This window comes from Chiloscyllium plagiosum, unplaced genomic scaffold, assembly GCF_037043375.1.
Source record: "Chiloscyllium plagiosum isolate Xiang-an unplaced genomic scaffold, Cpla_swu_hap1 HiC_scaffold_3, whole genome shotgun sequence".
Classification (NCBI taxonomy): Eukaryota; Metazoa; Chordata; class Chondrichthyes; order Orectolobiformes; family Hemiscylliidae; genus Chiloscyllium; species Chiloscyllium plagiosum.
The window spans coordinates 114,834,012-115,122,369 of record NW_028270141.1 but is presented as its reverse complement, the minus strand read 5'-3'; positions in this window follow the sequence as shown (position 1 = coordinate 115,122,369).

Sequence of the window (288,358 nt, the reverse complement as noted above, 5' to 3'; positions counted from 1 at the left end):
GAGGCGGAAACTATTAAATGGAAGTTGAATACACACCCAGAGACTCAACTTTTGAATAAAGGGAGGTAACAAAGGTACAGTGAGTTGGGGAGGGAAAAGCTATATTAATGTAGCTCATGTTACAAATACTAAAATTATTTGACAGAACATTAAATTGAAATTTATTCAACAAACTGGTAACTGTCCTGAAATTGGTAACCTAAATAGCCAAGCTTAAGTAGAACGCCAAAAAATGCTTGATGAAGTCTTGCGTGTTATTTATAAGTTAAAGCTAAAAATTGGATAGTCCACAAGAGACAGTTTATAATTCGAGGCATGCAGTAAACCTGGCTGTGCAAAGAAACACAGATAGCAAGCAAGTTCCATGCTCAGCATTCAATTAAAAAAGAGTGGTTGCAGCCCTGGTGTTAAATGTGCTGCTGAATGGCTGCTTTCCTCAGTAGAGATATAAGTTCACGCAAGGCTAGCTCCACTTAAAGATAACCAACACCAGTAAAAGCCAGCAGGTCTCTTACAGGAGCAGCAGATTCAGCAAGTGCTGAGAAATGACTTTGGTTACACAAGATTAAAGATGGTCGAAATTGGCAGAGGATAGACTTCCAAGCATGACATGTGAAGTATTGGTGCAGGCAGTGGAGATGGAAAGAAAGTTCCTCTTTCCATAGAGGCATCCAGGAAACTCTCCAGACGACAATTTAGAAGGGAATGGGAATAGTAGCGGCATCACGCTGAGGATTTGGATAAAATGCTGACTTCACATAAGTGGTCAAGGTCAATGAATTTATCTTCAATATATCTTTACAAATGAGCCTCTACCCTCACACTTTGCTCAATGGATCATACCACATTCACTTCCTGTCAATATTCTCTGCCATGCACAGTCTACAACCTAAATTTCATGGAGGCATCTCACCCTCACACACAGAGCCCTCCTGCCAGTCTCCTGAACTCACAGATTGTGTATGGCAAGTACAACAATGCACTGCACAACTCAATGACTCCACAGATGGGGTGAGAGACTGTAAATACTAACTTTATTTCTCTCGCTATCAACTTTTTAATTGGTGAAAACAGGTTTTTCACCATTTACCCTTCAGTTTTTTTAAAATAATGCAGTGGATGTAGAATTGACAAAATGCCAGACTGCAGAGTTACAAAGAGCGATACACAAACACTTATATCTGAGGGAGCTTGGAGACATGGGACAGAAAAGTCCAGAGTGATGTTGGAAGGAAGAGGAGGATTTTCATTCCAAAGTATTAGCAGCCAATAAGAAAACAGCGCAACATCTATTCGTTGGTGTTTTGTACAAAAGTCAATCCAAGACAGGCATGAGTAAGTAAGGCTGGGGGTAGGAGTGAGCAGTTTTGCTGACAGTCAGGATGAGGGGTTTGAAGCTCAGCTCTGACTGAGATAAGAAGACAATAGTATGCACCATCTGAGCAGCCCAGCAGAGAGAGACACTGAGCATTATAGAATTCATGACAGGAGATGAAGTAGAAGTTTTGTTCTTCACAATGTTTAAATCAAAAAATTCCCCACAATTTGAGATTGGGGATGCAACTCAATGCTACAAAGATCGTTATGAAGTAAAGGGATGAACTGGAGGGTATCCATTCATGGGATGGGGCCATCTCTCTCTGGGCCACTATTTATTATCTATCAATAATTTTCATTTGATCTGGATGGGTTGCAATTGCCGTTTTAGGAGTGGATTAAGAGTCTACAGCATTGCTGCAGGCCTGAAGTCACATGTGAGACAGATCAGGTAAGAACGACAAATTTTCTTTCATGAAAGAACATTAGGGAACCAGATGGCGTTTTCATGCCAATCAATCACCATTAGGTTAAATACAATTCCAGATTTTTATTCAATTCAAATTTCATTATCCACGATGGTGGGATTCAAATCCACATTCCCAGAGGATTAGTTCTAGATGGCTAAACCAGTGACATTACCACAAAGCCACTGCCTCCCCAAATTCTTACCACAGGGCTATAAAAAACCCAACTGATATAGTATTAACACTGAGATAAATAATGGTATCAATTAATCATATGATTATATTAACCTAACAACACAGATTGAGTAATAACATGCAATGATTTTGATAGAGGAATAAAACATACAAAATCAATTCAGAAAATTGTAAGGAAAACTTGGATCCTGAGACAAAGGCCAATTGACTAAATTCTTGGTTACAGGGATGGTTTTTAAGGAGAGTCTGAAAAGAAGAGAGGTGGGTTGAAAGGGAGAGAAGTCAAGGGAAGGAATTTTACAATATTAGGTATGGTTATCTAAAGTCACAGTAACCAATCAGGATGGCAGGAAGGGGAGGAGGCTGCAAGAGAATCAGGGAAATGGAAAGATTGGAGGAAAGGAAGCTTGTACACTGGTATGAGGATATTGAGATAGATATGCTTGGACAAATGAGGGATTTACACACAAGAGGAAAAGAAACATCTTAACCTACTGAAACTAGTTGAAGGACAGTTGTCATGTGACCTGTTCTCAATTCTGCTGATAGCGAGCCTGGAGTAATTTGATTGGTAAAGATTTAAAAAGGGGCTATGTTTTACCTGGAAAAGCCCATAGGTTATTCACCCTTGTAGACATTGACTGCCACACAGGGCATAGACTGAGCCTCCAAAGTCCCAGGGAGATGTTAAAAATGCCAAGTTTTAGAAATAGTTATACTTTAACTTTGCTTTGTATAGAATTGATTTAGGAGTCTAAAGCAAAGCTCATTAACATCTCTTCCTGCGTACAAGACCGATATGATCCACAATGCCACAGAGATGGGATTTGAGTGGGGAAGAATCTTTAAGAAACCATTTGTAAGTTCTGGTGATTGGATTCTTCTGTCATTTTGACAAATGAGCGACTGGTTAACAGTCTAAGTTCATGTCATCTCATGTGTGACATTAGACCAAGTCTTAATTTACAACACCAATCACAAAAAAAAACATATATAGAAGTACTGCTAGGGGGACAGATGGAGGCTTAGGATTTTGCCATGTCTGCTTGTCCGAAAGTCAGCCGACTGATCTCCTCAAATGCCAAAATTACTTGTCGACAGTGAAATGTTACAAGGCTAGAAACAATGAAAAAAGAAATAAAGTTTTTAGACTTACAGATCACTTTGGACTTCAGGAGATATGAATGTCTATTTAAGAGACAATGTGAAATACAGCTGTAGTGTGGGGTTTTAGGCAGTGGTAAACATCAACACAGAAAGTTCTGTTCTTTAGATTAAAGTATACATTGCCTAAATAAATAGTATTTTGTCAATCTGTTTTTAATGTACTTGTATAGGAAGAGTTTTTTAAAAAATTCTCTTGTCTCATTCTTTTTCATTTCATTTTCCAAGGATTCTGGATAATCCAAGATGAAGGATGGGAAAAATTTCTGGCTGTAACAGCTGCTCCTTTTTTGAGGTATTTTAGGTGTTGGAAGTGATTTGCTCGAATTCCCGGAGCTGCAATTACTGTTTTATATGCTGTTGCATTGCTTTGGAACTTTGGAAAAAAAAAGTCAAAACAACAGCAGTTTTAAAAGGGAGAAGAATAGACAAAGGAAGCACATGGTGAGGTCAGTGCAGGAGAGAGAGAGAGTGAAAAAGAAACTGACATCACAGTGAACCTGCACAGTTACTGCCTTTGCTGTTTGAATTCATGTATTGCTGGATATCGGAGTGCATCTGGGAAAATTAACAAACAGTGAAATTCACAACTAATCTTGGAGGAACTGTTTGAGCGAAGTCGCAGCACAGAATCAGATAAGTGAATAGTTTTAAGTCTGCAGTAGCGAATAGAGTGGGTTTTTTTCTTGATTATGAGTTGTTTGAGATATATCTCTTGATTAAACTTAAAATATAAGCCATAACTATTAATTTAACCTGCGGCAGTGTTTTGTGGAGTAATAAGACAGTGTTATTTTCTGAGTCTGTAGATTGTGAAGGAGCAAAAATGGCACTTAGTAGAGTGATATACGCTTCTTGTCAGATGTGGGAGTTTAAAGAGAGTTTAAGGGTTACTGTGGATTTATCTGCAATAAATGCTGTTGGTTGCGAATCCCATCAGATCGAATGGATCAGTTGGAGGCAATGAGGAATTTGCAACAGAAACGGTATGTGATGAATGGCAGTTATAGGAAGGGGGGAAAGTCTCCGATAAAGTCACTTAGATAGGTTTACTACAGGAAAGGTAATGGAGGTAAGCAGGTAGTTCAGGTGTCTTCTGAGGCTATCCCCATTTCAAACAAGTCAGCTGTTTTGGAAAATGTAGGGGGTGATCGATCCACAGGGGAATGTACCATGAATAGCCAAGTTTCTGGTATTGAGACCAGCTCTAATGCAACGAGGGGTACATCGGGTTCCAAGAGATCAATTGTGTTAGGGGACCCTCTACTCCAAGTTACAGACAGATGTTTCTGTGGCCAGCAGAGAGAAAGCAGAATGGTGTGTTGCTTCCCTGGTGCCAGGATCAAGGATGTCTCAGAGAGGGTGCAGAATGTTCTCATGGGGGAGAGGGACCAACAAGAGGTCATTGTACACATTGGAACCAATGACATAGGAAGGGAAAAGGTTGAGATTCTGAAGGGAGATTGCAGAGAGTTAGGCAGGAATTTAAAAAGGAGGTCCTTGAGAGTAGTAATATCTGGAATACTCCTGGTGCTACGAGCTAGTGAGGTCAGGAATAGGAGGATAGAGCAGATGAATGCATGGCTGAGAAGCTGGTGTATGGGAGAAGGATTCACATTTTTGGACCATTGGAATCTCTTTTGGGGTAAATGTGACGGATTGCACTGGATTGGAAGGGGACTAATATACTGGCAGGGAGATTTGCTAAAGCTGCTTGGGAGGATTTAAACTAGTAAGGTGGAGGGGGGTGGGACCCAGGGAGATAGTGCGGAAAAAGATCAATCTGAGACTGGTACAGTTGAGAACAGAAAAGAGTCAAACAGTCAGGGCAGGCAGGGACAAGGTAGGACCAATAAATTAAACTGCATTTATTTCAATGCAAGAGGCCTAACAGGGAAGGCAGATGAACTCAGGGCATGGTTAGGAACATGGGACTGGGATATCATAGCAATTACAGAAACATGGCTCAAGGATGGACAGGACTGGCAACTTAATGTTCCGGGATACAAATGCTACAGAAAGGATAGGAAGGGAGGCAAGAGAGGAGGGGGAGTGGCATTTTTGATAAGGGATAGTGTTATAGCTGTGCTGAGGATATTCCCGGAAATACATCCAGGGACGTTATTTGGGTGGAACTGAGAAATAAGAAAGGGATGATCACCTACCTGGGATTGTATTATAGATCCCCTAATAGTCAGGGGGAAATTGAGAAACAAACTTGTAAGAAGATTTCAGCATTCTGTAAGAATAATAGGGTGTTATGGTAGGGGATTTTAACTTTCCAAACATGGACTGGGACTGCCATAGTGTTAAAGGTTTAGATGGAGAAGAATTTGTTAAGTGTGTACAAGAAACATTTCTGATTCAGTATGTGGATGTACCTACAAGAGAAGGTGCAAAACTTGACCTACTCTTGGGAAATAAGGCAGGGCAGGTGACTGAAATGTCAGTGGAGGAGCACTTTGGGGCCAGCGACCATAATTCTATTCGTTTTAAAATTGTGATGGAAAAGGATAGACCAGATCTAAAAGTTGAAGTTCTAAATTGGAGAAAGACTAGTTTTGATGGTATTAGGCAAGAACTTTCAAAAGCTGATTGGATGCAGATGTTCGCAGGTAAAGGGACGGCTAGAAAATGGGAAGCCATCAGAAATGAGATAACGAGAGTCCAGAACAGTATATTCATGTTAGGGTGAAAGGAAAGGCTGGTAGGTATAGGGTTTGCTGGATGACTGAAGAAATTGAGGATTTGGTTAAGACAAAGAATGAAGCATATGTCAGGTATGGACAGGATAGATTGAGTGAATCCTTGGAAGAGTATAAAGGCAGTAGGAGTACTCTTAAGAGGGAAATCAGGAGAGCAAAAAGGGGACATGAGATAGCTTTGGCAAATAGAATTAAGGAGAATCCAAAGGGTTTTTACAAATACATTCAGGCCAAAGGGTAACTAGGGAGAGAATAGGGTCCCTCAAAGAGAGAATAGGCCTCACAAGGCGGCCTTTGTGTGGAGTCGTAGAAAATGGGTGAGGTACTAAATGAGTATTTTGCATCAGTGTTTACTGAGGAAAAGGACATGGAAGAGATAGAATGTAGGGAAATAGATGGTGACATCTTGAAAAATGTCCATATTACAGAGGAGGAAGTGCTGGATGTCTTGAAACGGTTAAAGGAGGATAAATCCCCAAGACCTGATCAGGTGTACCTTGAACTCTGTGGGAAGCTATGAAAATGATTGCTGGGCCTCTTGCTGAGATATTTCTATCATCGATAGTCACAGGTGAGGTGCCGGAAGACTGGAGGTTGGCTAACATGGTGCTGCTGTTTAAGAAGGGTGGTAAGGACAAGCCAGGGAACTATAGACAAGTGAGCCTGAAGTCGGTAGTGGAAAAGTTGTTGGAGGGAATCCTGAGGGACAAGATTTACATGTATTTGGAAAGACTGACTAGGGATAGTCAACATGGCTTTGTGCGTGGGAAATCATGTCTCACAAACTTGACTGAGTTTTTTTGAAGACATAACAAAGAGGATTGATGAGGGCAGAGCAGTAGATGTGATCTATATGGACTTCAGTGAGGCATTCAACATTGTTCCCCGTGGGAGACTGGTTAGCAAGATTAGATCTCATGGAATACTTGGACAATTAGCAATTTAAATACAGAACTGGCTCAAAGGTAGAAGACAGAGGGTGGTGGTGATGGGTTGTTTTTCAGACTGGAGGCCTGTGACCAGTGGAGTGCCACAAGATTCAGTACTGGGTCCTCTACTTTTCATCATTTAAATGAATGATATGGATGCGAGCACAAGAGATATCGTTAGTAAGTTTGCAGATGACACCAAAATTGGAGGTGTAGTGGACAGCAAAGAAGGTTACCGCAGATTACAACAGGATCTTGATCAAATGGGCCAATGGGCTGAGAAGTGGCAGATGAAGTTTAATTCAGATAAATGCGAGGGAAAGCATTTTGGGAAAGCAAATCTTAGCAGGATTTATACACTTAATGGTCAGGTCCTAGGGAGTGTTGCTGAACAAAGAGACCTTGGAGTATAGGTTCATAGCTCCTTGAAAGTGGAGCTGTAGGTAGATAGGACAGTGAAGAAGACGTTTGGTATGCTTTCTTTTATTGGTCAAGAGTATTGAGTACAGGGATTGGGAGGTCATGTTGTGGCTGTCCAGGAATTGGTTAGGCCACTGTTGGAATATTGTGTGCAATTCTGGTCTCCTTCCTATCAGAAAGATGTTGTGAAATTTGAAAGGGTTCAGAAAAGATTTACAAGGATGTTGCCAGGGTTAGAGGACTTGAGCCATAGGGAGAGGCTGAACAGGCTGGGTCTGTTTTCCTGGAGCATTGGAGGCTGAGGGGTGACTTTACAGATGTTTACAAAATTATGAGGGGCATGGATAGGATAAATAGACAAAGTCTTTTCCCCAGGGTCGGAGAATCCAGAACTAGAGGGCATAGGTTTAGGGTGAGAGGGGAAAGAATAAAAGCGGCAACTTTTTCAAGCAGAGGGTTAGAATGAGCTGCCAAAGGAAGTGTGGAGGCTGGTACAATTGCAACATTTAAGAGGCATTTGGATGGGTATATGAATAGGAAGGGTTTGGAGGGATATGGGCTGGGTGCTGGCAGGTGGGACTAGATTGGGTTGGGATATCTGGTTGGCACGGACGGGTTGGACCGAAGGGTCTGTTTTTGTGCTGTACATCTCTATGACTCTATGACTGTATGAATGTTTCAATATCTTTTTTAAAAGTGTCATGTCTTGATAGTGATAATCACATTACTCAGATAGAAAGAAAAGAAATCCAGTCTGAAAGTAGAGAAGCCACAAGTTGACTTCTGGAACTGAAGGACTGAATTTAAGCAGAAAAGTGAAGAAACGTGTGTTTTCTTTTGCTTTAAATGATAGCTGAGTTGTGCTCCTGTAAGGTATTAGGTCGTAATTAATAGATTAGCAGGAACAGATCTTTGTTTACTACATAGCAGGTAAAAACAAGGACTGCAGATGCTGGAAACCAGATTCTAGATTAGAGTGGTGCTGGAAAAGCACAGCAGTTCAGGCAGCATCTAAGGAGCAGGAAATTCGTCGTTTCGGGCAAAAGCCCTACATCAGGAATAGAACCTTTACTACATGGCAGTTAAGCAAGTGGAAAGATGTTCAAAATAGTACTGATGTCTAGATTCTTCATTATAAAAAGAGCATATCATTGATGGTCAAGAGTTCTCGGTGTCATAGTAGACATAAAACACTTGGAGTCACCTAAAAAATGCTATAATGAGTGAATTGGAGAATGTTTCTAAACGAATGAGCAGAATTAGACAAAAAGATGTTCCTTGTTCATATTCACTTTGAGACAATGCGTTTTTATGGGTGGCAAAATTGGGATAAAGACTCTAGTTCCTGCCATTGGCATCAGTAGAAAATCTTGTAAATGATTTTTTAAAATTTACGTTTTTTGAGAATACTTCTGCTAAACAGTATTACTGCATTATCAGACAGAATTTCTATAGTATCTATGCACCATATATGATTCACACTGTGTATTTTCTATAGTTAAATTGAAAACAGCAACTTACACTCTTCCTTTAACCTAAAAAAAGTACAACAGGAGTTCTAGAGTATTACTAAATGTGCAAAATGAAACAACATGGAAGGCATTGAATGCTACTTGCGAATACTGTAATTGTTACTGCCGGCAATAATCATGCAGTATACTATGGGAAATGGCTAAGAAGCAACATTCAGTTTTTAGGGAACTGAGCTCCCCAAACAATTTTCAATGAAGAGAAATTACAATTAATAATTCATCTAACATTTTTGTGTGTGGCTTTCCAGCGTTCAATCATGAAATCATTTAAGGACCCAACTGGAGCTAATATAGCTGATAAGATATCTCACTGAGAGCTCCCACCATTTGTTGACTCGTGTAAAATGTCATTCTAATTCCCTTATGGCTGCAGAAATTCTGAGTTATGGGTTTTTCATGGTCAGGAAAGAACTACCATAACTCACTGTCAGCAGTAAAATACTTTCTTTTTAAACATTTCATACTTCAGCGCTTACAGCCTACTAAAGAAGTAACATTTTCGAGGTGTTCACATTAATCAACGTTCATGTAAATTTAGGTCAATTGAAGATTTGATATAGACTCCACAATGTTAGATTTTGAGATTTCAATGAAAAATGACCTGTTAAATTGGGAGATATCACAAAGACACTTACTGCTATGTACTGTGATAGTGATTAAATAATGCATGTTATAGGAACACTGCTTTTACCTTCATGCATCCTCTTCAGTTCTCAGTCATAAAACACCTAATGCTGAATAATCTTGATTTGCTTTTATTTTTCAGGCTTCTAAAACTGGCATTTTGCGTTTGGATTTAACTGAATCAAATCAGGTAGGTTGAGATCAGGTGGCAGGGATTGAGTGGCATTTATGAGAATCAAAAAATGATTTTAGCTCAGAACAATGTCTGGCCCATTGTGCCTGTGCTTACTTTCTGCACCTAGTTCAAATTCCCTGCCCTTAGTTTCCTCCGCTGATATGCTCAAAATGTGTTTCTCAATTCATATCCATGATTTTCTCGTTTCTGATGCTAACCAAGGCTAGAAGATTAAAAATCACACAACACCAGGTTATAGTCCAATAGGTTTAATTGGAAGCACACTAGCTTTCGGAGCTCTGTCGCTCCGAAAGCTAGTGTGCTTCCAATTAAACCTGTTGGACTATAACCTGGTGTTGTGTGATTTTTAACTTTGTACACCCCAGTCCAACACCGTCATCTCCGAATCAAGGCTAGAAGGAGTGAATGAAGCCAATCTAGTCCCAAGGCAGGAGTGGGAACTTTAACTTGAATAATGAGTCAGCGAGCCTCAACTTCAACACTTGAAACTTTGTGACTTTAACTCTGGCTGACAGCAGCTTCATCGATGCGATGACTTGGGAAGATTCAGAGCCTTTGCACTTACCCCTCTGATCAAGATTCCTGATTGAGGAGTTTCCATTACCTGCTCTTGTATACATTCCCTCCACACTCCCTCATCAAAACCTTCCATCACAATCATCAGGCTCTCTATCTCAGTCACTGCCAGCAGGCCCATCTCATTTCCCATCACTACAGCCATAACCAGTCACCGATTTCAGCCTCTCACCAATACCATCAGGCCTCTGTTCCTCACCTTTTTCAATCCCACCAGATCCCTGAGCACCCTTACCTACCTTATCCAGGCCCGTTTCAGATATAAGCATAAAAACTCCACTGGTCCGTTTTCTTGGAGATAGTGTCCCTACTTCTGAGCCAGGAGCTTGGGTTCTAACTCCCACCTGCTCTGCAGGTGTGTAATGACGTGTCTGAACAGTTCAATAAGAAAATATAAAATGTACATTGGTCCCCAACTGGAGGACTGAAGTGAGTGCTCCTCACCACTGTTACAGTTTACATTTTCCCACAATCGACAACATTAAGGAAGGTTATCCCAGTCATTATCACATTACTGACTGTGAGAGTTAGCTGGCCTCAAATCATTTCCTGTACATTGAAACAACAACTTCCCTTTGAATATACTTCATTTCACATAAGGTCCTTAGGGGTGGCCTGAGTTGGGAAAAGTTCTATGTAAAGACAATTCCTTCTTTCTTTTGGAACTGGCTTGAAACTTACAAATGTTTCATCAAAGGTTAGCCTGAATCCTGTTTCAGCTCCATCAGAGTTTGCAGTTGTACTAATAAATAAGGAGTTCTTTATAGTGAGCAGCCTCGTTGAACTTCAAATTCCAAAATACAGTTTCCCTTGAAATTAAAAACTGAAAGAATTGTGGATGCTGTAAATCAGAAACAAAAACAGAAGTTGCTGGAAATGCTCAGCAGGTCTGGTAGCAACTGTGAAGAGAAATCAAAGGTAACGTTTCAGATCTGGTGACCTTCCTCAGAACTGAGCTCGGAGGAAGGGTCATCGGACATGAAAGGTGAACTTTGATTTCTCATCACAGATGCTGCCAGATCTGCTTCGTTTTTCTAACAGCAGAAATTAATTGGCTGGACACTAAGAAGCTCGTTTCATCAACATCTCTGGTTATTACTTTCAATGAATGATTAAAACGATATCATTTAATGAGACAAATAGAGTGCAGAACTGAAATTAATGTTTTTTAATCATAAACATTAGTTTTTTAAAAAATGGTTGATTTATTTTCGAAATTTCTCCCTTATTCTAAAACAAACCAGTATCTGTACATAAAATTCATTCTTAAGTATCCTTAGATTTGTAAACTTCTTTCTTCAGGGAGATTGATATGGTTTTGCTTCTTCCTGGATGATGATGATGATGATTAACTGCCCAGCCCTGAAAATGCATCAACCTTTCAGTGCTACACGAATCTTAGTCAGGAATCCTGGGCTGAGTGACTTTGTACCAAGTCTCTCTCTACTCTACCTTCCAATTCATGTGGGATTTTCAGGTCACTGGCATCACATAAGCTTGTCCATGCCAACTAGATATCCCAACCTAATCTAATCCTATTTGCCAGCACCCAGCCCATATCAATCAAAACCCTTCCTATTCATATACGCATCCAGATGCCTTTTAAATGTTGCAATTGTACCAGCCTCCACCACTTCCTCTGGCAGTTCATTCCATACACACACCACCCTCTGTGTGAAAATGTTGCCCCTTAGAACCCTTTTATATCTTTCCCCTCTCACCCTAATTGTATGCCCTCTAGATCTGTCTATTTCCCCTATCTATGCCCTTCATGATTTTATAAACCTCTATAAGGTCACCCCTCAGCCTTTGATGCTCCAGGGAAAACAATCTCAGCCTTTTCAACCTCTCCCTACAGGTAAATCACCAACCCAGGCAACATTCCTGTAAATCTTGTCTGAACCATTTCAAGTTTCACAACATCTTCCTGATAGGAAGGGGACCAGAATTGCATGCGATTTTCCAACAGTGGCCGAACCAATGTCCTGTACAGCTGCAGTATGCTCTCTCAACTCCGATACTCAATACTTTGACCAATAAAGGAAAGCATACCAAATACCTTTTTCACTATCCTATCAATCTGCGACTTCACTTTCAAGGAGCTATGAACCTGAATTCCTTGCCCACCACCGATGTCAAGCTCACCAGTCTGTAGTTCTCTCACCTGTCCCTACCACCTTTCTTAACAGTGGCACCACGTTAGCCAACCTCCAGTCTTCTGGCATCTCATCTGTGACTATCGATGATACAAATATCTCAGCAAGGGGCCAAGCAATCACTTCCCTAGCTTCCCACAGAGTTTTAGGATACACCTTAGGTCCTGAGGATTTATCCACCCTTATGTGTTTCAAGACATCCAGCACTTCCTCCTCTGTAATATGGACATTTTTCAAGATGTCACCATCTATTTCCCCACATTCTATCTCTTCCATGTCCTTTTCCTCAGTAAATACTGATGCAAAATACTTGTTTAGTATCTCCCCCATCTCCTGAGCCTCCACACAAAGGCTACCTTACTGATTTTTGAGGGGGCCTATTCTCTCCCTCGTTACCCTTTTGTCCTTAATATATTTGTAAAAACCCTTTGGATTCTCCTTAACTCTATTTGCCAAAGCTATCGCATGTCCCCTTTTTGCCCTCCTGCTTTCCTTTTTAAGTATACTCCTACTGTCTTTATACTCTTGTAAGGATTCACTCGATCTACCCTGTCTATACCTGATATAAGCTTCCTTTCTTTCCTTAACCAAACCCTCAATTTCTCCAGTCATCCAGCATTCCCTGCACCTACCAGCCTCTCCTTTCACCCTAACAGGAATATACTTTCTCTGGACTCTCACTATCTCATTTCTGAAGCCTTCCCATTTTCCCGTCAACCCTTTACCTGCAAACATCTGCCCCCAGTCTGCTTTTGAAAGTTCTTGTCTTATACCAACAAAATTAATAATGTAATTTTAGTACAATTCAGATAAACAACAATGCAATCTAATTATTATCTATGACCAAAGCCCAATCTTCTTGGATCATAAGCCCCCAGCCCACTCAAACACTGATAGACAGATACAGTTGAAGAAGAAATTTAAAAGAAAGTAAAAGAATAGCAATTTGCCAGTTCAATTACTGTTTCAATGGTGAATACCAGGCATTTAGTAAATCTGTTGATGATATGTTGTACCACAGCCATGTAGGACTAGATATTCTATTGAATTCTGCAGTCACCATTTCAATACAAATTCCACAGATCTTTGGGGACCATTTTGTTATTCCAGACACACTGGTATTTGTTCCTCAAAGCTTTCAACATGTCGATAACTGGAAAAATAATAAGACAGAGCAAAACCAAAAAAAAAGCAGCTTCTAAAAAAAAACGGCCTCCTGGCCAAAACTCCAGTTACCAACAGTTCACTCTGTTTTGCTCATTCTTTTTCAACAGTCTGGGTGATTCGGTGGCCAGCCCCGGTCCTCCCTTGATTGAACAATTCAACATCCACCCAATGTCCAGTCCCTGAGCATTGCAACATCTCGCTGCCAAATGTCTACAGTGTTCTTAGATCAGTAATTAGCCAGGATTACCATTCCAGATCATTTCCCAACAGCTAACATCAGCTTTTTGTTTTCTCTTCTGCTTTGAAAAACAAGCTACTCATAGAACCCCTACAGTGTGGAAACTGGCCCAACCCTCTGAAGAGTAACCCACCCACACCCATTCCCCTACTACTCTACATTTACCTCTGACTAATGCACCTAACCTAAACATCCCTGAGCATTATGGGCAATTTAGCATGGCCAATTCACCTAACCTACACATCTTCGGATTGTGGGACGAAACCAGGACACACAGAAGAAATCCACACAGACAGGGAGAACGTGCAAACTTCACACAGACAGTCGCCCGAGGCTGGAATTGAACCTGCATCTTTGGTGCTGTGGGACAGCAATGCTAACCACTAAGCTACTGTGCTGACCATTTTGAACTACTCTTCAAAGTTCAAGGTTCAGTTCTCACCTTTAACTAACAGTTCTAGATCATAAATGAAGCCAAATAGTGATGGTCTCAGCTTTGTGGAACTGTGCTTCCTCAGGATGATTCCTGATGAAGGGCTTATGCCTGAAACGTCAACTCTCCTGCTCCTAGGATGCTGCCTGACCTCTGTGCTTTTCCAGTGCCACACTTTTCGATGACAATAAATATCTTTCAGTTGATTAGATGACATAAAAGTAGTGAAAAGCATTCATAAGCGGTAGTTTTATGTCAAAGTTGAACAAACATTTCAAGTCTCTTTTTTTCCAGGAACAACATCCGAGTCTTAATGAGTTAATTGATCCAACCAAATAGCAAAAGGTCTTTTCCTTAGGTTAGGGGAGCTCAAAGGAGTGGGGTTGGGGGCATATTTTTAAGGTGAAAGGAGAAAGATTTAAAAGATACCTGAGGGGCATCTTTTTCACACAGAGGATGGTTCATAAGTGGATGAACCTTCAGAGGAACTGGTAGATGCCAATACAGTCACAACATTTTGAGTAGAATGGAATATAATATTGTTTACAGAAATACGGGAGTACAGTGAAATGTTTTTACAATAGCTGCCTTTAATCTCACTATCTTAGGTACAATCACCTAGGTACAAACCTTGGATACAAAAGAGGAATAAAAGTAAAGGCATTACTTACAGTGTCTAAAACATAAGTTAGAAATAAGATAGTCATAAAATAGTCAAAGGATTGAGGTATCAGTCTGGTTAAGAGTTTCAAATAGCAGCCGCACAGCGCATGGTCTGACCGCCCTGTGCTAGGACCCAGAGCAAAAACTGTCCCGCTCTGCTCCAAGCCTTCAGTCTGCTCTGCACCAGCACTCAGCTGTAACAAGGGACCTTGTGGTGTTCTGGGACTCACGCTGCTCCAGGACACACATTTCCCTACGCACTGCTCCGGGTCTCTGAGTCTAGGTTTCCCCACACGTCATTCTGAGGCTCAGGTTTCCCCACACGCTGCCCTGGGACTTAGCTTCCTCCTCGCCCCACTCCAGGACTGCTGGAAAGACAGCAAAAAATAGAAAACAAGCAAAAAAGAACAGAAGGAGCAGAGGTGCTCTGGTTGGAGCATCCTACACTGATTCCATCTTGCGAAGAAAGGACATTTAAAGGATATTTGGATATGTGCGAAAATAGGAAACGTTTAGAGAGATATGGCTAAACACAGGCAAATGGGACTAGTTTAGTTTGGGAAACTTGGTTGGCATGGGCAAGCTTGGGGTGGCACGGTGGCTCAGTGGTTAGCATTGCTACCTCACAGCGCCAGGGACCTGGGTTCAATTCCTGCCTCAGGCGACTGTCTGTGTGGAGTTGCATATTCTCCCCCTGTCTGCGTGGGTTTCCTCCGGGTGCTGCAGTTTCCTCCCACAATCCAAAGATGTGCAGGTCAGGTGGATTGGCCATGCTAAATTGGCCATAGTGTTAGGTGCATTAGTCAGGGGCAAATATAAGGGAGGGGAGTGGATCTGGGTGGGTTACTGTTGGGAGGGTCAGGGTGGACTGTTGGGCCAAAAAGCCTGTTTCCGTACTGTAGGGAATCTAATCGAGAAAAGTTGGATTGAAAGGTCTGCTTTCGCGCTGGATGACTCTGAGAGTTTGATATGTAAAACGTTTGTGATGTTCGGCACAACAGCGTGGGCTGAAGGGCCTGTTCTGTGCTGTACTGTTCTATGTTCTATATTCACTCGTTATCAAATTGATCATTTTCTAGAGACAGGATAATGTCAAGAGTATAAATGCGTAGCTCCTTTGTGTAGAAAGAGAATAAAACAGCTTACTTCACAGAAAAAAAGTTACCTGGTTTGAGGAAGAGATTGTTTAATATACGGCTAGATGTTGAGATGGAGCAGGCTGATCACTGATTATTGTCTGAATTCGGACAAGACCCATAAAAATAATAATTAAAAGCAATTCACTGGTAAGATTTTTATAGTTTACTTTGTTTTCACAGAGAACCTTGGGTATATTCCATTACTATAACTACTTTGAGTTACAGATATCCAGAGTTAACCTGACAGACTAGCAAAAGTGGGAATAAAAGTCTATAGCTGATTTGGTTGGAGTGGTGTTGAGTTCCTGAGGGTGTCAGGTGACCTACTCATGCCTGGGCACAGGGGCAGGGAAGGAAAATGATGAGTTAATGCTGGGAATCTCAGCAGCCACAGTAAAGTGGATGGTGCGGGGTTGTCGGTAATGGGAAGGAGGGGTGAGGTGAAGATTTGTTGGCATTGGTGAGAGAGGTGTAAAGGTGAATGATACTGGCAGCGGTGGTGAGGGGGATTCAGGGGCTGGGGGTGCTGTTGGGTTTAGATTGGAGGTCTTGTGTTTTAACTATTTATGGCCCAACTGTTTTGATCCTGAGACAGGAATACTAAGAGTTAGTGAACAACAACAACAAGTAAAAAGAAATTATCTGGTCAGTAGCAAATTATTGTTATAGATCTGACTGCATACAATTGGGCGCCATATATCCTAGATTACAAAAGTGATTACATTTGGAAAGTAATTTCTTTAGGACATGTTAAGTCATGAAAGGTGTTAAATAGTGCTATTACTTTTCTTTATTTCTTTTACTAGTCAAGTATCAGTTTAGGGGTTATTGGCTGAGTTGTATTCAGCTCTGTGGGACCTAATTGGCCAGGACCTGCTGGAGTTTAGGGGTAGTTCACAGAATATCATTTTAGTTGCAGACTGTGAAACATTTATTCAATTGACTGGAATCTTGATTTGGTGGATGGTGGGGGTCTGCAATGAATCGTACTGAAATTAGCCTGAATAAGACCATGAGGCTAAAAGAAATAGGAATAGGCCATGGGGCCCTTCAAGCATGCTTTTCCATTCAGTGAGATTATCTTTGATTCGACATTCCTCAATTCACTTTCCTACCCTTTCTCCATAACCTTGATTCCCCTATTGATACCCTTGTGATCATCCGCAAAAACATGAAGGATCTCACAGGTAGTGCCCTTCTCACCACCAGCCAAGCGACATCTTGGTGCTTGTTGGAAAGTTCTGGTGATGAGCCCTTCTGCCAAAGACTTTGACAGTCTGCTCATGTGACAAGATCCACTCTCTTCTTTTTCCATAGGGTCTCGAGGATGTTACATGCTGACCACTTCCTGATGGACTTGTGGTCAAAGGATTTACCTTTGCAAATTTATCCACGAGCTATATGGTGATATGGAATAGTCCAATTACTTGGAGCATTACACAACAGTGAGGCCTGTCTATTCTTCGCAACACCAGATACAGTTAGAACCTCAGTAAGGAGTGACACTTGGGTTTGTGTACCGAGTGTCTATGCACACAAAGGTGATATTGGATACGTTCTTCACAACCTTTATCCAGAGCTTTGTACATCATATCCCTGCATACACAGTCCATCTTAAACTTCAGGGTGAAGTCAAAGACAGCTTGGATGACTGTAACAATGCAGGTTCTGGGAATGGGCCAGACCTGCACCATGTACAGCATGAGAGAGAGTCTCTCACCCTTGATAACCAGGTTTTAACTGCAATGGAGAGGGAGAAGTGCTCCCAAAAGCCCAGTTTCTGCCTCACCTTGGCAATGCACTCCTCCCAAGTTTTTGCGCACACTCCAGCCTCTGCATACCATATGCGGGTAATATGTCCTGATGGTGAAGGAGATAAAGAATTGGCTGGAACAATTCATAAGAACATGGCCTCATTCTTGCCTCAATTTCCCTCAGCTCCTGAAACTGAGTCGAACTGGTCGCAGATGGTCATGAGTCTGTGCACTGACAGTGGATCTGAGCAGAAAATGGTGACCTCATCCATGTACAGCGAGGCTTTGACCTATAGGCCTCCACTGACTGGAGTAGTCACCCCTCTCAGGCTTACATCCTTCCTGATGGACTCAGCCAAAGGTTCTACGCAGCACACAAAGAAGGCAGCAGAGAGAGGGGAGCCCTGCCTGACTCCAGATCTGATCAGGAAACTTTCAGTTTCCCACCCATTGATTGAGCCTTCACTACTAGTGTTGGTGCAGAGCACTTGGATCCAATTGTCAATTCCCTCACCAAATGCCAGTTTGGAGAGCACATCTCACATGTACATATGTGATATCTTGTCAAAGGCCTTCTCCTGTTCTAGGCTGATGAGGCAGGTGTCTACCACATGACTTGCACGCAGGCGATCGTATCCCTAAGGAGCGTGAGACTCTCACAGGTCATCCTCCGGATACAGCACAGTTTTGGTCAGGGTGAATTACCCATCGCAGAGCTGACCTGACCCAGCTGGCAATCAAATTAGACTGGATTTTGTAGCCTGCATTCAGCAGTGAAATTGGTCACCAGTTTCTAATTTCTTCCCTCTCCCCCTCCCACATGTTGAAGAGAATGATTATTCCTTTCCTCACAGATTCACACATGCTCCCTGCCAGAAGCATACAGTCATACACCTCCAGCAGGTCCTGGCCAATTAGGTCCCACAGAGCTGAATACAACTCAGCCAATAAGCTGTCGCTTTGAGGACCTTTACTCTTTTCTGAGGACTCAAAGGCCTTGGTCAGCTCATCCAGAAATAACGGCTGACCCAGCCTCTCCCCCCATTCTGTTGTCTAAGACCTCCTTGATAGATGACAGGAACAATTGGGGGGCCACACTGTCTGTGGGCTTCTGTGTCACACAGTCTGGCATAAAAGGATTTGCTGATCCTCAGGATGTCAGACTGTGATGACATTATTGAGCCATCTTCCTTCAGGCTGCTGAGCAAAGAGCTCTCCTTGTGCAGCCTCTGAAAGAAGACATGCGAACACATCTCATCCTGCTCCATGGGGCAGACCCTCGATTGGAAGCTTACCTTGGAGGGCCCCAAGGCAAAAAACAGAACTTGCCGGCACTTCATCTCCTGACCCCTATTGTCTGCAGCAGAAGTAGGTTCCGCATACTTTTCTGGAGTTTGGACAGTTTTTGCCATCTTTCTCTCACCTCCCAGAAACTTTTGAGCATTTTGATGTTCTCACCTCCCAGAAACATTTTGATGTTCTGTTGACTTTTTCCCAGCAGTCCACTGGAGACTCAAAGAGGGGGGTCCACTGTTCTCCAATCTGTGTAATCTTTTTTGAGCTCCTCAGTGTGTAAGGGGTAAGCCATTCAGGACTGAGATAAGGAAGGATCTCTTCACTCAGAGAGTTATGAATGTGTGGAAATCTCTCCTACAGGAAGCTGTTGGGGCCAGTTCATTCGGTATATTCAAGAGGGAGCTGGACATGTCCCTTGTGGATAGAGGGACCAAGGGGTCTGTGGAGAGGGTGGGAATGAGATACTGAGATTGTATGATCATATTGAATGGTGGTGCAGGTTCGAAGGGCCGAATGGTCTACTCCTGCACCTGTTTTCTATGCTTCTATATGTCAGTGATAGTCAGCCAGCAGGAGACAGTGGTCAGAGAAGAACACCAACTTGACATTGATGGACCTGACCGAGAACATGCAGGATCCAAGCAGGAAATCTATTCTCGAGAAGATAGATGCTCTGGCTGTGACCAGGTGTACCTATGCTGTGCTCCAGCTACCTGAGTGCTGAAGATATTGTGCAGCTTGGCAACTTTAACCGTTTCTATCAGGAATCTGGACATTGAGTCCAGTTTGTTGTCAGCTCCTCTAGATCGTCCATTCGGATCGATTATGTAGTTAAAGTGGCCATGGATGACTGGCCTGGACATTGCCAGCAGCAGTGGGAGCTGCTGCAGGATGGCCAACCTCTGACTCTTAACCATCAGGGCATACAGGTTCATTAAGCCTTGAGGGAGCGTTTCTGTATTAACGTCTGCTACAAGGAGGAACCTGCCTACCACCTCCTTAACCTAGGAGATGGTGAAGTTGCCACCTCAGAGCAGAATATCTAGGCCAGAGGAACAGCAATCGTTTCTCCCGACTTAATTGAACGCCTATGGGCCGACAAGCTTGACCATTTCCTGTAGTTGCTAAGGTGTGGGATGCCGCACTCCTACAGAAACAGGAAGTCGACCTTGAAATTGGCCAGGTAGGCCAACATAGAAACACATCACTTAGTAGACTTAACGCTATACACGTTAATGCTGGCAATTTTTACACCCATCACAGCATGCTAAGAAGACCAATGTGTAACATTATCAGAAAGGTGACACCTTCAACAAAGCAACAATGCCTTGACACTCCACCTAGTGGGTTTATCCAGATAATGGAGCAGAGAAACAAGATGAATGCTAACTAAAGCACGGGCGGCACGGTGGCACAGTGGTTAGCACTGCTGCCTCGCAGCGCCAGAGACCCGGGTTCAATTCCCGCCTCAGGCGACTGACTGTGTGGAGTTTGCACGTTCTCCCCGTGTCTGCGTGGGTTTCCTCCGGGTGCTCCGGTTTCCTCCCACAGTCCAAAGATGTGCAGGTTAGGTGGATTGGCCATGCTAAATTGCCCGTAGTGTTAGGTAAGGGGTAAATGTAGGGGTATGGGTGGGTTGCGCTTCGGCGGGTCGGTGTGGACTTGTTGGGCCGAAGGGCCTGTTTCCACACTGTAAGTAATCTAATCTAAAGCATGCTGAGTAGCAGCAAAAAACTTCTATAACATCTATACTGTAGATACATCTTTGTTTTCTCTGAGAATTCTAATGACAAAATAACTTTCTCTGATGTTTTTTGATATCACCATTACAATATTCCATTCTATTTGAAAAAAGCAGCAATAGAGTCAGAACACAAACACTAAAGGTAAATAGTTAAAGCAACATGAAGCATTATAAGTCATCCTGCAATGCACACCAGGGCATTGCTTATGCATTCCACAGAAATATGAATCTTCATTATGGCCTAATGAAACAACATTCTGTATGCATTATGTAAGAAAGTCATATGCAAATACAAACTAACTTTTTTAATCTTTTCAAATATATTCCAGTAGGTTATTATAAGTAATGAATCTAATGTCATTTTTGCACTATGATTGCCTATTTAATCCTTATAGGTTTAACATATTAAATGAATACTATTCTACTCTTCAGCAGAATTGAAAACCATCAATTTGACATCATAAAAGGAGCATCCACTTGAGACAGCCATTTGTTCCTTAATACAAACAAGACATTAAATTGTGTTTTTTTTAGCTAGCAACAGAGAATGGATATTTCTCACTTGACAATTTTCTAAGATTTTCCTAAATGCTGCATTTTTTGGATTATGAGTTGGCAATTAACATATGTGTACCCTTCAGAAAATTCCCAAACCTGAACAATGGGAACTCATTCAACAAGGTGATAAATTGAAAAGGTTTACCAACAAAAGAGCTTCAGAAATTTAAAAACTGACATTACTGCTGAATAACATTGCCAGCAGTGCAGGTACCAGAAACAGTGCAAATAGAATTATAAAATGTTACAGAACAGAGCGAAGCCATTCAAATCAATGATTTACACAATTATTCCCATTCCCTATCATTTTCCCATAGAGTTGCAAATCCTTTCTCCTTTAAATATTCATCCAATTCCTTTCCTCACAGACAGTAGCAATGCAGACCAATACAACTGTGAGCTTCAATGTACGGGCTTAGAATTGCCTCCCAGCTTCACAACTGCAGTCCTGCCTGTAGGAGTTTCCCAATGAAGGTAACAGCATTAGGTTGGCACAGTGGCTCAGTGGTTAGCATTACTGCCTCTCAGCACCAGGGACCCAGGTTCAAATCCAGCCTTGGGCGACTGTACGGAACTTGTGCATTTTTCTCGTGATGTGTGGGTTTCCTTGGGGTTTCCTTGGGGCGCTCTGGATTCCTCCCAGTACAAAGATGTGCAGGCTTGGTGGATTGGCTGTGCTAAATATCCCATGGTGTCCAGGGATGTGTAGGCAAGGTGGATTAGCTGTGGGAAATGCAGGGTTACAGCGATGGGGTTGGTCTAGATGGGATGCTCTTCAGAGAGTCAGTGTGGACTTGATGGACTCAAAGGCCTGCCTCTACACTATCAGGATTCTATGATTTCCTAGTCATGTGAAAACATCTTTGCTACTGCCTTTCGCCCATCTGCAGGCAGTTGTAATATCTTAGACACATAATCTCCTCACTATCTCATGATGCTAAAAACCCAGGTTTCTCCTTTGCAGAGGCAGATTGTCATCCACAGCTGCTGCCCTTTGAGCCTTGTCTCTCTGCTTCAGTTAATACTTCAGTTAATGCTGTTTTTCCTCATCCTTCTTCTTAACCACAGCAATGCTAGTACAGCTGCTGGGTTAACTCGATCAAATATCTGGCATGGCAGTTCAGATCTGTGAAGATTCAGCTGATACTGGAAAAGCCAGTTCTCAGAATAAAACCTGACTTGATAGACCACAAGTTTTATTTTTCTTTGTGGAGGTCAGAGACAGTCATAGAGTTAGAGAGTCCTACAGCACGGAGACAGACCCTTTGGCCCAAACTGGTCCATGCCGACCAAAATGTCCATCCACACAAACTATCAACTTAGTTTTAACAAAAGAACATATGTTTATTCCACAAAAATAAAACATTAAACTATATTACACTAGAGAACTATTGGAACAGTCTCATTAAATACATCAGAAAGAAAGATTCATCTCTCTCATCTGAGCAAAGCCCTAACAGACATTCATATCTCAATGCAGAATGTCTGCATATCTCCACAGGAAAATCTCTTGTTCAACTGGTACAACCACAATCAATTTCCTTTTACAAATTGTGACAATAGATGTTATTTGCTTCAGTTAATGTCTCTCCCAAGGCACTTAAAATAAACCACTGTTACTTTGCATGGATTCATAAGCTCATATCTTCAGCAGCGATATAGTGTGTCCTCCTCCTTGATACCTCACAGTCTTCTAACTTCTGGAGCTTTCTTCTCACTAACTTTTAGCCACAACAGAATTTCTGCTGAGCCCTAAACAAAAAAAAAGAACTGTGAATGCATGAAATTCAGAAACAAAAACAGAAATTGCTGGAAAAACTCAATAGCTCTGGCAGCATCCATGGAGTCAAAGTAGAGTTAACATTGCAAAACCTATGACATCTCTTCAGAAGGGTCTCAGAAAATTCTGAAGAAGAGTCACTGGCTAACTCTGCTTTCTCTCCATAGATGCTGACAGACCTGCTGAGTTTTTCCAGCAATTTCTGTAGAAAGCGTTGTGTTCCAGATGCAAATTGATTTATTACTCAGCTTTAAGCAAAACGCGCTTTACTTTTACCCGAGTTAAAATACAAACAAAAAAAAGAAGATTTTTTATGACTTATACTCTCTTGAAGAACTTAATAGGATAGTAAATTATTTAACTACTAAACAGCAACTGTTCCAATATTGTAACATTTCACAACACACCCTTGGCAAAGACAAAGTCAGTAAAATATATTGTGTCACATGTATTTCTAGCAGCAGAGAGAGAACCCAAGCTTTTAGCTGTAGCTGAGAGGGATGTAATGCTGCTTCCATAACCAACTTCAAAACCTCAAAAAAAAAAGGATAAAATACACCTCTTAAAGCTATAATATCATCACAGCACCTCATTAACTTCTCCCTCCGAGCATTCGGAGAACTTTGGATGGGCCCAAATTATTTCTGTCCTTGTGTTGATAAATTACTTTTGGATTGATCATATTTTATTTAACTTTTGTGGGATGTAAATGTCACTGGCTGGCCAACATGCTTTGTTGTCATTCTCTAGTTACCCTTGAGAAGGTGGTAATGAGCTGCTTTCTTGAACCGCTGCAGTCCACATGCTGTGGGTTGACTCATAATGCCCATTGGTAGGGAAATCCAGGATTTTGACCCAGCGACAGTGAAGGAACAGTAATGTATTTCCAAGTCAGGATGGTGAGTGGCTTGGAGGAGAACATGAAGGTGGTGGTGTTCCCATGTATCTGCTGCCTTTGGCCTTTCTTCATGGAAGTGTTCATGAGTTTAGAAGGTGGAGTCTGAGGATCTGTGGTTGGTTTCTGCAGCGCACCTTGTAAATAGTGCAGACTGCTGCTACTGAGCATCGATGGGAAAGAGAGTGGATGCTGGTGAATGTAGAGCCAATCAAGTGGACTGCTTTGTCCTGGATGGTGTCAAGATTTTTGAATGTTGTTGGATCTGCACCCATCCAGCCAAGAGGAGAGTATTCCATCACACTCCTGACTTGTACCTTTTAGATGGTGGACAGACTTTGGGGAGTCAGGAAATGAATTACTCACGATGGTATTCCTGGTCTCTGACCTGATGTTGTGGCCACTGTGTGGTTAGTTCAGTTGAGCTTCTGGTCAATGGCAATGTCAAGGATGTTGACATTAGGGGATTCAATGATGGTAACACCATTGAATGTCAAGGGGTGGTGGTTAGATTGTCTCTTATTGGTGATGGTCATAGTCTGGCATTTGTGTGGCACAAATATTACTTGCCACTTGTCAGGACAAGCCTGGATATTGTCCAGATCCTTTTACCTTTGTGTGTGGACTGCTTCTGTATCTGAGGAGTCCATGAATGGTGCTGAACATTGTGCAATCATTGGCGTGCATCTGACTGTATGATGGAGGGAAGGTCATTGACAAAGGAGCTGAAAATGGTTGGGCCTAGGACATTACCATGAGGACCTCATGCGGAAATATTCTGGATCAGAGATGACGAACCTCCAACAACCAGGACCATCTTCCTATGTAGAACACAGAACATAGAGCACAAAAAAACCCCAGCAAAGAACAGGCCCTTCGGCCCATGATGTTGTGCCGAGGATTATTCCTAATCTAAAATAAAATAACCTAACCTACACATCCCTCAATTCTTTGCTGTCCATGTGCATGTCCAGCAGTCACTTAAATATCCCAAATAACTCTGCATCCACCACCACAGCTGGCAATACATTCCATGCATTCTCAACTCTCTGCGTAAAGAATCTACCTCTAACGTCTCCTCTATACCTTCCTCCTACTATCTTAAAACGATGACCCATCGTCCCAGTCAATCCTGCCCTGGGGAAAAGTCTCTGGCTATCGACTCTATCCATGCCTCTCATTAAGTTGTACACCTCGATCAGGTCACCTCTTTTCCTCCTTCTCTCCAGAGAGAAAAGTCTGAGCTTAGTCAACCTAACTTCGTAAGATAAGCCTTCCAGTCCAGGCAGCATCCTGGTAAACCTTCTTTGCATCCTGTCCAAAGCCTCTGTATTTTTCCGATAATAGGGCAACCAGAACTGGACACAAAATTCCAAGCGTGGTCTCACCAGGGTCTTGTAAACCTGCAGTAAAACCTCACGGCTCTTAAACTCGATCCCCTTTGTTAATGAAAGCTAAAACACCGTATGCTTTCTGAATAGCCCTATCCATTTGAGTGGCAACTTTGAAGGATCTATGCACTTGCACACCAAGATCCCTCTGTTCCACACTGCCAAGAATCCTGTCTTTAATTCTATATTCAGCATTCAAGTTTGACCTTCCAAAATGCATCACTTCGCATTTGTCCAGGTTGAACTCCATCTGCCATTTCTCAGCCCAGTTCTGCATCCTGTCTATGTCACACTGCAGCCTGCAGTAGCCTTCGATACTATCAACGGCACCTCCAACCTTTGTGTCATCGGCAAATTTACTTATCCACCCCTCAACCTCCTCATCCAAGTCATTTATAAAAACTACAAAGAGCAGAGACCTTAGAACAGAGCCCTGCAGGACACCAATCAAAACTGACCTCCATGCAGAACACTTTCCATCTACAACCACTCTCTGCCTTCTGTCAGCCAACCAATTCTGAATTCAGACAGCCATACCTCCCTTCATCCCACACCTCCTGACTTTATGAATGAGCCTACCATGGGGAATCTTAACAAATGCCTTGCTGAAGTCCATATACACCAAATCCACTGCTCAACCTTCATCAACTAGTCTCATCACCTCCTCAAAAAACTTAATAAGATTTATGAGGCACAACTTGCCCCTCACAAAGTCATGCTGACTGCCTTTAATCTCTCTATGCTTTTCCAAATAGTCATAAATCCAATCCCTCAGAATGCTTTCCAAACCTCGCTGACCACAGACAAAAGACTGACTGGCCTGTAATTGCCAGGGATTTCTCTATTCCCCTTTGCCTCTGTCCAATCCTCCGGTATGACTCCTGTGGAGAGTAAGGAAGCAAAGATCCTCACCAGCGGCTTAGCAACCTCCTTTTTCGCTGCCTGGAGCAACCTAGCATAAATCTGGTCTGGCCCTGGGGACTTATCAATCTTAATGTTTGCCAAAATTTCCAGCACATCAACTTCATTAATCTTGATCTGTTCAAGCCTGTTTCCCAGCTCCTCAAAGTTCTCATTCATAACAAGGTCTCTTTCCTTAGTGAAAACTGTAGCAAAAAACACTTTCACGGCTTTCCCTATCTGCTCAGAGTCCATGCATACATTCCCTATGCTATCCCTGACCAGCCCTACCTTCTCCCTGATCATTCTCTTATTCCTCACATATGAGTAAGATCCCTTTAGGTTCTCGCTAACCCTTCTTGCCAAGCCTTTTCCATGTGCCCTCCTGGCTCTCCTCAGTTCATTTCTGAGCTCCCTTCTAGTAAGCCTGTAATCCTATAAAGCTGTGCTAGATCCTTGCTTCCTCCACCTTACATAAGCTGCCTTCTTCCTTTTGATGAGAAGCTCCTCTGTTCTTGTCATCCAAGGCTCCTTAATCTCACCCTTCTTGCCTGTCGCAGAGGAACACATTTGTGCATCACTTGCAACAACTGCTCTTTAAACATTCCCAACATGTCTGTTGTGCCGTTTCTGTGGAACAATTGCTCCCAATCTGTACTTCCTAACTGCTGTCTGATGGAGTCATAGTTTTCTCTTCCCCAGTTAAATATCTTCCTTTGGTAAGTGCTGCTTTCCCTTTCCAAGGCTATGGTAAATGTGAGGCAGTTGTGGTCACTGTCACCAAAGTGCTCTCCCACTGCAAGATCTGACACCTGTCCTGGCTCATTGCCGAGCACCAAATCCAAAATGGCCTCTTCCCTCATCAGACTGTCGACATATTGAGTACAGAAACTCTCCTGAACACATCTGACAAAACGGCTTCATCCAAACCATCTGCACTGAGATTCCAGTCAATATTGGGAAAGTTGAAGTCACCCATTACAACAACCCGGTTATGTCTGCATTTTTCCAAAATCTGCCGGCCTATGAGTTCTTCAATCTCTCTACTGCTATTAGAGGGTCTGTAGAAAACCCCCAGTGAGGTGGATGCTCCCTTACTGTTCCTAACTTCCACCCATACTGACTCAGTAGGCAAACCTTTCTCAACAACCTTTGTTTCTGTAGCTGTGATGCACTCTCTGATTACCAATGCTACACCACCTCCTCTTTTTCCACACTCCCGGTTGTTTTTAAACGTTCTAAACCGTGGAACATCTAGCAACTATTCTTACCCCTGTGAAACCAATGTCTTTGTTATGGCCACAACACCATAGTTCCAAGAACTGATCCATGTCTCATTTCTGACACTCCTTGCATTAAAGTAGACATACTTTAACCGATCCTTTTGTTTCATCATGTGAAAAACCTTCCCGATAGATTCACTACATCCTGTCACTGCCCCATCAACAACTACCCCCATCTCAGATATGTAGCTCTGGTTCTGAACCTCTTGCCAAATTAGTTTAACCCTCCCAAACCACACAAACATATCTCCCACCCAAGATATTTGTACCCCTCCAGTTCAGGTGCAACCTGTCCTTCATGTACAGCTCACACCTTCCCCAGTAGGTATCCCAATGGTCTAGGTATCTGAAGCCCTCCCTCTTCCACCAGCCTCGCAGCCACGTGTTAAGCTGTATTCGCTGACCTTTCCTCACCTCACTGTCTTGTGGCACCGTCAGCAAACCTGAGATCACTACTCTACTCATCCTGCTCTTCAGCTTCCAACCTAGCTCTCTGTAGTCACTTTTCAGATCCTCAATCTCTTTCCTGGCTATATCATTGGTGCCAATATGTACCACGATTTCTGGCTGCTCACCTTCCGCATTCAGAATCCTGTAAACCTGATCAGCAACATCCTGGATCCTGGCACCGGGGAGGCAACATACCTTCTGGGAGTCCCGTTCCTGACCACAAACTCTCCTGTCAATCCTTCTAACTATTAAGTCTCCTACCACTAGCACTTTTCTATTCTCCCCCTTCCCTTCTGAGCCTCAGTGCCAGAGACCTGACAACTAAAGCTTTTCCCTGGTTGGCCGTCCCCACCAGCAGTATCCAAAATGGTATACTCCAACCAATGAAGAGTTTGCCCCCTGATACCTATTGATTCCAGTTTTGCCAGGGCTTAACATCAAGGGCTGTCGCTCTCACCTCACCTCTGGAATTCACCTCTTTTGTCCAGGTTTGAACTAAGGCTGTAAGGAGATCAGGAGCTAAGAGGCCCTGGCAGAACATAAATTGGGCATTACTGAGTAGATTATTGCTGAGCAGGTGCTGCTTGATAGCATTGTTGATGACATCTTCCATCATTTTAGTGATGATCAAGAGTAGACAGACTATTTGTCCAACAATCAAAATTGGATTAACTGCAATTTCCTCTCATCACACATTGGGAAGAAGAAGATATTCTCCTTTACCTCCATTAGAATTTCTCGGGGCATGTTCCATGGGTACTGGCCACACACACAATCCACTTTCATTAGCATCTGATTTATGCCAGCCTCGAAGAACCATCATTGAATACTTCTAATCCACTTATGAGATGTTCTTGTCAGGGACTAGGCCAGACCACTCAAAACATTCTTAAGTAGGCAGCCCAGACCATAACTTTACAATTTGTTTCAGTAAGTGAACAGTGAAACTTAACCGTAGTTTGTTGCTTAGGTTGACTACCAGATTTTAAAACAGACAAAAGTGTATTTACAAAATCACCCAATAAAACACAACAAACAGAATAAAGAACCCCTACAGAACTCAGTCTATCCAAACTAGACTTAATTATGCCATTTCGAATATACGCAACAATACTAATATGTAAACCCCCTGAAACAAATGCAATTTTAAACCCTCTCAAACCACACAAACATATCTCCCAGCCAGGACATTTGTGCCCCTCCAGTTCAGGTGCAACCTGTCCTTCTTGTACAGGTCCCACCTTCCCCAGAAGGCATTGCAATGATCTAAGTATCTGAAGCCCTTCCTCCTACACCAGCCTCACAACCACATGTTAAGCTGCTGACTGTTCCTCACCTCACTGTCTTGTGGCACCGGTAGCAAACCTGAGATCACTACTCAGATAAAAATGGAACAAATGCTTACAGGTTGAAGTTAGAAGGGCAGAAGGCGAGAGAGTCTAGCAGCCTGTTTCCACACAGCCGAACTCCTAACTAGTTCTGGATAGAACTGCTCAGCTAGAGAACTGACCATTCCCCTTTCATTATACAGGTCACTTCTAAACCATGACCACTTTGGCCTGAAGTCTCATCTGTTTACATATAAACAAAAGGTCTCTCAAAATCTTGGAGCCAGGAGGTTTTCATGACCTCTCTGAAAAATATCAAGGACACATTATCCTTGAGAAAAGGAACAGCTTTTAGAAAAAAGGGACTAGCTTTGTGACACCTCTCCCCTTAAAAATAAATGAACCATTAATATCAAAAGATGACTTCATTTTGAAAACAATTCAAAAGCAAACTGGTTAGTAGTCTAAAACACACATACACCATATTACCTATACACATGCAAACATGCACAACCACATGCAAAATCAGGCTATGGCACTCCCGCCACCGAATGTCATTCAAGTCTCGTTAACGCATCGGCAATCACATTTTCGCGACCTGCCACATGCACAGTTGTCAAAGTGAATGGCTGCAACAATAAGCTCCATCTAAACAGTCTGGCATTTTTGTCCTTATTTTTCCACAAATGTCAATGTGTTATGATCAGTGTATACAATTGTCTCAGACACATTGCTGGCAATGTAAACACTGAAATGTTGTAATGCCAACACCAAGCTCACAGTCTCTTTCTCCACCGTTGGATATTTCTGTTGATGATCATTCAACTTCCTGGAAAAATTCCCGATGGATCTTTCTATTCCCTCGTCATCCTCCTGCAGGAGCACCGCACCGACACCCACATCACTGGCATCGATAGCTATCTTAAAAGGCTTCGTGTAATCTGGTGTGGCTAATGCTGGAGCAGTAGTTAACACAGTTTTTAGGCTGTTAAATGTCTTTTGACAGTCCGCTATCCACTAAAACTTCTTGCCCTTTAACAATTCAGTGAATGGAGCAGCCACACTGTGAAAATTTGGCACAAACTTCTGATAAACTCCACTCAACCCCAGGAAGTGTAGTCCTGCTTTTTTGTTGACGGTGTGGGAAATTCCCAATTTATTTTTGTTTTTGCATCCCATGGGACCATTTCTGCATGTCCAATAACATGGCCCAGGAAAGGTGACTTGGGCTTTGGCAAATTTACTTTTATCTAGGTTTACAACCTAGTCTGCCTTCCAAAGTCAATCAAACAAGTCTGGTAAATGTTGTAAATGTTCCTTCCATGAGTGACTAAAAATCACCAGGTCATCAATGTAAACACACAGTTAGGCAATCCGGCAATGACCTTATTAGTCAGTCTCTGAAATGTGGCTGGAGCATTTTTCAGACCAAATGGCATGACTTTGAACAGATATAGTCTGTTTGGCATTATGAAAGCTGAAATTGCCTTTGCTCTCTCTGACAGAAGTACTTGTCAGTAGCCTCTGAGCAAGTCCAACTTAGAAATATAAGTTGCTTGTCCCACTTTTTTGACACAGTCCTCCAACCATGGAATTGGATATGCATCAGTCTTTGTAATGGCGTTGATTTGCAATAGTCCACACATAACCATTGTGTACCATCTGGTATTGGCACCATGACTATGGGTGAGCTTCAGTCACTGTAACTCACTTCGATTATGCCATCTTGGAGCATGCATTCTATCTCCTTCTGAACCTGTGCCAAATTTAGAGGGTTATACCTGTAAAGGTTAAAAATCACACAACATCAAGTTATAGTCCAACAGGTTTGTTTGGAAGCACTAGCGTTCGGAGCGCTGCTGATGACAACCATCTGATGAAGGAGCAGTGCTCCAAAAGCTAGTGCTTCCAATTAAACCTGTTGGACTATAACCTGGTGTTGTGTGAATTTAACTTTGTACACCCCAGTCCAACACCAGCATCTCCAAATCATGCCTGTAAGGATGTTTAATCGAAACAGCATCGTTTACATCATGCACAATTAGGTTAGTACTTCACAGTTTATTTCCACATATCTTCCCACGTGATAGTAATAACTCTTTCAGGCCATTTCAGTTTACTTGTGGAATGTAACTCAATAATTTATCCTAAGTTTTGACAAATTCATCATTATCCAATTTGATTTGAGGAATGTTGAATTCAGAATCCTCTGAACTTGATTCTTCCTTCTGTGCTGTAATCATGAACACCTTCTCCTCTTGCTTTCCTTCCCTGTCAAAATACCCTTTGAGCATATTCACATGACGCATTCTGTGAGATTTCTTCCTGTCTGGAGTCCTTATCAAGTAGTTCACCTTATTCAATTTCTTCTCAATTTGATACAGTCCACTAAACCTTGCTTTTAAGGGCTCACCTGTTATTGGACGTAACACCAATATCTTTTCGAGAAGAAAGTGAGGATTACAGATGCTGGAGATTGGAGTCAAGATTAGAGAAGTGCCGGAAAAGCACTGTATGTCAGGCAGCATCCAAGGAGCAGGAAAATCAACGTTTCTCCACCCCCGAGGCTCCCCGCCTCATTCCTGATGAAGGGCTATGCTCAAAACGTTGATTTTCCTGTTCCTCAGATGCTGCCTGACATACAGTGCTTTTCCAGCACTGCTCTAATCTTGACACCAATATCTTATCCCCAATTGCAAAATTGCAAATTTGTGATTTCTTATCCACTTCCTGGGGGTTTCATTGTATGCTGTAATACATTTAAATACTGTCTCGCCAACTCTCCAGCTCTATTTAATTGTTCTCTAAAACTTGACACACAGTCCAAATGGGTGGTCTCTGAATTCTGACTTATTAATTTCTCCTTAATCAATATTAACGGTCCTCTTACTTCATGCCCCAAAATTAATTCAAATGGACAGAGTTTGGTTGATTCATTTGGTGCATCTGTGATCACAAAAAATACAACGGAACTCCCTTATCCCAATCATCTGAATACTCCTGACCATAACCCCGCAACATGGTCTTTAGTGGTTGATGCCATTGCTCTAGTGCTCCCTGCAATTCTGGATGGCAAATAATTGCTTTGTTCCCAAGTTATCCATAACCTCTTTGAATAGTTTGGATGTGAAGTTTGATCCTTGATCTGACTGGATCTCTATTGGGAGTCCATATCTCATAAACAAAAATTGAGTAATTCTTCCACAACCCTTTTAGCTGTGATGTTGAGTAATGGGATTGTCTCTGGACATCCAGTTGGCATATCCATTATTGTTAATAAATACTTATTCCCACTTTTTATTTGAGGTAGGGGACCTACACAATCAATCAAGATGCTTGTGAAAGGTTTCTCAAGTGCTGGAATAGTTTTAAAGGTGCAGGTTTTATTACTGTCAGGTTTTCTCATTAATTGACATGTATGACATATCTAGCAAACTTCAACTTCATCCTTGTGTAGTCCAGGACAGTAAAAATGTCTTTGTATTTTAGCCTGTGTTTTCCTCATCCCTAAATGACGTCCAAGTGCGCTATTTACACCACTTGCTTTCGATACCCTACTGGCTAAACAATTTGATGAATCTCTGCCCATTTCTCATCTGCTTCAATGTGAGATGGTCTCCATTTCCTTATTAAGACATCATTTGTTAAGTAATAAAACACAGGGATGCATTCACTCTCCTTCTCTGTATATGCCTTTTGATACAACTGTTTTAATTTCTCATCTTTCTGCTGTAACTCAAGAAGCTTAGCAGAGCTAAAGATACCTTGCATTTTTACCTATTTACTCCTGCTCTTTCCTACTTATCTGATCGAAAAAGTCTCTGATAATGCTGTTTCAGCTTCCTCATCTGTGTCTTTGAAATCTACTGCTACAGCTTGTGCCTCTGTGATCTTGTGACTACACAATCAGCAAAAATTCCCAAATAAGATTTCTTCATGCCGTCAGTTGCCTGCGTCTCCACTGGCTTTTCAACTAGAGTAGGCAGCATGCCTACCAGTGAATCAGTTATATCATTTGCAAGGACAAATTGTATTCCTGGAGCTGAGACTTTGTCCAGTGCTCCTACCATAAATTCCCCACTCTTCTCTGGACTCTCTAGCCTCACTTTCCATAATTGAGCACTTTTTGTCTTACCATGATTTCATGTTACAATACCTTTTCTGGCAATAGTCACTCAGGAATACATATCTCCTCGTCCTTCAGCATTACAGGCTACTAGGATCCTGTATCCCTTAATATTGTAATCTCTTTACCTGCTACTCTTGGCCTATGTGAATAAACTTTACCCTTGCATGTATATTTTTTTAAGCAGATCTGGCACTTCCTCCTTATTGAACCTCTAATCAACTTGTATACTCTGAGGCAGTTATCTAACTTCTCTTGTGCTTTTTGTTACTAGTCCAACAAAACCTCCATCCCTGTCTTGTTTTCCTACATCTGACTTTCTCCTAGCCTACCAACACTGTGATTTTGTGTGGCCCACTTTATTACAATGAAAACACTTGAGCTTTTTAACTTCTTTGTTCCCCTCAAGAATTTATTTTTTACCCCGTGGTAGGTTATCCTTATAATTTCCACTGAGATCTACCTTCCCCTTTCCACATGAGGATTTCTCTTTGCTCCAATTTCTATCCCTCATGGACTGAAATTGACTCTGGAAGCCAAACCATGTTTAATGAACCAGCTCATAATCATCAGCCACTTCAGTTGCTAACCTTGCTGTTTTAACTCTCTGCTCTTCCATGTGAGTTTGCATTACTTCAGGCAGTGAATTTTTGAATTCCTCCAAAATAATTACCTCTCTAAGGGTGTTGTAGGTTTGCTCAATTTTTAAAGTTCTGATCGATCTATCAAAATTACTCTGTTTGATTCTTTCAAAACCAATACAGGTTTGACCAGGGTCCCTCCTTAGATTCCTGAAACATTGTCTATAGACTTCTGGTACAAGCTCATATGAGCTTAAAATGGCTTCTTTTCACATCCTCATACTCCCCAGATACCTCCTCTGATAGTGATGTGAATATTTCACTAGTCCTGGATAAACAAAACCCACATTGTCACTGGCCACTGCATTTGTTTAGCCACCTTTTCAAATGAGATGAAAAGCCTTCCACAGCCTTCTCACTAAATTTAGGCAATGCTTGAACATATTTAAACAGTTTCTCACTAGGCTTCTGACTACCAGGGACTTGCTCCTCCTCACTCTCTTCCTCACTAAGTCGACCCTCAGCCTTTGTCTCCCACCTTTTAAGCTAACTTTCCTCTTTAAGGAGAAAGTGAGGACTGCAGATGCTGGAGATCAGAGCTGAAAAATATGTTGCTGGAAAAGCGCAGTAGGTCAGGCAGCTGAAAAGGCATTCCTGAAGAAGGGCTTATGCCCGAAACGTCGATTCTCCTGCTCCTGGGATGCTGCCTGACCTGCTGCGCTTTTCCAGCAACACATTTTTCAGCTTTCCTCTTTAAGGGTCAATTTTTGAAGTTCAAAAGCTCTCCCTTTGTCCCTCTCTTCTGATTTTAATCATAGCTTAAACTGTTTTATTTTTGCTGCCCTTTCCTTCTCTCTTGCCTCTAACTCAAGCTGCTTCATTGCATTTGGATTCCTGCCATCTCCATAGATACTGAAGGTTTCTCCAGCAAGTTTAAATGCTGAACTACTCTGTAATTATCTCTCCTTTCCTCACAAAAGCAGGCAGCTCCAATTCCAGTTTCTCTGCAAATTCTTCAATTTGGTCTTATTCGCTTTTTGCAAAACTGCCAAGGTCACTGCATCCACATCCAGAAAACTTTTGGTGATTGAAAGAGCCATGACTATCTCAAGCTTTGTCTACCCAACCAAACCAACACCCAAAATAAAGGCACTAGCACCTACCACTCGCTGTTTAAAATCCCTCAAACAGCCCCCAATCTGTTATGGACTAGGCCAGACCACTCAAAACATTCTTAAGCAGGCGTCCCAGATCATAACCTTGCAATTTGTTTCAGCAGGTGTACAGTGAAAATTACCCAGAGTAAGTTAGACTACCAGATTTTAAAGCAGACAAAACTTTATTTACAAAATTACACAATAAAACACAAAGAACAGAATAAAGAACCCCTACAGAACTCGGGCTATCCAAGCTAGACTTAATTATACTATTCCAAATATACACAAATGTCCCAATGAGCAAACTCCCCGAAACACAGTAAAAATGAAACAAATGCTTACAGTTTGAAGTTAGAAGGGGAGAAGGAGAGAGAGAGTCTAGCAACCTGTTTCCACACAGCTGAACTCCTAACTAGTTCTAGACTGAACTGTTCAGCTAAAGAGCTGGCCACTCCTCTTTCATTATACAGGTCACTTCTAAAACATTACCACTTTGGCCTGAAGTCTCATCTGTTTACATATAAACAGAAGCCCACTCGAAATTCTTTTTCAGCTCTGTACCAAACTAGCCACCTCAGAACTTTGAGGGTTTTATGACCCCTCTGGAAAAAAATCACAGGCACAGTATCCTTGAGAAAAGGAACAGCTTTTCGAAAAAAGGGGCCAGCTTTGTGACATTCTATACTTCATAGCTGCATCATAGAAGTGTGTGGTGTCATTATAAAGCTGTAACAAAGACATTGTTGCCTCTCGGGTCTCTACAATATATGTTGGTACGTTCATACACTTTGAGCCTGCCTTGATACTCATAGCATCCCTGTATTATATTGCCTTTGTGTTCATTGCCCTCTGAGCTGGGGCTACCAAGCTCATGTTCATTTGGTTTGATCTTGCTGTGTAGTGCAATCTTGTCATGCAGGAAAGTATAAGGAAATCTCACTAAATAATGTCCAGGACTTTGGTCCAACCACGCCTATAATATGGTCTACAGTTTTAGTCTCTATATCTGAGAAATGAGGTATTGCTCCAGAAAGATCCATTTTATTGAAGCTCTTTGTCAAGAGACCCACAAATACACCAATGTAAAAGGGAAGAGCATTTTTATACTGAAAGAGTAGAGTGTGCTAATTAATTAGCAAGTGATTGGGAGAGGCATGGCCATGAAGGATTATGATTGAAAATTGCCAAGCTTTGTTTATATTTAAACCAGATATAGTTGCAGCAAGTAATATATTTGTCATAAAATAGTACAGCAAAGAATCAATTGAATGATTTCTGGAATGAGAGGGTTGCCCTATACTGGGTAAATTGGGGCCATCCTCTTTGAAGTTCAGTAAAAGGATACATGATCTCATTGAAACGTATTAGTTGCTCACCTTGTTTGGGAAATTGATAATGTAAGGGCATTCATAGAGCATAGAATCCTTACCATGTGGAAACACACCATTTGACCCAATGAGTCCACACCGACACTCCAAAAAATAACCCACCCAGACCCATTCTCCTAACCTATTACTCCACATTTACCCCTTACTAATACACCTATACCTGAATACTATGGGCAATTTAGCATGGCAAATCCACCTAACATGCACATCTTTGGATTATGGGAGGAAACCCACGCAGACACAAGGAAAATGTGCAGACTCCATACAGACAGTCACCCTCTGCTGGAATCAAACCTAGGTCCCAGGCATTGTGAGGCAGCAGTGCTAACCACTGAGCCACGGGTTGGTATTGTTTCAAAATGTGAAGTTCGTTGTTGAGGATGTGGCTGAGATAGAAATGTCTTCCCTTAAAGTGTTAGGAATCTTTGGAGCTCTCTGCCACAGATGGTTGTGGATGTTCCATCATTGATGATATTTACAACTGAAATCGGTAGAGTTTTTCTCCTTATGGGAATCAAGAGATATTGGGAGCAGATAGGGAAGTAGAGTTGACATGGAAGTGAATCACATTCAAGGCAGAGGCCATATGATCTTCTCCTGCCTGCATTTATAATCCTATCCCTGTAACTCCTTCAACTCAACAAGTCTCTAGTAATGCTGGACTCCTCCAGTTTTAGCATTTTACACATTGCCTAATCTCTTTAGCAATAATATTAGTGGCCATGTCTTTTTTTAAATTCATTCATGGGATGAGGGTGTTGCCAGTTAGGTCAGCATTTATTGCCCATCCAAGAGAGCAGTTAAGACTTAGCTACATTGCTATGGGTCTGGAGTCATACATAGGCAGTTTCATGCCCTAAAGGGCATTAATGAACCATTATAGAATCATGTAAGACTGAAGGTGTTATTTGGCCCATCAAATCTACACTGACACAAACTGCTTTAAATCTACATTCATCCCACTTGACCCATAGCCTTGGATGCTTTGACATTTTAAATGCTCATCCAAATACTTTTTAAAGGTTTTCGGATTTCCCATCTCAGCCACCGTCCCAGGCAATGTATTCCAGCACCCATCACTTTATGGATGAAAAATATACTTAATTTGTATTTGGATAAAGTTCTGAAATGATCTCTCTAAAACTCTCACTTTTTCTTCAAACCTACTGTTTTTAATCATTTATTTGAATATTTCAGCCAATGTTTCTCTATTGGCTTTGGCTGGGCTGATTGAATTCTTGTTCTTGAGTTGGAACATCGTGGATTTACAACTTACTCCCGGAAATTGAACAAAATGCCTAGGACATGTTTCAGAACATTACTAAGGGATGTGCATCGTTGTACTTGCCAGTCTTTTGGATGAAACACTATGGCAAGATTTAATGCTTTTTCAGACTGCTCTTTCAGGTGGATATAAAATGTCCCATAAAATGGTTCAAAAAAGAGCAGTGTCCGAATCAATTGTTATCCCTCGATCCACAGCACTAATTGAACTAATTATCCTTTGGTCCCATGTTATCCTTTGTGGGAACTTGTGTGCAAATTGGTTATTGCTTTACCGACATGACAAAAGTGACTCCAAGTCAAAAAGCACTTTATTATCTGGAAAGCACTTTGGGTCATGAAAGCCTTTATATAAATGTAGCATTTCTTCTCCTTTAATATCTCTTTCTATGGCTCAGCATTAAATTTGCGTCATAATCCTTCGTGTATGGCTTTGATTTGCTTCATAGTACGAATACCCACTTGTAAATGTCAGTGGGTGTTGTAAAACTGAGATTATATTTCCTTTTCTGAAGAAAATAAAGATCAAGTATGACTTTTTGAAGACAGAAAGAAGACACACATTGTGTGCAAAATAGCTGCTGTAAGAGCAGCCACTGGTCTTCACATTAATTCATTCTGTTAAGCATAGTGCTTGGAGAATCCCTGGCTTTCTTTACTATCCTCAGTGCAATGAGAAAGGATTTGCATTTATATAGCATCTTTCATGATCGTAGGAATCCCCAAAGTGCTTTACTGCTAATGAAGTGCTGTTTGAAATTCAGTCACTGTTATAAGAATCCAATGGAGTCAATTTTGTGAGCTATCTATTTTCATGATCATAATACTCTTTTGCTCCTGATTGTGAGATCACCAGATATACTAAATAAATATTGGTATAGATCTGCTTCAGTTTGATTGCTCAGCTGCATACGTGACTTTACTGAGAGCTAATTCTTTCAATGCTCCGGCCAAATATAATTTTGCATTCTTTAGTAATTTCAGGGCTTTTACAGCTTTTGTTATTGAGATCTTCTTTGCACATAATGCACTGAAGCTGAAAGTGGAATCATTTGAGAAGATTTCCACTTCATGCTGCCTAACTATTCAGGCACCGAACTCATCTCTGCATACCTCAACACGGTCCTGTCCCCCTTAGTCCAAGAACTCCCCACCTACACCACCCACGCCCTCCAACTCCTCCATGATTTTCGCTTCCTTGGTCCCCAATGCCTTACCTTCACCATGGACATCCAGTCCCTGTACACCTCCATCCCCCATCACGAAGGACTCAAAGCCCTCCGCATCTTCTTTTCCCGTGGTACCAACCAGCACCCTTCCACGACACCCTCCTTCGACTGAATGAACTGGTCCTCACTCTGAACAACTTCTCTTTCCAAACCTCCCACTTCCTCCAAACCAAAGGAGTAGCCATGGGCACCCGCATGGGCCTCAGCTATGCCTGCCTCTTCATAGGATATGTGGAACAGTCCATCTTCCGCGGCTACACTGGCACCACCCCCCACCTTTTCCTCCGCTACATCGATGACTGTATCGGTGCTACCTCGTGCTCCCACGAGGAGGTTGAACAGTTCATCCACTTGACTAACACCTTCCACCCCGACCTCAAATTTATCTGGACCGTCTCAGACTCCTCCCTCCCCTTCCTAGACCTCTCCATTTCTATCTCGGGCGACCGAATCAACACGGACATTTACTATAAACCGACCGACTCCCACAGCTACCTAGACTACACCTCCTCCCACCCTGCCCCCTGTAAAAATGCCATCTCATATTCCCAAATCCTTCGTCTCCGCTGCATCTGCTCCCAGGAGGACCAGTTCCAATATTGAACAACTCAAATGGCCTCCTTCTTCAAAGATCGCAATTTCCCCCCAGACGTGGTCGACGATGCTCTCCACTGCATCTCCTCCACTTCCCGCTCCTCCGCCCTTGACCCCCGCCCCTCCAATCGCCACCAGGACAGAACCCCACTGGTCCTCACCTACCACCCCACCAACCTCCATATACATCGTATCACCCCGTTGTCATTTCTGCCATCTCCAAACGGACCCCACCACCAGGGATATATTTTCCTCCCCTCCTCTATCTCAGCATTCCCAAAAGACCACTCCCTCCGTGACTCCCTCATCAGGTCCAAACCCCCCACCAACCCAACCTCCACTCCAGGCACATTCCCCTGCAACCACAAGAAATGCAAAACTTGCTCCCACACCTCCCCCCTTACTTCCCTCCAAGGCCCCAAGGGATCCTTCCATATCTGCCACAAATTCACCTGCACCTCCACACACATCATTTACTGCATCCGCTGCACTCGATGTGGCCTCCTCTATATTGGGGAGACAGGCCGCCTACTTGTGGAATGATTCAGAGAACACCTCTGGGACACCCGGACCAACCAGCCTAACCACCCCATGGCTCAACACTTCAAATCCCCCTCCCACTCCACCAAGGACATACAGGTCCTTGAGCTCCTCCATCACCAGACCATAGCAACACGACAGCTGGAGGAAAAGCACCTCATCTTCCACCTAGGAACCCTCCAACCACAAGGGATGAACTCCGATTTCTCCAGTTTCCTCATTTCCCCTCCCCCCACCTTGTCTCTGTCCCAACCCTCGAACTCAGCACCACCTGCCTAACCTGCATTCTTCTTCCTGACCTCTCCGCCCCCACTCCCACTCCGGCCTATCACCCTCACCTTATCACCCTCACCTTAACCTCCTTCCACCTATCGTATTTCCAACGTCCCTCTCCCAAGTCCCTCCTCCCTACCTTTTATCTTAGCCTTCTTGGCACACTTTCCTCATTCCTGAAGAAGAGCTCATGCCCAAAACGTCGATTCTCCTGCTCCTTGGATGCTGCTGACCTGCTGCGCTATTCCAGCAACACATTTTCAGCAGTAACTATTCAGGCAGACTATTTAACCTCCTGCTTGAGACAAGAAATAAACACGTTGTGAATTGTTGACCAAATGCATATCTTCTGACACTCTGACCTTTATCAGTCATCAGCAGATTCTTTAGAGATTGAATAAAGCCTCCCTTCAGTCTAACCATTCTTAGTAGGAGACAAGATTAACCCAATGTATCCATTTGGAAATGTTACATTCTACCTGATTTTACTTTCCGTAGATGTCAATTGGTACTTATATTGTTTGGTATTCTACCTAATCTCAAGGATTTTCTCGGTTACAAGTAAATTTAGACACTAACTTGCTTGGGTTATTATTTGGGTTCTATTAAAACTAATGAATTTTCCCTTTTTTAAAAATATGAATTTTCAAGACATATGTGTTTAGAGAAGTCAATTGGTTGGAGAAAATCAGGATGCCGTAAGGTCTTTAGACACAGATTAGAACATAGAACATAGAACAATACAGCACAGAACAGGCCCTTCGGCCCACGATGTTGTGCCGAACATTTGTCCTAGCTTAAGCACCCATCCATGTACCTATCCAATTGCCGCTTAAAGGTCACCAAAGATTCTGACTCTACCACTCCCACAGGCAGCGCATTCCATGCCCCCACCACTCTCTGGGTAAAGAACCCACCCCTGACATCTCCCCTATACCTTCCACCCTTCACCTTAAATTTACGTCCCCTTGTAACACTCTGTTGTACCCGGGGAAAAAGTTTCTGACTGTCTACTCTATCTATTCCTCTGATCATCTTATAAACCTCTAGCAAGTCACCCCTCATCCTTCGCCGTTCCAATGAGAAAAGGCCTAGCACTCTCAACCTATCCTCGTACGACCTATTCTCCATTCCAGGCAACATCCTGGTAAATCTTCTCTGCACCCTCTCCAGAGCTTCCACATCTTTCCTAAAGTGAGGCGACCAGAACTGCACACAGTACTCCAAATGTGGCCTAACTAAAGTCCTGTACAGTTGCAACATCACCTCACGACTCTTGAATTCAATCCCTCTGCTAATGAACGCTAATACACCAAAGGCCTTCTTACAAGCTCTATCCACCTGAGTGGCAACTTTCAAAGACCTATGAACATAGACCCCAAGATCCCTCTGTTCCTCCACCTCACTAAGAACCTTACCGTTAACCCTGTATTCCGCATTCTTATTTGTCTTTCCAAAATGGACAACCTCACACTTGGCAGGGTTGAACTCCATCTGCCACTCCTCAGCCCAGCTCTGCATCATATCCAAGTCCCTTTGCAGCCGACAAGAGCCCTCCTCACTATCCACAACTCCACCAATCTTCGTATCATCTGCAAATTTACTGACCCATCCTTCGACTCCCTCATCCAAGTCATTAATAAGAATTACGAACAACAGAGGACCCAGAACTGATCCCTGCGGAACTCCACTTGTAACTGGGCCCCAGGCTGAATATTTACCATCTACCACCACTCTCTGACTTCGACCGGTTAGCCAGTTTTCTATCCAATTGGCCAAATTTCCCTCTATCCCATGCCTCCTGACTTTCCGCATAAGCCTACCATGGGGAACCTTATCAAATGCCTTACTAAAATCCATGTATACTACATCCACTGCTCTACCCTCATCCACATGCTTGGTCACCTCCTCAAAGAATTCAATCAGACTTGTAAGGCAAGACCTACCCTTCACAAATCCGTGCTGGCTGTCCCTAATCAAGCAGTGCCTTTCCAGATACTCATAAATCCTATCCCTCAGTACCCTTTCCATTACTTTACCTACCACCGAAGTAAGACTAACTGGCCTGTAATTCCCGAGGTTATCCCGGGGTTATCCCTGTTGAACAGGGGCACAACATTCGCCACTCTCCAGTCCCCTGGTACCACCCCCGTTGACAGTGAAGATGAAAAGATCATTGCCAATGGTACTGCAATTTCCTCTCTTGTTTCTCACATAATCCTAGGATATATCCCATCAGGCCCGGGGTACTTGTCTATCCTCAAATTGTTCCAAACATCCAACACATCTTCCTTCCTAACATGTATCTTCTCTAGCTTACCAGTCCGTTTCACACTCTCCTCTTCAACAATACGGTTCCTCTCATTCGTAAATACTGAAGAAAAGTATTCATTCAAGACCTCTCCTATCTCTTCCGACTCAATACACAATCTCCCACTACTGTCCTTGATTGGACCTACCCTCGTTCTCGTCATTCTCATGTTTCTCACATACGCATAAAATGCCTTTGGGTTATCCTTGATCCTATCCGCCAGAGATTGTTCATGCCCTCTCTTGGCTCTCCTAATCCCTTTCTTCAGGTCCCTTCTGGCTATCCTGTATCCCTCCACTGCTCTGTCTGAATCCTGTTTCCTCAACCTTATGTAAGCCTCCTTCTTCCTCTTTACAAGATATTCAACCTCCCTCGTCAACCAAGGTTCCCTCACACGACCATTTCTTTCCTGCCTGACCGGTACATACATATCAAGGACACGTCGTATCTGTTCCTTGAAAAAGTTCCACATTTCCACGACATCCTTCCCCGACAGCCTATGCTCCCAACTTATGCTCCTCAGATCCTGTCTTACAGCATCGTAATTACCCTTCCCCCAATTGTAAAACCTACCCTGTTGCACGCACCTATCTCTCTCCATAACCAAGGTGAAAGTCACAGAATTGTGGTCACCATCACCAAAATGTTCACCCACTAACAAGCCCATCACTTGTCCCGGTTCATTACCAAGTACCAAATCCAAAATGGCCTCCCCTCTGGTCGGACAATCTACATACTGTGTTAGAAAAGCTTCCTGGACACACTGCACAAACACCGCCCCATCCAATCTACTAGATCTAAAGAGCTTCCAATCAATATTTGGGAAGTTGAAATCGCTTCTGCACCTTTCCAAAATCTGTTTCCCAATCTGTTTCTCCACATCTCTGCTGCTATTGGGGGGCCTATAGTAAACACCCAACAAGGTGACTGCACCTTTCCTATTTCTGACTTCAGCCCATACTACCTCTAAAGGCAGATCCCCCTCGAACTGCCTTTCTGCAGCTGTTATACCATTTCTAATTAGCAACGCCACCCCCCCGCCTCCTTTTTTACCACCCTCCCTAATCCTACTGAAACATCTGTAACCAGGATCCTCCAACAACCATTCCTGTCCCTCTTCTATCCACGTTTCCACGATGGCCACAACATCGTAGTCCCAGGTACCTATCCACGCCTTAAGTTCACCGACCTTATTTCTGATACTCCTTGCGTTGAAGTATACGCACTTGAACCCATCTCTGTGTCCGCAAGTATTCCCTGTCAGTGCTACCTTCTTCACAGCCTCCCCACACACAGATTAATGGAACAACAAATTAGCTGTTGCAAAAACTAATGGACAGTTGTAGTCAAAGAGGGCATTCAACACCACTTCCTCATGGACTGGCTCAGCCAATTGTGACAATATTATATTTTTATCCGTTTTTTGTTTGAAGAGAGGTTTTGAACCATAGGTACTGAACTGCCTCCTCCAGGCTAATAAAGCAAACAGCTTTTTTTAACATTGGAAGAATAGAAGCAGCCTGAATGCGTGGAGTCAGACTCCCACAGAACCAGAGATTTGTTTGAGCTTTGAGTAGCTGTCGGTATTTTAAAGCTGGTTGTTGAAGCTGCTGCATCTTTCTCTCTGTTACAGCTAAAAACTTGGCCATTCTTCCTATTGCCAGAATCACATGGGCGAATATCTGTTTTACTGAATTTGCCTTTGTCATGGGTATGTTATTGTATGTTATTATATTGGAACAATTGCTGTTTAGTAGTTAAATAATCTATTATTCTGTTAAGTTTTCCAAAAGAGCAAAAGTTAGACCAAGTCTTCTTTCTTTTGTTTGCATTTTAACTGTAGGATAAGGACAAAGTATGTTTTGCTTAAAGCCGAGTAGTGAGACCAATTGAATTACATCTGGAACACAGCACCTTACATTTGCCTTTTAATAAAAGTTGGGGCTGAGGCTATCTCCTTGATACTTGCAGGGTGTTCGGTCTGGCCTAGAACACAATAAGCAAAGAATAGATAATAAAGATCGATACAACAAACAAAATATCCACTAAAGTCCTAGAAAAGATAAAGGAGAGCTTCATCTCAGTGTTGATACACTTCTAACTCTTGGGATTAAAATCAGAAAACCGTTGGCTGATTTCATTGAAAAGGCAAAGATCAACAAGCGAAGCCCCTTTTATGAAGATGATTAGAGCAAGTTGAACTTAATATCTCCCCACAATGTAAACAAGAAAGTAAGCCCCATGTGATGGTGTTTCCTGCCTCTTTCTCACTATTCTAGTGATGTATTATATTCACTCAAGATGCCAGGTTATGAATTAAATGATGAAGACAATTTTGATTTTTAATCTGAGTTGTTGCGGTCACATATTGTAATAGAAATAAATAGATGGTTCTTTTTGTGTTAGCAATCTGTCTGCAGCAGAACAGAAACATTTCCAAAAGTATTAAACACAATGAATTAATTCTAACTTAGCAGCAATAACTTGTGTTTATACATCACCTTTAACAGGGTGAAATGTTACAAGTCTCTTCACAGCAGCATTATTGAATAGCAATTGACATTACCCCCTATAAGGAGCTATCAGAAAAGTTTGATCACAGAGATACATTTGTGCAGAAACAAAAAGAAAAATAAGAGGGAAAGAGTTTTATTCAGGAAAATCCACAGCTTTGGGAAATGGCAACTGAGGATGTAGCATGATGAAACAATCAGTGATATCCGAGATCAGAGCTGAAGGAAGGCAGATATCTTGGACCACTATAGGACTAGAAGAGATAGGGACATGTGAGCATTCAGGCAGTTAAAAGCGAAGACAAATATTTTAAAGCTTTTTGAATTGGAAGTCAATATGGGCATAATGAACAGAGGTGATGCGAGAAATGGATTTGGTCCAAGTTAGTATACAGGTAACAGAACTTTGAATGGTTTCAAATTTATGGTGACCAGTGAATCAGAGATTGGAATAGTTGTGTTTAGAGGTAGCAAATGCATGGATTAGGGTTTCTGCAGCAATGATTTGAATTAGAGCTGGAGTTGATTGACGTTACAGAGATGGAATTAAGCAATCTTTTTGATGGGAAGGAATACTACTTGATGGCAAAAGTGATACTAAGGTTGCAAACAGCCTGGTTTAGCCTCATAGAGAAGCCTTGGCTCAAATAATTCTATCACTGTTGCTCAGTTTGCAGCTTATCTCATATGTTTTTGTACACCTCTCTATGCTGCTTTGCAATACTGAGCTAATCATAAACCAAAACCAGTGCAGATAATATATCTGCTTAGTCAATTCAAAACTCTGCGCTTCACCAGTTCCTTTTGCTTTGTCGTGATCAGGTCTGTTTGAACACCACGGGCTTCCTTCAACAAACATAGGCTGGCTCACCATTGACAGTTATTGACACATTGAACACTTTAGGTTCAGAGTACACCAACAAATTGCATCTAACAATGTTTCACATGACACTGTTGCTCCTCTTCAAGTCACATGCATAAAATGGTGTGTTCAACATATTATGTCTTCTCCTCAGTTGAACAGCCTTGCAAAATGTACAGTTTATCCAATAAAATCCATTGTTGTTAAAATGAAAGTGACTTCCCTGGATTTCTGGGTATTAAGTCCACAAGCTATTCTTGTAGGTGATGGTTCACCATCATTGTCAGATTTTATGTTTAGGAAACAGATCCACACAGCACTTGCTTCAAAAATTCTCACCATCCAATGAGCTGTGCATGACACATTGTTGCAAAGGAAGAGAAATCAGTAACCATGCCAATAGTTACACAAACCAGGACAAACCACACCAATCCAATATGTTTGTACAATCACATGGGTTCATGGAAAGATAGTACGTGTTGTATCCTGTCTAGTTCATATGACACCATAAAGAGCAATGGAAAAGTCCTTCAAATAAATAGTCAACATACAAGAAATGCATATCACCCATCATGCAGGGGAAACAGAAGAAATCATGCCAGATGACAACCAAACAGCTATGAACAAAAATACACATCCATCCTTGATGATAGATATCATACTGCAGAGTGCCACTAGAATGTCAGTACATGATTGCTGTGTAAGAACCAGGTATTACAAGACCTTATATAAATTTAAGATAAGGGGCAGAAGGTGTGGAGAGGATGCTTTCATCCTGAGGGTGGTGAGAATCTGGAACTCACTGGCTGTAAACGTAGCAGCTGCAAAGATAAGCACTTGTGATGTCAAGGCATACAAAGCTATCAACCGAATGCTAGAAAATGGGATTAGAATAGTTCAGTGGTTGTTTGTGACCAATTGGATGCAATGGGCCAAAGGGTGTTTTTCTGTGCTATAGATCTCTATGACTCTATGGTCATGTCATATGTGCATCAAGATTTCACTTGAAACACAGAACGCAGACCATGTATGTATGTCTGTAACTATGATAGACTTGTAACTAGTTAACATTATAAATAAACTTCTCTTTACTGATTCAGAAAGAACCTGACTATCTGTAATATATATTATGCAGACTACCATATATCCACAAATAGCCTCACTGTCTGAAACCATTGCTCATTACCTTGATTTTCCTCACAATTCCCACTGGGGACTCATGCGTTTGTCAGCATGATATGCACTTATGAAATGAGATGTGCAGGACTGTGCTCTTGGTTAGCTTTTAATAAGGACTCTACTGTGCATTACATCTAGGGACTAACTTGGAGCATTATTTTGGAAAAACATAATGTAATAGTATTCAGCATTAAGCTTAATTTATATGAAAATTATATCTTAACTCACTGAGAAATTTTGATCATTACACCTTCTAAAGTCCTATCAGACCATCTTACACTGAATTCTTCATTTTCTGATTTTAGAAAGTAAAATGCGTAAAATCTTCAAATCCTTTGGTATACCCACGATCAAGGTGAAAGCAGAGTGTCAGTATTGCTAATTGCCAATGGTAGATGAGGGGCGTGGCTGAATGTCTTGTCAATCAGAATGGTTAGTGTCCAAAGCAGTCAATATGGCCCATAGAGCATCTTGATTGACAGGGTAATCAACAAATGATTGTTGTTGTTCGGAAGAACAGTGGTACATGTCAAGTTCCTCAGCCACTCCTATTTTTCACATGTGGTAATGTGTGGGCTGTTCTGTTGGACCTGGGTGGAGGCTATTACAGCTTGTGGTGAAGCTCGCCAGAATCTATTGCCCATCCCAAGTCCATTATGAGAAAGTGGTGGTTACTTGCATTCTTGAACTGCTGTAGTCGCTGTGCTGTGGGTTGACCCACAATGCCCTTAGAGAGGAAATTCCAGGATGGTGACCTAGCGATGGTGAAGAAACAATGATATACTTCCAAGTCAGGATGGTGAGTTGCTTAGAGGTGAACTCACATGTGATTGTGTTCCCATGCATCTGCTGTCTTTACCCTTCTGGATGGAAGTGGTCATGGATTTGAAAGTGCTGTCTAAGGATCTTTGGTGAATCTCTGCGGTGTATCTTGTAGATAGTACACATTGATGCAAATGAGCATCAATGATGGAGGGAATGCATACTTGTGGATGTGATGTCAATCAAGTGGGCTGCTTTGTCCTGGATGGTGTCAAGCTTTTTGAGTGTTGTTGGAGCTGTCCCCATTCAGGCAATGGTTGTTATTCCATCGTCATCCTTATCGGTGCCTTATATATAATGGATGGGCTTTGGGGAGTCATGAGGTGAATTCACACCACCATATTCCTAGCTTTGGTCCTGCTTTAGTAGTCACTGCAATTATATAGCAAGTCCAGTTGAACTTCGGCCTCCATCTCCCACTCTTCTAAATTGTCACTGAATTGTTGAGCCAGATTGTGCAGGGCCCACCAAACAACCACCATATTGGAGTTGACCAATAGGATGGGTACAGGAGTCTGTAATTTCTGTTTAAAATGAAAACTTTTTATCTCTCCAGGTTTCCTCCAGGCACTCTGGTTTCTTCCCACAATCCAAAGTTGTGCAGGTTCGGTGACTTGGCCATCTAAATTGCCCATTGTGTTCAGGGATGCGTTAGTTGGGGTAAATGTAAAGTAATAGGGTAGGGGAATGCTTTTGGGTGGGATACTGCTAAGAGGGTCAGTGTGGACTTATTGGACTGAAGGGCCTGTTTCCACATTGTAGGGATTCTATGATCTATGATCGCTCAGTGAAAAGTGTACTTTTTTATTTCTTAACAAAGCCAAAGCCTTTTAGATGTTGCTGACTAGATATTGTATAAGGTAAAGTTTAAAGAAGTGGACAGTTTGCAAAATATGAATAAAAAACGTGCCTACAATTGTCCAACAAAGCCTAGGTTTTAAAGCATATCAGACCAATACCTGTAACATATCTGGGAGTTGTCTGCCTTGGTTTCTTCAACATAACTGACTCCATGGGAATTGGCCTGGAGACTAAAGATTCTATAGGCATTTCCCCATGCATGGAACTCTCCAAATGTACTCATACAAGTTGAGGAACCCATCAGTTCTGCTGCAGTTAAGTTGACAATTATCCAGGAAGTGTTAAGAGAATTAGAAACCTGGTCTAACTCTTGGGTCACTGTTAAACTGACTCACCCACTTACCACAGACACCAAATTATACTTTCCCCGGACTCATGATACATCCAGACCCAAAACTAAAAATCACACAACACCAGGTTATAGTCCAACAGGTTTAATTGGAAGCACACTAGCTTTCGGAGCGACGGTCCTTCATCAGGTGATAGTGGAGGGCTCAATCCTAACACAGAATTTATAGCAAAAATTTACAGTGTGATGTAACTGAAATTATACATTGAAAAATTGATTGTTAAGCCTTTCATCTGTTAGAATACCGTGATAGTTTCACTTCTTTCATGTGTAAATCACAAAACTTTTAAAAAAAAAGTTGCATTTTCGGGTTAGCTATTAACAATGGTGATAGCTAGACAATATGTTGAAGGTGTTGGCCCCCTGCGTTCTCTGTCTATGCCATGATGTTTAGATTGATTCTAATCTAAAAAGTGAGATACCGGAGTTTTACATAAATTCATGCAGTTTTTGAGCTCAGAGTTCTACATGAATGCATGCAGTTTTTTGACCAAAGTACAATGTAACCCTGCAAGTACAAATTCACCCCACAAAATATATGTGTGCATGTGGGTCTTTGTCTGTCTGTGTGTGTCTGTCTGTCTGGGTTGGGGGTTGTAAGTGTGAGAAAGTGTATGTGTGTATGTAGTGAGTGCAGAGTGTCTTAAGTCTGTGAGGGGGTGCATGTGTGAGTGTGGGAGTGTGTGTGTCTGTAAGGGTGTGTGTGGGTGTCTGTGTGCACGTCTGTGTGTATGTGTGTCCGTGTGTATGTGTGTATAGGAGTACCTGTGTGTGTGTGTGAGTGTGTTTTTGTAGGAGTACCTGTGTGTGTGTGTAGTGCAATGGTGGTCACTGTAATGTGACATGAACCCAAGGTCCCGGTTGAGGCCCTCCCTATGGGTACCGAACTTAGCTATCAACCTCTGCTCGGCCACTTTTCTCTGCTGCCTGTCCCGAAGTCCACCTTGGAGGATGATCACCCGAAGGTCCGAGGCTGAATGTCCTGGACCACTGAAGTGTTCCCCAACTGGGAGGGAACCCTCCTGTCTATTGACTGTTGTGTGGTGCCCATTCATCCGTTGTCGTAGCCTTTGCTTGGTTTCCCCAATGTGCCATGCCTCCGGGCATCCTTGCCTGCAACGTATAAGATAGACAACGTAATGGTGGTATCTATGTCCACACTCTGATACGTCTTGCAGCGTCTACCGTGACAGGGTTGTATGGAGTTGTCCTGAGAGCCGGGCAGCTTAGAACATAGAACATAGAACATAGAACAATACAGCACAGAACAGGCCCTTCGGCCCACGATGTTGTGCCGAACATTTGTCCTAGCTTAAGCACCTATCCGTGTACCTATCCAATTGCCGCTTAAAAGTCACCAATGATTCTGACTCTGCCACTCCCACAGGCAGCGCATTCCATGCCCCCACCACTCTCTGGGTAAAGAACCTACCCCTGACATCCCTCCTATACCTTCCACCCTTCACCTTAAATTTATATCCCCTTGTAACACTCTGACTTGCTACGAACAACGATCTGTTTGAGGTTTGGCGGTTGTTTAAAGGCAAGTAGTGGAGGTGTGGGGAAGGTCTTGGTGATTGATTATGTGTTGCAGGTCACGAAGAACATGGCCCAAAACTGACACTCTTCCCTGCCAGACCTAATATCCCATGGTGGCACAGTGGTTAGCACTGCTGTCTCACAGCGCCAGAGACCCAGCTTCAATTCCCGCCTCAGGCAACTGTCTGTGTGGAGTTTGCACATTCTCCCCGCGTCTGCGTGGGTTTCCTCCAGGTGCTCCGGTTTCCTTCCACAGTCCTGCGGGTTAAGTGAAATGGCCATGCTATATTTCCTGTAGTGTTCGATGTAGGGGAATGGGTCTGGGTGGGTTGCTCTTCGGCGGGTCAGTGTGGACTTGTTGGGCCGAAGGACCTGTTTCCACACTGTAAGTAATCTAATCTAATCCCTGGGACCCAAAATTCCCCTTCCCTGCAGAACCGGTCACAGCCCATCCTATGTGGGAAGAGACATCCCCCACCACCAAGCATGACAAACTCTCTCTGTCCATGGAGTCTGAAATCCTGAACCTTCCCTGGAGTATGACACCAATCACCTCCAGAGTACCTGATACTTCCATCCTACCAGCCCCTACCCCAGATCCCGAAACCCCTGAACATGTTGCCAAACATCTTAACTCCGCCCTCCACCCACCACACCCAATAACTCCAGCCCATTCTATCTACTCTAAATACTACATCGCTTAGCTGACACCCTTTCTACTCTGTACCTGACACCACATCCAACTTTCACCCTACTCACCTGTCATCTAGTTACCCTCTCCACTGGGCACCAAACCCACCTGGCATTCTCCTTACTTGACATCCCACTTAGCTGGCATCCTTCTCCACAGCATCCTAACCGCACCCTTATTTCCCTGTCGCAACCCCTGTTTATGTGGTCGTCTATTCTTTTGGACATTTAAATCGCTGAATATGGCAGCTATTGCTGTGAGAAAGAAGGCATGATTCATTTTCCCTTGACTATCCTGTGCTAGGAGGACACAACCGGATTCTCGGTATGTTCCACATTTCTACAGGAGATGTGAGTAGAACCTCCTACCAGAAATGGGATGATCTTCCTTAACGTACAACCGTTGAAGTGGAGTGGCAATTTGACTGATTGTTGCCTCCTTAGAAAATCCAGAGTATTATCGAATTTTGCACTCATTGTATCCCAAGTGTAATTTCAAACCTGTAAATGTCTAAACTATTAAAAATTACAAGCCAGACAAATTTCCTTTGCTGCATCATTAGCACTTTTATTATTTGAATTTTCTCAATATCTTATCAGCGTGGAGCATGGTGGAGAAATTGTAAAGCTTTTGTTAGATACCACAGTTTGACAGCCCAACATACATTGTTGTTATTATTCATGGTTTTTTCTATCAAGTAAATTGGAGTCCGTTTCTAATCACGGTTGAATATAATCATGTTGGATTACAGGTTGATATGATCTTGGTGCAGCCTGTATTTCTTGAGTTAATAAGGAAAGATATTCCAAAAGCTGTCACTGTTATGAAGCACTCTGAAAGTTTATTCTTATCGCAACATAAAATTGATCTGTTGGATTGAATGTGAAACAAACTAGTGTTATCCATACTATCACTATAGCTTTCTATTTTTGAGCTTAGGATTAATAAAAGAAAATTCTATCTGTATCAATAATGCAGGTTGTCATATACAATTATCTCCTCGCATGTCCTATTTATATTCAATATATACAAAAACCTACAGGCGAGAGACCTAAGACAGTATGGGGGCTTTTATCCCAACATAAATTCCGGGGATTGTGACCCACCAAAATAGACAGGGAAAATTCTCAAAATGGAAAATGCTCATCAAGTTTTTAAACTTGAGATGGTGCAGAAAAGACTTACAAGGATGTTGCCAGGACTGAAGGGTTTGAGTTATAGGGAGAGGCTGAAAAGGCTGGGGCTTTTTTACCTGGATCCTTGGAGGCGGAGGTGTACTAATAATAACAAAAGTAATTTATTGCTATACATGCTTATGAAAATATAGTAAAACATGTACAAATTGCCAGAAGACTGAACCAGTTTACTTCACATGTTATAAAAAGAAATACACTATACAAAGTTAAGACAAATTACATGTTTTTGTTCCATACTCTTGATTTCCTAAGTGGCTACAGGACACTGCCACAGTGCGCAGCCACCAAACCATTCCCTGAAGACACTGTGGAGGAAGCCCCCATCGTCGCTGACCAGACCCAGAACATCGCCTCTGCCAAAGCCGCCTCTTGGCCGTCGATACTCCAGCCCCCGCCGTAGCCAGGGGACTGTTCCAATTCTCGAGGACCAGGATCCATTCACAACTTCTGAGAACCAACTGACTGTCCAGACAACCGAGAGACCGTTTACTCCTTCACCGTCGCAGACGCCGCCAAAATATCAGAGAAAAAGAATGAATTCCAATTCATCAACAAGCTGCTCAAACCGGGGAATGGACTGGATCCATTGCTCAACAGATCCTCACCACCTCACTGCAGATGGAGAAAGAATAAAAATGGATTTGATTCAAAAGTTAAAAGAAAACAAAAGAAAAGAAAGGAGGATGATGTCGATCATGTGAGGGGGAATGGACAGGCCAAGAGCCTGAATACTTGCTGCCTCTGCCATCTTGAAGCTATGTGACCTTATAGAGGTTTGTAAAATCATGAGATGCATGGATAGGGTAAATCGACAAGGTTTTTTCCCTGGTTTGGGGGAGTTCAGAACTAGAGGGCATAGGTTTAGGGAGGAGGGGGGCAGATTTAACAGGGACCTAAGGGGTAACGTTTGACTCAGAGGGTGGTGCATATTTGGAATGAGCTGCCAGAGGAAGTGGTGGAGCCTGGTACAATTACAATATTTAAAAGAAATCTAGATAGGTATATGAATAGGAAGGGTTTAGAGGGACATGGGTCAAATGCTGGCAAATGGGACTAAGTCAGATTGGGATGTCTGTTCAGCATGGATGAGTTGGACTGAAGGGTCTATTCTTGCTCTGATTGACTCTATGCCTCTAAATGCCTGCACTATAATGCATGCGTCTTCACCTCTGCCAGAAGAAGGCAGGAAGTGACACTGACTGACTACCTATTGCTCCACTATTACTACCAACCTGAAAGAGGACAAGCATGGAATCAAACAGAGTCCTGTATGAGGAAAGATAGAAGACCAGAGTAACTTCTGAATTGCAGGTCTCGACACCCTTGATAGTCTGTCATATTTCAGAACAGCGGGCTCCTACACCACGTTCTATTCGACCTCCTGTACTTACCATGCTCCAGCCCACTCTTTCTCTGATGTATGCGACCTTGTCAGAAACAGACAGAAATTCTGTTCCCACGTGAGATTCCTTGAAAACTCATGGCAAAGGCTGGGTCCTTCCTTACTTTCTAAGCATTCTTGTGCACACACTCCTGTTTGCAAATCAAATGCTACTGGAAGACCTTAGGAAACTTGGGCTGCATTCTCCTAGAGTTTGTAGATGCAATACAAGCTGACAATCTCTTCAGAACTGTCCACACGACAACTTTGTTGGAATTACAATAAAAATTGATTTTACACATAAAGGAATTTCTGTCGTGTGTTATGATTATGTTACTGTGACATGGTGGCAGCAGCTCTGAGGAAATCCCTAGTTAAAAGGAAAACTCTTCATGTCATTGTTAAAGCCTGTTGCAATATTTACTGCTTCAACCTTTCACACGTGCCAGAGGATCTCCTGTAGCATTATGCCTTGTAAGTCAGATAATAATGATGTACTCGATAGACTGAGCTTTTCCAAGTCAGATCCAAACCTAACTTGAAGGCAAGCTGTCACCATTTCTAAAGGACAAACTAATTGTGGGGGAGCACGATAACAAACAAATCATAATTTAAAAGGAATGTAGATACTAAAAAGAAGAAGAGAGAAAGATATGCAAGATTCATGCATGTTTTGGAGCAGCCCAGCCCTTGAATAGTCTTTGATGATTATTGCAATGGGGTTGATGCTGAATGAAGAGCAGGTTTGCTCCTTGTACCAATCTATTATCAAAAATGATAATACTGAGGGGTGCCTTAAACACCAGCTACTCTAATAATATCATATGGATTTTCAGGCAGAACTATTTTGGATCTCAGCGTGAGACAGCAGAGAAACAGTCCCTTTGATCCAACTCATCCTTGCCTACCAGATATCCTAAATTAATCCAGTCCCATTTGCCAACATTTTGCCCATATCCTTCTAAACCTTCCTATTCATGTACCCATCCAGATGTCTTTTAAATATTGTAAGTGTACCAAACTCCATCACTTTGTCTGGCAGCTCATTCCAGACACGTGTCCATCATAATAATATAACCTGCAACTAATTGTTGACATTCAATAAATTGTGTTTGGTACAATATAACAGCTTCTTCAGCTAGACTAGGAAGTGGATTTCCTCTACAACAATCAATCAAACAGGCCCCATTAATCCTGATATTTACAGAGGCTTGTGGCAGCAAACATTCAACACATTTTAGCTGCATTGCTGACATCTACAATGCTGCCCTCATGTGTTAGCTTTCTCATACATCTGTGAAGAGATGCATCCCAAATTGAGACAAGAGCTAGATTGTAGGGCAACTTCAGGTAGCAGGTCTATGCTGTCTGGTCCAATATCTTACACTCTTAGCCTGCTTTGTATCTGTCTGCCTGTTGACCCAGACCCTGCTACGAAAGGTTTCTATAGAAATGGCCAGGAGGGATGTGAGCGTGTGAAAGGAGTTTCTGGTATTTTCGGACTAGAGCTATTTTGACAAGCAATATTACTTCACCATACAAAAAGCATTTTAATTTATACCTGGCACTATTTAAAGAGTAGGGAACAACCTTTCCTTGTTGAAACAAGAATTGTTATGCAGACACCCTCCTGGAAGACCTGATAATTTTGGACTGATCCCTATGTTTTGCTGAATGCCTGTCACACTGAAGACTCAAATCTGTGTATAATCATTCTTGCTTGATTTGTAAGATCTATAGCTGTTTGATTTGGGTTCCACATAGTCCCTTGAGGACAAATACAGGAGATTTGTGTTGTGAAGATATCAGAGCTGTTGCCTCAGAAGAGTCACACTCAGTGAGGATTTTGGGGAGGCCAGGAAACGCATCTCCTCACAGCAATCTCTGGCTCACAACAATGTTCCAATTTAATGCTGTCATTCAATATTGTTTTGGTTAGTTTCAATGATCAGAACTGAACTCCCCCTTAAAACTGTGTCCCAGTGCCTCCCTTACACTTGATCAAAGAAAAAAACTGGTGATCGAGGCAAACGCTTCCACCTCTGTGTTTCAACTAAGCAAATTCTGTACTACTTTTGTTGCTGACTTAATTTAAATGTCTAAGACATTACTATAACTGAGTTTTCTTCACAGGTAGTGAAGGTGTAAATAGTTTTGATGTAAGGTCATTCAGTTGAAACCATGCTTCTGCTTTTCGCTTCATGGTGGCTACTTGACCTGCTCATTTCCAGCATGTTCTGTTTTTATTTCAGATTTCCGGTATCTGTTAATTCACGTTAGGCTAACTGAAAGTTCCAAGCATTTTATTTTACCTTGTAACCCAATTAATGTTTTCCTTTTCAAATCAAAATGGATGAAAGTTCAATTGCTTTGACTATTACATTAATTATATCAATTCTTATTATAGCCAAATCCCTTGAAAATGTTCTATTCACTGTCAGTGAAAAGGAATTGACACACTGTCAAAAAATGTTGTCTTAGAACAGTCCATCTCTCTTTTCTTTAAAATAATCTAGTTTCTCAGGTATGAAATAGTTAACAGCTCACATTCCAGTATAGTCTTGGTCAGTCTTTTTCTCTGCGCTAAGTTCATGGCATTTAATTTGCACTATTGATCCTCCATAGGGAATGTGCCAGAAAAGAAACATAATGATTAATGCATTTCTGAAAAAAAAACTGTGCAAAATATATCAGTAGATAATGTGAATACACTTACAAAACAAAAAAAAATGAGGAATGTACGGGTCTAATCTAAAAGCTGGTGTTATTTGCCAGGAATCACAAGACAGTGATTTATATTAAAGCTGTTTTAAGTGCAGATTAACCTTAAAACCACTAAAATTATAAGCCAGGCACGGTAACTTAATAACAGTCAGAAATCCTTCACTAAATGATTGACAATTCAGAATTTTTATCCCTCGTATTGAAATGCAGTGATACCCTCGCCAACATTTTGCCTGAACAATCAAGATAGATTGGTCTTTGAAGTACTGCATTGCACTAAATCAAGATATAAATTGTACTGATTGCATAATTTATATAGTTCAGCAAGCATAGGTTAGAAATATCTCACAGATAAATGACATAAAGCACGACATTCATAATAACAAAGTAGCATTCATATAACAGAAGTGAACAAAGTATAATCTTATAATTTGTCATTCACCTGACTGTTGATAGAGTGCTCCAAGTGTGCACTCCACGCCAATGACTTCAATCATCCTTTCCCATTCCACTGATTCCACATTAAGTCTGCAAATGCCAAGTCTCAGATCTCCTGAAGGAAATGTGAATGTTAATTCCCAGTCAGTGCCTACAGGGTTAGAAAATACGATGCCTAGGTTACCACAAAACCAATCAGCACGACTGATGTACCCAAAAGCACTTTGGGCCCAAACGGTGTTAGCTAGATTAATTTGTTCCTGATAGAGTGAAATCTGGATAAAAGAAGAAAAAAGAAAATGCATATAAGGAGGATAACCCCCAAAGACCGGGATGGATTCAGAATCCAGCAAAGGAGGCCTAAAAAGATAAGAAAGAGAAAAATAAAATGCTGAGGGCAAACTAGCGAGGAATATTTAAAAAAAAAACTGACAGATGTGAGCATAAGAAGTACAGTTAGTAAGTTTGCAGATGACACCAAAATTGGAGGTGTAGTGGACAGCGAAGAGGGTTACCTCAGATTACAACAGGATCTGGACCAGATGGGCCAATGGGCTGAGAAATGGCAGATGGAGTTTAATTCAGATAAATGCGAGGTGCTGCATTTTGGGAAAGCAAATGTTAGCAGGACTTATACACCTTAATGGTAAGGTCCTAGGGAGTGTTGCTGAACAAAGAGACCTTGGACTGTAGGTTCATAGATCCTTGAAAGTGGAGTCGCAGGTAGATAGGATAGTGAAGAAGGTATTTGGTATGCTTTCTTTATTGGTCAGAGTATTGAGTACAGGAGGTGGGAGGTCATGTTGCGGCTGTGCAGGGCATTGGTTAGGCCACTGTTGGAATATTGCGTGCAATTCTGGTCTCCTTCCTATCAGAAAGATGTTATGAAACATGAAAGGGTTCAGAAAAGATTTACAAGGATGTTGCCAGGGTTGGAGGATTTGAGCTCTAAGGAGAGGCTGAACAGGCTGGGGCTGTTTTCCCCAGCATCGGAGGCTGAGGGGCAACCTTATAGAGGTTTACAAAGTTATGAGGGGCATGGATAGGATAAATAGATGAAGTCTTAAAGAGACCTATGGGGCAACTTTTTCACGCAAAGGGTGTACGTGTATGGAACGAGCTGCCAGAGGAAGTGGTGGCAGCTGGCAATTGCAACATTTAAGAGACATTTGGATGGGTATATGAATAGGAAGGGTTTGGAGGGATATGGGCCGGGTGCTGGCAGGTGAGACTAGATTGGGTTGGGATATCTGGTCAACATGGACAGGTTGGACCGAAGGGTCTGTTTCCATGCTGTACATCTCTTTACTCTATGTCTCTATGACTCTATGAAAGGAAGAGTTAATTAAAGCTAACAGAGGCTTCTTAGAAAATGAACCTGGGGAGAGATAGTTATGGGAACAAGGAAATGGTAGAGGAATTAGACAGGCTAGATGGCCGATTCCTCCTCCTATCTTCTATGTTTCTATGAAAGGGAAATTGTATCTGACTAATTTATTAGAGACTTTCGACAAAGTCTCAACCAGAGTGGATAGAGGAGAACCAGGAGAACAGTTGTATTTGGACTACTATAAGGCATTCCTCACAAAAGGCTTGGCCATAAGACATTGGGAGGTAGTAGATTGGTATGGGTAGGAAATTGGCTGAAGGGTAAGAAATGGTCAGTGGGGATAAGGTTTTTTTTCAGTGGTGGAATTTGAATTCAACAAAAATATGGAATCAAGAGTCTAATGAATATCATGAAATCATTGTTGATTATCAGAAAAACTCATCTGGAAAAGGAAACTGTCATCCATATCTGGTCTGGCCTGCATGTGACTTGAGGTTTACATGAATGTGGCTAGCCAGCAATGCCGATATTTCTGAGAAAGGATTTACAAGTGTGTTGCCAGGTTTGGAGGATTTGAGCTAACTGAGAGGCTGAATAGACTGGAGCTATTTTCCCTGGAGCGTCGGAGGTTGAGGGGTGACCTAATAGAGTTATATGAAATCATGAAGGGCATGTTAAGCCAAGGTCTTTCTCCCAGAGTAGGGGAGTCCAAAACTAAAGAGCATAAGTTAAAGGTAAGAGGGGAAAGATTTAAAAGAGGCCTAAGGGGCAATGTTTTCATGCAGGGGATGTGGCATGTATGGTTTGAGCTGCCAGAGGAGGTGGTAGAGGCTGGTGCAATTGCAACATTTAAAAGGCATCTGGATAGATACATGAATAGAAAGGGTTTAGAGGGATATGGGCCAAATACTGGCAAATGAGACTAGGTTAATTTAGGATATCAGCATGAATGAGTTGGACAGAAGAGTCTATTTCCATGTTGTAATTCTCTATGATCATCTGACACCTTTGCTGTCTCGTGTCGGCATATATGCAGCAACTATAATGGTTTGCTGGCTTGGATCCTGAAGAAGGGCTTATGCCCGAAACATCGATTCTCCTGCTCCCTGGATGCTGCCTGACCTGCTGCGCTTTTCCAGCAACACATTTTCAGCTTGGATCCTGAAGAGCCTTTTGGCCATTTGGCTGAGGCATGGCTTTGTTTTAGGGTTTTACCTTGGGCAGACATGGGGTCCTTCAGCTCAGAATATGTCCTGTGTGAGGCGATGTGATTGTGAGGCGATGTGATTGTTTACATTCAAGTGGTATTCCCCAAACTCAGTTATGGACCAGGCCAGACTCACTCAAAACATTTCAAGAAAGGAGCCCAGATCCTAAATTTGCTAGTTGTTTTCAGCAGGTGTAAATGGATATTCCAGGAGTGATGCAGCTGGTCAAAACACTTAGCTTTCAATAAAATAGAATTTATTTACAAGATTACTGAATGAAACACAAACAAAAGAGAACAGGACATAAAATAATCTAACCTATCCAAAAACCTAACAGATTATACCAAATTCACAATGCAGTTCCAAGTACTTGCAAGAATCCCCGTAACCACTCCTTGGGTTCTTACAGGAGAGATGTCAGAGAATGGGATGATCAGCATGGACCTGCTTCTTTGGGTCCAGCAGCTTCAAGCCTGGCTACCTGCTAAATCCAAACCACACCAGAGATAAGCTGAGTGGGGAGAACTGGCCACTCCCCTTTCAATGGACAATTTATTTTTCAAAACTTGGAAGCCTTTTGCCTGAGGCACTATCTGTTAGTTGTAATAAAATTGGCCCTAAAACATATCCAAGCCAGACCTTTCGGAATCACTGCTATTATGACCTCTTTGAAAAAAAGACCAAGGACAACGTGACTTTGTTAAAGGAGCAGCATCGTCGCAATGGTTGCACTATTAATCCCATGTGTCAAACAGTTTGTCAGCATCCCATTCAGGATTAACCCAAAATCATATGCCTCTACTTGTCATCTTAACCTCATCAAAAATCCCAATACAGATTACCCGAATAAAACAGATCCCATCTCAGAATGAAAGGAGGCTTGGGGTTGTAATGTTTTTTAAATAAATCCGCAATTCTTGAAAGGTTTTAGTATCTGGTGTAAAAGGGAATGTTAGGCTCCTAATAACTGAAAAAGCTATGGGTCCACAAGCTGTCAGGAAAATTACTCATTGCGTTTCATTTTCCCCAATGTCATTTGCCTGGAAAAAATAAGCATTATTTTCCACATACTGGGCCCAGTCTTCCACAGCAGGATTGAACGGTCAAACTTCCCAAATAAAAAGCATGATGCCAGACATGCTTACCTCATTTAAAGGTGACTATTACAAGTAAATTTTCTTCAGGAGCATACTGTTTTTTTTCATCACCACTGAAATAACTCCATCGAGGCCAGTATCCTGTCACCAAATCAACCTTTATTTACATGTGCACAGTAAATGGATTCTGACCAGACAGCTGAAAGCCACTCCCTAGAGTGAGTGGAAGCTCTGAGACTCCTGTTTATATCTGGCAGCCAGGGCTCTCTGGTTGGTCCAGTTTAATAGCCTCACTCAGGGAACTCATACGCAGTGAGGTTCACCTGGCCAACCTCGTACCAATAACTACAGTCTCTCAATTTCCCAGAAACCCTGAAAGTCTTTCAATGTGGTGAATACCTCACCTGACAAGCAGCAAGTATAGGTTCCATGGGTGATCATTACCTGGTCACTTAAAGTCTTCAATTAGCAGTTGTGGAGGAACTTTTATGAGCTTTTCTGTTGGCAAAGTGATCAAGCGAGTGCATGATGGACTACCCAGCTCATACACTTCCACCCTTTTAAACATCCCTTACCACCCTGTTAATTCTCACCCTCCAACTGTTAAGCAGTTACAGAATCCTGCCCTTGTTAGACAAGCAGGGAGTACAAAAGAATTAGGAAAAAGGAGAGGCTACAACTCTAAAGTTATCACAGGACCTTCATTCCACCAGGCGTGGGTGTGAAAATAGACTGTGAGTGTGAGAAGTTGAACAACTGCAGGATAAGTCACAAACATTGGAAATTGAAAATCAATTTGAGGAGAAAAAGATATAAAATGTGAAACGCTGCGAAGTGGACTCTTCTTTAAAAAGAATGTTCTAATCCCTGCTTATCTTACTTCTCCAACCCCACAGCTCACTGTGATAACAACCTCTGTCTCATTCTGATCTCATGTGAACCCTAATATTAATCTTTTCACAATTGATGGCTGTTATGTCACATTTCGGTAAGCATATCGGAATACCATTGAGAGATATGCTCATGATCTTATCACTCTATCATAACATGTGACCTGAGGGTATAAAATTCTTCTGCTGAATCTTAACCGGGAAATCAGTTGAAGCCTGACATGCCATTTGAAAATTGAAGAACAGTATTTTAACTTATTAATTTAGTATAGCTCAGGGCCTCAGTGCCTGATAAGTGTGATGTTCGTCCATAACATAGCGTAAAATACATTCGTTGGATTATTCAATACAATGATGTACATACCCAGTTTCTTATGTTAAGGGAGATCACAGACACTGTGTATCACATTACAGTTAGCAGCAGTAACTATCTATTAAAAAATGACTCCAAAATCTTTGTGGAAGGACACAAACTGGACAACAATTTCAGACGTTGGTGAATTTGAACAATCAGTACAGACCTTTCAATCGGGAAGTAATCACTAACTCAGACAGAGCTAATTTCCTTAGACTGGAATGTAAATTTGTTCAAGAGATGTGAAATTGTGAAGCTTGCTTCAATTAAAGTTCAAAAGAAAACCACAGTGTACTTTGGAGCTGGAATACTACAGAGAACTGAAAGCCCAGCACACACTGCCTGATAGTTGATATTAAAGTATCAGTCTATCGCAACAGCTGCAGAATTTGGCACTTAAAGAAGTAATACTTCCAAAATTCGCTGACACAACATGAAGGAGCATTTTGTTTAAATTTATAGTGATAAACAGGGTGCAGTCTAATATTTTGAAGACTGACTCATGGATATCAGATACTTCAATATTGAATGAATATCCAATGACACCTTAACTGAATTACAACTATTTAGAAAAAGTTTGCAGTTCTATTTTACTGATGAACTGATAGATGATCCCCAAATAAAAGCTCAAATGGCTATAATGGAGTTTCACAGAATTAATATGTACAGGTAGTTCTCCTATAATGCGATAGTGGTGTTCCTGTGCAATACTGTACTAAGGAAAATCACACAATATAAATAATGGAATCTATGGGAAAAACAAGGTTACAGGCCAAAAATACCAGCAAAAATAAAAATAAAAATAATAGTTAGCCCAAAACAAACAATAGCACTGTCAAAGTAACTCTTTGCATCCAAAAGTAAAGCTAGACTCTGGAACAAAGCACAAACGATCAACAAGATGGTGCACCGCTACCATACTGAGAGCAAGGAAAATGTTAAAAAGATGCAAAATGCAAACACATCAACGTTGTTTAGAGTCAATCAATCAAAAGGCAAATCTCAGAAGATGATAACATTTTCATACGCACAATGTTGACCGTATAAACTGATCAGAATCTTTTGAAACCATTAACATCACATGTCCTGAAAAGTTAGGATAACACACATTAAAAGATAAAATTAACACAGGAGATGATGCCAACATACTAACATTGTACACTCTGAAAGATAGATTTCTCAGCAAGTGATACTCCAGTTTGCGAGAGATTATTTTACAGCATATAAAGGATTACCAATTCTGTGCAGAATTACAATGCAGTGTCAATTTGCAGACTCATCTTGGCTTCCCAAAATTTTCTGCCTGGGCCTGGCAGATACCAATGATGCAGCACTACAAGTACTATTAATATGCACAAGTCTTGGAATAGTCATAATTCATGAGATTCAAACCAAACTCACTGCATTAGAACAGACCAGGCATGACCATAATCACAAGCACCTACACCAAGAGTGATACAACACAATTGACAATTTTAAAGGTGGTGTAGTATTGCATCCTAAACATGAGGCAACTGCATCAGGAGAATTTCCAATTGGATCTGAATAAGATGGAGCAAAATGGTATAATTCAGAAGATCACTCACTGTGTAAATTTCTGTAGTTGCAACACATGTATTTAAGAAAAATGGCACCATAAATATATGACTAAATCCTAACATTTCTAGAACAAGAATCATTTTAAAGCTATGCAGCATGGATATTGGTCTACCCATTTAGCAGAAGGAACCCAAGAGCCCAATATTTAGGATGCCATTTGGATGGTATTGTTTTCAATGGTTACCATTTTGCTATGAATACGCTAAGACATTTTCCGGCAGCACATGGATAGAATTGCAAATGCTATTGCAAATATACTTTGTTGTAATTTATAGCAGATAATATGACTGCCCTGGGTAAAATAAATGCACAACGTGATCACAACATTCACCTTCTGATGACAGTCGTGCTAATGGATTGTTATTTAACAGCATTTGGTGCTCATTCAAACATCAGCCAGATAAACTTCTCTGGTCCATTTACTCTACTAATGGAGTCTATTCTGATCCAGATAAGACTGAAGATATTAAATTATGGGCCATAGGATGAAGAGGATCTGCAACATTGTCTCTGAATTTCCAACTTCTTCTCATCCTATTGTCCCAACTTCGGGGGAAAAGTATCTCTGCCAAGAGGTGTCCTCAAGAAGGAAATCCCATCTCCAATTCTATCAAGCAGGTTCTGTCAGTAAAATCTTGTCTACTGCAATATTAAGACCCAAGGAAGTGCTCAAGTCTCAAAGTGGATGTATCACTAAAGGCATGGACCTGCATCATTTCAAAGATGAGAAATTGATAGCTTTAATTTGGAAGCTTTGTCATCTACGCACACCAACTGCAGAACTGCACTTCTGACGTTTGGCATCATGTGATTTCACATGGACTTATCAGGCAAGATATTGAAATGAACCACTAGCCACAGTAAATTAGCCGCAATAAACTGCTAATGAGGGCTCCACCACATTTGCATTGTCTGCTTGTCAAGGAACAAGGATATGATTTTGAACAAGATGGCCAGCACAGGAAACTTGTATTAGCCAGGGGTGAACCAAAATATTCAATATTAAAAATCACACAACTGATTATAGTTCAACAGGTTTATTTAGAAGTACTAGCTTTCAAAGCACCGCTCCTTTGTCAGGTAGTTAGTGGTGCAGGATCGTCGAACATAGAATTTATAGTACAAGTTCAAAGTATCATACAACTGATGTGATGTATTGCACAAACCTAGATTATTGTTATGTCTTACTGATTTTTAACTTTGTCAACTTCAGTCCAACACCGGCACTTCCACGTTAAAGATAATCAATGATTCACGAACACGTCTGGCGTATCAATAGTGACTGGAATTTCTTATCCACACCTTTGAAGAAAATAAGAACAAGCTAATGCACAGAGCTCAGAGAAGATGAAATGACATCCTTGTGAGAGATTGCTTATCTAAACATCTGATTGATTGACAACTTATCAACATAAGTGCAACACCGCTGACAAGATAAATGCTGTTTTTAGTTGATTTGGTATTTCGGATCAGATATTGTCCTTTAATGGATTGCAGGACACTGGAAAGATGTTTCTGGGCATGTGTACTAAGTGAAGAATGACCCCTATCACACTACCCGTATTCAAACAGTCAAGCAGAACATATGGCATATACTATCAAATCAATGATCATTAATTATTGAGGAACAAAGCAGCAGTTTAGCACGGCATTGATGAATTTTTATACAATACCAATGGAAAAGAGATTACCATCCCTAGCATAACTAATGCCCTGAACGAAATGTAAATAAACTTGGCCTGCAATAAACTGTTGAACCATTTTGAGATGCAAATTATTCTTCTTCAATAACAAAGGCGAGTGAAAGAGATACACAATGATTGAGCAAGTAGAGAATTAACAAAACTATACACTGCACAGAGAATTAAAGTTATTAAGGCAAATAAAAATACTTGGATACCAGTAAAGAGTTTTTAATATATGAAACCAACTCAGATCATTCAAAATCATTACAGGTCATAGTGCTGCATTATGGAAGTCCAAAGTAGGTTAGGATGAACATATGGCACACCAGTCATGCATGAAGAAAGTGAGGAAGGACAGTCTGATGATGATGATGATTGTGTGGCAAAGTTTGTTGAGCATTGTGTAACTGTCACTTTAAGAATCTGATCACATGATACCATTATCAGCTGTTTTGGGTGAACAAGGAGTACCCCCTAATCTGCAGAGTAAACACCCCCACAATAAAGCTCCTGCTGTCTAAAGTTTCAGCCTCTCAGTCCTTCTTGGAACTTAGCACAAGAATGAGATAAAAACTGCTTTGAGATCCACCAGGTCAATGCATTAATTCAATAACAAAAAAAAAGAATTTGCCCCAGGGAATGGTGAAAAAGGAAATTTTGCCATCTGCTCCATCCTGTAGGAACAATCTGAGTAGGGAGTACATGGAGACAAATGTCTTGAGCTAGGGCTGTTGACTTGGAAAGGAACACACAGCTTCAGAATATTTTGTTTTAAATACGAAGAAGTGAGGTAGTATTAAAACTTCTGTAATACATCATGCAGGTGATAGTAACCAACAGCAAGACAAATGGGACAGAGAACAATGTGTATCTCTTCAGACTGGTGTATGATCACCAACTCAGAATTAGTTGTTCAACCTCTAAGTTGTTAAAATAAAGTTTGAAATGTTAATCTTGTAAACTCTACTATTCTCATTTGTATAATTATTGAATTGGCAACACTGTATACAATCGCGTATATCCCTTTGGGATAAGTTTTCATCTTTGAAAAAGAAATGTTGTATTATTCCTCATGGTCAGTATTATTCTAAGAGACATGCTAATGAATTCTGCTTTGTGATAACATATATACAGGTAGAAAGATCCCGTACCCATCAGCTATAAAGATTTCATTCACAGAGACACTTCTGCTACACCTGACTGTGCCTAGCAACACAAGGGTTTCTCAAAGCATCACATGGACCACACAACATCCTTGGTGCTCAGACATGCTGACCATGGCAAGTTACTGCTCCCCAGACTGAAATATCTTGCCGCGAAGAGCTGTCCTAACTACCTGCTACATGAGTTCACCTCTACATCCTACCCCATTTGGAAGTGAAGAGTGCACTTGATGAAATATGCAATGTGAATGGCATTCAAAATACCCTGAGGCCTTGTCCATCATTGCCGATAACTTCAACTAGGCCTACCTCAAAATGCCATCATCATGTCACCAGAGGTCCAAATATCCTTGACCATTGCTATATAATCATCAAAGATGCCTACCACTCCATCCCCTATCTGGATTTTGGAAAATCAGATCATAACACTGTCCTCCTCCAGCTTACAAGCGGAAATTGAAGTGTGAGGACCCAGTATAGAAAGTAATGCAGTGTTCGTCTAAGGCAACAGAAGGGCTTCAATGGGACTGTTTAGAGTTGCTAGACTGGGCCACATTCAAGAATTTGGCAGACAACTTGAACAAGTGTGCCACCAATGTCACAAATTTCATAAGTGTGTAGAAGGCTGTGTGCCAAAGAAGTTAGTCCAAACGTTCCCCAACAGAAACCATGGATGAACCAGGAGATCCACTCCCTAAGGACGTCCAGGTCTGAGGTGGACAAGTCGGGCAACACTGACCTATACAGGAATCCAGTTTCAACCTTCAAAAACCCTCAGAGACGTCAAGAGGCAATACCAACTCAGCTTGAGACCCAGGCAAACCACACGGACAGCAATCGTTTGTGGCAAGGCTCACAACATTATGAGTTACAAAGTAAGTTCAAACAGAATCACAGGCAGCAATACATCCCTATCAAATGAGCTCAATACATTCGATGCTCGTTTTGAACAGAAGATAAGTGAAACAATGTAACCTATCCCAACAGCCTCAGATGCACGTGTACCCACGGTCACCACCACAGATGTTAAAACAGCCTTCTTGAGAGTGAACCCATTGAAAGCAACCGGCCCTATGGAGTCCCTAGCCTTGCACTCAGATCCTAAATGGATCAGCTGGTGGGAGTATTCGCTGACATCTTTACCCTCTCGTTACTATGATCTGAAGAAGACCACCATTATCCCAGTGCCAAAGTAAATTCATGCAGTGAGTCTCAATGACTACCACACAATGGCTCTGACATCCATAATTATGAAGAGCTTCGAGGTATTAATCATGGCTCACATCAACCCCAGCCTTCCAATTTGCCTCGATCCTTTGCAATTCTCCTACTATCACACCAGGTCTATGGCAGACATCATCTTCCTGGACTTACACTCATTCCTGGAACAAATGGATAACAAAGATATGTACATCAGGCTCCTACTTATTGATTAGAGCTCCATCTTGAATACCATAATTCAAACCAAACACATCACTAACCTCTGAGACCTAGCTTTTGGCTCCCTGCTCTATAACCGGATCCTCGACTTCCTGACACACAAATCACAATCAGTGAGAATAGGTGACAACATCTCCTCTACCATAATCATCATTGCCTCTGCCCCACACAGCCGCATACTCAGCCCCCTACTATGCTCCTTATACACACACGACAGTGTGGCCAGAGTCCGCTCAAACTCCATTTCCAAGTTTGCTGATGAAACCACCGCTGCAGTGGTGTCATCAGCAAAATCTCAAACAATGATGAAACAGAATACAGGAAAGAGATTAAGTGCTTTGTGACATGGTGTAAAGACAAAAATCTCTCCCTCAATGTCAGCAAATGGAAGGAGCTGGTTATTGACTTCAGGAGGTAGAGAGGAAGGCACGCCTCTGTCTGCATCAATGGTGCTGAGGTGGAGATGGTCGATTGCATCGAGTTCTTGGGAGTGATGATCACCAACAATCTGTCCTGGTCCACCCACATTGACACAACTGTCAAGACAGCACAACAACATCTCTACTTCCTCAGGAAGCTAAGGAAGTTGACATGTCCACAAAGATTCTTACCAATTTTTATAGATGAACCATGTGGTATGGCAAGTGTTCTTCCCAAGACTGCAGAAACTACAGAAAGTCATACACACAGCCCAGTCCATGAGGCAAACTAGCCTTCCATCTACTGACTCCACCTGTACTTCCCACTGCCTTGACAAAAGAAACCATTATATTAAAAGACCCCTCCCAACCCTATATAGTCTCTTCCATCAGGCAGAAGTTATAAAAGTTTGAATACACACACCAACAGATTCAAGAACAGCTTTTCTTCACTGTTTTCAGATTTTTGAATTGACCTCTCAAATGTTAGTTCTGATCTCTCTCTCTCTCTGTCTCTCTTTCTCTCTCTCTCTTTGCACTTTCTCTGCGACGGTAGCACTATATTCTGCACTCTGTTCTGATGCACTTTGTATGTTATCATCTGCCTGTACAGCAGGCAAAACAATACTTTTCACTGTATCTCAGTACAAGTGACAATGATAAATCAAACTCAAATAACCCATCTTACCCCAGGGACCACTTGAAACATACTACTGAAACAATGCTATTCTGTTATAACTTATTAACCAGATTTTAGCCCAGAAATGTAATATTTGCATTTTATCATAGCTCTAATAAATGTCTATTGGATTCTTCAATATCATGACATCAACACCCAGTGACTTATGTTACGGGAAATAATATAAGCATTGCTGCATAAGGTAAAACACACTCTGCTGAAGGCAAGAACCCCATCAGTGGCTGAATCAATTGCCTAAATTCTCAGATTTAGAATATCCTGCATTTCTTATTCTCTCTACTACAATTTCTTTCTTGTAAGATATTTCTGAAATCCTAGTTCCTTGAACAAATGTTTGCTCATTGGAACTAAAATCTGCTGATGTGGATCAGTGTCAGATATTTTTTAATGTTCCTTGGGACATTTCATTGCAATAAGGACATTATATAATATACGTTAGTAGTATTATTGTTATTCAGTGTTTCAGTGCTGATGATTGTAACCCATTTCATTGCTCATACTGTGACTGAAGTTTTATTTAATTGTGAATGTTAACTTTATTTTCAGTTATATTAAGCATTTCTATTGGTAATTTAAAAGGTAACTCAAGAAAACAAACAACAAAAGATTATTACATATTCACTTTCTTGATATGATTAGATTAGATTAGATTACTTTACAGTATGGAAACAGGCCCTTCGGCCCAACAAGACCACACCGACCCGCCGAAGCGCAACCCACCCATACCCCTACATTTACCCCTTTACCTAACACTACGGGCAATTTAGCATGGCCAATTCATCTGACCTGCACATCTTTGGACTGTGGGAGGAAACCGGAGCACCCGGAGGAAACCCACGCAGACATGGGGAGAATGTGCAAACTCCACACAGTCAGTAGCCTGAGGCGGGAATTGAACCCGGGTCTCCGGCGCTGTGAGGCAGCAGTGCTAACCACTGTGCCACCGTGCCACCCATGTGCCACCGTGCCGCCCATATATTATGTTATTTTGATAATTATGTGCAATGCATTACTTTGGAATAGCAAATCCTCCCATTGTTGTGAGTTAGTTTAAGATGGTGGCATCAGGATAGCAACACACTTACCTCTCGGTATTTTTCTTCTCTCTTTTTCTTTTCTTTCTTCATCTTTGAGGCTGCAGTTGTGTTGGCGGGGTGGTGGCTGCAGCATCATAGAACATAGAACATAGAACATAGAACATAGAACAATACAGCACAGAACAGGCCCTTCGGCCCACGATGTTGTGCCGAACATTTGTCCTAGCTTAAGCACCCATCCATGTACCTATCCAATTGCCGCTTAAAGGTCACCAAAGATTCTGACTCTACCACTCCCACAGGCAGCGCATTCCATGCCCCCACCACTCTCTGGGTAAAGAACCCACCCCTGACATCTCCCCTATACCTTCCACCCTTCACCTTAAATTTATGTCCCCTTGTAACACTCTGTTGTACCCGGGGATAAAGTTTCTGACTGTCTACTCTATCTATTCCTCTGATCATCTTATAAACCTCTATCAAGTCACCCCTCATCCTTCGCCGTTCCAATGAGAAAAGGCCTAGCACTCTCAACCTATCCTCGTACGACCTATTCTCCATTCCAGGCAACATCCTGGTAAATCTTCTCTGCACCCTCTCCAAAGCTTCCACATCTTTCCTAAAGTGAGGCGACCAGAACTGCACACAGTACTCCAAATGTGGCCTAACCAAAGTCCTGTACAGTTGCAACATCACTTCACGACTCTTGAATTCAATCCCTCTGCTAATGAACGCTAATACACCATAGGCCTTCTTACAAGCTCTATCCACCCGAGTGGCAACTTTCAAAGACCTATGAACATAGACCCCAGATCCCTCTGTTCCTCCACCTCACTAAGAACCCTACCGTTAACCCTGTATTCCGCAATCTTATTTGTCTTTCCAAAATGGACAACCTCACACTTGGCAGGGTTGAACTCCATCTGCCACTCCTCAGCCCAGCTCTGCATCATATCCAAGTCCCTTTGCAGCCGACAAGAGCCCTCCTCACTATCCACAACTCCACCAATCTTCTGCAAATTTACTGACCCACCCTTCGACTCCCTCATCCAAGTCATTAATAAAAATTACGAACAGCAGAGGACCCAGAACTGATCCCTGCGGAACTCCACTTGTAACTGGGCTCCAGGCTGAATATTTACCATCTACCACCACTCTCTGACTTCGACCGGTTAGCCAGTTTTCTATCCAATTGGCCAAATTTCCCTCTATCCCATGCCTTCTGACTTTCCGCATAAGCCTACCATGGGGAACCTTATCAAATACCTTACTAAAATTCATGTATACTACATCCACTGCTCTACCCTCATCCACATGCTTGGTCACCTCCTCAAAGAATTCAATCAGACTTGTAAGGCAAGACCTACCCTTCACAAATCCGTGCTGGCTGTCCCTAATCAAGCAGTGCCTTTCCAGATACTCATAAATCCTATCCCTCAGTACCCTTTCCATTACTTTACCTACCACTGAAGTAAGACTAACTGGCCTGTAATTCCCGGGGTCATCCCTATTCCCTTTTTTGAACAGGGGCACAACATTCGCCACTCTCCAGTCCCCTGGTACCACCGCGGTTGACAGTGAAGATGAAAAGATCATTGCCAACGGTACTGCAATTTCCTCTCTTGCATCCCACATAATCCTAGGATATATCTCATCAGGCCCGGGGGACTTGTCTATCCTCAAGTTGTTCAACATGTCCAACACATCTTCCTTCCTAACATGTATCTCCTCTAGCTTACCAGTCCGTTTCACACTCTCCTCTTCAACAATACGGTTCCTCTCATTTGTTAATACTGAAGAAAAGTACTCATTCAAGACCTCTCCTATCTCTTCCGACTCAATACACAGTCTCCCACTACTGTCCTTGATTGGACCTACCCTCGTTCTCTTCATTCTCATGTTTCTCAGTGGTGTTAATCGGGATTCCTGGCAGCAGGGGGGTGGTTCCCAAATGGGGGACATCTGGCAGCTCTAGGCCCACAGCCTGGAACCTTGGCAGCAGTCGGCCCAGAGCCTGGACTCTTCACAGTGGTGGTACCAGAGCAGGAACTATTGGCAGTGGTGCTGCCCAGAGCAGGGACTCTTGGCAGTGGGGTGGGGACTCTTGGTGGTGTTGGACAGCAGCAGAGCTGACATCTCCTGGGGTATTGGCGCCATTGTTGTTGTTCCCAGAGTGGGACCACTTGAGACCTGAACACCTTCCAGAGACCTTGCTTGAGACCCAATGTGAACAGAAGATGACCTCTTTTATTGAAGTAATTCCTTTATTTTTTTTTGTTGATCAAAATTGTGCCAGATTGAGACAACAAACACTTTTCACTGTATCTTCAAGATAAATGTGAAAATAAAATAATTCATTCATTCAATAGGGTAGATTTATTAAGATTAAATAACCAATGAATTATGAAAAAAAACACAAACATTTGCTTTGGCCTTAAGGTATCTCTTGTCATTATAAACTGTGTGAGAATATTTTCAGGACATGAAGTATCACGTTACGAAAAATACCATTTTGGAATTTCTTACACATGCCGAGGACTGACTACTTTGAGATGGATAAGAGGTTAATTCTAATTCTAATTGATGTGTTTGGTGCTGTATTGAATATTAGAAAGTTTGAGCAATGTCTTTGCTAAGACGACTTTTTTTCAGAGAAGGCCATCAATTTGAAGTTGCTTTGGTGGCTGTAAAATGTTGTGTTTTTTGAGCTGATACTTTAACTATTGTAGTTGTACTGGAATGCAGAAAGTGATTGGGAGCTGACATAAATTGGGGGCATTATAGAATGGAGCTGGAGAGAATATTTCTGCTTGTGAGAAGAGGTCATGCTCTGTTAATTGTCAAGATATCCAACAGGAAATTTGGAAAGAAAAGGTATTTATCTAAAGAAAAGCAAGAATGCAGAACTGGCAGTGATTGAAGCAAATCTAATACACTTGACAAGCATGTAAGGGAGAAGGGATATATCAATAGATTGATAAAATATACGCCAGGAGGCTCAAATGGAGCATAGACAGGGTAGGGGATATGCTCTCCCGGTCTTGTGGATTCCACTTAATGGTATAGATTAAATGCAATATTGCGTTTGGACTGCATCAACTACCAAAATGTTAATAATGGAAGCATGCACTTTGAATGTAGAGGCATTCTGCTCCACCATTCTGCTCAAGTCTGCTCCACTATTCAGTGAGATCTTAGCTGATCAGATAATCCTCAAATCAACTTTCCTGCCCTTTCCCCATAAGCCTTGATTCCCTTACTTATTTAAAATCAGCCTCGAATATACCCAATTACCCAGTCTCAATAGCCCTATGCAGAAAGAATCCCTCAGATTAACTACCCTCTGAGTGAAGAAATTGCTCCTCATCTCTTTCTGAAATAAATGGAAAACGACTTAATAAAAATTGGATTTTGATCTGAAATATTCATAAATGCGAAACTGGGAAAACTGATGCTTTTAAAATGAGATAAATGAGTAAGAAAACAGAAGAGTGTGAAATATGTTTGTCATTATTTAACGGTTATAAGATCTTCTGTGCAGGTTTCATTGTTAAAGGCAGAAAGACAAAAAAAGGTGTAAAGTTTGGTGCTTATTGTTTTGCAAAGCTTCATCAATTTTACTTGAATGTTGTGGCAAGTAGCAGACACTGTACTTGAGTTCAGATGTTAATTCCTTCCACTGACATCTGATTAGTTTTTCTTGTATCAGATTTACGTTACTTAAATTTTCACGCATTATTAGCTTGCGCTTTGCTGAATGTAAAAATGTCATTCATTAATAATATTTTAGCTTCTTGATTTGAGTGCATATTTCCCAAGGTGACAGAAGAAAATCATGAGCTGATAGTTTTCTATAAACTGAAAGAACTGTGGATGCTGGAAATCAGAAGCAAGGATGGTAACTTGCTGGAAAAGCTCAGCAGATCTGGCAGCATCTGTTAAGAGAAATCAGAGTTAACTTTTTGGATCCAGTGAACCTTCCTCAGCACTGATGATAGCTAGGAAATGGTTTTTATGCAGGGGATGGGGATGGGGAGGGGGTAAGGAGTAAACAATGGGGTAAGATAGAACCCAAAGCGAGAGAAAACCAGTTGGACAGACAAAGGAGTGGATAAAAATCAGCCCAAGAGAATGAATAGCTACTACAGGGGGTAATTAGTGATTAACAATGAGTTGTGTGCAATAGCAGACCATGTGATTGCAAGGCTTGGTGTATGGATGTTGGGGTAAGGACATGGAAGAAGGTGCTTCAAGCCCTAAAATTATTGACACAAAAGCAGAAATTGCTGGAAAAGCTCAGCGGGTCTGGCAGCATCTGTGGAGAGAAATCAGAGTTAATGCTTTGGGTCCTCAGAACTTGAGTCCAGAAAGGCAGTAGGTCCCAAAGGTAAAATAAAGTGCTCTTCTTCCAGCTTGTGATGAACTTTGCTGGAGCACTGCAGCAAGCCTGAGACAGAGATATCAGGAGAAAGTGACGACTGCAGATGCTGGAGATCAGAGTCAGGTAGTGTGGTGCTGGCAAAGCACAGCCGGTCAGGCAACATCCGAGGAGAAGGAGAGTTAACGTTTCAAGCAGAAGCTCTTCATCAAGAATGTGGGGGGAGGGGAGGGGTGGTCAAGGGGCTGAGAGATAAATGGGAGGGGGAGTGGGGTTGGGTAGAAGATAGCTGGGAATTGAATAGGTGGGTGAAGGAGGGGGTAATGGTGATAGGTCAGAGAGGAGGGTGCAGCAGATGGGTGGGAAGCAAGGTGGACAGGTAAGACAGTTCAAGTTGGCCCAATGTAGGGGAGACCATGGCTGATAGAGATTTTACTGCATCTTCATACAAATCATCTACTGTGTCCGTTGCTCTTGATATGGTCTCCTCTACATTGGGGAGACAGGATGCCAACTATTTCAGAGAATATCTCTGGAACACATGCACTAAACAACCCAGCGCCAAGGACATGCAAGTCCTGGGTCTCCTCCACTGTCAACTTCTAGTCACCCAAAGCCTGGAGGAAGATGCCTCACCTTCTGCCTTGGGACCTTCCAACCACATGGGATTAATGTTATTTCACCAGTTTCCTCATCTCCTTTCCTCCACCTTATCCTAGATCCAACCCTCCAACCCGACACCACCCTCTTGAACTGTCCTACTTGTCCGTTTTCCTTCCCACCTATCTGCTCCACCCTATCACCATCACCCTACCTTCATCCACCTGTCACATTCCCACCTACCTTCCCCCAACCCCACACCCCTCCGATTTATCTCTCAGCCCCCCTATCGCCCCCGCCCACCACCACCACCAAATTCCTGATGAAGGGCTGATGCCCGAAATGTCAACTCTCCTGCTCCTCGGATGCAGCCTGATTGGCTGTGTTTTATCCAGCACTACACTTTCTGATTGATTCAGAGATACTGGCCAGGGGTCAGGGTGGTGTGTTGAAGCAGCAGGCAACTGACAGCTGAGGGTCTTCCTCGTGGATCATTTTATTTTTCGAGGGCCTCAGGATTTGTTTGTGCTGTTTCAAAAGGTGACCATAGTGTCTATGATTTGCATATCTGGTGCAGGGTCTCTGAGGATAGTTTTTTTAAAAATCACCGATGGAGCAGGATTTGCTGGAAAGGAATTAATACAAATGTCTTTAGGTGTCACAGCATGGGGGCACACTGGAGCAAAGTTGAATCTCTCAATCCGAAAGCTAAATTAATGAAATGTGTTGATTTGAGTTGCAGTTCAAGCACTCAAAAAATAAGATTTATCATTAATTGAAAGAGATAAATAGGTGTGCATTTTCTTCTGTTTGCTCTTACTTCGGAGATAAACATTAAGGCACCGATTGGGATTGGTTACTACCAAAGTACATGGGCTTATTTATTACGATTGAAAAATTGGTAACAATATTACGCATTTGCAAAATGTGTACACGTGTCCGCGTGGGTAGTATCTTTATAACAAATTGTGGTAAAGTCTGAATCACATGATACATTGCATTGTGTCTGCCCAAGTGATGCATGCAGAAAATATAACCACTTTAAGATCTACCAAAACATAATTAAACCTGTTTTTTTTTAAATTGAGAAACACTCCAGTCTACATGGTCCCAACTGTGCTTCATGGAGGAAAGTTTTATTAAAAATAAAAGTAAACCTTCATGAGTCCAGACAGCTCAACAATAATTGCCCAGAATTAAATTATCCTTGGTGTTAAGGGGAGGAAGTTTGCTGAGTTGCTGTAAAACATTTTCTCGAAGCATTTCATTTCGCATCCGTCATGACAATTCGTGAGTATATGAAGTATTTATTCTGCCTGACAAGTGAGTACTGATTGGTTTGTAATTGAACCCTGATTGGTAGAAGAGTTGTCATGGCAAATGCACCAATGAATTATGATTGACAGTTAGCTACCAGAATTTGGTTAAATTTTAAATCAGACAGGTTAGCATTACTCAGGACATTGATCCAACAACTGAACCAGTGAATTGCTGTCATCTATTTTGTTGAGTTGAAACAGGTACCAACTTGTCAGTACCCTTTTGGAAATCTGCATTATCCTTCTCACAGTTCACAATATTTTGAAATTTTGTATCTTCTGTAAACTTCAAAATTTCCTCCCTTATTCCATAAGGCTTAAACTTTTACACAAGTCTACTGTGTGGCACTGCATCAAATGCTTATGAAATATTGAAGATTTGTCAGGCACAGGCCTTGTTTTAACTGGAGTTGAGAAAAGCGAAGGATATGTGATACAGTCCTGGATGGTCTTGACAAGGTGGCTGTGGAAAGTGGTGAGTCCAGATCGAGGGGGCACTGTTTTAAAATTAGGGGGGTAGACCATTTGAGGGGAGAGGGGAAGGTTTTCCTCTTGGGGAATTATGCAATGGAACCCTTTACGTTACAAGGCAATGGAAGCCAAATCATTGAGTATTGTTAAGCTGAAGGTAGATAAGGTCTTGTTTGTCAACAAAATCAAAGGTTTTGGAGGATAGGTAGGCACATGGAATTTGGAACACAAACAAATCAGCTGTGATCTAATTGAATGGTGGAGTAAGCTTGATGGGCTGAATGGCTTACTTCCCAGCCTCTTATTTCCATCCTCTCTGCTCTTAAATCAGTGATCCCGAATCCCAGAAAACCCTAACTCCCAACCAAAACAATGTGACCTTCATTAGTTTTCCCTCCAGCAGGGCCAAATGAGAGAGATGCTGGCCCACATCAGTGGGCAGTACTTCCAACTCATAAGGAGTGTTTAACGCCTTCCATGTTTGGGTTAGAACAGTTAAAGGGAGGCCATTTTAATGCAGTGTTTGATTATTGTTTTAAGGAATGGATGCGTTAAACCATTTCAACATGGGACAGAGAGACTATCATCTTCCCAACACCCAGTCTCCCTCCTTGATTATGTCCAGAGTCGCCTACTTGCGGAACGTTTCAGAGAACACCTCTGGGACACCTGGACCAACCAACCCAACCACCCCATGGCTCAACACTTCAACTCCCCCTCCCACTCCACCGAGGACATGCAGGTCCTTGGACTCCTCCATCACCAGACCATAGCAACACGACGATTGGAGGAAGAGCGCCTCATCTTCCGCCTAGATGATCATCTAAAAGCTAAATGAGGGTTGTTGTGATCAATTAAGAACCACTTAACGTCTTTGGCCCATTTCTGTTGGTATTCTACCAGTGTTGAGTGACACAATGCCGACTGGGCAGGCTGCTAGCATTCTGGGTCTTGGCAGAGGGGGGGTGGATGTGATATCCTGAAGAAAGTTCTGGTACTGGCAAAGGCTAAGCCCAGGGGAAGATCTTTTCTTGAAACCGGCTCTGTGCAATATCCACACGTTACCACCCAAAAGGCTTTCGTTTTGTTAACAGTCAAGGTACACTATGTATTGAATGATAAATATTTTCTCATGTTATGGAATCCAAGGACCTGCATTAACTTGGTGGAGTGGGAGGGGGAGTTGAAGTGTTGAGCCACGGGGTGGTTGGGTTGTTTGGTCCGGGTATCCCAGAGGTGTTCCGCAAGTAGGCGGCCTGTCTCCCCAATATAGAGGAGGCCACATCGGATCCACACAAATCATTTATTGCACTTCCCTCCAAGGCCCCAAGGGATTCTTCCATATCCGCCACAAATTCACCTGCACCTCCACACATATCATTTATTGCACACTTCCAAACGGACTCCACCACCAGGGATATATTTCCCTCCCCTCCCCTATCAGCATTCCGAAAAGACCACTCCGTCTGTGACTCCCTCGTCAGGTCCACACCCCCCACCAAACCAACCTCCACTCCCGGCACCTTCCCCTGCAACCGCAAGAAATGCAAAACTTGCGCCCACACCTTCCCCCTTACTTTCCTCCAAGGCCCCAAGGGATACTTCCATATCCGCCACATATTCACCTGCACCTCCACACACATCATCTATTGCATCTGCTGCACCCGATGTGGCCTCCTCTATATTGGGGAGACAGGCCGCCTACTTGCGGAACGTTTCAGAGAACACCTCTGGGACACCTGGACCAACCAACCCAACCACCCCATGGATCAACACTTCAACTCCCCCTCCCACTCCACCGAGGACATGCAGGTCCTTGGACTCCTCCATCACCAGACCATAGCAACACGACGATTGGAGGAAGAGCGCCTCATCTTCTGCCTAGGAACCCTCTAACCACAAGGGATGAACTCAGATTTCTCCAGTTTCCTCATTTCCCCTCCCCCCACCTTGTCTCAGTCAAATGCCTCGAACTCAGCACCGCCTTCCTAACTTGCAATCTTCTTCCTGACCTCTCCGCCCCCCACCCCCACTCCGGCCTATCACCCTCACCTTGACTTCCTTCCACCTATTTCATTTCCAACGCCCCTCCCCCCCAAGTCCCTCCTCCCTACCTTTTATCTTAGCCTGCTGGACACACTTTCCTCATTCCTGAAGAAGGGCTCATGCTCGAAACGTCGATTCTCCTGCTCCTTGGATGCTGCCTGACCTGCTGCGCTTTTCCAGCAACACATTTTCAGCTCTGATCTCCAGCATCTGCAGTCCTCACTTTCTCCACTCTGTCTCTGTCCAGATGTTACCAGACTTGCTGAGCATTTCCTGTTCCTGTTGGAGCAAATATAACACTTTGTTCCACTCCTCAGACAGAAACAGTGAGGCTTCTTGTGAGTTTCTCATTCCCCTTTAACAAGACACACAGCAGCAGCTTCTGACACTTGGCTTGGCACAATATCAAACATGAATTTCAGTAAAACAACAATGTGGAGGAACCATAAGCAAACTACTCGGTGACATAGCATCAATGCCAGATCAATAATTAATCATTTTAAAGAATTACTAATTTCTAAAAATAAACGTTAGCAAGTGTCAAGCAACACAGTTATCTACAAAATAAAAGTAATGAACTGCAGATGTGGGAATCTGAAATAAAAACAGAAAGTATGAGACAAACTCAACAGCATCTGTGCTGAGACCAGAAGAGAGTTAACCTTTCACGTTCTACTCTGTTTTGCTCTTCACGGATGCGACCAGCCCTGCTGAGTTTCTCTTCTGCTTTCTGATTTTCTGATTAATTAATGCTTTTTTTTGACAAGGAAAAGATACCAAGGAACACTCCAGGTCAGGAACCCTGATCATCAAGGAAAGGGGGGAGACTGAGGCCAATAAAAGGCAGTTGAGTTTCACATTCATTTGCCTTTGATGGTGCACACTCCATGATGGCCTGTGTGGAATTCCAAGAAATATCGGGGTTGGAAGCAATTTGCCTTTCAATCGAGGGGTTTCACCTCTCCTGGACCAGTGTGAATACGTTTTGAGGAGGAGGCAGGAGGAGGAGTAAGGACAAGGTGTGTGTGTGTCCATATACAAAAACCTCCACCTGGGTCCATGGGTGTGCATCTCTGGCCCACTCTCAACCTCAGGGATCTTTTTTCTCTCCCTCACCTCCACCCACTTCACACAGCGTCATAGAGATGTACAGCACGGAAACAGACCCTTCAGTCCAACTCACCCATGGTGACCAGAGATCTTAACCTAATCTAATCCTAACCTAATCTAATTTGCCAGCATTTAGCTCATATCCCTCCAAACCCTTCCTATTCATGTACCCATACAGATACCTTTTAAATGTTGCAATTTTACTAGCCTTCACCACTTCCTCTGGAAGCTCATTTCATAAATCATCACCCTCTGTGTGAAAATATTGCCCCTTAGGTCCCTTTTAAATTTTTCCCCTCTCACCCTAAACCTATGGCCTCTAGTTCTGGACTTCCCCAACCCCAGGGAAAAGACCTTGTCTATTTATCCTATTCATGCCCCTCATGATTATATAAACCTCTATAAGGTCACCTTTCAGCCTCCGACGCTCCAGGGAAAACAGCCCCAGCCTGTTCAGCCTCTCCCTATAGCTCAAATCCTCCAACCCTGGCAACATCCTTGTAAATCTTTTCTGAACCCTTTCAAATTTCACAACATCCTTACGATAAGAGGGAGGTCAGAATTGCAAGCAATATTCCAGCAGTGGCCTAACCAATGTCCTGTACAGCCGCAACATGACCTCCCAACGCCTATACTCAATACTCTGACCAATAAAGGAAAGCATACCAAATGCCTTCTTCACTATCCCATCTACCTGCAACTCCACTTTCAAGGAGCTATGAACCTGCACTCTAAGGTCTCTTTGTTCAGTAACACTCCATTAAACGTATAAGTCCTGCTCTGAATTACCTTTCCAAAATGCAGCACCTCGCATTTATCTAAATTAAACTCCATCTGCCACTCCTTAGGCCATCCTCACTCTCCCTCTCCCTTTCACTGTCTTGCACAACCTCACTGTTTCTCACACTCATCACACAATTAAAGAGACGATGTTGACTTAGAACGAGGGGCCTGGAAGGGATGGGGAATGCATTGGAGAGGTAAAGGAGCTATCAGCCATCAATGGACAGCATCACGAGAGTGGGAGGGAAGAACAGGGGAGCAAAAACAGAAATTCCTTGAAAAGGTCATTAGGCCTGGCAGCATCTGTGAAAAGAAACTGGAGTTAATGTTTCGGGCCCATTGACCTTTTCCTCAGAACTGATGGCAGCTAGGAAAATGTCATTTTTATACAGGTGATAGGGTGTGGGGAGTGGGGATAAGGAATAAACAATAGGTAGGGATAGAGCACAAAGAGAGAGAAGAACAGTTGGAAAGATGAAGAAGTGGATAACAGTCTGTCTGGGAGGATGAATAGCTGTTAATGACTCACAATGTGTTGTATGTAATCACAACCCATTGTTAGCCACTAACAGGGGAGGTTGGGGGTTCAGGTCAAAATGGCTGGGCCATTGTCATATATTCTATGAAGAGAGACTATAATCATCATCCTGTGACATTCAATGGCATTACTATCATTGAATTCCCGATAATCAGTATACTGTGGGTTACCATTGACCAGAAGCTAAACTGGAGGAATCAAATATGTTACAGGGGATACAACAACGGGTCAGAGACTGGGAATTCTACAACAAGTAATTAACCATTTTTTGCCTCCCCTGTCTATCAATTACCAAGAGTATGAAGGAATACGTTTCACTGGTGCAGCTCCAGTAACAATCCAGATGGTTGAAACCATCTAGGACAAAGTAGCTTACTTGAATGGCACCTCTTTTCCCACTTTCAACATTCAGATCTTTCACTACACAAATGCAGTTAGAGCATTACATGACATCTAGACAATGCACTGCAACTCACCAAGGCTCCTCAAACAGCACGTTCTGAACTTTTGACCTCTGTCATCTGGAAGGACAAGGACAGCAGATGCTGGAGAGCACGACCGACTGCACCTTCCCCTCCAAGCCACTCACTACCATAACTTGGAATTATATTGGCATTTGTCATTGCTACTGGGTCAAAATCCTGGAACTTCACACCTAAAGGTTTTGTGGCTGTACCTACACCACATGAAGTGTAGAAATTTGAAAAACAGCTCACCACTTTCTCCAGGATCAGTAATAAAAGCTGGCCAGGCCATTACTGCCAACAGTCTATGAGCAAATGTAAAAAAAAATTGAAATGGGCTCCTTTGCCTTTACTTTTATGTAACTCTATTCATTTAGTTTGCTTAGAAATAGTCTATCCATCATTTTCACAAACTAAATTGTCCTTTTACTATCCATGAAATAAGTTGTCTGCTGGTGCCTGGCAACTATTGATCTACATTGTTTTGAATCTATCCCATATGTTCGAAGCACTGCATTTCTGAAAGAAAATTCTCAAGGTGTAGCTATTTGTTTATTAGAATAACACATTGGTCAAAAATGATTCATTGTCTGACAAGAGTCACCCATATGGGTCTCCCTAAATTTATATTTTTATTAGATAGTTACATTTGCCAGTACGTGTTTTGTGTTTTACTGTTCTCTTCATCTTAAATGTAACCAACTGCTTTCCTTTGTCCTTCTTTAACTTTGATCAGAAATACTCCTTTCAAATGGGTTCTCAACTCTTTTGTACATACTTTTAAAGATCTAATATAGAGAATAGAATTGTTCTGGCCTACCTATGCAGTAAGTGATCAAATTCATAATGAAGTTTTCTCTACTGTTTACTTCCATTCAGGTCATGGACAATGGAGTAGAAATTGAGAGCTGCTGACAGCAGTGCTGACTGACAGCAGTTCAATAGGCAGGAGGAAAGAGGTCTTGCAATGTTCCCTTGTCTGCCACAAGCTTTGCAAGTACTTTGATACAGGTAGCTGTTGCTTGAGCAGCATTAGTAACTTTATTAGCTGCAATTGGGCTTGCATCATTTCTGAAGGATTTGTCTCTGCCCTTCGCTCTGTTTCCTGTCTTGCTACAGAAAATACAGAAAGGAAACAGACCATTCAGCCCAATTGCTCAATGCTGGTGTTTATGCTCCACATGAACCAACTCTGAATTACATCATCTCGCCTAATCTGTACACCTTTCCATTCCTTATTCCCTTCCAAATTTAGCAGGTTTCTGCTCAAAAGCATGTACCATTCACCTCATCTTCTTCCTCTGGTAGCAAGTGCTACATTTCATTCTTTGGTTGTACAAAACATGAATGTTATTGGAACTGAGCAGAATGGATGAAAGGATTCCATTTTTAACAGTGAGCAAGAACTGCTTAAGGAGTATAGAGACGATGGCCAGTTAGCCCAAAGACCCCGGTGACACTTTGGGAACCAGAGTTCAAACCATCCATGGTAGATAATGGAATGTGAATTTTTTTAAAAATCTGAAATCAGAAGTCTAACAATGAGCATAAAACAATTGTCAGGAAAAACACGATATGTTCATTGTCTTGAGAAGGAAACTGCCATCCTTACCTGGTCTGATCTACATGGTAGTCACAAGGAGGAGAAAGTGGGAACTGCAGATTCTGGAGAGTCAGAATTGAAAAGTGTAGCACTGGAAAAGCACAGCAGGTCAGGCAGCATCCGAGGAGCAGGAAAGTCGATGTTTTGGGTCTATGTCTTTCATCAAGAAGGGTTTATGCATGAAATGATGACTCTCCTGCTCCTCGGATGCTGCCTGACCTGCTGTGCTTTCCCAGCTTCACACTTTTCAACATGTGACTCCCGACCCAGGTAAAGTGGTTGAGTTTTCTGGGCAATTAGGGATGGACAATGAATGCTGACCTAGCCAGTGATGCCCATATCTGTGAATGGATTAAACAAATGCCCTGCTTGTTTTACAATGTATTTATATGGAGGGGTCTGTCCCCTACAGGAAGAATGTTCTGTCCATACATTGTTCCTTTGAATGAATCAATCTAAAATGTGTGGGACATTTCTTACCCATATCTCCTTACCAGCTAAGTCTTTCCACAATGTTCTTGCATTTTATCTCTTCCCTGAGTAAAGGCATTTCTCTTGAATTTCTCATTGGATTTTTTAGTGACTTCTTTTTCTATTTATTTTGTCATAGTTTATCATCACTTCCTCAAATGCTCATCACCACATTTCCAAGTGGTGGGGGAGTGTGGTGAATACATTGCCTTTGTGCACTTCTGAGATTGTCTAATAGTTCCAATTTTTAAAAATGCATTATTAAAATTTCTGTGCACAATGCACTCTGTCTAAGCATGTGAGGAGTTTGTTTTATTATTAAAAACTCACTCACACAAAAGTAAAACCCACCCTCAATCAAGGTTCATATGCTTACACACACACACATACACATACAGGTTGGGGGAGCTGAAAGAAAAATAAAATTAAAACTCATAAAAGAAAAGAATTACGTGTTACAAAGTTCCATTTGGTCTGGAGGTTTTGGGGGAAGTTTTGGTAGATTAAACTGATTGTTCTTCTGGAGATAATCTCTTCTAATTTGTGATCAAATATTTCCATCGCGTATGCTTTGCCACTTTAAGTTCTTTTTAATTCTTTTAATAGTTACTTCTCGGATGTATTCTAACTTGGAACAGAGATAAGCTTCAAACCTGAAAAAAGCTATGGAGGCCGAACTGCAGTCTATTCCATCCTGCAGGTCCTCATGATGATATTGCCTTTCAGCATCAGAAAAGCTGAATTGCTCATCACAAGGAAGACTTCTGATCATGGGATAGTTCACAGTTGATGCAGATTTGACAATCCATATTGTCAACATCCCATTCACAACTACAGCCTTGGAATAGAAGGAGGTTGTTCAGCACGCTTGTATTGGGGTTTCATCAGGTTTCTTCAGTCTCTGGCAGTTTTTGCAGATGATAAATTTGTTGCTTAATGTGATAGGCTTTTACAGATTGCTTAAACAATTGCAAGTTTGAAATTCTGCAGAGGAACTGCTCAGGCAAATACACTGCAAATTGTAGAAACTTGGCTTCTTTTGTAGGTTAGGTGGTCTCTGCAGCCATTTTAAAATATGGTTCCGTGGGTCATTGAATGACGCTTTCTGCCAAACAAAAGTACCTGGCACAACATCAGCCAATAGAATTAAGATTAATCGAAGATGTTTTATATGTTCTTGACAGTTTTAAGAATATAATGAAGTCAATTTATCAAAGACACAAATTATTTAAGTCACACAAATCTCTTTCGAAAGTGTCCAACAGGTCTTTAAGAGGCAAGTAATGGTGAATTAATTAATAAATATTAAAAATACTTTTTTTCACAGAATTAAATATGTGAAACACTATTTTACAATAATCATTACACAGTATGAGTACTGAAATAACTCCATGGGGCTGGTATCCAGTCACCAAGTCACTCTTTATTTACGAGTGGAGAATCCTTAACTCTGATCCAGCTCCCTTAGAGCCAGCTTTCAGAGTGAACAGAATCTTTGACACCCCAGTTTAGATCTGTCAGCCAGGACTCCCTGGTTGGACCTGATTAACAGCCCCAATCATGGAACTCATATTCTATGAGGTCTAGCTGGCTGATCTTACAATCACTACAATATCAAATGCTTGCAACTCAACTGCATATATGTCAGGGGTGGCATGGTGCCTCAGTGGTTAGCACTGCTGCTCCACAGTGCCGGGTACTTGGTTTTGATTGCACCTTGGGTGACTGTGTGGAGTTTGCATGTTCTCTTCATGTTTGCATGGGTTTCCACCAGGTGCTCCGGTTTCCTCCCATAGACCAAAGATATGCAGGGTAGGTAGATTGGTCTTGCTAAATAGCCCCTAGTGTCCAGGGATGTGCAGACTAGGTGGATTAGCCATGGGAAATGTGGTGTTACAGGGATAGGGTAGCAAGGTGGGTCTGGGTGAGATGCTGTTTGGAAGGTCAGTGTGGACTCGACGGACTGAAAGGCCTGATCTCACACAGTGACGATTCAATGATATTTCTTTTAAAGAGAAAATTATAGAAAGCACTTAGTAGGTCAAGTGTTGAGAGAGAAATAAATGAAACAGGCTGTATTTTCTGAAGGGATAAGAAGGGTGTTTGAAAAAGCCGGTGTTGGCCAATGTGCCATGTGCAGCACATTAAGGTTTCAATCGGACCTAGCTTCCTGAGAGGGCAGGAGACTGACCAGATGCCTCGAAGTCGGTATCCACTGCCAATCTGGTGTGCAAGGAGTGCTGATCCTTCCCACCTGACCAGGAAAGGGGATAGCCAAAGGATACTCTGTGGAGAAATTCCACCCCTTTCCCTTCTAACTGCTGGCCAGGCTGTTTTGTTGTATGTTTTAATTTAAGTTATTAAAAAGGAGCTAAGAGGACAGCAGCTTGCTGATATTTACTCCGAGTTAATTACCTTGAACATTACCTAGCCCACCCATCGCCCATTGTCGGACGACAAAAACTTCTCTATGTCAATTAATGTTTTGCATGTAAAAATTAGTCCCCAATCCACACCACTGCCCTCCATCCCTGATGCAGTTCTCCAACCTCCAAACAAATCCGTGTGTCAAAGTTTCAGCTCAAAATTTCAGATTGAGAAGATGCAACGGTACAAATGTTTTTGAGGTAAGTGTGGACATAGGGAGAAGGAGAATTGTGAAAAAAGTAACAGGCAGAGGTTTGTGATAGTGCAAGGGAAACACTGATAAAATGAAAATACAAATGCTAGCAGTGCAAATCAAAATGTTTAAAATAATTAGAAGGTTTTTTAGTTGTCATGAAAGAAACAAAGAGTGATGGTATACACCTTGAAATGAAGGAATAAGGGGGCATGAACTGTTTTGATAAAGAGAACAAGATTTCTACAACCCAAGATAGAGATGTGAAGAAATCAGACAGACCTTTGAGTTATGGACTAGCTTATTGTTGTGCATCACTAACAGATTCCCATTCCCACACCTTTTTAAGCTCTAACAGCTCTGGTGGAGTTTTTCTCCAATAGCAGAACTTAATGCCTAAGAAAACGCAATTTAAGATCTAAAGTTGTTGAGATCTTACAGGAGTAATGTTTCAGATCCACCAGGTTTATTTTATTATGTTGCCATGCAATTAAATAATTAATTAAACAGCAATGGAACCATTATAATTTTTATTACATGAAGTCTTCACCTGACGACGGAGCAGTGCTTCGAAAGTTTGGGATTTCAAATAAACCTGTTGGACTATAACCTAATGTTGTGTGACTTCTGACTACATATATGCCACCACTGAATTCTGTTGTCAGTCTGCATAATAATTAAACATTCTGATAATAGATGGTATCAGGGCCTATGCTTGATCTTGTTAAGTTACCCTGCCAAATTTGTGGAAATTACCACCTGAGAAATTCCCTCCAAAATTAGGATTCCCATTTTGTCATCACAAGAGAAAAGCAGCATAAAAAATGATTGCTCAAATGAAATTTCAAGTAGATTGTAATATTCGTGTATATTTTTTGGGAGATTTGTGCATTTGAATTCATAAAATGCTTTTAGTATGGCAGACCAAAAATAATGTCAAAGCCAAAAAGCAATTAAAATTCAAGTTCTTTGCATGGTTCTAACCACACAACATACAAACTATCTCAACAGTTCTTTTTAAGCTATAAGCTCACATTTCTAATTCTCATTGAACATTTGAGAAATATGTTTTCCAATTCAACATAGTTCCTGTTGTAATGCTTGAATTAACACTAATTGTCCTAGGTCTTCCAATCAGAATCAGATACACTGTTTTTGACCACGATTGTAGCATAAAGGGAAATGAAAATGGTCATGATAATGACGCACATGATGTTGCTATTTGTCAGAAGAGACATGTATCAGGACACACAGCAGAGAAAAATGGAGACATTGTACTAAAGAGCTGTGATGGAAATGTGTTGCTGGAAAAGCGCAGCAGGTCAGGCAGCATCTAGGGAACAGGAGAATCGACGTTTCGGGCATTAGCCCTTCTTCAGGCTCCTACTAAAGAGCTGTAACTAACATATATAAATTTATGTATTTATAAAGTCGTTAGACAACTTACTGTGTGTCGAGAAAAGTTACTCTTAGATAAGGATAAGATGGAAATGCAGCAGACTCATTGGAAATAAATCTATCTAGATACAGCAACCTCAGAGTGCAGTACAAACATCCAACAGTTATTAAGTCAAGATATTGTCCAGATCTTGCACAGATTATTACAATAATATAGAATCCTGAATGGTGCTACGTATTGTACAATCATCAGCAAGCATCTCCAAATGTCTTCTGATCTTGTGGTATGAGGAAGGTTTAAGATGGTTAGATCAAGAACACTATTCTGAGGAACTACCACAGTGATATCCTGGGGCTGAAGATAATTGACCTCCAACAACAACAACCAACTTCCTTTGTATGGATTATGACTTTAACCAGTGAAAAGTTTGCCCTTAATTAGATTAGATTAGATTAGATTACTTACAGTGTGGAAACAGGCCCTTCGGCCCAACAAGTCCACACCGACGTGCCGAAGCGCAACCCACCCATACCCCTACATGTACCCCTTTTTACCTAACACTATGGGCAATTTAGCATGGCCAATTCACCTGACCTGCACATCTTTGGACTGTGGGAGGAAACCGGAGCACCTGGAGGAAACCCACGCAGACACGGGGAGAATGTGCAAACTCCACACAGTCAGTCGCCTGAGTCAGCAATTGAACCCGGGTCTCTGGCACTGTGAGGCAGCAGTGCTAACCACTGTGCCACCGTGCCGCCCACGATTCCTAGTGATTTCAATTTTGCAAAGGTCTTCGATGCCAAAGGCAGTCCCTCTCTTTCTTCTTTTGTCCGTATTTGGTCCAAGACTGTAATGAGCTCAGGAATTGTGTAGCCCTGGCTGAACCTAAACTGATCATCAAATAGCAAATTATCCTTCTGCAAATGTTGTCTGGTCGCAATGTCGACAAATCCTTCCATCAATTTGATGATGATGCAAAAGGACTTATCAGGTTGGAATTGGTCGGCTGGATTTGTCCCCTTTTCTGTGCATAGGTTGTAACTGAACAATTTTATACATTTTCGGGTAGATGTCAGTGTTGTAACCGTATTTGTACTGTTTGGCTAGGGGCTAGCACTGGAATGAAAATCTTCAATACTATTGCTAGAATGTTTTGCAGAAAGGTCACTATGCCCAAAACATTAACTGTGCTTTCTTTCTATGAATGCTACCAGTCCTGTTAAGTTTCTCCAATACTTGCTGTTTTTGTTGTGAAAACATTGTCTATTTAAAGAGCAAAGTAACATGTATCTGTAAAGTTAGTTTCTTATTTCTTGATCTGTAAAAAAGGAAAGGATCGTTCCATACTTTACAGAGTAAATTACCAACAAAATTAGTTTTAGTCAATGGTGGTTTAGTTGGTTTGCTGCAATAAAAGTTTTAAAATGTGAAATCATGACATTTCATCCTTTTCAGCTATTAACCATAAGTTCCAACTTTATTTTAAAAGTTTGAGATCTCTGCAGGGATTGTAACACAAGATCAAGTCTTACTGGCTGCTTAATCCACTCTAAGTTTTGATCGCATCTGCATTCAGCATTTCAAAGCCATGAGAAAATTCCAAATAAATTAGTATGTCATTATTTACAGGATCAAATTTCAAATTTTGTTCCGACTTGAACTTTCTGAGCGAGACAAGACAATTCGAAATTTTGTTCAACACAGACTTTTTGCATCCAATCTGAATGTGATTCTCTCTCTCTCCCTTTCTCTCTCCCTCTCTTTCAATTACTTTATGTGATTGAGAAACATATATTAGCCATTCTGCCCCTCGACCATATTTCACTAACTTGACCATAGCAGATCTGGTGTTAATGGAAAGAAATACAAGGTTGTAAATACAAGGTTTTGCAAGAAGGAGCACTAAAGTAATAATCAAAAATAATGAGGGAGAAAATAAATTTTGATTGTAAACTCACAAGCAGCTGAAGTCTGGGACATTGCAGCACACAGATTGTAGCTATTGCATCTGTGTGTCTAAGATGCAGTGGCAGAATAATAATGTTATCGCTCCAGTAAACTGGACTCCTAATGTTCTGGATTCAAAACCACCATAGTAGCTGTGGAAATTTAAGTATGGGGGGGGGCAAAGCTAACTTAATTGTAAGTACTGTTGACTTTCTTTTAAAAGAAAAAGCATATCTAGGGAAGGAAATTTTGTCATCCTTACTAGGTCTGATCTGCATTTGACTCCAGAGCACAACATGTGGTTGGCTCTTAACTGTCCTCCGGGCACACATTCCATGAATTAATTTATGAAAAGAGGAGGACACCCAGAAGCAGATTCAAAATGGAACCCTGAACAAGGGAAAACCAATATCTCCACCAATCACTACACTCCTCGCACTTGTTTCCAGTGAGGTCTTCTTCCTCAGTCTCTCTCCAACTATTGAGCCCTTGGTCTGAATTAGCCTCGATACAACAATGCCCAGGAAGCTTGGAACTACCCAGGATGAACCCATTTGCTTGATTGGCACCACCTCCACAAGTATCCACTTCTTTCATCACCAACGCTCAGTAGCAGCAGTGTGTACCATCCACAAGATGCACTGAAGAAATTCGCCAAGCCTCCGTAAACTGTAACTTCCAAATGCACAACCACTTCCCTCTGGGAGAACAAGGACAATACATGAGAAAACTAGCAGCTGCGTGTTCTCCTCCAAGCCATTCACCATTCTGACTGACACTATTCCTTCTGTAGCGATTCAAGAAGTTAGCTCACCTGAATTTTCTCAAGGACAACAAATGATGGGCAATAAATGCTGGCCCATCCTGCAAACCCCACATCTTTTGAATGAATAATGAAATGTCTGCTGTTGATGTGCATGATAGTCTCGGTTTCAAGAATAGCTTATAACTATTAAACTGCAAAGGATTAGGAGCCGTCAGTAAATGCCTGCTCTTTGCAGGGTATTGTGCAAATAAGATAGGAAAGAATTCTGGAGCAGTTGCATGTATATAAGATTAGGTTTCCAATTTATCTTCAACATCAACCATAATGCAGAACAGTTTGGAGGCTTAACTTGCTAAGCATTGTAAATATTAATTGTACCTTTCTGTCAATTTGATATTGTAATTACAGGAACCAAGTTCTAAAATGTAGCATTTATGAAGTGAGGAAAATTATCGTTAAACCTCCCAAGTGATGGCAATATCAGTACATGAATCAAATTTCATTCCATTTCTTTCCAATATTTACCCAGTTTAAAAATGCTTGTAATACACATAACAGCAAGTTACTTTTGTAACATGAAGAGCACTAACATCATTCACACCAACTCAGCCACGCCCTGTTCACCCTTGATATTCCTCCTATCAGTTGGGACAGTAATATTTCATCGAAGTCCCTGGTGATATTATTAAAATTATGAATTCTGTCCCAACTCCGATCCTAGTCCTATTTTCTCCCATTCCATACTTCTCCCTATGGTTTGTTGATGACACTGTCCGCAGCTGTATTAGAAGGATTTCACTAGCCATCACTCTTCACATCTAGGCTAGATAATGAAGATAACATCGGATATTGGATGTGAAATAAATAAAATCACACCAGCTGATCCTTTTTAAAACATTTCCAAAATACAGCTCCAGTGAAATAACCTGTTATTTATCCTCAACCAAAGTTGGGTTTCATTACTGTGTATGCTAAAGGTATTTTTTTAAGGTAGACACTTACTATAAATAGCTGAAAATGTGTTGCTGGAAAAGCGCAGCAGGTCAGGCAGCATCCAAGGAGCAGGAGAGTCGACGTTTTGGGCATGAGCCCTTCTTCAGGATACTTACCCTAATGTGCTTGCACACAACTTGTGCATAAAGACATTTCCCACAGTGAAGTTCAAAGCAAATAATCAGAGGCAAAAATTCCCCATTTGCTTTTATTTTCCCTTGTTACATCCACAGTTACTCAACTCTGTAGTGTTTTCTTACATGACCACTACTGGTACCTTGTGTTATTCATAGAATAGAGTCATAGAATCGTACAGTACAGTAGGGGTTCTTTGGCTCATCAAGTCTGTACCAACTAAAATCTATTCTAAATGTACTCTAATTCCATTTTCCAGAACTTGGCCCATAGCCTTGAATCTTATGACACTTCAAGTGTTTATCCAAGTACTTTTTGAAGGGTCTGAGGTTTCCTGTGTCAACTATCCTCCCAAGCAGTACATTCCAGGTTCCCACCACTCTGGTTGAAGAAAGGTTTCAACAAATCCCTTCCAAACCCTTGTTATTGACCCTTTTACTGAAGGGAATGGCTGCTTTCTATCCACCCTGTCCATTTCCCTCATAATCTTAAACACCTCAATCAGGTTGAGTTTCTGGATGTAAGTTTGCTTGCTGAGCTGGAAGGTTTGTTTTCAAATATTTCATCACCATACTACATTATATCATCAGTGAGCCTCCAGTGAAGCACTCGCGTTAGTGACCCACTTTTATTTAGTACATAAACACATATATAGAAAGAGGGTCACTAGCTCCAGTGCTTCACTGGAGGCTCACTGATGATGTTACCTCGCATGAAACATCTGAAAACAAACCTGCCAGCTCATCAAGCAAACCTACATCCTGAACCTCAGTCAGGTCCCCAGATCTCCAAAGTAAACAACTCAAACTTATCCAGCCTCCCTTGATAGCCAAACTGCTCCATTTCAGACAACATCTTAGTGAATCTCTTTTGCACCTTCTCCATTACAATCACATCCTTCCTATAGTGCAATGAGCAGAACTGCACACTGTTTGAGTTGGTATTTGCCACCTCTACCAATATGTGGTACCAGATCGAATTTGCTTGAGGCAGTTTGCTGCCACCAAGTCTGCTCTGACTTTGCTTCATCTTGGGACTTTCTCATGATTAGTGTAAGAATATCTATGGGAGAGGCTTTGATCTTAGTTAACCAAAACCTTTATTGTACAATAGCAAAAAGTATAACTACTTCAAGGACCGCAATTTCCCCCCCGACGTGGTCGACGATGCCCTCCACCGCATCTCTTCCACTTCCCGCTCCTCCGCCCTTGAGCCCCGCCCCTCCAACCGCCACCAGGACAGAACCCCACTGGTCCTCACCTACCACCCCACCAATCTCCATGTACAGCGCATCATCCGCCATCATTTCCGCCACCTCCAAATGGACCCCACCACCAAGGATATATTTCCCTCCCCTCCCCTATCAGCATTCCATAAAGACCACTCCCTCCGTGACTCCCTCATCAGATCCACACCCCCCACTAACCCAACCTCCACTCCCGGCACCTTCCCCTGCAACCGCAGGAGGTGCAAGGCTTGCGCCCACACCTCCCCCCTCACCTCCCTCCAAGGCCCCAAAGGAAACTTCCATATCCGCCACAGATTCACCTGCACCTCCACACACATCATCTATTGCATCCTCTGCACCTGATGTGGCCTCCTCTATATTGGGGAGACAGGCCGCCTACTTGCGGAGCGTTTCAGAGAACACCTCTGGGACCCCCGGACCAAGCAACCCAACCACCCTGTGGCTCAACACTTCAACTCCCCCTCCCACTCCACCAAGGATATGCAGGTCTTTGGACTCCTCCATCGCCAGACCACAACAACACGACGGTTGGAGCAAGAGCGCCTCATCTTAGTGGGCGGCACGGTGGCACAGTGGCACAGTGGTTAGCACTGCTGTCTCGCAGCGCCAGAGACCCGGGTTCAATTCCCGACTCAGGCGACTGACTGTGTGGAGTTTGCACGTTCTCCCCGTGTCTGCGTGGGTTTCCTCCGGGGGCTCCGGTTTCCTCCCACAGTCCAAAGATGTGCAAGTCAGGTGAATTGGCCATGCTAAATTGCCCGTAGTATTAGGTAAAGGGGTAAATGTAGGGGTATGGGTGGGTTACGCTTCGGCGGGTCGGTGTGGACTTGTTGGGCCGAAGGGCCTGTTTCCACGCTGTAAGTAATCTAATCTAATCTAATCTAATCTTCCGGCTAGGAACCCTCCAACCACAAGGGATGAACTCGGATTTCACCAGTTTCCTCATTTTCCCTCCCCCCACCTTGTCTCAGTCAAATCCATCGAATTCAGCACCGCCTTCCTAACCTGCAATCTTCTTCCTGACATCTCCGCCCCCACCCCAGTCTGACCTATCACCCTCACCTTGACCTCTTTCCACCTATCACATTTCCGACGCCCCTCCCCCAAGTCCCTCCTCCCTACCTTTTATCTTAGCCTGCTGGACAAACTTTCCTCATTCCTGAAGAAGGGCTTCTGCCCGAAACGTCGATTCTCCTGTTCCCTGGATGCTGCCTGATCTGCTGCGCTTTTCCAGCAACACATTTTCAGCTATAACTATGTTTAGTCAGGCACAATCACCAGTAACTCAGGGAGCTGGGACAGGTACTTCTGCTGCCTCCAAAAGATGGAATAGAACTCCTTGTCTCCACACACAGACTCTGTGTGACATCAGTGCAATGGGTGGAGCCAATGTAACCTGAACATTAACCCCTTCAGGACCCTTAACTTGTACAACAATGTTTCTTGTAGCGTTTCATTCTGGCAGGGGTTAGTGAACAAGCTCAGAACAATAATTGAATAGTTTGGTCTGCATGGCTTGGTAGGACATTGGTTGTGTCTTTATGATTGGTCAATCAGGGGCATGACATTATAACATTTGACAGTGCTTAAAATGAACTTTCATTAGGAAATGGTAAAACAATGTCTGTGCCCAACTTAAGTCAATAAAATTTGTTGTTGTGCATTAACAGAGAATTTCATGACTTACAACCATAAAGATATTTGATTGTTTTTCTTTTTCCACAATGATTAGGTAGTGAGTTATCAGTTTATCAATCTTAAAGGTGCTGTAACATTGCAATTTTACATGTAGTACATGTTAACTAAGTGGTTTCCTCTACTTATTCACAACCTTTGATGAATCCAGTCAGTTTTCCAAATCACATTGTAAAGATCTGGCATACTGCACATGCATCGATTGCCCATCATATATTGGTCATTACACATAGGTGGGATCAGAATGCTGTGACATTCCAACATGATGTGTCTCCAGTGTAGTGTGTCACTGTCACTGGAGGCTGTGTTTGGGTGGGATGCACTTTTGATGGTCTGCGTGAACTCAATGGGCTGAATGACCTGCTTCCACACTGTAGGTCTTCAATGATTCTACAGCGTTCACAATCATGAAATATCTCAAAGTGCAAAATTTGACAACAAAAGACTCTTGAAGTGGAGCCACTGATGTAATATAGAAAACACTGCAGTCAATTTGCACACAGTAAGCTCCCAGAAACTACAACATGATAATGGCCAGATAATCTGTTCATGGGATATCGGCTGAGATCACAAGTGGTAACTTTTCTAATCTTCTTCCAAATGTTGACATGGGGTCGAATATGCCTGCGCAAGAGTTGATCTGGTTCAGCATCTCATCTAAAAGATGGCATCTCTGACAGGTCAGTACTCTCCGAGCACTGTCAGTGTTGTTCTTTTTTTGGCCTCAAGTCCTGAACTGGGAATTGACTCCACAGTATTCTGACTCCAATGCAAAAGTGCTAGCAACTGTGTCATGGCTGACACAAGCAGTTGAGGAGGAGGCATTGCGATCCCCACACTCCAAAAGGTGGCCTTAAGAGGTGTTTTGGCTCAGGTTCTCCCAATATCTCATCCCACTGCCCCATCACTCCACAGTTACCCACCTTTCAAACTATCATTATGTACCAGCACAGCCTCCGCATGGACCAAAGTCTTGAACTGAAAGTCACCACCTAGCTCCATAACAAAGATATCCAGCAGCTTTTCCAACATTGCACATAAAGCTGAAGTATTCATGCCGTGATTCCTCTTCATGTGTGTCTCAAGATTAGAGTGCTGCTGGAAAAGCACAGAAGGTCAGGCAGCATCCAAGAGGCAGGAAAATTGATGTTTCGGGCAAAAGCTCTTCAAAAACACATGCAGTGCTTTTCCAGCAGCACTCTAATCTTGACTCTAATCTCCAGCATCTGCAGTACGCATTTCCACCTATCATGTGCCTGCCTGTCTACACACTGTCACCTCAGTAGCTGCAGTGTATGGGTTCTGGCAAGCTACTGAGCATCACAGTGGGAGTTGAACATGATGGTCTTATTAAGGCAGGCAACTGTTGAAGTCCAAGTGTAACTCACCTTTCGGAGAAGCAGACTGTCCTTAAGAAGTTCAAGTTAACGGTTCATTATTATGTTAGCCAAACACATCACACACTGACTGCGTGCCTCAATCATCTTGAAAGAAAGGAGGATTGTGTGCTGCCTGCCTCAGTGGGACCACACATGGGGTAATCACATATCACGATCCTTATCAACAAAATGGGATCCAATTAACTTTTTTCCCCTTTCAGTCTTCCCAGCTTCCTATCTTAATAAAGCTCCATAGGTCCATTCTGTTGCGCTGATGGTTGCTTGTGCTTTTCAATAGGAGTTGCCAGCCTACAAAAAAGCAACTCAATGGAGGACACACATGTACACACATTAATTCAGGGGTATGCTCGGTATGCCACCTATCTGGAAAACGGTGTGAACAATGTTGTTGTACAGCATTTCCTGTCCATGTACTGAAATCTTCGCTGTTGCTTTATTAAAATAGTTTGACTCAGCAAATGAGGAAAAACAATTTCTCCTGGCTGGACGGTCAGTAACCAGAAGAGATGGATTTAAAATGATTCGTAAAAGAGTAGAAAGTGAGAAGTTGGAGGCCACAAGTTTCATTTTTTATGTTTGCGCAGGAGTTGTCATGATTTAGAATGCACTGCCTAAACAAAAAAGATGATAGCAGATTCAATATTGGCATTCCGAAATGAATAGGAACTAATTTGGATCACGCCTCTTGTGGTTGGGGTTACTGGGTGAGGGTGGGAGGCTGCCATAGGAGCAGCCATTCTGTCAGGGGTGGTTTGTCTAAAGGCTACAGGGTCCACCCATCACTAGTGAAATGTCAGCAGAAGAACAAAGAGACCTTTAATAGGCCTGTGTGCCTTCTTCACCACCCTGTCTAACTGTGCTAACACCTCAGAGACCAATAGACTTGTACACCAAAATCCCTTTTTTTTCTCAGTACTCCCCAGCACATTCATTGTGTACATCCTTCTCCTACTGGACCTTCCAAAATGCATCATCTTGCACTTACCAGGATTAAATTCCATTTGCCATTGCTCTGCCCAATTTACTAGCTGATCAATATCAGATTGTAGCCAAGACCATCTTCCTCACTATCAACAACATTACCAATTTTTGTGTCATCTGAAAACTTATTAATTATTCCTTCTACACTCACATCCAAGTTATTAATGTAAATAACAAACAGCAAGGATCCCAGCATTGACAAAGGGTCAGTTAGACTTTAAACGTCAGCTCTTTTCTCTCCGTACAGATGCTGCCAGACCTGCTGAGATTTTCCAGCATTTTCTCTTTTGGTCCCAGCATTGATCCCCATGGGACACCATTGGTTACAGACTCTCAATCATAAAATAAATCCTCTACCAACACCTTTTGCCTCCTATTTGTAAACCAATATCGGATCCAGTTTGGCAACTTGCCTTGGATCCCATGGTCTCTTATCTTCATGACCATCCCTAAATGTCCTTACTGAAGTCCATGGAAGCCATGTCTATTGCACTCCCCTCATCAAATTATTTAAGTACCTTTGCAAAAAACTCAGCTAAATTAGGCAGACAAGATCTCCTTCTAAAAAATTTGAGCTGACAATTCCTGATCAATCCCTGCTTTTCCAAGTATTGATTAATCCTGTCTTTCAGATTTTTTTTCCAATAAGTTCCATAACACTGATGTGAGACTAACTGCTCTGTAATTAGCTGGCCTACCCTTGCTACCCCTCCACTACTAAAGAATGGAGTTAGCTGTCCTCCAATCATCTGGCACAGTGGTCAGCAAGGTATTAAAAATATCTGCCAGGGTGCCTCCTACAGCAGCCTGGGATAAATCTCATCAGGCCCTGGGATTTATGCACTTTATGTCTGTTAAAATCATGACATGTTTCAGAACTTCATCTTTATGACTCAAATCCCTGACAATAATGTCTTTTTCCACTGTGAAAACAGATGAGAAGCATTAAGTTAAGACCATACCCACATCCACGGGCTTCATGCACAGGTTGCTCCTTTGGTCTTCAATGGGTCTCACTCTTTTCCTGGTAATACTCTTACTCTTAATATACTCATGAAAAGCTTTGGGGATTTCTCTGGATCCCATCTGCCAACGATATTTCATGGTCCCTCTTTGCCCTCCTAACTTCATTTTTAAGCAACTATCCAGACTTTCTATGTTTCTGAAGGGAATTCTCTGTTTTTAATATCCTGTATCGCATAGAGTCATAGAGATGTACAGCAAGGAAACAGGCCCTTCGGTTCGACTCGTCCATTCCGACCAGATATCCCAACCTAATCTAGTCCCATTTGCCTGCACTTGGCCCATACCGCTCTAAACACTCCCTATTCATACGCCCATCCAGCTGCCTTTTAAAGGTTGCAATTGTACCAGCCTCCACCACTTCCTCCGGCAGCTCATTCCATACATGAACCACCTTCTGAGTGAAAAAAAAGTTGGCCCTTAGGTCTCTTTTATATCTTTCCGCTATCACCCTAAACCTATGCCCTCTAGTTCTGGACTCCCCCACCCCAAGGAAAAGACTTTGTCTATTTATCCTATCCGTGCCCCTCATGATTTTATAAACCTCTATAAGGTCACCCCTCAGCCTCTAATGATTCAGGGAAAACAGCCTTCGTCTATTCAGCCTCTCTCGATAGCTCAAATCCTCTAACCCTGGCAACATGCTTGTAAATCTTTTCTGAACCCTTTCACGTTCCACAACATCCTTCTGATAGGAAGGAGACCAAAATTTTATTCCAAAAGTGGCCTAACCAATATCCTGTACTGCCACAACATGACCTCCCAACTCCTATACTCAATGCTCTGGCCAGTACAGGAAAACATACCAACCACCTTCTTCACTATCCTATCTACCTATGACTCTACTTTCAAGGAACTATGAACCTGCAATCCATGGTCTCTTTGTTCGGCAACACTACCTAGCACTTTACCATTAAGTGTATGAGTCCTGCTAAGATTTGCTTTCCCAAAATGCAGCACCTCGCATTTATCTAAGTTAAACTCCATCTGCCACTCCTCAGCCCATTGGCCCATCTGGTCCAGATCCTGTTGTAGTCTGAGGTAACCCTCTTCACTGTCCACTACACCTCCAATTTTGGTGTCATCTGCAAACTTACTAACTGTACCTCCTATGTTCATATCCAAATTTTAAATTACTTTACAGTGTGGAAACAGGCCCTTTGGCCCAACATGTCCACACCGACCCGCCGAAACACAACCCACCCATACCCCTACATTTACCCCTTTACCTAACACTACGGGCAATTTAGCATGGCCAATTCACCTGACCTGCACATCTTTGGACTGTGGGAGGAAACCGGAGCACCTGGAGGAAACCCACCCAGACACAGGGAGAATGTGCAAGCTCCACACATTCAGTCGCCAGAGGCAGGAATTCAACCCGGGTCTCTGGCGCTGTGAGGCAGCAGTGCTAACCACTGTGCCACCGTGCCGCCCACGGTGATGAAAGGTAGGGGACCCAGCACCGATCCTTGTATAACTCCATTGGTCACAGGCCTCCGGTCTGAAAAACAGCCTTTCACCGTGTCTTTTACCTTTAAGTCAGTTCTGTATCCAAATGGCTAGTTCTCATTGCATTCCATGAGATCTAACTTTGCTAAACAGTCTCCCATGGGGAACCTAGTCAAACACCTCACTGAAGTCCATATAGGAGAAAGTGAGGACTGCAGATGCTGGAGATCAGAGCTGAAAATGTGTTGCTGGAAAAGCGCAGCAGGTCAGGCAGCATCCAGGGAACAGGAGAACCGACGTTCCTGAAGAAGGACTTATGCCCGAAATGTCGATTCTCCTGTTCCCTGGATGCTGCCTGACCTGCTGCACTTTTCCAGCAACACATTTTCAGCTCTGAAGTCCATATAGATCACATCCACCACTCTTCCCTCCTCAATCTTTTTTGTTACATTTTCAGAAAACTCAATCAAGTTTGTGAAACATGATTTCCCATACACAAAGTCGTGTTGACTATCCCTAATCAGTCCTTGCCTTTCCAAATATATGTAAATGCTGTCCCTTGGGATTCTCTCCAAAAACTTGCCCACCACTGATGTAGGATTCACCGGCTTATAGTTCCCTGGCTTGTCCTTACCATTTTTCTGAAATAATGATAGCATGTTAACCAACCTCCTGTCTTCTGGCATCTCACCTGTGACTATCGATGATACAAATATCTCAGCAAGGGGCTTAGCAATCACTTTCCTAACTTCCCACAGAGTTCTAGGGCACACCCTGAACAGGTCCTGGGGATTTATCCACCTTTAGGCATTTCAAGACATCCAACACTTTCTCCTTTGTAATATGGACATTTTTCAAGACGTCACCATCTATTTCACCACATTCTATCTCTTCCATGTCTTTCTCCACAGTAAACACTGATGCAAAATGCTCGTTTAGTATCTCCTGCAGATCCCCACAAAGGCTGCCTTGCTGATCTTTGAGGGTCCCTATTCACTCCCTACTTACCCTTTTGTCCTTTATGTATTTGTAAAATCCCATTTGATTCTCCATAACCCTATTTGCCAAAGGTATCTCATGTCCCCCTTTTGCCCTCCTGATTTCCCTCTTAAGTCTACTGCTATTACCTTTATACTCTTCTAAGGTTTCACTCAATCTCTCCTGTCTACACCTGACACATTCTTTCTTTTTCTTAACCAATACCTCAATTTCTCCAGTCATCCAGCATTCCCTGCACCTACCAGCCTTTCCTTTCACACTAACAGGAATATACTATTTCTGGACTCTCGTTATCTCAGTTCTGAAGGCTTGCCATATTCCAGCCATCCCCTTACCTGTGAACATCTGACCTCCAATCAGCTTTTGAATGTTCTTGCCTAATACTATCAAAGTTAGCCTTCCGCCAATTTAGAATTTCAACTGGTCTATCCTTTTCCATCACTATTTTAAATCTAATAGAATTATGGTCACTGGCCCCAAAGTGCTCCCCCACTGACACCTCAGTCACCTGCCCTGCCTTGTTTCCCAAGAGTAGGTCAAGTTTTGTACCTTCTCGAGTAGGTCAAGTTTTGTACCTTCTCTAGTAGGTACATCCACATACTGAATCAGAAAATTGTGTTGTACACACTTAACAAACTCCTCTCCATTTAAACCATTAACACTATGGCAGTCTCAGTCTATTTTTGGAAAGTTGAAGTCCCCCACCATTACCACCCTATTATTTTTACAGATAACTGAAATCTCCTTACAAATTTGTTGAACAATTTGCTGCTGACTATTAGGAGGTCTATAATACAATCCCAATAAGAAGATCATCCTTTTCTTATTTCTCAGTTCCACCCAAATAACTTCCCTGGATGTATTTCCAGGAGTATCCTCCCTCAGTACAGCTGTAATGCTATCCACTATGAAAAATGCCACTCCCCCTCCTCTCTTGCCTCCCTCTCTATCCTTCCTGTAGCATTTGTATCCTGGAACATTAAGCTGCCAGTCCTGCCCATCCCTGAGCCATGTTTCCGTAATTGCTTTGATATCCCAGTCCCATGTTCCTAACCATGCCCTGAGTTCATCTGCTTTCCCTGTTAGGCCCCTTGCATTGAAATAAATGCAATTTAATTTATCAGTCCTACCTTATTCTCTGCTTTGTCCCTGCCTGCCCTGACTGTTTGACTCACTTCTTTTATCAACTGTAGCAGTCTCCGATTGATCTCTTTCCTCACTATCTCCCTGGTTCCCACCTCTGCTCCCACCTTGCTACTTTAATCCTCCTGAGCAATTCGAGCAAATCTCCCAGCCAGTACATTAGTCCCCTTTCAATTCAGTAGTGTTCCATTCTTCTTTTTACAGGTCACTTCGACCCCAGAAGAGATTCCAGTGATCCAAAAATGTGAATCCTCGCCCATGCACCAGCTCCTCAGCCATGCATTCATCTGCTCTATCCTCCTATTCCTACCTTCACTAGCTCGTAGCTTCAGGAGTAATCCAGACATTACTACCCTCGAGGACCTCCTTTTTAAATTCCTGCCCAACTTTCTATATTCTCCCTTCAGAATGTCATCCTTTCCCCTTCCTATGTCATTGGTTCCAATGTGTACAATGACCTCCTGCTGGTCCTTCTCCCCTTAGAAAACATTCTACACTCTCTCTAAGATATCCTTGATCCTGGCACCAGGAAGGCAAAGCACCATTCTGATTTTTCGCTGCTGGCTGCAGAAACATCTGTCTGTGCCCCTGTCTAGAGAGTCCCCTAACACAATAGATTGTTATGTACAAGGCCAGACCACTCAAAACATTCTTGAGCAGGCAACACAGACCATAACTTTACAATTTGTTTCGGTAAGTGTACAGTGAAAATTACCCAGAGTAAGTTAGCGAGGTTGACTACCAGGGTTTAAAACAGTCAAAAAATCTATTCACAAAATTACACAATGAAACACAAAGAGCAGAATAAAGAACCCTTCTAGAACTGAGTCTTTCCCAACTAGACTTAATTATGCTCTTCTGAATATGCACAACAGTCCTAATAAGCAAATCCCCTTAAAAACCAGTACAAATGGAACACATGCTCATAGGTTGGTGATAGAAGGGCAAAAGGAGAGAGAGAAAGAGAGGTTCCACACAGCTCACTGTTGATCCCCCAACTAGTTCTGGACCGAATTGCTCAGCTAAAGAGCTGACTGCTCCCCTTTCATAATACAGGTCACTTCTAAAACATGACCACTTTGACCTGAAGTCTCATCTGTTTACATGTAAACAAAAAGGCCTCTCAATACCCTTTAATCTCTCTACCAAACCAGTCTAATCAGCACCAGGACTGTTTATGACCCCTCCAAAAAAAAATCAAGGACATCGTATCCTTGAGAAAGGGAATAGCTTTTAGAAAAGAATGACCCAGCTTTGTGACACCTCCCCCCTTAAAAAATAATGAACCATCAATACCAAAAGACAGCTTCATTTTTAAAAGCCTTCAAAAACCTGGTTAGTAGTCTAAACACACATATACTCTATAGTATCCATAGACATGCAAAAAGGCATAACCACGTGTGGATTCAGGCTGTGGTGCACCCTCCGCCGAACGCCTCTGTATCTCATTCGAGCTTCAATAACGCATCAGCAATCACGTTTACACGACCTGCCACACACACAATTGTCAAACTGAATGGCTGCAACAACAAGCTCCATCTCAACTGGCTGGCATTTTTGTCCTTAAATTTTTCAATAAATGTCAATGGGTCATGATCAGTGGATTTGATTGTCTCAGATGCATTGCTGGTAATATAAACATTGAAATGTTTTAATGCCAACACAAAGCTTAAAATCTTTTTCTCCACTATTGAATATTGCTGGTGATGAACATTCAACTTCCTGGAAAAATACCCAATAGGTTTCTCTATTCCCTCGTCATCCTGCAGGGGAACCGCACTGACACCCACATCACTGGCATCGATAGCCATCTTGAAAGGCTCCATGCAATCCGGTGTGGCTAATACTGGGGCAGTGGTTAATACAGTTTTTAGGCTGTCAAATGGCTTTTTACAGTCCTCTGTCCACTGAAACGTCTGGTCCTTTTTTCAACAATTCAGTGAGTGGACCATCCACACTGCTAAAGATCGGCACAAAATTTCAGTAAAATCCACTTAATCCCAAGATCTGTAGTGCTACTCTTTTCGACGGTGTGGGAAATTCCCCAATACTTTCGTTTTCGTATCTTGTGGGGCCATTTGTCCATGTCCAATAACATGGCCCAGGGAAGTGACTTGGGCTTTGGCAAATATGCTTTTAGCTAGTTGCAAGGTTTGTGAAGGTTTGTAGCTCAGGTTGAGGTTTAGGGTGTAGGTTTGCTCGCTGAGCTGTAGGTTTGATATCCAGACGTTTCATTACCTGGCTAGGTAACATCATCAGTGGCAATCTCCAAGTGAAGTGAAGCTGTTGTCTCCTGCTTTCTGTTTATATGTTTGTCCTAGATGGGGTTCCTAGGGTTTGTGGTGATGTCATTTCCTGTTCGTTTTCTGAGAGGTTAATAGATGGTATCTAGATCTATGTGTTTGTTTATGGCGTTGCGGTTGGAGTGCCAGGCCTCTAGGAATTCTCTGGCATGTCTTTGCTTAGCCTGTCCCAGGATAGATGTGTTGTCCCAGTTGAAATGGTGGTTTTTTTCCTCCATGTGTAGGGCTTTTTGTGGCGAGCTGGTGTTCATGTATCCTGGTGGCTAACTTTCTTCCTGTTTGTCCTATCCTGGGATAGGCTAAGCAAAGACATGTCAGATATTTTTTAGAGGCCTGGCGCTCCAACCACAATGTCATAAACAAACACATAGATCTAGATACCATCTATCAACCCCTCAGAAAACGAACAGGAAATGACATCACCACATACCCCAGGAACCCCATCCAGGACAAACATATAAATAGAAAGCAGGAGACAATAGCTTCCCTTCACTTGGAGGTCGCCACTGATGATGTTACCTAGCCAGGTAATGAAAGGTCTGGATATCAAACCTACAGCTCAGCGAGCAAACCTACACCCTAAACTTTTAGCGAGGTTTACCACCAAGTCTGCCTTCCAAAGTCAATTGAATAAGTCCAATAAATGCTGTAAATGTTCCTAGACAAGTGACTAAAAATCACCTGTTCATCAAGGTACACTACACAGTTGGGTAATTCGTCAATGACCTTGTTAGTTCATCTCTGAAATGTGGCTGGAGCATTTTTCAGACCAAATGGCATGACTTTGAACTGATATAATCCATTTGACATTACAAAAGCTGAAATTGCCTTTGTTCTCTCTCACAGAGGCTCTTGCCAGTAGCCTCTGAGCAAGTCCAACTTAGAAATATAATTGCTTGTCCCACTTTTTTGACACAGTCCTCCAACCAGGGAATTGGATATGCATCAGTCTTTGTAATGGCGTTGACTTTGCGATAGTCCACACATAAACGTTGGGCGCTATCTGGTATTTGCACCATGACTATGGGTGAGCTTCAGTCACTGCAATTCACTTTGATTATGCCATCTTGGAGCATGCGTTCTACCTCCTTCTGAACCAACATTAGAGGGTTATGCCTATAAGGTTGCTGCTTAAGTGGAACAGTTTAGTACTTCCAGTTTATTTCCACAAATCTCCCCATGTGATAGCAATAACACTTTCAGGTCATTTTGATTTTTTGTGGAAGGCAAATCAGTAATTTATCCCAAATTTTGACAACTTCCTCATTGTCCAATTTGATTTGAGAAATCACTAACACCTTCTCCTCTTGCTCTCTTTCCCTGTCAAAATACATTTTGAGCATATTCACATGACACACTCTGTGAGATTTCGTCTTGTCTGGAGTCCTTATCAGGTAGTTCACCTCACTCAATTTCTTCTCAATTTGATACAGTCCAATAAACCTTGCTTTTAAGGCTCATATGTTACTGGAAGTAACACCAATGCCTTAGCTAGAAGAAAGTGGGACTGCAGATGCTGGAGGTCAGAGTCAAAGTGTGTGGTGCTGGAAAAGCACAGCAGATCATGCAGCATCTGAGGAGCAGGAGAATCGACGTTTTGGGCAGGAGTCCTTCATCAGGAAGCTCCTCGGATGCTGCGTGATGTGCGGTGCTTTTCCAGCACTACTCTAATCTTGATACAAATACTGTATCCCCAACTGCACATTTGTGAATTTGTGACATCTTATCCGCTTCCTGTTTCATTTTATTTTGCGATACTTTTAAATGCCATCTAGCCAACCCTCCAGCTCTATTTAATCGTTCTCTAAAAATTGACACATAGTCCAAATGCGTAGTCTCTGAATTCTGACTTATTAATTTCTCCTTAATCAATTTTAATGGTCTTCTTACTTCAAATGGATTGAATTTGGTCAATTTATTCAGTGCATCTCTGATTACAAAAAGTACAAATGGAACTCCCTTATCCCAATCATCTGGATAAACTTGACCATAAGCTCTCAACATGGTCGTTCGTGTTTGATGCCATCACTCTAGTGCTTCCTGCGATTCTGGATTTATTTGAATTGTTTTATTCCCAAGTTACACAATCAATCAAGACTCTTGCAAAAGGTTCCACAAATGCTAGAATAGGTATTAAAGATGCAGATTTTATTAATGCCTGTGGTTTTCCAATTAACTGACATGTTTGATACATCTGGCAAAATTCAACTATATCTTTGTGTAGTCCAGGCCAGTAAAAATGTATTTGTATTTTAGCCTGTCTTTTCCTCAACCCTAAATGACATCCAAATGGTAGCCCATGTGCTACTTGCAGCACCTCCTTTCGATACCCTACTGGCAAAACAATTTGATGACTCTCTGCCCATTTCTCATCTGCTTGAATGTGTGATGGTCTCCATTTCCTCATTTAGACATCATTTGTTAAGTAATAATACACAGGGGTGCATTCACTTTACTGCTCTGTAAATGTCTTTCAATATAACTGCTAAGTTCTCATATTGCTGTTGTAATTCAATCAGCTTAGCAGAGGTAAAGATACTTGCATGTTTACCAAAAATGTGCAGGTTAGGTAAATTGGCCATGCTAAATTGCCCATAGTGTTAGGTGATGGGGTAAATGTAGGGGAATGGGTCTCCAAACAAAAGGAATAGCCATGGGCACCCGCATGGGCCCCAGCTATGCCTGCCTCTTCGTAGGGTATGTGGAACAATCCATCTTCCGCAACTACACTGGCCCCACCCCCCATCTTTTCCTTCGCTACATTGATGACTGTATCGGCGCTACCTCGTGCTCCCACGAGGAGGTTGAACAGTTCATCCACTACACTAACACCTTCCACCCCAACCTCAAATTCACCTGGACAGTCTCGGACTCCTCCCTCCCCTTCCTAGACCTTTCTGTTTCTATCTCAGGCGACCGAATCAACACGGACATCTACTACAAACCAACCGACTCCCACAGCTACCTGGACTACACCTCCTCCCATCCTGCCCCCTGTAAAAACGCCATCCCATTCTCCCAATTCCTTCGTCTCCACCGCATCTGCTCCCAGGAGGACCAGTTCAAAATACGTACAACACAGATGGCCTCCTTCTTCAAGGACCGCAATTTCCCCCCCGACGTGGTCGACGGTGCCCTCCACCGCATCTCCTCCACTTCCTGCTCCTCCGCCCTTGAGCCCCGCCCCTCCAACCGCCACCAGGACAGAACCCCACTGGTCCTCACCTACCACCCCACCAATCTCCATGTACAGCGCATCATCCGCCGTCACTTCCGCCACCTCCAAACAGACCCCAGCACCAAGGATATATTTCCCTCCCCTCCCCTATCAGCTTTCCGTAGAGACCACTCCCTCCGCGACTCCCTTGTCAGATCCACACCCCCCACCGACCCAACCTCCACTCCCGGCACCTTCCCTTGCAACCGCAGGAGGTGCAACACTTGCGCCCACACCTCCCCCCTCACTTCTCTCCAAGGCCCCAAAGGAAACTTCCATATCCGCCACAGATTCACCTGCACCTCCACCCACATCATCTACTGCATCCGCTGCAGCCGGTGTGGCCTCCTCTATATTGGGGAGACAGGCCGCCTACTTGCGGAGCGATTCAGAGAGCACCTCTGGGCCACCCGGATGAACCAACCCAACCAACCTGTAGCACAGCATTTCAACTCCCCCTCCCACTCCACCGAGGATATGCAGGTCATTGGACTCATCCACCGCCAAACCACAACAACCCGACGGTCGGAGGAGGAGCGTCTTATCTTCCGACTGGGAACCCTCCAACTGCAGGGGATGAACTTGGACTTCACCAGTTTCTTCATCCCCCCTCCCCCCACCTTGTCTCAGCCGGATCCCTCCAGCCCGGCACCGCCTTTCTGACCTGTAGTCTTCTTCTTGACCTCTCCGCCTCCATCCTACTCCGACCTATCACCCTCACCTTGACCTCTTTCCACCTATCAAATTTCCAACGCCCCTCCTCCAAGTCCCTCCTCCCTACCTTTTATCTTCTCCTGCTGAACACTCTCTGCTCATTCCTGAAGAAGGGCCTGTGCCCGAAACGTCGAATCTCCTGTTCCCTGGATGCTGCCTGACCTGCTGTGCTGTTCCAGCAATAAAGTTTCAACTGTTATTTGCAAGAACAAATTGTATTCCTGGAGCTGAGAGTTTGTCCAGTACCCCTACCACAAATGATCCACTTTTCTCTGGACTCTTTAGCCTCACCTTACATAACTGAGCACTTTTAGTCTCACCATGAATTCCTGTTACCAGTACCTTTTCTGACAATAGTCCCTCAGGAGTACCTATCTCCTCATCCTGCAGTATTACAGACTGCGAGGATCCTATGTCCCTTAATATTTTAACCTCCTCACCTACTGCTCCTGGCCTATGTGAATAAACGTTACCCTTGCATGTATATTTTTAAGCAGATCTGGCACTTTCTCCTTAATCAATCTCTGATCATCTTGTACACTCTGAGGCAGCTGTCTGACTTCCCTTGCAATTTTTGTTACTATTCCAACCAAAACCTCGAGGCTTGTCTGGTTTTATTACATCTGGCTTTCTCCTAGCCCACCAACACTGTGATTTCATGGTACCCACTTTATTACAATGAAGACATTGGAACATTTTAACTTCTTTGTCCACCTCAAGGATTTCTTTTTTACCCTGGGGTAAATTATCCTTACGATCTTCACTGAGATCTACCTTTCCCTTTCCACATGAGGATTTCTCTTTGCCCCACGTTCTATCCCTCATGGACTAAAATTGATTCTGAAAACCGAAACACGTTTTATGGACCAGCTAATAATCATCAGCTACTTCAGCTGCTAACCTTGCTGTTTTAACTCTCTGCTCTTCCACATGAGTTCATATTACTTCAGGCAGTAAATTTTTGAATTCCTCTAAAATAATGACTTCTCCACGGACATCGTAGGTTTGCTTGAATTTTAAAGCTCTTATCCATCTATCGAAATTACTCTGGTCGATCCTTTCAAACTCAATATAGGTTTAACCAGGGTCCCTCCTTAGATTCCTGAAACGTTGTCTATAGGCTTCAGGGAAAAGCTCAAATGCACTTAAAATGGCTTTTTTCATCTCCTCATACTCCCCAGATACCTCCTCTGACAGTGATGTGAATACCTCAATAGCCCTACCTACAAGTTTCGGTTGGAACAACAAAATCCATATTGCCACTGGCCACTGCATTTGTTTAGCCACCTTTTCAAATGAGATGAAAAAGGTTTCTGTATCATTCTCATCAAATTTAGGCAATGTTTGAACATATTTAAATGGTTTCTCACCGGGCGTCTGACTACATTGGGCTTGCTTATCCTCACTTCATTCCTCACTAAGCCTGCCCTCAACCTTTCTCTCCAGCCTTTTATGCTGACTTTCATTTTTAAGTGTCAGATTTTGAAGTTCAAACGCAATGTGGATTTTGTTGATCCAACCGAAACTTGTAGGTAGGGCGAGTGAGGTATTCACATCACTGTCAGAGGAGGTACCTGGGGAGTATGAGGAGGTGAAAAAAGCCATTTTAAGTGCATTTGAGCTTTTCCCTGAAGCCTATAGACAACGTTTCAGGAAGCTAAGGAGGGACCCTGGTCAAACCTATATTGAGTTTGAAAGGATCAACCAGAGTAATTTCGATAGATGGATAAGAGCTTTAAAATTCAAGCAAACCTATCATGTCCGTGGAGAGGTCATTATTTTGGAGGAATTCAAAAATTCACTGCCTGAAGGAATATGAACTCATGTGGAAGAGCAGAGAGTTAAAACAGCAAGGTTAGCAGCTGAAGTAGCTGATGATTATTAGCTGGTCCATAAAACGTGTTTTGGCTTTCAGAATCAATTTTAGTCCATGAGGGATAGAACGTGGGGCAAAGAGAAATCCTCATGTGGAAAGGGAAAGGTAGATCTCAGTGAAGATCGTAAGGATAATTTACCACAGGGTAAAAAAGAAATCCTTGAGGCGGACAAAGAAGTTAAAATGTTCCAATGTTTTCATTGTAATAAAGTGGGTACCATGAAATCACAGTGTTGGTGGGCTAGGAGAAAGCCAGATGTAATAAAACCAGACAAGCCTCAAGGTTTTGGTTGGAATAGTAACAAAAATTGCAAGGGAAGTCAGACAGCTGCCTCAGAGTGTACAAGATGATCAGAGATTGATTAAGCAGAAAGTGCCAGATCTGCTTAAAAATATACATGCAAGGGTAATGTTTATTCACATAGGCCAGGAGCAGTAGGTGAGGAGGTTAAAATATTAAGGGACACAGGATGCTCGCAGTCTGTAATACTGCAGGATGAGGAGATAGGTACTCCTGAGGGACTATTGTCAGAAAAGGTACTGGTAACAGGAATTCATGGTGAGACTAAAAGTGCTCAGTTATGTAAGGTGAGGCTAAAGAGTCCAGAGAAAAGTGGATCATTTGTGGTAGGGGTACTGGACAAACTCTCAGCTCCAGGAATACAATTTGTTCTTGCAAATAACATAACTGATTCACCGGTAGGTGTGCTGCTTAATCTAGTTTAAAAGCCAGTGGAGATGCAGGCCCTTCGGCCCAACAAGTCCACACCGACCCGCCGAAGCGCAACCCACCCAGACCCCATTCTCCTACATTTACCCCTTCACCTAATACTATGGGAAATTTAGCTCGGCCAATTCACCTAACCTGCACATTTTTGGACTGTGGGAGGAAACCGGAGCACCCGGAGGAAACTCACGCAGACATGGGGAGAATGTGCAAACTCCACACAGTCAGTTGCCTGAGGCAGGAATTGAATCCAGGTCTCTGGCGCAGTGAGGCAGCAGTGCTAACCACTGTGCCACCGTGCCGCCCATTTAAATTAGATTACTTACAGTTTGGAAACAGGCCCTTCAGCCCAACAAGTCCACACCGACCCGCCAAAGCACAACTCACCCAGACCCATTCCCCTACATTTACCCCAACACCTAACACTATGGGCAATTTAGCATGGTCAATTTACCTAACCTGCACATTTTTGGTAAACATGCAAGTATCTTTACCTCTGCTAAGCTGATTGAATTACAACAGCAATATGAGAACTTAGCAGTTATATTGAAAGACATTTACAGAGAAGTAAAGTGAATGCACCCCTGTGTATTATTACTTAACAAATGATGTCTAAATGAGGAAATGGAGACCATCACACATTCAAGCAGATGAGAAATGGGCAGAGATTCATCAAATTGTTTTGCCAGTAGGGTATCGAAAGGAGGTGCTGCAAGTAGCACATGGGCTACCATTTGGATGTCATTTAGGGGTGAGGAAAAGACAGGCTAAAATACAAATACATTTTTACTGGTCTGGACTACACAAAGATATAGTTGAATTTTGCCAGATGTATCATACATGTCAGTTAATTGGAAAACCACAGGCATTAATAAACTCTGCATCTTTAATACCTATTCTAGCATTTGGGGAACCTTTTGCAAGAGTCTTGATTGATTGTGTAGATCCTCTAACTCAAACAAAAAAGTGTGAATAAGTATTTATTAACAATACTGGATGTGTCAACTAGATTTCCAGAGGCATTCCCATTACGCAACATCACAACTAAAAGGGGTGCAAAAGAATTACTTAATGTTTTTAACTAGATACAGACTACTAATAGAGATCCAGTCAGGTCAAGGATCAAACTTCTCATCCCAATTATTCAAGGAGGTTATAGATAACTTGGGAATAAAACAATTCAAATAAATCCAGAATCGCAGGAAGCACTAGAGTGATGGCATCAAACACGAACGACCATGTTGAGAGCTTATGGTCAAGTTTATCCAGATGATTGGGATAAGGGAGTTCCATTTGTACTTTTTGTAATCAGAGATGCACTGAATAAATTGACCAAATTCAGTCCATTTGAAGTAAGAAGACCATTAAAATTGATTAAGGAGAAATTAATAAGTCAGAATTCAGAGACTACGCATTTGGACTATGTGTCAATTTTTAGAGAATGATTAAATAGAGCTGGAGGGTTGGCTAGCTGGCATTTAAAAGTATCGCAAAATACAATGAAACTGTCCTCCATCACCCTGCCATATTATTTTAAAACCTCCCTTAAAGCACAAGCAAACCTCCCAACAAACAAATTAGACCCATTCAATTCGGGTACAACCTGTCAAGCTTGTACAGATTCCACCAGAATAGAGTCATAGAGTCATACAGTGCGGAAACAGACCCTCTGGTCCAACTCGCCCATGCTGACCAAGTCTCCCAAATTAAGTCCCATTTGCCTATGTTTGGCCCATATCCCTCTAAACCTTTTCCATGCATGTATCTGTCCAAATGTCTTTCAAATGTTGTAACAGTACCTGCATCACCATGTTTGAATATCTCCAATGCTATAGAAAGGGTTAAAGAAGTATAAAAATTTTGGAGAATCTAAAAGGGCTGCAATAATAGGAACACCACTCAAAGTAATCAGGAAAACAGTGAGGATTGATTACTTAATTAATTTAGTTTTCATAAATATCACAACAGTTCTTGAATCGATCATTTAAATTGAAATTTAAATTGACCATGTCTTGTAATTGTTTTTTGATAACTACAATTGTTATTCTCGTTCTACCTTTAAATCAAGTGCTTAAATCTGAAATCTTAAAGCTGGCTTTGTTGGTAACGATAGTCCATGATAACTGTCCCTTGAGATTTACTGCACAGCTGTACAAAAAACATTTCCCCATTAGACCTGTTCCCATTCCTGTTCTAACTTGCCATCTGTTCAGATGGTGTAGACTTCATAATTTATTATTCTGACACACCAATTGCTTATAAAGGCTTGCTGACTACTGTTGATCCATATTTGCAGTCATAATTAATTGCAGAGCATTTCCATTCATGGGAGGCTAGATATTTCATTATTTTGGATCTTTAATTTTCAGACAACAAGTAATTTCTCAATATAGATGAGTGTGATTTTCCCTTCCATTGAGCCATCTTTTTCAATGTAAGAGTCTCACTGATAAGCTATGTTGTCAGGTTTGGAATGGAACCAAATTGTTTCATATTTTTGGTTCTGGACAGTCTCCAAGATACTGGATTTTCTACAAATACAGAAGCGTAGCAATTTATATTAAGTACCTCTAAGTCTTTTACTCAACAGTTTGTAGCAGGGAACGTCTGTTCCTGCAGAACCATTCAGCTTGTCCTTAGTTGATGGAGGTCACATGCGATGTGAAAAAAACAAGTTCTTTGAGTGTGACTGACCATTGGCAGAATCAAAATGAAATACAAAAATAGCTGCAAGGGTTGAAGGTTTCCTTCAAAGATAGTCACTAATACTTCCAACAATCATTGAGAGTAATCCAATGACTACTTCTGTATGCTAAGAAAGTGGTATGAAATTTAACATCCCTCCCAGAGGTGCTGGACATATTTACCCCATTGAATATAATTGTGTAAAACGTTCTACAGTTTGTTCAGATAGATTCTTATTAGTTCCTCACATTGTTCACCCAATGAATAACTACTTTTGGTTTTCCACTAATATTGATTACTGGGAAATTGCCTTAACAAGTGTAACCTTCTTTTGCATTAATGTGTGAAGGCAATCCTTCAGTTTAGAGATGATGAAAGCATAAAAACAGTTTTTTATAGATTTTCAAAAGCCAATGAGTCCCATCATCTTCAACTGCAGGAATTTTCACTTGCAATGTATTGGCTGCACAATGTGTAGGATTGGAATCAAACGTTCCAAGACGAGAAAAATAAGTAACATGAGGGAACCGAACAACAGCAGATAAAATGCAATGTTGACATGCGTAATCATGACACAGATAAATTAAAAATAGCAAATGTGCTTACTCCAAAAGTCGTAATTAACTTGAAAAGAATGAAGTTAAAGTATGTTTTTGTTGCATCAATGTTCAATGTCCAAGAAATTAATTCCTTTGCCATACAATTTTGCCTAAAATCATGTATTAAAATGGTTATCTAACTGTGCAAAATGGTGGATGACATGCATGCCACCTGCGTCATTGGTAAAGATCCTAGTTTTGCCACAGCCCCATCTGAAATAGAGCAGTATAGGGCAATAGGCAACTCAAATAGTTAAAACATTTCCACAATAATAGTCAAACAGAAACCAATAAGTGTAGTATATTGTGATTTTCAAAAAGCATTAGCTAAGGTGACACACAAGATGTTACCACCTAAAATTAAGACTTGTGGACTTGGGGTAATGTATTTGTAAGGTGTTGTGATCCTAGTTCTCACCGAAGCAGTCAGAATTGAAGCTGAAATTTGGCTTTCTAGATTTTTGTTTTTGAAGTGCAATGTTACAGATTTGGTTTTAACAATTAAGCAGAAGTTTATTACATAAAATAAATGATGATAAAATATAACAAACTCAACTATTTACATATGGCACAATTTGAAACATTTCAAAACACATGGTAAAAATACAAACTCATTTAATCCTGAACTTCATCACTTTTCAATAGACAAATAATAAGAGTTCCCTTCTTTATCACACCAATATATTTGAATTAATTGTTTATTTAAATTATTGGTTTTGAGAGTCTGATAATCTTTTCCTTAGTTTACTATACCAACTGAACCTAACTTTTCTCAGCATCACATCATTGAATCAAGTTCACAACCAAACATTTCTGATCAGAAATTTTAATCAGAGGCAATTTATTTCCTAAGTGTTCTGATCTGTTCTCCTTTCTCCAGGAAAAAAAAACATGTTTTTACCCCTAACCTCAATTAGGTCTCCCAAATGTTTTCCCAGAAGCAAAAAAAATCAATTCCTGATTCTTCTAAACTGAAAGCAGTTTTCTTTTTTGATTTTTACTCTCTTTGATCATAGAATTTTCAAATGCAAACAAATTCCTATTAATGCTACTGGAGCTGCTTTCTCATACATAATGTTTTTTAAACCATGTCCTCAGAAAAATTCAGAAGTTAATAATTAAAGCCCTCATACAGCACAGACATAAAACCACCAGCCATGGGTTTAAAATCCAAACTCTAAAATAGATGGTATTATTATATAGAAGGAAAGTTTAGTTATTGGAGAGGAAATGGTGTAGGAATATATGGGACATTTTTGTGTGAATGTGATGGAAATTTCAAGCCTCAATACTTGCGCCTCAGATATTTACGATGTATTTTAATGATGTCCATCAAACGATTCAATGTTGTATATCCAAACTTGCTGATGATACAAAGTTAGCTGGAAAAGTTTGGACCCCATATCTAGAGAAGGATATGTTGACATTAGAGAGGATCCAGAGAAGGTTTCCTAAAAATGATCCTGGGGATGAAGAGTTTGTCATATGAGGATCGATTGAGGACTCTGGAACTATACTCAATGAAGTTTAGAAGGATGAGGGAAGAATCTGATTGAAGTGTACAAAATACTGAGAGACCTGGAGAAAATGGACATGGAGACAATGTTTACATTCGTAGAAGAGACTAGGATCTGAGGACACAGCCTCAGAGTGAAGGGAAGACCAAGAATTTCAGAAGGTAGTCAGAAGATGGTTAGTTTGTGAAAGTCATTGTTATAGATGGCTTTGGAGGCCAATCCATAAAATGCATTTAAAATAGAGATAGGTAGGTGCTTGATTGATAAGGCGACCAAAGGTTATGGGGGGAAGAGAGAATAATGGATTTGAGAAATATATCAGGCACGATTGAATGGTGGAATGGGGGCCAAATAGCCTACTTCTCCTCCTATATCTTATGACCTGATTGTCCAAGATTAACTGGTGAGGAGGATGCAAAGACGCAGCAGAAGGATCTTTTGGGTAAATTAGCAAGAGTTAAAAGCTAGAATGTAATGAGTGGAATATTCCCAGCTCCTGAATGGAATGACCATTGGTGACAAAATTGGGTGAATCATCTTAGATCAACAGTGACAAACTTTTGGCCATTGAGAGAAAAATAACCCATTTTCCTGCCTTGTGTTGAATGATAAGACCAGGGCTTTGCTGGTGAGCAGTGATTGGCCGACTTGCAGGCATTAACATTCTCATTAGAACATCATCTCACCTCACTGATATGCAGTTCCCTGCTTTCCCACGTCCTGTTGGCAAAGTTGGGTGCCAATACACTCAGCTGACATTTCTGAGGCAAATAATCTGAACCATCCATGAAGCTGTGGGCTGCCATAGCTTGGCCAAACACATGGCAGGGCTTTAAAGATGGTACTGGTGTCAGGAATCCTAGCTTAGCCCTGGCAGTGGCTAGTGCCTCCACCTGTGGGAGAACCCGATGATAGAACACCCATGGGGCCATGGTGCATAGATGAGGAGGTGAGTTTGGGATGGTAGAGTGAGAAAACCCACTAAGCTTTATGGGAAAAAAAACTCCCAGTGAATCTCGCCAAAATTGGTAAAGTTCAACCCAATGTGTTGATGTGTGAATTTATCCACTTGGTAACAAAATAAAACACAAAAGCAGAATATTTTTTGAATGTTGGAAGACTGGAAATGTTTATATTCAGGGGAACTGGGGTATTCTTGCACCCAAAGCTTGGGAAATAGGCATGCACACATTAGGAATACAAATAATATACTAGCTTTTGTCCAAGAGAATTGGAGCGTAAAAGTAAAGAAGTCTTACTACAATTACACAGTACATTGGTTAGGCCACACTTGGAGTAATGTACGCAGCTTTTGTCTCCTTACTGAAATAACTCCATAAAGGCTGATATCCTGTCAGCAAGTCACCCTTTATTAACACATGAACTATCCTTGACTTCAGTACTGCCTCATATAGTTTCAAGCTCCAGAATGTCAGTATCTCTGACACTCATCCTTTTCATGGCAGCCAGGGGTTCCTGATTGGAACAGATTAACAGCCCCAATCAGGAAACTCATATTCTATGAGGTCCAACCTAGCTGATCTCATTACTATCAATGCACTCACCTCTCAAACTGGTTCCTGCGATGAAAGTTTGAGAAGACTATGAATATATGTGTTAGAATTTAAAGGAATGGGAGGTGATCAAGTTGAAGCACATTAAGGGATTTGACAGAGTAGATACTGAGAAAATATTTCTGCTGACAAATATAGAATCTTGGGTCACTGTTTCAGAGTGTGGTGTCAGCCATTCAAAACTGAGATGGCAAGAAAGGAATTCACTCTAAAGTCAGTGGATTGTTTGTTTTCACTGTCCCAGAGCTGTGGATGCTCCATCATTGAGTATATTCAATTCAGAAGTCAAAATTTGGATATGCAGAGGAATTATGTCAGTCGGAAAGATGTACGCAGATAAACTTGAATTAAAAATTCAATCGTAAGCATGTTCAAAAGGCCAAATGGCTTTCTCCAGCTTTTATCTCTTATGTCCTTGCCCAGAAAGAGGGAGGTAACACATGTTTTGGGAATCTTCCCTTCAAATGTACTCATATATTTCATCCTATTTGCACCAATATATCTCATGTCAAGTTGGTACAAGATGCAAATTTATTCATAGCAACTAAATTCAAAGACTTGGACTTTGTTTGAAAGAAAATTTTTTAAAAACTGACATACTTCAAAATGCTTGCCAATTTCACCTGATCTGAAAGTAGCCAACTCAATAGAAATTACAAAGGAATGCCTAGTTACTATGGCAAAAGAATATTGTTGCATACAAATGCCTAAAAAAGGAGTCACTCCTCTGGCCTTGGCCATAAGACCTATTTCCAGAAACCAAGAGAAATGCTAAGAAATTAATATTTAAGTTTCATGTAGTGGAACTCATGTTCATAGCTTTATGATACCTTTCCTTATATGCACTGAATGCCATTAACAGTATTTATCCCAAACAGAGATCATTGACAGCAGTAGGATCTTGATTCTTCATTTGACATTCAACTTTCAAGTAAGTTAATTTCCAACGATGTGAAGGATGTCCAACAGGTGCTTGAGTTTAAACTGAGTTTAACATTATCGCTCAGTTTCTGTCAGTTGCATCTCCAGATAATTGCAGTATTTGATTTGAATGACAGTGGACTTTGGGGATGTGCTGGATAGAAAAATAAGCCTGGGAGGTGCTATTTTACCAGGAATGAAAAAGGTGCTGGCCAGTTTTGGCTGAGCTCTGGGAATTGTGAACAGGCTCACATTTCTGGAATCTCTGCAGCCCACTGAGGGGATGCCTGAGCAGCAATGGCACCACATGGTTCCACTAGCCCACCCCGATCTCCATCAAGGTCTGCCTGGACCTGCTAAACATAGTTAAGGGACCCTGACATCAATGTGTCCTCTGTTAAACTATCAGGCCCTCTAATTGATTGGCAGCACTTTGGGATGGTGGGAGCAAGCTGCTGATTTTACTGAGAACAGTAGGTCTGGGTTGATTACTTAATTTGCGTTATACCTTCTTGTATCCTGCTGCTGACCAACTCTATCACAAAAAGTGAGATTTCCTTCGCTCTTTGGAATAAAAGTACTTGTCCAGCTTAGAAATATACGTTGCTTGTTCCACCTTCTCAATACAGTCTTCTAAATGTGGAATAGGCCATGAATCAAACATTGCAACTGCATTGACTTTGCCATAGCCCAGACATCATTGTTGGGTACCACCTGTGATGATAACGTCATTTTAAGAAGGTTATTTTGTCCTTTTTTTTCTAAGAGAGGTCATAAAGGCAGAGGTGCAGAAATGTCCACTTTAACAATCGCAGGGTAGTGGCCAGTTCTCCCAGTTCAGGTTTTCTCTAGTATGTTTTAGTTGTTGCAGTGCCGAAAGGTTCCAAGCTTCAGCAGATGATTCCTGACTGACCTTTCTCTCTGAAATCTCTTTGGAAGTTGTCCCCATCTGCCTGTAAGAACCTGTGTTTGAATTTACCTTTTTGCCAAAGGTTGGGTTTATGGGATGTTGCTAGATTGGAAGAGTTCCTCAGCTAAGTTGCTGTATTGGGTCGGTTAAGTTTTCCAATAGTTACATTATTCTAAATTCCATTTTGTTTTGTTCATGTTTCAGCTGTTGTGTTTAAATAAATTCTGTTTTGCTTAAAGCAGAGTAGTCTGACCAGCTGCATCACACCTGTAGAAAACACTTCACATCTGCCTTTAAAATAAGAAAAAGTTAGGGTCTAGGTTACCTCCTTAAAATATTTTGAGGGCTTCTGGCCAGTGCATGACAGACTGGAGGATCTTGTCAGGATTGATTCAATAATAATTCTGATTTGGGTTTAGGGTTGTTGGACTCAAAAGTGGTGTGTGGCAGGTGTTATGGCTTTTGTTCTGGGTGTTGGATTCGGTTGGTTTAAATAGTGCTTGGTGAAGTTATGCTTCTTTCAGTCATTAAGAGTTTTTTTTTGTGGGTGGAAGAAGTGACTTTGGGGGATTTACAAAAGGTGAGCAAGGCAAAGCTGTTGGAATTGGCATACAAGCTGGAGTTCAAGTTGCATTCATTTGTGAGGAAAAAAGGGGTAGTTATAGCAATACCTTGGCATTTAACTTTGATGGAATTGCCATCAGAATCTTTGGAAATGGCTAGAATTCAATTGCAGATAAGGCAGCTTAAACATGAGAAAGAACTGAAACAGTTCAAATAACAGTAAAAAGGCAGAGGAAAGAGAAAAAGAATGAATCATGCTAGCAGAATAACAAAAAAAAACAAGGACAAAATAACCTTTCTAAAGAGACAACATTGTGTCACTTCAAGTTTGGCACCATTCCCATGGGTGAGCTCTATTCACTGCCACTCACTTCAATTATATTACGTTTGAGCATATGTTCAATCTCTTTTTGAACAGGTGCCAACTTTAGAGGGTTAAGTCTATAAGGGTATTGCTTAAATGGAACAGCATTTCCTATATCCATATCGTGCATAATTAGATTAGTACTTCCCAGCTTATTCCCCATATCTCCCCATGTGATTGCACTAACTCTTTCAGGTCATTTTGATTTTCCTCAAGAAGGTAACGCAATAATTTGTCCCAATTTTTGAGAACTTCCTCATTTTCCAATTTAATTTGAGGAATGTCCAATTCTGAATCACCTGAACTTGATTCTTCACTCTGTGTTGTAATTGTTTGAGTTGGATTTGTCCTGCTTTTTGTGGACAGGACATACCTCGGTTACTTTCCACATTATTGGGTAGATACCAGTATTATATCTCCACTGAAACAACTTGGCTAGAGCCACAAAAAGTTCCAAAGTACGTATCTTCAAGACTATTGTACAAATGTGAAGTGTTTCATTTTGGAAGGTTTAATTTGAATGCAGAACACAGGGTTAAAGGCAGGATTCTTAGCAGTGTAGAGGTACAAAGGGATTTTGGGGTCCATGTCCATAGATCCCTCAAAGTTGCCACCCAAGTTGATAGGGTTATTAAAAAGACATATAGTGTGTTGGCTTTCATTAGCAGGAAGATTGAGGTTAAAAGCCACAAGGTTACTCTGCAGCTCTACAGAGCACTGATTAGACCAGATTTAGAATATTGTGTTCAGTTCTGGTAGCCTCATTATAGGAAAGAAGTGCAAGCTTTAGAGAAGGTGTATAGGAGATTAACCAGGATGCTACCTGGACGAGAGGGCGTGTTTTATGAAGAAAGGTTGAAGGAACTCAGGTTTTTCTTATTAGAGTGAAGAAGTATGAGAGTTGATTTGATAGAGTGCACAAGATGTTGAAAGGCAGAGATAGAGTGGATAGCCAGTGACTATTTCCCATAGCTGAAATGTCTATCATGAGGAAGCATAATTTTATGGTAATTAGTAGAAGGTTTAGAGGAGACGTCAGAGGTAGGTTCTTTATAAAGAGTGGTGGGTGCATGGAATGCATGGCCAGCCCTTATAGAATCAGATACATTAGGGACATTTAAGTGACTCTTGGATAATCACATGGGAGATAGTACAATGAAGGGTAAGTGGGTTTGTCTGATCTTAGAGTAGAATAAAAGATTGGCACAACATTGAGGGCCAAAGGGCTTGTACTGTATTGTATTGTACTATGATCTATATTCTATTTTTGGAATGATTTCAGGGCCAGTAGCCTTTGCAGTATCCAGCCATTTCTTGATATCATGAGAATGAATTAAAATTGGCTAAAGATTGGTATCTGATATTGACACCTTGGGGGCTGTATTAGCTGGGTTAGAGTTGGGAGAATGTGCTGGTGAGCACTTCACTGCTATGTCTCCACATCTGGCCAGTTTTCTGGCACTTGGAGTCGCAGCGCCAGAGACCCGGGTTCAATTTCCGACTCAGGCGACTGACTGTGTGGAGTTTGCACGTTCTCCCCGTGTCTGCGTGGGTTTCCTCCGGGGGCTCCGGTTTCCTCCCACAGTCCAAAGATGTGCAAGACAGGTGAATTGGCCATGCTAAATTGCCCGTAGTGTTAGGTAAAGGGGTAAATGTAGGGGTATGGGTGGGTTACGCTTCGGCGGGTCGGTGTGGACTTGTTGGGCCGAAGGGCCTGTTTCCACACTGTAAGTAATCTAATCTAATCTAATCTAATCTAATCTAATCTAAAAACTGAAAACCAGGTACCCACTCAGCCCCGAGACAGGAGAGCAACTGGGATTTCCTCGACATATACAGACAGACACAGAAGCAGCAAGCAGGTGTGTCAGAGGCAGAAGGCAACCTGATATACAAGCTGCAGGACTGCAGCAACACTGTTGGGATCATGCTACCTTTGACCTTTGAGTGTCTGACTGTATCTGTGGACAGATTTGTAGCTGCCATGGAGAGCTAGTTCCAGCGGTTTCCAATTCTACACTCCAATTATCCAGTCAAACACCTTGACCTCATGAAAAAAACACTTCAAGGAGACCGGGTGGTGCTAGTAAGTACCCAGCCAGAGCAGAATCTGCAGAAAAGTTCCGCACAATTCTGCAGGGATGGCTGTTACTTTGTCTTTTAACCAGCTTGCCACATGCAGACATTTGGTTGTTCAAGCTGAGGAGGGTATTCCTGCTTCTGGGTAGACACATTCAGCACGTCTTAGCCCTCAAGTCATTGCCTGGCTAATACTTACAGAGTAACATATTCCATTGTGTCGTAGGCTCCTTCCTCCCTCTCTGAATTGCAACAGAGTGCGATGGAAAGAAAGTGACACTTCCTCCCCTTCCTGGTCCTCTCTATCTTCATCAACGAGGACCAACTTAACACTGACATTTTTTACAAACCCACCAACTCCTACAGCTACCTGGATTACACCTCCTCCCACCCTACTTCTTGCAAAAATACTATCCCATACTCCCAATTCCTCCGCCTCCACTGCATCTACTCCCAAGAGGACCAGTTCCAACACAGAATACCAGATCGCCTCTTTCTTTAAAGACCAAAATTTCCCCTCCCACATGGTTGAAGATGCCCTCTGATGCATCTCATCCACGTCCCGCACCTCCGCCCTTGAATCCCATCCCTCCAACCACAACAAGGACAGAACCCCCCTCGTCCTCACCTTCCACTCCACCAACCTCTGCATAAATTGGATCATCCGCTGACATTTCTGCCACCTACAAATGGACCTCACCACCAGGGATATATTTCCCTCCCCACTCCTATCCGCTTTGTGCAAAGACCGTTCCTTCCATGAGTACCTAGTTAGGTCCATGCCCCTGACAAGCCACCCTCCCCTCCCCTGGAAGGAATTGCAAAACCTGTGCCCACACCTCCCCCCCTTACCTCTGTCCAAGGCTCCAGAGCAGCCTTCCACATCCATCAAAGTTTCACCTGCACTTCCACACATGTCATTTATTATATCTATTGCTCCTGATGCTGTCTCCTCTACATTGAGGAGACTGGACATTCTCGCAGAACGCTTTAGAGGACATCTCCGGGACACCCGCACCAATCAACCCCATTGTCCCGTCACCGAATATTTCAACTCCCTCTCCCACTCTGCCTAGGACATGCAGTTCCTGGGCCTCCTACGTCGCCACTCCCTCACCTCCCAAAGCCAGGAGGAAGAACGCCTCATCTTCTGCCTCGGGGTCCTTCGACCCCAGGGCATCAATGTGGACTCTACCAGTTTCCTCATTTCCCCTCTCCCCACCTTACCCCAGTTCCAACCTTCCAGGTCAGCACCGCCCTCATGACCTGTCCCATCTGTCAATCTTCCTCCTCACCTATCGTTCTACCCTCTGCTCCGACCTATCACTTTTACTCCCACCTCCATCCACCTATTGCACTCTCAACTACCTTCTCCCCAACCCCACCTGCCTCCCATTTATTTCTCCACCCCTGAGGCTTCAAGCCTCATTGCTGATGAAGGGCTCTGGTCTGAAACGTCGATATTCCTGCTCCTCGGATGCTGCCTGACCTGCTGGGCTTTTCCTGCAACACACTCTCAACTCTAATCTCCAGCATCTGCAGACCTCACTGTCTCCTACCTTGCTTCTCTGCCAAAGTTATGGAGCATTTAATAAATTGTTATTTTTTTTGTTTCAGATACAAAACTGTCATCTGGACTTAATTATTTGCAAAGTCTGCAATTGATTATTCGAATGTCTGGTTAGGAAGCATTGGAGTAACCACTGGGGGTCTTAAGCGATTTTAACTTTGACTGTGTTGTGAATACAATAGTAGAAAGATCACTTTGGTTCAGCAAACTGTCTCTGTGGCGTAACATGATGGAAGGCTCAAGTCCTTGCTCTTGTAGCACAGCCAGCATAGGTCTTGAATTGGACTTTGCTACTTAGAGTGGGTAACCAGGCATTAGATTTGCACTCAGACTTAAGATGACACTGGAAATTGTTAAAAAGTTCTTGAAAGTGTCAGAAGTTTCCCTGGTCCAGTTACAAGGTACGACCAAACCAGCAGAGGTAACCAGCAGACTGGAAATGAAGTTGCTGTAGCAGCTAAGAAGGCAGCAGACATGATAGGTTTCATCATGAAACCGTTGGGTTTGGTGGAAACGGAGAGGCCAGGTGGTACTAGCTTACACCTGGCCTCAGTGAATCTTAGCTTCAGGCAAATGGAAATGAGAAAATTGGAGGTGGAATTCCAAAATGAGGAAGAACTAATAAATACTGGAAATCCAAAGGGAAGAAAGAAGGGGAAGAATGAAAGAAAGAGGGGAAAGAGACAGAGATAATGGGAGGAAAGGGGAGAGAGAGAATGGGATTTAAATTAAAAATGACGTACCTTTGGCAAACTAAGTCAGGGATTTGTGAAAACTTGAAAGAGGATAGTTTGAATCATAACCCCCCTGATCCTGACCAGCCAGGTGGTCAACTGACCACGTCCAAAATCCTTGACTGATATTGGAGGCTGCCCTTGACATACTGTGGCATGACACTCTGACTGAAGAATGTTTCCTTGGAATGGACTGAGGGTTACTCTACACCTTTGAGACATGGGTGCTCGCTTGAAGCACATGCAGTGTGTTCCCCTTGTGTGTAGCTATGAAATTGACATCTCAAAGTGCTGTACAGCAACAAGCCCGCCTGTCACCTGATAACTGCTGAAGACCATAACAATCTGCCTGATTTCATTTCTGTTCTAAAAGGTAAGTTCGGAGAGAAATATGTGAGCTATTAAGCTTGGTCTAAGGTGGCAAGGTCCCAAAAGGCAAGAGGTAGGCATAGCGTGAGTGAATGCTGAGAGCAAACAAGATTCCTGAGATGTGCCCTAATCCAAACCATGAGCTGGGTGTCTGTCCCTGCGCACAAAGTCCTCTTGAAATTGACTTTCCTTCAGATTGCTTGTTGTTCATTTCCAAAGCCAATTTAACTGCAATGGTGAAATGATCAATGACCCCAAAATGACACTTGACCCTTACTGACACTTAATATACCTTGTCTACCTACTCCTCTGAATCAGGTCCAGCAATGCTTCCATTTTTGGACTTGAAGCATACTACTGTAGAAAATTCTCCCAAATACGTTATTGGAAATCTTGCCTCTTTATCATCTTTAAATTGTTACGGTCTATGTGTATATTCAGGTGTGTATATTCCCCTGTTAGAACTACTCAATATGTCTAGCATTCTTCTGTAATTTCCTCACAAATTTGTTCCTCTACATCTTTCCCACTAGTTATGGCCTATGGACTATACTGAGGATTGTAATAGCATTTTGTTTTGTTCCTTAGCTCTAGCCAAAAGGTCTTGATGCCTTTGGGACATTCTGTCTCTCCCTCCATTTCTCTGATGCAGGCTGTCTCTGGCTCTCTCTCTCTCTCTTTCTCTCTCTCTCTCTGTCCACACCAAGCCCCCTCTTGCCACCAGACATCATTGGCAGTCCCTCACAGATGAGGATGACTCTCTTCCACTCTCAGGAAGAGTTTGCAGATGGTTGTTCAGGCAACTAAGGCTACCGCAGGCTCTGGTACACTTGGGGCATGTGGTGATTACTGGAAGGGGTGGGTGGGCCATTGTTATCTTAGTGCATTCCTTTAGTTGTTTTCGCCTGGCTTCCATTTTTTCTAGATGGCATGTCTCAAGGTGCTCAATGCCTTCCCAGATGCTTTTTCTTCACTTAGGACGGTCTTAGGCGGTGATTCCCAGGTGTCTGTGGGAATGCAGCACTTCACCAGTGAAGCCTTGAGGGTATCACTGAAATGCTTCCTCTGTTCACCTGGAGTTCACCTGCCATTTCAAAGCTTGGAATAGAGAACCTCTTTGGGGAGTCTCATGTTGTTATTCATGTGGATGATGTGCCCAGCCTATCATAGCTGATTAAGGGTGGTCAGTGTCTTAATGCTGGGGATGTTGGTGTTGATGCATCTTTCTTCCCAGCACACTTGTAGGATCTTGTGCAGACAGTGTTGGTGGTACTGTTCCAGTGCTTTGAGGTGTCTGCTGTAGACAGTCTACATCTCCAAGCCATAGACGAGTGCAGAATGACCACAGCTCTGTAAACCATGATCTTGGTGTTGGATCACTCCACCACTACAACATTCTCCAGCATTGTTGTCCCTTCATAAATTCTGCCTCCCATGGGTTAACTAGGCATTAGGTATCTTCACTTCAGTCTTGAGTTTGTCTTATCTTGCTGGACAGATCCTGTTTTGAGTCTGCAGCATCTCCATTTTTTCATCATTTAAAAAGTAACTCTCCCTCCCTCACACTAAGTATAGTTAAAATGTTTTATTTACATTCCAATATACAGAATACTGATTACAGCTCGCTAGTACAGTATTTCCATTCCTCTCTTCAAGCCTTGATCTTGTATGTGTGTGTTGATGTCAGATCATACATCCAGTCATCATTACCATATAAATTAGAGTTCAGTCCTTGCTCCTGACCTTCTGCTGCCCAACAATCTTATAACTGAGTTAATAATTTGCCTCCATTTCCATGATCTTTAATTTTAGCTAACATCCTTTATGTGGAATCATGTCAGAAGTCCATATTAACTATGTGCATAAATAATCCAAGTCAACAACTTTCATAATTTCCTCAAAATGTTTAATTAAGGTTTGATAGACATGATCTGTTATTTACAAATCCATATTGGCTCTCTCTAATCAGCTCAAATTTCTCTAAATGCTCAGCCATTCTGCTCCTCATTATGAATTCCAACACAACAGATGTTAAATTAACAGATCTAATAAAAAGATGGTGTCGATAAAAGACCTGTTAGGTTTTTGTAAAAGCCAATTTACTTATGAATTCTGTCAAGAAAGGGAAATATGTTGTCCTTTCTCAGTCTGTGCTCAGTATAACTTCAAGCCTTTGCATCTAACTGTCCTCTGAAGTGGCCCAGAAATCCGTCCAGTTATGGAAAAAACTGCTTCAGTAAATTCCTTAACAGAGACCCAAACTAATTTCTCAATGGGATTTAGGAATTTGTCAACAGTGAAAGGGAGACCATTCTCAATTAAAAAGGGAATAATTTTATCTCACAGAAAAAACAATGTTTAGTTTGTCATCTCTCTCTGACTTCACAGGAAGGTTTATTTATTTAAAACTTGTCCTTTTCTTGACCTGTTTATTAACCTGCTTTCTCCATCTGCTTAGATGATCTCCACCTTGCTGGAATCCAATATTTTTCTTTGACCATGGTACACCAGCGTACAGCAGGTTCTGATACCTGCCTGGCAAATATGAGAACTCTTAGTGCTGTCCATGGTTTCTCTAGCTGCCTACAATTCCTCATTAATCTACTCAATGATAGTTACCATGTAGCTGGGGTCAGTAGTTCAGAAGGAACCGGTTCCCGGCTGCTTTATGGTTGTTTCCACCTTTCTCCCAATGGTGTAGCAGGAAATGGAAGGAATCTCAGAGAGTTTTTGCTCAATTTATCTGTACAACAAGATAAAGAGGTAGGCATAGCGTGAGTGAATGCTGAGAGCAAACAAGATTCCTGAGATGTGCCCTAATCCAAACCATGAGCTGGGTGTCTGTCCCTGCACACAAAGTCCTCTTGAAATTGACTTTCCTTCAGATTGCTTGTTGTTCATTTCCAAAGCCAATTTAACTGCAATGGTGAAATGATCAATGACCCCAAAATGACACTTGACCCTTACTGACACTTAATATACCTTGTCTACTTACTCCTCTGAATCAGGTCCAGCAATGCTTCCATTTTTGGACTTGAAACATACTGTTGTAGAAAATTCTCCCAAATACGTTATTGGAAATCTTGGTGTTCTTACTGGTACACTATCACCATATGCTTGCATGCAACATTGCATAAGGAAACTTATATCAATTATGTATATATAAATATATGATCAGTTTTAATAAAGTTATAATACTTCTCTTTAATAAACAAGTACAAAAGAGGGCATTGCAAAAGATTCATTGTGCTATTAATTTGCTTCAGGAGAAAGATGTCTCAGAAATAATCACACTATCTCGTTGTGAGTGCTTGACCATATCTATTGAATGGGATTTTTATGACAACATAAATTTTTTGTTAAAATCCAAATTGAATTAATAAACCAATGTGATCACAATATCTCAAGATCAATAATGAATATTCCTGGTGTATCCAACATTTCTCATTAGATTCAATTACTCCAATGCATTTCTCCATACTCCATTAACTTCAGATTGTCGAGAATGCTGCTGCTGACATCCTAACACCACAAGAATATATACCCATCACCCCTGTGTGTGCTGATTAAATTGGCTTTCAGTATGATAACGCTTCAAATCAGAAATCATTATTCTTATGTCCAATTCCCAAAGCAATCTCACTCTGACATTGGCAGCCTCCTTGTCTCAAACTCTGGAATGCATTTGAAACATTCCATTCTCTCTACTATGATCATCTAAGTAGCTCTCATCCATTCATTATGAACAAAGAAAAGAGCAGCAAAAGTTTGGCCCCTTGAGCCTGCTCTGCCATTCAACCACATCACGTTGACAAAAACATAACATCCATTTGCGTTTTGAATTCCACATCCTCAACTTTGCCCCTTAACTTTTGATTCCCTTGTCTAGCATGAATCTATCTACCTCTGCCTTAACAATATTCATTGACTCTGTCTCTATCCTTTCTGAGGCACAGAATTCTAAAAACGCACAATTCTGAGAGAAAGAAGCATATTCTCCTTAACACTGCCAGAAAACAGCAGCCCCTCATTCAGGGCTGACCCATAAGTGGAAAATCCCTTTCCATGTCTACCTTGTTAAGACTACTAATATACACTTATAGCAAGTTATATCTTATATATCTTTAATCTTCTATCTTATATCAAGCCATCCTTCACTCTTCGGAACTCCATTGGAAATGAACCCAGCCTGTCCAGCTAATATTCATAAGATAACCTATTAATTCCAAGTATTGATGTGATAAACCCCACCTGAACTGTCTCTAATGTGTTTAGGTATATTTTTTGATAATAATAGTCACTGTGTAATACCCCTGTTGGGACTAAAACCAAAACAAAAACAGAACATGCTGGAGAAAGTCCAGGTCTGACAGTATGTATGGAGAGAGACACAGAATTAAGACTTTGAGTCTGTTATGACTTTTCCTCCAAACCTTTTTCTACCTTAAAACCATGCTAGCAACTGCCTCTGGTTGCTGTTCTTTTCCTGAGAATGTTTTTGATAATCATTTTGTCTGCATGTCAATGCTAGATGAGTTGAGGGTTATAACTCCTTCTGTCTCATTCTGAATTTAATATGGATTTTGCTGGAGTAATTATCACAACCATGGGAACAAATCCCTTTTACTTACAGAACTTCCCAGCAACATGTTAGGAAGAATTTGTCCATGTCTATTGATCGACAATATGAATATTTTGCTGCAAATATCAATATGGGCTTTCTGAGAATTATTAGCATCACTATGACTGTTGTTTTCTGCTAGAGTTTGCACCTGCATCTTATAAGATATTGAAATACTTTCAGAAGCAACTGATCTAATTAAGCATTGTTAAGGCTTTCAACATTTGCATATACAGGAGCATTTGTGTGTGGGTGGGCAGGAAGATTCTAATTATGTAAATGGAAATGCTATTAGATATGCTTCACACCTCTCTTCCACACTTTGATTTGTGAACATTTGAGTGTAGCTCTATTTGAAATAAACACCACTAGTTACTGGGCATTGTTGATCTGTCATTTTGCTTAATAGTGAACTACTATGCATATTTTTTGAAATTCTTATTGGAAGTATTAGAGGTGAAGTCAAAGTATTTTGTTGCTGAAAAGTGCAAATACAATTCAACTGCTTCTACCTAATATGTGGGCAATGAAGACTTGACATCCTAATGGGTTTTCTCCATGCTTGAAGTTAATCCAGTAACCTTCCTGAATCAATGACACCTGCCACTGGTTGATGATATTTGCTTTTTTTCCACCAGGATAATCGGAATTATTCAGCACAGAAGGCTATTTAGCTTGTTATAGGATCATAAGATCTCATGGGAGCAGAAATAAGGCCATTCAGCCCATTGAGTCTGCTCCTCCATTCAATCATGGCTGATTAGTTTCTCAAAGTTGTGTCTGTACCATTACGAATAATGAGCCTCAGTATTGGCCCCACTCCCCTTGCTCTTTCTCCATAGCTCTTGCGCATTTCCTCTTTTCAATGTAAATATCCAACATTTTTTTTTGAAATTGTGATTGACGCTGCTTTTCCTGCCCTTGCAGAACGTATATTCTGGGTCATCATAACATGCTTGTAGGTGATCACCATGGTCTCCAAGGGGTGGCTGAGGAACAAAGGCAATGCAACATATTTAATTCAGAAGTATCAAGTGATATGAAATGCAAGATTAAGGAAATAAAGTGACCTTAGGCTGTCCCCATGACAATTTCAGTTTACCCTATCTCAAAAGCTGATAAGGTAGCTTTTCACCATTCCATGTTATTTTCAGTTACAAAAGTAAACTATATGATCGTAATGTAATGAGAAAATGCTTGATACTCGGTAGTTCTGTTAAATGTGGCAAAATCTTATGTCTGGGAATAATATTACAGAATTACAAAATTACTACATTGAAGATGGAGCCCACTTATCCTGTGGTGCCTGCACTGGTTTTATTACTTATTGGCAATCTCCTGCCTTTTCCTATATACCTGCACACAATTTCTATCCAAATAACCATCTAATGCCCTCACGAATTCATCAATTGAACGTCCCGCCATCACATTTCCAGACAGTATATTCTGCATTGCTGAAGGTGTTCCCAATTTCTGCACATGCAATTATGTTATTGAACTTGCCACAAAGACTGGTTTTCACAACATTTTTTTGGACTGGTGATTAAAACATTCTCTTGGCTATTAATACGTGACGCCCTTCTGTTGGTGAAAATAAAGAAGTTAGGCAGATGCAAATAGATATTAAGAATCATGTAGTGGATAACTCACCTCCTGACTCCCTCCAGCTTGCCCAGCAGCTGCAAGGAACAAGTCAGGAGTGCAATGAAGTGTCCGTCACTTGCCTGGATGAGTGCAGTTCCAACAACCTAAGAACCTTGACACCATCCAAGACAAAGCAGTCCGCTAGATTGGCACCATATCCACAAACATCTAATCCCACTATGACTGATTCTCAATGACAGCAGATGTATCATCTACAAGGAGCACAGCAGAAATTCACCAAGATTCCTCAGTCAGCATCTTCTAAACGCACAGCTAACTACTATCTAAAATGACAAGAACAGCACATACATGGAAACTCCATCACAAATTCTGCTCCAAGCCACTCATCAGCTCAACTTGAAAACTTATGGCCATTGCTGGATCACTGGGTCAGATCCTAGAACTCTCTACCTTATAGTAACAAATGAACAGTAGTAGTTGGAGAAGGCAACTCACCACCAACTTGCCAAGAGCAACTTAGATAGGTAATAAATGAGAGCCGAGCCAATGTTACCTACGTCTCATGAATGAATAATTTAAACTGTACTTTACGGGAAAGTACCATTGCATGAATAAAGTGCGGGTGTTGTTAAGAACAAACTTACATAACATGTAATGTACATCTTTTTTCAAATTTATGGAACACCATGCCCTGGAGGTTTCCCTCCACTAGCATTCAGTTTCTTGACTTGGAAATGATCATCGTCACTGGATCAAAATCTTAGAACTCACTCCTGAAGTCTCAGTCTGTGTATGTACACCAATGGATTGCAGCAGCTCAAGAAGACAGTTCACCATTAGCTTCTGCAAGGGCAACTAAGGAGGGAAAATAAATGCAAGCACAGCCAGCAAAGCCATCATCCATTGAATAAATGAAGAAAATAGTCCAGGTCTTGCAGTATTTGACCACAGATTCTTTCAATACCTGTGGAATTTTGAATTGTGCTGAACTTAGTGCAATTATCAACAAACATCTGACCTAATAATGAAGAGCTAGTCATCGATGAAGCAACTGCAGATGATTAGAACTAGGACACTATCCTGAAGTAATACCCTAGGTCTGATATGATTGATTTACAATAGCCAAAACCATTTTCCTAGTTATACCTTGCACAATTGAAAATGTCCTTGCTGTGGACATTAATCATCTCAGTTTTAGTCATTTCAAGCACATCGACAAAACTGCTGAATAGAGGCTTACTCTGAGCCTTTAAGGTAAACATTTAAACCAGAAATATAATTCAGGCAAGTAGGTAGTTTTGGAAATAAGCTGAGGAAAAGGCTCATTCACTGACACAACAACCATGAATCAGTCCTTCTTGAATCTACAGAAAATGTCATATATATCAGAGAATCACAGTATTGTTATTGTGCAGAAGGAGGCTATTCAGCCCACTGAGTCAGCATCAACAATATGCATTCATTTAGGTTTTTCTGCATTATATTATCTAATCAGAACATCACTAATTTCAGCTCATGGTTTAGTTCTTCAGTGGACCATCTAACTTTACATATGCATCTGCGACAGACTTGGCAGGTTATTAACGCTCAGTGAATATTAAGTAAATGGCAGCAATGTTAAAAGAAAATTCTGAAACTTATGAATTTTTTGCAATGGAATATACAAATTGCATACCAAACAAAGTCATAGGGAAGAAAGGAACTATTGAAAATGAACAAATTATATAAATTAGCATTAGTGAAATTAATCACTTGGCCCGAACAAATTACATTCTTGATGTTACAACCAGGTTAGGAGGAGTCAACTGACCTCTCTACTTGTTGGATTGAAGAGTTGATTGTAACAGAATTCATATATTTAAAATAAAGAGGTATAGCTAATTTAGAATGTGCTTCAACATACTATTAAGCATTAATTTGATGATCAGTAGTAAGAGTTTAAATACACAGCCATTTAATTTGGATTGTTCTCCCAGAGACAGTGGTGCTGAGTTCATTTAAAAATCTATTTACATTAGCAATGCTTCCAGTCAATACAACGTACTGGGCGCAGCTTCTGAGAAAGATTTCAGAGATGGGGAAGAGGAATTACACCAGTTATCATGTTTACCCTTGTGTCAATCTATCATGGTGATTCTGAGGGCAGGAAACTTGATGGTTCAGCCTGGAAGAAGCTAGTCCTGCTTTTTCTACTCTTACTCTTGGCTACTGGCAAAAAGGCTTTCAAAAAGGCAAAGTCATGGTTCAAATTAAAGTACCTATTAAATGCCATCAGACTGTTGGATGACCTCATCTGTTATCAAAAACCATGTATATCAAAGGTGGTTGAACATTGATGATGTAGCAACTCCCTGAAAAACCCATGTTTCCTCTTGATGAGATAAGGAAGGATTTAATTCACATTTTCTGCAACGCAACTGTTTGACTACACTTTTGTTGACTTTCTGTGAAATTGCATGTAACTTTCACAAATGCTAACAAAACTCCAAAGTCAGAAGACACAGATGTTCAAATGCAAATCACTATAAAGCTTACACACAAAGGATGAAATGTCAGTGAAACATATATGCTGAGAAATCAGAATACCTCATTGTTGAGGAGAAATGCATGTTTTCATCCAAGAGAAAATGGATTTAGTACTTCAGAATAAAGACAGGGGAGTACTTCAGCTAGAACTTCCTATGTTATTAAGATTCCAACAAATTAAAATTGCAGTAAAACATAAAGGTAGATTTGCCATTGCCCTACTCCCTCATTAAAGATAGTTGACTTCGAGAGGTTTAACCTGAGGGGGATGGTTAAGAAAGCAAGTCTTTCATGATAACCTCTACTCAGGCAGGATTTGACCCCAAGCTATTGGCATTCAAGCCAGCTATCCAGCCAGTTGAGCCAATAGCAATATCAAGCTGCTCAGCAAGTAGTTGCTAAATCCATCCTCTTACAAAGTCCTGAAAAAATTCCTCATCATTTGATAGGAAAAGTAAAATTTTAGTTAGATAGCATGAATATTACCAGTCACAGAACCAGTGACAAAAGGAGAACAAAGATTGTGTATGGACCTCGCTCAATTAAACAAAGGAGTTGGAAGGGAATTCCATCCTATTTCTTCAGTCAATAATAGTTTTTGCAAAATTGGCAACAAGCAAGCTTTTCACAGAACTGAATGGCAACAGTGAATTCTGCCAGATACCCGGAGACTAAAAGTCAAGATTGCTTACTCTATTTATTGCATCATTGGATAGTGTTATTTCACCCATCCATTTAGGATGCTCTCTGCAAAGGGCAGTGTGTAAAATCCAGAAAGGTTAAGAAGGTGTTTTTGCCATGATATCCTAGTTCATGGAATTTCTTCTGTCAGAGCGCAGTGAATTTGTGATATTCTTTACCACAGATGGCTGCTAAGGTTGGGTATTAAGTATACACAAGACTGTGATAGACAGATTTTTAATCAGTAAGGGAATCAAGATAATAGCTAAAAAAGCAGGAACATGGAGCTGAGGATTTCAGATTCGCCATGATCCCCCTGAATGCCAGAGTAGACTCATCATATTGAGTACAGATTAGATTACTTACAGTGTGGAAACAGGCCCATCGGCCCAACAAGTCCACACCGACCCTCCGAAGAGCAACCTACCCAGACCCATTCCCCTACATTTACCCCTTCACCTAACACTATGGGCAATTTAGCATGGCCAATTCACCTAACCTGCACATATTTGGACTGTGGAAGGAAACCGGAGCACCCGGAGGAAACCCACGCAGACACGGGGAGAATGTGCAAACTCCACACAGATGGTTGCCTGAGGCAGGAATTGAACCCGGGTCTCTGGCACTGCGAGGCAGCAGTGCTAACTATGATGCGACCGTGCCACCCACATATTGGCCTATTTCTGCTACTGCATCTTATGTCTTACACCCTCTCAAACCCCATCCACTAAAACATTCAGGGGTCTGTCTGGAACTAAACACCCGACAGAATAGAGGCTCTACCATTTCTACATGCTCATGCTTTCCATCAGCAGCTATGTGTCTCAGTTGATGATTTCTCTCACTTATTTCGGGGGATTTCAGCCAATTGGAGCGCTCCAATTAAAATGTCAACAGAGTTCTTCAAAGTGATCCCCCTGACAATCCGGTCATCGTGTGACACGAATAGAGCGAGCAGCTCGAGCACCATCCAGATCACTGGGAAAACTAGTTTCCTTTTTCATGGGAAAGGAAAAGCAAATTAAACACATCTCAGATGCTTTGACAACTGTGATCTGTAGAGAATTCTTTCTATTACTGATGCTCCAGACTTTTGTAGAGTTACCATATTTCCATCACATCTAATATCTTGTTATTTTGATGCCTGAATAATAAACAGAGTGAAACAAAGCTAAGAGATTTAGAACATATCAATGTACATCCCACAATGTGCTGAGCCTAATTGGAATGTGCAAGACCTTTCCTATGGGCTTTAAGTAATATTTATCTGTTAAAATAATTTATTTGTCCTCTTGCTTCTAGTTGAATGAAAAACATGTGAGTTAAAACAGTGTACTTTCTTTGATGAGGAGGTAAGTGACACAGCTGACATTCATTAGCAGTTTGAACCAGCCTTATTGACCCCCTGCTGCCAATGTAAGGACCCAATTTAGTGAAAACAGATGGCTCCACCAAATAATGCATGGTGGATTTTATATTTACACAAAGCCAATTAAATAACAAGCAATAAATTCAGTTCAAGGAGAGAAACTTACTACTAGCAAGTGTAGAGTTTTTGACTTGTTATTGACTGTTTCACAAAGTTCAGTGTATATTTCTGAAAGAACTTGCATTTATATACTGCCTCTCACAATGACTCCTGGATGTCTAAAAGCACCATGTAGCCAATGGAGTATTTTTAAAGGGTAGTCAGTTTTTAAATATAGGAATAGGAACTGTCTCCAAATGAAATAAGAACCATGTTATCGCTTCCAGTAAATAAGACTAGAGAGCTCTGGAGTGTCATAAAATTTAACTTCTCACTGTTTTCTCCCATTTCACAATCTCCTGTTGAGATTTGATTCCATTTGAGTGTTGGATTTCCTCCTACCTCCCTTGTCAATGGCCAATTTTCATTGTGAATCAAATCTTCAAGCAGCCATAATGGACACAAAGATGTTGCAGAATATCATGATGATGTTAGCAACATTCAGCTGGTCTCCCTTCCCTCCAGTTACTTACCAATCTTTGAAGATTTAATCAACACAAAGATTGAAAGAATCGAGGGATACAGAAACCAAGAAAAGGAGGAACAGAGGAAGAAAGAATATTTTGGGTTGTGATTATAAATTTTATGTGGTGCGCATATTGTTTTTCCCATTACTACATAGATAATTGATGATGTGTGAGGTTATTAATCGATAATGTGTCGATGATGGAATGATTTTGGATCTTGGGAACTGTGAGGTATGGAAGTCTTGAGAATATTATAGAATTAACAAAGGAGGTTTGGTTATCCCCTTCCTTCTCTCTAGTTCTCTTGTTAAAAACCTATCAGAGCTAATCCAAACATAGAACTGTACAATAAAGACAGTTAAGATTAATTAAACTTCATGAGAGTCATTGTATAGTCAAAGTCATGATGTTAAAACAGAAACTGGTGTAAGACATTCCTGAGTCTGTTGCAATGTAATCAGTTACATGAATGACTGGGAAAAATGGTTACGATGTCCTCACATGAGAAAGGCAAAGGGTTCATAAGAAACTGGGAAGGATCTGTTTCAGTTCCTCTCTTCTGGCAAAAGGACAATTGATTGGAAAGCATAAACAAATGAATGATTAGCATGAAATACATAACAACTTCCAAAGGAATAAAATATATAAATGGGCATGCAAGAACAGAAACCATACATCAGACTTAGCCCTTTCTGCAGTGGATCCATGTCAGACTGTAACTCTTCAATACTTCTCAATAAGTTCTGATCCAAAGTTGAGAGTCTCCAGTTATAACATTATAGGGCAAATTGTGTTTTCTTCAGAAACTCAAGTTTTCTATCTGTGTATTTGGAATAGCAGTGTTCATATTTGACAGTGATGCGTAAAAGTCCATCTCATAATTAAATGTTCACCTAGAAAATTAGTCTTATTAACATAATAATTAATGTTATTTTTCATGACTTGCTGATTAAACCATTCAAGTTTGTGTAAATAGCTCTGTGTGTTCCTAGTGTTAACAGATTGTTTCTCTAAGTCAGGCTGCAAGTTGATAGGAGAGCTGAAATAAAAAGCTGCAATTTCTGAATTTTTGAAATGCAGCACTGAAACACTGGAAGTCATCTTTCAGGCTCTCAAAAGACTGATTAGACAATAACAGATTTCCAAGGCTAATAAGTATTGTTATGAAGTTGAAGGGATGTGCTGTACCTTTAAGAGAGAGTGAATGCTGTTCTGAATTGAGAGCTTATAAGAGCAGTCTCGGACTGTATTGGAAAATTGAAAATATGGAGCATTTGGCTGTGAAATGGTACCTGAGTTGGTTGCCGTTTTGGTAACAATTCAAATGTAACCAATCAATTTAAATTATGCCACAGGATACTAAAACCCAATCGAGTTTGAATTTATTATTTTGCCAACATTGAGCCAACAAGACAATCCGATGTTGGGGATGCAAAAAAGGCAGGCAGTTTCCAAATCAGACACAGTAACTGTCATCAAGACAGACCCAAGAAATTAGGAACACTCTCTATCAAACATACCTTTTCACATGAAACATTTTCACAGTAAAAAGAAAGAAGACCACTCAGAGATATATTTAGCCAGAAGAAGACAAACATTGAAGACAACAGCCGCTGTATGGTTTTGAAATTAAATTGATGTAATTTTAATGAGTGCTTTATTGGAATAGTATATTGTTATAGAGTTGGAGGCAGGTAATGAGCAGTTAAGAGAAAGGGGGACTTAAAGTTTTGAATAATTGTTGTTAATGTTTACTTTTAAAGTTAAAGAATAAATTGATGTTATCTTCTTTAACTTGTAGAATTTGGGACTTCTCTGCCACTCCCATTTTAACAAATTACGTAGGCAAGGTGAGTTTTTCTGGGTGTTTGGTTTAATAAACAGAGAGGTTCACTGCCATGTCGTAACAGTATCCTGAAGTTTTCCAGCATTTTTTCTTTAAGACTTAAATGAGTTTGAGAAGCAAGAACTATATATATATATAGTTTATTAAATCGGCACATGAGGCCTGTATTTTCTTGAAAACTCTAAGTAGCTGCAGTACCTGTTACAGCTGTGTGTGTGTATTTATGGTAAGTATTACAATGTTGCATTTGTCATCATCTGTGATGAATAATTAGAGCACATCGCTCCATGATTTTATGATCTTACCATCAGGTTCCTTCCAATTGATGTTCTGCTCTCTGATTTATTTTTTAATGTCTTTCTTCTCTCCCAATAACCAACATCAGACATCATACTCCCTTTTCTCTAACACCTATTCACCTGTTTCCCTCCATGTTTTAATAAGGTATCTTTTTTAATTCCCCTACCCACATAATGCATATCTAACTTTTAGCACCAGCCTCCCACTTCTGAACCTTCCTGTGGGAGGACATTAAAATCCTACACAGTGTGGAAAAAAACCTGAGTCAGAGGGGCCAAGATGACGCACATAAAATGTCTTCCCTGAAGTGTACAGCTTATCAGGGGAGAGTCATGGTAGTGGTAGCACAAGATTTAACACGGAGTTTTCCATATTTTTTTCCTTCTTACTTCAATCTTGACTGACACGCATTGTGTGACAATCCACAGCTGGGTCTCACCAGTGACTCATCTTCTGTTTCTCTCACTTGACATTCAGAGCTGATCCTTCATGGTCCTGTCTGACTTCAGCTTCTGACCAATGCAATTTTTAAAAACAGGAAGAGAAGCATCAAAGCAGTCGAGCGTGGTCAGACTTTCAATCAAAAAAAGAAGCAGAGAGGGTCAGGAAGGGACAGAGACCTTAAAAATAACAACATCTTAGCGACCGAGGCAATCACAAAGAAAAGATATAGTTTAAGGCACTTTGTCTGAAAGCGAAACATTCACAAAGCATGACTAATTTATTGCACAGATAGAAATTAATGGGTTTGATCTAAAGGCTTTTATAGAGTTGCCATGGCAGGTATTAAATAATCTAAGATGCTTGATCTTTAGAATAGATGTGTAAATGGAATAGGATAGGATAAAAGACAGAAGATGAACAGGATCTTACCTTAGAAATTCAAGATGTAGGATGAGGTTGGGTCAGGCTCAGAAGAATAAGAGTCAGCAAATACTGCTAGAAATACATCACAGTACTTTACTGATTCATCAGACTGGAAATAAATAAAGAAATCAGAAGTACATGTAACAGGAATGACTGGGGACATTAATCTTCACATAAGATGGACAGAACAAATTTTTAGTAGGTTTGTTGATCAGTTTATGAAATGCATACAAGATTGTCTTCAACATCAATCTGCAGTGGAATCAATTAGACAGCAGGGTACTTTAATACTGTGCACTGAGGAAGAATTAGTTAATAACTTATAACAAGTAAGCACCTTGTGAAGAGTGATCACAATATGATGGAATTTTTATATCGATTTTAAGAATGGTTTAATTAAATTAGATAATAAAATCTTAAATATGATTGAAGGAAAATATATAAAGGAGCAAATTGGCTCGGATATTTTGAGAAACTTCATATTAAAAAAAATACTGTTACATTAGCTCTGGAAAGTATTTCAAGAATTAATTCAATGTTTGCACCAAATATAAATTCCATTAAAGATGGAAAAAAGAACAAAACCACAGAGAGAGTGCTCCAATCATGATAAATAAAAGAGGTAAAAACTAACATTAGATGGAAGAAAGACTCTTATAACAGCGCCAAAAAGTGTAAGAAGCATGAGGATTGAGAAGAATTTGGGTGTCCACAGAGTGTAGCTTTCACTCATTCTTCAAAGAGGGATGGTGCTGGTGAGGATCCAGTGAGAGGTGGAGCTATGACCAATCAGATAAGCAGATACCATTGCTCCCAGGATTATTGGAAATATCAGTCTCCAGGATCTCTACATGTAGTGGAATAGTGGACCGCAATTTGATTTGCAAAATTGGCTTGCAGTGGGCAGCATCTGGCTGTCCAAGTTGTACAACTTCCAGTTCCCTGATCGACCACTCCATTAGGAGGTTGTGAACATCAAATACGTGTGACTCTGTGGATACACTCAGTTTGAACTCACTTCACTAAGCATGCAGTGTCATGGATTTCCTTTTTGAAATCTTTTCCTAACCTCACTTGGCTGAAAAGAAATTGTATTTTATCGAACTGTAGGCAAATCACTCTCACTGTTTGAATAGGACACTGAGTATCAATTATGAACAAAAAATTGCTCTGAAGGTGACATTCATTGCAAAATCTTATGAAATAATCAAGGACAATAATCTGCTAGTGGTCAGCATCTGCCAACAAAAGATGCCAATCTTGCCATTAAAAACAAGGAAACTCTCAAGCCCCTGTAGCCATTCCCATTAATTCACTGATTTGGCAACAATGATAATATTAACATTTAAGTGTGAACAAGACTGATGTGTCTGGATTTGGTTGACAGTGATAAGCATAGCATAGCATTTTGGGGGAAGAGTGGATTTTTTTGAAGTATGCCTCTATTTGTTGTTCTCCAGGCAGCCTGTAAATGATGGGCAGAAGTTGTCAATTTGGCTCCTACTTATCCTCTTCTTTGTGCCTGATGCACCTCTAAAGTCACACTGAACAGACTATCCAAATGATACATTCAAGACAAACAGTAGTTGAGCAGCAGGACAACGCTGTTCCGATATTCGTAATATCAGTTATTAATCAGAAAGTAAAATTTCAGTATCAAGTAGGATTAAATGTTGTAATTGTATCAGCCTCCACCACGTCCTCTGGCAGCTCATTCCATACATGCACCACCCTTTGTGTCAAAAAGTTGCTCCGTCGGTCCCTTTTAAATCTTTTCCCTTTCACCCTAAACCTATGCCCTCTAGTTCTCGACTCCCCTACCCAGAGAAAAGACTTTGTCTATTTATCCTATCCATGCCCCTCATGATTAATAAACCTCTAAACGTCATCTCTCAGCTCCAGTGCTCCAGGGAACATGGCCCCAGATGATTCAGCCTCTCCCTATAGCTCCCTCCAACCCTGGCAACATCCTTGTAAATCTTTTCTGAATCCTTTCAAGTTTCTCAACATCTTTCAGATAGGAAGGAGACCAGAATTGCACACATTATTCCAAAAGTCTCTAACCAATGTCCTGTACAACCACAACATGACCTCCTGACTCCTGTACTCAATGCTCTGTCCATTAAAGGAAAGCATACTTCTTCATTATTCTATCTACCTGAGACTTTACTTTCAAGGAATTATGAATGTGCACTCCAACATGTTCAGCAGCACTCCCCAGAGCCTTGCCATTATGTGTATAAGTCTTGCTCTGATTTGCTTTTACAAAATGCAATACCTCACATTTATCTAAATTAACCTTCATCTGCCACTCGTCAGCCCATTGACCCATCTGATCAAAGTCCCATTGTACTCTGAGGTAACCTTCTTCACTGTCCACTACACCTCCAATTTTGGTGTTATCTACTAACTTACTAACCATACCTCCTATGTTCACATCCAAATCATTTATGTAAATGACAAAAAGTAGTGAACCCAGCACCGATTCTTGTGCCACACCACTGGTCACAGGCCTCCAGTCTAAAAGGCAATGCTCCACCACCACCCTCTGTCTTCTACATTCAAGTCAGTTCTGTATCTAAATGGCTAGTTCTCCCTGTATTCCATGTGAGTTAACCTTGCTAGCCAGTCTACCATAAGGAACCTTTTCACATGTCTTACTGAAGTTCATATAGATCACCACTATGCCCTCGTCAATTCTCTTTATTACTTCTTCAAAAAACTCAATCAAGTTCATTAGACATGGTTTTCCAAGCAAAAAGCCATGTTGACTATCCCTAATCGGTCCTTTCCTATCTAAATACATGCAAATCCTGTCCCTCAGGATTCCCTCCAACAACTTGCCTACCACCGATGTCAGGTTCACTGGTCTATAGTTCCCTGGCTTTTCCTTAACCCCTTTCTTAAATAGTGGCACCATATTAGCCAACCTCCAGTCTTCTGGCACCTCACCTGTGACTATCGATGATACAAATATCTCAGCAAGAGGCCCAGCAAACTTAGCTTCCCATAGAGTTCCATAGAGTACTTGGTCCTGGGGATTTATCCAATTTTTGAATTTTAAAACATTCAGCACCTTCTCCTCTGTAATATGGGCATTTTTCAAAATGTCACCATCTATTTCCCCACATTCTATATCTTCCATGTCCTTCTCCACAGTAAACACTGGTGCAAACTACTCGTTTGTATCTCCCCCAGCTCCTGCAGCTCCACACAAAGGCTACTTTGCTGATCTTTTAGGGGTCCTATTATCTCCCTAGTTACCTTTTTGTACTTAATGTATTTGTAAAATCCCTTCGGATTCTTCTTAACTCTATTTGCCAAAGCAATCTCATGTCCCCTTTTTGCCCTCCAGATTTCCCTCTTAAGTATACTCCTACTGTTTTTATACTCTGCCAAGGATTCACTCAATCTATCCTGTCTATACCTGACATATACTTCCTTCTTTTTCTTAACGAAAACCTCAATTTCTCCAGTCATCCACCATACCCGACACCTACCAGCCTTTCCTTTCATCCTAACAGGAATATACTGTCTCTGGACCCTCATTATCTCATTTTTCAAGGCTTCCCATTTTCCAGCCATACCCTTTACCTGCCAACATCCACTCCCAATCAACTTTTGAAAGTTCTTACTTAATACTGTCAAAATTGGCCTTCTTCAATTTAGAACTTTATCTTTTATATCCTGTCTATCCTTTTTCATCACGATTTGAAAACTAATAGAGTTATAGTTGCTGGCCCAAAGTGCTCCCCTCAGTCACCTGCCCTGCCTTATTTCCCAAGAGTAGGTCAAGTTTTGCATCTTCTCTAGTAGGTACATCCACATACTGAATCAGAAAATTTTCTTGTACATACTTAACAAATTCCTCTACATCTAAACCCTTAACACAATGGCAGTCCCAGTTTGTGTTTGGCAAGTTAAAATCCCCTGTTATTAGCACCCTATTATTCTTACAGATAACTGAGATCTCCTTACAAACTTGTTTCTCAATTTCCTGCTGACGATTCGGCATTCTGTAGCACGATCCCAGTAAGGTGATCATCCCTTTCTTATTTCTCAGTTCCACACAAATAGCTTCCTTGGACATATTGCCAGGAATATCCTCCCAAGGCACATGTTATCCCTTATCAAAAACACCACTCCCTCTCCTCTCTTCCCCTTCTTTTTATCCTTCCTCTAGCTTTTGTATCCTGGAACATTAAGCTGCCAGTCATATCCACCCCTGAGCCACATCTCTGTAATTGCTATGATATCCTAATCCCATGTTCCTAACTATGGTCTGGGTTCACCTGTCTTTCCTGCTAGGCCTCTTGCAATGAAGTTTAACTTATCAATCCTACATTGTTTTCTGCTTTGTCCCTGCCTGCCCTGACTGTTTGACCTGCTTCTTTTCTCAACTATACCAGTCTCAGAATGATCTCTTTCCTCATTATCTCCCTGGGTCTCTCTCCCAACTTATGAGTTTAAATCCGCCCGAGCAGCTCTAGCAAATCTCCTTGCCAGTGTATTAGTCCCCTTTCAATTCAGTTGCAATCCATCCTTCTTGTACAGGTCACTTCTAATGATCCAAAAATCTGAACCCTCTCCTCCTGTACCAACTCCTCAGCCACACATTCATAGGACATAGAATAGTACAACACAGTAGAGGCCCTACGGCCCATGATGTTGTGCTGAGCATTTAGCTGAATCTAAAATCAACCTAGCCTTCACACCCCTCAATTTACTGCTGTCCATCTGCTTGTCCAGCAGTTGCTTAAATGTCCCTAATGTCTCTAACTCTACTACCACCGTTGGCAATGCATTCCACACACCCACCCCTCTCTACGCAAAGAACCTACCTCTGACATCTTCCCTAAACCTTCCTCCAATCACCTTAAAATTGTGCTCCCTCATGACAGCCATTTCTGCACTTGGGTAAAGTCTCTGACTATCTACTCTATTTATGTCTCTCATTACCTTGTACACCTCTACCAAGTCACCTCTCTTCCTTCTTCTTTCCAGTGTAAAAAGCCCTAGCTCACTCAACTTCTCTTCATAAGACAAGCTCTCCAGTCCAGGCAGCATCCTGGTAAATCTCCTCTGCACCCTCTCTAAAGCATCTGCATCCTTCATTTAATGAGGTGACCAGAACTGGACACAATATTCCAAGTGTGGTTTAACCAGGGTTTTATAGAGCTGCAGCAAAGCCTTGCAGCTCTTAAACTCAATCCCCCTCTTAAAAAAAGCCAAAACACAATATGCCTTCTTAACAACCCTATTAACGGGTGGCAATGTGAGGAATCTATATACGTGGACCCCCAATATCCCGCTGTTCCTCCACACTGCCAAGAATCCTGTCTGTAATCCTATATTCAGCATTCAAATTCGACCTTCCAAAATGAATCACTTTGCATTTATCCAGGTTGAACTCCATCTGCCACCTCTCAGCCCAGCCACCTAGCTCTGCATCCTGTCAATGTCTTGTGGTAGCCTGCAACAGCCTTCAACACTATCTACAACACCACTGACCTTTGTGTCATCAGCAAACTTATTTACCCACCCTTCCACTTCCTCATCCAAGTCATTTATAAAAACTACAAAGAGCAGAGGCCCAAGAATAGATCCCTGTGGGACACCACTGGTCACCGACCTCCAGGCGGAATACTTTCCATCCACTCACTGTCTTTTTTCAGCCAGCCAAATCTGAATCGAGACAGCCAAATTTCCTTGTATCCCATACCTCTTAGCTTTCTGAATGAGCCTACCATGGGGAACCCTTTCAAATACCTTACTGAAATCAATATACACCACAGCCACTGCTCACCTTTGTCAACTTATCTTGTCACATTCTCAAAGAACACAATAAGGTTTGTGAGACATGACCTGCCCCACACTAAGCCATGCTGACTATCCTTAATCAAACTATGATTTTCCAAATAGTCATAAATCCTATCTCTCAGAATCCTTTCCAGTACTTTGCTTACCACAGACGTAAGACTGACTGGTTTATAATTCCCAGGGATTTCCCTATTCCCTTTCTTGAACAGAGGAACAATTTTTGCCTCCCTCCAATCATCCAGTACTACTCCCATGAGTGAAGATGCAAAGATCATCATCAGAGCCGCAGAAATCCCATTTCTCGCTTCCCGTAGTAACCTTGGATATATCTGGTCAGGGACTGGGGACTTACCTATCTTGATGTTTCCCAGAATTTCCAGCAGATCTATTTTCTTAATATCAAACTGTTCAATCCTACTAACCTGGTCCATGGTGTTCTCACTATCAACAAGTTAGATCTCTCTCTAATGAATACTGAAGCAAGCAAAGTCATTTCGGGCCTTACCTCTTCATACTCCAGCCACAAGTCCCCTCCACTCTTCCCAATCCTACCTCCTCTCTGATCATTCTCTTATTCCTCATGTAAGTGTAGAACACCTTTGGATTTTCCCTAATCATTCCCACTAAGGCTTTTTTTTGAACCCTCTGAGCTTTCCTCAGTCCATTTTTGACTTTTTACCTAGCTACCCTGTAATCCTCTAAAGCTGTGCCAGGTCCTTGTTTCCTCAAACTTAAGTAAGATTCCTTCTTCTTCTTGACGAGAATCTCCTCTTCCCTTGTCATCTAAAGTTCCTTCACCTTATAATTCCTTGCCTGTCTCAGTGGGACAAAGTTATCCAACTCTCGCAACAAGTGCTCCTTAAACAGCCTCCACATTTCCGTTGTGCATTTCCAATTGAACAATCGTTCCCAATTTAAACGCCACAGCTCGTGACTAGTAGCAATATAATATTGCCTCCCCCAATAAAATACCTTCCCATATTTCTGTTCCTATCCTTCCCCATGGCTCATCTGCTCTATCCTCCTATTCCTACCCTCACTAGCTTGAAGCACCAGGGGTAATCCAGATATTACTACCCTCGAGGACTTCCTTTTTAAGCTCCTGCCTAACTTCCCATATTCTACCTTCAGAATCTCATCCTTTTTTCTCCCTCTGTATGTGGTTCCAATGTGTACAATGACCTCCTGTTGGTCCAACTCCCCTTTGAGAATATTCTGCACCCTCTCTGAGACATCCTTGATCCTGGCACCAGGGAGGAAACACACCATTCTGATTTCTCGCTGCCGGCCACAGAAACATCTGTTGGTACCTTTGACTGGAGAGACCCCTCTCACAATCGATCGCTTGGAACCCGACATACCCTCATTACATTAGAGCCATGCTTGGTACCAGAAACTTGGCTGTCCGTGCTACGTTCCCCTGAGAGTCCATCACCCCCTACATTTTCCAAAACAACATACTTGTTTGAAATGGGAATCGCAACAGGAGACTCCTGCACTACCTGCCTCCCTCTCCTACCTTTCCTGGCAATAACCCATCTACCTGACTCTGTGTGGTTTTTCTCCCTTCCTATAACTGCCATCCATCACACCCCTTACCCCTTGTAAATCTCTCATTGTCTCGGATTCGCAAACAACCACACTTACTGCAGACATAATCATCAGTAACATGGAGACTCTCCCTAATCTCCCATATCCGACAAGAAGAGCACATCACTCCACTAAATGTCACCTTTGCTCCTTCGCAATCTACAGACCCAGAAAATAGCACTGTCTTACTGCTCTAAAAAACAACTCCAGACTAACTTAATACTTGTATTTTATATTTTGAAATTTTACTCAAGAGACAGATCTCAAGAAAACATATAACCAAAAAGAACCCTTTCTACTCATTATTAAAAAAAGACTGCAAGGTTGCACTTAAAAGACATGCACTTGTCTGCTCCTGTGCTGTGAGCTCTCCCACACAGATTCCTCCAAGGTCAGCTGTGAATTTCCCTGTTTGTACATTTTTCTGAGACACTCTCTGATGGCCTGAGATACTGGAACTCAAACAGCAAAGACAGTAGCTATGCAGATTCACTCCTGTGCCAGACAGCAGTGTAGGTTTCTTTCTCTCTCTCTCTCTCTCTCTCACTGACCACATGGTTTCTGCCTTTGTCTCTCTTCCTCCTTTTGTAGACTTTTAGTCTTAATCTAGCTCATCCATAATGCCCATTAGATGCTCATCTCCCCATTTAGAACATAGAACGTTACAGCGCAGTACAGGCCCTTCGGCCCGAGGTGTTGCGCTCACCTATGAAAATAATCTAATGCCCATCTAACTTACACTGTTCCATTATTATCCATATGTATGTCCAATGCCCATTTAAATGCCCATTAACGTTGGCGAGTCTACTACTGTTGCAGGCAGGCCGTTCCACACCACTATTACTCTCTGAGTGAAGAAACTACCCCTGATATCTGACCTAAATCTATCACCCCTCAATTTAAAGCTATGTCCCCTCGTGTTAGCCTTCACCATCCAAGGAAAAAGGCTCTCACTGTCCTTCCTATCTAATCCTCTGATTATCTTATATGTCTCGATTAAGTTACCTCTCAATCTTCTTCTCTCCAACAAAACAGCCTCAGTTCCCTCAGCCTTTCCTCGTAAGACCCTCCTTCCATACTAGGCAACATCCTGGTAAATCCCTTTTGAATCCTTTCCAAAGCTTCCATTTTCTTCCTATAATGTGGTGACCAGAACCGTATGCAATACTCCAGGTGCGGCCTTACCAGTGTCTTGTACAGCTGAAGCATGACCTCGTGGCTCCAAAACCCAATCCCCCTATCAATAAACGTCAACATACCATATGCCTTCTTAACCACTCTATCAACCTGAGTGGCAACTTTCATGGATTTATTAACCTGGACACCAACATCTCTCTGTTCATCTACACTGCCAAGAATTTTACCATTAGCTCAGTACTCTGCATACCTGTTATTTCTTCTGAAGTGAATTACCTCACACTTTTCCTCATTAAACTCCATTTGCCACTTCTCAGCCCAGCTCTGCACCTTATCTATATCCCTCTGTAACCCACAACATCCTTCGGCACTATCCACTATCCATATCTGCCTACCTTAATGTCATCCTAAACTTTATTGACCCATCCTTCTATGCCCACATCCAGATCATTTATAATAATGACAAACAGCAGTGGCCCCAAAACAGATCGTTGTGGCACACCACTGATAACTGAGCTCCAAGGTGAACATTTCCCATCAACTACCACCTTCTGTCTTCTTTCAGCTAGCCCATTTCTGATCCAAACTGCTAAATCATCGTCAATCCTGAAGCACCGTATTTTGTGCCATAGCCTACCTTGTGGAACCTTATCAAATGCCTTACTGAAATCCATACATATCACATCAACTGCATTACCTTCATCCACCTGTTTGTCACCTTCTCAGAGAATTCAATAAGGTTTGTGAGGCATGACCTACCCTTCACAAAACCATGTTGACTATCCCTAATCAAATTATTATTTTCCAGATGATTGTAAGTCCTATCTCTTATAACCTTTTCCAACACCTAACCTACGACCAAAGTAAGGCTCACTGACCTATAATTACCAGAGTTGTCCCGACTCCCCTTCTTAAACAAGGGAACAACATTTGCTATCCTCCAGTCTTCTGGCACTACTCCTGTCAACAATTATGTCATAAAGATCAAAGCCAAAGGCTCTGCAATTTTCTTCCTTGATTCCCAGAGAATCTGAGGATAAATCCCATCTGGTCCATGGGTCTTATTTATTTTCTGACCTTCCAAAATTGCTAAACCTCCCCTTTGTAAACTGCACTCCCATCTAATCCTGTAACCTGTATCTTCGTATTCTCACTAACATCGCCCTTTTCCAATGTGAATACTGACGAAAAGTATTCATTAAGCACTTCCCCTATGTCCTGAGTTTCCACACAAAACTTTCCACTACTATCTTTGGTTGGCCCTAATCTTACTTTAGTCATTCTTTTATTCCTGATATATCTATAGAAGGCCTTAGGGTTTTCCTTGATCCTATCCACCAACAATTTCTCATGTCTCCTCCTGGCTCTTCTCAGCCCTCTCATTAGATCTTTTCTGTCTAACTTATACCACTCATGTCCCCTATCTGAGCCTTCACACCTTCACATAAGCCTTCTTCTTCCCCTTGACAAGAGCTTCAACTTCTTTAGTAAACCATGGCTCCCTCTCTCAACAACTACCTTCCTGCCTGATAGGTATATACCTATCAAGAGCCCGCAGAATCTGTTCCTTGAATGAGCTCCACATTTCAAGTACGCCAATTCCCTGCAGTTTCCTTCCCCATCTTATGCATCTTGCCTAAATCCTATGCATCCTAAATCTTGCCTAATTGCACTATAGCTGCCTTTCCCCCAGTTATACCTCTTTTCCTATGGTATATAACTATCCCTGTCCATTGTTATTGTAAACATAACCGAATTGTGGTCACTATTGCCAAAGTGCTCACCTACTTCCAAATCTAACACCTGGCCGGGTTCATTCTCCAGTACCAAATCCAACATGGCATTGCTCCTTGTTGGCCTGTCTACATACTGTGTGGGAAAACCCTCCTGTACTCATTGACAAAACTGATCCATCTAAATGACTTGAACTATAGTATTCCAAGTCAATATTGGAGAAGTTAAAGTCCCCCATAACAACAACACTCTTACTCTTGCACCTATCAAGAATCATCTTTGCTATCCTTTCCTCTACATCCCTGGAACAATTCAGAGGCCTATAGAAAACTCACAACAGGGTGACCTCTTCTTTCCTATTTCTAACCTCATCCCAAACTACCTCAGTGGATGAGTTCTCAGACATTATCTCAGCTGCTGTAATACCACCCTTGATTAACAATGCCACACCCTGCCTCTTTTACCATCATCTCTGTTCTTGCTGAAACATCTAAATCCCGGAATCTGCAACAACCATTCCTGTCCCTCCTCTAGCCAGGTCTCTGAAATGGCTACAACATCAAAATCCCATGTACCAACCCATGCTGCAAGTTCACCCACCTTATTCCGGACGCTTCTGGCATTGAAGTATACACATTTCAAATCCACATCTTGATTGCCAGTGCCTCTTGTGACCTTGTAAACCTATCCCTGACCTCACTAGCCTCAACCTCCTGTACACTGGACCTATCATTCAGGTTCCCATCTCCCTGCTGCACTAGTTTCAACCTCTTGAAGAGCATTAGCAAATTTCCCCCTCCAGGATGTTGGTACCCCTCTGGTTTAGGTGAAGTTTGTAGAGGTCCCACCTTCCCCAGAAAGAGCTCCAATTATCCATGAATCAAACCCCCAGCCTCCTGCACCATCCCTGCAGCCAAGTGTTCACCTCCACCCTTTCCCTTGCTTCACTAGCATGTGGTACGGGCAACAAGCCAGAGATAATAACTCTGTTTGCTCTAACATTAAGCTTCCACTCTAGCTCCCTGAATTTCTGCCTTAGATCCCTATCTTTCTTCCTACCTATGTTGTTGATGCCCATATGGACCACCACTTGGGGCTGTTCCCCCTCTCCTGCAAGGATCCTGAAAACATGATCAGAGACATCATGAACCCTGGCACCTGGGAGGCAACACACCAATCATGAGTCTCTCTCCTTCCCAGAAAACCTCCTACCTGTCCCCCTAACTATGGAGTCCCCACAGATGAACGCTCTGCTTCTCTTCCCCCTTCCCTTCTGAGCAACAGGGACAAACTCTGCACCAGAGACCTGTGCCCCATTGCTTGCCCCTAGTAGGTCATCCCTCCCAACAGTATCCAAAACGGTCTACTTGATGTTGAGGGAACTACCGCAGGAGATCGCTGCACTGCCTGCCGGTTCCCTTTCCGATCTCTAACAGTAACCCATCTACCTTCTTCATGTGGCTGTGGAGTAACTACCTCCCTGTAACTCCTCCCAATAACCCCCCCCCCCCCACCTCCCGAGTGATCCGAAGTTCATCCAGCTCCAGCTCCAGTTCCAGCTCCAGCACCCTAACATGGTTTTCGAGGAGCTGGGGTTAGGTGCACTTCCCACAAATGAAGTCAACAGGGACACTGGAGGTGACCGTTACATCCCCCATAGTGCAGGAGGAACATTCAACTGCCCTAACCTCCAATCCCACTCTTCTAAACTCCCAAATAGATGGCTGAAAAAATGAAACATGAAAGAAAACACTTTCCACCTTACCACCGACGCACAGAACTTTTGTTTTGGTTAGAGGAGGCGGATGGATGGAAGACACTATCCAAGTAGTGTTTTGGGTAAAGCAACTACCCAAATATGTGACCTCGTGACCTCTCTGACAGCCTCCTGCTCAATGCTCCCGCACTTCCTGCTGCCGGAACAATAGCGGGTCTTAACGCTAGAGGTGAGCTTTTTGTTTTCAATGCATTTCTATTTAAGTAATGGAACCACCTGTAAAATAATTACTTAACAGGCCCTTCGGCCCTCCAAGCCTGAGTCGATTGAAATCTACTCTCTAAACCTGTCGCCTTAAGCATCTATATCCATCTGCTCCCCCCTACTCATGCATCTGTCCAAATGCATCTCAAATGAATCTACCATGCCTGCCTCTACTACCTCTGCTGGCAATGCGTTCCTGGCACCTACCACCCTCTGTGTAAGGTACTTGCTGGGTGTATCCCCTTTAAACTTTTCACCTCTCACCTTGAAAGCGTGACCTCTTGTTCTTGCAATCCACTAATATCAACAAGTCATTAATAACTTCCAGTTTCTTCTTGGGAATAAGTGCTATTTTATTTTAATCTATTGAAATAAATCAATAGAAGGCATGGGCTGTTCAAGGTCCTGAGATGTGCTCCAGATTCATGGTACATCAATGCTAATAGGATTTAGAAACAAAACAAGCTGATCGGCTTTCATTGAGGATCTTGCATGGTGGATAAGCCACCGCACAAACCAGATGGACTGAATTATTTGCTTCAGTGCTGCAAATCTAAGTGAATCCATACATAAGGAGAAAAATTACCACTTGGGTTTGGGAGGAGGATGGTGAGCACTCTCTTAGTCCGTCCATCTGACATAAGAATTAAATACTCTGCCTCACCATTTAATAAAAAACATAAAAATGTATGCACTGAAATGAAAATTCATGTTGAAAACCAGAACCTAAAAGAATGTCCCTTTCTGTCACCTTTTACATGGTTGAATGATAGACAAGGATAATAAGTGTTTAATATAAAATTGAAAGCCCTTTTTCATCTCTGATGGCATATACTTAATAAAAGTTGTTAGCTGTGGAAAAGTAATTTAACAACAAAACTTGTTCGAGATAAACAAATGCAGGGAAAAATACTTAGCTCAGGCTCCAATTTTCATTCTCATGTCAAACCATACTAAACTGCATTAGTCATTTGAATAGTGTATCTATAAGAGCAGAGTAGAGGCTAGGAACTCTGCAGTGAGTAACTCATCTGCTGTTTCCCCGGTGTTAACCAGCATCTACAAGGCACAAGTCAGGAGTATGATGGAATACTCTCCACTTGCCTACATGGGTGCAGTTCCAGCAACACTCAAAAAGCTCAGCACAATCCAGGACAAAACACAGATCCATCATCTTCAACAAACATTTCCTTCTTACAAATACACAATGACAGCATTGTGTACTATCAACAAGATACAAGCTAGTAACTCACTGTGCCTCCAATGACAGCATATTCTAAGCCATAACCTCTACCACCTAGAAGGATAAGAACTAAGATGTATGGGAATGTAATGACCTACAAATTCCCCACTATACCATGCACAATACTGACATGGAACTGTATCAACATTCCTTCATTGTTGCTGCAGCAAATCCTGGACCTGCCCTTCACTCTGGGTGAACCTACACCCCGAGTACTGCAGCTGTTCAGGAAGGCAGGTCAGCATGCACTCATTGTCTGGAACATTCAATACTGAACAAAACATTCTGGCCTAGACAACAACACTTGCATCCTGTGAATGATTTACCGTTAAAATGAGTTTATGCACCTTTTACACACATGATTGCAAGTTTTCACATTCCTAAAGGGGATATCAACACCAATGGATATCTTTACCCAATGAAAAATACTTTACTGCAACCGAATGTGTCCCAAAACCAGCTCCGAAGAAGTATCATATCTTATAAAAACTGAAAGAACTGCGGACGCTGTAAATAAGAAACAAAACCAGAAATTGCTGGAAAAGCCCAGTAGTTCTGGCAGTATCTGTGGAGAGAAATCAGAGTTAATGTTTCAGTTTGAGTGACCCTTCCTCAGAACCCTCACAGAATATCCTCAGAACAGTCCTGAGGAACGGTCACTTGACCCCATAACTTTAACTCTGATTTACTCCACAGATGCTGCCAGACCTGCTGAGCTTTTTCTAGCAATTTCTGTTTTTGTTTCTTATTTGCAGCATCCGAAGCTCTTTTGGTGGCTTTCCTGACCACTCAAAAAAGCACACTGAATGTATACCTGCATTCACTTGGTATCATTACAGATTCCATGAGATCAGGGACTCCAAAATCCCATTTCAGTGGTGGTAGCTGACCATTTAAATAACCAGCCAGGAACTATGCTTGCATAGTCCAAACTCTGTTGTGAAAATGGGAAATGCTGAGTTTAAGACCTGAGATTCCCTTCTTCTTTCGGTCTTTTTCACTACAGCAGAGATTCTTTCCATGATTCTAAAAATCTGGGCCTTAGTACGTACATTTAATGAATAATCTGTGAGAACACACCAGCTTTAGAAATATTTCAATTTATTTTCTAACAGCCAAAAGAGTGATCCCATAAGAATTGAAATGTGTAATTCGAAAAGTTATACCTTAGTAAAATGATTGCTTAAGAGAAAAAAACATCGAACATGTAGGTTCACATCTACTTAAGGTTTTAAGGTTCTTTCACACCAACCTAATACTGTGGTCATGACTCCATGCACAGTTAATACTGTTTTATCTGGAATCTCCACGATGCAGATAGGGGCCATTTGGCACATCCAGTCGGCACTGTCTGAACAGCATTCCACCCAGACCCAGCTCCCCACATATCCCCGTAACTGCATATTTACCTGAAATCCACCTAGTCTGCACATTCCTGGACATTACAGAGCAATTTAACATGAGTAATGCACATAAAACTGCACATTTTGGACTGTGAGTGTAAATCGGAACAAGCAGAGGAAACTCACATATACACGTGGAGAATGTGCAAACTCCGAACAGACAGTACCCGAAGACAGGAATCAAACCCAAGTCCTTGATGCTGTGAGGCACTGAGCAGCGTTAAGCACTGAGCCACCATGCCAACCCAAATTTCAGAACAAACTTTACTTCAAATCCCACTGTCACTGTACTTTCGTTTGAGAAACAAAATAGGGATTTCTATCTAATCTAGCTTTCTATCATGTAACATTTTTTCTCTGTAATGCATTGTATCGGTGAATTATCCAATTTAAAATAATGTTATATCTCTGACCACCATCCATAATATAATGAACTTTCTGTTGATTGAACTCGCTGTTACAGATTTATTTTTATATCAGTCTGATTAGTGAGCCATGTGGTTGATCATTGCTGTATTTGCTTTCTTTCTGGACACTTGTCAAGCCTCAGAATATTTGAAAATAATCATGGGACACTTTCTTTCAATATTTTGTAAAATCATGGAAACGCAAGTTTTCCTGGAAAACACAAAGTGTAATTAATTCCATTCCCTCCAGTGAAGTGTTAGCTGCCTTTTTGTTTTCATTGGCGGAACAAGGCATAAACATTTCTGTAATTTATTTTAATGGTTTTCAGTGTTAAATGCCATTCTTTGAAGCATGCTAAATGTCAACTTCTGAAAATAATTAATGATATTTAATGAACGAAAGAGCATTTCTGGATGTTTATCCACCTGGCTTGCAAGTTACACCAGATTGACGCTATCAAGGTTATAGGTCAATCTTCGGGTAGCCTTTTGATCTGCCTGACTAAGCGTCGCCAAAGTTCTGTTATTTGTGAAAGGAATGCTGGATTTCTCTGGAGGCTCCAGCATAAAAAAAGATGATGTTGTGAATAACGGTAGGTTGCATAATACCACTCATTAATCGCTATCATGTATTGCAAAGTGTCCTTTGCAACCAGATTACCTCTGATGATGTGTGTGAATTCTTTAAGCAGACAGAGTGGTTTGGCAAGTCATGACATAGTAGGATACACCACAGAAGGAAGGGCCTTTGTCCTATTGTGTTTGTACTGGCATCCCATTTCCTTGTATCCATTCGTGTCCCAATAATATGAATCCAAGCATTACTCTCCTGCATATCCAAAGTTGCCCATTTCCACTAGGTTTTGTTGTAATCTTCGAGACTTGAAATCCCTTCTCCATGCCATATCATTTCTATTTAGTCCTTTAACCATAAAAACATAAGACATAAGAGCAGAAATGAGGCTATTCAGCCCATCACATCTATTCTGCCATTCAATCATGGCTGAGAGGTTTTCCAACCCCATTTTCCTGCTTTCTCCCTGTAACCTTTGAACCGTTCAACAATCAAGAACTTATCTATCTCTGTTTTAAATACACTCAATGACCTGGCATCCACAGACTTCTGTGGCAATAAATTCTCTGGCTAAACAAGTTTCTCTTTATCTTTGTTCTAAAGGGTCTACCCTTTCTCTAAGGGCCCAGGTCTTGGGTCCTAGTCTGTCCTGCCAATGGAAACATTTTCCCAATGACCACTCTGTTGAGTCCGTTCAGTATTTGATAGTTTCAATCAGATCCCCCTCATCCTTCTAAACTCCATCGAGTATAGTCGCAGAGTCCTCAAACATTCCTCATATGTTAAGCTTTTCATTCCTGGGATCATTCTTGTGATCCTTTAGACCCACTCCAGGGCCAATACATCTTTTCTGAGGTTTGGGATCAAAAGTTTCTCACAATATTCAGAATGCGGCCTGACCAGAGACTTATAAAACCTCAACAGTACATCCCAGCTTTTATATTCTAGTCCTGTTGAGAGGAATGACAACATTGTATTTGCCTTCCGAACTATCCATGTTCAAATCATGCAATAGTCAATAATTACATTGGTGATCCAGTCTAAAATGGTGTATATATATATATTGAAACAGACTGTATGAAGAAACAGGAAGACTGGCATTTATATAACATTCCAAACCTAGTTTTCAGGAATGCCTCAAAGCCCAGAGAAATTTAGATTAGATTACTTACAGTGTGGAAACAGGTCCTTCAGCCCACCAAGTCCACACCGACCCACAACCCACCCAAATCCATTCCCCTACATTTACCCCTGCCCCTAACACTACAGGCAATTTAGCATGGCCAATTCACCTAACCTGCACATTTTGAACTGTGGGAGGAAACCGGAGCACCCGGAGGAAACCCACGCAGACATGGGGAGAATGTACAACTCGACACAATCAGTCGCCTGAGACAGGAATTGAACCCGGGTCTCTAGCGCTGTGAGGCAGCAGTGCTAACCACTGTGTCACTGTGCTGCAGTTTAGTGAGGGCTATTTTCAAAGATAAAGTGATAGTTTTTTGAACATAGCACATCAAAACAGCCATAAGAATAATTACAGTTCATAAACGTTCCATTGTTAGTTCATGTAGAATGTTGACCGGCCTACTAGAAAAAAAAAATGTGATTTCATGTCAATATTAGAAATCTGGGATATAAACAAAAATTACTGGAAACACTCAGCAGGTCTGGAGTCACAACTGGTCATTGCACAAGAATGTTAATTCTGATGTTCTTTTCACAGAAAGAACTGCTCAGATTGAAATAAAATTATGTTCAAATGTCTGTCCTTATAATTGGCACATGTCCTCTTGCCAAATATCCTCAACTTTAATAACACTCTCAAAGCAAACACACTGCTGTGTTGGCCACATAACATAATGGTGTCAAGACAGGAGTTGAGACAGAGAAGAAATAAAAATGAAGATCACACTGAAAACACTGCTTAAGAGAAAATGGCTATATTATTTCTCCTACCAGCTCATCTTCAAATGATTGGATATATGAGGAAAATCTGGGAATTCTTCCATAAGCTGTAGGAAGAAGAGTGGTTGAGCAAACCAGAACCAATAAGACTTCTATCTGAGAAGATATGTTTTCTAAAGGTATTCCACCCCAAATCTCTCTGCACAGCAGAGAAAAACATACAGCAGTAATTTAAAAGCCTTTAAAGGGACACATTGCATGAACAAATGAACAATGCAAACTCAACACTAGGAAACATAGCAAAAACGAATCCATTGATCAACATGTAACATCATTATTTCAAATTGCACAAACTTGTGCATTTGGACAATTAAAGGGTGAGCTAATAATGGACAGAATTGTCTTGGGAATAAGGGATCCACAAGTGAAAACATACTGTGTGAGAGATGATACACGTATGAATCAGGCAAGCAATTGCCTTGTGTAGAACTGCCAAAGTCGTGAATCAACAACTTGAGCATATTCATGGCAGAACACACCAGGTCTTGCTGTATACTGACAGATACTGACAGGCATACAGGCAGAACAATCACAGACCCAGCACAGGATGTAAATACTGCAGAAAGAATTATGCAATAACAAATAAGGCATGTCCAGTGTAGAGAAACCAATATTTTCACCATCAAAAGCGGAATAATTTTGTATGCAAGTGAATCACTTAATAGAAGGGCAACAAAGAATCACTGGAAAGATAACGGCTAAAGATCCTGACAAACCACTGTATTTCGTACAACAGGCAGAGAGAGTAATGAACAGTCCCAAAGGAATGATGAAGAAATTGAGAAAGTCTCACATTGATGTATACAAGGCAATCTCAAATGATGACATGCAGAGTAGTCCACTACAAAGTCTAATGCCATATTACATACAAACCCCTGAAATGATTTGAATCTTAATGTGCAGGGAGCAATTTCAAAATTTTCACATGACATTAAACTTAGAAGAAGTGGAGGACAGTGTGGAACCCCAAAAAGTAATTGGTGGAGTGGTTGGATAGGTATTAATTGAGTTTCAATGCAGATAAGTGTGAGATGGTTCACTTAGGTAAGAACAACATTGAAAGGCTAGAGGAAATAGGGGGTACGATTCTAAAAGGGATGCAGAAGCAGGGAAACTAGGTTCCAATCATTGGAGGTGGCAGGAAAGGTGGAGAGAGCAGTTAATAAAGTTGACAGTGCCCTTGGCTTTATTAATAGAGGCCCAAAACACAAGAGCAAAGAAGGAATGTTGAACTTGTATAAATCACTTGTTAGCTTGAGTATTGTGCACTGTGCTGGGTGCCACACTATAGTGTTAACAATTCTATGATTCGTTGAAATTACTCTTGCAACAAAAACAAAAGCTACTGAAACAGAAGTAGTAACAGGTATGAGTGAAGGAAAGTCAAGATAAAATGGCAGTAAACCAAAATTTCATTTCAAAAGGATGCCTAAATCTTTGCCAGAGTTGAGTATTAGAGAGCCAATCACAGTACGAACATTCAACGCCTTCAACAAAAGCCAACCAAAATAGCAACTTCGGACCTTCATGGGACAATGATCACATTGAATGAATGTGATGGAAATGAACGACCAAATATACTGTTGCAATTGCAGGAACAAATGTTCAACTGCAGAAGTTTCTCACCTGAGGGTGATTGATCATGAAGAGGTGAATGCACTACCTACACAAATTACATATCAACCAACAAATCCACATATCCACAACAAACCAACAACAGGAATAGAACAAGAGCTACCACTACAACAACAAAAACAACAACACATAACACATAAATGACATTTCCTGGTAAAACATCAACCTCCAGTTGAACAATCAATGACAAATTGCATGCATATCATGAAGAGACTGCAATGTATATGCAGAGACTGATAGAAATAGTGAGTTGCTAAGGTATGAAAACAGCAGTGTTTATAGTTGGTAATTGTAGACTTTTTTTTATCAAAAGCGGAATGCTTGAAGTGAAATACAAACATGTACTGATGCCTGTTCTAGTCTGCTATAGTCATAACCGTCTTGTGTTTTTACACCATTTACTGCTTTAATTCCAGATGGGTTTCCTGTTCTACTTTGAATCATGCTGACAGAATTGTAGCATCTTTCTGAGCCATCAAATCAAGTAGTTATCCTTTCAGTTACATTATCGTTCAAAGGACTGTCACTCGAGATGATCCACTGAAATCCTGGAGTGTGATTTAGACACACAACAGCCAGAATGCTATCATTTGAGTCAAACTGACATGTGTAAAGAAGCACTTGAGGAAATACAAATAAATATTTGACTTAGCCAAGTCTCCAATGTCTGAATACAGATGAGTTCTGAATAAAGAAAACATTTCTGCCACTTGTAAAAATGCCCTGACTCACGTTGAAGCAAAGACTAAGCTGTCGCTCAGTGCTCAAAGGTGCAATTTTATCTGTCTGCACCTATCTCCCAAGTGGTGAGTCCACAAACCGGGTCAGTTAGGGAGCTGTTTGGGGTAGAAACACAACTCCTGTCACCTCTCCCTCCAATGAATTCCTATCTGGAGGTTAATTGAGATTTTTTAACGGCCTCATCCTGCTTTTGCTGATACTAAAACCTTAAGAGTTGTATTTTATCCTCTTTTTATGAAGAAAGGTTAAGAAGGAGATGCCAAGCAGTGTCCACCAAAGACAATAAAGTAAACAGCTTGGGAGGTCTCAGGGTTTTTTTTAAAACAATACAAGCAGCCTGAATGGGTGGGATCAAGTTCCCACAGAACCATGATTTTAGTAATAGATTTCAATAGCAGCTGCTGGGATCTTGAAACTGGGTGTGGAAGCTCTTATTCCTCTCTCTGTTACAGCTAAAAGCTGGGTTTTTCTTCCTGCTGCTCGAATTGCATGTGAAATAAGCTATTTTACTGACTTTGCCTTTACCAAGGGTGTGCTCATGGAAGGTAATGATATTGGAATAGTTGCTGGTTAGTAGTTAAATAATCCAACTTTCTGTTACGTTTTCCAAATGGAATTAAGTTATTCAAATTCTTTTGTTTTTTTTTGTATTTTAACCATGAAATATCAATAATGTATGTTTTACTTCAAGCCTGATAGTTTGACCAATCAAATTGCATCCAGAACACAATGCCGAATATTTGCCTTTAAAAAAAGAAAAAGTTAAGGTCTGGGCTGTCTCCTGAACATGTTTTGAGGGGGTTTGGTATGGTCCATAATGTAATGGGGCCTCGTCAGTAACAAGAGTGGACTGTAACATGGACAATTACTGCCTTGGACCTTTTAGGGAGCAGTGTATCCGGGTCAGCAAGAAGAGACCTTCAAATTGACCCCCTTTATTCCCCTTCCTTGTTGGGGTCTCCCTGAGTGGCCCTGGCAAACCCATCCCACTCACTTGTTTCTGAGCATCTAGAGTGAAACCCTGGTGAAGACCCTCTGCTCCCAATGGTTGGAGAGTACTGGAGAGCTGTTTGCTGGCACCCCCCAGAGGCAGGATGCCCAATAGCAGGATTTCCAATGGGTTGTTCTGTTCAGAGGAGCCAAGAGGGTAAGAACCTAATTAGGACTTAATCTTACTGTGCAAATGGAATCTTGGTATTGATTGCAAAATGACTGGATTATAAAAGTAAAGAAATGTTGTTACAATTATAGAAGGCATTTTTGAGATCACACCAGGAGTATTGTGTCCAGTTTTGGTCTCCTTACTTGAGGAAGGTTGTGATGACCCTGGAGGCAGTTCAGAGAAGGTTCACCAGATTGATTCTAGGGATGAAATGGCTGTCATATGAGGAGTGGTTGAATATCTTGGGCTTATACTCACTGGAGTTCAGAAGAATGAGGGGGGATCTGACTGAGGTATACAAAATCCTTAAGGGGATTGATGCGCTGGATGTTAGATAGGTGTTCCCCCTTGTGGGTCAGCTTAGAGTAGGAGGTCATAAATATTGAGTAAAAGGAGGTAGGTTCAAAACTGAGATGAGGAGAAACAACTTCTCTGAGAGGGTAGTGAATTTGAAGAACTCCCTGCCTCAGGATGCAGTGGAGGCAGAATCAATCAACTGATTCCAGAAAGAAAGAAATAAGTTTCTGATGAAAAGCAGGATAAAGGAATATGGGGAGCAGATAGGAAAGTAGAATTGAGATAAGGGTAAGATCCGCCATTCTCATGTTAAGTAGATGAACGAGCTTATAGGGCTGAATTGGCTGCTCCTGCTCCTCATTCCTATGTTCCACTGTTTGTTCTTATGCTTCCTCAATATTGCTGCTGCTGGGGTGAGTTGCCATCAATTTTTCAACTGATGGACAGCCACCATCGCTCCCACACTGATCCTTGCTCCACAGATCAGATTCCACCCCTCATATCTCATTCAGAAAATTGTTTACACTCATGTCTCAGTGGAGAGTAATGAATCAGGTGTGGAAAGGGAGCAGAGAAGATGAGATCAAGGAATATTTTAGGGCTAGTTTCTTTGAGGAATGCTGGAAATCTGAAACTAAAAGAGAAATTGGTAGAGAAACCCAGCAGGTCTGGCAGCATTTGCAGAGAGAAAACCGAGTTAATTTTTCGAGTCCACTGACCCTTCTTAAGAACAGTTCTCTTGTGGCATATGGAGTCCTTTGCATCCAGAAACAGAAAGCAGAAAATTATAGGCTGGTTAGGCTAATATTTGTCATGGAGTAAAAGTTCTAGAATCTATTTTTGAGGAGAATTATAACAAGGTTCTTAAAAAAATTCTTAATGCAATCAGGTAGAGTCAACACGCTTTTGTGAAAGTGAAATCATGTTTGACTAAATTGTTTGAGTTCTTTAAGCGAGTAGGAAGCAACTTAAACACAAGTCAACCTGTTGATGTGTTGTACTTGGACCTCCAGAAGATATTTGATAAGTTGTCCCAGAAAGCTTACTTATAAAATAACGACTTAGGGTGTAACATATTAACATGAATGGGGGATTGGTTAGCTCACTGAAGACAGTGACTATATACATTGGAACATATTAATTAAAAGCCACTTGGCCCATCAAGACTGCTTGACCATTCAATACAATCATGTTTGATCTGATTAATTTTACTTAAAACAAAAAATGCTAGATATTACAGTGGGTCAGGCAGCATCCATGGAGAGAGAGCAAGTTAACGTTTCATGTCGAGAGAGTCATCTTGTCTTAAAACTTTGGGTGTGTCTTTGAACAAAAATGGCCTTTCATTTGTTTCCTATCATATGGCATTGAAGGAAGAAAATACTGAAAATGTATAGCAGGATCATGAGCATCTGGTAAGAGAAAAGAAGAGTTTAACATTTCACTTGTATACCCCTGTGAGAACTGCTGTGTTGAATGCACTGCTTCTTGAACTTTATAGGATATTTTAGATACCTATTAATGTTTTGTTGAACAACACTTGGAGGAAGCACTGAGGCAAGAGCACAAAATTTGTTCTAGATGGGGGATTTCAATGTCCACCACCAAGAGTGGCTCAGCAGCAGCACTGTTCATCGGCCTGGTCAGGTCCGAAAGGACATAGTTGCTAGATTGGGTCTGCAGCAGGTGGTGAGGGAACCAACAAGATTCATCTGCCAATGACAGTATCAATAGGAGTAACCACCACCTGGTTCTTATGGAGACAGAGTACCATCTTGATATTGAGAATACCCTCCATCGTGTTGTGTGGTACTGTCACCATGCATAAAAGACAGACTTTGAACAGATCTAGCAACTAGGCATCCATGAGGCATTGTGGCCATCAACAGCAATAGAATCACACTCCAAAACAATATGCAATCTCATAGTCCAGCGGATAGCCCACACAACTATTGCCACCAAGCTAGGGGATTAATCCTGTGTCTGAGGAAAGCTCAAGAGGGCATGCCAAGCATACCTAAGAATGAGATGCCAAACTGGTAAAGTAACCAAACAGGATTTTTTACATGCCAAACAGTATAAGCAGGAAGTGATAGATATAACTATGCAAATGCAGAGCCCATGGATCAGATCAAAGCTCTGCAGTCCTGCCACAACCTGTTGTTAGTGGTGGTGGACAATTAAACAATTAGAAAAGGCATGAAAATGAATGGAAAAGGATAAGATTGCTCTATAGGTGAATGTGCTAAACTGGGGAAGGATAATTACAACAGTATTAGGCAGGAACTAGAAAAGATGGCTTGGGGACATCTGTTTGAAGTGAACCCACATCAGACATGTAGGAGTCTTTTAAATACCAATTGACCAGAGCTCAGGTCAGTATGTTCCTGTGAAGATGAACAATAAAGATGGCAAAGCTTTGCACTGGTATTCACCAAGAAGAAAGATATGGATGATGGTGGGTTTATAGAGGGGTTTATTGCTACTCTAAGTCATGTCGAGATTAAGAAGGAGGAGGTGTTGGATGTCTCAAAAAACATTAAGATAGAAAAGTTCCCAGGGCCTTTTGGGATCTATACTGAAGGGGGCAAGGGAGCAGTTTACTGACACCTTGACAGAAATCTTTGTATCCTCTTTAGCCACAGGCGAGGTGCTGGAAGACTGGAAAATACTAACATACCTCTTTGTTCAAAAAGGGCAACATGGATAAACCAGAAAACTTTAAGCAAGTGAGCATTACAGCAGTGTAAGGACAGGATTTACTTGCATTTGGAGAGGAATGGACTTATTAGGGATAGTCAGCACAGCTTTATGCAAGTGAGGTCCTACAAATTTGATTGAGTTTTTTGAGTAAGTGACAAAGATGATTGATGAGGGCAGGGTGGTGAATGTTGTCAACCCAGATTTGACTAAAGCTTTTGACAAAGTCCTTCCCTCATTGTAGGCTGGTCCAGAAGTTCAAATCACATGGAATCTATGGAGCCTTGGCAAGTTGGATTTAAAATTGGCTTGTCTATAGCAGGCAGATGATAGTTGTGGAAAGGCAATTTTTTTTCTGACTGGAGGGCTGTAAAAAGTGGTGTTGTGAAAGGATCAGTGCTGGGACCTTTGTTGTTTGCAATATATATGAGTGATTTGGATGAAATGTTAGTGGCCTGATTATTAAATTTGTAGATGACACCAAAATTGCTGGAGTTATGGATAAAGACGAAGGATACCAAAAGCTGCAGCAGGATATAAATCAGCTGGAAAGTGGGCAGAGAAATGGAAAATGAGTTAGAGTTAGTGTTAATTTAATCCTGGAAGTGATGCATTTGGGAGGTCAACTGAAAGAGGAAAGTAACAGTAAATAACCTGACTCTTAGAAACATTGAAATACAGGGACATACTGGGATCCAATTCCATAACTCCACAAAGTGGATAAGGTGGCAAAGAAGGCATACGTCATGCTTGCTTTCATTGGTCAGGGCATTGAGTATACAAGTCAACAATTCATGTTGCAACGATATAAGACTTTGGTTAGGACACATTTGAAGTTCTGCATGTAGTTCTGGCAACTGCACTATAAGAAGATTGAAGAGGTTTAGGAGAGGGTGCAAAAGAGGTTCACTCAGCTGAATGCTCGAGCATTGGAGGCCATAGAGGGACTTAGTAGAGTGTATAAATTATGACAGACATGGAAGAGTCTTTTTCCAGGATGTAAATGTCAAATATTAGGTGCCATGGAATTAAAGTGGGAGGGGAAAAGTTTAAATGAGATGTGCAAGGCAATCTTTTACACGGAGGGAGATAGGTGCTAGGAACGTGTGGCCAGAGAAGGTGGTAGAGGCAGAGATGATAGCTATGTGGAAGAGGCATTTAGACAGAGGCATGAACATGTGAGGAATAGGGGGAGACTGACCACGTACAAACAGATGGGATTAGTTTAGAATGGCACCATGTTCCGCAAAGGCCTGTAGGAACTGGTATATAACCTGACTGAGCAGTGTCAGGTAGTGCTTGAATGCTTTGCATTTTGTTATTATCATGTGACTGGAGTAGTGCTGGAAAAGCACAGCAGGTCAGGCAGCATCTGAGAAGCAGAAAAATGGACGTTTTGGGCAAAAATCCTTCATCAAGACCTGATGAAGGGCTTTTGCCCTAAACATTGGTTTTCCTGCTCCTCGGATACTGCCTGACCTGCTGTGCTTTTCCAGCACTACTCTAATCTTTATTCTGATCTCCAGCATCTGCAGTCCTCACTTTCACCCTATTATCATGTGACTGTCAGTTTAATGTTCTATTATAAAAAAAATTTACTAAGTTAATCATGTAAAATTCAATATAAATTGCAACACACACAAAATTATAAAGTGTTTAATAATGCATTTGTGACTACAATTCATAAGTACCTAATTGGCAGTAATCGCTTTGGGATAACATGATAGAGATATCAAAGGCCTGTTCCTGTGCTGTACTGTTCTATGTTTTATGATCTTTTAGGTTTGATATACTAGTTAAAATATTCATGATTTGATTTTAATGTTCAAATTTTTAAAAAAAGACCAGGATTTCCTTTACAATACACATGTATTACATTGCATTGGCAGTGTTCTAAAAAGTGGGAACAGGAATACAAAAAGGTTGTGAAGAGAAATTACATAAACAACTGCTTATGTTGGATTGAATAAAAGCCAGCAACTTAAATGCTAGGAACATACAGACAAAAGACAAACACTGGAATTTAAATGAACTAGAACTTAACCTGACTGAACAGTGTAATGTAGTGTTTGAATGTTTTGTTTTGTGTTATTATCATGTGACAGTCGGCTTAACTTTTTATTTTAAAAAATAATTCAGTAAATTAGTCAAGTAGAAGTCAATACAAACTGCAACACACATAAAATTATCAAGTATTTAATAATGCATTAGTGACTACAATTCAGAAGTACATAATTGGCAGTAATTGCTTTGGGATAACACGAGGCTGTAAAAAGTGTTGCATAAATACAAATCTTCCTGTAGCCTTTATTTAATGTATTATTCTTTTGTCTATAACTTAATGAGAAAATATAGAAATCATTTGCACATAATAAATATTTTATTTGAAGCCCCTAGATTTTTGAGCTCTCTTCTATAAAAAATTTATAAACAGAAACAGGTGGAGATATTCATTTGCTACTTACATTTTATTAGTTGGCGAGTTTCAATGTGTCTTGCCACTTATATGAAGACAGCAGTGAATGAGATTCACTGAAGCAAAAGATGCGCAACTTTCGTTTATCAGCACTGCCGGTTCATAGAAAATTATTTTCAGTTATGCGCAGGAAAATTGCCTGTATTTTGCACAGAATTACAGAAAACTAGAAGTATCCAAATGCTACCTCAAGATTCAGAGCATAGAAAAAACATCAGGACTGCAAAGTTTGCTTCCATAGTTGCCACAGCTAGCACTGTACAAACTAACAGCCCTCAAAATGACGGCCAAATCACTTCCAGCCACTTCTGATTAAACTCTTTATTAATTGAAGCACACTAGTGTAGGTGTGATATGCACAGACTGGAAGCTTTAACAATGCACAAGTTGCGATATCAATCAGATTTTCAGGCTAATTCTGTGCAATTTTGCATTGCAGGCCAAGCTCATTTCAGGTTCTCATCACCCACAGCTGAAGATGCATTTAATTGCATGACAGAATCCCCCATCTTGAAACCTTCAAGACCATGAATAATACCCTTACTGGCATAAACTTCACTAAAGAGGAGGAAAATAATAACCAACTGCCAATCCTAGATGTTGCAGTAGAGCAAACAGCATTTGGGGAACTTCAAACTAGTGTCTACAGGACAACAACACATACAGACCAAGTTTTGAATGACAGAAACAATCATCCCAACATCCACAAATAAAGCTGCATTAGAACATTATTTCAACAAGGCACCACACACTGCAGCACTGCAGGAACTCTGGAGAGCAGAAGGAAATCACCTATACAGTGTATTAAAAAAGAACGGGTACAATGAACACACTCCGCCAATTTCTGAGCAAAAAAACCAAACATTCAGACAAAACACGTCCAGAAACCTTAGCCACTCTCCCCTACATCAAAGACATATTGAAAATGACTGCCAGACTACTCAGACCACTTGGCATCATGGTAGCCCACAACCTCACCAACACACTAAAACAGCAGCTAATGAACTTGAAAGATCCTATACAGACAACAAGCAAAATTAATGTCATTAACAAAATACATTACAAAACTGTACAAACACTATATTGGACAAACAGGCAGAAAACTAGCCATCAGGAAAAATGAACATCAACTAGCCACAAAAATGACATGACCCACTCTCACTAGTATCCTTACATATGGGCGGCACAGTGGCACAGTGATTAGCATTGCTGCCTCACAATTCCCGCCTCAGGCAACTGTCTGAGTGGAGTTTGCATATTCTCCCCGTGTCTGTGTGGGTTTCCTCCAGGTGTTCTGGTTTCCTCCCACAGTCCAAAAATGTGCAGGTTAGGTGAATTGGCCATACTAAATTTCCTGCGGTGTTAGGTGAAGAATGGTCTGGGTGAGTTGCTCTTCGGAGGGTCAGTGTGGACTTGTTGGGCCGAAGGGCCTGTTTCCACACTGTAAGTTATCTAATATAGATGAGGAAGGACACCACTTCGACTGGGACAACACACCCATTCTAGGACAAGCCAAACAGACACATACGAGAATTCCTAGAAGCATGGCATTCCAACTAAAGCTCTATCAACAAACACATCAACTTGGATCCTGTTTACCATCCCTGACAAAAAGGACAGGAAATGATATCACCATAGGAAATGATGTCACCCAGGAAATGGCATCACCAACCCTAAGAAACTTAAACATATAAATAGAAAGCAGGCTATACCACCAGTGTTTCATTCAGAGGCTCACTGAAGAGGTTATTCAAGGAAAAGCTCCTGTGTGTCCTAGATAAGTATGTACCTGTCAGATAGGGAGGAAATATAGAACGTGTGAGCCGTGGTTTACTAAGGAAGTGGAATCCCTGGTCAAGAAGAAGAAGAAGAAGGCTCATGTTAGGACAAAATGTGAAAACTCAGTTAGGGTGCTTGAGGGTTACAAGCCAGGAAAGACCTAAAAAGAGAGCTCAGAAGAGCCAGGAGGAGACATGAGAAGTTGTTGGCAGATAGGATCAAGATTAACCCTAAGGCTTTCCATAGGTATGTCAGGAATAAAAGAACGACAAGAGTTAAATTAGGGCCAATAAAGGATAATAGTGGGAAGTTGTGTGTGGAGTCAGAAGAGATGGGGAAGCACTAAATAAATATTTTCCGACAGTGTTCATTATAGAAAATGAAAATGTTGGCGAGGAAGATACAGAGATACTTGCATCTAGACTAGAAGAGATTGAGGTTCACAAGGAAGAGAAATTAGAAATACTGCAGAGTGTGAAAATAGACAAGTCCCCTGGCTGGATGGGATCTATCCTAGGATCCTCTGGGAAGCAAGGGAAGAGATTGCCAAGCCTTTGGCATTGATCTTCAAATCATCATTGTCTACAGAAATAGTGCCTGAGAACTGGAGGATAGCAACTGTGGTTCCCTTGTTCAAAAAGGGTAGTAGAGACAACCCTGGTAATTACAGACCAGTGAGTCTCACTTCAGTTGTTGGTAAAGTGTTGGAAAAGGTTATAAGAGATAGGATTTATAACCATCTAGAAAAGAATATTCTGATCAGGGACAGTCAGCATGGTTTTGTGAAGGGAAGGTCGTGCCTACCGAATCTTATTGAGTTTTTTGACAAAGTGACCAAACAGGTAGATGAGAGTAAACAGGTTGATGTGGTGTATATGGATTTCAGCAAGGCGTTCGATAAGGTTCCCCACAGTAGGCTATTATACAAATGCGGAGGAATGGGATTGTGGGAGACATAGCAGTTTGGATCAGTAATTGGCTTGCTGAAAGAAAACAGAGGGTTGTGGTTGATGGAACATGTTCATCTTGGTGTCCAGTTACTGGAAGCGTTCCGCAAGGGTCAGTGTTGGGTCCACTGCTGTTCGTCATTTTTATAAATGACCTGGATGAGGGCTTAGAAGGGTGGGTTAGTAAATTTGTGGACGACACTAAGGTCGGTGGAGTTGTGGATAGTGACGAAGGATGTAGTAGGTTGCAGAGAGACATAGATAGGATGCAGAGCTGGGCTGAGGGGTGGCAAATGGAGTTTGATGTGGACAAGTGTGAGGTGATACACTTTGGATGGAGTAACCGGAATGCAAAGTACTGGGCTAATGGTAAGATTCTTGGAAGTGTAGATGAGCAGAGAGATCTCGGTGTCCATGTACACAGATCCCTGAAAGTTGCCACCCAGATTGACATGGTTGTTAAGAAGGCATACAGTGTTTTGGCCTTTATTAATAGAGGGATTGAGTTCTGGAACCAGGAGGTTAAGCTGCAGCTGTACAAAGCTCTGGTATGGCCACATTTGGAGTATTGTGTACAGTTCTGGTCATCGCATTATAAGAAGGATGTGGAAACTTTGGAAAGGGTGCAGAGGAGATTTACTAGGATGTTGCCTGGTATGGAAGGAATATCGTACAAGGAAAGGCTGAGGGCCTTGAGGCTGTTCTCGTTAGAGAGAAGAAGGTTGAGAGGTGACTTAATAGAGACATACAAGATAATTAGAGGGTTAGATAGGGTGGACAGGGAGAGCCTTTTTCCAAGTATGGGGACGGCAAACACAAGGGGACACAACTTTAAAGTGAAGGGAGATAGATATAAGACAGATGTCAGAGGTAGTTTCTTTACTCAGAGAGTCGTTAGGGTATGGAATGCTTTGCCTGCAACGGTAGTAGATTCGTCAAGTTTAAGTGCATTTAAGTCATCATTGGACAAGCATATGGATGTACATGGAATAGTGTAGGTGGGATGGGCTTCAGAGTAGCATGACAGGGCGACACAACATCGAGGACCGAAGGGCCTGTACTGCGCAGTAATGTTCTATGTTCTATGTTCTATGTTACCTTGTATAGTGACGAAACATCTGAAAACAAACCTTCCAGCTCACCGAGCAAACCTACATTCAGAAACTCAACTTCTCAAAACTCACTATCCCCTATCAATGTTATTTTAACAGCCAACCATCCAATGTGATAATGAGATTTCTTTGAATTAATTTTACTCATGCAAAGTTTGTGTAAGTACTATAGATTGGTTTTGGAGGAGGTTTGGTGACTCATTGGTTTTGGAAAGATGTGTTGCTACTGTGACAATGCTGCTCCTTTAACAAGGTAATTTTGTGTTTGTTTTTTTCAAGAGGGGTTGTAAATGCAGAGGTGCTGAAATGGCTGATAGAAACTGCCTATGTCAACAATCAAAGCAAATCTTTAGATTTTTTTGAAGCAGTTGGACAATGAAATGTGAGCGACCAGTTCTCCCAGTTCATGTTTTTGTTTTCTAGTTTGATTTATTTTAGCAGGCAATCAGGAGCCGTTAGGAGAAAGTGAGGACTGCAGATGCTGGAGATCAGAGCTTAAAAATGTGTTGCTGGAAAAGCGCAGCAGGTCAGGCAGCATCAATGGAGAAGGATAATCAACGTTTCGGGCATAAGCCCTTCTTCAGGAATGATTCCTGAAGAAGGGCTTATGCCCGAAACGTCAATTATCCTTCTCCTTTGATGCTACCTGACCTGCTGCGCTTTTCCAGCAACACATTTTAAAGTCAGGAGCCATTGGTGACCTAGAGAAGCAGCAAAAGTGAACAGAGGTTCCATGCTTCAACAGATGTTTCTTACCTGGACTTTCTCTCTGGGCTATCTTCTTAGAATGTTTTCAGGGAGTCTGGCCTGGTCCATAACAATGCATCCAGATAGGGAAGGTTGCAGATGTGCTCTGTGCACAGAAAGACTGCTGCAGTTAAGGAGCACAGGCCACCACAAGTAAGTTGTTGAAGAAAGTCCTTAGCACATAATATCTAAATACAATTCGAGTGTGAGTCAACACCTCTGTTGCACCATGAATTGCTCAGATATTTTGCAGTCAACAAGGTAAAATATGTCCTTGATGTAACTGGCCAATTCACATTTCAGAACCACTGGAATATGTTAATTATTATAAAGGCATTGAAAGGTGCAAAAAAACCAGGATGGAAGAATCAAAATTCCTGAATTTTTTTTAGTTTGTTTATTGTTATTCCTCAGTCTACACCATGATGTGGAGATGGTGCACAGGCAAAGCAGTGGGAAAGCTGTGTGTGGATGGGAGGAGAAGGGCTCCCCAATAGAAATTCCAGTCAATCCGATGTTTCCAGGGAAACTACTCCTATCTCCACCTCAGCCAGAAGCATTACCTGAGGGACCAAGGATTTGCAAAGGCTTGGTCACAGAATTGTGCCACCTCCTGCCATAGGAGCTGCTACCTTACAGCAGGATGAGGTCAACATTGCCAGTGGCTGACAATGTCACTGCTCCTCTCCACACTTTAGCCAAATTTTGCAGACCAGCCAGGGAAATAAGAGCTTATCGGATCAAGGAGAAATGGCAAGTAAGAATTAACATTCCTTTCGAGGTAAGAAAAAAAATGAAATTCCAAAAGCTGTTTTTTAAGTGGACGTTTGTGTTCCAAGTGAATTCTTCAGGACTCATTACTTGCATTTCTGGATGTTGATCATGTCAGTGACTTAGACTTAAATGTAGAGGTGTTCATAAAAAATTTAAAGACAACAGAATAATTGGTTGTGTAATTGATTTGATTTGATTAATTATTGTCACAAGTACTGAGATACAGTTAAAGGTATTGTCTTGCGTGCTAACCAGCTAAATCACAGCTTAGATAAGTGCATCAAGTCAATAGAACTTAATACCAGAATATAATGTTACAGCTACAGAAAAGGTACAGAGAAAGATCAATTCTAATATACAACCAGTCCGTTCATAACTCTGATAACAATAGGGAAGAAACTGTTCTTGAATCGGTTTCAAACATTTGTATCTTCTGCCCAATAGAAGAAGGTGGAATTGATATTGGGGAAGAAAGCTCAACATTGCACAAAGAAATGAATGGACAGGTCAGGTGGATTAATAAATGGCAAATGGAATGGCACACAATCAGACATATGATGATTGAAAATGCATATATTTACAGATGTGAGAGTGAATTCCCATTGAAGTTTTATCTGTGCCATCTATGTGCCCTCAGAGTATTTAGTTTTTTTCCACTTGACCTCCTGCTAGGACTAATTGCAGTGCTGGGGTCTGCAGCTGGGGTCAGGGAATCTGCTTGCAGTGGAACCTGTTGACCTGGAGGCCTCGAACATGCTGAAAGATTCCTACCCAGAGGACGGATCACTCTGTCTCGCTGCAACCTCCACAGGCTTGGATATTGTCAGCAAGTTGGAGAGGCCCAAATGATATCTGGTCGATCTGGGTCTCCATGGTCACCACCAGCATATCCATTGAGACAGCCAGTTGCACACAAGCAAAAGCCAACTTGTATCCAGTTTACTCAGTGCCTCCAATAGGTTGCATGCTTCTGCTATGGTTTTCTGTGCCCTTCCACCAACTTATTATTGGCCAACCATGGGACCATCTCCTGGCTGGGGCTGAGCAGATATGTCATTTCTGACAGCCCATGAATGCCAGAGACTGGGGTGTTTCTTCAGTTGATCTACTGCGAAGCCGCAGAAGCTAACTTTCCTAAATGCCATTCAATGCACCTGAATGACTGCTACTCACTCCCTAATGTTTAATCAGAACACGTAGTCTTAATGAGATGTTGTAAATCTTTTAGCCAGTTGTTGACAACAAGAAAGGTGAAGAAACAAATTAAGCTGCATTTGCTTTTGCCACTAAACAGGAGCTGTTTGCCTTAGCAACAATAAGAAAAAAACCTACACTCAATAAACAATGACTATCCAATGCTTATCTCCATGAATTAAATCTCACGTCACTTGTTACGTCTGAACCTTGATGTTCACGTGCAAAACCACCAGGACTGATTGTCATAAACAATATCCCACTGCCCCCCATATCCACACCAGACTGATTTGTGATGACAACCCCAATAGAGCATGACCCAACTCTCTGACTGATGTTAATCCTGATATTCTCACCTCATGTGTATGTATGATTTGGAGATGCAGGTGTTGGACTGGGGTGTACAAAGTTAAAAATCACACGATACCAGGTATAGTCCAACAGGTTTAATTGGAAGCACACTAGCTTTCAGAGCGATGCTCCTTCATCAGGTGATAATGGAGGGCTCGATCGTAACACAGAATTTATCACAGAATGTTCAGATCGAGGCCTCCACTATCGCCTGATGAAGAAGCGTCGCTCCGAAAGCTAGTGCTTCCAATTAAACCTGTTGGACTATAACCTGGTATCGTGTGATTTTTAACTTTGTACACCCCAGTCCAACACCGGCATCTCCAAATCATACATACACATGAGGTGAGAATATCTAAGAATGAAAATCAAATGCACAACACTAGGTTGGTCACTGCTGCCTGTCAAGATTTTCATTCCACCATTAAAACTTTAAGGAAAAGTTGGACTTTACATCAAGGTACAAAACGTGTGGTGCTGGAAAAGCACAGCAGGTCAGGCAGCATCCGAGGAGCAGGAGAGTCGATGTTTTGGGCATAAGCCCTTCATCAGGAATGTCATTGTTTTGTCAAGAAAAGAAATGCTTTATGAGGGTGCAGATGATCATGTACACAGATCACAGGCAATTTTTAATGTGGAGAAATATGAGCAAAATTATTTTGAAGAAAATAATGTAGAAACATAGAAAACAGCAGCAGGAGTGGACCATTTGGCTCTTTGAGCCTCTTTTGCAATTTCATATAATCATGGCTAATCTTTCAACTTACTACCTTGTTCCCACTGTCTCCCCAGACTCTATGATCCCTTTAGCCCCAAAGAATATATCTAACTCCTTCTTGAAAGCATTCAATGTTTTGGCCTCAATTGTTTGTTGTGGCAGAGAGTTCCACAGACTGACCACTCTCTGGGTGAAGTGGTTTCTCCTCATCTCAATTCAAAATGGCTGAAGTGATTTGACTTTACAACAATCTAGGTTAGTTCAATTCATCACATTAGTTGCATGATACTTTGATCTTTTACTATAAATTCTGTGTCCTATGATCCTGCCCACAAGTTACCTGGAGAAGGGGCAGCACTCTGAAGCCTTGTACTTCCAAATAAACCTGTTGGACCATAATCTGGTGTTGTGGGATTTTTAACTTTATCTCAGGAATCAGTCTGGGAAAACTTTGTTGCACGCCTCCCATAGTCAGAACATCCTTCCTCGGATAAGGAGAACAAAATTGCACACAGTACTCCCAGTGTGGTCGCACCAATGCCCTGTAAAACTGTAGCATCGAATCCTCTTAATCTGCCTTTCTTTTCTCTTGCTACTGATGTGAATAACCTCACATTTACCTGCATTCAACTTGATTTGTTATGCATGTGCCCAAGCACTCAACTTGTTCAAGTTACACAGCAGCTTCTCTGCATCCTCCTCACGGTTCAACCTCTCATCTAGCTTAGTGTCATCTGCAATATTGGAGATATTACATATAGTTCCACCATCTAAATTATGAATAAACATTGTGAATAAGTGGGGTTCATACACTGATCTCTATGGTACCTTACTAGTCATGCCTGCCACTCAGAAAATGACATGTTAATTCTTATTATCTGTTTCTTGTCCATATGCACATAATGAAAACACTTTAGAAGAAATAAGGGAACAGAGAGAGACACAAAGGCTTTTATGTAAAACTTTAAAATCATCACAAGATGATAATGAAGTTTTAAACACTTTTTGAAAAAAAATTGTCGCTCAAGTCTTCAGTCAACAATTCAGACATCTCAACGGAATATTCAATGATATATTACAAATTGTATTATCAGACTAACAAAGGAGGTCAATGTATCTTCTCAAGCTCTTGATGAATTAAACATAAATTTGTCATTGAACATGTTCAAATCAAAAGACAATTAACTTTTGGCTTGACACATAGGGATATTCCTCATATATTTCTGTTGACATGTAAAAAGTTACCTGAGGTTAAATGCTATGATTAATGCATATATAATCGTGCACGGAGAGAGCTAAATGTAATCTTTAAGGTTCAATGTGCAATGCAGTTGTGTTATCCTTCTCATTTCATCAATACACTGAACTAATGTTTAATGTTGACGTGCAAACATTCTCATTGCTTTCTTTTCAATACGTGCTTATAAATGGATTCATGCAGATATTTGAAACATATATTTGTGACGGCTTTCTGTCATTCTCATCTCTTTGTCTTCTATTGACAACACCTCAGTTCCTGAGTTCTGTGAGTAAGTATATCACTGGTACTGACTGGTCGGATATCGACAGGAAAACTGAATGGGAACAAGGTAGAAAGGAAATCTGTGATCTCTGCTGAGAGGCCTGGATAGAATGGGTGTGGAGAAGATGTTTCCACTAGAAGGAGAGACTAGGAATCGATGGGTGCAGCCTCAGAGTGAAGGAATGACCCTTTAGAACTGAGATGAATATGAATTTCTTCTGCCAGAGGATGATGGATCTGTGGTACCTAATGCCTCAAAGGACTATGGAGACCAAGTTATTGACTACATTTAAGATGGAAATAGATAGTTTAGTAAGGTGATCAAAAGTTATGGGGAGAAGGCAGGAGAATGGGGTGAGAAACATATCACCTATTATCAAATGGTGGAGCAGGCTCAATGGTTACAAATCCATTTCCTTTCTTCTTGTTTTATGCTCTACTGAGTATCTACTGAAATGTAGCTCACTTGTGTATCACAAGTCTGGCTTCTGTGGACTTAACCTTACATTTTCTTGGCTACGCTACTTGGTTTCTTGGAGGGTTACCCACCACCTCATTCCAACTTCACATCATTCACTATGTCACCCACCCCATTACACTCCTCTCACTCATTTCTAGCCCAATTCTACCACTGACCAAGCCCCAAAAATCTTGTCACTGCTAAGACATTCTGGATTGGACCAGTATTCCTGGCACTTGTGCAATTTTTTAAAAAGTCATTGTGCACCTGGACTGGAGCTTCCTTGCATGGTTCCAGACACACATACCCCGCAGATGGCAGAAAAAGGGAAATCAACATTGTGTTTTGTAGGTAGGAACGAGAGGTCCTTACTGGCAGGATGGTGCAGAGGTAGGGCACACTATCCCTCCAGGACAGGCAGTGAAAACCACAAAAGAGCCTCCAGCTCTAGACAGAGATTGGCACCCAGGTCAGTGCAGTCTTAGTTGTCTGGATGAACACACAGCAACATAGGAAAAAATCAACAATCTCCACTTTATCAATGTAAGGCCCACCATCTTCTCTCTGATACCTCACGATCACCCTATCTGTGTAACTGTATCCTCCTCCCAGTAAGGCTCATGCTCCACTACTCTCACTATTGTCTATCGCTCATTTTCGCTCACTCCAATCCCGGATACCAAATCCCGGACACCAAACCATGGAAGAAGACATTAGAACTGAACTGAAATTGAAATTTGTCTGACTGAGGGCCAGTTAGATCAGAGTGAGTGAACAGAACTTGATGTGATCTAAAAAACCTTAAGTTCTAATTGTACATTGTAAAAATGTTGTGAGATAATTCACAAACTCCTGTTCTATGTGGTGTGACATGGCTTGTGCCGCCTACTTTGGAATAAAATCCTTCTGTCAAAGATAGATGTAGATGACTCCTTGTCAGAGTGCTCTGGTTTATGGAATACGATACTAAAGTATAAATTGTGAGTGGAAGAAATGCTGACTGCTCACTTTCAAATGTGCTTTTCATTCGCAATGAAATGTCAACCGTACCACTTACGTGCCCTGAGCAGTGATTCTTTCTGGTTCCCCTCCTACAACTTGCACAGTGAAGGGGAAAATCCTAGATGGCAGCACTTGTCTGGGTGCACAATGAGTTTTTAAAAGTGTGCTACTGTCAAGAATCCCAGGAGGTGCTGGCAGTGATGAGTGCTTCTGCCTCTGAGGATGGGGAAGGTAGTGGGAATGGGATGCCAGAGAGCTCTGATGTATTGCTAATGAGACAGGTTGCAGGTCACAGACAGAAGGCCTCCATGAAACTCACCAAGATTGAGACATTGACATTTTACAGTAAAATTCAGCCCATTAACTCCATTATAGTTTTATAGGTTAATCATACAAGTCACTGATTTAAGAGCTGTTTTGAAGGTAAATGATCATTCTGTTACATTTCTGTTTGAAACATCCCAAGCATGTCACAATACCACGGAGATGGGCTGCTGGGTTTACTAGCCACCTTTATTAAATTTATGTGCTTTTTTGTCAGAGAGCACATTCACTTTAGTGATTTGGGCTCAGATTTCTGCTTGTGAGTCAGAGGTGAGAGAATTCCCAGCTCCACAAATTTGACTTCTAAAATGCTGACTGCCCATCAGATTTTCAGTCCAAAGCTATCTCTGGAAGTTATGATGGATGTTCTGATAAAGGCACCAGTCATGGAGCCACTCTGGAGGGAAGAGGTGCCTTAGGGCTCTGGCATTGTGGACAAATTTAGAAAGGAACAATATAACAGATAATATTCCTCCAGTCCACTGCTTAACAAACCCATCCACTTCCCCTAGTACAGTCACACAAACTCACCATGCCACATCCATGTAAATTCACGCCAGCCTATGGTTTTGTACCTACCCCTCATGACCCTGTGACCACCCACATGACAACTCTTAATCTCAATGTCAACCTTTGCCACAAACTGCCCCTCTATGCTTTAGAGACCCAATGTCAATTTCATGCAAATTTCTGTCAAACCATGCTCCCCATACACCTACCATGCCCAATCACCATTATTCACCATAGACAGACCTTGAGACTAATGCAAGGATTAAATAAAATACATTTCTAAGTGCCTATAGCAGATTTCATTATATTGAAAGAAGCAGTTTCATTCATAAAACCCATTTATTATACTTACATTCCTTTAACTGATAACAGCAGACATTTCATTCAAATGCACAATCCTTTATTATAAGTTGCACTGAATTCATCTATCGATACTTGTATCTGCCAATCAAATTGTGAAATGCAAGCAGTCTTCTGTGATAATGGATCATTGTGAAATTTGTCACGCAACACTACTCCCGCACTAAGCCATTAATGGAAGCTATCAGCCTTATGTCAACAGAGAGAATGCAATTGGAGGCAATTATTTGTAAGACTCTAGACATTTGCTTTCAAAGACCTAAATGGTAGAAATTTTAAATATGCTTTGTCGGCTTGACAGATCCCTTTGATTGTTGCTTTTGACAAGTCTTTTCAACACTCTTGATACCGAAGAGGTCATTTTGACACTCTGATAAGTCTTCATGACTGTTGCTGTTAATAGTTAAGTTTGATACATCTATTAACGGTTCCAATGATCTTGACATTTGATGAGTTTGTCCACTTTTTATTCATATTTAGGCCTACATTTAATAATTCCAAAATGCACATGACCTCTCCCAAAAGCTGACATCCGGAGTCTCCCAGGATTAAATCCAATGGCGTATCCTGGCTATCTAAAGAAATGCACAAATTTCAAAGTTCACCTTATTTGGTCTAATCTGCATGCCTCAGGTTTCAGACTCATAGGAGAAAGTGAGGTCTGCAGATGCTGGAGATCAGAGCTGAAAATGTGTTGCTGGAGAAGCGCAGCAGGTCAGGCAGCATCCAGGGAACAGGAGAATTGACATTTCGGGCATAAGCCCTTATTCCTGAAATGTCGATTCTCCTGTTCCCTGGATGCTGCCTGACCTGCTGCGCTTCTCCAGCAACACATTTTCAGCGTTTCAGACTCATAGGCTAGCCTCAAATGCAAGTAACTGCTGATTTAAATGACCAGCTACCTCCATAACATACACTACTTGAAATGCAAATCTCTCCACTCCCAAGTTGTAAAAATGGGAAGTGCTGTGTTTTGGGACAATTTCCAGGCTCATGTGCCATTTTCACTGTGAGGAAGAGGGCCTCCATCATGGTGAAAATCCTGGCCTTAGAATTCTTGTAAGGGGCAATAAAGTTGGAATATTTGCGAAGATAAGGAAGGCAAAAGAGTTGACAGTCATGAGGTTTTTAAAGAAATATTAGCAGATTGCTCAGCCAAAAACAGGATACACATGAAATTTCTTAATTTCTAAGAGTTTTGCCTCTTCGATTTGACAAGGAGGTGCTGGACCTTGAAGAGATTGATAATACCCAAAGACTTTCTGGAGCAAGTCATAAAGAAAATTGGAGTCTCAGTTGAGAATTTTAGATTGAAGTATATGTGGTTGTGTTGTGTTATGCTTTTTGGTGCAAATATTTCCCTAAGACAGTGCAGATGAGTAATAGCTGTTTACTTATTTCTTGTTTTGGACCATGGAACTTTGTAAAGTGATTTATTTCAATGAATTGCAGAATCAGAGAAGTGTTACAATACAGAAGGAGGCCATTCAGGCTATGTCTCCATCAGCTCATGGTATGAGTTTTCTGAAATAGTAGCATTCTCCGGCCTTTTCCCTATACCATTGCACATTGTTCTGATATAAATCATTAACTAATACCATCTTGAATATTTCAATTGAACTTGCCTCCAACTCTTTGGGCATTGGGCATTTGAATTTAATCTGGGCCAGAAGCTATGGATTCGCATCCCATCTGTCCTGGAGCTGTGTCATAACATAACCATAAAGATTGATTAGATGTCATTTCATTGGGGTCTTGTGGTGCAGCCATTAAGTCCCCACTTCTGAAGCAGAAGGTATTTTTCCAAGTCCCACCAGTCACAACGGTTTGTTATAACATGTCCAAACAGATTGATTAAAAGCTACTTTAAACATTAATTGCGTCTGTGGGGATCATAACGGAATCAGTAAAGTTACTCACTAGATTAACATGCCACTAAAAGAAATTATTTACATTGGAAGGACAGGTATTAAGTTTATTTGGATATCCAATGGGCGAGTTCTAGAAATTGATGACCTTCATGTGTTTGAATAGTGAATCTCTCAGTTCGATATTAATATTGGGAGGTTTCTTGAGGAGGAGACCATTTCCCATTTCTCATTTCCTTATTGAACTCTGTGTGTCTGGACACTAACCTCACTTGATTGAACAGTGAATGTTTATGGTTCACAGAGTAGTACAGCAACAAAATATGGGTCCACTCTATTGGATCCAATACAGATCCTTTGGAGAGTCGCATTTATTTGCATAATTTACATTCTTTTAAACTGCATCTTTAATAAGTAAATTACTTTTGGGATACTTTAAAATTCATTACTTTCAAACCAAATTCTTTCAGTCTGATTCCTAATTAATTGTCATTTTCTTTGAGGCCCTTGGTATATGCATTTGAATATTGTCAGATGATTTTCTAAGGCATATTACAGCAATAACTACAGATAAAATTACGCAGAACAAGATATACAATCAGGATACTTCTATGTGTTGATTGCATTATGGACTGTGATTTTTATATTGTTTCAAAGATTTTGTTAATTATAATTAAACTACAGGAAAATGCAAATAAAATATAACATTTAAACCACTGACTAGAAATTTCTCAAATAAGTTCAATATAATTACTTCATATTTTAGGTGAAGCAATCTATAGAGTTTTCTTTCCCATTTAGCAGTGTAATAAGACTGAACATTAATCATATTTGGGTTAAGTTTAGTATCCTATATATTTGTGTATAGATCGATCTCATGTATAAGTCGACCCTTATTTTTGGCCAAAAAATTTTTGTATTTTCCATGTATCTCATGTATAAGTCAACTCTAGTTCTTCACAGTTACAGATTAACATGTATGAGTCAGTGTGCCTGCCAGTTGCGCTCCGCTCCGGCTTTCCAGTCTGTTGGCCGTACTACTCCAGTCTGGGTTTTCCAGTTTGCCAACCATTACACTCCACTCCAAGTTTTCAGAATTACTGTAATCTGAGTTGGTTTCCAACCTTCCAGCTCCTAGCGGTTTACCCTACATATTAGAGGGAGTGTTCCAGAAGCAGGGACCAGCGGGCTGCTGGGAAGGTACGCTTCCTGTTTAATTGACCATATGGATATTGACTTGTTTGTGATTGTCTTTCTCTTGCTAGTGCTTAAAAACTTACTTACTACTCGAAGGTGAAACACAAATGACAATCAAGACTTCAGTACAAACTGTTTTCTTTGCAGTGTGTCTTATACTCAACCAATGTAGATATTGACATATAGTATGAAAATATTATAAATGTGTTAGCACTTGGTACAAGCTGTGGCCATTTTACTTTGTTTAATTTTGCTAATATCCAAGAAGCACAAAACATACAAAAAGTACAAGAAATTTGCAAGGAGCATACCATCACATGACTGATTTAATTGCAAGTCTTTCTGCCAAATAATATTTATCTCAACTATCAAAACAATTCCTAGGATTTACCTTACATCTCAGGTTAGATCTAAAACTTCAATCTGGTATAAATTATACTACTTATACACAAACTAGCTTTAGGTATGCTACCGCGGTAGGTCTTCAAACGTTTCGACCGAGATTATGGGGGACTACTGTACCATTCTACTGTAGCAGGTGGAATGGAGGCAGTTATTTTGTGGATAAATATTCAATAATGTCCATAATTCTTTTTCCTTTCATTGTTTATAATTTTATATAGAGATCAGGCTCTTATTTGTCTATGTTTTGACTCATACCAAGCATGAATTACATTCACCCAAAGATAATACTTTGTGTATTAGGCGACCCCCTAAGTTTGGCTTTAAGAAATCTTCAAAGTTTGACCTATACATGAGTATATATGATATTTTGCTTGGCCCAAGCTACCACCGCAGCGGGATTCAATCGTCTCTTCAACATAATTCAACAAAGAACTGGACAAACGCATGACATCCAATAACTAATCAAAGGAAGAATTTCTGAGCAGTCATGTTAGCAATGTGAAACTTACCACTATATGAAGTATTTCAAGCAAATAAGAATGGTAAAGTTAAAAGCAGACTTGACACGTACATGATAGAAAAAATCTTAAAAGATTTTTGAGAGGACAGTATCAGCAAAGGAAATCAGAGCAGAAGGAAGCATTTGTTGAGTAAGTGGTAGCAATGACAGCTTGGCTCAAATTGCTTGTTTCTGGGCTGTACAGTCTGCATAATGTATCATTGAGGCTGACACCAATGCAATACCGAGGGATTATGCACTGTCAGGTCACAAACAGGAGCAAAGCAATTGACCCAGCAGATATTAATCTTTAAATAAACCTTCAAAACAGATTGACTGGTAAATGATTTCACGGCTGTATATTAGATCTCTTATGCTGAATTTGTTTTCTATGTTTATGTATGTATTAGTGACCGACATTTTAGAATAGTTAATTAACTGTGAGATCCTTCATCAGGTGGTTGTGGCGCAGCGCTCTGAAAGCTAGTGCTTCCAATTAAACCTGTTGGACTATAACCCGATGTTGTGTGATTTTTAACTTTGTACACCCCAGTTCAATACCAGCATCTCCAAATCATGACTACCATCGACACCACTAACTGCAGGCTTAAAGTGGAGAGGATCTCCAAGAAAATTGCACATATCGACACAGACATCAAGTTACTACAGAAATGCAGGCAAACAGGAAACCCGCTCAAGTCGACCTACAACACAGACTCCGTAGAGAAACTTTTCCACCGCACCTCTTGCAAACTCCTCAATCATCTCGTGACATGGTCATTCTAATAGATGAGAGACTTAACAAACAATCAAAGTAATTTTCAATGTATAATTTCAGTTACATCACACTGTAAACTTTTGCTATAAATTCTGTGTCTTACAATTGTGTACTCCACAACCACCTGATGAAGGAGCAGCGCTCTGAAAGCTAGTGCTTCCAATTAAACCTGCTGGGCTATAACCTGGTGTTATATGGTTTTTAACTTACAAATTTCAGAAATGAGATCAGTGGATGCTCTTGGGAAAGAAATCAAAAGGGATAGAATCAAGGCACGCAAATGTACTTATGGTACAGCAATCCAAAAGTAAAGTACTGTGGATGCTGGTAATCTGAAATCAAAACAGCAAACTCTACAAATGCTCTGCAAGTCTGGAAGCCTTTGTGGAGAGAGAAATAGAGGTGGCATTTTTCCACATTGGCTTGTACCAAACTGGCCCTGAGGAAAGGTTACACCTATTTCCATTGGTGCTGCCATAGCAGCTGAATTACATGGATGACTTGAAAGATGGAATAGACTGCACAGCTCATGTGTGTCCCAATTGTTAATGCTATCAGGATACTGTCGTGCTACCCAATATCTGTGGGTGAGTTTGCTTTTTTTATTATTAGTTTTGATTCATTTGATAATGCTCAATAGAATCCCTGCAGTGTAGAAGCAGGATACTCAGCCCATCGAGTCCACACAGACCCTCCAAATAGCATCTCTTCCAGACAACCCCCCGAATACCATCTCTGTAACCCTTCTTTTCCCAGAGCTCACTGACCTAGTTGGATACTTTGGGCAATTTAGCACAGCCAATCCATCTAACCTTCACATCTTTGGACTGTGGGAGGAGACCATAGCACCCAGAGGAAATGCAAGCAGACAAAGTGGGACCATGTAAACTCCACACAGGCAGTCACAGACAGTTGGAATTGAACCTTGGTTCCTGGTGCCGTGAAGCAGTAGTGCTAATCAGTAAGCCACCATACTAGACTTTGCAATAGTTCTTTTTAGAAAGTGCCATGTAGGCTGTGAAAAGAACAGCTTTACTACTGGTTCCAGGGATAGGGATCGCCACATACATAGTTAGGATTTAGGAGATGGTGTGTTCTCAATTGAACAGAGGAGACAAAGAGGAAGTTTATTACTGAATTTTAAAATGATGAGAGGCTGAAATAGAGTAATTGAAACAAAACTATTTCCAATGGATAAAATGTGGATAATTAGTGGGACATAGATTTACAGCATTTGGCAGAATCAGCCGAGTGTACATTAGGAAAAAGTTAGGTTTCGCTAAAAACTCTGACTATCTGGGAAGTCTCCATGTGAAAAAGTTGGCAAATTTATAATACATGATGTTATTAATACACAAATCATCGACAATGTTTATAGAATGAAGAGATACATTGTGAATTGAGAACTTACTGGTTAAATTACATTATTCATCACCTACCATACATAAATTGCATCTTACCTCTGGCCTATGTTGTTTTTAAGAATTAAGCGTATCACATTAATTGCCTATTAATCTCTCCACAGGGTTCATTGTTAACAGCATTCACACTCTTTTAACAATATGATCTTTATTAATTTAATGGCAATCTCAGAAAGTGAACCAGTGTTGGGAATGCTGAGTTGCATTCTTGCTTGCAGAAGCTCCTTAGAAATTCATACAAACTTAATATTTTATTTTAATTTACTACTTCATTTTTTTGGTATAACTTAATTCAATCTTTCATTCCCTCTCTTTACATCCCTTACTGTACCTAATTTGACTTTAATTTATTTTTCATTTTGTTAGGGCTGCCCATGGCTGGAAGTAGCAGAAGATGGTCAAGTGTGGTTTTCAGTTGTCTTGAGGATTGCATGTTTGGTGTAGTTCTGTATTGAAGTAAATCATACGTTAGAACAATAGCAGTTCTGTAGACAGATTACAGGTGATAGCTGATAAGTATTATTGCTGTGCTATTGAGACAGTGATAATGTTCTGGAGTTCAAATCCTGCTGTAGTGCAATTGGAATTCAATGAGGAACATCTCAAATTAAGAATCTAATAATGGCAGGAAAATTGATTGTCAGGCTAAAAGGTTTACTAATACCCTTTAATGAAAGATGCTGCCATCCTTACCTGATCTGGCTCAATTGGGAAAGGGACAGAGGGGTGAAAGAAATTGTTGGGGCAAAATGATAATGTAAATTTACTTGACACCAAGAGTCCATTTCCACCATAAACAGCTGTTTTGAAATCACACCAGTTGGATCTTGATGGGAAGCTCTTTGGAGGGAGGTTGAGGACTTAATAGGCCGAATGGCGTCTTTCCACTCTGTAGGAATTTTCTGATTCTAGATGCAGATTCTTGCCTGAACTGTAAGGAATTCCTGCCAGATTAAAACTGACAAACTAGAGTTTTTCACTTTTGAGGTAAAAACAATGACTGCAGATGCTGGAAACCAGATTCTGGATTAGTGGTGCTGGAAGAGCACAGCAGTTCAGGCAGCATCCAAGGAGCTTCGAAATCGACGTTTCGGGCAAAAGCCCTTCATCAGGAATAAAGACAATGAGCCTGGAGCGTGGAGAGATACCTACTGTCAGTCTCTGTTTATTTAATTAATCAATAATTAATTTTCTAAATTTGTACTGAATTGTGGGAACTGTTAAAAAGAATTCAGGAAGAGAGTGAGGTTAGAAATTAGCTCCAGTATATATCAATCATAATCTTTAGAATAAAAGTTCAGATGCGTAGCCTTTAATAGCCTCCCAGGGGATTATTAGTGTTTTTCTGTGACACAATAGGGTCTCCTTTCAGCATGACTAGGTCTCTCATTGGCCCCTCTGGTTTGCCACCAATACTACCAGTCTCTCAATTACCTTGATAGGTTTCCAGACAACATAATTGGGCAGCCCACTTGTACATTGCAGAGGACATACCCAACAATTATGTTCTATTCCCGTAAGTTTCAAGAGAACTGGAAACTAAAGGCTGTGATCAATTTTAAGTTCCTCTTAGATTACCTTAACATAATGTATAACAACTGTCCTCAAGGCATTTCATACATGTACATTCTAACAAGCCATTAAGGAAACTACATTTAAATAATGTATTCCAAGCATGTCCTTCAGATTTTTTGATTTAAAAAAAAATCAATTGTCTTCTCCTCTATCTGCCTACCTTTAGGATATGGGAATAACCTATTAAGCACTGACTGTAATCCATCAGGCTTTTGTATGCCGTGGTAGTGTTCCTATCCACAGGCTAGGAGGCCTGGGTGCAAGTCCAAACTGCTCTTGAGACGTGTAATAATATGTTGGAGCTAGTCGGTTAAAAAAATCTCAGTTTCCTTTTTAATAGGATATGGTCATTGTTCACATAAGTCAGTATTTATTGCCCAAATTTAAAATCTACAGGAAAATCCTCAATGGTATTCTGGGAATGATTCATCAGGAAAATAATCCATCAATTGTTGAGAAATCACAGTATGTGTGTTGCATATAAGCCAACAGATTCTGTTCATCTTCAATTCCTTAAGCAGATGAAGTTGGAAGGTAAGTTTTGAAAGTGCATTGACATTGGAAAGTTCCATTCAAATTTGTCTTCACTTGACATCCACATTTCCCAGCACTATCAGTGGCGACTAGTGGACACCCTGGGTAATTTTCTCTTTCTGAGCCCAGAATTATAAGGTCAATGGTGGAACTTTGCGATCACAACAGTTCCTACGCAAGTTGGGATGTTTACTTTTAGTATTTAGTTTTAATTCAGATATGAACAAGTAGTCAAGGTATATTAATCAACTAACCAAATAATATATTATTCCTATTAATTATAATCAATGCAGCATCACATGACAGTTTTTACCTGTAGTTGGCAAGTGAGGATCTGTGCTGTACTTTACAGGAATTTATTACAGAATGGTGAGACGTGCTAAAGTTAAATGAATGAGCTCTACCAACACAGCACCCCTATATTATTATTATTAAAGAATAATCAACATTTATTCAGAGAGAAGTTAGGAAGTCACTATGGTTTAGAAAAGCAGCTATATTCTGTATTAGTTTGGTATCGATTTGCAGTGTTTTGAAAAGAACCAGTTAAATTCTGCTAAATTATTGTTGTGGCTCTGTTCGCCAAGCTGGGAATTTGTGTTGCAGACGTTTCGTCCCCTGTCTAGGTGACATCCTCAGTGCTTGGGAGCCTCCTGTGAAGCTCTTCTGTGATCTTTCCTCCAGCATTTGTAGTGGATTGAATCTGCCGCTTCCGGTTGTCAGTTCCAGCTGTCCGTTGCAGTGGTTGGTATATTGGGTCCAGGTCGATGTGCTTATTGATTGAATCTGTGGATGAGTGCCATGCGTCTAGGAATTCCCTGGCTGTTCTCTGTTTGGCTTGTCCTATAATAGTAGTGTTGTCCCAGTCGAATTCATGTTGCTTGTCACCTGCGTGTGTGGTTACTAAGGATAGATGGTCGTGTCGTTTCATGGCTAGTTGGTGTTCATGGATGCGAATCGTTAGCTGTCTTCCTGTTTGTCCTATGTAGTGTTTTGTGCAGTCCTTGCATGGGACTTTGTACACTACATTGGTTTTACTCATGCTGGGAATCGGGTCCTTCATTCTGGTGAGTTGTCTGAGTGTGGCTGTTGGTTTGTGTGCTGTTATGAGTCCTAGTGGTCGCAGTAGTCTGGCTGTCAGTTCGGACATGGTCTTGATGTATGGTAGTGTGGCTAGTCCTTTGGGTTGCAGCATGTTCTTGTTCCGTTGTCTTTCCCTTAGGCATCTGTTGATGAAATTGCGCGGGTATCTGTTTTTGGCGAATACATTGTATAGGTGTTCATCTTCCTCTTTTTGAAGTTCTGGTGTACTGCAGTGTGTTGTGGCCCTTTTGAATAGTGTCTTGATGCAACTTCTTTTGTGTGTGTTGGGGTGGTTGCTTTCGTAGTTCAGGACTTGGTCTGTGTGTGTGGCTTTCCTGTATAGCTTTGTGGTGAATTCTCCGTTAGGTGTTCTCTGTACCATCACGTCTAGGAATGGGAGTTGGTTGTCCTTTTTCTTCCTCTCTAGTGAATCGGATTCCTGTGAGTGTGGCGTTGATGATCCGGTGTGTGTTCTCTATTTCTGTGTTTTTAATGATTACAAAGGTGTCATCCACATATCTGACCCAGAGTTTGGGTTGAATTTGCGGTAAGACTGTTTGTTCTAATCTTTGCATTACCGCTTCTGCTATGAGTCCAGAGATGGGTGAGCCGATGGGTGTGCAGTTGATTTGTTCATATATTTGGTTGTTGAATGTGAAGTGTGTTGTGAGGCACAGGTCCAGTAGTTTGAGTATGCCGTCTTTGTTGATAGGTTCAACTCCTGTTGTCTGTTCTGTATGTCCAGCAGGTTGGCTATTGTTTCTCTGGCTAGGGTTTTGTCAATAGAGGTGAACAGTGCCATTACATCGAATGAGACCATGATTTCTTCCTTGTCTATGTGTATATTTCTGATGATGTCCAAGAATTCCTGTGTTGATTGTAGGACAAGCCAAACAGAGAACAGCCAGGGAATTCCTAGAGGCATGGCACTCACCCACAGATTCAATCAATAAGCACATCGACCTGGATTCAATATACCGACCACTGCAACAGACAGTGGAACTGACAACCGGAAGCGGCAGATTCAAACCACTATAAATGCCAGAGGAAAGATCACAGAAGCGCTTCACAGGAGGCTCCCAAGCATTGAGGATATCAATAGACAAGAGACAATAGGTGCAGGAGTAGGCCATTCTGCCCTTCGAGCCTGCACCACCATTCAATATGATCATGGCTGATCATCCTTGATCAGTATCCTGTTCCTGCCTTATCTCCATAACTCTTGATTCCACAATCCTTGAGAGCTCTATCCAACTCTTTCTTAAATGAATCCAGAGACTGGGCCTCCACTGCCCTCTGGGGCAGAGCATTCCACACAGCCACCACTCTCTGGGTGAAGAAGTTTCTCCTCGGTCTACCCCGTATTTTTAAGCTGTGTGCTCTGGTTCGACACTCACCCATCAGCAGAAACATGTTTCCTGCCTCCAGAGTGTCCAATCCTTTAATAATCTTATATGTCTCAATCAGATCCCCTCTCAGTCTTCTAAACTCAAGGGTATACAAGCCCAGATGCTCCAGTCTTTCAGTGTAAGGTAATCCCGCCATTCCAGGAATTGACCTTGTGAACCTACACTGCACTCCCTCAATAGCCAGAATGTCTTTCCTCAAATTTGGAGACCAGAACTGCACACAGTACTCCAGGTCTGGTCTCACTAGGGCCCTGTACAGCTGCAGAACAACCTCTTTGCTTCTATACTCAATCTCTCTTGTTATGAAGGCCAACATGCTACTAGCCTTCTTCACTACCTGCTGAACCTGCATGCTTACCTTCATTGACTGGTGTACAAGAACACCCAGATCTCTCTGTACTACCTCTTTACCTAAAGTGATTCCATTTAGGTAGTAATCTGCCTTCCTGTTCTTGCCACCAAAGTGGATAACCATACATTTATCCACATTAAACTGCATCTGCCATGCATCTGACCACTCACCTAACTTTTCCAGGTCACCCTGTAATCTCCTAACATCCTCATCACATTTCACCCTGCCACCCAGCTTAATATTGTCAGCAAATTTGCTAATGTTATTACTAATACCATCTTCTATATCATTAACATATATTGTAAAAAGCTGTCACCTAGACAGGGGATAAAGCGTCTGCAACACAACTTCCCAGCTTGGCGAACAGAACCACAACAAAGAGCACCCGAGCTACAAATCTTCTCACAAACTCTGCTACATTCCATTTGGTATTTCTGTGATCCCAGTTGATGTTACTCCTGAAAAGCCAGATCCAGGATGAAATCTGGCTTTATAGACTATACTCAGCTTCTTTTTTATTTAACAAGGTTGCCTTTTAACAACACAGAAGCACAATGCTGTAGATATGGTTTTAGCATCAGAGCATTGGAAACTGAGGGGTGACCTTATAGAAGTTTATAAAATCATGAGGGGCATGGAGAGGGTAAACAGACAAGGTATTTTCCCTAGGGTGGGGGAGTTCAGAACCAGATAGCATAGGTTTAGGGTGAGAGGGGAAAGATTTAAAAGGGACCTATGGGGCAACTTTTTTATGCTGAGGGTGGTGTGCATATGGAAAGAGTTACAAGAGGAAGTGGTGGAGGCGGGAACAATTATAACATTTAAAAGGCATCTGGATGGGTATAAGAACAAGAACGGTTGAGCGGGATATGGGCCAAGTGCTGGCAAATAGGACTAGGTTCATTTATGATCTCTGGTCAGCATGGACAAGTTGGACTGTAGGGTCTGTTCTGTACTATCCATTTCTATGACTCTATAACTCTAAAACAGAAGTTTATTATGCAAAGAAGTGAAACTAAAACAAAATAAATCAATCTATTTACATATAACACAGTTTGAGAGATTTCAAAACACTTATTATAAAGTGATCTTTCCCAACACCATAATTTTACACTACTTAAACACATGTCAGAATGTTCAGAGAAAATTAATTCCCATTTCTCTTACAACTATAGATTTGACTTAATTATTCCTTTCAATTCCTGGTTTTGAGCATTTGGCAGTCTCTTTTTTGACTAGCCATATAACTGAGCTGAGATTTTCTCAGCTTCAGATAACCCCATTCAGGATTCTAATCAAACATATCTAGTCAGGAGCTATCAAGCTAAAATCTTTACACTGAAGTAACTTATTTTCTAAGAATCTAAACTAAGTCCTTCCCCTAGGAGAAATTGTCTCCTATCAGTACAACCATGACTTCTGTAAACTGACAAGTGATAAATGATATTTTTTTTCTCTCTCTTAAGGAAAAGCAAAATAATTCTTGATCTGTCTAAATTGAAAAAAAAAGCTAATCCTCCTCAGTGTTTATTCTATTCACTCATTAAACTTACGCAGGTATTGTTGATGATGATGAGCTATATTTTATTATTTTATTATTATAAAATACATGTGACAATATAGGCCATTCATCATTCATTGGAAACAAATCCTCATGATTACCTCAGTGACTCCCTCTTTTGTACTGGTATAAAAGATGTCCTGGCACCAAAAATATTCACAAGTTAACCATTAAACCTCTCTCATGGACAAGAAACAAATCCACATGCTACTATTTCAAAATGCAAACTCTGAAGTAAAGGATGTTAAAATATATACAAACCATACACTGAATATCATCGTCTCCTTTGTTTTATAATTAAGTTCTGTTGTGGTTTTGTGATCAGTTTTCACAGTCCTTTTGACTTTTATGATGTAAGACTACATATCATTGGGCGGCACGGTGGCACAGTGGTTAGCACTGCTGCCTCACAGTGCCAGAGACCCGGGTTCAATTCCCGCCTCAGGCGACTGACTGTGAAGTTTGCACGTTCTCCCCGTGTCTGCGTGGGTTTCCTCCGGGTGCTCCGGTTTCCTCCCACAGTCCAAAAATGTGCAGGTCAGGTGAATTGGCCATGCTAAATTGCCCGTAGTGTTAGGAAAGGGGTAAAATGTAGGGGTATGGGTGGGTTGCGCTTTGGCAGGTCGGTGTGGACTTGTTGGGCCAAAGGGCCTGTTTCCACACTGTAATGTAATCTAATCAATCGACCACAGGTTTTGATTTAGTTCACTAAATGCTTCGTTCTGTTGACCATATTTTAAAATTAGAACACTTTATTTCATAAGTGTAAGGACTGTGTCTTTGTTTTTTTTGTTTTAAACAACTGTGGAGTGAAATGAGAAAGAAGTGTTTTAATAGCCAGTGTTTGAAAGAATGGTTGCAGTAACCTGGTGTCCATGTCAGGCATTGTAAACAACTGTTTGATTAAGCAGCAATTGAAGTTGATTAGATTAGATTCCCTACAGCATGGAAACAGGCCCTTCAGCCCAACAAGTCCACACCAACCCTCCGAAGACTTATCCACCTAGAACCATTTCCCTACATTTACCCCTGACTAATCCACCTAATACTATGGGCAATTTAGCATGGCCAATTCACCTGACCTGCATATCCTTTGGAATACAGGAGGAAACCCACGCAGACACAGGGAGAATGTGCAAACTCTACACAGACAGTCATCTGAGGCCGGAATCGAACCCAGGTCCCTGGCGCTGTGAGGCAACAGTCCTAACCACTGAGAAACCATGTCACTCTTGATTTGAGATTGCAGATGATTTGAAGCTGTGTGTGTGAACTGATGTAGCTCTTATTCACAACAAGAAGTTGAATGGTCTAAGGACTAATGACAGTTATCAATGACAGAGACCTGTTGTTTGTCAGCATCTGTGTTGATTGGTCCTGGAGTGGCTAAGCAGCTTGGAAATGGAAGTAAATTATAAAGAAATAGAGAGCAAGAGTGGAGAAAGAGGTATCACAGTCTTCTTCCAGCCAGGAACTTGTCAAAAACTTAGTTTAAACTTGAAGAAACAAAAACAGAAGTAGCTGGAAAAGCTCAGCAGGTCTGGCAGCATCTATGAAGAGAAATCTAAGTTAATGGTTCAGTTTCTCAGAATTGAGAAGGGTCACCGGACCTGAAATTTTTAACTATTTCAGCAATTTCTCTTTTTGTTTCTGATTTACAGTTCCTTTGGTTTTTAAACCTGAGGAAAGCTTTCCTCAGGCAGTTGTTGTGCGCTCTGACTTTGGAATCAATGAATTGGAGACATTTTCAAGGGAATTAGTTACTCAATATGTTTTACAAACCAGTGGAAGCATTCTGGAAAAGACATCTGAACAATACAGGGTCTGCCCAGGCCAAGGAGGATTATCTCAATATTGGAAGCAGGAAATAAAGAGCACTGAACTATTTTCCAGTTTTTTTTTAACTTCGTGTATGTGTGTGTGTGTTTACAAAGGGGTTGAAAAGGGGATTACAGTTTTACTTAATGGTGTTATAAACCAATGGCCTATATCTATTTACTTGTAGCTCTATAAAAACTGAGAGAATTGTGGATGCTGTAAATCAGAAACAAAAACAAAAGTTGTCAGAAAAACTCAGCATGTCTGTGGAGTGAAAGAAGTATTAATATTTCGGTCCGGTGACCCTTACTCAGAAGGCTCTCCAGACCTGAAACGTTAATTCTGATTTCTCTCTATGGACACTGCCAGATCTGCTGAGCTTTTCTGGCAATTTCTGTTTTTGTACCTGCAGCTGTAGCCTGAATCCTTTTCTAATACAGAATCCTAGTTGATGCTTTTTAATAAACTTTGTCTGAAAGTCATGTTAATGAGAGTACTGTGTGTACATGAAGAATCGAGAATTAGGATAAAAAGTGCAAATTCAGAGCTTTTGTTGGCACAGGTTCATCATTGTTTCTGGAAGTAAAGATCAGAAATTCAGGATCCAGGAATGAAAGAGCACATATACCTTGTGATTCCGGAAGCATTGTGACAAAGAGCTTGCTTCTGAGTTGAAACTTTTGATGTTTGTTTGTACTTATTAGAATCCACATCTAATCCATTTTGGCGATATTTCTCTGAAGAAATAATAGCATTTAATTAGTATCGTGGTAGTTTGATCTGATTTCTTGTATTCATGTTTTAAAGCAAAAAATGTTCAAGTAAAACATTAAATAAAAACTTGTCCCTCAGTTCCAACAGCATGAAAATGTTATAAACACTGCACACAGCCATAAAGGTGAACTAAAACCTCTGGTTGAAATGTACCTTTATTATACAAGGCAAGAGAGTGACTATTTTGGGTGTGACAATGAGTGTGTTGAGATCTCCCAAATGGTATCTGTGACATGTCCTATATCTTGACAGATGTGGAGAAAGTAGGACTGAGGATGCTGGAGAGTCAGAGTCAAAAAGTGAGGCGCTGGAAAAGCACAGCAAATCAGGCGGCATCTGAGGAACAGGAGAGTCGACGTTTCAGGCATAAGCCCTAATGAAGCCCATTCCTGATGAAGGGCTTATGCCCGAAATGTTGACTCTCCTGCTCCTTGGATGGTGCCTGAACTTCTGTGCTTTTCCAGCTCCACATTTTTCGACTTGATTCTTGAGAGATGTGGCTCTCGTAAATCAATAGCTGGCAGGGTGTGCAAGATTGGAGGTGTGAATGTGAAGCTGTAACATTGTGAAGGTGATATCAAGCCTATGAACGTTGGGTTTCTCTCTAGATTGATATTAATCTTGGGAGTTAAGTATCAGGGGCTTGGCGAATCGAGGAATGGTGAGGCTGCTGGTGCAGATGGCATGATAAGACAATTGAAGATGCATGCATTGTTCTTGACTACAAACTGTAGGAGATAATTAAGTCTTTTACAATACTGTAATCAGATTCTCCAGATTTGATTGCTGGCATTGACCTCTCTGATCATTCACTCTCATTACCTTTTGGGCACGTCTCTAGCTTTCTCTGGTAAGTTTCTCTGTCCCTCTGTAGCTATTGGACATTTCTGCTCCTTTGTATTTCCAGTATAACATCCAACACGTCATGCTCTCCCAATCTTCCTCATCTTACAGGTTAGATTCACCTTCGAAACAGTCAGCTTCTGTGCAAGAGAAAGTAGTAAATGGTAGCTATAACCAATGTTTGTAATTTACAACCTGGTCAACACTGGCTCCCAACCCCTGCGCCATGCTATCGTCATTGGCACTGTTAGAAACACTGCATTCATCAATCATTCAGAAGAGCAGACATCGCTAAGTTGGTACTGCATTTCATTAAATTTGGATTAATTGAGCTTTATAATTCCTGCATCCAGTTCAGTGGCTAACCAATTCAGTTATTCTTCTAATAATTCCTAATGGGAATGTTGGAGTACTCTGTTGAAGCCTTTCATAATAAGCTTTAGATTGACAAGCCAATTAGGATCAGTCTGAAAAAATAACTGGTCCCATTTGAACTGCTGTACTGACTGATTTCCAAAGAAGTTGTCTCCTGTGATATATCTTTTGCTTCTCTTAAATAAGTGGAAATAACTTGACCTTCAAATCAATAATTTCATCACAACCTGAATAGAAATCCTATTATCAGATGAAATCAAAGAGAAAACACTCTTTATGTGAGCATTTGATCAAACAAGGTTGGCATCTCTATTCTGAATCCTGTCACAATGGACTCTGATTGCAAAGTCATGAAAATTGCAATAACTATTCTATTGATTAGATTGCTTTATATGGATAGGTATGGCTTTTATTAAGTTATACCCAAATGACTATCAACACAGTTTGCCCACAGGCAGATAAATATTTACAATTTTGCCTTTATTATTATTTTGCTGGTCCAATGAACAACTTCTGAATTAATTCAATTAGTTTCGTGTTATTTGTTTGAAAGCTTATACAGCAAAGATGACAGCACGGTGTCTCAGTGGTTAACACTGCTGCCTCACAGCACCAGGGACCAGGTTCAATTCCTGCCTCAGGCGACTGTCTGTGTAGAGTTTGCACATTCTCCCCGTGTCTCTGTGGGTTTGCTCCGGATGCTCTGCTTTCCTCCCACATTCCAAAACGTGTGCAGGTCAGGTGAATTGGCCATGCTAAATTGCCCATAGTGTTACGTGCATTAGTCAAGGGGAAATGAGTCTGGGTGGGTTATTCTTCAGAGGGTCAGTGTGGACTTGTTGGGCCGAAGGGCCTGTTTAATAAAAAGAAAGGTTTTACCTTCAAATATTTTGTTGCTCCTATAATATTAGTTTAGTGGAAACTCCAGTAGGTGGCAATGTTGAGGGAGCTCACTGAGCAGGGCAGCTGGAGCATTTGAATGGACCCTCTCAGAGAATCACAGAGGTCTGCAGCACAGAAAATGGTCCTTCAGATCATTGAGTGTGCAGTTCCAAAAACAACCACTTAACTATTCTATTTCTTTTTTTTTAGTACTTGGCCTTTGGCTTTGTGTGCCTTAGCCGTCTTTAAGCTCTACCTTTCTGTGTTTTTATTTGTCTTATTTTTAAATTATTCAAAATGGCATGAGGAGTGGTGACATTGGAAAAGCTTTTCACTGTATTTATTGTTTTTTTTTTCTTCATGTTAAATATATATGATAATGAATCATTCAATTCAAGTGTACATTGAAGTACGTTTCAAGTGGGCAGCACGGTGGCACAGTGGTTAGCACTGCTGCCTCACAGCGCCAGAGATCCAAGTTCAATTCCTGCCTCAGGCAACTGTCTGTGTGGAGTTTGCACATTCTCCCCGTGTCTGTGTGGGTTTGCTCCGGTTTCCTCCCACAGTCCAAAAATGTGCAGGTTAGGTGAATTGGCCATGCTAAATTGCCCGTAGTGTTAGGTGAAGGGATAAATGTAGGGGAATGTGTCTGGGTGGGTTGCTCTTTGGAGGGTCGGTGTGGACTTGTTGGGCCAAAGGGCCTGTTTCCACACTGTAAGTAATCTAATTAAGTACTTCTTAAATGTTATAAGAGTCAAGCAGTGAGTTTCTGATTACCACTATCCTCTGGGTAAAAAATAATGTTTTTCTCACATTCCTTTTAAATCTCCTGTCCTGATCATTGATCTCTTGAGGGAAAATGTTCCTTTCCTTATCTATGTTCTTCATAATTTTATACATCTCAAACATGTCCCCCCTCAGTCTCCTCTGTTCCAAGGAAAGTAACTCCAGTCTATCCAATCCCAGTATGAGTTAGAGTCATAGAGTCATAGAGATGTACAGCACAGAAGCAAACTCTTTGGTCCAACTTGTCCATGCCGACCAGATATTCCAACCCAATCTAGTCCCACCTGCCAGGACCGCCCCGTATCGCTCCAAACCCTTCCTATTCATTTACCCATCCAGATGCCTTTTAAATGTTGCAATTGTACTAGCCTCCACCACTTCCTCTGAAAGCTCAATCTGTACACGTACCACCCTCTGTGTGAAAGAGGCATTAGGTCTCTTTTATATCTTTTCCCTCTCACCCTAAACCTATGCCCTCTATTTCTGGACTCCCCCCATTCCAGGGAGGTGACTTTGTCTATTTATCCTATCCATGACCCTCATGATTTTATAAACCTCTCTAAGGTCACAGCCTCCAACACTCCAGGGAAAACAGTCCCACCCTATTCAACCTCTATCTATAGCTTAAATCCTCCAACCCAGGCAACTTCCTTGTAAATCTTTTCTGAACCCTTTCAAGTTTCACAACATCCTTCTGATAGGAAAGAGACCAGAATTGCATGCAATATTCCAAAAGTATCTTAACCAATGTCCTGTACAGCCGCAACATGACCTCCCAACTCCTTTACTCAATACTTTGATCAAAAAAGGAAAGCATACCAAACGCCTTCTTCACTATCCTATCTACCTGTGACTCCACTTTCAAGGAGCAATGAACCTGCACTCCATGGTCTCTTTGTTCAGCAACACTCCCTAGGACCTTACCATTAAGTGTATAAGTCCTGCTCTGATTTGCTATCCCAAAATGCAGCATTTGTATTTATCTGAATTAAACTCCACCTGCCACTTCTCAGCTCATTGGCTCATCTGGTCAAGATCCTGTTGTAATCTGAGGTAACCTTCTTCGCTGTCCTCTGCACCTCCAATTTTGGAGTCATCTGCAAATTTACTAACTATACCTCTTATGCTCACATCCAAATCATTTATATAAATGACAAAAAGTAGTGGACCCAGCACCGATCCTTGTGGCATTCCATTGGTCACAGGCCTCCAGTTTGAAAAACAACCGTCCACCACCATCGTCTGTCTTCTGCCTTTGAGCCAGTTCTGTATCCAAACAGCTTGTCCTCCCCGTATTCCATGAGATCTAACCTTGCTAACCAGTCTCCCATGGGGTGCCTTAAGTTTATTTTTGTTCAAACTCATGTGAATTCCAAGCCCATCTTTCACGCTGTTTCAATGAAACTTCAGTTTTATATACACTATCTGCACTGAGTTTGCTATTAGTGTATATCTCCTTGAATAATGGATGAGATGAATCTCCGTTTAGCTGGATGCGCCCCCTGAATTAAACATTCATTCCTATGTTTACCATTCTGAATACTGATACTGGCTGACCAATATTTAAAACTTCAGATACCGACCGACTTGGTCAAAATAAGTTGGCAAGTTGGCAACTCACTGGACCCTGCTCTGAGTTTGAGGGAGAAGGCCGCATGGGGAGAAAGGTTAGACAAACAGAATTTTCTCAGAAGATGTAACCCACAGATTCAATTCCATGTAAATACTGGATAATTCTTTTTAGCCTTAATTTCTTTCAATCTTGGAATGACCTGATGCCAATGCAAAAATGATCTCTGCCTCATGTCCTTTGGGCCACCTGTGCATTCAAAGCTCGTGTTATGTTTCTGATGTAGACAGTAGGATTCCATAACACAGACCTCAAGTCATGACAAACAGGGTTGAAAGGCTGAGACAGAGTGTGTCATAGATCATGATCCACCTTTCAGTCAAACCAAACCCAGGAAAAGGCTCCCCATGTGCATTGCAAGCCATACTCCTGGTTAGATATGTTACTTGCCAATGAGTAGGAAGCTCAAGAAAATTGGGGAAAGACCAAAACCACTAGATGACGCTGCAAATGAAGGCTGGATTGAAGAGTTGATTATGGCATCCAGAGTCATAGAGTTGTACAGCATGGAAACAGACCTTTCAGTCCAACTTGCCTAGGCCGACCAGATATCCTAACCTAATCTAGTCTAATTTGCCACTTCTTGGCCCATATCCCTCTAAACCTTCCTATTCATTTACCCATTCAGATGCCTTTTAAATGTTGTAATTGTTCTAGCCTATATTACTTCCTCTGGCAGCTCATTCCATATTTGTGTGAAGAGGTTGCCCCATAGGTCCCTTTTAAATTTTTCTCCTCTCACCCACTAGTTTTGGCCTCCACAAACCCAGGGAAATGACCATGATCTTCGTGATTTTATAAACCTCTGTAAGGTCACCCCTCAGTCTCCAATGCTCCAGGGAAAACAGTCCCAGCGTATTCAACCTCTCCCTATAGCTGAAACCCTCCAACCAAAGTAACATGCTTGTAAATCTTTTCTGAACTCTTCCAAGTTTCACAACACTGTTCTTATAAGAGGGAGACCAGAATTGCACACTATATTATAAAAGTGGTCTAACCAATGTCCTGTCCAGCCACCACATGACCCCTCGAGGTGAATGAGCAGATAGGATTTGTAATGGAACGTCTGCGCAGGAAAACCCTTTGGGAAATATTGGGAGGAGGTACAGACTTTCAAAGAAGTCCACAGTGGATCTTTGAGGTACTGGCATGGGTTTTTGTGGACAGCAGTAACCTGACACATCAAAGCAGAGGTTTTCTGAATACAGGCAAGCTGAATGGAAGGATCTGATCTCTGTATCTCTGGAGCTGGTGAGGTTTTTCAATTTCATCATCCTCCTGGAACCCTCCTTCAAACAGGCCAGAGACGGGCAGCTGAAGGACCACCTAGAGAAAGCAGTGAGAGATGGGAACTTCTGAGTGGAGTTGACAAGTCCTAAGACTGACCAGCCTTAATTGTCTTTCCCTGATGTGTGAGTTCACTTCATCTGGGTGATGGGGAAAGATTGAACTCCGAAGACCAGGAAATATGTTACTGCCAGGAAGGTTTCTAGTAACGTAGAAACAGATTAGATTAGATTAGATTACTTACAGTGTGGAAACAGGCCCTTCGGCCCAACAAGTCCACACCGACCCGCCGAAGCGTAACCCACCCATACCCCTACATTTACCCCTTACCTAACACTACGGGCAATTTAGCATGGCCAATTCACCTGACCTGCACATCTTTGGACTGTGGGAGGAAACCGGAGCACCCGGAGGAAACCCACGCAGACACGGGGAGAACGTGCAAACTCCACACAGTCAGTCGCCTGAGGCGGGAATTGAACCCGGGTCTCTGACGCTGCGAGGCAGCAGTGCTAACCACTGTACCACCGTGCCGCCCACACGGAGATGTAGACCTCCGGTTGAAGATGTAGCCAGAATAGATTACTACAGAGCAAACACAAATCCAATTCTTGCTGTCTTATCTCCACAGTAAATCTTGCAGCTAGCTTTCAAAGTGTGCTATTTCCTAGATGTTCAGAGACAGTCTGATCGGTGCTGAGCTCAAAGTGTTTTCAGAGAACAATCCACTCAGCTGCTTTCAAGCATTCGCTACATTTGGAGTAACAGAAACCCAATGGGTCACTGAACTTATGCAGTTTTGATTCCTCATCAGGACAGGTCAGACAAAAGCAATGCAAATACTGATGTCCTTAGTTGGAATATGGAGCACAATAGAGAACCCATCACCACCATGCTGGAAAGGAGCTGCAGCTGACAACATGCCCAATATCCAGGACAAAGGCAGAATTCTGACCAGGATTCCCAATGATATTTGGACTAAGATTCAGTGGAATGTTCACTGATACTCTTGAGTCAGATCCAAACCAATTCCAGACAGGTTAGCAGTTACCAACTGTTGGTAGCTATTCATAATCAAGCAGAATATTGAGTGATGAAAAAGACTGAAGGCCCTGTCCTATGGGTGATTATGCAGCTGTACAGGGCCTTGGTAAGGCCACATTTGGAGTACTCTGTGCAGTTCTGGTTGCCTCACTTTTAGCAACGATGTGGAAGTTTTGGAGAGGGTGCAGAGGAGATTTACCAGAATGTTGCCTGGAATGGAGAATAGGTCGTACGAGGATAGGCTGAGAGTGCTAGGCCTTTTCTCATTGAAATGGCAAAGATTGAGGGGTGACTTGATAGAGGTTTATAAGATGATCAGGGGAATAGATAGAGTAGACAGTCAGAGACTTTTTCCCCGGGTACAACAGAGTGTTACAAGGGGACATAAATTTAAGGTGAAGGGTGGAAGGTATGGGGGGATGTCAGGGGTAGGTTCTTTACCCAGAGAGTGGTGGGGGCATGGAATGCGCTGCCTGTGGGAGTGGCAGAGTCAGAATCATTGGTGACCTTTAAGTGGCAATTGGATAGGTACACGGATAGGTGCTTAAGCTAGGACAAATGTTCGGCACAACATCGTGGGCCGAAGGACCCGTTCTGTGCTGTATTGTTCTATGTTCTATCTATGTTCTATATTACTGATCCAGAATATTTGATGATATTGATGAATACCATCAAAATTGAGAGAGTTGTGCCATCACCACTACAGACAGGTGACTTTATTGTTGGATCCCTGGTGGCCAAAAGACCTGTAGGTGTCCTTGAGCCAGGCGTTTGAAATAATGGTCAAGAGAACTGAGAGTAGGTTGAAAAGAGAAACATTGAGCAATTGCAAAGCTGGCAGTATTACCCTTCCAATTGGCATAAGGCAAAAGCAGAATATGACGTGTCAAAATAAAATGCTGGATGTCTGGCACCTGAACCTCAGAGTCATGAAGTGATTAGACACAGATGGACATGTTGTCGAACTGGAGCTGGAAGGCAGCCTCAGAAAATGGCTCAATTCCATTTAAATGCTGTATCCTCATTGTTTAGCTCTAATTTCTTTTCAGGTTTGTGATTAACTGACACCAGTGGAATAAATAGACCCCGCTTCACGATATTTGGGCCATCCTCAAAGTCATGCATCATGTGAGGAACGATATTTAGAAATTTGCCCAGTATATCTAAAAGGAATATTACTTACAAACTATGAAGGAAATGTAATATTCAAATGTTGAAAGAGAAAAGCTTACCTCCAAATGAAAATTTCCCCAGTTAAAAATACTTTTTCTTGCTGTCTTTATTTTTTTCATTGCTATATCCATCCAAAGAGATTGAGGGTGTAGCACTGAAGCCAGTGGCTAACACATTCACAAAAGGAGGTAAAATATTCAGCTTCCCTCCCTGTTGGAAAGTCCTCACCTCTTGCTATTGTATAGCTGAGATGGGAGAGCTGTCACCTGTAGAATTATGACTCAAAGAAATCTAGCAAGTTGTTACATCAGTTTGCAACACCATTTGAATTCATCTGTTCTGTTTTGCTCTGCCAATGGATCATCTTCTTAATAACCATTTGGAAGGAGAATTGGTTTGGAATTCTGAGTAAAAAGCAGATCCAACATCCTCTAAAGGGAATGTGCACAGGTACTTCCAATGTTCTTTATAAATCTTTTCTGCACCCTTTCATGTCAATTGAATAGGAGTTGGTAGAGTTAATAGCTTCAGCCATTTTCTGCTAAGCTGAGTGTGCACTGTGATCCACTTGTTTTTCTTTCTCAATGGCAGTTCACAGCTAGGCTGCTGTGTTTTTTATTTCAACTCTGGACATGCATCACTAGTGATACCATGTTTTCAGTGTACAACACAGAAATGTGTTCAACATAAGGATGGTATTGAAGTGATGCTTAAGATGTCTGCCCACAGGCTGTGGGCCTCATGGTAGAGGTCACATGACTAGCACAGACATTTGTATATTGCAATTCAATCCATGCAGTTATAACTCTTGTCACAGATTGTACACATTGCACTGGAACTGACTTATACAGAAAATTAAATGATCAGAAAGTGTGCCCTCAAGTGTCTCAATGGGTTGCCGGGGTTGAAGAGTGTGATCTATGGGGAGAAGCTGAACGGGCTGGGGCATCAGAATAAGCATTAAAGGCTGAGGGGTGATCTTATAGAGGTTTCAAAAATCATGAGGAGCACAGATAAGGTGAATAGTCAAGGTGTTTTTCCCAGGGTAGGAAAGTCCAAAACTAGAGGGCATAGTTTTAAGGTGAGAGGAGAAAGATTTAAAAGAATACTGAGGGGCAACTATTTCACACAGAGGGTGGTGCGTTTAGGAAATGAGCTGCTAGAAGAAGTGGTGGAGGCTGATACAATTACATTTAAAAGATATCTGGACAGGTATTTAAATAGAAAGGATTTAGAGGGATATGGGTCAAATGCTGACAAATGGCACTAAATTAAAAGAGGATATCTGATCAGCATGGTTGAGTTGAACCGAAGGGTCTGTTTCCGTGCTGTATAACTCCATAACTCTAATGGCAAACTTTTTTTGTAAATGTTGTGCAAAGATTAAAATCTTAAGTCTGGATGTTTCGTAACTTTTATATCTTTTCCATACATCTAGTCCCAGGACCATTTTTAATTACACTAAACCTTGCATTGTCGCACGTTGCACATTTGAACACACACCACTGCAGTTTTGGTCACTGAAAAGCAGGTAAAGCAATGTGAAATGTGGCAACATTAGAAACAGTTTAAAAATAAATACTTGGGTGAGGTAGTCCAATGATATTCTCATGGAAATCAGGTTTGTTAATCAGAAACTAACAAAACAAGTTTATGCTCAGAGGATCACAGTTTGCTTAACAGCAAAATGAAACCATTCAGATTGAAAACAAACTGTTATGTGAGCCAGGCATTGTGTCTGCAAAGCAATGCGGCATTCCAACTCCCAGTGGTAATGCTTCAATTTATGCTGTCAATTATGAATAAGTCCAATTTTTGCATCATTAATTAATCTTCCTTATCAGACTTTTTTTTAAATGTCTGCGCTGACATTGTTCCATCCTAACAAATTTCTTGCTGTGTGCCTTTGCATTTTTTTCACCTAGATGTTGCAGTATAAGTCTGCAGAAAATTGAAGGTTTTCTCTGTTATTGTACCACACCACAATCTCAGCATTAAGCACATCCCAAACAGACAGTGGGTGGGGCAGCAATAAAGTAGAGACAGTAAAGGTGAGATGTAAATAAGACTCTGTTCACATTGCATTGTTCAAAGACCTCAACTTGTATAAAAGCCAACTTATTCTTCCTTTAAAAAGCAACATATTGCACTTTTGCTACTTTAAAAAGAGCAACTTAGACTGGAGGACAATTCAGAGACAGTGATCCAGCACACTGCAAATGATTTCCGATGTTCACAACAGCATGTTGTTCAAGCCTTAACATTTTTGTTGTTTTATTGAAGTCACCAATGGTTCATGGTGCTAGAAGTGAGTCAAAGTCAGTTTGATGTTGTCGCTACTTAACAAATGTAGATGGATGAAGCCAACTGGATGTAATAGCAACAGTCATGAATTTAAATTGAATCATCAGAGACATTTAATTTCACTAGGTTTGAAGGACAGGCAAAATTAATCCCAAGAATCCCTTCAGGAAAGACACCAGATGACAGTCACCACAATTGCCAGTCAACGCCATTAAGTTACCCACAAGAACTATGTCAGGAATGAACCGTGCAAAATCACTTAAGAACTATCTGACAAATCAAACAAGTGTCAACATTATCAAACCAAAGTTAAATTAATGCTTTGTCAGTACAGCAGGATGTATTTTATCAAACAACACAAAAATACTTTGAATGTTTAGAAATGTGAAATAAAACTCGAAAATGCTGGAGAAACTCAGCAGGACTGGCTGCATCTGTGAAGAGAGAGAGAAAACTGATGAGTAAAGCCATTTTTGTGCTCATCCTTTGTCATGCCTGCTGGTTCTATACTTGCTAAGAGCAATCGTAACTCGATCAGTACAAGCACCAGAGTAAGTGTTACCAACCCGAGTGTGTCTGCTGACTGCCCCCAATGAGGGCTTTAATAGCAGCTTTCCGATTTTGAGGATATGTGAGGACCTTTGATGTATGGGGCACCCAATAGTGACAAACCTCTCAATATTTGCTGGTATTGGTACTGCAAGTTCCTGATTATTATATCATAAAATGAACAGTGTTTTAAAAGTCAAATAAGAAGTTATAAAGCTTTTCTTTAAGTTTTTCTGAGAAAAGTAAAACATTGCTGTTGACATTCTTTGAAAAACCTCCTGCAGGATTACAGCAGAGGTTTTGTGAACGGAGAAAAGGATTCTACTTTGACAAAGGATGGACGGCGCAATGAGTTAATTAAGAGTTTAATGCTTGATGAAAGAGTTATTTAGAAAATCAGTCACTGATCAGCAAGGCTGATACATGGGGTTGTATTCTTTAGGGGTTGGCACCTGCATGACAATGTATTTTATGTCTCCCTAATGCAGCAAAGTGCTCTTTTGATATTAAGTCCTCAGTATGTGTTCCAAGATTTGGGATGTGGTCATAAGAAACATCGTCTGCTCTGCCATTCAATACTTTATATTCCTGTCTGTTTCTTGTATCTTTTGAATTCAGGCATCCAAGAGATCAAAAACCAAAAGAAAATATGTTTTCTCTTTGATCTTTGTGGCATGGAGTGACTGTGAAACTGCAATTATAAAGTGTAATCATAAAGAATGTACTTAAGGCTTTTCTCCAAATAAAGAACAGGAGAAGATATCCCTTTGGATTGTGATTTCCAACTTAACATGAAACTATACTTAATGTTTGCTCCTTTAGTCGGGGTAAAAGTAGGAGAAATCAGTTCACAGCTTTTGTTAGTGTGATGAGCATGTGCAGCACATGCATCTGCCCTGTTAGCAAACTGTGAACCTGGAGCATCTCTTAGATATTTATCGACCTGTTCAAACATGCCAGGACACACCTCTGGATGAGGTGGCACTTAAAACTGTACCTTCTAGATCAGAGGTAGGGACATCAATCTACTGAGTCTATCCCATCATGTGCGTACATGGTCAGGGTGACCTGAACCTGTGAGAAAAAAACAGTCATACCAGGAAACAGACTGCTCCGAGATGTGTTAATGTTGCAATTTGCAGCCACACTGGACTGAACTTGTGATTAATCTTAAAGCTAGTTCAGGCATTCGGTAATCCTCAAACGTGCTTATGATAGATATGGATGTAGAAGTTGATGTCATTAAGCAGGAAAATCATGGGTTGTACTAAGTCAAAGAACAAGGAAAGAGCACATGATCGATGAGAGAAACAGACCTGAAGATATATTTCCAGTCCTCACAGTAAAAATGAAGGTTGGAGAATCACAACAAATTATTTCATATTGATACAGTTTCAGCAGTGTCTGTTCACTCTGGATCTCTACAATTGCTCTGAAACTGGCTTGATATCCTGAAAGCTGCTAAGTCAAGTTCATGTTACAGTGGAACGTGCTGATGCATGGTCCACTTACTATGATAGTAGTAGGAGGAAACAAGAGTTTTCTGTTAAAGAAGAATTAGTTTGAGGATAGATGGTTAGTCTGGACCTAATTATTTGCAAATCAGTCAGAGTATGTCCGACATTTAACGACATGCTAATAAAATTGTCTCTGATCAAGGACAACCAAAATTTGGCATCAGAATGCTGAAGTCAAACCGAAGAACAAGTTACAGCTGACATTTTGCCAAGTATGCTGAAGCTTCAGCCACAATTGCAGAATCACAGAATTGTGATGGGGTATAAGGAGGCCATTTTGTCCCACGGTGCTCTGCAGTGAGTAAAGAACTAAATAGATCAGAAGTAATAGAGGCAGTGAAGAACATGAAGGGCATTGTGATTATTCAGAAACCAAACGGGTCCCTTTGGGTTTGTTGACAAAACAAAAAACAAGCAATAAGCAGATTGCCAATGTAAAGGTATTCATTAAGATCAATTTGTTAAATATTTGCAATTATAATTAACTGATGAGCAAGGACTGTTTACCATGCATAACACACAAAGGTTTCTAAGGATATGGAAAATGGCAATGAGGATGTTCACAATCGTACAGTGTTCTAAAATAAAGTCTCTATAGCCCAATCAGACATTAGGACTGGTCTGTCATTAGAAGGGAAGGAGAGGTGATGGCTTCACCTGAGGGTCACCATACCACAGGGAGGGGACAGGGTGAGGATGAAAGTCATTTCAAGTGAGTAGAAAGCCAAGTGGAATCCTAAAAATACCTAAATTCCTATTTTAGGTGGAGAAAGGATAAGATCCTTTACTCATATTGCCCTCTCTGAATGAAGATCTAAATTACTTTGGTTAAATAATATCTCCCTGCAGTTGCAAGAGTGTAAGTTTTATTCAATGCATCATGCAAAAATTAGACTATCCCCAAAAATGGAGACAGAGAAAACCAAGAAGGGCTGCAAATAATCAGATATTGACCAGTTGAAGGTAAAAGGGGGCGAAAATTGAAATTTGCAGTCAGTACTGTGGAATAGCTGAATTGCTGTGTGCAGGTAAACTTGTTTATGTAGCAAACTTCCTGAAGAATGAGGAGTCAAAAGAAGAGTGTAAATGGAAGCAGAAAAAATATAATCGAAAATTTAGCTGGTGCAGTGTTTCCTCAATCTGCTCACAGAAAGTCTGAAGCCTGCTCTGACTATCAGCAATTGTTTTTGATTTGCACATTTCCAACATTGATATCTTTACGGTTCTGTTGATGGCTATTATAACCTATAATTATAAGCAAGCACAAAGTATCTTTTAATTTTCAAATTTGTTCATGCGCATTAGGTTGGGCCTTCTTAGATTATTCTCACCAGAATTTATGTGATTTTTTTTGCTGATGTGTGGTTTAAATAATTTAGTAGCTGTTGCTTTGACTTTCTTCTGTTGTCTTAGTCCCATGTCTATTCATTTTAGACCTATTTAATCTCAACAACACATGCTGGCTTATCAAAGATTGTTTTTTGATGAGTTAGGACTGCTGCAAGGCAAGTTTTATATTGTATAACAACTGTCCCTCCTGGATTGGAAATCACTATCAGGGTAAGGTTTTGCTTCCTTACAAAGTTTTTAACAAGCTTTATCGAAAATTGGAAACATAAATGCTGTATATTTTCAGTTCACTATGGACAGAAATTTGTTGACAGGGCAAAGTGATTGAAATTTGCAACTTAATTTTCTAGTCATATGAACACTTTATGCTGACCTCACTGTGCATGAAATGAAGGTTATCTTGCTTTATTTGTTTTGTTCATAAACACGTATTGACTTTTTTCTATAATGTGGTTTATGAAATTAAAGGGAAAGTGGTTGGAATCTGATAGAATATGTAGAATTGGAACTGCCAGATCTCAGCTGATTACCGCTGTTTGACTGCTTTCCTGGAAACCGGACAGATGAATCAAGACTGCAAGGAGAAAATAAACTTTGGTCCCGTAGAGAGACTGAGATGGACGATTTATAATGAGAAACAAGGAACTGGCGGAAACCATATCTTGTATCTGTTCTTGAATGAGCTAGTGGTTCTTAAAGGGTTAGTGTTGACAACTGCATCACCCCCCCCCCCCCCCCCCCAAAAAGTCAGATGGTGTGACAGTGATCTGGATAGGATAGAGGCTGAACATTTTCACTTGGCAAAGAAGAAAGATCTGGTACCTTGGCTTCCACACAGTCTTTGCAACAATGGCTAACTTCTGAATATCTGATTGCTTTCATACACAGAACTCAATCTTAAGAAAAGATTGATCTAATTCAGACTCACTAATAGCTTTCTCTATCATTGTAAATCAAGTCAGATTCTAGTTCCAGCCAAGGAAGAGGGGTGATCGCAGCATATGCTTCATGTATCTTCATGGTAATAAATGTTAAGAGGAAGAGAAAAGAAGGAAGAATTACAATCAACTTCTAGATAATGTTTTTAAAGTGAGGTATGATTATAAGATATTTCTATGCAATATATACCTGCTGGGAGGCCCTATTTTAAAGAGTGTTGCAGCAGTGAGACCTGACCACCACATGATAACATCAGGTTTGCCACACTTCTGGGATTAACCTCGTGTCTCTAGGAACTGAAAGAGTATGCAATCTTGGAGAAAAATCATGTGGACAGTAAAAAAGCTTTTTTTTCCCCATCATTTTCTCAGAATTCTTTTTCTTTATCAAACATAAAAATATTGAAAGTGGGAACTAAATTCTGTTGATCTGACAGTCAAGAATAATCTACTTGGGTAATGAGTCTTTTTACTTTTCAATAGATGGAGGAAGGCAATTCTTGATGAGGGTGGATTCGTTGGCTGACTAACATCTTGACAGAATGAGGAAACTCATGAGATGAAATGTCCAGAAATATATTTAGTCATAGCTGGAAAAACATTAGTTGTCACCAAAATTGCCAAATACAGTATGTTCTAGTTAATCAGCTCCGTGGATTAATTGTTGAAAACGATCAGGACCATTTCCTGATACCATGGTAGATCCTTTAACATGACAAGTTTACATTAACTCATTGTATCTCTGAGTATTTTTAGAAAAATATCTATAAGTCCTTGAACCTATTAATAATCTTTCTGTGACCATGTTCCTTGATTTCTTTCATCCAGTATTTTCAAATTGACTTCCATAGTATTACAGCTGGAGATATTCCTTTAAATTGCCATGTGTAGAATATGATGGAGCTGTCTGACTTCCATCTCTTTGCTGTGGCATCTTTCAGTTTTTCTTATAATAAAGGATTGTCGGGAAGACGAGTGAACAATTTTTGCATGCTGTCTGTGTTTTTTCCTCACCCCATCTGCCTTTGTTTTAGACTTGTTAATTGCACGTTTACTTTTAAATTCCCTATACCTGGTCACCATCCTCCCTGTTCCCCAACAAAAATCTTTCTCTTTGAACACAAGTTACTTTCTTCGTGCTGGTCTCTCCAAATTTCACATAGATTCATACAGCACAGAAACAGTCCAACCAGTCCATGTGAACAGAATCCCAAACTAAACTAGTCCCACTTGCCTGCTCCTAGCCCATATCCCTTCCAACCTTTCCTATTCATGTATCTATCCAAATGTCTTGTACATGTTGTAATTGTACCCACATCCATCACTATCTCAGGAAGTTCATTCCAGATGCGAACCACCCTCTTATGTCTTTTTTAAAAATCCTTATCCTCTCACCTTAAACATGTGGCCCCTAGTTTTGAAAGCCCCCATTGAAAGGAAGAGACCATTATCACTAACTCTATCTATACCTCTCATTATTTTATGAACTTCTATTGGGTCACTTCTCAATCTCTGATGCTCCAGTGAAAAAAGTCCCATTCTTTCTTTCTCACTCAAACCTTCCATACCTGGCAACATCCTGGTAAATCTTTTCTGTACCCTCTCCAGTTTCATGTGACCCAAACTGGACACAGTTTTCCAGAAGAGGCCTCACCAATGTCCTGTACAACCTCAATATGACTTCCCGACTCCGATACTCAAAGGACTAAGCAATGAAGGCAAGCATGCCAAATGCCTTTTTAAGTACCCTTATTGTTGTGACGCAAACTTCATTTTCTTTCTTAATGGTTTATGTCTACTATGTTTTTGATTTCCCTTAATGCTCTCACTTTACTGTAAATCACTGAGGCATCTGGAGATTGGGTGCTGTCATTAATGTGATTAGTTAAATTTGGAACTGGGCCTGAAACTCAATACATGCATGAACAGTCACAATATTGCCTTCAAATAATAATGCATTACTACCAATCTATTTCTTTTAATCTCTTCAATCATTTTCAAGCCACTGATTTTTTTCTGTTGAAACTTTCATTTTATGCTGCTGTTCATTTGTAGGTGTCATGGAGGCATTTTTTGTCTTCGTATTTTATTCACAATTTGTTCTCAAATGTGTCCTTGACTAGCATGTTTGAGTAAACTGTACAGTTTCCTTTAATGTAAGGATTGTATTTCATTAGATTTCTGAAGTATGACCTGTTTATAGAATTTTACTACAGGGGTATAGTAAAGTATGCATAATAGGTTCACACAGTGTTACCCGATCCATTGATTATATAGCAGACTATCTTTAAATCTAACTTTATATGCAGAAAAATGCACTTATTTAATTGTAGCTTGCATTATAACAATTTAAACTAAATTTGATTGCCAGGGAAAATGTTGACTTGAATTTTCAAATGTAGTCAAAGATATATGAATGAATATGTTCTGAATATCTTTAAACCAAGTTGCTTTTAGAGAACTTTCTCTTCACCTTCAGATGTAGTATCCTCAATGCTTCAGGGATTGCTGAACCACAGCACATACTACGATTTTACTATGAGGAAGGGGGAAGATGGGAACGCCAAAATCTACCTCAGCCAGAGCAGGATCAAAGCCCTTGCTGTTATTCTGAATCTCATGTCACTGTTTAGTCAACTCAGCGAACTTGCTCCTTTTTCTTCAGTTATGTAACCATCTCTTAGAAAATAAATATGAGGAACCAAATAAATTATACATTATTCAGAATACACAATGAAAATGAATAGTCAATATAAACAACTGATTATATATTGTCTTTAGGTTAACTGGAGGTTTATAGTGAATTGCATCACACTTGCAAGTGCCTTTTTTCCTTTGCTTTTGACTGAAATGTCATTTATTCTCTGGTAGTCAGGCAAGAGAAATATCTTCAGTCAGAGAGTAGTGAGGCAGGATTTTTGTGGTTAGTGGTGGAGGAGGAAATGTCACGTCAGATTTCTGTCTTTACCATAAAAGTTTTAATTGCACTCACCTTCACAGAATCCATTGGATTTTCATTCCACTGATTTCAGGTGATAATCCAATGGATTCTACAAAGGCAAATGACTTATCTTCTCAAGTATTCATCCAAGTATTGTAAACAAAATGGATTCTTGTGCCAACAAGGTTTGATTGATAGGTATTTGAAGGAAAATAGGTAAATGTCAAGACAGTTAATTGTCATAATCGATTAATGTACAGACATGGAGGGCAGCATTTCTCATCAGGAACTAAGTATCACAGTGGGCCCAAAAACTTGGTGGGGTTTTATCCTGCGAGGGTAGTATGGATACTGTCTCACAATGGCTATTACTTCTACTTGATGTTTGTGGATGTGCAAAGTCATTGGTGATGATATCTAGATATCAGCCTCATCTTACTACTGTCCTGTTTCTTCAACGCCAGAGTTGTCTGTATTGTCATCTCCACCAACACCATTTCTTTCCAATTTCAGACAGATGGCTCATCCATTTTCCCTTGTTCTAAGTTCTCACCCCTTTGTTGAGCTAGGTTATATGATGAGCAGAAATTAATGGCTATTCTGGAGACCCTGTCTGCTCTGCACTGGAGTGCTCCTCCTGAGCAGTTGAGATTGTAAAAGTATAACTTTAAAAGTGCAATTGTCTGTTCAATGACAACCTGAGTGTACATATGGGAAGCACGGTTTGGCATCTGCTATGGTCTTGGCTGTCTGGATCCATGGTGAACTGGAAAATCTGTATTGTTTCCCTGTTCACCAGTGAACTTGCCAGTGCATTACTGATGGGCTGATACACCCAAATGGCCAGTTAAGCTTTGGAAAGTGCCAGTGGTAAGCAAGTTCAATGTTGTAGCTACAGGTCCATAGGTCTTCCATCTAGCCTTGCAACTGCTGATCTGCCTGCAGGAGATGCCAGATGTGTGTAAGCTCCTCTAATCGTGCAAAAACATCACCTATTCTGTCCTTCACTCATCTGGAGATAGCATCAGCACTGTTTGGCAAAGATAGAGACCCTGGTTTCACTGTTTATGCACTGCATGCATAACCACCCTATTAATCTGTCCTGTCACCTTCAAGGATCTATGGACAATCATATAAGATCCTTCTGTTGCTCTGATTTTCTTAGTGTTATGCCACTCATTAAATACTCCCTAGTCTTGTTACTTCCTCAAGTAACAGGATTCGCAACATCCATAACCCATGACTGATCCTCCACTCTCCTGATACTGAATGGGACATTGGTCTTGTTTGTCTGAACACTGCTTGGCATGCTGATACCACATCACACCAACATGAATCTAGTTGGGCCTCATTACGTCCTATGATGCAGCCTTACATATTGGAAAGTTCAGCCTGCATAAAAGCATAACGAATCCCCAATATGTTAAGTCTCATTTGCATGGACTTGCAGGAATAATTGTGAACTAATTCTTCTCCCGACCCCAAACTTTCACCATCGCACTGTTGGTGACCCTTAGCAGCCTTGCTTGAGAAAGGTTAAGGCATGAATGGATGTGGGTGAAACGTATATCTTTGTTGTTTTAGACTTGAAATGTCTATAAAGTGCTGTTGTTTAATTTGAATGCAATGAACTCCAGGCATTGGTCATGCAATAGCCTTAGGTACGTTCAGTTTCAAACTGTTATTTTGAGTGTGTATCACTTCTGCCAAAGCATAACCAGAAATGGAGCCCTTTCCTTTTGCAACGTGTAATCTCCAAAATACTCATTTGGAAAATGGCTTCATGTGAGATGGCAGTGTTAAGCATTAATATTATCTCACAGTCTCCCCTCTAACATTTTATTGCCTTCTTCTTCCATCGCCCAATCCCAGTGTCTGTCTTCCATCTCTCTCTTTAACTATCAACCATTTCTCTGGATATTCATGTTCTTTCCCCATTCCCAAGCCCATTGAGATCCCATTACCATCCTCACCCTAACACCCTCTTCCATTCAGTCCCTCTGGCACACCAAATTAGTCTCTAATTGTGTTCTCTAACCCTAACCTGCTTTCACTCCTCATTGTCCCCTTTGCCCCATTACCTCCTGTTATTATCTCCTCTGCATCCCAGTTTACTCCCTTCATTCTCCAAGATGCCTTCTGAGCAACAATGACTACACATATTCCCTAACTTTCCTTCCAACCTAGCTCATCTCTCTCTGCTCTCTCTTTTTGGCAACTCTAATTAAATTAGCTCCTCTTTAGAATTAAGGTCGCCTTGCTTTGTCTGGTCAGATTAGTTGAAATCAGTCAATGTGGTTGCCTCAGAGGGGTATCCATAAAGCCTTCACTCTGACACTGTAAGTGTGTGATAACAAGATGGCAGACTGCATATGAATGTATCCACTCCTAAACCATGAAGAGGAGGTGCCAGTGTTGAACTGGGATGGGCAAAGTTAAAAAAACTCACTCAACACCAGGTTATGATCCAACAGAGTTATTTGGAAGCGCTAGCTTTCGGAATGCTGCTCCTTCGCCAGGTAGCTTCCCACACGTTGGCAGGAAGGAGGAGTGCTCCGAAAGCTAGTGCTTCCAAATAAATCTGTTGGACTATAACCTGGTGTCATGTGATTTTTAACTTTGTCTCTTAAACTGGTGCATGTGGAGAGGCTTCGACCCATTTACTGAAGCATTGGTGCAAAGAAATAGCCTTGACCGCAAGGAGGCAAGATAAATTTTGAACAGAATGTTTTCCATTTTTGGCTAATAAAGTTACACGGGGGAGCGTAATTCCATCGGTTTGGGGTGTTGATAAATATTCATAGCATGTTAATGATGCATCAAAGAGGTCCTTGCTAATTGTAGTGAGGAAATCTCACCTGCCTGAAAAGTTCTAGGAATTTAATAGCACCACGTTAACCCGTTGACAGGAAGCTGATCTTTGGCTTTCCCATCCACTGAGTTCCCTCACTCACCCTTGAGAAAGCATTAGGCAGGCCAGAAAGATTCCAGCCGGAGAGCAATCATGACATTTTCCAAGTCTTAATTTCAATCTGTGTTCACAACTCCAAGTGTCAGTTCAGTTTCACTTGTAACAAGCTTCCCCATGAGCTGGAAGACTGTGTGAGTGCATGCAGCACCTTTGGTTTTGAACTCATAATCTAACTTCACATTTAAGTGCAACAAAGGGAAAGTGCTCCAGCAAGTGGCTACCTTTCCACTGAGAGGGCCCAGGGTATTGTTTTGCAGAATAATAAGGTCAACATATATTCTTAAACCAACAGAAAACACTGGCCAGTTGCAGAGCAATATTTAACAAAGTTTGCACTATCCTATAATTCTTTGAAGTATTTGATCATTTGATGAGGCAAATGCATTAAATAAATACCAAATCCTTCTGAACTCTGTAATTCTTTTTTATTCCTGACATGTTTCAATTCTACCTACTTCTGTGAAGACATGTGGTGTGACGGAAAGTCCCTTTCTGTTGCCACTTGCACTGTGAAAGGACCAAAATGTTCAAGCTGTGAGAATGATTATTCCACTACTACAGAGCTAATATGTTGGAAAAGTATGAGGAGCCAGCCCAAAATTTCCGAACATGATTCGCAAAAGATAAAGTTCTGTGTCTGGAGTGCACAGCACAGCGCCTGCTTATAATACTCAAATATTCTTCATAATACAAAAATCTTGCAGATCACATTAATACTGACAACATCAATTTTTTTTATTAAGAAAACTAAATGTGATGTTTTTAAGATTCCAGTGGTTTTAATCATCTCATTTGAAATTTTGTAGTAAATCTAAGTAATTAAAGTTGAAACCCGATATTTTTATTTTATTCAAGATCATTACCTTCAGTGAGATCTGTGATTGAGCAATTTCTATACACATTTTATTATCTGAATTGTATTTTCAAGAAGATGAAGCAGGGATTGTGAACCTTGCATCAACGTATGTAGCAACTTTTTCAGTAATTCTTAGCATGCATTAGCTGTTTATTAACGTACAGCCATCTTTCAAAAACTAATTAAAATAGTTTCATCTTTCAATCTTTTTGAGAGTGACAATGAAAATCACTTGGAAATGTTATGGAAACAGAATTACATTCAACCAGCAAATCAAGAGTGCAGATCAAAGGGTTTGGTTCTTCAATTTATCTTCATGGTGCATTACCTCAGAAGTCAAAGTCTGAATAAATTGAATCATATCTGTATTAAGTAAAGCTTCACCCTTGCCCTACAGCTCTACTTTATATTGTAGTTGTGCATTTTGTTTGCATAAACATTTGTTAATATGAGTCAATTGGTGTTCGGCAGATGCTGTTGATGGTCATGTTATAAGCTTCAAGATTAGACTGTTTTGTTCACTTTAGCCTTGGGCTCGGGTAAGACAAATAGAAGGCCATAATTCTCGATGTAAAGTTAAACCCATTGCAGCCCTTTTCTCTAGATATGTCACTGGACATAGAGAGAAATGGGTTTAACTTTACATCTACAGTTATGGCCTATTGTGCACAATCCTGAAGAAGGGCTTCTGCCTGAAACATCGATTCTCCTGCACCTCGGATGCTGCCTGACCTTCTGTGCTTTGCCAGCACCACACTTTCGACTCCAGCATCTGCAGTCCTCACTTTCTCCTATTGTGCACAAGTAAACTAAACAATTTTAAGATGCAAGATTTTGGGAGCAAGAAGTGATTAATATTTGAGTTAGTGTAATCATGGAGTGTGGAGTAATGAATGCAAAAAATAAATCATAAGCAAAAGAATATCTCAAAACATTTGAAGTTATAATGTAGTCAAATCTATTTATGCATTGTTCAGTCCTAATGGAATAATGCAACATTCCCTTTCTAGTTTTAATAAATAAAAACACAACTTTGACAAATTGATCCAGTTACATCTATGAGGTAATTGACCTAGGGGTTTATAACATAATTTCATCAGACCATATGACATAGGAGCTGAAGTGGACCATTCCGTCCATCAAGTCTGCTCTGCCATTCAATGAGATCATGATTGATCTGATAATCAATACAACTTTTTTTCTTTTCCCCCATTTCCCTTGAGTCCCCCAACTGATTAAAGGTTTGACTAGCTCAGCTTTGAATGTACTTAATGACCTGGCCTCAATTAGCACTCTGAGGTCAAGATGCATTACCATCAGAGAGAATAAATTTCTCTACGTCTCCGTCTTCAATCTGCCACACCTTATCATGAGATTATGGCCTCTGGTCCTTCATATTTCCGCAAGGAGAAACAACATTTTGGTATCTTCCCTTTCATGCCCCTAAAAGGGAGCGAGGAGAGAATGAATGGGAAATGAAGGATGGAGAGAGGGAATAGAGAAAGAGGAATGGACAGAAGGAAGGGGAAAAGAGGAATGGAGAGATGGAAGGGGGAAAGAGGGACAGAGAGAGAGGATGGGAAGCTATCTGTCAGCTTTGGCTCAACTGTATCTGATTCACAAAGTTGGTTCAAATCCCAGTGGATGGGCTTCAGAATAAATTTCACCTGATGCTTTACTCTAATATTTAGGGTTTGCTGCATGACCAGATATGCCTTTCAAAAATGACTTGAAAACAACCTCTCAGCTGGAACTAAAATACTCCTGACACCATTGAAGAGCAAAGGTTTTCTTCCAGATGTTCCGCCCAAAGTTTATTTCTGAACCAACATCACTAAAGTGAGTTGTCTCATTGCTTTTTGTGGCATCTTGTTATGTGCAAATTGGCTGCTACGTTTCCATCGATTGCAGCAGTAATTTCAATTTATTATCTGTAAAGGACGTCGAGAAGTTCTGAGGTTGTAAAAGGAGCCATTTTTATGTAAACACTTGCTACTTCTTCTTCGGCTATAATCCTTAACCTACACTTTGTTTGACATGGTCTAGTTTAATCACTTACATCGAATGGAACAATATCTGTGTAAGACAGATTTTGTGCTGCTGAATTTCATTAGACTGTTGACCGTTTCTACCTTTTTTCCTCAGAATTCACAGGAGAAAACCAATGCCTGAGGAATATCAGAATGGGTTATCAATTCAGACCAAGATGTATACTTGTTCTTCCTGTGAAGCCTCTATTCAAACAATTGTCATATTGGCTTAATTTAAATCTAAAGATTCAGAGTCTGAGTTGTTGCTGCGGGTAATTTCAGCCTTCATATATTCATTTCACTTTGCAACTATCTTTGAAGATAACAGCACTTAATATTTACAATGTACAATATGACTTAAATCATATTGCTTTCTATTTCACTGGCCCTTGAATAATAAATATCAACAATAATCTGTGATACATGATCATAAAGGTGGCTTCCTTCCTAGTAGGAATTACAGATAAAATCACATTCCTCACATTTTAAAATATTAGGACATTTAATTTTCCAATTGAGAATGCACATGAATTGACCTATTGCCCTTGACCATATTTTTTTAAACGTAGCACAATTTCAAGGTACAATAGAGCCTGTTGAAAATGTTATTGATGATTCCCATTCAAATTGGACGGGTGAGACTTTATTTTGAATTTTCAGCATGTCTGTTTTTTTTACTGACCCATATTGTTTCTTTTCCTGTTTTAAACATACAACACTACCCTGCTAACTTATCCCCTTTTTTACTGCTGACCTTCTGAATTTTCTCCAATTCTACCACTGCAACTCTTTGCAAGATGATTCACTACACTATCGGATTTTTGTGTCAAGTGAGGGTTTTGTTCGTTGTTCAGTTTGCCTTTTTGTCAGCCTCAGTTGCAAGGGAGGACGCAGAGATCTTTGCTGTGTAGTAGTTTACTAAATGGAGGCCTGGATGATCTCCTTTGCGATAAGTCTCGACTTGATAATCCTGAAACCATTTAGTAAAATGTGAATATATTGAGATTATGAGTTCCGTGCCTCTTCCACAAACAAAGTGCCAATGTTTTTCTTATTGACAGTGGTGTGGAATTTTCCAGTTTTATAACCCATTCACCATTCATGTGTAGAATTGTTGGGGTTGCATAATCTCCTGTGATTGCTTTGAACGGATATATTCCAAATTAGGCTTGACTTCTGGATCTGCATTTGCTGCTTTGTGTTCTGGTGACCCTAATAACTCGAGCTCGAACCTCTCAAACGCGTATCTACCTGAATTTACAGAGTTGGTTTGGTTAGGGACTACTGGCAAAACCTTTTTGTGGCATTATGTTCCTGATGATTAGGATGCCCTTATGGCTGGATGAGAAAGGAGAGGGGAGGCAAAAATCTGTTACCTGAAGGAGGGGAAGCTCACAGGAGGTTTTACCCCTCAAGAATGTCCAGACCAAAAGCCTAGATGATGTGCTTTCATGAGCGGTGTATGATGAGCTTTAATCTATTTTGTTCCTCACATCAACAGCTTTGTTGAAGAATAGAGGATTCCCTGCCCATGTTATGTGTAAACTGAAAGTCATCCCCTCTACGTTTATAAATTGATTGACAATGGCAATTCAGAGTCAAAACAGGTTGGTGCTGCATCATTTCTTAATGATCCTAATAAGACCATTTCATTACTTCTGCATGAATTCAATCATCCACATTTCTAGAACATATGAACATTTTTTTTTCTTCTATGCTCATAGGTGAAATTGAAATTCAACAGTGGGATGTTAAAAAATAGCAAGTGGATATAATATATCAATATGGGCAGGAAGCCAGGTTATTAGCTGATTTAGATTTGGCTGATAGAATATTTTTAATAACGCAACAAATTCAATATTTATTGGACATGATTAAGTCCACATCATAATGGCAGACCTAATTTTTAATGGCATGCAACTATCATAAACAGTGGCAGAAAACGCTTGCAACAAATTAATCTTTCAAGTGATATGCACATTTTATTATAATTATACTGTTACATTAAAAATTTACTTTTACCCAATAGATATTAAAGAAATAGGATAGTCACTGCAGCAGAAATTATTCTAACATACCACCTCCAATTGTATGCAATTACTGTCCCAAATGTCACTAAACTTCTAATTAGTATGTTTCAACTGGATGCTTCTGCCCTATATTTAACTGTAGAGTGAAGTGATTTATTTAAATAGCTTCTGTTAAAATTGTGGTGAAAAATGATTTTTAGCATTCACATGTTAGCATTGGTAATAGCATTCTGTTATATTCTGATGAGTGATCATTGACATGAAATGGTAAATCTATTTCTTTCTTCACACAGTTGCTGATAGATTTTCTGAGCATTTGATACATTTTATGTTTTGATTTCAACCGTCCAACATTTCACCTTGGTTGTATTTAAGACTGTTTGGCATTTTCCTATTAAAAAGTGTTAGTATGAAGTGTACCAAGTTTTCATTTTCAGTGATATTGAGTTGGAAATATTTAAAACTCCATCTGCAATATGGGGCTACAGGTAAGAAATGTGCTACATTAACACCACATGCACCATGGAAGTTTCAAGTCCTCAGATCTGACAGCAATCGTCCATCTTTATATATCATGTTAAGATCATCGTGTGCATTGTGAAAGACTTTGAGGTCTGTTCACAGGCAAATAAATGGCGAAAGATTAGTTCTTCAACTTTCTAATAAGGGACAATAGAGTGCAGAGAGCCAGGAATATATACTTGGAGTGCATTGGTAAATTAAGCTGTCAGAGGCAGTTAAAAGTTCTACATTAGGAAGAGAAACAGTCAGCCTTAAGTGGCTCATGGAGTTAACTTCTAAAATTATTACTTGAGGACTTTTTATAAAATCATTTTCATTCTTACAAGGAGTTACTGAAATTAAACTGAAGGGAGGCGAGTGTTGCTGACCCTTGTATTTTGATTGTTCACTTGCTTGTTATTCACATCAAAATGTTTAAAGTCTACAAGCTACCTTTTAGTGTGTATTGGTACATATGTATTTGTAAAGTATAAACCAGTCATACATAAGTAAGGGTAAAATATCTTTTTGCATTGCCAATTTTATTTACAGTTAATGTTATGATGGAGTATAAACTTTCAGATGTTAAATGACATTAACTGACTAGACCTGTGTTTTTTTTCTTTAATGACCCTATTTGGTTTTATCATTTCCTCTCTCCTGCTTTTTATTGTATCACAAATCTTTAATCCTTTCTCCCTTCTTCCCTTTCCCAGTCTCTATACTTGCATCTCCAATTTACATCTTCAGCTTTTCCCTGTTCTGAGCAATGGTTATTGACCTTAAACATTAACTTTGTTCTGTCTCCACAGATGCTGCTGTCCGTAACCTGCTTAGGATTTACAGTGATTTCTGTTTTGAGTTCAGATTACCAGCATCCACTCTAGTTCCTTTCTGATGCAAATAATGCAAATATTGGAAAGCTGCAAAAAACAATTATTTTTTTCTTCAGAACTCCGTTTCTGAAGAAGATTGACACCTGCTTCAAAACAGTAACTCTGTTTCTCTCTCCACAGATGCTGCCCGACTTGCTGAGTTCCTCTAGCATTCTTAGTACTTGGTTCAGATTTCCAGCATCTGCAGTATTTTGCCGTTAAAGAACAAACCTTAATGTGCTTTAGTCTGTGATTTTATCAATTTGCTGACTGAGGTCGGTCATCAGGTGGGTATAACGTTGTAACTTCATGTTTCTGGTCGGGTACCTCTCCTGTCAATCACAATGAAGAGGGGTCTCTGTGTGCATTGTGCACAATTTTTTAATTGAGATGGGAAATCTTCCAACATGTATCACTGGTGAGCACTGGATTCCCTGCTGGAATCACAACATCAGAAACCTACACCTTTTGTCTCTTTGTGAATGCTTGAAATATCTTGCATGTTTTTTCTGCAAACTTTAGGTGAAGCTTAATTAAGCATTTCTAGAGAGAACCAATTATGAGGGGCCAATACGAGGGTCCATTTGCAGGAGACAGGAAACATTATTCTTTATTGATCATATATAAAATAAATGACTGTAATAGATAACCAGTTATTGTTTGTATAAATAAAAGAAGAATTTTGAACTTCACCAGTTTTTAAAATTAAAAAACCTTTCAGCTACCTTTGACAATCAATATTTAAAAACATTTTTATCAAAATTAAACAATATTTAAGTATCCCCAAAGAAGAGCATGTCATAAAACCTAGAGCTTCAGTCAGCAGTGTTCTTATATTAGACCACATATGCTGAAGGCAATAAGATCACAGACAGTCAAAACCCATGGTGATTAAATGCACCCCTAATTTGCTGTACTCAAAAGGTTGCACTTAGAGTCATTGAGTCATAGAGCCATGCAGCACGGAAACAGGCTCTTTGGTCCAACTCGTTCATTCTGACCCGATATCCTCAATAAATCTAGTCCTGTTTGCCAGAATTTGGCCCATATCTCTCTAAACCCTCCGTATTCTTATACCCATCTGGATGCCTTTTGAATGTTGTAATTGTACCAACCTCCATTGCTTCCTCTGTGAGCCCATTTCATACACTGCATGAAAAAGTTGCCACTTAGGTCCCTTTTAAATCTTGTCTCTTTACCCTATCCATGCCCCTCACGATTTTATAAACCTCTATAAACCTCACCCCTCAGCTTCTGATGCTCCAGGGAAATTAGCCGCAGCCTATTCAGCCTCTCCCTGTAGCTCAAACCTTCCAACCCTGGCAACATTCTTGTAAATCTTTTCTTAACCCTTTCAAGATTAACAAGTCCCTGCCTATAGGAAAAAGACCAGAATTGCACACAATATTTCAAAAGTGGCCTAACCAATGTCCTGTACAGCTGCAACATGATTTCCCAACTCCTATACACAATGCACTGACCAATAAAGCCAAGCATGCCAAATGCCTTTTTTACTGTCCTACCTACCTGTGACTCCATTTTCAAGGAACTATGAACCTGCACTCCAAGGTTTCTTTGTTCAGCAACACTCCCCAGGACCTTGCCATTAAGTGTATAAGTCCTGCCCTGATTTGCCTTTCCAAAATGCATCGAGACATACAGCATAGAAACAGATCCTTCGGTTCCCCTTATCCATGCTGACCAATAAAGGCAAGCATACCAAACTCCATGTTCACTGTCCCGTCTCCTGTGACTCCACTTTCAAGGAACTATGAACCTGTCATGTTATCAGAATTTCAGTAGCTATTTTAGACCTTAACACAGTCTGTGTCAAAATGATGTGGAATGTGAAAACATATGGTAAGTAAAGAAATTTGTATTTGTTACTGTTTAAACAGTTTGGCTTAGATTTTTATTCTTGCCTGGCTGTTCAGATTCAGGAGAAGTCTGAGCTCCCCTGCACTGACATTTAAAAATGGCCTGAACCTCTGATGTTCTGCACTTTTCGATTTCAGTTTCAGGATTGGGTTCCATGAGAAGTCAGGACAGTGACCTGGGATGAGCTGCAGTGGTTGTCAAGAATGGAGGTCAGCTCTCTTGGTCATCTCAACCTGGGTCCAACATTTATTAATAAACAAATGAAAGATCCCAGCAGACCTTATCCCTCTGACCCTCCTCATACCATACCAATGCCATCTCATGCCCCCATCACACATCCTTGTCCCTCTCACCCTCATGCGAAGATATGACTCTCTATCTACTCTCACAGGACTTCTTAGCCCATGCCAAACTATGCCATCTACCAAACCTCTGTGGGTCTTCAAAGCCACCTTACCAACTAAGTGATAACTCATGGTAATACATGTCCCCGACCCAATACACTTTGTCCTTTTGCTTATCATGCCGACTTATCTAGCATCCAGAATATCCACTTGAGACCAGTGCAGAGATCTAACTTTAGTAAAATTAATTTGGGGCAGCACGGTGGCTCAGTGGTTAGCACTGCTGTCTAACAGCACCAGGGACCCGGGTTTGATTCCAGCCTTCGGTGACTGTGTGGAGTTTGCACATTCTCCCCGTGTCTGCGTGGGTTTCCTCCGGGTGCTCCAGTTTCCTCCCACAATCCAAATATGTGCAGGTCAGGTGAATTGGCCATGTTAAAATGCCTATAGTGTTTTGGTACATCAGTCAGAGATAAATGTAGGGGAATGGGGCTGGATGGGTTACTCTTCGGAGGGTCGGTCTTGACTTGTTGAGCTTAAGGGCCTGTTTCCACACTGTAGGGAATCTAATGTACTAAAAATATGTACATATATATTTATATTAAAAACAACTCATTCATAGAAAAAGAATTTATACATTAACACATCAACAAGGTAAAGCCTTATAAGCATAATCATTTCATTCAAGGGCATCAAGTTTTGGAATTCATAATCCTATATCATATACCTGAAAACCATCTGTAACTCAGAATTAAACTATGAAATGGCAGGCACTACGTTGTGGTAATGAATAATTGTGAACTCAGTCACTAATTCCATAACGGATACCCTCAAGCTTATGTTGACAGACAGCATGAAAGATCAAACAATCATTTTGACCTATTTATAGAAGATATAAAAGATAGTATTTTTCAATGCCTTGATACTTCTGATAAGTTATTTTGAAAGACACTTTGACAATTCATTTTGGCAGGATCTTCTGACAGTTTTGACAGGTGCCTTTCGCAGATGTTTCTGACAATTATTTTTACACATCTCTTTAAAGAACTAATCCGACTGACAAGAATATGTTTATGCAGTTATGCACTATTTTACTTATACTAATTTATGATGAATGTTAACAATCCCAAAAAGGAGTTGAACTCCCCCATAGGACATTTAACATTTCTACAGAGGTGCTTCACAACCATGTCTGGAGCAATCAAAGGGGGACTGTGGTTATCCAAATAACTCCACCGATGCCAAACCTGCTATGAGAATATCCGATCTGTGCACTCCAAGTTTCACACTAAAGAGATGCCCAAATCAGATTGAATCATCGGCTGCATCCAATCCAAACAGACAGCTATCTCCAAAACTGGTTCTGGACTGATACAGGGCTTTTGCCCGAAATGTCGGTTTTCCTGTTCCTCGGATGCTGCCTAACCTGCTGTGCTTTTCCAGCACCATTCTAATCTTGACTCTGATACAAGGTAAAAACAATGACTGCAGATGCTGGAAACCAGATTCTGGATTAGTGGTGCTGGAAGAGCGCAGCAGTTCAGGCAGCATCCAAGGAGCAGCGAAATCGACATTTCGGGCAAAAGCCCTTAATCAGGATTAAAGACAGAGAGCCTGAAGCGTGGAGAGATAAGCTCGAGGATGGTGGGGGTGGGGAGAAAGTAGCATAGAATACAATAGGTGATTGGGGGAGGAGATGAAGGTGATAGGTCAGGGAGGAGAGGGTGGAGTGGATAGGTGGAAAAGGAGATAGGCAGGTAGGACAAGTCCGGACAAGTCATGGGGACAGTGCTGAGCTGGAAGTTTGGAACTAGGGTGAGGTGGGGGAAGGGAAAATGAGGAAACTGTTGGAGTCCACATTGATGCCCTGGGGTTGAAGTGTTCCGAGGTGGAAGATGAGGCATTCTTCCTCCAGGCGTCTGGTGGTGAGGGAGCAGTGGTGGAGGAGGCCCAGGACCTCCATGTCCTCAGCAGAGTGGGAGGGGGAGTTGAAATGTTGGGCCACGGGGCGGTGTGGTTGATTGGTGCGGGTGTCCCGGAGATGTTCCCTAAAGTGCTCTGCTAGGAGGCGCCTAGTCTCCCCAATGTAGAGGAGACCGCATCGGGAGCAACGGATACAATAAATGATATTAATGGATGTGCAGGTAAAACTTTGATGGATGTGGAAGGCTCCTTTAGGGCCTTGGATGGAGGTGAGGGAGGAGGTGTGAGCAAGACAGGCTGCAGCTGGACAGGACTGGGACCGATGTGGATCAGGATCCAGAGTTAGAATGCAGTGTTTAAACTAGAATGGTAGCAGATGGGGAACTGAGCAGGGAGATAGTGGAGGAAGAAACAAAGATAGAATTATAAGACAGGAAGGCCAGAATCAAAAGTGGAAGCTTGAAAGAAGCAAGGGCAAAAATCAAATTAAGTGACCATTCAAAATAAACATAATATAACTAACACAGTTAAAAAGACAAGTCTAAAGGTTTTGCATCTTAATGAGTGGAGCATTTATAAAAAGTTGGGTGAATTAGCAGTGCAAATAGATCTAAATGATGATGATATAGTTGCAAATACAAAGACATGGCTGCAGGGCTACCGAGGAAAGGAATTGAACATCCAGGGGTTTTCTTTATTCATTCATGGATTGAGGGCGTTGCTGGCTGGGTCTGTATTTATTTCCCGTCCCTAGTTAGGAGTCAACCACATTATTGTGTGTCTGAAATTTCAAATAGATCAAAGCTGATAAAGATGGACATTCACTTCTCCAAAGGACCTTCATTAATTTGGAAGGACGGACAAAGAGGGCAAGGAGGTAGGATAGCATTGTTTGTACAGTAGTAAATCATTTAATGGGATCTGTATGGGCGAAGATAAGGATAGCAAACATTGAGGATTTTCTACAGACCCCCAAACAAAACTATACATGTCAGGTAAGGCATTAAACCAGAAATCAGTGATGCACGCAATTAAGATACAACTGTAATCGTGGGTGACTTTAGTTTGCCTATAAATTGGAGAAACCAAACTTGCAGTGGCATTGTTGAGGAGGATTTCCCAGGGGATGGACCTGATGCTTTTTTTTATACCAGTACATTGAGAATCAACCATAGAACAGGTGAATCTAAACTTGGTAGTGAGCAACAAGAAAGAATTGATGAACAATATTGTCACACAGTCCCTTGAGGAAGAGTGAACATAATATGATCAAATTCTTCACGAAGATAGCGAGTGACTAGGTTGAATCTGAAATTAGAGTCTTGAATTGAAATAAAAGAAGTTATGAAGGTAAGAGGTATGAACTGGTAATAATGGATTGGGGATCCTTATTAAAGAGGTTGAACTCCTTGATTAGATTCCAGTCTGTACCTCCCTCCTGGGCACCTGTTCTTTGATATATAACCCACCCCGAACACCTCAATTAGATTGCAGTTAGAAACTCACACCCCGGTATCGGTTGTTCTGTTTATAAACCACCTGAACCTCTCAATAGGATTCCAGTCTGTAGCTCCCTCCCAGGTACCTGTTCTTCTACATATAACCCACCCTGAACAGCTCAACTAGGTTCTAGTCAGAAAGTCACTCCCCAGTATCTCCCATTCTACATATAAACACCTCAGAACCCTCACTTAGACTCCAGACTACAACCTACTCCCAGGCATCTGTTGTCCTGTTCATAAGCCATCCTGAAATGCTCAATTATATCCCAGTCTACAACTCCTATATTAATCTGTCAGCTAGGACTCCCTGATTAGACCAGATGAACAGCCCCAATCAGGGAACTCATGTTCTATGAGGACCACTTTGCTCACCCCATTACAATCACTACTGGTGTATGTGTGGAACTCTGCCCACTTGTAAAATAGGAAATGTTATATATGGGAGTCAGACATAGGATTGTTAATCACTTTTGCTGTTTTGTCATATTTGACCGCCTTTCTGATGGTGTGTAAAGTTAGGCCTTACTGTGTTCCTGCTTAAGTTGTTCAAATGCATCAAATATTTATGGGTCAATTGTGCAAAACCAGTGGTGGTATTATGAAGTGATGTGTTCAAATTCTAGTCCAAAAACCCATACAAATAGCTGCATAAATTTATAGACATGTACTGTAGTATCGAAGATGCTATCTTCTGGATGACAAGTTTAATCAGGGCCTTTTCTGCCTTCTCAGGTGTCTGTAAAAGATTTCAGGCCACTATTCACAGAAAATCAGCCAGTTCTCTGCTGTCCTGGTCAACGTTAAAAAACAGGTCCCTTGGTTATAATCTCATTCATAATTGTCTATATTTCATACTTTGCTGTCTACAGGTTGCCCACATCAATTTTAATCACCACAGTGACTGCTAAGCAAATACCTGTTTGGTATCAAGCACTGAACTTCTGTTTGGTACTGCATAAATTCAAGTCCTTCTCTCCTTTTTAAAGCAAGTGGTAAGAGATTTGAAAAAGATTTAGATGTTTGCCCACATTATCCCTTGTTAAGTTTAAACATCATGTTGAAATCTTCTGTTAATTTGTTCATTGTTTGTCCATATTTTATAAACACTGAGGTTTAATATATTCACTTTCAGTTCAAAATCATTTACTAAACAACATAAGGTTGATATTTCAATTGTAGGCTCCCTACCTGCTAAAAGTGTTAGGAGATTGTGAACATGCTTCCCATGATTTTCTATCCTTTATAGTGAATCAACAGATGCTAGTAGGGTCTATTTTTAAATTGGAGTTCAATAAGTGAAAATCAGTAACTGACTTCAAGCTTTGCTACAATTTAGAAGTTTATTAGAAAAACAAAATCAAGCATTGAGAAACAATCCCGAGTAATGGCTAAATGTAATTGCCCTGGTCTTGCATTATGCAATAACAGATTAACTGGGGTTAACTACTCTGCCTAAATTCCAGAACAAGAAATGTCAAATAAACATGCTAAACCTTCTCCACTGTTGCCTCATAACTCAACTTTTAATTCTATCTTATTTTCTTCCTCCCAATCCCCATTTACTGCCAGGATATATTGTAATGCTCAGAGCCTGGACAAGGATCCTCAATTTGTTACCATTAAAAGGATATTGCCAGGCTTGGAGGTTTATAGTCATAGTGTCGTAGAGATGTACAGCACAGAAACAGACCCTTCGGTCCAATTCATCCATGCCGATCAGCTATCCTAACCCTATCTACTCCCACCTGCCAGCACCCAGCCCATATCCCTCCAAACCCTTTCTATTCATATACCCATCTAGGTGCTTTTTAAATGTTGCAATTGTACCAGCCTCCACCACTTCCTCTGGCAGCTCATTCCATACACATACCACCCTCTGAGTGAAAAAGTTACCTCTTAGATCTCTTTTATATCTTTGCCCTCTCACACTAAACCTATGCCCTCTAGTTCTGGACTTCCCTACCCCAGGGAAGAGACTTTGTCTATTCATCGTATCCAAGCCCCTCAAGATTTTATCAACCTCTATAAGGTTTTATCAACCTCAGCCTCCGACTGAGCTATAGAGGGAGGCTGATGAGGCTGGGGCTACTTTTCCCTGAAACGTTGGAGGTTGAGGGGTGACCTTATAGACATTTTTAAAATCATGAGGGGCATGGACAGAATGAATAATCAAGGTCTTTTCCCCAGGGTTGGGGGGTCAAAAACTAGAGGTTTAAGATGAGAGAGGAAAGATTTAAAGGGATCTAAGGGGCAAAGTTTTCATGGAGAGGGTGGTGCACATATGGAATGAGCTGCCAGAGGAAGTGATGGAGGGTGGTATAATTACAACATTTAAAAGGCATCTGGATGGGTATATGAACATGAAGGGTTTAGCGGGATTTGGGCCAAATGCTGGTAAATGGGACTAGATTAATTTAGGATATCAGGTCGGCATGGACAAGGTGGACTGAAAGGTCTGTTTCCGTCGTGTATGAATCTATTACTTAAACAGAATGCATCAAACTGTTGAGCTCCTGGGTGGGAAGGAACGAATGGGCTCCCCTTCTTTATTCACTGCCTCCCCTTACTTGGTCGCAGCAAGAATGATTTTAAAATGGATCCCTTCCCTTGTGGATACCTTTTTCCCAGACTCAAGAGGACTTCTATTTTGAGACGAGTCAATTTAACCAGGCTATCTTGAGGCAATAAAGAGTGGACTTATTAATTACTTAAATACAAGAAGAATTACTAACACATCATGTTCGCATACAGATTAGAAATAAGATGTGAATCCAAAAAGATAAGACTTTTATTTAAAACAAAACATATGGATCAGTATCTGAATTGTTCTCAGGGAGTGGAGAGTTGAATCTTGAAGCTGTTGCATGAGGAAACTAGTCACTTTGATGTTACTAGTTAATCAGTCACTTTCAAGGTTCTAAATTTTTCAGATTGATTGACATTCTGTCGTTTTGATTCTTTTTGACCATTACTGAATTCCAAAATTCAGAGTGTGAAAGCGTCCTTTCATTATGTTGTCTATTTGTGCCTTGCCATTTTGCTGACTTGTTATTGAATTTTTTTTCATCCAGTGAGTTCCAAAGTTTCAGAGTTTCAATAGGACATTGAAAATAATGATTATCTGCAGCTTTTACAATCATTTCCTGATGAGATATTTATCAATAACCTGCATTATTATAGCGTCCTTTAATTTTTTAAAATTAAAAGTGCTATATAAATGCAAGTTATTGATAAATATCTAATCCAGAAATTATTGGGAAAATTGATAAGTCTGCAATGTCGGTATGCCTTTGTGAATATCCAATATATCTGGTTTCTTAATTACTTACAACATGATCTAGCCTCTTAATATAAATGTCAGCAGTGATTTTTATTTAGTAGATTAAAAATCAAAGTTTTTAATTTGCTATCCTGGAGGTAACAATTGAACTTCAAAGACTTCAAACTAACAAATAATGTTCTTCATAAACAAAAATCTGAAACTAAATCAGAAATTGCTGGAGAAACTCAACAGGTTTGGCAGCATCTGTGAAGAGAAAACAGAGTTAGTGTTTCGAATCTGGTGACCCTTCTTTAGAACAGAATGATAATCAGTAAGTTAGCTGGTGTCTGTAAGTGTTATTGGCAAACTTCAACTTCTCTAAATATGATTGGTTAGCATATCAACAAATAGAGTTGGAAGAAAATCTTTATCAACCATGGCAAACTCTGCAACTGCATTTCATTTCGAGGATCTGAATTTAAATACAAAAAGAAAGAAATCTCACTATGTTGCCTTTGAAGGTCTCAATAGGAACCTGCAAGTTTCATCCTGTATTGTGATAATATATGAATTTGCAGCACAAAGTCTTAATTTTGTACTTGATTTGTCAGCTATGCCTGAATAATTTAGAACAGAGATGGGAAAATCACAACTGGGAGAGAGCAGTTGCTCTTAGATTGAGTGTTGATGAGTTTGGCAAGAAACAAAGTCTGCTTGGCCCTAGAGTGCTTGCTAATAACTATTCTTCTTGACAGCGGTAGATGTATTTGCAAATATTTTCTTCACATTAGCATGATTCAGACACCTTACTAGATCTGTTTAATAAATACACAATTGAGCTGAAGGAGATACATTGGATAATATTCTGGATAGTTATCAGGCTACAGTCATGAACCTTCAATGGAAAATTAAGGTACACAATTTAGAAATTTCAAATAGAAACAGGTGAAGGGAAAGCTTAGAAAATTATGTGAAATCTTTACCACAGTTTAGAACTCCACTGAATGGATTTATAGCCTGGTTTGGGATGTTTTCTCAAGGAGACTTCCTTATATCAATTTAAGCTTGCACAAAGCATATTAAATTCTGAACTTTACTCTCTCAAAGGGAACATACAGAAATTGGGGCAGCATGCAATAGACTACAAAGGGTTAGTGATTTTTGTAGAGAAGGATTTACCCTGCTTCTGTTTGAAAATCCAGAAGTGTGTATGTTGCCAAGTCAGCATTTGAGCATAAAAGTATATCAAAAGAAAAAGTAGTCAGTACAGATGTGCCAGATCTTCTCAGGGCTTGTGAGATCTGTGACAGGATCAGGTGGCAAGTCTGACAAGTAGGGATCATCTCACTTTGCTACAAGTGGCACAGCAAGGTTCTGACTCGGCAGCAGCAAAAGATCGATTGATGGTTGTTAAACACCTTGTCAATGTCATAACTTGTTCCATTAATAATCGGCTTCCTGCCTGACTAACCTCACCAAACATGCTAGAAAACACAACAAGGAATCCAGCGCAGATAGCTGGCAGATTCAGCTTGCTGCATGACCTCCACGATGGATGCCTGAGTAACAACATCTCCGGGTGTGATCCATAGGTGTACACAGCCGTCCATCCAACATCTACCAACTCATCATGACCATCCTGGCACTTTCACTATTCAGTGGCAATACGGTCTGGAAATACAGACTTTCATTGCAGGCCACTCAAGTAACTAGTAGCGAAAGACTGCAGGAGGGATATTTTGCACTCGGGGACAGGCACCCAACTCAGAGTGAATGAAACTGCATCGCAGGGCTGTATGCTTGCTCACTCAGCACCTCTTTGCATGCTCACCACATTCCTGCCTGCTTCAGAGGTGTGTATCACATCTCAATTTCAAAACAAAACTTAACTCCATCTGACCAATGAATGGATGAGCATATGCCTAAAAACAAATCAGCAACAGAATGAGATTTGGGAAATTCCAGGAGCAACATTGAAAAGAGGCCTTTCTCTACCACAGAAAGCAGTTGAGGAAAAACATTGAATCTTTTCAAGATAGAGTCAGACATGGTTCTTCGGGCTAAAGGGATCTGGCATTGGAGGCAGTCCAGAGGACATTCACTTGGCTGATACCAGGTATGGAGGCACTGTATTATGAGGAGAGGCTGAGTAGGTTGAGATTGTACTCAATGGAATATGAAAAATGAGTAACAACCTTTATTGAAGCATGCTAGATTCTAGAGGACTTGACAGCGTAAATGTACAAAGGTTGTTTCTCGGTGGTGGAAAGACTAGGACCAGAGAGCATAATCTCAGAATAAGGAATTCCTTATTTAAGACAGATATGAGAAGGAATTATTCTCTGAGGGTAGTGAATCTATGGAGTTATTTACTACACAGATCTGTAGAGCCTAGGTCATCAACTACGTTCAAAGCTGAGATGAGCAGGCTTTTAATTTGTAAGGGTATTGAGGAGTATGGAGAAAAGGCAGGAAAGTGGATTTGAGGGTTACTGGATTAGCCATGGTCGCATTTATTAGTGGAGCAGACCCGATGGGCTGAATGGCCTACTTCTACATCTTATGGTCCTGTAGTTTTGTATTAAAAATTAATGCAGCAACAGAAACCGGCAGCTTGTTTGCTATCCTCAGTCAAGAGAACGCCATTTTGCTGTTTGGCAGTGTGCTACATCAATCTCACGAACACACTGCCTGTGTAGCAGGCTAGCAGGAACGTCTCAAAGTCTTTAGGGTCCAGTCTTCACGGAAATCCATGAAGGCACCCATCAGTCAGGCAATCCCAGCACAGTGAGTCAAGGATAGCCTCTGGTTGATCAAGGGGATGTGCCCTAGTCTGTCCATTATGTCCATCCACAGAAATTAAGGGAGAAGAAGGCGGTTGATTGCGGCCATTGCCATAAGATTAATCCTCAACAGATTATTTCTCAGGATTGTGAGCTGCAGGTTCTGAGCAGGGGTGCGTAGTGTCAGGAACAGCCTTGCATTTGGTCTGGAACACGGAATGACACCCAATGGCAATACAGAATTTGGCTGGGAAAGGTGGGCAGGTGTAGGTACATGTAGATGGTTTGAAGATGGACTTGAGGAAGTCTGAAGCCTGTGGGGTTAGAGCAATGGAAGGGGATGCGAATGTTTGAAGACTCACCATCAGGTTCATGGTGTGTCGAACAAGTGAGGGAGAGTCTTGCAGCACAAAATGATCATAGAGCTTTTAGAGAGAAGAACAGAAGAGAAAAAAACATTGGTCACAGGTTCATTCAATGTGTAGCACACAGGCACAAAGGCTGCCTACTCCCTGGACGTCCTATAGCATTGATCCTTTCGGTTGCATCTCCTTGCACAACTTTTTGACAGCTGCACCTTTGTGCAAAGAGGGAACCGAGCTTTTGGGATAAGAAGTGTCAAATAATTCATCATGCATCAACATGTACGCTGTGATGCCCCTGCATCCAGATGGTGCAGAAGGCTGTCAGTGCAGAACTCCATCCATGGCAACTCATCTGTTCTGTTAGATGGTGTTACACAAAGACTCCCAAACTGCAAGTCAAAACCAGGAACAATTATGCAACAAATTTTAGTTACATGAAGGCCTTTTCCATCTGTGCCAAAAAAGTATCCTCCATAGGTTTTCTACTTTCTCTCCCTGCCACTAAGTCTTAATGGAGAAAGTGAGGTCTGCAGATGCTGGAGATCAGAGCTGGAAATGTGTTGCTGGAAAAGCGCAGCAGGTCAGGCAGCATCCAGGGAACAGGAGAATCGACGTTTCGGGCATAAGCCCTTCTTCAGGACTAAGTCTTAATGGTCTGGTTCTGAAACTGGGTGCAGAGAGTTTGTTCTGCTCTGGAGCTCATTAGCCTTAATGTTTGCTGGGGTGATGCTGAAGATGCGTCTGTCTGGACATGCTGAAGGTCTTTTTTGCCAGAGCCAAGTCCTAATCTTGAACCTCCAAGGATAGGAGGTTGAGCAGTGGGGAAGTGGAGGGCCCAGCCAACTTTTCATGGGCCATGAGTGAAGAGTGAGGACTGAAGATCTGCCTGTGTGTTGTTCCACCTTCAGTCGGGTACCTCCTGGCACCACCCTATCCCCTTGTGAAGACAAGGCACTGGGACTGGGGTCAAGGGTCCCCATCTCCCCCTGTCACTATGCCTTCAATCCTGGCTTTTGGGTTAGGGTCAGTCCGGTCCTGGGGCCAAGAGTTGGGACAATGGCTGGGCAGCTATGGCAACCTCTTCAGCAGATGCTGAGGATCTAGGACCTGACTCTTCATGCCAGCTGCTAACTCACTGTCAGAGGCAGCCAGATAATCACAGGATTTGTTGCACCAATGAGGCTTCTGGACTATGAGAGCAGGTGTGTCTGTTGCTGTTGCTTCTTCCTGTGCATGTGGGTGAAGTCCCTGATTGCTGACTGCTGGGAGAAATACCATGCCATCTTCCCCTTCTCTGCCATTTCCTGACTCTGTTTATCAACAAGGGGAAAGTGAGGACTGCAGATGTTGGAGATCAGAGTCGAGAGTGTGGTGCTGAAAAAGCACAGCAGGTCAGGCAACATTCGAGGAGCAGGAGAATTGATGATGAAGGGCTCTTGCCCGAAACGTTCAATTCTCCTGATCCTCATGCTCCTGCTCCTCGGAAGCTGCCTGACTGCTGTACTTTTCTGGCATCACACTCTCGATTCTATTTATCAACAAGCAGAGCAACTACAGAATGCAAGTGTTCATGTGGGTATACAGCAGCATTTTAAAGGTAGTCTGGATGCAAGAGTTGCCATTCTCAGATACCCAGTGAATTGTTCCAGGAGCAGAGCATGAAAAAATGGATGGAAACCTGATATAAGAGATGCCAAAGGGGCAGGGCAGATAATGAATGCAGCACATTTGGCAAGATAGGACTAGAAAACTCACTGGAACTCACTATGAAAACCTTTCCAAAAAACTCAATGCAACTTAGACTTGGCCAAAAAAAGCATAATATTCAGCCCATTATCCTTTTGCTCCACAGCATCATTCAATCAAATGGGACTACTCCAATTTCTGAAATCAGTTATGGACAGTTCATGCCACTCTGTTGCTACCCCTACACATCTATTTATTTCCCATATTCATGAAAAAATATCAAATTCAGTTCACTAGGATATATGCCACTCATTGTGTTATTTCAGATTGTAGTCATTGATCTTCCAAAATTAATTGTTTCAACTTCTTACCAAGCTCTTGGACTTTAGATTTGGCTGTCTCACTTTGCACTACAATAAATCCCTCTGTTTTGCCTTCACTTACAACCTGACAGCAGCCTTAGTTACTTTATCTGGTGTTCTGTATTAAACTGTGTGGTTTTGTACTTCTTGAGCTTCAGAAAAACAAACTAACTATATAACTGAGGAGGAATTCTTATCTCCTCTTTAATCAATGATTATTGCAAATTCTCTCACCAAAAAGGTACTTACATTTATATCACTCCATTAGGTCTTCAGAATGTTGCAATGTGCTTCAGAGTCAAAAATTACATTTGAGTTTTCATGGCTTTGTTTTGCATGAAGGTAAATAATGCATTCCTTTGTAGATGATAAGTTTCCCACATGTAGCATCGAGAATAAAGGGCTAATCACAATCAGGTGGGAGTGACTGCCATTAACATCAAGACAGGATTTAGCTGAATATGGCATCAAGGACCATGGGTAAATTAGAACCAATGGGAATCAGGGGAAAACTCTCCGTCAGCTAGAATCATACCTGGCATCTGGAAGATAGTTGTGGTTTTGGATGTTAGCAATCTCAGCACTAGGCCTTCTCTGCAGGAGTTTCTTCGAGCAGTATCTGTGGCCCAATCATCTTCAGCTGCTTCATCAGTGACCGGTCCTCATCATTTGGTCAAAAATGAGCATATTCATTGTGGATTTCACAAAGTACAGCACCATTCATGTTTGTACAGGCACAGAAACAGTCTATATACAAATGCAGCAAAACTTGAACAATATTCTGGCTTGAGTTGATGGTGGCAGGTAATATTTATATATGTGGTGGCTATGACCATACCCAACAAGAGGGAAACTAATCAAATGAACCTTGATGTTCAATAGCAATTTAACCTCATTGAATATTCAACTATTAATATCCTAGAGATTAGTATTGACCAGAATCGGAACTAGGCTAACTACACAAATTCAGTAGCTACAAGAGCAGGTCAGAGCCCAGATATATAACAACAAGAAACTCACCTTCTGGTTTCTCAAAGACTATCCACCATCTTCAAGGCACAAACCAGGAGTGTGATGGAATACTTCTCATTTGTCTGGATGGGTGCAGCTCCAACAAGCCTCAAGAAGCTTGACACTATCCAAAGCAAAGCAGCCTGCTTAATTGGCATCACATCCACAAACACCCACTCCCCCCACCATTGTAAATGATGGAGAAATGTGTACCATCTGCAAAATGCACTGCAGAAATTCACCAAGGTTCCTTAGAGAGTACCTTCTAAAAATGCGACCACTTCTCTCGAGAAGAGTGGCACGGTGGCACAGTGGTTAGCACGTTCAGGCGACTGACTGTGTGGAGTTTGCACGTTCTCCCTGTGTCTGCGTGGGTTTCCTCCGGGTGCTCCGGTTTCCTCCCACAGTCCAAAGATGTGCAGGTCAGGTGAATTGGCCATGCTAAATTGCCCGTAGTGTTAGGTAAGGGGTAGATGTAGGGGCATGGGTGGGTTGAGCTTCGGCGGGTCGGTGTGGACTTGTTGGGCCGAAGGGCCTGTTTCCACGCTGTAATGTAATCTAAAAAAAAAAGGATACAGACAGCAGATACATGGGAATACCATCACCTATAGGTTCCTCTCTGAGCCACTCACCATCCTGATTTGGAAAAAACTGCTGATGAAGGGCTTTTGCCCAAAACGTCAACTCTCCTGCTCCTTGGAAGCTGCCTGACCTGCTGTGCTTTTCCAACACCACACTCTTGACTGTAATCTCCAGCATCTGCACGTTCGCCTTGGAAATATATCACCATTTCTTCAGTGTTGCTGGTTTAAAATTTCAGAACCCACACTTGAACAGTATTTTAGGTGTGCCTACATCAACTAGACTGCAGCCGTTCCAGAAGGCAGCTCACCATTAGCTTCTCAAGGACAGCTAGGGATAGACACAAAATAATGGCCCAATCAGCAAAGTTCACATCCCATAAGTGAATAAAAGAAAAGCTGTGATAATTTTAGTGAAATGAATGTTAGCAAGGACAACGAGAGAAATGTCTTCTCGGTTTTGAATATTTCCATGTGGTCTTTAATATCAACCTGATTTAGCAGACAAGACCTTGCTTTAATATTTCATCTGAAAGGTAACATTTCCACAGTCCACCATCCCCCAGCAATGTGTTGCTCACTGACAATTGTTAACAGTTATTTTCCATGCTGCAGCATTTTTAATTTATGCCAACAAAGAATGCTTTTGGAGCTTCTTAGGTCTTATGGGTAGACAGACACTAAGAGCCAATAATGTGATCTTTTTGGGAAGCAACCAGTCCTAATTGAGAATTTAACTGGACCAGTCTATTCTTGTTAACCTGGGAAATGTAGAATTGAAGGAATCAAAATCCTAGTGGCCAGGAGCACTGATACGCTAATATTTCTGGTTTAGTGGAAAGGTGCATAATAAGTATTTGACGACATGGCAAGCACATCTCTGGTATTTGTCACAACATGTGCCTGAAATCTCTGAGATTCAGCCATATTCCAGTTGAGAGGTTTACCAGGGCTTGTTTCATTATTCCCTGCCTCTGGTCATTGTATGGATGTGTCAGCTCACTACACTGTATGAGCTTACACTGTATGAGCTTTGCTCATGTTGAAGCTTGCTTTAAGTGTAAGAGAAAGCAGTGCTGGCTGGATCGGTCAGCTGAAAATTGCTTCCTAGTCAAATGCGAAGAATCTTATCTAATGAACAGGGCATATTCTATTTTCATGTGAACAACTGTTACATTAATATGATTGACATTGTTCCAGACATTTTGAGGAGGACCCAATGTTAGAACTCTCTTCTTCAAAGGTTCTAAGTTGCTCTGCCTACAAATGAATATGAATCATCATAGTGGGTGTTGATTATGGCACATCTTAATATGTTAATCCTTTCAGATATATATAAAGCAGCCCAATTGATTGGTATCACATCCACTCGCTGTGTCATCAATGCTCAGTAGCAGCAGTGCTTACTAATTACACAATGCACCGCAGAAATTCACCAAAGATCCTGAAACAGTACTTTCAAAAATACACAACTGCTTCCATCTGGAATGAGATTATCAGCCAATGCATGGGAACACCACCATTTTCAAGTTCCCCTCCAAGTTACTCACCATCCTGACGTGGAAATATATCGCCATTCCTTCAACCTCGTTGGTCAAAATCCTGGAATTCCCTTCTTAATGTCAACCTACAGCACATAGATGGCAATAGTTGAAGACGACAGCTCACCACCACCTTCTGAGAGTCAACTAGGAATAGGCACAAATGTTGGTCCAGCCAGTGACAGCCGTGTCCCATGAGTGACTTTTTTTAAAAATGGAACCGCTGATGGCATATCAGGGGTTAATAGAATAAATCTTTGTTATTTTCTGGGGGTAAGGATTGTCCAAAATACAAAATGGCCGCTCCATGTGCCCGGATGAGCTGTATGTCAGCAGACAGGGATAGGCCACTGAAGTGTCTATGCATACCCCAATGCATCAAGATCAGCATGCCATGGAAATTAGGTACTATTTTATGATAAGAGATTCCGAGAGAGGTATGACAAGTTAGTATTATAAGGCATATTTTAATAGGCATGGGCCTGTATCAGCCTCAGGAGCAGAGAAGAGAATATAAAAGGTTCCTGTGTGTATACACACAAACACACATAGACGACTCAACAGAAATGCAGTCTGATTTTCATTTGACAATGTGCCTGTAACTGCAGAAGCCCCATTCCACGGAGTGAAAAACAAGCTTCCCATTAGTACGAGCATGTTTCAATTGTTTACGATATGCCTCATTTTGCTCAAGTGACCATCAGGTTAAAGCCTCAGCTGCAATTTACTATTGCATTATGAGGAAATTTGGAGAGAAATTTAATCATTGTGCATAAACAAATGGGCAATAAAGCATTTTTCTGCTCATTGTACACTCCTGTCTGATTTTCATTCCACTGAAGTCAGTCAGCAGAATAATCCACTGAAATGTGTCATGGGTAGCTGATCAATTATCACTCATTCCATCACTGCTTTAGGTCAGATTATGAATAGATTAATGTATCTATGGAACACATATAGTCAAAAACCAACAGGACATGCTCATTATATCTCCAATAGTACTTCAGTTCCTCAGTACTTTACCAGTCTGTGTGCCTACAGTTTGTGCTCCAGTTATGGAGTGGGACTTAAGCCCTAACTTTATGACTCGGGGCACAAATTCTACCAAATTAGTCACAACTGCCACAATTTGTCTGTACTATTTGTCTGTGCTATGTCATATATAGCCTGGATTATAATGTGCTCATGTCATCTTCTTTATTGTTGATCTCTGCCTCTCTCTGTTTTATGTTATAGCTTTGGAAAATTATATTCCACCTCACTGAATTTGCTATCGACCATAAATCATTGATTGCCTAAAAATACAGCAAACTAGCTGTTTGTGTGACAGCCACTTCTTTTGAGAATAACATTACTGGATTCTGGCCAAGTAACCATTCTGTTAGCTGCTACAGTAAAGATATCAAGATCGACTTCAAATAGCTAAAAACTTCCAAAACAAATCAAGGTCACTTATAACCATCTTTCCACTTACAGCAATAATAAGTATCAGAGGAAAGAGAGAGAGAGAGAAAACCTGCACAGTTACTGCCTTTGCTGTTTGAATTTGTGTATCGCTGGACATCGGTATGCATCTGGGAAAATTAACAGTGAAATTCACAACTAATCTTGGAGGAACTGTTGGTCGAAGTTCACAGCACAGAATCAGATAAGTTAATCGTTGTTTTAAGTCTGTCCAAGAGAAAGGCTGCAGTCGTGGGTACAGCAGATTCTTTCTTGATTATATGTTTTTGGAGATAAGTCTCTTGATTAAACTTAAAATATAAGCATAGCTATTAATTTAACCTGGGGCAGTGTTTGTAGAGGAATAAGACGGTGTTATTTTCTGGGTCTGTAGATTGTGAAGGAGCAAAAATGGCCTTTGCTGTGAGATGTACTTCTTGTCAGATGTGGGAGTTTAAAGAGAGTTTAAGGGTTACTGCGGATTATATCTGCCATAAATGCTGTTGGATGCGAATCTTATCAGATCAAGTGGATCGGTTGGAGAGACAAATAGAAGCGATGAGGAATTTGCAACAGCAACAGTATATGATGGATGGCAGTTATAGAAAGGGTGGAAAAGTCTCAGATACAGTCACATAGATGGGTTAACTCCGGGAAGGGTAAGAGAGGTAGGCAACTAGAGCAGGAGTCTTTTGTGGATATATCCATTTCAAACAGGTATGCTGTTTTGGAAAATGTAGGGTGTGATGGATTCTCAGGGAAACGTAGCACACACAGCCAAGTTTCTGGTATTGAGACTGGCTCTAATGCAATGAAGGATATGCCGGCTTCCAAGAGATTAATTCTGTTCGGGGATTCTGTAGTCAGAGGTACAGACAGACGTTTCTGTGGCCAACAGAGAAAAAGCAGAATGGTGTGTTGTTTCCCTGGTGCCAGGATCAAGGATGTCTCAGAGAGGGTGCACAATGTTCTCACGGGGGAGAGGGGCCAGCAGGAGGTCATTGTCCACATTGGAACCAACGACATCGGAAGGGAAAAGGTTGAGACTCTGAAGGGAGAGTACAGAGAGTTAGATAGAAATTTAAAAAGGAGGTCCTCAAGGGTAGTAATATCTGGATTACTCCCAGTTCTACGAGCTAGTGAGGGCAGGAATAGGAGGATAGAGCAGATGAATGCATGGCTGAGGAGCTGGTGTATGGGAGAAGGATTCACGTTTTTGGATCATTGGAATCTCTTTTGGGGTAGAAGTGACCTGTACAAGAAGGGCGGATTTCACCTAAATTGGAAGGGGACTAATATACTGGCAGGGAAACTTGCTAGAACTGCTTGGGAGGATTTAAACTAGTAAGGTGGGGGGGATAGTGAGGAAAGAGATCGATCTGAGATGGGTACAGCTGAGAACAGACGTGAGTCAAACAGTCAGGGCAGGCAGGGACAAGGTAGGATATATGAATTAAACTGCATTTATTTCAATGCAAGGGACCTGACAGGGAAGGCAGATGAACACAGGGCATGGTTAGGAAAATGGAACTGGGATATCATACCAATTACGGAAACATGGCTCAGGATACAAATGCTACAGGAAGGATAGAAAGGGAGGCAAAAGAGGAGGGGGGAGTGGCATTTTTGATAAGGAATAGCATTACAGCTGTGCTAAGGGAGGATATTCCTGGAAATATATCGAGGGAAGTCATTTGGGTGGAACTGAGAAATAAGAAAGGGATGATCACCTTATTGGGATTGTATTATAGATCCCCAAATAGTCAGAGGGAAATTGAGGAACAAACTTGTAAGGAGATCTCAGCTATCTGTAAGAATAATAGGGTAGTTATGGTAGGGGATTTTAACTTTCCAAACATCGACTGGGACTGCCATAGTGTTAAAGATTTAGATGGAGAGGAATTTCTTAAGTGTGTACAAGACAATTTTCTGATTCAGTATGTGGATGTACCTACTAGAGAAGGTGCAAAACTTGACCTACTCTTGGGAAATAAGGCAGGGCAGGTGACTGAGGTGTCAGTGGGGGAACACTAAGGGGCCAGTGACCATAATTCTATTCGTTTTAAAATAGTGATGGAAAAGGATAGACCAGATCTAAAAGTTGAAGTTCTAAATTGGAGAAAGGCCAATCTTGATGGTATTAGGCAAGAACTTTCCAAAGCTAATTGGGGGCAGATGTTCACAGGTAAAGGGATGGCTGGTAAATAGGAAGCCATCAGAAATGAGATAACAAGAATCCAGAGAAAGTATATTCCTGTTGGGGTGAAAGGGAAGACTGGTAGGTATAGGGAATGCTGGATGATTAAAGAAATTGAGGGTTTGGTTAAGAAAAAGAAGGAAGCATATGTCAGGTATAGACAGGATAGATCGAGTGAATCTTTAGAAGAGTATAAAGAAAGTAGGAGTATACTTAAGAGGAAAATTATGAGGGCAAAACGGGGACATGAAATAGCTTTGGCAAATAGAATTAAGGAGAATCCAAAGGGTTTTTACAAATATATTAAGGACAAAAGGGTAACTAGGGAGAGAATTGGGCCCCTCAAAGATCAGCAAGGTGGTCTTTGTGTGGAGCCACAGAAAATAGGGGAGTTACTAAATGAATATTTTGCATCAGTATTTACTGTGGCAAAGGATATGGAAGATATAGACTGTAGGGAAATAGATGGTGACATCTTGCAAAATGTCCAGATTACAGAGGAGGAAGTGCTGGATGTCTTGAAACGTTTAAAGGTGGATAAATCCCCAGGACATGATCAGGTGTACCCGAGAACTCTGTGGGAAGCTAGAGAAGTGATTGCTGGGCCTCTTGCTGAGATATTTTTATCATCGATAGTCACAGGTGAAGTGCCGGAAGACTGGAGGGTGGCAAACATCGTGCCACTGTTTAAGAAGAGTGGTAAGGACAAGCCAGGGAACTATAGACCAGTGAGCCTGACCTTGGTGGTGGGCAAGTTGTTGGAGGGAATCCTGAGGGACAGGATGTACATGTATTTGGAAAGGCAAGGACTGATTCGGGATAGTCAACATGGCTTTGTGTATGGGAAATAATATCTTACAACTTGATTGAGTTTTTTGATGAAGTAACAAAGAGGATTGATGAGGGCAGAGCGGTAGATGTGATCTATATGGACTTCAGTAAGGCATTCGACAAGGTTCCCCATGGGAGACTGAATAGCAAGGTTAGATCTCATGGAATACAGGGAGAACTAGCCATTTGGATACAGAACTGGCTCAAAGGTAGAAGACAGAGGGTGGTGGTGGAGGGTTGTTTTTCAGACTGGAGGCCTGTGACCAGTGGAGTGCCACGAGGATCGGTGCTGGGCCCTCTACATTTTGTCATTTACATAAATGATTTGGATGCGAGCATAAGAGGTACAGTTAGTAAGTTTGCAGATGACACCAAAATTGGAGGTGTAGTGGACAGCAAAGAGGGTTACCTCAGATTACAACAGGATCTGGACCAGATGGGCCAATGGGCTGAGAAGTGGCAGATGGAGTTTAATTCAGATAAATGCGAGGTGCTGCATTTTGGGAAAGCAAATCTTAGCAGAACTTAGACACTTAATGGTAAGGTCCTAGGGAGTGTTGCTGAACAAAGAGACCTTGGAGTGCAGGTTCATAGCTCCTTGAAAGTGGAGTCACAGGTAGATAGGATAGTGAAGAAGGCGTTTGGTATGCTTTCCTTTATGGGTCAGAGTATTGAGTACAGGAGTTGGGAGGTCATGTTGCAGCTGTACAGGATATTGGTCAGGCCACTGTTGGAACATTGTGTGCAATTCTGGCCTCCTTCCTATCGGAAAGATGTTGTGAAACTTGAAAGGGTTCAGAAAAGATTTACAAGGATGTTGCCAGGGTTGGAGGATCTGAGCTACAGGAAGAGGCTGAACAGGCTGGGGCTGTTTTCCCTGGAGTGTCGGAGGCAGAGGGGTGACCTTATAGAGGTTTACAAAATTAGGAGGGGCATGGATAGGATAAATATGCAAAGTCTTTTCCCAGGGGTGCGGGAGTCCAGAACTAGAGGGCATAGGTTTAGGGTGTGAGGGGAAAGATTTAAAAGAGACCTTAGGGGCAACTTTTTCACGCAGAGGGTGGTACGGGTATGGAATGAGCTGCCAGAGGAAGTGGTGGAGGCTGGTACAATTGCAACATTTAAGAGGCACTTGGATGAGTATATGAATAGGAAGGGTTTGGAGGGATATGGGCCGAATGCTGGCAGGTGGGACTAGATTGGGTTGGGATATCTGGTCGGCATGGACGGGTTGGACTGAAGGGTCTGTTTCCATGCTGTACATCTCTATGACTCTATGATTCTAAATCAATTCCTCAAAAAAACATCCTTCCTTAAGTTATATAGTTTAAATCCTAAGTTTACTCTGAGGTGATTTAACAGTAAATTTCTCAACCTTGTTATGCATTCTATCAGCCAAATGGTTTTCAGAGTTACTTAAAGCAAGTTGGTTTCTATTCTGATCATTAAAGATTATGCAAGTAGTACCATTCTACAAAATTTACTAAACATTATTATTTTGGAAACAAAAGGTCTTCCCCAGATAAAATACTTTCTTTACTTGTGATATGGAACCACAACATTGATTCATCAATGGTCCACACTTTGCTGAAAATTTAAGAGCGCCTGAACAGTGCAAATTGGTGAGAATGCATGGTGAGGTGACCATATCCTGTGAATTGCAATGGTCACAAATTCCTGGATGATATGCAGCACTCCGTCATTCACTTTGCAATAATAACATTTTGCATCCTTCTCTGTGAGCTACATGATGTTGTAAGCATTTTGAATCAATCTGTTCGGACATGCTGTGACACATCTCCAGCAGTGGTGTCATTTAAATCCAGACTATCACGATGTCGCAGGAGCTCAAAATGGAATAAAACGTGTTCACCCAAAGAAGATACCAAAGACTTTGGATGTTAAACTAGTAACAGCAGTGGGATTTAAAACCAGCCCTCAAAACCAGCTTTTCTTCAGGACAGTCACACTAGATTTAAAGCATCAGCTCGGTTTCCCTCTCCACAGATGTTACTAGACTTGCTGCATATTTCCAGTGATTCCTCCTTCTACAGCAGATCACCAGCATCTGCTGTATTTTACTTTTATTTGAGTGACAAGAGGCTATAGTGGTGTAGATAGAGTATTCCTGCCTCTGAGCTTGAAGTTCTTGGTTTAAGTCCTATCTTCCCTGAAGGTGTATTATAACAGGCCAGAATAAGTTGATCAAGGACCCTGAGTAATGTCTTGTGGAGCTATGGTAATATCTGTCTGTCTGACCTCGATGACCTGGATTTAAATCCCACATCCTCTGGAGGAGTGTCACGGCATGTCTGAAAGTAAATTACTTGCAAGTGAACACTTATTTGTAGAATCTCTTTTCTTCATGATTTGGAGATGCTGGTGTTGGACTGGGGTGTACAAAGTTAAAAATCACACAACACCTGGTTATAGTCCAACAGGTTTAATTGGAAGCACACTAGCTTTCGGAGCGTCGCTCCTTCATCAGGTGATTGTGGAGGGCTCGATCGTAACAGAATTTATAGCAAAAATTTGCAATGTGATGTAACTGAAATTATACATTGAAAAACATTGAACAGACAATCAATTTTTCAATGTATAATTTCAGTTACATCACACTGCAAATTTTTGCTATAAATTCTGTGTTACGATCGAGCCCTCCACTATCACCTGATGAAGGAGCGTCGCTCCGAAAGCTAGTGTGCTTCCAATTAAACCTGTTGGACTCTAACCTGGTGTTGTGTGATTTTTAATTATTTTCTTCAGATATTGAGTAATTTCCAGAAAGGTTAATCCTTTAATTTTTAATTGTTTTTCTAACTATTCCTGCCTGCCTCGCTTTCTATACTTGATCTGACGTTGAATTCACCCAGAAAGACAAGAAACGTGGATTGGTCCAGGACCACTGAAAGCACTTTACAACCAAGGAAGTACATTTAAAATGTGGTCACTGTTGTCCTGTAGGTATGTTGTGGCATCAATTCTTATAACGTATGAGATAATAAAACAAAATGAGGAAGCCAATTTTCACACACAAATCTTTTCTCATAAAAAGCAACATGAGAATACTTCCCCTATTTTTTTCTCAATATATATATTTAATTGATTAAGGAGTTATAATGTGGTTCCCCTGTTTATCAAGATCCTTGATTCCTTGTTGCCATTGTTTGTCATAATCAGCTCCATTTCTAACAACTCTATGGATAAAGAAATAACAATAAATATACGTATTAGTCGAACTAACATTTTTTGATTTGATTTATTATCAATTTATTATTTATTATTGATTTATATTGATTTATAAATATATTGATTTATTATTTATTACTGTACTCATGGAGCTAAGTACAGTAAAAAGTTTTGTTTTGTGTGCAGTTGAAACAGCTTACATATTCTCCCTCTTTCTTGTATTCCATCTCATCATTGTTTAAGATCCAGCCCACATCAATGGTGTTGTCAGTGAAATTGTAGATGAAGTTTGGATAAAAGTTGGCCGTGTAGTCATGAGTGTACAGGGAGTATCGTAAGGGACTGAGTACTCAGCCATGAGGGGCGTTGAGGATGGTTGTGGAGGAGACTGGTTGCCTATTCTCACTGAATGCGTTTGGTGGATCAGAAAGTCAAGGATCCAGCTGCAGACAGTGGAGCAGAGACCTAGGTCTCAGAATTTGGAGATTAGTTTGGTTGGAATTATAGCACCAAACTATATTGATTCCTTCCACGGTTTACTCTCGATTACAACATTTTCAACCTTGTTCCAAATCTCCCCATTCCCAATATCAGTACCTCCTCCAGCTTTATAATATTCTGTAATCTCTGTGCTCCACCAATTCTGCTCTTGAGCTTCTTAATATTTTCCTTTGCTCCACCTTATGCCCTCCTGGGCCCCAACCTCTGAGATTCCATCTCTCAACCTCTCCCAATTTCCATCTTTCTCTCCTTCAAGTAAACACTTGCAAATGACTTCCTTAGTCCACGTTTCTGATCATTTCAATCTAACGTTTCTATATATGTCTTGTTATCAGACTTATCTGATAATGGTCCTGTGAAAGACCTTGAAACATTTTACTCCACTAAAGATGCCATGTCAATGCAACTTGTTGATGATTGATCATGCTTTAAATGTTATATGATGGAATTCAAAAGTACCTTAAAAATCCATGAGACATACATCTGAAATGATTATTGAATTGAATAGCGAAATTTGTCATTCTCCCCTTAGAAGTTAATGAGGCATATATGAAAGATATACACCCAGTGGGCACTATTAATAATTTCATCCCACATCAATTTCTTGCCAATTCTCCTCCAAGTAAAACTGATTTCCATTCTATAAGAATCTCAAGTTCTGGGTTGACTCAGATATTTCCAGCTTCACACTGTATTCTGCAACTCAGGTTCTCTTAGATTTCAGTATTCAATCATAATTTAATTTATTTTTTTTTACTTGAGATGACTCATTTCATTAATCTGACAATGATCTGAGCACAAATGGCAGATATGCAATTGGCAGCACTGTATCATCCAGATTTATGCATAAGTCTGTGCAGCAGGAATGGAGCCCAGTCTTTAATCTCAGAGGCAAGAGTGCTAGTGTTGAGCCATAGATTTTTATTTAACAAAGAGATCATTCCTGCAGTCTTCCTTGACAGTTTTGTCAAAGAAAATGTTGGTCTTTATCACAGAAGAGTTGAAATATACAGAGGAAGTCAAGACAAAGTAGTAATGTCACTGAACTAGTCATTCAGAGTCCCAATTCAAAGGTCACAGGCTTGAATTTGGCCATAACAGATTTGAATTCTATAAAAATTGGTATTAAAATCTAGCCTAATGGTAATCATATAAATGAGGTCACCATATCCTTACCAGACTGCTCTCCCATTAGCGAGAGACAATTGGTGGTGGTTTAACCTGAAGTCACCACACCTGAGGTGAGGGGAGATGTTGAGCAGGGTATTGCTCCTTGCGTGTCCTCCTGCACACTTAATCGAACCATGGCTGATCTTGCAGTTTGATGGTCATGTCTGGATTATTTGGCCATGAGGTTACAGATTGCGATTGATTATCTACCTGCTCTTGCTAATGGCCCACAGTGTCTCAGAGAAGTCCAGCATGAATTGCTAGACCTGTTGGAAGTGTATCTCATTTGGCAGAGTGATGTACTGCCACACAACATGACAGAGGCTATTCTTGATATAATGATGATCTCCATAAAGTCTGTGTAGTGGTCTCTCCTATCATTACTGTACAGGGTGGACACATCTGTGGAATGCAGGCTGATGGAGATGAGGTCAAGTCGATCTTTTTGTCTTGTTGTTTCTCTCACCACCGGCTGCAGACTCAGTCTAGAAACAATGTCCTGTAGGGGGCAAGAGGTGGTGCTGCTGAGCCACTCTTGCTGATGGAGATTGAAGTCCTTCCCACATGTTCTAATTAGAAGCAAACAGATTTATCATCCCAGGGGAGTAACAGTAATGATAGCCAGCAGGAAGGTTCCTTGTGATGCCATGTAATTTCTTGAGGTCAAAATGAAAGATTCCCATGGCAACCTGTTCCCTTTATCTGTCCTAGTGCTGGGACAGGCTATCCCCAGGGATGGTGATGATGGCACTGGGACATCTGTAACCTATCATTTTGTGGGAATGACCACGTCAGATTTCCAGAATCCATAATACTATGCTTTTATTTGATTATGTCCTGCTGTTGCTTCACCAGTCTGTGGGACAGCTCTTCCAGTTGTGATGGATAGCTTAAAGTATTAGTCAGAAGTACTTTGCTGCGTCAACAGGGCTGTTTTTGCCAATGCTAAATCCAGTGCCTTGGCCTGCACTCAGTGACCCACTCAATTGCATTTTAGACTTTGCTGCAATTTAATACACCGAAGTGGCTTATTTGGCAATTCCATTTCAGAGTCAACCACTTTGCTGTGGAGTCACAGACAGTTAGGTAAGGATGGTAAATTTCTTTCCCTAAAGGGCAGACAGGATTTGTACTCATAGCAATAGTGGTTACAGGTTCACCATTATGTCAGCAGTCCAGATTTAATTGAATTCACATTTCGCTATTTGCTCTGATGTGACTTAAACACATGTCCCTGTAATATTAGCCTGCAATACTGGGTTACTCACAAAATCACGACATCACACCTCCAGATGATGTCATTAACAATAAAAAAATCTATCTCTGCCTTTTCTAACTCTGCCTTATTGAAAGGTGACTATTCTCTACCTCATTGAAGTTGCAATGCACTATTTCATTTGTCTACTATTTTACACAATACTTGTCTCAGCATTCCAGCTATCAAGTACTGCTATTTTCTCATCTCAGAGTCTCATTGGCACGTGACTGCTAATGTCAATGTTATAATGTTATAGGGAGAAAATGAGGACCACAGATGCTGGAGATCAGAGTGAAAGAGTATGGTGCTGGTAAAGCACTGCCGGTTAGGCAGCATCGGACGAACAGGCGAGTCAACGTTTCGGGCATAAGCCCTTCATTAAGAATGACTTATAATGACTAATAATGTTATAAGTCATGATGTTATTAACACGTGCATTCCAATCATACTTCAAAATAGATTTCACCACTGGTTTTACTTCCATGTAAGAGCATAACATGATGATTTTTCTCCCTTTGAGAAAGTGAAGAGAAAGTCTGATAAATGTCCTCATAATTATGGGCTATCAGAAGCAAAAATGTTTCCGCTAGTCAATGAGTCATTTATCAGATTAATTGTTAAAAAAAAGCTATCAGAAAAGATTATGAACTTAATTCCATGAACATAATTGTCTGGAAATTGAATACCTTACGAGAAAAAATGGTGAAAGCAGAATCCATAAGTAACTTTGAAAACAGATGCGGTTAAAGATTCAACAAGATAACACACAGTTAAAGAAGGGGGGATGGAGGCTCCAAGGTTTGCTCTTTTGGAATGCCTTCAGGCTCAGGATGGACGGAATTATCTTTTCACATGCTGTAATGTTTATGATTAACTGGGGAAATGTTTCGTGTGTCATGTTGGATTATTGTTGGTGCATACAGGAAGGTGCCAAGATGCTCAGAAGCCTTTGAAAGTGCTAAGTTCTGCATTGAGCTGCAGCACATTCATGAGCGCACAAAACTCCCTGAGTTTGAAGAAAGTCTGCAATGAATGAAAGGTAAAAGTCAACTGACTTTATCTTTGAACAGGATGATGGCAGCTTTTTTTGCCCAGAGGGCAGTTGAGAGACAATCAACTTTGTTGTGAGTCTGGAGACACATGTAGGCCAGATCAGGCAAGGATGGTAGCTTCCTTCCCTAAAAGACATTAGTGAATCAGATGGATTTTTCCAACAATTGGCTTTTATACTAGTCATTAGCTTCTTAATTCTAGGTATTAATTGAATTCAAATTCCACCTTTTGCCATGGTGGGATTTGACCCCAGCTCCCTGGATTAACACTAGGCCAACACCTTCCTGGCCATTTGTGGCATAGATTCTGGTTTTAACAGCCAATGCATAGCTTCATTGGCATCCTGCAACTCAGCAGTTTGAACAAGATAGAAAGACAATGTGGAGTAACAGAACTGAGTGGATTGACAGTCTGGAAAGCCTTCAATTATTCAACAATGATTGCTGTATTATGGAGATATTTTCTGCTATATCAGAGGATTGTGCCACTTCCCATCTGTCAACCTTCAGATGAAAGAAATAGAAACCATTTATACAGAACTGCCTTGAAACTGTTGAGTGTCACACCAGTGATCAGAAACGGCCTTTTAATTCTTGAATTCCATTATACAATTTTAAAACTTTCATGGACTGAAATGGTTTTAACATAGGTCTAAAACACAAACTTAAAATCACACAGGTTAGCCAAACTTGATGCAACCACCATGGAATAAACAACTGCGAACTAAAATTAACACTTTTATCAAAATGCACCAAAACTAGTTAACCCTAGTCAAGCATGAAGAAACTCTGGACTCCTATTTTCATTTATATGTGTATAACATGTTTAACATCCTGGAGATTTAAAACGTCACTGAATTTAACAAGTGAAAATACTGAAAGAACCACAGATGCTGGAAATCAGAAATCAGAAACAAAAATAGAAATTGCTGGAAAATCTCAGCAGGTCTGGCGGCGTCTGTGGACAGAAATTAAAGTTAAGATTTGGGTCGAGTGACCCTTCTTCAGAACTTCTAAATTTACTAAAGCTTGGAAAGATTGAGTTCAGAACTAGATATTCACAAAGGTGGCCATATTTCCAGTAGCTGCCATCAGCAGAGGTAGGGAGCTGGATTTGGAATTGCAGAATGAGAATAAGTTCTCTTCTTCAAGTCCTTGAAGGAGATAGTACTCAGTAGTAGCATAAATTAAAAAGAAATTGAAATAGATACATTGAACTGAAAAAGATCAGCAATATTCATGGATGTTGTTGTTCCAAACCACTGCTAACCAAATTTGATCATATTTTAAAACTTTACAGTTCAAAGGATACCCTAATTATTTATTCTTTTATAATTCCTCTTGTACTGAACATGATCCCCCCCTTAACTTTGTACTTATGTTAAGGTCTACTCAATATATTGATTTATTTTTCTCAGGGTTAACAGAAAATAAAATTGCTCTTATTTTATCAGCATTAATTTATGAAAGGTAAATCATTATTATCAAATGAACTGGGATTTTTCAAGACACTTAACCAGTAGAATTTGTAGGGGGAGCCAGTGGAAGTGGTTAACATGGATTTTCAGAAGGCTTTTGATAAGGCCGCACATAATATAAAACTAATGTACATGGTATTGCAAATAGTGTACTGACATGTACACTAACTGGTAGGCAGACAGGAAACAAAGAGTAAGCATAAACAGGATATTTTCCAGTTGATAGATTGGGCATTGCAGGGATCAGTGTTTGGATCTCAGCTGGTCATAATATGTATTTATGACTTAGTTGATGGAATTAAATGTAATATTTCCAGTTTTATAGACAACATAAAGCTGTGTATGAGGATGTGCTATGATGAGGCTGCAGAGATGCTGCAGTGTGATTTGGAGAAGTTGTGTGAGTGGGCAAATGCATGGCAGATAAAGTATAATGTGGATAAATGTAAGGTTATCCACTCTGGTAGCAAAAATAGGCACAAATTATTATCTGACAGATTTGAAAAATAGGAGTTGCAACTGGATCTGACTATCCTTGTACACTAGCTGCTCAAGGTAAGCATGCGGGTGCAGTAAGCAGTGAAGAAAGGCAAACTGTATGTTGGCCTTTATGGTGTGTGAATTTGAGTCGAGGAAAGGGATATCTTGCTGCAATTGTACAGAGCATTGGTGAGATCACATCTGGAGTATTGTGTTAGTTTTGGTCTCCTTATCTGAAGAAGGATGTTCTGGATGTAGAGGGGGTCCAGTAAAGGTTTCCCGGTTTGATTCCTGGAATTGTTGGGCTGACACATGAACGGCAACCGATTGGTTAGGGATAAATCCACTGGAGATTAGAAGAATGAGGGAATAATCTCATAGAATCCCATGTAATTCTGACAGGAGCTAGACAAGATGAACGCAGGAAAGCTGTTCCCAATGACCAGAGAGTCCAAAACCTGGAGTCCTGGTCTGGTGATAGAGGGTAGGACATTTAGGACTGAGATAAAGGGACATCACGTACTGAGCCTATGGAATTTGCCACAAACATTGTTTAAGGCCAAAAACATTGAATTAGGTGTTAGATATATTTCTTAGAGCTATAAGAGGGATAAAACCCTCTTGGGAGAGAGTTGGAACAAGGCACTGAGTTGGATGATCAGCTATGATCACATTGAATGATTGAGCCAACTGATCTATTGTTCCTATTTTCTAATTTTCTCTGATGAGACATTCTTTTTACTTCACCTTGATTTTGCTTTCCAATATCCTTTTCCAGCATCACTCTACTCCAGAATCTGGTTTCCAGCATCTGCAGTCATTGTTTTTACCTAGTTGATTTTAACCCTACTGCGAATCCTCTTGCAAGGATGCTTGTCTTTGAAGAAGTTTTCCTCCTCTCTCTACAAAAATCTCAGGGAGTCCCTCTCCCACTGCAACTCCCAGGTCATTTCCTCTGCCCTGAAGCTCTTCAACCATGTGCTGAAACAGACTCGCTACTACAGCCACATTTGCTCAATGTGGACTTCACCAGTTTCCTCATTTCCCCTTCCCCATCTCACCCCAGTTCCAAACTTTCAGCTTAGCATGGTCCCCATGACTTGTCCTACCTGCCTATCTTCTTTTCCGGAGAAAGTGAGGTCTGCAGATGCTGGAGATCAGAGATGGAAATGTGTTGCTGGAAAAGCGCAGCAGGTCAGGCAGCATCTAGGGAACAGGAGAATCGATGTTTCGGGCATTAGCCCTTCTTTTCCACCTATCCACTCCACCCTCCTCTCTGACCTATCACCTTCATCCCACCCCCATCCACCCATTGTACTCTTTGCTACCTTCCCCCACCCTCCTCCCTAACCTATCACCTTCATCCCCACCCCCACTCACCTATTGTACTCTATGCTACTTTCTCCCCACCCCCAACCTCCTCTCATTTATCTTTCCACTGTTCAGGCACTCTGCCTGTATTCCTGATGAGGGGCTTTTGCCTGAAACGTCGGATTTTCCTGCTTCTCAGATGCTGCCTGAACTGCCTGATCAACCACTCTACTCCAGAATCTGGTTTCCAGCATCTGAAGTCTTTATTTTTACCTAATATTCTTATATGCCCTCTCTTTGGTTTCCTAATTTTTATTTTGACTTGACTTGATTGACACCTCTTGATTTCCTGTAGTAGAGTTCTCAATGCCCATCATAAACTTTCATTTACTACTTTATTTTATCCTGTAAACTTTTTTGACTTCTGGATAGTTCCAGGCTTGTCTTTTCCATTTGTTTTTTGTGGGAACTTGTTTGATTTGAACCCTTAGACCTTCCCATTCACTGGCTCCCATTGCTCTGATACTGACTTGCCTTTAAGTAGCTTGGTCGAGCACAATTTTGAGAAGTCACTCCTCAGCTTAGCAAAGGTAGTATTACTCCAGTTTGGAACAAACAACACCTGTCCAGCTTCATTCCCTAAAAATAAATCTCAACTGGGGCGCTGTATCATTTTGGAGTTGCTACAGACTGGGCAAAAACAATCTTAAGTACATCTCAAGATATCTGCTCTCTCAATTTCCTTCACACTAACCCTCACCTATTTAACATTGGGGTAGTTAAAAATCACCAACTACTACTGCCCTACTGTTTTTGCATTTGTCAGAGACTCACCTAACCATCTCACTTGCTACCTCCCGCACACTGAGGCCTGTAATACATCCTCAGCAGTTTGACAGGTAGGTATTTTTAATCAAACTGTTCAGTGATGTTAATACACACTTTTGGATCAAGAGGTAGGGATACTACAATTGTACCACAACAGTTTGACTGCTACTTTATTATTCCCTAACTCAATCCATATGGCCTCATTTGATCAGCCCTCTTTGCAGCTGTCGTGACGTTTTGATCAAAATTGAAAGCTACTCAACCATCCTCCGCTTTTTATATCCCTTTCTCTGTCTTGTCTGAGAGCCCTGTAATGAGAAATGTTGAGCTGCCATTCCTGTCCCTCCTTAAGCCATGTTTCTGAAACAGCTATAACTGTTCTGCTACCTTCTGTCTGCGCCCTCAGCTTGTCTGCTTCAGTTGCTATACCTGAGTAATACTTGCAAGGCTTGTAGGAAGTGTAAGACAGGTATTGGAACCTGACAAAGTTAAACGGTTCCAAGTCAACCTCTTAGCAGATTTCAGTGGCTGGTCAAATTGAAGTGAACATGTTAAGCATGTTCTACATCAAATAGCTGCAGGATATTGAATTCTCTTACAAGCATCATCTCTCCATCTACAATGATCAGACATTCCTCGGTGCAGATTGTATCTGTGGCCCCATGCTCTACAGCTGTCTAGACTTTTTTGGATTCAATCATGGGATGTGAAAATTTCAATCTAAGCCAGTATTTGTTGCGTTACCTAACCGTCCCTGAGAGCAGGTGATGAACTGCCTTCTTGAATTGCTGCAGTCCTTGGGCTGTAAGCATACCTACTGTTGTAAGGAAGGGCATTCCACAATTTGGCCCAAGCAATGCTGAAGGAATGGCGATATACTTCCAAGTTGGGATGGTGTTTGGTTTGGAGGGAAACTTGCAGGTGGTGATGCTCCCATGTGTCTGCTGTCCTCGCCCTTCTAGGTGGTAGAAGTTGTCAGTTTGGAAAGTGCTGATGAAGAAGCCTTGGGTAGTTATGGCAGTGTATCTTGTAGATGGTACATGTGCACACTGATGCCACAATATATCAGGGGTATTGAGGTAAATGTTGAAACCAATGAATGTGCTACCAATCAAGCAGACTGCTTTATCCTGGATGGTGTTAATCTTCTTGAATGTTTGTTTTAACTGCACTCATCCAGGCAGAAGTATTGATTCACACTTTTGACTTGTGCCTTGTAGATGGTGGACACACATTAGGAAGTCAAGAGGAACTTCTCTCAATATGAATTCCAAATCTTTGGACTTCTCTTATAGCCACCATATTTGTACGGTTTGTTTAATTCAGTTTCTGAACAATGATAGAGAGTGATTCAGTGATGGAAAGGCCAATATACATCAAGAGCTGATGGTTAGATTCTCTCTTGTTGTAAATGCACATTGCCTTGTCCTGTATGTTGATGAAGGTTATACCCCTGGTGTTCTGCAACCTGTTCTGCAACCTGTTCTGCAAAGAGAGGAGAATTATAAGTAGGAGAAAGGAATGAGTTGAGAGGATGATGGAGTGAAAGTTGACTAGTAAGGATGGGCCTGAGACAGCACCAAGATTAAAGTTAGTATCAGAGGAGACTGCTGAGGTGGGGATATGTGCAGGCACCTTGAGTGAAAGGGATGGTGACCAAGCAAGGAGTTGGTCAAGGATCTCAGAGCTGAAGAACTCTGCGGAAATCAGACTATGGAGACTGCATCTTGAATCTGACTTTCCACCCCTCCCTGATTGACCATATGCAGCACTGTGGGAAACACATGCTGCCCTTTCACCCACTCAGACCATGAAAAAAAGAACTGGAAATGACATCACCCATCTTAAGAAACCAAGACTTATAAATAGAGAGGCAGGACATCCCACTAGCACTTCACCAATGACTCACACTGATGATGTTATCTAGTATGGTGACGAAATATCTGAAAACAAAACTTCCAGCTCAGCGAGCTAACTTACAAACATCTGTCCAGGCTCTAATGCAGCATTCTTTCTCCTATCTGCTATGATTAACATTTCCTCATGGTCTATGATCTCTAATGATGGATCAAATAACTGAAGAGAAGTTTCCCTCACCAAGACTTCAGCACTTGAGCTGTTCTCTTTTATTTACCAGTTGTGGAGTGTGAGTCTTGTTGAAAACGTTGTTGAAAATTTCAATTCCATATTCAACAGAACAGACACAAGAATGCCACATTTTAGAGAGAGGAGCAATTACTTCGTTGGTACATCAACTGATTGGTCAAAGAGTTGCCATGGAGAATGCTCCACGGAACCTTTGTTCTCTGTGCTTTTGTTTAATTTTTTAAAAAGGCGCAATAGTTTGACATGTTGGCCTCTTGCAAGCATGAGTGAACCACACCATGGGTCTGACTAATTACCTTATATTGACTGATGTAATTTTTAGTGCAGTCAAAATCGGTCAGCAAGTGATGTCCTATCTCTAGAATTAAAACTAACATTGGACATTCTGAGGTTTGCCAGCCATGGGCTGTTTGAATACTATTAAAGTTCTGTCTCTTTCAAACAGCTGATGGGATGTGTTGTTTGGTATAATCTATCAGGTGTTGGGTCGTAAGGCTATGAGGTACCTGGAATCGCCCATCACCATAGAAATACCATTAGAGTTTCTACTTCAAAGTAGCAGCATGAATTATTGAACTTCACCTGTGGCTTAATTCTTTAGATATTTTATCTCTCAAAGGTAGAAAACAGAGGGTGGCGGTGGAGGGTTGTTTTTCAGACTGGAGGCCTGTGACCAGTGGAGTGCCACAAGGATCGGTGCTGGGTCCACTACTTTTTGTCATTTCCATAAATGATTTGGATACGAGGTACAATTGGTAAGTTTTCAGATGACAGCAAAATTGGAGGTGTAATGGACAGCAAAGAGGGTTACCTCAGATTACAACAGGATCCTGACCAGATGGGCCAATGGGCTGAGAAGTGGAAGCTGGAGTTTAATTCAGATAAATGAGAGGTGCTGCATTTTGGGAAAGCAAATCTTTGCAGGACTTATACACTTAATGGTAAGGTCCTAGGGAGTGTTGCTGAACAAAGAGACCTTGGAGTGCAGGTTCATAGCTTCTTGAAAATGGAGTCGCAAGTAGATAGGATAGTGGAGAAGGCATTTGGTATGCTTTCTTTTATTGGTCAGAGTATTGAGTACAGGAGTTGGGAGGTCATGTTGCGGCTGTACAGGATATTGGTTAGGCCACTGTTGGAATATTGTGTGCAATTCTGGTCTCCTTCCTATTGGAAAGATGTTGTGAAACTTGAAAGGGTTCAGAAAAGATTTACAAGGATGTTGCCAGGATTGGAGGATGTGAGGTATAGGGAGATGTTTAACAGGCTGGGGCTGCTTTCCCTGGAGCATTGGAGGCTGAGGGGTGACCTTATAGGGGTTTACAAATTATGAGGGGCATGGATAGGGTAATTAGGCCAAGTCTTTTCCTTGGGGTCAGGCAGTCCAGAACTAGAGGGCATAGGTTTAGGGTGAGAGGGGAAAGACATAAAAGAGACCTAAGGGGCAACTTTTTCACACAGAGGGTGGTACGGGTATGGAATGAGCTGCCAGAGGAAGTGGAGGAGGCTGGTACAATTGCAACATTTAAGAGGCACTTGGATGGGTATATGAATAGGAAGAGTTTGGAGGGATATGGGCCGGGTGCTGGCAGGTGGACTAGATTGGGTTGGGATATCTGTTGGTAAGGACGGGTTAGGCCGAAGGGTCTGTTTCCATGCTGTACATCTCTATGACTCTATGACTCTAATTTGAGGTAGACAGGGAAATTTTCAGATTCAAAAGTGGCAGCCTTCAGCTCATCCCTGAGTATACATGATGGACAGTGAATAATGATTGAATCGGGGACCCAATAACACCACAGTTCCACGCTTCATAACATTGACCTCATTGGCAATCTCTTAAACAGGGCCTAGGCCCTAAGGGCCTAAACCATTTACTCAGTGTGAAAGCTGAAAGCTATACTAAAGCTAAAGCTATACTAAAGCTATACAGTGAGATAATGAATGCCCCTAAGACTGTCTATAGTTTCAGTATAGTGTCTGAATGGTTAACTGAGAGAGTAACTTGACAATGCTGGGTTCTGGAGCCTTACTTTCACCTGAGCCTTGATGGCTGCCATGATGGATCAGGGAATTCGATTGCACCAGCAGCAGTAATCCACCCTTTCGATTTGAAATAACTAGACGAGTCCCAGAGCTCACTTTGCCTGGTGCCCAAATGTTGTGCTAAAAAGGTGTGGAGAATCTCAAAAATTACAGGAATTTTACCTCATTAATTACTGAGTATGTCAACTTAAATGTAAACTGTAAAGTGGTAATGTGCAGAAAGGCAGTCGGAAAAGCAATCGCGATGAAACACAGAAGACCTTCTTTATGACATATGCCTTGAGACTATTTTTTTTGTTGTTGTGCTTCGTCCCCTCATCTGGAATGAATTACTGATGGATGCTCCAGCAGAATTGTATAAACCCCAACTTTAATTGTCTTATCTACAATGGTGAAGATAGATGATCAAACATAATTAAAAGGCTTTTAAAACCGTTTCAGCCTGAAGGGTTGTTGTGGGAGAAAGGGAAGTACTGTAAAGAATAAAACAAATTGACAGATCCCAGACTGCTGCAGTTTGCAACGCTCAAATCCAATAAACTGTGGAAGTTGTCACATTAAATTATCTGATATTGCTTTCTTGACCTGATCTGATACATTCCTCTGGAGATTTAATACAATTCTATCACACAGACAATTCAATCTGAGTGTATTTAGATGTGCCTGTCTCCCTTTTTATTTTCCTATAAGCTCACATCCCTTATGGATATTTCCTTAGGTTTAAAGGAGATGTGATAAAGATATGAAAGCAGCTGTCTCGATGCAATATCACTTAAGATGTCATCTTTCCAGAATTACTGTTTCACTTTACTGTAAAATCTAGTTAACCTGAGATGTTGTACTTATCAGCAAAATATTTTTTTCCAAGTGCTTTCCTAAATAAAATAACTGTGCTTTGAAAAGGTTTCCATTGTGAGGAAATATTTTCAGAGTTCCAAAAGTGATTGGCCCTGAAGAGAGAGTGAATGTAACAACTAAGGTCTGCCAGGAATGATTCTATGGGACTGAATGAGTGAGCTGTATTGGAGAACATCAATGTAACTTGCTGAAATTCTGGATTTGGTTTTATTTGTTTGTAGTATGCTGACAGTATTTATTGACGATCCCTAGTTGCCCTGGAGACGGTGTGTGAGTTGTGTTCTCAAAATGATGCGGTCCTTGCGGTGTAGGAATAACTATGGTGCTGTTGTGACAGGATTTCCCAGGGTTTGGGCAGAGAAGGAATAGAGACATATTTCCATGTCAAGATGGTGAGTGGCTTGGAGGCAAATTTGAAGGTGGTGGTGCTCCATCTGCTGCCTTCATCTTTCTAGGGGTGGAAGATGGAAGACCCTTAGATGATTTATATCTTTTATGTAGTGCACACTGCTGTCACTGTGCGTAAGTTGTGGATGAGGTGCCAATCAAGTGGGCTGTTTTGCCATGAATGATTTCAAGCTCCTTGAGTTTTGTTGAAGTTGCACTCATCCAAACAAGTGGTGAGTGTTCCATCGCACTCCAGCCTTATCCTGTGTTAATGGTGGACTCTTTGAGAACATGTTGCAGGATTCCTGGCCACTGATCTGTCCTTGTTGCATTTTATTAAGATAAACTAGGGCAGGACTTACACAGTTAATGGGAGTTCCCTGGAAAGCATAATTGAACACCTTAGGGGTGTAAGTAGATAGTTTGTGAAAGTGGTATCACAAGCAGACAGCATGGTGAAGAAAGCATTTGGCACATTTTCTTCAATCAGTCACAGCACTGAGTATAGGAATTGGGATATCATGTTACAGCTGTACAAGACATTGGTGAGGTTACTTTTGGAGTTCTGTGTTCAATTCTGGTTGTCCTGCTGTGATGAAGGATGTTATTAAGTTGTCAGGATGCCAAAAAGATTTACAAAGATGTTGCCAAGACAGGAAGATTTGTGTTATAAGCAGAGGCTGGGACTTCTTTCACTACAGCATAGGAAATTGAGGTCGAGAAAAGCATGGGTACATGGATAAAGTGAATAGCCAAAGTCTTTTCCCCAGAGTCCAAAACTGGAGGCCATAGGTTTAAATGAGAGGGGCAAGTTTAAAAAGGGACCAGTGGGGCAACTTTTTTATACATGGGGTGGTGGGTATATGGATCAAGCTGCCAGAGGAAGTGGTAGGAGCAGGTATAATTACAACATTAAAATACATTGGGCAGGTATGTAGGTTGGAAACATTTAGATGGGTATGGGCCAAATGCATGCAAATGAGAGTAGTTTGGCTTAAGAAGCCTGACTGACCTGGATGAGTTGGACCAATGGGCCAGTTTCCATGCTGTATGCCTCTATCACTCTAGCTACAGCATTTACATGGCTGTACGGTTCAGTGTCTAGTGAATGGTAACTTCTGGGATGTTGATGGAATTATTAAGATATAATCTAAGGAGGCATTTTCAGAAGTCGACTTGAAGCTGTGAAGAATATTCCCCTGTCTCATACCCACCCTGAGCACTGTCTCAGAAAAAATAGTGCATATTGAGACAACTGTGTAACTCTGTCTGTTTTCCAGAGCATCTAACAAATATAAATAAATAAAGACTTGCACAAGCAGAGCATTTTTCATGATCATCAGCTGTCTCAATGTGCTAGACAATAAATGAAGTTATTTGAAGTGTAGTGACAGCTGTAATGTCGGAAATGTAGCAGCCAACATATACTCAGTAAACTCCTACAGAAACAGAAATGTGATAATGAGTAGGCGCTATATTCTTGTGTATGCTGATTGAGAGATTAAATATTGCCCTCCACACTGGATATAACTGATCTGCCTAACTTTAAGCATCTGCCTCAATTGAGTAGCAGGTAAACCCTCAACGTTTGATATCTCATTCAGCAAAGCAGTGCACCTCCAGAACTGCGCTGAAGTGGCATGAATGGGCAGGTCTTAGAGAGATATGGACCATATGCAGGCAAATGGGATAAGTTCAAACTGGCATCATGGTTTACACAGACATGGTTGCCAAAGGGCCTGTCCCTGTACTGTCCTAAATTCTGTGTCTACACCAAATGGAGATTGCAGATGGATAGCTCCCCAAAATGTCAAGCAGTGAATACATCCAAAATAGATTTAGAAAATATTGGAAATGCTCAGCAAATCTGGCAGCATCTGAGAGCAAAGTAATGGAGTTCAGGGACAGAGTCCTAACAGACTGCTGCAGGTTGATTTGCATGAGGAGGGAGATGAGGGGAAAGTCCATGTAAGGTCAGAGTCCCAATCCATTCCCTCCCTCTGGCTGAACATACCTGAGTTGGATTAATCTCAGAAGTGGCTATGTTTCTTAGCAGGACCAGGTACCAATATGTTTATTAGGTGCTAACTGGGAGAACTCCAACAGAATCTTCCTGATAGTTGGGAGAAAATGACCTCCTGGGTGGCCTTTGAAATGAAAGGATCCATGACCCAACAGTGCAGTCACAGGCAGTAAGGCCAGACCCATGAGCGGAGGGAATTGCACTGGAGAATATCCCCTACATGTCAGGGGCCCAGCAGATTTAGCCCCCGTCATTTTTCGTTTTGAGGTGCCTCATGATCTCCTTGTCATCTAAGCGGCACCTATCTAATATGGAGGCAATGGCTTAGTGATAGTATCACGGGACTATTAATCCTGACACTCAGCTAATGTTCTGGGACCTTGGTTTCAAATCCTGCCATGGTAGATATTGGAAATGAATTCAATAAAGAAACTTGAATTAAGGGTTTAATAAAGACCATGAAACCATTGTCTGGAAAAGGAAACATCTGATTCACTGATATCCTTTAGGGAAGGAATCTGCCATCCTTACCTGGATTGGCTTACATGTGACTCCAACCTCATAGCAATGGGGTTGACTCTGAATTGTCCTCTGGGCAATAAATATTGACCTTGCTATTGATGCCCATATCCCATGGATGAGTTACAAAAAACCCGCTTCCAATGTGACAGTGCCCTACCAAAGCTGTAGGTACTCTGAACAGCCTGTCAGCCTCAGGAACCCACAAGATAGACTGAATTGGACAGGGTTCCTGGCGACAGCCTCCTAATGATCAGTTTCGAGGAAGGTCGTGCTGCGTAAGCAGGCCTTGCAGACCACTGGCTCGGGACCAACATTCACCCCACAAAAAGACTGAGATTCTAGCCAGCTTCTTGCTTCAATGACCATTCAGTCGAACTGTTGTTCTCACTGCTGAGGCTGCCTGACATCTTAAGTATTTACAGCATTTTCTGTTGTTATTTTTGCATTTCCAGCATTGAATACATCTGCAAACCGAATTTTGACCAACAACACAAGTCAGGCAGATTAGACATAACCAATATAAAGAGTAATTGTCCAACATGCTTTCAGAATGTGCTAATCTGTCAATCACTCCCTTACAGCTGTCAACATCAGCTGCCTGTAAAGCACTGCACCGTACATAATATGCTGTGGTTTGTTTCCAATATATCAAACACTTACATTCTCTTGTCATTAAGATTCAGCACAGGAACTGATAAAAGCTGGTATTTCCCAGAGCTCCGGTGTTGTAAAGCTGCTTTATGTCGGAGTACCTAACCCTGTGTCTGGATGCTGCAAACTAGACAGATATTGTGTTTCCCATAGTCATGGGTGTGTGTGTGTCGATTTGTGTGTATTGGCAATCAAAGTGTTTGCAGTCATTTATCAGGCATTTTACATATATCCAGCAATGGTATAGATAGCAAACATTTCTCACCAAAGCAGTTTCTGCCAACTGTACAAATCACTGCAATAACAATGCTAGTATCAGCTTTCAGACAGTCTGAAATGGCAGTCGAGACCTTAAAACTGCTAATAAAAAGAGATGTCAACCTGAGGGATTAGGATGGATTTTACACTGGCTGTGTGTGAAATGAAGGAACAAAAACACATTTATAAATTAGTTTGGGATTTTATTCTGCTCAACACTTAAGTGAGCACTTACTCAGGTGTGGAATTTTACCTGCTCTGATGGTGGGAACTAATACATTTTTGGAGTTTATTAATTCCCCCTGCAGTACATGAAAAACAATTATCTCTCAGGATTTTCAGGGAGGCTCATAATGCTGAAAGCCTCTCTTTATTTTCCTTGGATTTTTAGGACTTTCCTAAATAGGCAGTACAGACCATGTATGGCCGTGAATAGTGATGCTGATTACCAAGGATAGGAGTTTTCTTGTAACCTCGCCCAGCCTGAATGACGAACAATATGTATTTATTCCTTTCTCAGGGAATCCCCAGAGATTAAGGGAAGTATTTAAGCTTACCTGGATAGGTTTTTTTTTCCTATAAAAGCGCGCAGGAGAGGAACCTGAGGCACTACAGAGGTAGTATCTCCCACCCTCCCTCCTCCTCTAACCTAATAATAAGACCCGTTGTGGTAAGTAGGTAAGTGCTGCATTTTGCTTGTTCTATTCTTTAGACCTAGTTTTTTTTTTAAAAGGTTACTTTTAGAGGGATGGCAGTGAAGGCAGTGCAATGTTCCTCTTGCAACATGTTTGAGGTGAGGGATGCCATGGTCGTCCCTCTGATTACACTTGCAGGAAGTGCACCCATCTCCAGCTCCTCCAAGACCGTGTTAGGGAACTGGAGCTGGAGTTGGATGAACTTAGGATCATTCGGGAGGCAGAGGGGGTCAGAGATCGGAGCTTTAGGAAGTAGTAACTCCAAAGATTGCAGACAGTGGGTGACAGTGAGGGGGACTGGGAGGAAGCAGCCAGTGCAGAGACCCCCTGCGGCCGTTCCCCTCAAGAACAAGTATACCGTTTTGGATACTTGTGGGGGGGACGACTTACCAGGGGTAAGCAATGGGGTTCAGGCCTCTGGCACGGAGCCTGTCCCCGTTACTCAGAAGGGAAGGGTGGAGAAGAGCAGAGCAATAGTTATTGGGGACTCGATAGTGCGGGGCACAGATAGGCAGTTCTGTGGGGGTGGGGGTGAGAGAGACTCACGTTTGGTATGTTGCCTCCCAGGTGCAAGGGTACGTGACGTCTCTGATCGTGTTTTCCGGGTCCTTAAGGGGGAGGGGACCAGCCCGAAGTCGTGGTCCACATTGGCACCAACGACATAGGTAGGAGGAGAGCTGAGGATGTTAGGCAGGCTTTCAGGGAGCTAGGTTGGAAGCTCAGAGTTAGAACAAACAGAGTTGTTGTCTCTGGTTTGTTACCGGTGCCACGTGATAGAGAGTCGAGGAATAGGGAGAGAGAACAGTTAAATGCGTGGCTACAGGGATGGTGCAGGAGGGAGGGATTCTGGTATCTGGATAACTGGGGTTCTTTCTGGGAAAGGTGGGACCTCTATAAACAGGATGGTCTACACCTGAACCTGAGGGGCACCAGTATCCTTGGGGGGAGGTTTGCTAGTGCTCTTGGGGGGGGCGGGGTTTAAACTAACTCTGCAGTGGCATGGGAACCTAGACTGTAGCGTTAGGGTGCAGGACCTGGGGTGTAGGGAGGTTAGGAACATGGCATCAATCTCAAAGGAGGGTGCCTGTAAACAGGAAAGTGGCTTGAAGTGTGTATACTTCAATGCAAGAAGTATACGAAATAAGGTAGGTGAACTTGCAGCGTGGGTTGGTACCTGGGATTTCGATGTTGTGGCTATTACGGAGACATGGGTAGAACAGGGACAGGATTGGCTGTTGCAGGTTCCAGGGTTTAAATGTTTTAGTAGGGTCAGAGGTCGGGGTAAAAGAGGGGGAGGTGTGGCATTGCTTGTCAAAGATAGTATTACAGTGGTGGAAAGGACGATGGATGAAGACTCGCCATCTGAGGTAGTTTGCGCTGAGGTTAGGAATAGGAAAGGTGAGGTCACCCTGTTAGGAGTTTTCTACAGGCCTCCTAATAGTCCTAGAGATGTAGAAGAAAGGATTGCGAGGATGATTCAGGAGAAGAGTGAAAGTAATAGGGTGGTTGTTATGGGGGACTTTAACTTTCCTGATATTGATTGGGAAAGCTATAGCTCAAGTTCGTTAGATGGGTTGGTGTTTGTCCAATGTGTGCAGGAGGGTTTCCTGACACAATATGTAGACAGGCCAACAAGAGGTGAGGCCATACTGGATTTGGTTCTGGGTAACGAACCAGGCCAGGTGTTAGAATTGGAGGTAGGTGAGCACTTTGGGGACAGTGACCATAATTCGGTGACTTTTACTCTAGTGATGGAGAGGGATAAGTGTGCACTGCAGGGCAAGAGTTATAGCTGGGGGCAGGGAAATTATGATGCAGTGAGGCACGACTTAGGATGCGTGGCTTGGAAAAGTAGGCTTCAAGGCATGGCCACAATTGATATGTGGAGCTTGTTCAAGGAGCAACTATTGAGTGTCCTTGATAAGTATGTACCTGTCAGGCAGGGAGGAAAGGGTCGTGTGAGGGAGCCGTGGTTTAATAAGGAATTGGAATCCCTTGTTAAATGGAAGAGGGCGGCCTATGTAAAGATGAGGCGTGAAGGTTCAAATGGGGCGATTGAGAGTTATAAGGTAGCCAGGAAGGATCTGAAGAGAGAGCTAAGAGCAGCAAGGAGGGGACATGAAAAGTCCTTAGTTGGTAGGATTAGGGAAAACCCTAAGGCTTTCTATAGGTATGTCAGGAATAAAAGAATGACAAGGGTAGGAATAGGTCAAGTCAAGGATAGTAGTGGGAAGTTGCGTGTGGAGGCTGAAGAGATTGAGGAGACACTGAATGAACACTTTTCGTCAGTATTCACTCAGGAACAGGACATTGTTGCCGATGTGAATATTGAGTCACAATTAATTAGAATGGACAGCTTTGAGGTATGTAGGGAAGAGGTGTTGGAAATTCTGGAAAGTGTGAAAATAGATAAGTCCCCTGGGCCTGATGGCATTTATCCTAGGATTCTCTAGGAAGCAAGGGAGGAGATTGCAGAACAATTGGCCTTGATTTTTATGTCCTCATTGTCTACAGGAATAGTGCCAGTAGACTGGAGGATAGCAAATGTGGTTCCCTTGTTCAAGAAGGGGAGTAGGGATAACCCTAGTAACTATAGGCCGGTGAGTCTCACTTCTGTTGTGGGCAAAGTCTTAGAGAGAATTGTAAGGGATAGGATTTATGAACATCTGGATAGGAATAATGTGATCAAGGATAGTCAGTATGGTTTTGTGAAGGGCAGGTCGTGCCTCACAAACCTTATTGAATTCTTTGAGAAAGTGACTAAGGAGGTAGACGAGGGTAAAGCGGTAGATGTGGTGTATATGGATTTTAGTAAGGCATTTGATAAGGTTCCCCATGGTAGGCTACTGCAAAAAATATGGAGGTATGGCATTGAGGGTGAGTTGGAGGTTTGGATTAGGAATTGGCTGGCTGGAAGAAGACAGAGGGTAGTAGTTGATGGTAAAGGTTCATCTTGGAGTGCAGTTACTAGCGGTGTTCCGCAAGGATCTGTTTTGGGACCATTGCTGTTTGTCATTTTTATAAATGACCTGGAGGAGGGGCTAGAAGGTTGGGTGAGCAAGTTTGCAGATGATACGAAAGTCGGTGGAGTCGTTGACAGTGAGGAAGGATGTGTCAGGTTACAGCGGGATATAGATAAGTTGCAGTGCTGGGCAGAAAGGTGGCAAATGGAGTTCAATGTAGGTAAGTGTGAGGTGATTCACTTTGGTAAGAGTAACAAAATGACGGGGTACTGGGCTAATGGTCGGATACTTGGTAGTGTGGATGAGCAGAGGGATCTTGGTGTCCACGTACACAGATCTCTGAAAGTTGCCACCTAGGTAAGTAGTGCGGTGAAGAAGGCATATGGCGGACTGGTTTTTATTGGTAGAGGAATTGAGTTCCGGAGCCCTGAGGTCATGTTGCAGTTGTATAAGACTCTGGTGCGGCCGCATCTGGAGTATTGTGTGCAGTTTTGGTCGCCATACTATAGGAAGGATGTGGAGGCACTGGAACGGGTGCAGAGGAGGTTTACCAGGATGTTGCCTGGTATGGAAGGAAGATCGTATGAGGAAAGACTGAGGCAATTGGGGCTGTTTTCATTGGAGAAAAGAAGGTTTAGGGGTGACTTGATAGTGGTGTACAAGATGATTAGGGGTTTAGATAGGGTTGACCATGAGAACCTTTTTCCACGTATAGAGTTAGCTATTACGAGGGGGCATAGCTTTAAATTAAGGGGAGGTAGGTATAGGACATATGTTAGGGGTAGGTTCTTTACTCAGAGAGTCGTGAGTTCATGGAATGCCCTGCCAGTAGCAGGGGTGGACTCTCCCTGTTTATGGGCATTTAAACGGGCATTGGATAGGCATATGGAGGATAGTGGGCTAGTGTAGGTTAGGTGGGCTTGGATCGGCGCAACATCGAGGGCCAAAGGGCCTGTACTGCGCTGTATTTTTCTATGTTCTATGTTCTACTTCTACCAATACCCTTTCTGATTATAGCCAAAAACGGAATTGTTGACTCCACCTTCCAGAACCTGCAAAAGAACTACCTGAAGCTGGTAACAAGATTTCCTTTAAGGGTCAACAAGAAGTGGCAAAACCTTTTGGGGTGTGTAGGTTATATTCAGCATAAATTAATTACTTAGCAGCTATTAATTAGTGCACTCACAGTAGAAGTGGTAAAACAGGTTACGCATTGTTACTGCAGATTGTGGGAGCTTCTGGATGCCATTGAGATCCAGGGCAAGCATGTCATCAATAAATGCATGCAGCTACAGGAAATTCAATTCAGAGTTATTAAGTTGAGCTGTAGATACTACCGCACGTGAGGGAGGGGGTGAGTTTCCAGAATGCTAAATTCCAGATGACAGATCTTTAGGGATCAGATCTTCTAATTGGGTCAGTGGTCAGGGACTGGAAGGGGGGACTTCAAGTGATGCAGATCAGGAGGCTCAGAAACCAAGAATGCAGGGACCCTGGCCTCTGCAATTATGTGAAGGGTTGGAGGTTTTCTGAAGAAGTGTCACTAGACTGTTAACTCTGCTTTGTCTCCACAGAGGCTGACAGATCTGCTGAGTGTCTCCAGCAATTGCTGTTTTTATTTCAGAACTTCAGCATCAGCAGATCTATATTTTATTTATTATGGAGTGTGTCTCAGCTTGTTCAGATGAGAGTGAGGATTGCAGTCTGGATGAGCTAAATGACAATGGCACTGTGGTACAGGAAACCATTAAATATGGGGCAGTAAGAAGGAACATAGTGGTAGTACATATCTATCCATCTCCATACTATCTATATCAAACATGGTTAACCTGTTCATTTATTCATTTAGGAAACTTCGTAAAAGGCCAGACCCTGCAAGTGCAAAACATCAGTAAGATTGATGCAGGTTACTCAGAACACAAGCAAAGTCAATAAATAGTGATTAAGTGATGTAAGGCTTCCACGTCAAAAACTAGATGCAATAATTGAGGGAGACTTCTCTTGTTGGAAAATATTGAAATAAAAGCTTTGAAAGTACATGATGTATGATTTTTCCCATAACATACTATGACTTTGTGCACCAAGCAAATGATATTCCCAGCAATGAAATGCACAATGGTAATGAAGGGCAGAAAATGTAGTCACTCCGTTAGAATATTAAATCATGCATCTACTTCTCTAAAGGCAGCCTCGATGTGCTACGGACACCGAAATACCAAATAAATCCCTTGTCCTCGTCTTAAAATGAAAATGTGAAGAAGACACATCAGTGCATATCACTGAAGTATTATTGAGATTATAGCTGCAGCTGAAATCCTTGCCCAGAGGATTTTTTATGGGCTACAGCAGCAACGTAAATCCACTCGATAAAGCAAGACATACAGCTTGAGAAGATCTTTTTTAATACTGCAGGGGGCACCAGCATGCTGTTTATTTAATTCCTGTTAACCTTGATGTTTAATAGTTGTGAAATCAAAGAACACTTGGAAGTGTTCCCTCCAGTTAAAGCCTAACCCTTTGCTTGCATTTGCCTCCTCACAAAGCCCTTCACTGTAGAGGAGATCTTCTTTGTATTTCTTTCAATAAATTGATCTGAGAAAACAAATGGTGATCAATGTTGTTTTTTGTGAATGCTTCAGCTAAACAAGGCATGTTTGAGTCTGACTGGGTGAGGAAGCTGAATTAACATGCATGACTGAAAAGGCAGGATTGCTCCAGCAGCCCTAGGTTAATGACTGCATCTACTAACATTGATTTGGCTATCTCACACGCGTTGGCTCAATAACTTCAACAAGACAGTTGCCTCAATCATAGCACCAGCGTTTAATGTTGAAAGAAAATGGTCGCTCAGAAGAAAATCAAACACAAAGACTGAAGACCTAAAGGAGTTAACTGCTTTGGAATTATTGGAACTATTATTATAACTATCATCAAATATGTCACTTTCACGCTGTTGGAAACAAAAGAGAAAGGGAACACATCTGTCATAAATCTGATTAATTTTATAAAAATCATTTCCTCTTTCTGTCAATGATATAATATTTCCAATGAATTAGAATAAGATCTGTCAACTGGATTATATGAATTGAAAATGATTTCCTACATGGTTGTATCTGGATGAAAATGCTTAATATCCTTCAGCTTGTAATTTTAAAACAAAAGAGAAACAAATTTGAAGTTCCGAAGATAATGGTATTTATTATGAGGACATAAGAGGTAGGAGAAGGGCAGACCACCTAGTCTGCCAGCCTCTAAGTTCATGGCTGACCTCTATGTTCCCACTAAATTCATTAATTCCTTTAGAGTTAATCTCTTGATCTCAGCACTGATTATACTCAATAACTGAACATCCATTGATCTGTAGGTGAGGCAGATCTAAGGATTCACAACCTTTTTGTTGTCTGACTTGTGAATGGTCAATCAATTATCCTGAAATTCTATCCCCACCCCGCCCCGGTTTCAATCATCCAGGCAGCAACCACTTAGCATTTGCCCTGTCAACACCCATACAAACACTTTAAATGCTTCAGTAAGATTACCTTTATGCTTCTAAACTCCAAAGGAAACAGTCCTATTACATTTAATTACTAATCATCAACATACCAATAACCTATTGACGATGCTGATTTTTTGAGGGTAGGGTGGACATTTAACAATTAAAGAATAAGTAGAGAACAGATGCCTACATGCTCAATAGATTTACTACGCACCAGAAGTATTCAGATTAAAGAGATTAGAATTCAAGAAACAATTTTTCTTGTTCATTCCTACCTTGCAGTGAATGATTCATCCACTTGTGTGGAATGAATATGAGATTCATTTAAAGAGTCAAAACATCACTGTTCTGAAGAGTTCCTGGTCATTACCTGGCTTTGTTTCTTTTCTAATCTTTTTTGCTGTCATAGTTTTTCAGATGCTTGGGGAGATGCTATTTTGGTTTGTTCTGTCATATTGGGATTACACTTGGGAATCCCACTGTATCTATTTTCTGGAGAAAGGACAGGAACAATGGAGGAATGCTGGGCAAATTAGCTTCCATCAGTGATACTCAGCAGCGAATTGTCCAAAATACCTTCATTAGTCAGTCTCTGATATATATGTCAGCAGGATTACTTCAAGGTGCTCTGTTTTGCATGAGACGAGATGGAAAAACTTTGCTGCATGCTTCATAGACACCAACAACATAGGTGTTACCATTGGCTGTCAAGGTGACAAGACTCTAAACTTGAATTGTTCCAGTTAGTTTTTGCCTGGTATTGAGAGTTTCAGCAATATAAGTCTATCAACTTTCCAAATTCAAGGGAATCTGATAATGAATGGTTCAAGTGCTTGATGAAGTAATATCAGTGAATTAAGTAAATATTGTTTATAATTTATCAGAGTAGAATGTGAACTGATTTCCTTGGGAATTGAAATAACTGTGTAAGGGTTGGTACCCTATCACAAAGTCAACTGTTATTTACATGTGCATAGTACATGGGCTCTGACCAGCCAGCTCAAAGCCAATCTCTAGAATGAGTCAACTTGTTGAATCTCCTGTTTATCTTTGTTTTCTTTTCAGGAAGGACAGAGGAGTTTGCCACCTGTAGTCTGCAAGGGGTTTGGGAATTTTTGTTGCAGCATCAGGGTCTGTAAGATGACCAACTAGTGCAGCTAAAATAACCCGTCACCCCTTATTTACACATGGAGAGTCCTTGACACTGAAATCTCCTGTTATTATTTTCCCCTTTTTAACTCCCACACTACCGCCTAACTGCGGTAGTGCTTTTTTTTTTCCCCAGCACCCATGGCGTGTGTGTGTGCAGGTGTGAGACACAGTGAGAGACACAAGGTGCACGAATCTTTATTCAATTTCCACCACCAGGAAGATAAGAAAACACCCGGGTGGCCAGTGACAAACACTGCCCTTCACATCAAAGGGCAGACAGAATCTCCTGTTTATATTATTTTATTAAACAAATTACAAAAACAGTTTACAACAAACAGTTACATTTACAGTTGCATACAAGAGACAGCAACTTTACAAGGGAGAGGAGCAGCAAAGCCAGGCCCCAAACCCTACCATTCAAACAGTTTACAGGGACATGAGGACAAACCTCAAATCCCAGTTTCACATAAAGATATAAAGAGACAACAACAATGACAGTTGTACATTACACAGTACTGTTACATACAAAAGTGCAGACAGAATCTCCTGTTTGTTTATTTATTTATTTATTTTTATTTTTTTTTTCCTTTTTTTTTATTTAACCCCCACACTACCACCTAAGTGCGGTAGTGCTTATTGTTTTCCCAGCATCCATGTTGTGTGTGTGCAGGTGTGAGACACAGTGAAAGTCACAAAGTGAACGAATCTTTATTCAATTTCCACCACCAGGAAGATAGGAAAACACCCGGGTAGCCAGTGACAAACACTGCCCTTCACATCAAAGGACAGTGCTGTGTGATCAAAACAGTGAGGGGGAGGGTAGGGACTAAATCCAAATAGAGTTGGAGGGAGAAATGATGCACTCCACTCCCTGCGGCGCCCACCTCTCCCTGAACAACTCCAGGGTGTTGGTCGACACCGCGTGCTCCTTCTCCAAAGACACCCGGGCCCTAACGTAACCGCGGAAGAGGGGCAGGCAGTCGGCCCTAACGACCCCCTCCACGGCCCGCTGCCTGGACCTGTTGATGGCCTGTTTGGCCAGGCCCAGGAGCAGACCCACGAGGAGGTCTTCAGACCTGCCCTCCCTCCTCTGTACCGGGTGCCCAAAGATCAGGAGCCTGGGACTGAAGTGCAGCCAAAAACAGAGGAGAAGGTTTTTCAGAAAATCAAAAAGGGAGTGCAAACGTCCACACCCAATATATACATGGTCCACGGACTCCACAGCGCCACAGAACAAGCAGTTGGGCTGGGAGTCTGTGAACCACCGCAATCTGCGGTTGCAGTGGACTGCTGCATGCAGCACCCTCCACCCCAGATCCCCGAGAGAAAGGGGGAGGACTCCCGTGTAGAGAGCCCTCCACTGGGGATCCCCACCGCTCGGTGGCAAATGGGCACGCCAAGGCGTGTCCGAATCTCCTGTTTATTTTTTTTTATTTTATTAAACAAATTACAAAAACAGTTTACAACAAACAGTTACATTTACAGTTGCATACAAGAGACAGCAACTTTACAAGGGAGAGGAGCAGCAAAGCCAGGCCCCAAACCCTACCATTCAAACAGTTTACAGGGCCATGAGGACAAACCTCAAATCCCAGTTTCACATAAAGATATAAAGTGACAACAACAATGACAGTTGTACATTACACAGTACTGTTACATACAAAAGTGCAGACAGAATCTCCTGTTTATATTATTTTATTAAACAAATTACAAAAACAGTTTACAACAAACAGTTACATTTACAGTTGCATACAAGAGACAGCAACTTTACAAGGGAGAGGAGCAGCAAAGCCAGGCCCTAAACCCTACCATTCAAACAGTTTACAGGGACATGAGGACAAACCTCAAATCCCAGTTTCACAAAGATATAAAAGAGACAACAGCAGTGACAGTTGTACATTACACAGTACTGTTACATACAAAAGTGCAGACAGAATCTCCTGTTTATTTATTTTTTTTTATTATTTTATTAAACAAATTACAAAACAGTTTACAAAAAACATTGACAGCTGTAAATCTCCTGTTTATTTTATTTTATTTTTTTTAAGGGCCGGTGCCTGGACCTGTTATGCTTGCGGTTTATTTATTTTTTTTTAATTTAACCCCCACACTACCACCTAAGTGCGGTAGTGCTTATTTTATCCCCAGCACCCATGGTGTGTGTGTGTGCAGGTGTGAGACACAGTGAGAGACACAAAGTGCACGAATCTTTATTCAGATTCCACCACCAGGAAGATAGGAAAACACCCGAGTGGCCAGTGACAAACACTGCCCTTCACATTAAAGGGCAGTGCTGTGTGATCAAAACAGTGAAGGGGAGGGTAGGGACTAAATCAAAATAGAGTTGGAGGGAGAAATGATGCACTCCACTCCCTGCGGCGCCCACCTCTCCCTGAACAACTCCAGGGTGTTGGTGGACACCGCGTGCTCCTTCTCCAAGGACACCCGGGCTCTAACGTAACCGCGGAAGAGGGGCAGGCAGATCTCCTGTTTTTTTTTTTTTAATTTTTTATTTTTTTTTCCTCCTTTTTTTTCTTTTTTTCTTTTTTTTTTCTTTTTAACTCCCACACTACCACCTAAGTGCGGTAGTGCTTATTTTGTCCCCAGCACCCATGGTGTGTGTGATCTCCTGGTTATTTTTTTTTCTTTTTCTTTTTTTTTTATTCTTTTACCCCCACACAACCACCTAAGTGCGGTAGTGCTTATTTTATCCCCAGCACCCATGGTGTGTGTGATCTCCTGGTTATTTTTTTTTTTTCTCCACACTCCCCTTTTTTCTTTTTAACCCCCACACTACCACCTAAGTGCGGTAGTGCTTATTTTATCCCCAGAACCCATGGTGTGTGTGTGCAGGTGTGAGACACAGTGGAAGACACAAAGTGCACCAATCTTTATTCAATTTCCACCACCAGGAAGATAGCAAAACACCCGGGTGGCCAGTGACAAACACTGCCCTTCACAGCAAGGGACAGTGCTGTGTGATCAAAACAGTGAAGGGGAGGGTAGGGACTAAATCCAAATAGAATTGGAGGGAGAAATGATGCACTCCACTCCCTGCGGCGCCCATCTCTCCCTGAACAACTCCAGGGTGTTGGTGGACACCGCGTGCTCCTTCTCCAAGGACACCCGGGCTCTAACGTAACCGCGGAAGAGGGGCAGGCAGATCTCCTGTTTATTTTCTTTGAACAGCATCTCTGAAGAGACTCTTTTTTTAATTTTTTTTTTTTTTTCTTCTTTTTCTTTTTTTTCCCTCTTTTTTATTTAACCCCCACACTACCACCTAAGTGCGGTAGTGCTTATTTTATCCCCAGCACCCATGGTGTGTGTGTGCAGGTGTGAGACACAGTGAAAGACACAAAGTGCACCAATCTTTTATTCAATTTCCACCACCAGGAAGATAGGAAAACACCCGGGTGGCCAGTGACAAACACTGCCCTTCGCATCAAAGGGCAGTGCTGTGTGATCAAAACAGTGAAGGGGAGGGTAGGGACTAAATCAAAATAGAATTAGAGGGAGAAATGATGCACTCCACTCCCTGCGGCGCCCATCTCTCCCTGAACAACTCCAGGGTGTTGGTGGACACCGCGTGCTCCTTCTCCAAGGACACCCGGGCTCTAACGTAACCGCGGAAGAGGGGCAGGCAGATCTCCTGTTTATAACTGTCAGCCAGAACTCCCCAATTGGTCCAAGTTAACCACCTCAAATATGGCTCTAATAGTCAATCAGACCCATTTGGCCCTTGTTCCAATTACTACAGGAATGTTAGTCAATATCCTGAATCACTACAATGCTGGCTTTCAATATTAAAATGCACTTCATTCCCATGCCACAGGGAGTGGTCCAAGAATATGTGAATGATAGGCCAACTATTTGCACTGTACGAAAGTGACAGTGGATTATCCTAGCTTGGAAGACCTGGCAAATTTTATTTAGCACAGGTTTTGCTGTACCTCAGACTGAAGGAAGCATGCACATTGGAGCAGACCTGTCTTGATTCTTTCAGGGGGCCTGAGTTAAAGAATTCTGAGGAATACCAACACTGATGAACAGATTAACAAGGAACCAGAGTAGGCCACTCAGCTCTGGATGCCTGCTCTGCCACTCAATAAGATCATAGCTGGCAAGCTTTGAGAAGATTTGTAGCTCCGGTTGAGCTTCTGGATGTAGGTTTGCTCGCTGAGCTGGAAGGTTTGTTTCCAGACGTTTCATCACTACATAAGGTAACATCTTCAGTGAGCCTCCAAATGAAGCACTGGTGGTGCAGCCTGCTTTCTATTGAAATGTTTGGGTTTCCTTAGGTTGATGTCATTTCCTGTGATTACATCATTTCCTATGGTGATGTTGTTTCATGTTCTTTTTCTTAGGGATTCCTAAATGGGATCTTAAGTCAATGTGTTTGTTGATAGAGTTTCGATTGGAATGCCATGCCTCTAAGAATTTTTGTGCATATCTCTGTTTGGCTTGTCCTAGGATGGATGTGTTGTGTCAGTCAAAGTAGTGTCCATCCTCATCTGTATGTAAGGATACCAATGAGAGTGGGTGATGTCTCTTTTTTGCTTGTTGATGTTCATGTATCCTGGTGGCTAGTTTTCTGCCTGTTTGTCCAATGTGGTGTTTGTGACAGTTCTTGTCAGGTATTTTGTAGATGACATTAGATGGACATCCAGATCATGGCTGATTTGATTGTAACCTTAACTCTGGATGCCTGCATATGCTGATAATCTTTCATCCCCTTTGAAATCAAGAATCTATCTGCGTTTGCATTAAAATTTATTTAAAGATCAGCCTTTTGAGGAAGGGAATTGCAAAGACTGACAACTGTCCAAGAGAAAGAAAAAAATCCTGTCCTTTGTTTTAAATGGGTGTCACCTTATTTTTAAATTATAACCCCTAGTTATAGATTCTCCCACAAGAGACAACATCCTTTAAACATTCACCCTGTCAAGTCCCATCATATTCTTATGCTTTTTAATTAAGACATTTAATACCTGGATTGCGTAGACTGCCTTATCAGGAAAAGCTCAATAGGCTAAACCTTTATCCTATGTGTTTTGAAGAATCAGCGGTAAATGCTCTCTGAACCAGTTTTTAAAAATGTATTCACACATGCAAAGTGGGTGTCTCTGGCAAGCAATCTCTTATTGCCTGGTCCTAGCTGCCTTTGAGAAGGTGATGGTGAGCTGCCTTCTGAAACTGCTGCAGTCCACATACAGTAAGCTGACTCACAATGCCCTTAGGGAGGGAATTTCAGGATTTTGACCCAGCAACAGTGAAGGAACAGCGATATACTGCCAAGTCAGGATGGTGCATTGGAAGGATACTTGCAGATGGTGGTGTTCCAATATATCAGCTACCTTTGTCCTTCTAGATGGAAGTGGTTATGGGTTTGGAAGGAGCTGTCTAAGAAATTGGTAAATTTCTGATGTCCATCTTGTAGATAGTGCACATTCCTGCTACTGAGCATTGGTGATGGAGAGAGTGGATACTTGTGGATTTGGTGTCAATCAAGTGGGCTGCTTTGTCCTGGATGGTGTCAAGCTTCTTGGGTGTTGTGGGAGCAACGGCCATCCAGGCAAGTAGGGACTATTCCATCACACTCCTGACTTCTGACTTGTAGATAGTGGACTGGCCTTGAGGAGTCAGGAGATGATTTACTCACTGCAATATTCTTAATCTCTGCTTTTATAGTCACTGTATTAATATGATGAGTCCAATTGAGGTTCTGGTCAATGGTAACCACCAGGATATGGATAGTGGGGGATTCAGTGATGCTAACCCCATGAAATATCAAGGGAAAGTGGTTAGATTGCCTCTTATTGAAAATGGTCATTGCTTGGCATTTGAATGTTACTTGCTGCTTGTTGGCCCAAGCCTGGATATTGTCCAGATCTTTCTGCATTTGGAAATGGACTGCTTCAGTATCTGAAGAGCTGTGAATAGTGATGAATATTGTACAATCATCAGCGAACATCCCACTTCTGACCTTATGATGGAGAGAAGGTCATTGATGAAGCAGCTGAAGATGGTTGGGCCTCAGACACTACCCTGAGGAACTCCAGCAGTGATGTCCTGGAGCTGAGTTGACTGACTTCTAACAACCATGACCATCTTCCTATGAATCAGGTATGATTCTAATCATAAGAGAGTTTTCCCTCTGATACCCATTTGATTCCAGCTTTGCTGTGGCTCTTTTATGCCACACTCGGTCGAATGCAGTCTTGATGTCAAGGGCTGCCACTCTCATCTCACCTTGGAATTCAACTCTTTTGTCCATGTTTGAACCAAGGCTGCAATGAGGTCAGGAGCTGAGTGGCCCTGACAGAACCCAAGATGGGCATCACTGAGCAAGTTATTGCTGAGCAGGGTGAAAAAGTGTGGCGCCGGAAAAGCATAGCCAGTCAGGCAGCATCCAAGGAGTAGGAGAATCGACGTTTCGAGCATAAGCTCTTCATCAGGATTGGGTGCTGCTTGATAGCACTGTTGATGACACCATCCATCACTTTACTGATGGTCGACAGTAGACTGATGGGGTGGTTATTGGCTGGGTTGGATTTGTACTGCTTTTTATGTACAGGACATACTTGGGCAAATTTCCACATTGGCGGGTAAATGCCAGTGTTGTAACTACTGTATCAGCTTGGCTATGGGAGCAGCACGTTCTGGAGCACAGGTCTTCAGGTCTGTTGCCAGAATGCTGTCAGGGCCCGTAGTCATTGCAATATCCAGCAACCAACTGAGTGAATCGAATTGGCTGAAGGCTGGTATCTGTAATGTTGGTTACCAGTGGTGGAGGCCGAGATGGATCATCCACTCAGCACTTCTGACTGCAGAATGCTGCGAAAGCTTAAGCCTTATCTTTTGCACTGATGTGCTGGGCTCTTCCATTATTGATGATGGAGATATTTGTGCAGCCTCCTCCTCCAGTGGGTTGTTTAATCATCCACCACTATTTACGACTGGATATGGCAGGACTGCAGAGCTGTTGGTTGTGAGATCACTTAACTCTGTCTATCACTTGCTGCTTATGTTGTTTGGCATGCATGTAGTCCTGTTTGGTGGCTTTGCATGTTGACACCTCAGTTTCAGGTATGGCTGGTGTTGCTCCTGGCATGTCCTTCTGCACTTTCAATTGAACCAATATGGAAGCAGGCTAGTCAGCCCAATGACTCCACACCAAGCCTCTGATGAGCATTCTACCAAGACACAATACCCTCCCCCCCCCCAATCCTATCCTCAAAATCCTGCATTTCCCATGACTGATCCATCTAGCCATACATTGCTGGACCTAACGGGCAATTCCACATGGCCGATTCACCTAATCTGTACGTCTTCAGACTATGGGAGATAATTGGTGCATGTGCAGGAAGCACACATAGACACGTAGAGAATGAGCAAATTCCACAGAGTCAGTCACCCAAGGCTGGAATCACCTGGTGATGTGAGGCAGTCGTACTAACCACTGAGCCACTGTGTTGACCTGACCAGCCTGTTAATATCCTCCAGATGTTCATGGCCATCCACTTCACTATTTACCATCCCTCAAATTTTTGTGTCATCCATGAATTTCTTACTCATATCCCTTACATTTAAATCCAAATCACTTAAGTACACCACAAACAGCAATGGCTCTAGCAACGAGCACTGTATGACCCCACTTGAAAGTGACTTCCACTCACAGAAACATCCCTTTCCCATCCCTTCTGCTTCCTGTCTCTTAGCCTATTTTGAATCCAACATACCATTTTACCTTGGATCCCATGGGCTCTTACTTACTTGAATAGTCTGTCATGAGGGACCTTATCAAAAGGGAGGTGATGGCCTCGCGGTATTATCACTGGACTGTTAATCTAGCAACCCAGGTCATGTAATGGGGACCCGGGTTTGGTCCCCATTACAGCAGATGGTGGAATTTGAATTCAACAAAAATCTGGAATTGAGGGTCTAATGATGACCATAAATCCATTGTTGATAGTTGGGAAAAGCCCATCTGTTTCACGAATGCCCTTCAGGGAAGGAAACTGCCATCCTTACCTGGTCTGGCCTACATGTGATTCCAAATGAACAGCCATGTTGTTGACTCTTAACTGTCCTCTGGGCAATAAATGCTAGCCTAGCCAGTGACATCCTCATCCCATGAATGGATAAAAAAGCCTTGTTAAACTTCATTTAATGCATTTTCCTTTCAACTTCGCTGAAATTTGTCAAACCCCACCAGCTATTAACATATGCCTATTGACATGGTTACTTTATGTCTCTCCAAGTGCAGATATATTCTGTCCCTTAGAATCCTTTCTAATAATGCCCACACCACCGTGGTTAGATTAACTGATCCGTAATATCTCTATCAAGCCCTTCCTCCCTTTTTAAATAATTAGACAAGATTAGTAGTCCCCAAATGCTCCAAAACTTAGCAATGGCCAGAGAAAATTTGAAAATTACTACCAGTGCCCCTGGTATCTCTTCTCTTTCCTTCTCCAATAGCCTTGGATACATCTTATCTGGGTCTGTGGATTTATCCATGTCCAACGCTGTGGAACCCTCTAGTACCTCTTCTCTATCTGTTATTTGCTTCCAAACTTTCCCAGTTCTCCATCCTGATGTGCATACCTGCATCATCCTTCTCCATTGTGGAGAGTATACATTGAGGACTTTGAAACACGCACACTAAATCTCCACAATCCCTAACGGATCTATCCTTCCATAATTATTCTTTTGCCCTTCCATTTAGATTCCACCTAGATCCAAAACTTACAGATACAATTGAAATGAGCAATGATTGCCACCACACGCAGAATTTTGTTTTAATCTGTGAGGGAAAGTGCTCACCTTGTAAACAATGTAAATCCCTTCAAATTGCAATAGCGTTAAACAATTGCTCACGCGGTACAGTTAAATGACATCTATTAACACACTGTTCTGAATGTAAACCTTATGCACTGAATGACTATGTTGACTAAAATCAACTAGGCAAAAGTGAGGACTGCAGATGCTGGAGATTGGAGTCGAGAGTGTGGTGCTGAAAAAGCACAACAGGTCAGGCAGCATCCAAGGAACAGGAGAATCGATGTTTCGGGCAAAAGCTGATAAAGAGCTTTTGCCTGAAACATCAATTCTCCTGCTCCTTTGATGCTGTCTGAACTGCTGTGCTTTTCTAGCACCACACTCTCGACTCTATATTCACTAAACTCATGCCTATAATCATTGATTCATTGTTTCAATGATTTGAGTCAGTGAACATTGCAAATTTATCTGAGCATAAATCACTTAAATAATGATACAGTTTTGCCTTAAATAAAACTTACCAGTAGAAAGCCTTCTCAATCGCACCCTCAACTGTCTACTCAGACATTACGGTAGATTGTGGTATTTGAGGAGAAATTGACTCAAAATTGAATCAACTGCTGATATTCCATGTGTCCGTTCAATCAAATAGCCAGTACAATCACATTGACAGAAATGACTTTTTAAAAAAACTATAATAATTGAACAGAATAATACAGTAACCTTCAAGATATATAACGTTTGCTAGTTTATCAAAGGTGTTGGTTAAAACAAAGTTTGCTGTATTTCAGATTTCCCAACATTTGTGGTGTTTCAGTTTTATATGAGGACAAAGCAGCTGCTTGATTAGCACTCTATCTACTAACCTAACTGAGGGGAAGCAGTAATGTCATGGTAATATCTCTGGACTAGTAATCCAGCAATCCAGAGTAAAGTTCTGGGGTCCTGGGTTTGAATCATAGAAAATGGTAAAATTTGAACTTAATGTTAAAAAAATCGAAATAAAAAAACTGGCTAGTCTAATCATAGAATCTCTACAGTATAGAAGCAGGCCAATCAACCCATCAAGTCCACACCCACCCTCAGAAGAGCATCCCACCTTGACCCAGCCCCACCCCAATCCCTGTAACGCTGCATTTCCTATGACTAATCCACCTAGCCTGCACTTCCTTGAATACCACTGGCAATTTAGCATGGCCAATCCACCTGAACTGCATATCTTTGGAATGTGGGAGGAAAACAGAGCACCCGAAGGAAACCTACCCAGTCATGGGGAGAATGTGCAAACTTCACACAGACAGTCACCTGAGAGTGGAATTGAGCCCAGGCCTGTGAGGCACCAGAGTTAACCACTGAGCCACCATATTAGCAACCATGTAATCAATGTCAATGGTCATAAAACCCATCTGATTCACTGATGTCCTTCAGAGAAGAAAATCTGTCATCCTCACCTTGTCTTTCCTAACGTGACTCCAGATCCATTGCAATGTGATTAACTCTTAAAAGCCCTCTGGACAATTAGAGTGAGGTGGTCTATGTTAGCCTAACTAGTGATATTCATGTCAGATGAATGAATAAAATCAATCTTTTCACCACTAGTGGACAGCAGTAACAATACCTACCAAGTATAAGATACACAGCAGCAACGTTCATGCTTTCTTCAGCAATACCTTATACACCTGTAACTTCCACCTTAGCAAGGGCAGCAGAGTTAGCATGTGCAAGGTTGGCTACATTACTTCCTTCTCTAATGTGACCATTCTATGATTCTAATCAGTTGCTACCTGTCCAATTAGCTAAAATACATCAAATGGTGTGATTAAACACAGTGCTTCTTGGAATCATAGAATTCCCTACAGTGTGGTAGGAGGCCTTACAGCCAATCGAGTCCACATTGACGCTGTAATGAGTATTCCTCCCAAACCCAACCCCCCCCTCCTCCTACCCCTGTAAACCTTCATTTCCCATGGCTAATCCATTTAGCCTGCACATTCATGGATATCAGGGGCAATTTAGCATGACAAATCCACGTAATGCACACATCTTTGGACTTTGGGAGGAAACTAGAGCATCTGAAGGAAACCCACACAGACACAGAGAATGTACAAACGCCACATAGACAGTTGCATGAGGGTGGAATCGAGCTTAGGTCCTTAACACTATGAGGCAGCAGTGCTAACCAATGTGTACCCTTCACAATATCTCTCCATCTGCTTCTCAAAATTATTGTGAGGGCACGAGGAGTAAGGTCACAGGTACACCACAGGATGCAACTTTACCTGCAAGTCACACATAATCCTAATTTGCCCTGTAAATCATAATTCACTGATTGATTTAAATGATGTAGCAATACCAGCACAAGGAGGAGATCTGAGATCACTTTCTCAGAGATAGTTAATAGGTGCAGCATTTTGGTGTTGTCCAAAATATAAGAACAGCCAAAAAACATTGAGATGGCAAACCTAAAAGCTTCTTCAAGCAATTATAAATGTTGGTGTTTTTGCGAAATGGAGGACATGTGTGTGTATTGTTTTGTGTGTGAGATTGAACCATGATTACAAATTTGCTCAAGGCTGATTGCACAGTTCTTACTTTGTTTGCGTGCATTGACAGAATTTCTACAAGCTTGGAAAGGTAGAACCACAGCGAAAGAAATAACCAGAGAGATGCCTTTATTTTTCTTACTTTGAATTATTTCAAAGGAACACTAAGGGCTGAATTTACTCAAAAATTGACTGGGTGTCATTTTAGTTGAGTTTTATGGAGGATTTTTCTCCATAATGCTTATTGAGTTTTCATACTCTATCTTCCCAAATTCACCTCATTAACCATACATCACACTCCCTAAGTTACCCCTTATAAATCTGGCATCATCAAAGACACAGAGCCCTAGGAGGGTTGAACAAAGCTGCTAAGTACTGAGCTTAGAATTATGGGTAAAGGTAAATGTTTGTTACAACTTAGGTTAACTTTTACAAGTTTGTTAATAACAAAAGTTGATGCTACATCCAAGTATTTTGGTAATGTCACACAGCTGTCTACACACCGACCAATTGAGGATTGTGGTTTTCTTGCAGTTTCAATTTGTTCTGCTCAAAACTGAATATAATGCACAGAATACTAAATAGAATTTTTGCAGTAACTCCTGTGTAATGGTTACTTGGGGGAATCCAAGGTTGGATGGAGAGAGTGGTCCATCACTCCTGTCATGCGAACCAGATGGGCAAAGCAGGATGTATATTTGCACATACACTGGCAGACCCAGTTTACCAAATTCTGGATTAGTGGTGCTGGAAGAGCACAGCAGTTCAGGCAGCATCCGAGGAGCAGTAAAATCGATGTTTCGGGCAAAAAGCCCTTCATCAGGAATATAGTAGGGCTTTTGCCCGAAACATTGATTTTACTGCTCCTCGGATGCTGCCTGAACTGCTGTGCTTTTCCAGCACCACTAATCCAGAATCTGGTTTCCAGCATCTGCTGTCGTTGTTTTTACCTAGATCCAGTTTACCTGGGAGCAACCAGATATAAAACATACTCACTGAACTCGGGGTTACTGCTTCAGCTGAATGTGGAAGGAGGATAACCTGGTCTGCTATCTGAAAGGAGGACAGACAGGCATGGGACAAAGACCTTATGCCATCTGTTTCTCTGGAAAACTGAGCAGCTAAAACACAAAGTGGGCATTCATTTTCCACGAGTCTGGTAATTATATTAAGAGAAACATACTAATAAAGTGTTGTGCTTTAAATGAAATCTTAAGTTTATTGATAAGCAGAGTAAACTGCTGAACATCGGTAACAGGAATAGTCTACAGCTGATGATAGTAAAATGATGAACCTCATTTACTAAATAGCATGCTGCTTTTAAAGATGTTTTGTTTTCTAAATCTCAATCAAAAACATTCATTTTGCCTTTGAACAGGTTTCATTCAATTTTTGAGGTGGATTCTATCTCCCACTATCACATCCCAAAGTCCCTTCCCTTACTCCATGTTACAGTTCAACCTGCAAACAAGACCATGGGAAGAGCTACTAAAATGGATAAAATATATACATATGCTGTTCTGGTTGGCAATTCTAGCATCCTCCTGAGTATGTTACTTGAAAGTTTCTTTTCCTTTATTCTTTCATAGGTGTATCACTGACAAACCAGAATGAGTTACCAAACTCTAACTGCCCTTTAACCGTGTGATCCATAAGGCCATTTTAAAGGGCAGTTAGGAGTTAGCCACACTGCTATGGATCTGGAGCAACCTGTAAGTTATGATTGGCAGAATGTCTTAGAGATCAGCAGTGCATCAGATAAACTTTATGAAAATTTCATGAAACCATTCCTGTGACAAGCTTTATCTTACAGATATTTCAAATGAACTTAAATTCTACTGACTACAGTCATAGAGTCATAGAGATGTACAGCATGGAAGCAGACCCTTCGGTCCAACCCGTCCATGCCGACCAGATATCCCAACCCAATCTAGTCCCGCCTGCCAGCACCCGGCCCATATCCCTCCAAACTCCAAATAAGGGTCCAGAACCCAGCATTGTCAAGTTACTCTCTCAGTTAACCATTCAGACACTATACTGACACAGTAGACAGTCTTAGGGCATTCATTATCTCACTGTATAGCTTTAGTATAGCTTTAGCTTTAGTATAGCTTTCAGCTTTCACACTGAGTAAATGGTTTAGGCCCTTAGGGCCTAGGTCCTGTTTAAGAGATTGCCAGTGAGGTCAATGTTATGAAGCATGGAACTGTGGTATTATTGGCTCCCCGATCCAATCATTATTCACTGTCCATCATGTATACTCAGGGATGAGCTGAAGGCTGCCACTTTTGAATCTGAAAATTGCCCTGTCTACTTCAAATTAGAGTCATAGAGTCATAGAGATGTACAGCATGGAAACAGGCCCTTTGGTCTAACCCATCCATGCCGACCAGATATCCCAACCCAATCTAGTCCCACCTGCCAGCACCCGGCCCATATCCCTCCAAACCCTTCCTATTCATATACCCATCCAAATGTCTCTTAAATGTTGCAATTGTACCAGCCTCCACCACTTCCTCTGGCAGCTCATTCCATACCCGTACCACCCTCTGTGTGAAAAAGTTGCCCCTTAGGTCTCTTTTATATATTTCCCCTCTCACCCTAAACCTATGCCCTCTAGTTCTGGACTCCCCCATCCCAGGGAAAAGACTTTGTCTATTTATCCGACCCATGCCCCTCATAATTTTGTAAACCTCTATAAGGTCACCCCTCAGCCTCTGATGCTTCAGGGAAAACAGCCCCCAGCCTGTTCAGTGTCTCCCTATAGCTCAAATCCTCCAACCCTGGCAACATCATTGTAAATCTTTTCTGAACCCTTTCAAGTTTCACACCATCTTTCCGATAGAAAGGAGACCAGAATTGCTTGCAATATTCCAACAGTGGCCTGTACAGCCGCAACATTACCTCCCAACTCCTGTACTCAATACTCTGACCAATAAAGGAAAACATACCAAACGCCTTCTTCACTATCCTATCTACCCGCGACTCTACTTTCAAGGAGCAATGAACCTGCACTCCAAGGTCTCTTTGTTCAGCAACACTCCCTAGGACCTTACCATTAAGTGTATAAGTCCTGCAAAGATTTGCTTTCCCAAAATGCAGCACCTCGCATTTATTTGAATTAAACTCCATCTGCCACTTCTCAGCCCATTGGCCCATCTGGTCCAGATTCTGTTGTAATTTAAAATAGAATTTGAACAGCTCTCCCTGGAACATTAATCTGGATGTCTGGCTTGATAGGCTAATAAGATTAGCATTACACAACTGTACTTTTCTGTTATATGTAGGCAAATGAATTGGAAGAAATAATATTATCATCTATTGACTTCAAATACTAAATTAGGCTTAATTAATGTCAAGAAAGTTATTATTGAACCCCAATAACTACAATGTGATGAGCCAGACATACACTTAGTGACAAGAAATGCAAGTAGCTCTACAGAAACACTGCCCTTTGTCTACATTTCTTTCATCTCCTTACATTGAGCAGACAGACTTGTGTCAATGTAAACTTAATGAAGATGAATTTGCTTTTACATTCTTAATTTCTGAAGTATTTAGTCACAACAGTGCTTGGTATTCTCTTCTCTTTGTACTTTTGACACTGTCATTCTTTTGATGGAATAAAGACAGAGAATTATCAGCCTCTATACATTAATTAACAATGGAGTTATTTTAATCTTTGTTGTGCATCTACAGCCACACACCAACAGATAATCAAGTGAACAGAATAAAAGTCAAATGTTGTGTTGCTGGTTTCCCCAGTCATGTTTATTCAGCCAGTTCCTGTTGGATCTTTCTGTAACCCACTCCTGCCCTTCCTCTGTATCAATTTAATGTCTCCGCTATTGCATTTTGCAACCTTTTGAAGGTACTGATTTGAGTCAAAGACAATAGTTGAGCCTTTGACTAATGTAATAGAAATGAAACACCTTCAATTTAGTTGTGTAGCATCAACATTATTGATATTATAATGAGTGTGCCTCAGATTGTATCCATAGGAAATGATTTACATGTTATTGATTTTAGAAACTTGTGTACAAATAAATAATTCTTTCTGCGTGTATAAAATCTTGTATATGTTTCATGATAATATTAGACAAAATTACATTTTGAACCAAAATAGACTTGCAAATATCATGTTTTAACCTTTAACAAAATTTTCAAGATGGCAGAAATGAATGTGATATCTCATGTGACATGATAAGGAACACTCAAACCACAGTTTGGGGGGATGGGGAGGATTTAATCCATCTACTCGTGTTAATATTATTTATAGATATCCAGGTCTGAATGACAAGATGTAAACTTCCTCTCCTAGCCGGCTGTAAATGTTTGATTCAAAATTAGTTTGGCTAGGTTTTGCCTGAAGTATTACAGTGTCATGTACAACTACACCCTCAGCACAGAGTTATAGGGTGTTGGTCACTCTTACAGATGTAATTCAGAATTTAACTTTGCTGCATTAGAAAATCAGGGTTTGCCGGAGAGAAAATTGTCATTTGGTTTTGTCTTTTTAATACTGTTGTCAGGGGGTTACAATTTCCCTAGGTTTCCCTACCTCCCAATGTAACTTTTTAATAAAGCTTGTGGTAATCCCAGGCAAATGGATGATGCTGGTGGGAGTTTGGGAGGAATCCTGTAAAAAATCACAGGTAGCGGTATTTTAATGGAAAGCTGTCAATTGTCTAATGTTGATCTTACACACCAGGTTACCGCAAGAAAATGCAATGTTAGAAATAAATCTTATTAACTCGTACAAAAATGGTATTCGGCAAATAATTCAAAATATTTCATCAAACTTTTGGATTGACCTTTATTAGCTAACTTGAATAACACAGAAGAGGCAAGGAAACAAGCATAATCTGCTTACTTACAAGAATGCTTACTTACAATAATAGGTTAAAAAGGTAAACAAGACAGTCAAATAATTCCCATTCTATCCTTTCATTGCAGTTCCACAAAGTACTTTCTGTAACTTGGCTATTTCCTGCAAGCCCTCCTGAGGCACAGAGACAAGTTCTCATCAATTGGGATTCCCTGATCAGGCATAAGTTCATCTAGATGTAGGTGATACACACATAATGCACTTACATTCCAAATACTTCTGGGGTCAATGTAGTAGTCGTGAAACCCTGTAATTAGTAGCTCACCTCTTGGTGAATTCACAAATATTAAGACTCTGTAGGGTTTAAAGTATCACTTATATAGCTGCACAATAGATGCTAATTATGAATGGCTTGAATCCAAACTACAAGGGTTGTTGATCACTGCTATAAAGAATGCTATGAACTATGTTTTAGTTGACAATTTTGTGCACATTATTAAGAAGTATTGTAGTGTTTCTAAAAATGTTTTAGAATAGCAATTTCTGTATTTTGACATTTTATGAGCATGTGAAGGGATTGACTTTTGATCCAGAATTAACTGAGGAAATGGTCAAACCATTCTTGTTTTGAACTTTAAGTGAAGATCTGGCCCTTGATTTGAGTTAAGAAATGAGAGACACAGTTTTAAGGGAGCTGTTTATGTATTTTGACAGTTTTATGAGCACTTAAAAGAATGAATTTCTTTCAAGAAAAGTGTGAATTGTTATTTCTTTATAGTGACAGCTTTATAAGTATCTCAAAGTACTTCCCAGTGTCATTGTAGGGCTCGTGAGTTCTGGTCACAGTGAATATTGGATGAGTGAGCTTGTGGAAGGAAGATCTGTATGTGTTGAGGCAAAATGAAGCAGAAAGACTTCTGTGTCCATTACATCAGTACAGAAATGAGTGATATTCCAGTAAACAGAGCCAGACCCTCTAACCTGTCTATAAGAACAAGTGGATTGAAAATATGGTGAATGTGTTGGCTGAATTAGAAGGTGGGAGTCTGATGTCAAGAAATCACTTAAAACTCATTTCCTGCATCAAAAATACAAATCTGACATTTAGTGTGAATTAGAACACAAATATTACAGTTTTGGATAAGCTGATGTTTATGAAGGATGGAAGGTGGAAGACGAGGCCAGAGATTATTGGAGTAATCAGGCCAGTAGATAAGAAAGGGGTAGATGTCTCTTACAGCAAACTAGAAGCAGGGCAGAATCAGATGATGCCTCCAAAGTTCTGATGAACAGTTCTGATTGCAAGGCAAACATCATTGAAAACTCATTTCAAATAGTAACAGATGAGACCAAGATTGTGAACAGTCTGATTCAGCCTCAGATAGTTGCTTAAGATAGAGATCTGTACTGTACTAAGGAATGGAGTTTGTGCCATGGACCGAAATCAATTTTTCAGTCTTCTCCAGAGGTAGTTGGAAGAAATGTTTGCTCTGAATCTCAGACAAACAGTGCAATACAATAAGGGAGAGTGGATGGGTTGACAGAAGTTGCCAAGGATAAATCTTCATAGGTATCCACAGGTACAAGTGCAGCAAGAGAAGCCAAAGCAATTGGTTCATTAGTTGCAAATGAATAGATAAGAACAGAATCAGAAGAATGCATTCCCATCCACCTGGAAGATGGAGAACAGAGTTTGGAGGAAGATGGCACATGTTAAATGCTACACAAGTTTAAAAGAATGAAGAATCTTTGTTTACCAAGGCCACAGTCATGTAGGATGGCATTTGTGTCATTTGAGGTATGGATAGAATTAATAGTCTGAGTCTTTTTTTCCCAGCGTAGAAATGTTAATTATTGGGGGACATGGTTTAAGGTTAAAGGGTGTGGTGGGGAATTTAAAGGAGAAATGGGAGGCAGTTTTTTTTACCTGGAGGGTAGGATGTGCCTGGGACGTGCTGCCTGAGGAGGTGGTGGAAGTGGATCCAACTGCAATATTTAAAGGGCATCTTGGCAGGTGTATGAACAGGAAGGGAATAAGTGAATACAGATTGAATAGAGGCAAAATGTTTTTAGTTGAGAAAAGCATCATGTGCCAACACAGTCCTGGTGCGTCAAAGGGTCTGCTTCTGTATTGTACCCTTCCTTGTTCTTTGTATCTTTGATAAAGGCTTGTTCAATAATGAGGCATGGATAGAGATATCTACGCTTAGGAGTTGCAGGAAAGATATGCCTTAATTTT